General features: G+C 37.9%; 61 protein-coding genes and 1 pseudogene across 62 annotated transcripts; 2 read left to right on the top strand and 60 right to left on the bottom strand.

Moving 5' to 3' along the window:
- The first annotated feature begins 38,566 nt into the window (after window positions 1-38,566).
- LOC141445893 (uncharacterized) lies at window positions 38,567-44,024 on the top strand. 2 transcript variants are annotated; one of them, XR_012453409.1, is made up of 2 exons: window positions 38,567-38,753; window positions 43,567-44,024. XR_012453409.1 is itself a non-coding variant. In XM_074112086.1 (2 exons), exons 1-2 carry the CDS (start codon window positions 39,190-39,192, stop codon window positions 43,881-43,883), a joined length of 597 nt encoding a protein of 198 aa, XP_073968187.1. In that variant the 5' UTR covers window positions 39,178-39,189; the 3' UTR covers window positions 43,884-44,024. The 2 variants fall into 2 exon arrangements, 1 of the variants encoding a protein (XP_073968187.1); XM_074112086.1 differs by lacking the exon at window positions 38,567-38,753 and adding an exon at window positions 39,178-39,469.
- Window positions 44,025-92,740: 48,716 nt separating this feature from the next.
- On the bottom strand, window positions 92,741-93,490 carry LOC139994988 (uncharacterized). The gene has a single exon (XM_072018088.1). The coding sequence runs from the start codon at window positions 93,488-93,490 to the stop codon at window positions 92,741-92,743; it is 750 nt and encodes a 249-aa protein (XP_071874189.1).
- Window positions 93,491-96,140: 2,650 nt separating this feature from the next.
- Window positions 96,141-100,969, bottom strand: LOC139994989 (uncharacterized). Its single transcript, XM_072018089.1, has 4 exons — window positions 100,948-100,969; window positions 99,075-100,072; window positions 96,871-98,403; window positions 96,141-96,560 (listed from the first exon to the last, which is right to left on the bottom strand). Exons 1-4 carry the CDS (start codon window positions 100,967-100,969, stop codon window positions 96,141-96,143), a joined length of 2,973 nt encoding a protein of 990 aa, XP_071874190.1.
- Window positions 100,970-112,590: 11,621 nt separating this feature from the next.
- On the bottom strand, window positions 112,591-113,376 carry LOC141445896 (NADH dehydrogenase [ubiquinone] 1 alpha subcomplex subunit 5-like). Its single transcript, XM_074112089.1, is given in 3 exon segments — window positions 112,591-112,811; window positions 112,926-113,087; window positions 113,283-113,376. Coding segments are annotated over 3 exon segments (357 nt in total). The 5' UTR covers window positions 113,304-113,376; the 3' UTR covers window positions 112,591-112,637.
- A 409-nt stretch (window positions 113,377-113,785) lies between these two features.
- Window positions 113,786-114,588, bottom strand: LOC139995172 (small ribosomal subunit protein uS7-like). Its single transcript, XM_072018415.1, has 2 exons — window positions 114,210-114,588; window positions 113,786-114,071 (listed from the first exon to the last, which is right to left on the bottom strand). Exons 1-2 carry the CDS (start codon window positions 114,576-114,578, stop codon window positions 113,787-113,789), a joined length of 654 nt encoding a protein of 217 aa, XP_071874516.1. The 5' UTR covers window positions 114,579-114,588; the 3' UTR covers window position 113,786.
- Window positions 114,589-115,781: 1,193 nt separating this feature from the next.
- LOC141445909 (NADH dehydrogenase [ubiquinone] 1 alpha subcomplex subunit 5-like) lies at window positions 115,782-116,567 on the bottom strand. Its single transcript, XM_074112105.1, is given in 3 exon segments — window positions 115,782-116,002; window positions 116,117-116,278; window positions 116,474-116,567. Coding segments are annotated over 3 exon segments (357 nt in total). The 5' UTR covers window positions 116,495-116,567; the 3' UTR covers window positions 115,782-115,828.
- Window positions 116,568-116,976: 409 nt separating this feature from the next.
- On the bottom strand, window positions 116,977-117,779 carry LOC139994643 (small ribosomal subunit protein uS7-like). The gene is made up of 2 exons (XM_072017493.1): window positions 117,401-117,779; window positions 116,977-117,262 (listed from the first exon to the last, which is right to left on the bottom strand). The coding sequence occupies exons 1-2, from the start codon at window positions 117,767-117,769 to the stop codon at window positions 116,978-116,980; spliced, it is 654 nt and encodes a 217-aa protein (XP_071873594.1). The 5' UTR covers window positions 117,770-117,779; the 3' UTR covers window position 116,977.
- A 1,197-nt stretch (window positions 117,780-118,976) lies between these two features.
- On the bottom strand, window positions 118,977-119,762 carry LOC141445901 (NADH dehydrogenase [ubiquinone] 1 alpha subcomplex subunit 5-like). The gene is given in 3 exon segments (XM_074112094.1): window positions 118,977-119,197; window positions 119,312-119,473; window positions 119,669-119,762. Coding segments are annotated over 3 exon segments (357 nt in total). The 5' UTR covers window positions 119,690-119,762; the 3' UTR covers window positions 118,977-119,023.
- Window positions 119,763-120,171: 409 nt separating this feature from the next.
- On the bottom strand, window positions 120,172-120,974 carry LOC139994642 (small ribosomal subunit protein uS7-like). Its single transcript, XM_072017492.1, has 2 exons — window positions 120,596-120,974; window positions 120,172-120,457 (listed from the first exon to the last, which is right to left on the bottom strand). Exons 1-2 carry the CDS (start codon window positions 120,962-120,964, stop codon window positions 120,173-120,175), a joined length of 654 nt encoding a protein of 217 aa, XP_071873593.1. The 5' UTR covers window positions 120,965-120,974; the 3' UTR covers window position 120,172.
- A 1,196-nt stretch (window positions 120,975-122,170) lies between these two features.
- Window positions 122,171-122,956, bottom strand: LOC141445900 (NADH dehydrogenase [ubiquinone] 1 alpha subcomplex subunit 5-like). The gene is given in 3 exon segments (XM_074112093.1): window positions 122,171-122,391; window positions 122,506-122,667; window positions 122,863-122,956. Coding segments are annotated over 3 exon segments (357 nt in total). The 5' UTR covers window positions 122,884-122,956; the 3' UTR covers window positions 122,171-122,217.
- A 409-nt stretch (window positions 122,957-123,365) lies between these two features.
- LOC139994640 (small ribosomal subunit protein uS7-like) lies at window positions 123,366-124,168 on the bottom strand. The gene is made up of 2 exons (XM_072017489.1): window positions 123,790-124,168; window positions 123,366-123,651 (listed from the first exon to the last, which is right to left on the bottom strand). The coding sequence occupies exons 1-2, from the start codon at window positions 124,156-124,158 to the stop codon at window positions 123,367-123,369; spliced, it is 654 nt and encodes a 217-aa protein (XP_071873590.1). The 5' UTR covers window positions 124,159-124,168; the 3' UTR covers window position 123,366.
- A 1,197-nt stretch (window positions 124,169-125,365) lies between these two features.
- On the bottom strand, window positions 125,366-126,151 carry LOC141445899 (NADH dehydrogenase [ubiquinone] 1 alpha subcomplex subunit 5-like). Its single transcript, XM_074112092.1, is given in 3 exon segments — window positions 125,366-125,586; window positions 125,701-125,862; window positions 126,058-126,151. Coding segments are annotated over 3 exon segments (357 nt in total). The 5' UTR covers window positions 126,079-126,151; the 3' UTR covers window positions 125,366-125,412.
- A 409-nt stretch (window positions 126,152-126,560) lies between these two features.
- Window positions 126,561-127,363, bottom strand: LOC139994641 (small ribosomal subunit protein uS7-like). Its single transcript, XM_072017490.1, has 2 exons — window positions 126,985-127,363; window positions 126,561-126,846 (listed from the first exon to the last, which is right to left on the bottom strand). Exons 1-2 carry the CDS (start codon window positions 127,351-127,353, stop codon window positions 126,562-126,564), a joined length of 654 nt encoding a protein of 217 aa, XP_071873591.1. The 5' UTR covers window positions 127,354-127,363; the 3' UTR covers window position 126,561.
- Window positions 127,364-128,560: 1,197 nt separating this feature from the next.
- LOC141445898 (NADH dehydrogenase [ubiquinone] 1 alpha subcomplex subunit 5-like) lies at window positions 128,561-129,346 on the bottom strand. Its single transcript, XM_074112091.1, is given in 3 exon segments — window positions 128,561-128,781; window positions 128,896-129,057; window positions 129,253-129,346. Coding segments are annotated over 3 exon segments (357 nt in total). The 5' UTR covers window positions 129,274-129,346; the 3' UTR covers window positions 128,561-128,607.
- Window positions 129,347-129,755: 409 nt separating this feature from the next.
- On the bottom strand, window positions 129,756-130,558 carry LOC139994654 (small ribosomal subunit protein uS7-like). The gene is made up of 2 exons (XM_072017503.1): window positions 130,180-130,558; window positions 129,756-130,041 (listed from the first exon to the last, which is right to left on the bottom strand). The coding sequence occupies exons 1-2, from the start codon at window positions 130,546-130,548 to the stop codon at window positions 129,757-129,759; spliced, it is 654 nt and encodes a 217-aa protein (XP_071873604.1). The 5' UTR covers window positions 130,549-130,558; the 3' UTR covers window position 129,756.
- A 1,195-nt stretch (window positions 130,559-131,753) lies between these two features.
- Window positions 131,754-132,539, bottom strand: LOC141445904 (NADH dehydrogenase [ubiquinone] 1 alpha subcomplex subunit 5-like). The gene is given in 3 exon segments (XM_074112097.1): window positions 131,754-131,974; window positions 132,089-132,250; window positions 132,446-132,539. Coding segments are annotated over 3 exon segments (357 nt in total). The 5' UTR covers window positions 132,467-132,539; the 3' UTR covers window positions 131,754-131,800.
- Window positions 132,540-132,948: 409 nt separating this feature from the next.
- Window positions 132,949-133,751, bottom strand: LOC139994651 (small ribosomal subunit protein uS7-like). The gene is made up of 2 exons (XM_072017501.1): window positions 133,373-133,751; window positions 132,949-133,234 (listed from the first exon to the last, which is right to left on the bottom strand). Exons 1-2 carry the CDS (start codon window positions 133,739-133,741, stop codon window positions 132,950-132,952), a joined length of 654 nt encoding a protein of 217 aa, XP_071873602.1. The 5' UTR covers window positions 133,742-133,751; the 3' UTR covers window position 132,949.
- Window positions 133,752-134,946: 1,195 nt separating this feature from the next.
- LOC141445903 (NADH dehydrogenase [ubiquinone] 1 alpha subcomplex subunit 5-like) lies at window positions 134,947-135,732 on the bottom strand. The gene is given in 3 exon segments (XM_074112096.1): window positions 134,947-135,167; window positions 135,282-135,443; window positions 135,639-135,732. Coding segments are annotated over 3 exon segments (357 nt in total). The 5' UTR covers window positions 135,660-135,732; the 3' UTR covers window positions 134,947-134,993.
- Window positions 135,733-136,141: 409 nt separating this feature from the next.
- Window positions 136,142-136,944, bottom strand: LOC139994653 (small ribosomal subunit protein uS7-like). Its single transcript, XM_072017502.1, has 2 exons — window positions 136,566-136,944; window positions 136,142-136,427 (listed from the first exon to the last, which is right to left on the bottom strand). Exons 1-2 carry the CDS (start codon window positions 136,932-136,934, stop codon window positions 136,143-136,145), a joined length of 654 nt encoding a protein of 217 aa, XP_071873603.1. The 5' UTR covers window positions 136,935-136,944; the 3' UTR covers window position 136,142.
- Window positions 136,945-138,130: 1,186 nt separating this feature from the next.
- On the bottom strand, window positions 138,131-138,916 carry LOC141445915 (NADH dehydrogenase [ubiquinone] 1 alpha subcomplex subunit 5-like). The gene is given in 3 exon segments (XM_074112111.1): window positions 138,131-138,351; window positions 138,466-138,627; window positions 138,823-138,916. Coding segments are annotated over 3 exon segments (357 nt in total). The 5' UTR covers window positions 138,844-138,916; the 3' UTR covers window positions 138,131-138,177.
- Window positions 138,917-139,325: 409 nt separating this feature from the next.
- On the bottom strand, window positions 139,326-140,128 carry LOC139994649 (small ribosomal subunit protein uS7-like). Its single transcript, XM_072017499.1, has 2 exons — window positions 139,750-140,128; window positions 139,326-139,611 (listed from the first exon to the last, which is right to left on the bottom strand). The coding sequence occupies exons 1-2, from the start codon at window positions 140,116-140,118 to the stop codon at window positions 139,327-139,329; spliced, it is 654 nt and encodes a 217-aa protein (XP_071873600.1). The 5' UTR covers window positions 140,119-140,128; the 3' UTR covers window position 139,326.
- Window positions 140,129-141,321: 1,193 nt separating this feature from the next.
- On the bottom strand, window positions 141,322-142,107 carry LOC141445914 (NADH dehydrogenase [ubiquinone] 1 alpha subcomplex subunit 5-like). Its single transcript, XM_074112110.1, is given in 3 exon segments — window positions 141,322-141,542; window positions 141,657-141,818; window positions 142,014-142,107. Coding segments are annotated over 3 exon segments (357 nt in total). The 5' UTR covers window positions 142,035-142,107; the 3' UTR covers window positions 141,322-141,368.
- Window positions 142,108-142,516: 409 nt separating this feature from the next.
- On the bottom strand, window positions 142,517-143,319 carry LOC139994650 (small ribosomal subunit protein uS7-like). Its single transcript, XM_072017500.1, has 2 exons — window positions 142,941-143,319; window positions 142,517-142,802 (listed from the first exon to the last, which is right to left on the bottom strand). Exons 1-2 carry the CDS (start codon window positions 143,307-143,309, stop codon window positions 142,518-142,520), a joined length of 654 nt encoding a protein of 217 aa, XP_071873601.1. The 5' UTR covers window positions 143,310-143,319; the 3' UTR covers window position 142,517.
- Window positions 143,320-144,512: 1,193 nt separating this feature from the next.
- Window positions 144,513-145,298, bottom strand: LOC141445913 (NADH dehydrogenase [ubiquinone] 1 alpha subcomplex subunit 5-like). The gene is given in 3 exon segments (XM_074112109.1): window positions 144,513-144,733; window positions 144,848-145,009; window positions 145,205-145,298. Coding segments are annotated over 3 exon segments (357 nt in total). The 5' UTR covers window positions 145,226-145,298; the 3' UTR covers window positions 144,513-144,559.
- Window positions 145,299-145,707: 409 nt separating this feature from the next.
- Window positions 145,708-146,510, bottom strand: LOC139994646 (small ribosomal subunit protein uS7-like). Its single transcript, XM_072017496.1, has 2 exons — window positions 146,132-146,510; window positions 145,708-145,993 (listed from the first exon to the last, which is right to left on the bottom strand). The coding sequence occupies exons 1-2, from the start codon at window positions 146,498-146,500 to the stop codon at window positions 145,709-145,711; spliced, it is 654 nt and encodes a 217-aa protein (XP_071873597.1). The 5' UTR covers window positions 146,501-146,510; the 3' UTR covers window position 145,708.
- A 1,193-nt stretch (window positions 146,511-147,703) lies between these two features.
- On the bottom strand, window positions 147,704-148,489 carry LOC141445912 (NADH dehydrogenase [ubiquinone] 1 alpha subcomplex subunit 5-like). The gene is given in 3 exon segments (XM_074112108.1): window positions 147,704-147,924; window positions 148,039-148,200; window positions 148,396-148,489. Coding segments are annotated over 3 exon segments (357 nt in total). The 5' UTR covers window positions 148,417-148,489; the 3' UTR covers window positions 147,704-147,750.
- Window positions 148,490-148,898: 409 nt separating this feature from the next.
- LOC139994645 (small ribosomal subunit protein uS7-like) lies at window positions 148,899-149,701 on the bottom strand. Its single transcript, XM_072017495.1, has 2 exons — window positions 149,323-149,701; window positions 148,899-149,184 (listed from the first exon to the last, which is right to left on the bottom strand). The coding sequence occupies exons 1-2, from the start codon at window positions 149,689-149,691 to the stop codon at window positions 148,900-148,902; spliced, it is 654 nt and encodes a 217-aa protein (XP_071873596.1). The 5' UTR covers window positions 149,692-149,701; the 3' UTR covers window position 148,899.
- A 1,195-nt stretch (window positions 149,702-150,896) lies between these two features.
- Window positions 150,897-151,682, bottom strand: LOC141445902 (NADH dehydrogenase [ubiquinone] 1 alpha subcomplex subunit 5-like). Its single transcript, XM_074112095.1, is given in 3 exon segments — window positions 150,897-151,117; window positions 151,232-151,393; window positions 151,589-151,682. Coding segments are annotated over 3 exon segments (357 nt in total). The 5' UTR covers window positions 151,610-151,682; the 3' UTR covers window positions 150,897-150,943.
- A 409-nt stretch (window positions 151,683-152,091) lies between these two features.
- LOC139994647 (small ribosomal subunit protein uS7-like) lies at window positions 152,092-152,894 on the bottom strand. The gene is made up of 2 exons (XM_072017497.1): window positions 152,516-152,894; window positions 152,092-152,377 (listed from the first exon to the last, which is right to left on the bottom strand). The coding sequence occupies exons 1-2, from the start codon at window positions 152,882-152,884 to the stop codon at window positions 152,093-152,095; spliced, it is 654 nt and encodes a 217-aa protein (XP_071873598.1). The 5' UTR covers window positions 152,885-152,894; the 3' UTR covers window position 152,092.
- Window positions 152,895-154,091: 1,197 nt separating this feature from the next.
- On the bottom strand, window positions 154,092-154,877 carry LOC141445911 (NADH dehydrogenase [ubiquinone] 1 alpha subcomplex subunit 5-like). Its single transcript, XM_074112107.1, is given in 3 exon segments — window positions 154,092-154,312; window positions 154,427-154,588; window positions 154,784-154,877. Coding segments are annotated over 3 exon segments (357 nt in total). The 5' UTR covers window positions 154,805-154,877; the 3' UTR covers window positions 154,092-154,138.
- A 409-nt stretch (window positions 154,878-155,286) lies between these two features.
- On the bottom strand, window positions 155,287-156,089 carry LOC139994648 (small ribosomal subunit protein uS7-like). Its single transcript, XM_072017498.1, has 2 exons — window positions 155,711-156,089; window positions 155,287-155,572 (listed from the first exon to the last, which is right to left on the bottom strand). Exons 1-2 carry the CDS (start codon window positions 156,077-156,079, stop codon window positions 155,288-155,290), a joined length of 654 nt encoding a protein of 217 aa, XP_071873599.1. The 5' UTR covers window positions 156,080-156,089; the 3' UTR covers window position 155,287.
- A 1,193-nt stretch (window positions 156,090-157,282) lies between these two features.
- Window positions 157,283-158,068, bottom strand: LOC141445910 (NADH dehydrogenase [ubiquinone] 1 alpha subcomplex subunit 5-like). Its single transcript, XM_074112106.1, is given in 3 exon segments — window positions 157,283-157,503; window positions 157,618-157,779; window positions 157,975-158,068. Coding segments are annotated over 3 exon segments (357 nt in total). The 5' UTR covers window positions 157,996-158,068; the 3' UTR covers window positions 157,283-157,329.
- Window positions 158,069-158,477: 409 nt separating this feature from the next.
- LOC139994644 (small ribosomal subunit protein uS7-like) lies at window positions 158,478-159,280 on the bottom strand. Its single transcript, XM_072017494.1, has 2 exons — window positions 158,902-159,280; window positions 158,478-158,763 (listed from the first exon to the last, which is right to left on the bottom strand). The coding sequence occupies exons 1-2, from the start codon at window positions 159,268-159,270 to the stop codon at window positions 158,479-158,481; spliced, it is 654 nt and encodes a 217-aa protein (XP_071873595.1). The 5' UTR covers window positions 159,271-159,280; the 3' UTR covers window position 158,478.
- Window positions 159,281-160,473: 1,193 nt separating this feature from the next.
- Window positions 160,474-161,259, bottom strand: LOC141445908 (NADH dehydrogenase [ubiquinone] 1 alpha subcomplex subunit 5-like). The gene is given in 3 exon segments (XM_074112104.1): window positions 160,474-160,694; window positions 160,809-160,970; window positions 161,166-161,259. Coding segments are annotated over 3 exon segments (357 nt in total). The 5' UTR covers window positions 161,187-161,259; the 3' UTR covers window positions 160,474-160,520.
- Window positions 161,260-161,668: 409 nt separating this feature from the next.
- On the bottom strand, window positions 161,669-162,471 carry LOC139994636 (small ribosomal subunit protein uS7-like). The gene is made up of 2 exons (XM_072017486.1): window positions 162,093-162,471; window positions 161,669-161,954 (listed from the first exon to the last, which is right to left on the bottom strand). The coding sequence occupies exons 1-2, from the start codon at window positions 162,459-162,461 to the stop codon at window positions 161,670-161,672; spliced, it is 654 nt and encodes a 217-aa protein (XP_071873587.1). The 5' UTR covers window positions 162,462-162,471; the 3' UTR covers window position 161,669.
- Window positions 162,472-163,664: 1,193 nt separating this feature from the next.
- Window positions 163,665-164,450, bottom strand: LOC141445907 (NADH dehydrogenase [ubiquinone] 1 alpha subcomplex subunit 5-like). Its single transcript, XM_074112103.1, is given in 3 exon segments — window positions 163,665-163,885; window positions 164,000-164,161; window positions 164,357-164,450. Coding segments are annotated over 3 exon segments (357 nt in total). The 5' UTR covers window positions 164,378-164,450; the 3' UTR covers window positions 163,665-163,711.
- A 409-nt stretch (window positions 164,451-164,859) lies between these two features.
- On the bottom strand, window positions 164,860-165,662 carry LOC139994637 (small ribosomal subunit protein uS7-like). Its single transcript, XM_072017487.1, has 2 exons — window positions 165,284-165,662; window positions 164,860-165,145 (listed from the first exon to the last, which is right to left on the bottom strand). Exons 1-2 carry the CDS (start codon window positions 165,650-165,652, stop codon window positions 164,861-164,863), a joined length of 654 nt encoding a protein of 217 aa, XP_071873588.1. The 5' UTR covers window positions 165,653-165,662; the 3' UTR covers window position 164,860.
- A 1,193-nt stretch (window positions 165,663-166,855) lies between these two features.
- On the bottom strand, window positions 166,856-167,641 carry LOC141445905 (NADH dehydrogenase [ubiquinone] 1 alpha subcomplex subunit 5-like). The gene is given in 3 exon segments (XM_074112101.1): window positions 166,856-167,076; window positions 167,191-167,352; window positions 167,548-167,641. Coding segments are annotated over 3 exon segments (357 nt in total). The 5' UTR covers window positions 167,569-167,641; the 3' UTR covers window positions 166,856-166,902.
- Window positions 167,642-168,050: 409 nt separating this feature from the next.
- LOC139994639 (small ribosomal subunit protein uS7-like) lies at window positions 168,051-168,853 on the bottom strand. Its single transcript, XM_072017488.1, has 2 exons — window positions 168,475-168,853; window positions 168,051-168,336 (listed from the first exon to the last, which is right to left on the bottom strand). The coding sequence occupies exons 1-2, from the start codon at window positions 168,841-168,843 to the stop codon at window positions 168,052-168,054; spliced, it is 654 nt and encodes a 217-aa protein (XP_071873589.1). The 5' UTR covers window positions 168,844-168,853; the 3' UTR covers window position 168,051.
- A 1,193-nt stretch (window positions 168,854-170,046) lies between these two features.
- LOC141445906 (NADH dehydrogenase [ubiquinone] 1 alpha subcomplex subunit 5-like) lies at window positions 170,047-170,832 on the bottom strand. Its single transcript, XM_074112102.1, is given in 3 exon segments — window positions 170,047-170,267; window positions 170,382-170,543; window positions 170,739-170,832. Coding segments are annotated over 3 exon segments (357 nt in total). The 5' UTR covers window positions 170,760-170,832; the 3' UTR covers window positions 170,047-170,093.
- Window positions 170,833-171,241: 409 nt separating this feature from the next.
- LOC139994634 (small ribosomal subunit protein uS7-like) lies at window positions 171,242-172,044 on the bottom strand. The gene is made up of 2 exons (XM_072017484.1): window positions 171,666-172,044; window positions 171,242-171,527 (listed from the first exon to the last, which is right to left on the bottom strand). Exons 1-2 carry the CDS (start codon window positions 172,032-172,034, stop codon window positions 171,243-171,245), a joined length of 654 nt encoding a protein of 217 aa, XP_071873585.1. The 5' UTR covers window positions 172,035-172,044; the 3' UTR covers window position 171,242.
- A 1,194-nt stretch (window positions 172,045-173,238) lies between these two features.
- Window positions 173,239-174,024, bottom strand: LOC141445897 (NADH dehydrogenase [ubiquinone] 1 alpha subcomplex subunit 5-like). The gene is given in 3 exon segments (XM_074112090.1): window positions 173,239-173,459; window positions 173,574-173,735; window positions 173,931-174,024. Coding segments are annotated over 3 exon segments (357 nt in total). The 5' UTR covers window positions 173,952-174,024; the 3' UTR covers window positions 173,239-173,285.
- A 409-nt stretch (window positions 174,025-174,433) lies between these two features.
- On the bottom strand, window positions 174,434-175,236 carry LOC139994635 (small ribosomal subunit protein uS7-like). Its single transcript, XM_072017485.1, has 2 exons — window positions 174,858-175,236; window positions 174,434-174,719 (listed from the first exon to the last, which is right to left on the bottom strand). The coding sequence occupies exons 1-2, from the start codon at window positions 175,224-175,226 to the stop codon at window positions 174,435-174,437; spliced, it is 654 nt and encodes a 217-aa protein (XP_071873586.1). The 5' UTR covers window positions 175,227-175,236; the 3' UTR covers window position 174,434.
- A 2,388-nt stretch (window positions 175,237-177,624) lies between these two features.
- On the bottom strand, window positions 177,625-178,427 carry LOC139994656 (small ribosomal subunit protein uS7-like). Its single transcript, XM_072017506.1, has 2 exons — window positions 178,049-178,427; window positions 177,625-177,910 (listed from the first exon to the last, which is right to left on the bottom strand). Exons 1-2 carry the CDS (start codon window positions 178,415-178,417, stop codon window positions 177,626-177,628), a joined length of 654 nt encoding a protein of 217 aa, XP_071873607.1. The 5' UTR covers window positions 178,418-178,427; the 3' UTR covers window position 177,625.
- A 2,389-nt stretch (window positions 178,428-180,816) lies between these two features.
- On the bottom strand, window positions 180,817-181,619 carry LOC139994661 (small ribosomal subunit protein uS7-like). The gene is made up of 2 exons (XM_072017515.1): window positions 181,241-181,619; window positions 180,817-181,102 (listed from the first exon to the last, which is right to left on the bottom strand). Exons 1-2 carry the CDS (start codon window positions 181,607-181,609, stop codon window positions 180,818-180,820), a joined length of 654 nt encoding a protein of 217 aa, XP_071873616.1. The 5' UTR covers window positions 181,610-181,619; the 3' UTR covers window position 180,817.
- A 2,391-nt stretch (window positions 181,620-184,010) lies between these two features.
- On the bottom strand, window positions 184,011-184,802 carry LOC139994990 (small ribosomal subunit protein uS7-like). The gene is made up of 2 exons (XM_072018091.1): window positions 184,434-184,802; window positions 184,011-184,295 (listed from the first exon to the last, which is right to left on the bottom strand). Exons 1-2 carry the CDS (start codon window positions 184,800-184,802, stop codon window positions 184,011-184,013), a joined length of 654 nt encoding a protein of 217 aa, XP_071874192.1.
- Window positions 184,803-187,203: 2,401 nt separating this feature from the next.
- On the bottom strand, window positions 187,204-187,995 carry LOC139994991 (small ribosomal subunit protein uS7-like). The gene is made up of 2 exons (XM_072018092.1): window positions 187,627-187,995; window positions 187,204-187,488 (listed from the first exon to the last, which is right to left on the bottom strand). The coding sequence occupies exons 1-2, from the start codon at window positions 187,993-187,995 to the stop codon at window positions 187,204-187,206; spliced, it is 654 nt and encodes a 217-aa protein (XP_071874193.1).
- A 2,400-nt stretch (window positions 187,996-190,395) lies between these two features.
- Window positions 190,396-191,187, bottom strand: LOC139994992 (small ribosomal subunit protein uS7-like). The gene is made up of 2 exons (XM_072018093.1): window positions 190,819-191,187; window positions 190,396-190,680 (listed from the first exon to the last, which is right to left on the bottom strand). The coding sequence occupies exons 1-2, from the start codon at window positions 191,185-191,187 to the stop codon at window positions 190,396-190,398; spliced, it is 654 nt and encodes a 217-aa protein (XP_071874194.1).
- A 2,401-nt stretch (window positions 191,188-193,588) lies between these two features.
- Window positions 193,589-194,380, bottom strand: LOC139994993 (small ribosomal subunit protein uS7-like). Its single transcript, XM_072018094.1, has 2 exons — window positions 194,012-194,380; window positions 193,589-193,873 (listed from the first exon to the last, which is right to left on the bottom strand). The coding sequence occupies exons 1-2, from the start codon at window positions 194,378-194,380 to the stop codon at window positions 193,589-193,591; spliced, it is 654 nt and encodes a 217-aa protein (XP_071874195.1).
- A 2,400-nt stretch (window positions 194,381-196,780) lies between these two features.
- On the bottom strand, window positions 196,781-197,572 carry LOC139994994 (small ribosomal subunit protein uS7-like). The gene is made up of 2 exons (XM_072018095.1): window positions 197,204-197,572; window positions 196,781-197,065 (listed from the first exon to the last, which is right to left on the bottom strand). Exons 1-2 carry the CDS (start codon window positions 197,570-197,572, stop codon window positions 196,781-196,783), a joined length of 654 nt encoding a protein of 217 aa, XP_071874196.1.
- Window positions 197,573-199,972: 2,400 nt separating this feature from the next.
- On the bottom strand, window positions 199,973-200,764 carry LOC139994995 (small ribosomal subunit protein uS7-like). The gene is made up of 2 exons (XM_072018097.1): window positions 200,396-200,764; window positions 199,973-200,257 (listed from the first exon to the last, which is right to left on the bottom strand). The coding sequence occupies exons 1-2, from the start codon at window positions 200,762-200,764 to the stop codon at window positions 199,973-199,975; spliced, it is 654 nt and encodes a 217-aa protein (XP_071874198.1).
- Window positions 200,765-203,155: 2,391 nt separating this feature from the next.
- On the bottom strand, window positions 203,156-203,947 carry LOC139994996 (small ribosomal subunit protein uS7-like). The gene is made up of 2 exons (XM_072018098.1): window positions 203,579-203,947; window positions 203,156-203,440 (listed from the first exon to the last, which is right to left on the bottom strand). Exons 1-2 carry the CDS (start codon window positions 203,945-203,947, stop codon window positions 203,156-203,158), a joined length of 654 nt encoding a protein of 217 aa, XP_071874199.1.
- A 2,400-nt stretch (window positions 203,948-206,347) lies between these two features.
- Window positions 206,348-207,139, bottom strand: LOC139994997 (small ribosomal subunit protein uS7-like). Its single transcript, XM_072018099.1, has 2 exons — window positions 206,771-207,139; window positions 206,348-206,632 (listed from the first exon to the last, which is right to left on the bottom strand). The coding sequence occupies exons 1-2, from the start codon at window positions 207,137-207,139 to the stop codon at window positions 206,348-206,350; spliced, it is 654 nt and encodes a 217-aa protein (XP_071874200.1).
- Window positions 207,140-209,530: 2,391 nt separating this feature from the next.
- LOC139994998 (small ribosomal subunit protein uS7-like) lies at window positions 209,531-210,322 on the bottom strand. The gene is made up of 2 exons (XM_072018100.1): window positions 209,954-210,322; window positions 209,531-209,815 (listed from the first exon to the last, which is right to left on the bottom strand). The coding sequence occupies exons 1-2, from the start codon at window positions 210,320-210,322 to the stop codon at window positions 209,531-209,533; spliced, it is 654 nt and encodes a 217-aa protein (XP_071874201.1).
- A 2,400-nt stretch (window positions 210,323-212,722) lies between these two features.
- LOC139995000 (small ribosomal subunit protein uS7-like) lies at window positions 212,723-213,514 on the bottom strand. The gene is made up of 2 exons (XM_072018101.1): window positions 213,146-213,514; window positions 212,723-213,007 (listed from the first exon to the last, which is right to left on the bottom strand). Exons 1-2 carry the CDS (start codon window positions 213,512-213,514, stop codon window positions 212,723-212,725), a joined length of 654 nt encoding a protein of 217 aa, XP_071874202.1.
- A 2,400-nt stretch (window positions 213,515-215,914) lies between these two features.
- LOC139995001 (small ribosomal subunit protein uS7-like) lies at window positions 215,915-216,706 on the bottom strand. Its single transcript, XM_072018102.1, has 2 exons — window positions 216,338-216,706; window positions 215,915-216,199 (listed from the first exon to the last, which is right to left on the bottom strand). The coding sequence occupies exons 1-2, from the start codon at window positions 216,704-216,706 to the stop codon at window positions 215,915-215,917; spliced, it is 654 nt and encodes a 217-aa protein (XP_071874203.1).
- A 2,391-nt stretch (window positions 216,707-219,097) lies between these two features.
- Window positions 219,098-219,889, bottom strand: LOC139995002 (small ribosomal subunit protein uS7-like). The gene is made up of 2 exons (XM_072018103.1): window positions 219,521-219,889; window positions 219,098-219,382 (listed from the first exon to the last, which is right to left on the bottom strand). The coding sequence occupies exons 1-2, from the start codon at window positions 219,887-219,889 to the stop codon at window positions 219,098-219,100; spliced, it is 654 nt and encodes a 217-aa protein (XP_071874204.1).
- Window positions 219,890-222,280: 2,391 nt separating this feature from the next.
- Window positions 222,281-223,072, bottom strand: LOC139995003 (small ribosomal subunit protein uS7-like). The gene is made up of 2 exons (XM_072018105.1): window positions 222,704-223,072; window positions 222,281-222,565 (listed from the first exon to the last, which is right to left on the bottom strand). Exons 1-2 carry the CDS (start codon window positions 223,070-223,072, stop codon window positions 222,281-222,283), a joined length of 654 nt encoding a protein of 217 aa, XP_071874206.1.
- A 2,391-nt stretch (window positions 223,073-225,463) lies between these two features.
- On the bottom strand, window positions 225,464-226,255 carry LOC139995004 (small ribosomal subunit protein uS7-like). Its single transcript, XM_072018106.1, has 2 exons — window positions 225,887-226,255; window positions 225,464-225,748 (listed from the first exon to the last, which is right to left on the bottom strand). The coding sequence occupies exons 1-2, from the start codon at window positions 226,253-226,255 to the stop codon at window positions 225,464-225,466; spliced, it is 654 nt and encodes a 217-aa protein (XP_071874207.1).
- Window positions 226,256-228,646: 2,391 nt separating this feature from the next.
- Window positions 228,647-229,438, bottom strand: LOC139995005 (small ribosomal subunit protein uS7-like). The gene is made up of 2 exons (XM_072018107.1): window positions 229,070-229,438; window positions 228,647-228,931 (listed from the first exon to the last, which is right to left on the bottom strand). The coding sequence occupies exons 1-2, from the start codon at window positions 229,436-229,438 to the stop codon at window positions 228,647-228,649; spliced, it is 654 nt and encodes a 217-aa protein (XP_071874208.1).
- A 2,390-nt stretch (window positions 229,439-231,828) lies between these two features.
- Window positions 231,829-232,632, bottom strand: LOC139994655 (small ribosomal subunit protein uS7-like). The gene is made up of 2 exons (XM_072017504.1): window positions 232,254-232,632; window positions 231,829-232,114 (listed from the first exon to the last, which is right to left on the bottom strand). The coding sequence occupies exons 1-2, from the start codon at window positions 232,620-232,622 to the stop codon at window positions 231,830-231,832; spliced, it is 654 nt and encodes a 217-aa protein (XP_071873605.1). The 5' UTR covers window positions 232,623-232,632; the 3' UTR covers window position 231,829.
- A 6,397-nt stretch (window positions 232,633-239,029) lies between these two features.
- Window positions 239,030-241,123, top strand: LOC139995006 (uncharacterized; annotated as a pseudogene).
- The last annotated feature ends 38,764 nt before the right edge of the window (window positions 241,124-279,887 follow it).

Below are 279,887 nucleotides of genomic sequence, written 5' to 3' on the forward strand. Positions count from 1 at the left end.
AGATGATGCCCATGTACTCTTCGATGGCCACATCACTCCTTGCTCTATCACCAACTCGAATTCTGCCTTCACCTGTTTGAAACGATCGGGTGGCAAGACGTCGAGACTTACTGCAGGCGGGAGGTTGGGGCGTAGTCTTAATGTGGTGTTCTATCCTATGCCGAATTTTTTTTTCGTCTGAAAACAGGTGGAAGCGTTGAGACCGAAAATTCGGTCAGGAGTTGATGGTACGTCGTTTCGCTGATTATTGTTTTTATCGACGCTACATCGGTCCTGGCCGAATATCCCCTTGCGGACAGATTGGTGGTCGTGTTGATTAAGTGCCCGTTTCGTGAATCCGCCAGCAGCCTGTAGTAACTCAAGAAGTCCAGGCATCGGCTTATCATCGGATAGGCGTATTAATGTTTGCTACTACGAAGTGTCGTGATGCGCTTTACGGTTCATAGTCCACAGTTCATAGTCGCATAGTTTAGGTCGGCAGAAGAAATCCTCGTCTTTTAGGTAAATGCGACGGGATGAGAAGCCGCTGCTGTACGCCGCGGTCACGGACGACAGCCTGCGTTTCCCCGGTTCCAGTTACAGGGGCAACGACACTTTCTTGCGCGGTCTCGAAAGGTCTCGTAGCAGTAGCAAGAATCATTTTGCTGCGTCGTGTTTTGCGAATTCGGGGATCGTGATCGTGGTTGGCGATGACTGTCGAGGAGCAGCGCGTGAATTTGAACCACTCATCGGCTTACCCAGTCCGGCTCCGTGATTGGGGGGGGGGGGGCGGTTCGATTGCTTGCTGATCGTTGCTGTCTGTCCGGGCTGTTCTAGGCATATTTCGTGGATCCTGCCTGTCACCGTGGAACCACATCGATACCACGCCAAGACCTCCCGTCTGCAGCAAACCTTGACACTTCGTCCCTGATCGTCTCAAACAGGAGAAAGCAGAATCCGAGCTGATGATGGAGCAAGGAGTGATACGGCCATCGAGGAGCCCATGGGCATCATCCCTGCATGTCCTATCCGTCCACTCTGTGTGCTTTTCCTGAGGGTTGCTTGCAGATGGTGTAATATGGTATTTTCATGTATTTTTTTGGTGCGAAATGAGTTCATTATGTTTTAATTTCGAGGGCCCGTTGTTGTAGACCATTGTAGTTTCTAGCTGCTATTTTCGGCGTGTTCATTTCTATTTTTTACTTAACGTGTTTGTAATTAGTTATAGCATGACTGTAATTTGTTGTGTTTGTTGTCTGAGTACTGCGTTTTGCTCACTTATAATTTTTGTTAGCATTTCAGTGTTTTTGATGGATTGCTTGGACAGTTCCTTGATTTCTATAGCGTCGTTATCGTTGTTGGTTTGGTTGTTTAAGGGTGATTGGTTAGCTGCTTGTGTATAATTTCGATTACAAAGGTGATAGTAGTTCTATGATTAGCGTTCTGTACGTTTCGTACATTCGATGCTGCTTCTGTTTTTTCAATTACTTGTTGTGAGGGACAGTTGCTTTAAGTTCTGCTTCGAAGCGATGGAAACAGTTTCCGTTGTGGTTGTTTTCTGACTTCGCAGTCCTTATAGCTCGCTGGGTGGTTTCCATTTTGCTTTGTTTATCTTGTCGGTGTATGGGCAGTTTGTTGTTAGGTGGTTTCTTGCACATTTGTTACTATTGTTTAAGATTTTTATGATATCAAAGATTTCTTTGTTATTACCTTTGAGTTCAAGTTCTATTAGAAACAGTGGCAATGGCTGTTTCATATCACATCTTGTTATATTATTTATTGTTCTTGCTTACTATCCGATTTTTTCTAATTCCTCGTATTTATTTTTTGTGTTTGTCTTTAGGTGTAGTCCTCTGGCTGTAGTCTATGGCTTTTCTCGGTTTTGAGCTGGTATGTATGATACTCGCTGTTTTTCTCCTTTAATTCTTGCGTCACTTTTCTAAAGATTTGTGGTCTTTTCGTTTGTACTTTTACTTATTTTAGTTTTAACTATTTTATACTGTAGTTTCCTTACCAGCAGTGTTGTTCAGTAATTCGATTAGGAGATCTATTATTATTATCATTAATTTTCCTAATACTAACACATCTTTATTAATTCAAGAAAGTTTAAAATCTCCTTCAATGCAATCGGAACAAGTATCTGCGGCGGATATTAGTGCTATTTGTGTGTCGCAGCGCTTGCAATAAGCTACGAATGTGTAACTCAAATGTGCTCAAATGCAGTGACGTGTCGAATTTTCATGTAGGTTTTGGCAATCTTCGTCTAGATTGTAGTAGCGTTTTTGATATGGTCGTTGATGTTTCGACGAGCGAGCTGGACTAACTGGACCGCAACAGGAAGTGGGTAATTCTCCATACATCTCCGGGTGATAGGCTGGAAGTTCTCCAACCCGTGGACCGTAGTATTTCTCTCCTTGTTCTTGTTCAATATAAACGTATTCCCTTTTGTTTGTTGTCCTTGATCCGCTCGTTTGTCAGTGCATCACTGTTTATTGCGATTGTGCGCTAATATTAATTTATTCATGTGTACTTCCGTGATATTCCTTTTACTTCAATTTTAACATTGTAGTTGTTGAGAATATCGAGTGAGGTGAACTCTATGCTGGTTTCAGCATTTCTCTTTTTTGAGTTCTCTCGATAAATATCGAGAATCTCCCACGATGAAATCTTGCCGATTGATTCCTCTGTCGTAATATTCTTTAAACCTTAATGCTGATTACATTACATCATCCTTTGCTGGAAGTTGATCTTGTCTAGATCCCTTAAATACCTAAAAGAACACGGTACCACATTTTCTTCGATTACTACTTAACCGGACGGATATCTGGCCAAATGTCCGCGAAGTATCTCACGAGCAGAGAACTTTATTCCTTCATGTACAGGAATATTGTAGGAAAACATGGTTCCCAAATCCTTGAATCCTTTGTATATAAGTTAAGGTACTCGACCACAACGTAGTGCGATAGTACACGTATTTCGACAAACGTATCCTACTGCCGATTTCCCCGATATTCTTTTCCCTTAAGTTCTCTGCTTTTAGTTCCATTCTCCTAGAGTCGTGGCTCGCGCTATTCGCGAGTCATGACGATTTCTGTTGACTCGCGACATGACTGTCTCTGCTGCCCCTGTACGTTACGTTATGTTACATTACGTTGACATCGCACAATTTCCTTACATGGAGATTCTTCACTTGGATTAGATTACATCATTATTTGCTGCAAGTTGTGTTCATCTTGTCTAGATCCCTTAAAAACCTACTAAATACGGGACCACATTTTCTTCGATTACTAGCTGACCTACTACTTACTTCTTGAATTGGAAAATTCAGGATTAACGAGAAACAAGAATCCTTTTCATGAAAAGTCATAAGGCAACAATAGCGTATTTTCGATTTTTTACACAAACAATTATGTATGTGCTTACCTTAATATATCAAAGACTTTTTTGTTACAAGAATGGATGAGGTACATGCACATTTATCTTGTATATCTATCTTGTACATTTTATATACATGCTTATATGTATACATATAGATATACATGCTCTATTACGTTACGATAAGCCCAATTATTAGGTTAAAAATAAGTAAAAAGTGTGTAGAATTAGTTTTTCTTAGATCGCATGTAATATTAATTGTCGTAGGATATCGAGACTCTGTGATAAGCAACACACATTTTGATTGGATCCGTTAACTTTCCCACGATCAATCTATTAAGTTACGAGTTAATTTTTAACTTATAATAAAAATGTATGAGCTTACCTTCGTTTATCTTCCGAGCATGTACGCTTTTTCAAAGATCTGTAGCAGCACTAGACCGCAAAGAACAATTCTCTCTCCAACGGTTTCTTCGGTACATAGTAAAGTGTCACGTAAAATAATAAAAAAAGGAAAAAAGAAAAAAGGAAGGAAAAATCGAAGACGTAAAATAAAAGATAAAAAACTAAAATAAAGAAATATAAAGACAAAATTTATTTCTTCACACTTGGTTTACACTTGACTTCCGAACTCTAGGAGCGATTTTTTAAGACTGACGCTCTTACAATTCCACCTTTAAAAACTGATTTGTTTCTTTCTTTGTCATCCCTCAATATCCCCACTATCCACGCGTTTGTTAGCCGTTCTCGAATATTCGGCGAAAGGACCGTTGGGATATTGAGGATTCATTGAGCACTTCGCCTCGCCGACATACACTGTCGCCGAGTGCGGCCGCATCTTTATTTCTATCATCAGCCCATCGGTTCCGAAGCGCGGCCCGGTCTCTGATGTAGATCGAGGTGTAGTTGATGTTACAAAAGCATCGCTGGAACACTTTACAAAAGACCGACGAAACACATACAGTGTCGCGATAAAGCGTAGATGCCGACAGGCCGAAAGTGTCGGAAAGCTTCAGTAAGCCTAATGGCTCATCGATATCCCTTTGGTCCTTCCATCAAATAATCGGAAGGTGTATATGATCACAATAGCAGACGATTGCGATCATGTGCGTAGTAGGAATATTGAAAAATGACAAAGGGAAGAAAGTTATCATTGGACGTATAGACGATGGAATATATCCTGATCACATAGGATCTATTGACCAAGTGCTCCCTTGGAACTTCTACTGTAGCGGCTCATGGCCATGAAGAAAGTTGCAGGGTTTAAGCGTATGTGTTGGCCACATGGCCTGCGACGTACCCTATACTTCCTACCACCTAACTATAGAAGAAATCTCTGCAGCCGAAATGGCAGACACGTTCTAAAAACGTGATTGATTTGTTAAAATCGCTCTCGGAATGCCGAAACAACAAATAAATCAACAAATCAAGGAACGAATTTTACACCGTCGTTAATGAAGAAAGTAGCAAACATATTTCGAATAAAATAGTACACTACAATAGTATACCACCCACAGAGCAATGGATCGATTGAAAGACCGCACCACGTATTGGAATTAGAATGGGCGATAGAAGTTAGCCTAGATATCCTAGAACACTCCTGTACACGAAGGAACGAAGTTTTCTCCTAATGAATTAATTTTCAATTAAGAGTAAAGTAAATGGAAGGAAATGTAGAACAGCCCTATGTAGACTTTTATTTACCTGACAAAATTAACACGACACAACTCACAGCAAAAGAAGATCTAATGTAGCGGCCTATGGTCATAAAGAAGGTGCTGACAATAGTTATTAACTATCAAGTAGTTACACTTGGACAGTTTAATCAGTATATCACATAGTACGATATTTTCCAAGTGCGATCGACGATACATATAAAAGAAATGCCAAAAGCAAGAAGGAATCGTAGAGGTAGAGACTATAATCCAGAACGATAGAGCTCCGTATACGATCGATAAACCCGATATTTTATTATCGAATCTACGATAACAATAAATATAATATCCGGGCCCTTCTTGCTGGGGCATCCGATTGTTGCACATTCACTATCGTAATCCTCAGGTCGCAATATACATTGCTAAATTTTGAACAGATGTTACGATAATAAAATGAACCGTGACACTTTTGCAATTTATGATTTTACAATCCGGAAAAAACAAATTTATACGTCCTCTGTACTGCATATCTCGTTGAACATGTGGAAAATTGCTAGTAGAACATAGATTATGAAGATACATTTTACTTGTTAAGATATATTAATTTTAGTTTTTCAACACTGTATCACATTTGGATTTAGGCTTGAAGAATACTTCTTCTCTACTAGTGTTGCTGTTTTTAAGATGTGTTTTTCGCAGTAGGTCTATAGCATTGTATTATATATTCAACATTACTTCATGAATATATAATGAAAATTATGTAAGAAAATTGATATAAAAGACAAATTTGAGGTAACAAACTGATAGAGCATGTTATGTAAAATATGTTGTAAAACGTATAAACGATTCACTTTTTATAACATTTCATGCTTTATTTCTTTTGTAAACTGTTTCGACGTACTCATTTTTTTATTATTTTTATGCAAAATTATGTTATTCTCCCAGAACTTTATAACTTAATTTTCTCAAGTTAATTTACTGTTTGAAATTGACTTCCTCCTGTGGAAACATTTTTGACTAAATTTACCCGGATATTTTCTGTATCCAATACTCAGATGCAATGAATATACGGAACAGTTCAAGGATTGAATTTCGAAAGAGTTCCCAGTGCACCCCTGTTAGGTGTCAAGTAGGCCATTGTGGGGTTTTAGTTGGTAAGTCCGATACTACCCCCACACTGTCCATGAGGATTTCCGCACGAAAAAAGTTCAAGGCTTGAATATTTGATTAAACTAAAATTAATGAAATTATTATTTTTCTAAAAATCAGTAATTTCAGTAAAAATAAAAGTAATTTTCAGTATTACTAACAATTCTAATCGCTGATAAAATTGACATGCTCTTCTGAAAATTGCACTTCGTTTTATCCTTTTCTTACCACATTTCGAAATACAAATTTTTAAATCAAGACTTCAATCTAATAATGAAGGTCATCATCCGGGTTGATACATGTTCCCGTTTCGCATATACATCAAAAGAAGTGTCTCTTTTATGTTTTTTGGTATGCATCAAAATATAATACAATATGTTCAAATATACTATAACCTGCTACAACATATTACAAGAGCGATATAGGCAATTGTGACCGAATACGGAAGACCAGGAACGATAGCGTCATAAGCAGCTTGTTTCTTTTTGTTCCTTATTTGGAGTTTTAGCTTTCCACCCTTACATTAATCAGCTCTTTGTGTTCTATCTGTTGCCTCTTTTCTATCTTCCTATCTATTCTTTCTATCTATTTCCACCTAATTAGGGGTTCATTTCTTGAAATCCGCGGACACAGTACGTAATTGATCTTCATCGAGCAACCTTGCCAATGCATATCGTCATTTGCCACTCGCTCATTTGAAGAGATTCGAGAGGCAACGATTCTAATTTATTAACCTTTAAACATCATTATCTCGATAGTATTCCTATTACAGCATGTATATATTTCATGATATGGAGTAATATTATATGATGGTAATAAAAATATACATCGAATTCAGCAGACGTTCATATAGATCAAATTTTTGATATCCAAATTTACTACAGCGGTGCAATGCGACATATGATTAAGTAATTTCACAAAACGATCTGAATTAAAAATTTGGCAGGAGTTCCATTTCAGGAATAGGTTATCGAGAACAATAAACTCTATACATTTTAGGGCAGATCATATGAGATGGTTGTCACATAGACTCAAATGCCAACAAGAACATCTTACAGGATTTTCAAATCCAAGTCGAAAATGCATTCATAAGCAGTTGCAATTTTCACACAGCGATGATTGATTTTAGTCTCGTGTGCAAGCACTAAATATCTTTTCACTTTTTGACTTCAGGAGTCTTCAGGTTTTTCTTTGCATGTTATCTATTGACAGTCTCGAGTGCAATGACGCTGGTTTGAAAATTTTAGGTGAGCTCGACACCTGTGTTTTGATGAGAAACGTAATTGTTGACAATACATTTGTTCGCTTGGAATGTACTACTGCACCGATACATTGTATTGATTGTATTCTCACCTACATCGTGACTATAGCTAATTTTCAATGGTACGAAGAGTATTTTAACTCGTACAAGGATGACTGCAGCTAAAGCAGTGAAACTTTGTGCTCCTGTTCAGCAACTGGAGGTCAAATTACGCGAATTGCATTTTTCTGTACAAGAAAATACAAGTACGTTTGTAGTAAATGCCGCATATTTATCGAAAAGTAGGTTGTTCATAAGATTTTCGATGTTCAAATATTTTTGAGGTGTTCATTGATTCTCTTCAAGAAGCTTTTGCATCTTACAACCTTTTTATCGATTGCGATCTCACCGCGTATTGTTTTGTTTGTAAGTATTACATAAGCAAATGTTTCATTTGTTCGTTTATCCAAATTGAAACTTGATATTATTTTATATTATTGTTGTTATATTACATTGCATTGCATTACCTTGTATTAAGAGAAACATGTTAAAATTCTGGATATAGTTTCCTTATAGATAAAGCATGATTTTACATTCGAAGTATACAAATGTATTCGTTTGTGAAATAATGAAAATCTCGTGTTCATGATTAGAAAATTGATGTGCTGCGTTGCATATCTGACAAAAATAATTTGGTCCATTTCCTTGAGTAAAGTTGTTACAAAACTGCGTACTATTCACGCGATCATGTAATTTGAGTGCACAAACGAAAGATTGAAATCGTTATAGTTTTCTTCTTTTTATATATGTATCTATATATAATTTTACACATTTTAAGCGAATCACGTTCTTCATCTTTTTCGCGTTACTGTGTCGAACTTCAAACCGCAAATTTTTTTCTTTTATTTTTTGCTAATAATTATTTACGAGTCTGCCAAATTATTCAAATTCCCTATCACATATATAGATATCACAAGTTCAAAACGTTGCTGTGTCATTGTCCAATCTGCATAGTCTTTTCGACGATATGATGACCAATAATTATATCTTTAGACTTGTTATAGATATTTCCAACATATGTTGATATACGACAAATTACAATATTGTAGGTAATATATTGTTGGCTAGAAACTTTCTGGATATTCTACAATTTCGTTCATCTGGATGGATTGCATTGGAGTCGGATTCTCTTTCATCGCTAAATACAACTTTCCTTTAATGTTTTCTACATTGTATACTGTACACGTATCTTTATAAATTCTATACATTTTTCTTCACGTTAAGATGTGAATGATACCTAACGTTGCAGTGTTGCATGTTGCAAATGCTTATATCGCTGTAAAATACATTGTACGGTTTATCGCAAGACCTACTATTTACCAAATCCTTTTTTCCCAATGCGATTGCTCTCTGCTCTTCTTTGTTTTATATTTTGTTGCACTTCAAAGCAATTATGTTGCCATCTTTCCATTTCTACTAACAAATTTTGTAACTTCTATGACGGTATAATTAATTGTTTACTATAATAGCAGAATTCTGTCAATTTTATTATTATTTAAAAATTCCCTTGAAGGGGAATTTACTTCCAAAATTTAGCGAGAAATAAAAGAATGAAATTTTTCCTCAACAGTAATTAATAAAAAATATAATAAGATTCCTTCTATAACTTTAGATTTTCTTCTATAACTTTCATAATTTATTACAGCGATTTTCCATATGCTTTCAATGATATGCATAACTTAGAAAATATAAAATTTAGAAAATATAAACTTGTAAACCTTATATAAATATTGAGTATGTTCTGTCTCTAATGCAGTGTCAGTTTATAACATAACCAATAAAAGTGTGTAAAAAAAAAGAATGGAAAATACAAATGAACAATGGAAAAAGGTAGGATATCTCTTGTAAATACAACGCAACCCCTAAACGTAATCTGCTGTTTCAGTGATCGTGCTTTTACATATGAGAATCATTTACAATTAATTATAACCCGTTAGAATGAAATAATTACATAACCATACAGAATGATTTATACAGAGAGTCGCACTTAAAATCGTCCTCTGTGATGCAAAAAGTATTTCTAATTGTTTAATCATAAAATATTGTAAATGAAAGTAAAAGGCAAAATAAGGACTTAGAAACTTAAATACAGGGCTCAAATACTGCATTGGCTATGTTAATTAGCAATAAAGTTAGAAAGTCACCGAATAGAGATATTGTAAAGTACAAATTAAATAAATAAATAAAAAAAAATATATCTGTAGCGGTACATGAGTTATAGGACGATCCGAATCGGGAATGACTCATATTGTTGTTTTGCCTCGGAGTATTAACACCATTACGAAATTTAATAATAAACAAACTCCGAACAAAATAATATCGCCGCTACGTGCAACCGTCACCCGGAGTCGAATTCAAACTTTTCGGTACTCCCCTATCAGTATAAATAGACGATCATACTCTCCAGAAAGTGAGTATCGAGCAAACGTAAGCATTACTTAGTATACGAGTATCGAGCATTCTTATAGCGAGTATATCGAGTGACATTGAGCGAACGACAATTAACTCTGTATTTTATACTTAGAATAAGTTTAAATACATGTGATAATATCAAACATCAACTTGTCTCCTTATTATATAAAACAACACGTTTAAAGTCCACCATATATCAACCACCTCCAACTTAATTAAAGAACAGTTGTTTAACCTCTGGAGAAATCGTATCATGTAAAACACGTAAAATCTTAGAAATCAGACAACCGAGTTTAATTAGCAGCAAAACTGGATGTATAATCACATGCGACCGTAATATTATGAAAATAGCAGGATCACACAAAAATATTTCTTACGAAATCAAAATTAAGAGCAGTTCATAGTGTCTCGAAGAAATAGACATTCCAACACTAGAGAAAATATCAGAAACGGCTTGAAAAGCGACTCAACTTTAACCAATGCAAAAGCCAACCTTAATACGTTACAAACACAAGTCGATACTTTTATAAGGTACGACACACGAACGAATGTTACGCGAGTACAATTACATAGAAATTAAAACTACAAAAGGAATGCAATAGCGAGGACTTCCTGAAATAACTTCAACAACATTTCCACGAAAAGCACATCAGTGGAGAGAAGAAGCCCTAATACTTTTCGAAGGACATCAGCAGAAACAAAGACAACGTCCTAAGAAATAGTTCTCGTTTTCGGGCAATAAGTCACCGTGTGGCAATTATCTCATCGTAGTTTTAGCATAAATAAGCGTAGCTATTTAGGGCAGAGGAACTTAATATCCAGAACTAAAATTGAACAGTTATTAATTGTAAGGCAACAAGTTATACGATTTATTCCACAGTCAATATTTAACGAACGATCGAAGTCTTATTAATGGACAAGAGTTATTAACCATCAAGTAGTTACATTTGGACATTTTAATCAGTATATTACATAGTGCAACACGTAATGTAATAATAAATAACACCAATGTTGAACAAAGACGAATTTGAATTTTCCGACTCCCCCCCCCCCCCCGATCAGTATAAATAAACGGGCGCAACCGAAAAGAGTTTAATTATCTAGAGTTATCAACCGGTTATCTATCAAGTATTTATCAGCGACATTGCTTTGCGACTTGTACACTGTACGAGCGTCTCACCGCGTAATAACCACCCATTACTTTATTTAAATATTTTAATTATATTCGACAGTTTCAACAACGAGTAATCTCGTCTAATAAATCTCCCGATCAAACATCCTCTAGAAAAGTCCTCTACAACAATATTTCTGCAGTGCGATCGACAATACATAAAAAGGAAATGCCAAAAGCAACAAGGAATCGTAGAGGTAGAGGCTATAAACGTTTGGCGGAATCAGAAGAGAAGAAGAAATAATTGGGAAAGAATTAGAAATAACCACGGAACAAACAGAAATTAGTTTTCTTCATCAAATTCATCATCATACCCGAACGCGATCTAGGGCTAGGAATTTTGTTAATAAATATATGACTAAATAAAATCGAATAAATCACCGGTTACGAGACATTGAAATTATTTATTTATTCCTAGAAAACTTCAATCCTTCCCACACTAGTACTCCTGCCCATAGCAGATAAGCCGAAACGTGGAGTTTATTTACCAGCCGCATTAATACGCTAGTTAATGCTACTCCTACAGGCGATTATTATTTACAATATTAACAATACAACAGTTTGAAGATTTAAAATGGTATTGCGCTTTAGAAAGGTGCGACAAGTTTTGAATCTCCTCCATTCAGTTGTTCGCCTTGTTTAGAAAGTAACGAGAGTCAAACTAATTGAAATAGTTCAACGACTATTTCTGATAACAGCAACTGATATCTTAACTAACTTGATACAAGCATCAATTTGAGAAAGTTAAGACCCGAAATCGAGAATAATAAGTAACGGATACGAATACCAAAGATCAAGACTGAATCGTAACAGTAAATAATGATTAGGAAAGATAACGAATAAATGGAATTTGTTAATAATAATAATGATAATAATATAACGGACTTACTATAGCACCATAGTAAAGAATTTACGAAGTTTTGTCTTATTCAAGAATAAGCTTACTTGAATATCATAAAATGCATCTACCTTATTTCTGGCAATGAAAATTCTTGAACTTGATACAAAATGATAGCTAATAAAGCGAATGAATTAAAAGCTTCGAAAAACAACTAATATTAACAGAAATGGGAATAAGGGAAGGATTACATATACAAGGATGCGTAAAGGTGCACTTAGAAAAATCAAAATAATTGAAAATATAATTAAAACGTGAGAAGAAAATATCACCCAAAAATTGTATATTATTTATTTAGTAATAAATTTTATTTATTTCTATTATATATATCTATGGAGTATTTAGAAGCTAATTAGTGTAAATCCTACTTTCCCTGAAAAGGAGTTACGTAGCTCCAAAAATAATTTGTTGTTAAAAATTTTAATTGATAAATCAATTAACTCGCTACTTTCATACATATATAATAGATTACGGTATCGACCACGAAATTACTAAGCACAATTATTCCGAGCATAAGCCCAAACAATGAGAATCATTTCGAGGTCGCGACAGGTCTAAACATTAACGTTTCTTATGTAAAAAATAATTGTACGCTGCTTAACCGAAACATTAAGCAAAAAAGATGAAAATACATGTATTTTCAGGAAATTGCTTTTTTTGTGCTAGCGAATTCGATTATTTATCTAACGAGCAAAATTTATCTGATTGTGATAATGGTGAACGAGACGAAAATTAAAAAAAGATATTGTTATAAGAAAACTCTGCTGAATGATTTTCCACTTTATGAGATCAACGGATCATTAATCAATGTTTTTCAAAACTCATTATACAGAAGCGTTATGTGTATTTTATGTTTTTTCTTTATTATAATCATTTTTAAACTTCATGATTCATGGTATACTTAAATTTTAAAGTTGACAGCTATATTTTACAAAAAGATAAAATGGAGAATTACTTCCTTTATAGATTTACAAAAAATTTCGTATGGAGATCTAGGCTGTGCCAGTACTCCTGTTTGACACTGTATTAGCACAAGCGAACAGTCTAACTTCGAGTCGACTTGACAAAAATCGAACGACCAGCACAAAGAACTAGCGACTGCTTATTTTCCATAGCTCGGAATATAGTTATGGACATTGGGACGAAATTGTTACCGGAGAAAGTATAAAAGTTATGTAGTTCAATACGACAAGATTTCTACAGGTTTTCTACATGTTATGTATATAAAAACCAAAACGTAATAAAAATAAAAGGCGATCAAAAATATGAAGATTAAATATACTTGTTTTCATGACTTACCTTTATATGTAGAATTACTTCCTATCCGGTTACTGCTTTACTCTATCTATTATCGAACAAATTTTTGGGTTATAATTATTTACACAAAACTAATACGCGCACGAATATCTTTTCATTTTATAAACGTTTATGTATAAAATATCTATCCACGTTAAATCAATTTCTTTTTATAGAAATTTAATAAGTTAATTTTCTAGATAGAAAAATTAAAACTTTCAGTAAATTCTTGTACAACGCGCACTCTACCGCGTCCCGTATACGAATGACGAGTGAACGTTACCGAACTCTACGACAACCGCTTATATAGTAACGACGACGGATTAGTATTGCTCAGTGATTGGCTATGCTTCGAGCCTATAGGCGGTATCTGTATAATCACTGCGTAAAAATCATTTCGCGGCATGTTCCCTTCCCCCCAATCTCCTCCGACCGACGTTCCCGCAGCACCACAGGAACTAAAAGTAGACTACCGATCTATCCTGTTTTGCGATTAAGTTTCCAGGACAGGAAAAAAGAGAAAATACAATATCAATATAGATTTGACTTTCACAATGTATAATTTTGTATGCACAGTAAAATTAGTAAAATTGAATATTTATATATTATTCTAATGCATTAAATGAAGATTCTATGAGAAATGATAGTATAATTTTCGTCTATCACAAAAATAAAATTGGATGAATTTGCATTGGACTATACATAAAAATTAAAACGTGCGTAATGTAGATCAAATTTCGCATGTTTCTACATATTTCTGCATGCGTCTAGATATTTTTACATATTTCTTTATATTTAAGTATAAATTAATATTTCAAAACATAAGTAAAGCTAATAATAAGTGAGTTATCGTGTGCCCATATGTTTCATAACAAAATAAGTCTGATTCTTAGATACTTGTTGACACGTTTCAAACTTTTTTGCTAGTTATATTTTTCTCGCCTTTATACATCTTTTTACACTTGTATTATTAGTTACCATATATACTGCTGCGAATAATTATAAACTCTATCCTATTTTCAGATTTTTTATGATACTAAAACAAAAATTGGAAGAATCGTTTGTATAATTTCATATTATAATATAAAACAAAACTGAAGATATAACAAACAAAAATTGTTTTCTTTCGAACTCTGGAAAAAATTAAATTAAAATTGTGTTTTTGGCTGTGAAACAATATAAATTAAATGTTAATTTTGTTATCCTTTCATTTAATATTTAGTGGATTTTCCCTTATTTTTTATTACTTTTATCAATCTGTGACGTACACTATCCACTAATTTGTTTAAAAAACAGGTGAGATATTATCCAAGGAAGTTATTGCTTTTTTTAAGAATTTAATATATATATTAATTTATAAGTTAATATATGTATTAAAAAATGATATTGTCGTACTCAAATGGAAAGATTCGTGAGGTTTATCAACAAAGCACACTTCAATCATGGTACCAAGTACAAGAAATATTCGTAACATTCACGCTGCTTCTACAAGCCAACAGTCATCTGAAAAATTGAAACCACTAGCTATTCTTGCATACAATAAAGGATAGCGTGGTATACATTATTCGGATCAAATTGTTTCTTATGCCACTATAATTGGAAAAGGACTTAAACGGTACCGGAAATTTTGGCATTCAATTTTTCCTGGAGTTACAGTTATAAACGTTTTAATAGTTTACAAGATTACAACAAAGAAGGATACAAACATCAGAAAATTTAGAGAATTGTTAGTTATGAAATTATTAGGGCTGACTAATAATGTAATGAAATCTTCTGTTTAACGTAGATATCATAATATTGTCATCCGAAAAAGTGCTCTTGGACTGTTGAGGTTATCTGATAGAGGAACGCGTGGATAAATTTATAATAGAAATATATATTGAAGTATAAGCATAGGTATAGTATATGCTGATCCAGATCCTCATTCTAGCAGTGTTATATTACAATAGAATAGAATAGAGAGCAGGTTGATACATTGACAGCGAAAGACATTACAAAAAAATTAACCTTGGTGTGTAACTCTAGCTGAATGTTACAAGAAACAGCAATAAAAGTCTACTTACAGCTCTTTTGTTTCTAGACCTTGTGACCCAAAAACAACATTCATATTCAAGGACACAATAATATGGACCTCTCCTTTTCGTTAACTTTTTTGCTTCACTAAGTTCTATTTTCATCGTAACAGCGGTGTCCAGGTCACGTATATACAAAAGAAAAAGATGTAGAGTTTTTCTAGAAGTAAATACTTCAACAAGGACAAATCATCACATTGTAAATAATTTTTGTAATAAACCATGTTTCTATATTACTTTTATAATAGTTTAATAATCTTATTATTGTTGGGAATTGTGGATCTTAGTCGTCGAAATAAACGTATAGCAACGTTCACATTACACATAGAAATGATATTACAATAGTTTCATATTTATTTAATATGTGATTTACAAGATATTCGTAGATACACATTGCACATGTTTCAGCACTCTTTCTGGCTCACCATCTTTTTCACCATTCTTCTGTTCTACGAGACGGTGCGTACGCATATACTTCCGCGTCCTCATACTCATATATGTGTGTCACTACTATGAGGCTAATCCAGTGTAGCACACAAAATTACATATATCTTAATAATTATATTCTGTAAAATATCTTTCCAAATAACTTTCCTACCAACTTACCTCGTAAGTACTCAAATAAGCATTGTTAAGAATTTTGATGGTAGAAAACACATCATTCGCATACGAAGAATTATCCCCTAACCTGATAGCAATTGAGGCGAGTTTTGTCCGTATGGCAAAAAAATACGACCACTGAGACAGCACTGGTGGAGCAGATGGGATAAAGAATATCTCAACCAACTAATGATTAGGAAAAAATGGCATCAGCGTGGCAAAACAAATTCCAAGGAAAGCATGATGGTCGCATCAAGGGACGACAACACAACATACGCCAGTATTTGCCCTAAGTAACCTCCAATCTACTCATAAAAGCAAACGAAGTAATTCGACGTTCGGCTTGCCGATATTTTTGACTCCGCGATTTCTTTTCCGACTAGATTTAATACATTGTTACATTTCATTTTTAAAAGTACAGAAATTCACGATTAAATACGAGATACAATCGGATAATTCTAACAATCAATAATTATTACGCCATTTTATATATTAATCGTTTCGAAACGCGAAACAAAGTATTGAACCTACTCTAGGAATACGACAGAAATTTATGGTAAATCCATTTTGTTACTTAATTTTATTAGTTTGCATAACGAACGAATGAACATATTTAAATCGGTATTTAATCGCAAATTTAAACCACGATGAGTAATGTTCGGTTAACGATGTTTGTTATGTATAATAGTTGTATTATTATGATCGACTTCCTGGTTTGTCAATAAAAGAAGAAATAAGAGAAAAGAGGTATATGGTTGCGTAAATGAAATAAGCAGGCGTGTACAGTATGTACGGCTTCTTATTAGTCTAACGGTTCAATATATGTATATTAAGATGCGTACGATAATTTTATTCATTACGTTGTAATAGTCGATTTTCTATCAGCAAGTTGGCAAAGACCATCGACGAATGGTTATACAGAACTCTGTATAAAGATGTAGAATGTGCATAAATGTTAGAATGTAAGATGTTCATTACACATTCGCACACTTGTAAACACACGTCCGTACAACGTAGATTTTTTGAAAGTGATAAATAAACATGTTAAAGTTTCGTTTTCAATAGCCGCTCGCGTGAATTTTTTCCTTTTTTTTAAGTTTCACGATATCTTCTATAGGTGGCCTTGCTCGCCATCTATAGAACCGTCGCTCGCGTCTGCCCGACGAAAAACAGACATTGGATCGACGAGCGTGTCACACACTCAAGAAAACCATCCGCTTAGTAACCAGATAGACCGAACACCCTGCATGCCGCATCTGTTGAAACAATAGACTAACGAGACCCCCTCCAAAGGGACTAAGTCCTCGGTGGAGGGACCTTCCCAAACCGACAAAAAGACAGTCTTTCGTAGCATCTCGAAGCTATCTGTTGTAACCGTCACTCTGTTGGATTTCTGCAATAAATCTCATTTTCCCAAATCAAGTTTCATTTCCTTCATCCTATTCGTGAAAGAATCGTTCGTTCGTGCCGCGACGCGAGTACATCACCGGCGATTTGTTAATTTCGCGATCTTTTGTGTCTCCGACGTGACAAAATTGGCGATCCTGCCACGATCCATTCATCGCATCAAGGGGAAACTTCAAAGGGAAGTCTACGGATTCTACAGCGAAGGACCACGGTCACCTCTTTGATCAAAAGAAGGATCTATGAAGAATCTCGATAAGCTGGTTTTCGAATATTATCGAAATCCTAAACCCAAAATACGTTCTGAAGATAGTGACTCTTCCGAAAATATCGCGTCTATCAAGATGAATCCAACTGACATGAGTACGGCAAAGCAGAGCGAATTAATTATGACTGTGATCGAACAACTTCAAAGTCTAACTCACGAGTTCAGAAACTTTAGAAGTAATACTGATCAAAATATGAATAGAATAAAAGAATTCGCGGAAACTTGTGATAAAAATCGGGCCAAAGAAATACGAGGCCTTGCAAAGGCTATGGAACTAAGGTACGATACCGAAACTGACCAACCGCTCACGAGCACGCCTTTAGCAACCGGTGTTGACCAAATGACAGACGACGAAACCGACGAACCAAATGTTTCACGAAAACAACGAAGTAATCACGTTACGACTAGACAAGGAAACGACCGCAACGAAGACCAAGGGCTTGACGCAGACAAGGCCATACAAACTATCGAAACACTACGGGGTCGAGATGACGTAGGCGTTGAAGATTTCATCTCATCGGTCCGCAAAGCAAGAGCCAGATGTAAGGCAAGTGACAGAGAGCTATTATTGGACCTTATATTGATCCAAAGAATTACCGATGATGCAAAAAGAAATATACGGTATCTAAAAATTGACTCGTTCGAAAACTTGTATACATGCTTGAGACAACATGTGCTAACACCAACAACTATCAGCAATTGTAGGGACAAACTAAAGAATTTAAAACAAGGGGCAACAGAAAGTGTACAATCTTTCAATTCTAGATTCCGACAACAGCTCAATGAACTGAATTACGCAGTTCAAAACGAAAATCGTACACCAACCGAACGACGCATAGCTATAGATATTGAAGAACGCGAGGCGCTTAAAACATATTTACTCAACCTACGACATGAAATAGGACAGATGGTAGTGGTTAGCGACCCGAAAAATCTGAACCTTGCCCAACAACTAGCCACTGATAGAGAACAATGGCTACGGGAAGCGAATCGTGTCGCCAACCGCCCAAGGAACCAATCTTACAACACCATATCAGCACCCAAGCAAAATATCACCGACCCACGACTGCAAACTTTTGCTCGGTCATCTGGCCGACCATTAGACGACCACGTGAAACCGAAGTGTCCCAAGTGTTTACGAACCGGACACACGGCCGGAGGTTGTTACCCCCAAAATTTTCCATTTGCCAACCAAGGAAAACTTCCACCTCGAGTAAACCAGACAACGGAGAACCGAGAAGAAACATCCCAAGAGTTAACTGTACTACCACCGGAAGATTATTGTCGATCGTGTTGCAACGAAGAGACGGAAAAAGAGCCAGATTTCTCGTCGATACCGGAGCAGGAATAAATCTCATAAAAGAAACCACTTCACTGAACGCTCAAACCTCCAGTCCAAAGACTTTCCTAATGGGAAACGACAAACACACCACAAACAAAGTTTGTAACCTAAATATTTTCAAGAAGGATCATCAGTTCCATATAGTTCCTGACAATTTTCCCCTAATCGAAGACGGAATAATCGGACTCCCATTCCTTAAGCAGTACCAATATAACGTCACTAACGATAAACTGACCCTAGACGAGATCACATTACCTTTCCAGAGCACCGATAACGAGATAGGACCAGGCGAAACTTTAACCTCAACCCAATACATCGGAGGAAAGCCCACCACAGTATGCTTTATCAACACTGGTAAGCAAATCTGCCATATTACAAACGAGATAGAAAAACCGGATAGATTAACACAAATTAATAAATTTGCGCGAGTAATACGCACTAAACATATTGATCCAGAACTTCGAGAACCTCTTGAAAAAATCCTTATTAACTACTTAGACGTTTTTAACATGGAAACAGACTCACTACCATGCACTAACTTAACCGAACATACAATCACACTCAAAACAGACAAACCCATAAACGTCAAATCTTATAGACCGCCCGAATGTCATAAAAAAGAAATCGAGACTCAAATCAACGACATGTTAAACAAACACATCATAGAACCATCGGATAGTCCATATAACGCACCAATTTGGGTAGTTCCAAAGAAATTAGACGCATCAGGTAAACAAAAGTGGAGGATTGTTATAGACTTTCGGAAGTTAAACGAGCAAACAGACCAAGATGCGTATCCTTTACCGAATGCGGACGAGATACTCGATCATTTAGGCAAGGCTAAATTTTTCTCAGCCCTAGACCTCTCATCAGGATTTCACCAAATACCTATGGAACAAAAATCAAAAAAATATACTGCGTTTTCAACTCCACAAGGTCACTTTCACTATAATCGCATGCCCTTCGGACTCAAAAATGCACCGGCAACGTTCCAACGCATGATGGATACCGCGCTACGGGGCTTAGTAGGAAATAACTGCTTTGTATACTTAGACGATATCATAATATTCGGAAGCACCATCCAAGAACACAACCGAAATCTAGCTATTGTATTAGACAGATTACAAAATTTAGGGTTAAAAATAGAACCAGATAAATGCGAATTTTTAAAACCAGAGTTAGAGTATTTAGGGCACGTAGTAACAAAAGAAGGAGTAAAGCCTAACCCCAAAAAGATCCAGGCCGTGAAGGATTTTAAAATACCAAAAACCGCGACTCACATAAGATCATTCTTAGGACTCGTTGGGTACTATAGGAAATTTATACGCAATTTTTCCAAAATCGCGAAACCACTGACGGACCTCACAAAGAAAGACACTCCATTCCACTGGACTGATAAACAACAGTTTGCATTTGACACACTGAAACAAAAACTCTGTGAAGCCCCTGTACTGCAATACCCGGACTTTGAAAAAACGTTCACGTTAATAACAGACGCAAGTAACGACGGATTAGGAGCAATACTCTCCCAGGACGGACATCCATGCTGTTACATATCCCGAACCTTAAACCCTCCCGAGAAAAACTATTCCACAACCGAAAAGGAGTTACTAGCAATAGTATGGTCAATCAAAAGACTGAGACAATATTTGCTTGGTAGAAAATTTAAGATTCAAAGTGATCATCAAGCTTTGAAGTGGCTAAAAAATGTTAAGGATCCCTCATCGAGACTCATGCGATGGCGCTTGAGACTCGAGGAGTATGATTATGAAATAGAATACAAAAAGGGAAGAGAAAATACAGCTGCAGACGCTCTGTCCCGATTGTATCCTATCACCAATGGAGAGATTCAATCCGGCTTAGAAAACCCGAACTATTACGACGAATATGTCGACTGGAAAACAAATATCACCCCAGCTCCAATAATTCAAAAGATTAACAGACCACACTTTAAACAAATTACAAAGACCGAATTAGGAGACTTTAACGAACAGCACTGGTTGCATCAATTAACTAAACACTTTATTAACCAGACTGGACACTTGCATATAGGAATAAATGACAATAGCTTCAGTACATTAGAAAAAGTTAACATTCAACTCATGTTAAGGTTTCTAACAACTAGGTTCCCTCAAATAAAATTGGTATTTGGACAAGATCCGCCAGTAGACTACGATAACGAACAAAAGCAAACTATACTGCGCGAGAACCATAACGAAATAGTAGGACACTTAGGTATACACCGCACCGTGAAACGAATACAAGAACACCATCACTGGACAAACCTAGAGCAGGACGTTACAGAATTTATACAAAACTGCGAAACCTGCCAACGAGAAAAATTAAACCGTATTAGGGCCAAAGAGCAACCCGTAATAACTGACACACCCGTTAACCCTAATGATAAAATCGCAATGGACATATTCGGACCCCTAACCAAAACCAGACGAGGCAACCAATTTATCCTATCTATCCAAGACCAATTAACCAAATATCTCGTTCTCATACCTTTAAAAGACCAAACAGCCAACTCGATTATTAACGAACTCCTGGATCACTATGTATATATATTTTCTGCACCGAAAAGTATCCTCACGGACATGGGACGAAATTTCGTATGTAAACTGATGGATACATTCGAAGAGGCTTTCAAAATTCGACACGTAAAAACCACTTCTTTCCACCCGCAATCTAACGGTTCTCTTGAACGGACACATGCTGTGGTAAAAGATCTCATTCGAACTTGTACGACCGACCGACAGAACGACTGGGACGAAAATTTAAAATTGATATGTATGGGATATAATACTTCAGTACACGAAACGACCGGACACACCCCATTCGAACTAACATTTGGACGACAAGCTAACATGCCATCCTCGATATCAAACACCCCCATCCTAACTAAAGATCAATTATTGAAACTCTGGAGGAACCGACATAATGCCTATATAGCGAAAGCGAGAGAAATCACTGAATCAAACAAAAGGCGGTATCAAAGGGATCAGATTCGAAAAATTATTAAAACACAAACTATATTCCAAGTAAAAGACAAAGTATGGGTACATAACGATCACAAAACCAACAAACTAGATCACGAATGGCTAGGACCTGCAGAAATCCTCTCCTCCAATCCACCCACCTACCTTATCGAATATTCCAACGGTCATACGCAAAGAATCCACGGTAACAGGCTAAAACCCTACTTTTCAGGAAGAAGACCATGACATGGATCATTTTAACACTTGAATACATTAAAAGCGACCTAGCAGTAAAACCACTAAATTACGCCAACATTTTCTTGGAACACATCGACGACTGCTATCTGTACAACGAACAAATAGATATCACCCTTATAGTAGAGCTTAACGATCCAATTGATCAAGTTGATAGATTACAACGCGTGATAGATTTAATAGACCGTCAATGTAAACCACCTTGCGCTCACATACCAGAAATAAGTAGCCTAAAATCTAAATACAGAAATCTTCAAAACCTGTCTCGGCAGCTCAAATTATTATTGCATTACAGAAGCAAACGCGGATTGCTTAATGTCATAGGCTCAGTATCCAAAACTTTGTTCGGAACCCTCGACGAAAATGACCTAGAACTCATTAACAAAAACATCGACACATTATTCGACTCCAACAATAAAATAAAAACAATCTTTAGTGACCAAACCGCACTTATCAAACGCGTGGTAGACGACACCAAAACAGATCAACTCGAAAACCTTGCCAACAATATACACAAGATTGAAAACCACAATGGAAAAAACGAAATATTAGTCTCCCTAGTAATTCAAACTGAATTTACCATATCGGAACTCCATGTTAACGTCGACGAAATTTTTAACACTGTTACGTTAGGAAAACAAGGAATCATAAATCCACGAGTTATAGAACCTGAACAATTCCTACAAACACTTGACCAATTAACGAGACAAAACTTTATGACCAACCATATCGAACCCTCAGTTCAAAATTTTCAACTAATTCTAGATCTAAGTAAATTAAAAATATGGATAAGAGATAACAAACTTATATATACAATAACTGTGCCGGTTTTGGAAGACAATGAATGGAAAATAACAAAAATTTATCCGATACCTTCTAAACAAAACTCTGTATTCATTGCGCCTGTAATAGAAACTGACTTGATATTAACCAATTCAGAACAATACATCTTTGCCGATAGTCACTACTTAGACAGATATTGTAAACGAACAGCAATCATCCATATTTGCAAAAGAACTCAACCGAGTCACAATAGAATGAACTCACCCGAATGTGGGTCAGAATTAATTAATAATCAACGGACAGTCAAAACTTGTCCGACTGCTGCCTTCAAATTGGAAGGATTGACGTTCGTACCTTTGCAGACAGAAAACCATTACATTGTTATCCCTACGAAAAATGTACAAATCGACGTATTATGTAAGACACATAAAATCCTAGAGATTAGACAGCCTAGTTTAATAAGCAGTAAAACCGGGTGCATAATCACCTACGATCATAATATTATGAAGATAGGAGGTTCACATAAAAATATCTCTTACGAAACCAAATTTAAGAATAGTATATACAGCTTCGAAGAAACAGACGTTCCGATATTAGAGAAAATATTAGAAACAGCTCCAAGAGTAATTCATAACTTTAACCAATATAAAGCCGACCTCGATATGTTGCAAATGCAAATCAGTACCCTACAATTTGAGCGACGCATAAATTCATTAAAGGTGTTACGCCACGAGGCTCTGCAGAGATCGTATTTCCAACCGTCGCTCGCGGTCCTCCAGCGTCGCAGATATACCCTCTTATCTGCCCGACGAAAAATATACATCGTATCGATGAGCGCATATTTATCACCAAATAACGAGTTCTGGAACCGTCGATCTCGGACCGTTATTTTCTAACGAAGAAGTCGGCCTACGTGATCATCGGCGCGTGCGATGGCGTGATCCGAGCATATGGGGGGTCGTCTCCCCGAAAGACAAAGAATCGGTCTAAGGAGGGCAGTCTCAATCGAAATCTCTTACGGATCAGTCTCAATCGAACACTCTAACCGATCAGTCTCATTCGAAATCTGTAACCGGGGAGTCCATTTTCGTCGTCCGAACAGTCAATAAGTCTACCACGGTTCTATCTTTAAATCAATCCGTTTGTAAAGTCTAACTATCTCATCGAGAGATATCGTCAAATCGGGTCACATTTTCTGTAACGCATAAGCTGTACTCATCGTCAAATACTTGTGACGCTCATAATATTGTGTAATCCATTGTTGAATATATACATCATATTAACCTGTTAACACAGTGTTAATTTCAATTAATCACCCCTGTTATCCTAACCGAAACACGGGGAACGACTACTTCGCGGCGTCGATTATACGAATCGTAGCGAGAATTTACGCCTCTCGCTGACGCGTTTTCCTCGCGACCGCGTCTCTCCGCGAACGGTCGTACCAAAAGGGATGTGGCATATCCACACTACAAATATTAGGAATCGTAGCTCTAGGATTAGGAACAATATATGTAATGTACAAAGGTAAAATTTTCGAATGTCTATGCCGATCACTTCCCAAAAACTTATGTATCAAAATACTCTGCCCTACCGCTCGCATAAACAGGATCGATCAAACACCAACAGCACCAAGGACGGTCACTTATCAAAACATCGCAGATGATGAAAATAGCGGGGTCATTCAAGTCAGACGACCCACCAGAACCATACGCTTCCACGGAGTAAAGCGAATCTAAGAAGGGGGGAATGTCACACACTCAAGAAAACCATCCGCTTAGTAACCAGATAGACCGAACACCCTGCATGCCGCATCTGTTGAAACAATAGACTAACGAGACCCCCTCCAAAGGGACTAAGTCCTCGGTGGAGGGACCTTCCCAAACCGACAAAAAGACAGTCTTTCGTAGCATCTCGAAGCTATCTGTTGTAACCGTCACTCTGTTGGATTTCTGCAATAAATCTCATTTTCCCAAATCAAGTTTCATTTCCTTCATCCTATTCGTGAAAGAATCGTTCGTTCGTGCCGCGACGCGAGTACATCACCGGCGATTTGTTAATTTCGCGATCTTTTGTGTCTCCGACGTGACAAGCGCATAGTTGTCACCAGGCAGCGAGTTCTGGAACCGTCGGTTTCAAACCGTTATTTCTAACAAAGAAGTCGGCCTACGTGATAATCGGCGCGAGCGGTGGCGTGATCCGAGCGTAAGGGGGGTCGTCTCCCTGAAAGACAAAGAATCGGTCTAAGGACGTCAGTCTAAAACGAAATCTTTAACGGATCAGTCGCATTTAAACATTCTAACTGAAAACTGTAACCGTACAGTCGCATCTGATAAGTCTCCTTTACAAATTCATACGGCACGCCTCGAGAGCCTTGACGAACAAAGCCGCTTTGAATATCGAGAAATAAGAAAAGTCGAGTCGAATTCTGTAACGCATTAATTGTATCCATCGCCAAATAATTTGTGACGCTTTTATTGTTATTACGATTTGTTGTTGAATATACACGCTATTTATTAACCGGTTAACCCAGTGTTAAATTCAATCAAATTCAATCAACCCCTGTTATCTTAACCGAAACGAGGGGAACGACTACTTCGCGGCGTCGATTGTCGAATCGTAGCGAGAATTTACGCCTCTCGCTGACCGTTTTCCTCGCGACCGCGTCTCTCCGCGAACGGCCGTAACACTGATCAATTACAATAAATGGAACAAGGGTGAACACAGCATCCAGGAAGGCACAAGCGTCATCCTCAAGTGGTGAGTGAATTAATGTTTATTAGAGAAATAATAAAGATCGTCAATGTAAATCTAGACGATAACTCTGTGAAAATTTATGAGGGCAACTCTGGAGTGATAAGTACAGCAAAGTAAAACCCCCAAACATATCGAAATTCATTATCATTATGTTCATGAGTATTTAAAGGAAAACAAGATAACTATAATTAAAATAAACACAGACGAAAATATTGCGGATATTTTTACAAAAGCGTCATGTAAGGCTAAATTAGAAAAGTCCAGGTTATGGATGAATATAAGATAAGAGGAATATATGTACAATATAAATGTAAGGAGGCGTGTTAAATAATTAGTACATTTATATTGTACGTGTGAGAGTGAAGAGCAAGCAGACACATGTATGCATCCCCTCCCTAGAGTGTATGTGAGCGTCGAAGGACGTCCAGGTCTCGGTTGAGACAAAAGCGATTAATTGCTTCTAATCGCTTCTAATCATTAGAAGAAAACAAACATGCAAATAAGTGTGTTGTCGAATCCTTCAGAGAGAAACTTACATGTAGAGCTAAATTTAAATAATTTGTAAATAAATTTTAAACTTTTTCTTTTCTCCAAATCCTTTCTATACCTTAACAATTTCATGTACCCCATCAGCCATAAGAGTTAAATCTTTGACATTCGCTTTTTCCGTGACGGTCGGGACGTCCTGGACGTGTACCGGTAGTCGGCTCCTCCAGAGAGTGAGGACGAAGTCGTCTGGTGTTGAGGGTATAATGAATTTTTTCAGGTATCGATAAGATTGGAACGGTTCTGTCACCCATTTCTTCGCATTTCAGCAACTTGCGTACTCTTGCACCATCTGAATCGGCGAGTCTTGTACTAGGTTCTCTTTTTAAACATCGTACCGTCCTGTCGCCGTTGGGTCATGCATCATATCCTCAATCCTTGATAGCCTTGATATCATGGCTTGATATTCGCGGCAGTCATGGTATATTTTGTTTTGTCGTCAGTGATGCGAGCTGCCTCGAACTGCGCTTCTAACGCGATGAACCACAGCTCGATTCTCTGGGGCCAGAATGGCGGTGCGTAAAGTAGCTGACTCACGGATTCTACACTGTCCATGGCGTCCGTCGTGCTATCGCCATGTCGGCACTTGTCATTTTGAATGTAACACGTTCACCTCTTTTCACATTTGATCACGTCTAGGTCATCAAATTAAGGTGGATAATTGTTATCCTTTCTGCGATCGGCATAATAGCATTGAGCGACGATTATAATTGGCGTACACTATCTCTTGTATTTATACGGATTTTATTACAATTGACTATTACAAATTTAACCACTCGTTTCTTATCAAACAACGTACACATTTAATCCAGCTCAGATGTATGGTACAGCTACGAAAAAGTACAACTGGACCAATCTCTTTTACAAATATCGCAATAGCGGAAGTTTATCAGCGCGTTATCTAGAAATTCATTTCGTTGTTCGTAGCGATGCTACTGAATACAAGAAGGCAGATCACCGGCTCATGCAGCGCGGACAACGGGAGGACGCTGGAGGTAGTTTTTCGAGATGAAATGTTTTAACTGGATTTCAACAAGATATCACGTAAGATTATCCGATTTGACATCTCGCTGACAATTCTTTCTCTGGAGGATGTTAAGGGGCGAGAGAAACACAAAACGAGGTTGCGTACTATCGCAGGAAAGGAATATCGGACGATGTGCTTCGGAGGTAAATAAAGAAATGCTGCTAAGTGTCTCTAAAAATACGACAAAAAGAATAAAAGAAAGCCATTGTGGTTCAAAGGAGGCCTATGCAACAATATTTGTAATTATGTTTCCAACAGATTGTTAGTTATAAGTTATCGGTTCGTATCAGGGTCAGCAAGTTCTAAAACGAAAAATTTCTCGAACGAAAGTGTCACAATGTTTGTCAGAACGTGGATGCAACGCTCAATTCTAACAGCAGAAAGCGATCTAAAATTAAAAAAAGAAATCACATTCGAACTACATTCCAGCATAAACCCAGATATCGCTTATTAAAAACAAAAAGTGGGCCACATGAAGGTGCAGAATCAGGTGCACTTATTTATTTCGAAGCTACAAGAAGCGTGGAAGATGGCGCGTAACATAATCTATACGCTATACGTTATATGGTACACTATTGCCATGACCAGTGCTCACGCGAGTGCGAGTTTCGAATTAACTGAATAACCCAGTACAAAAGAATATGTATAACAGCGGTACAGCGAACGAACTGTCTGACCTTAAATATACCACTGTCGATAAAAAGAATTATTGTACAGGTTAGATTCGACACGACGATGAGTCGTCGATGCATAAGTGTCGAGATCTATGTATGAGATCGGATCCGGAATGTACATAGACTCCATTTTTGAGTCACATACAACATTATCTGCATTTTATATATTAGTAATGAATTGTAATTAAGGCAATTGTCGACATAATTACAATCAGAATCGACATGTATTATATATAAGTCAATCAGATTTAGTTAGTGAAAAAAGATAATCAATTTTTCCTGGAAACACGAGGCTTCATCACGATGAAGAATTGAAAAATAATCACCTGCAGATAAAGAGGGTCGTGAGTGGAGGAGCGTGACGAGCGTCTTGGGAGGAGTCAAGTAGTGAGTTGACGAGACAAATTTCGCGTTTATACGATCGAGTTAAGTATGAATTAGGTGAATGTTTCAGAATTTTGGTCGGTGAAACAATAGTAATTTTTGATAGGCCTGTGTGAATTAATGTTAAACTAGATGAGGTTAGAACTTATAGGTTAGGTCTTAGGTTAAGTGCGTGTAAACAAGGGCGCGTGCGAGTGAGTGCGAGTGCGCAAGGTGCGCGCGCAGGTTAGGTACACATCAGCGCGCGTAAGAGGAAAAAAAAATGAGGACTGAGAAGAAGCAAGTCAGCGATGCAGAGGAAGGAGCCCCCAGCACCAACGCAGCAGCGGGTGGTCAAGCGGACAACATGGTGACGACATCCCGCGACCAGGGCCGCTCGAGGGTGGACCGACAGGCCAACGGGTGCACTCCTACGCCCGGCGAGGCGGGAAACGACGGAATGGAGGTGGACACGAGGAGCCCACGGGGAACTTCGGACAGACAAGAGGGCGTTTTCCTCGCACCGGCCATGGTAGGCGATGCCACGTCGCTGACGGCAGGAGGGATCCCGAACTCGAACGAGGTCCGACGACGAGGAGTCGGCTACCCCACCCATGTCGCACACATCGCTGGTCTCGACGGTGACCAAGGGTTAGAAGAGGAGGCTCATATCACTGACCCCGGACGTCTCCGAAGAACTGGAGATGGAAGTCAGGATGAGCTCGGCAGCGGACGTCAGCGCTGAAGTCACACGGCAGATCGCCGAAATAATACGGGTTGCGAAGACATCTTCCAACCTAAAAGGTACCTACGTGAAGGCGCTAAAGGACGCCGCGGCCTACATAACCACCGCGTGGCAGAACCAAGCGTTGCAGAGCGTGAGGCCAGAGCAAAACAGCGGCACCGCAGCGGCGAAGCTTGCGGACGCCAGGATGACTGCGCTGGAAAAGGAGAACGCAGCCCTTCGCCAAGAGCTATCGCGAAGGACTGCCTGCGCGCACGAATGCCCACGGTGTAGAGGCTCGGCCTCCGATTATGACCGCCTTCCGCGCGAGGACAAGAGCGAGAATGCGCGCCCCGCTGACCTAGAGAGGAGGGTCGAGGAGATCAGACCCTCCATATTAAAGGCGATAGAAAAGCGCTTCGGGGGCCATCTACTAAATAACCCCGAAACGCGGCAGAAAATGACGGAGCACCCCGCTACAAGTCGCTCCACCACCGCTGCCGAGAAACTACCAACACCTCCCCCGAGGAAACAGGAGAAGGAAGAGTGGAAAGTGGTGGCTTCCAAAAGGGCGAGAAGGAAGGAGGCCAAGGAGAGGATGGCAACTGACGTCCGGGAAACGGCGAAAAAAGGGGGAAGGATTGCGACTCCAACACCACCGGCGGGGCGGCAGCCAACGCAGCAACCCCAGGGAAGGACGACGGGACTACCCAAACCGAGCAGCGCAATGAAGACATGACCGACGCCGACATCAAGGATGGCCACGCTCCCCCGCACACAGCGAACGTCTGCGGTGACCCTCACGCTCAGCGAGGGAGCAAAAACGACATATGTCGAAATATTAACGACGACCAGACGGAGCATCCCCCTCACGGAGATCGGCGTTAAGTCGATAGGAATGAGGAAGGCCGTGACGGGCGCGATAATAAAGTTGCCCGGTGACGAAGGAAGGGAGAAAGCGTTGCAACTGGCGACGCACCTGACGAAAGTGCTAGACCCGACCGCGGTCAAAGTGGCAGCTCCTACAAGGACGGCGGAGCTGAAGATAGTCGGGATCGACATCTCGATAGAGAAGGAGGAATTGCGACAAACGCTGGCCCTAGCGGCAGATTGCGGAGTCGCGGAGATGCAAGTGGGGGAGATCGGAGCCTCCAGAAGCGGCCTCGGGCGGCGTATGTAAAGTGTTCGGTGGCCGGAGCCCGCAAATTGGCCCAGGCAGGGAAAGTAGCCTTGAGATGGTCCACTGCGAGGGTCATCGCGATCCCAAAGAGGCCGCTCCAAGGCTACAAATACCTAGAGCTAGGATACGTACGAGCCACATGCGTGTCCACTGTGGAACGAGGGCACCTGTGCTACAGGCGCGGCGGAAGCGGACACCGTGCAAGAGAATGTCCCGCTTCCGCACCCAGATGCCCCCTGTGCGAATCGCTCGGGGCACCCGCCAACCATAGGATGGGAGGGACGGCATGCACGCCGCCAAAGACGAGGATAGCGAGCAAGAAATGTAGACCCTTTCGCGAAACAGCCGCCGCGGAAGGAACACAGGGATGCCCCGCCACCGCCGTCGCCGCCAAAGAAGCAACACCAGCAGCAGCAGCAGCAGCGGTAGATGGTCGGGGGGAGGCCATGGAGTTGGCGCAATAAAATCAAGCGCATACTCCAGGGCAACCTAGGAAGATCGAGGCGAGCGCTAGACTTACTCTTCCAGACCATCCGGGAGAGCGAGGTCGCCCTCGTTGTGGTAGCAGAGCCATATAACGTCCCCGACTCCCCCAATTGGGTCGGGAACTTGAAAGGGTCAACGGCCACCGGATGGACGACGACAACGACGTCGAGCGCCCCCGGCGCCCTGCTAGATCGTGGCAACGGATACGTCGCGGTCGAGTGGGCCAGGATAGCGGTGGTGGGCGTCTACGTCTCCCCCAACAGCGGCCTGGACGCTTACGGAGACTTCCTGGACGGAGTGAGCAACTGCATGAGAAGAAAATGCCGCTCCCGCCAGGTGCTCATACTGGGGGACTTCAACGCCCGTTCCTCGCAGTGGGGAGACACCCGTACAATCGCACGGGGAAGGATCCTGTCCGACTGGGCCGCGGGCCTCGGGCTCCTGCTAACCAACAGTGGCTCAACGAGCACGTGCGTAGCATGGAGGGGTTCCTCTGTGGTAGACATCACGTGGACCACTACCAGCATGCACCGACGGATACACAATTGGAGAGTGGCCGAGGAGGTCGAGACACTGTCCGACCGCCTATACGTAATGATGGAGCTGACCTCGGAGACTGCGTCCACCGGACAGGACTGCAGCAACACCCGAGGTCCAAGCCGTTTCCGTCCACCGCCAACTCCAAGATGGCGACTGAAGGAAAGGGACAGAGACCTGCTTCAGGCGGCGGTCACCGTATCCGCGTGGAGCTGGGATGCGCAGGCAACGCAAGAAGGCGGCATCGACAAGGAAGCGGAAAGCCTGCAATGGGACATGAGCGCAGCTTGCGACGCCTCGATGCCGCGCTCCATACCCGGCGGCGGGGCACGCAACCGCTGCTCTTACTGGTGGACAGAGGAGATTGCGGAACTCCGAAGAGAATGCGCGCTGGTCCGAAGAAGACTCCAAAGGGCTAGACGTAAGCGGAGACGTGACGAAGAGGAGATCTCCTGCTGCTACGAAGGCTACAGGAAATCCAGAACGCGAAAGCCCGGCCCTGGATGGAACTGGTCGAGTCGGTCGATTCCGACCCGTGGGGGCGGCCCTACCGACTGATCACGAAGAAGCTGAGACCACCAGCACCCCCATTGACCGCAAACATGGATCCAGGGTTGCTCGCCAAAGTCATCGGAACTTTGTTCCCACGGCGGCGGGACAACAAGGATAACGGCAACACGAGACGGACACCATCCTCCCACCTCAGCGAGACCATGAAGTGGAGCGAAAGAGCTACGAATCACCCAAGAGAAGCTCTTCGTGGCAACAAAAAGGATGGCATCCCGCGGCGACGTAACACCGGGACCGGACGGAATCCCAGGCCGGGTCTGGGCAGAGTCAATGAAGACCCTGGCTCCCCGTCTGCAAAGCCTGTTCACCAGATGCCTCAGGGAAGGAGTATACCCCCGGGCATGGAGAACGGCGAGGTTGATCCTACTGAACAAGGAAGGACGTCCTTTGGACTTGCCGTCCGCGTATAGGCTAATATGCCTTCTGGACGAGGTGGGCAAACTATTCGAAAGAATAATTGCCGCCTGTCTGGAGGCCTATATGACGGAACGCGCACCTGGATGGCACGACAGCCAATTTGGATTTCGGCGAGGTCGATCGATGGTGGACGCGGTGAAGCGGGTGAGAGCAACGACGGAAGCCGTGGTCTCCCGAAAAGGAGTGGCGCTAGCGATCTCTCTGGACGTCACAAACGCCTTCAATACCATACCCTGGGACGGGATAATGGAGGCGCTGAAGCGTTTCAGGGTACCGCCGTACCTAGTACGCCTCATCCGGTCGTACCTCAACGATTGATGCATCGCGTACACCGGTGGAATAGTGGTTTAACAAACCGCAATTCAGTTACACCACAAGTTTTCATCGTTCTCGTATTTTGCGCAATATCATGATAGCAGTAATACGTGGACATAACGTGTACCTGAGTCATCTGTGTCCTGATGGCAGAAATAGAAATGAAAAGTTAAAATTATACCATTTTGTACGGTGTCATATTGAAAGCTGAAAGAAAATGTCAGGTCTTCGTCATAAATGTGTACAGTTTAATACACAATGGCTTGTCAATGCTTCAAAATAATGAGAATCTTAATATGAATCTTCCTGTACTCACAGTTATTAACATGTTGTTAAACATTCTCAAACAATCAAGATCTCATGATTTTAGACACTCAAAGATACATTCCTATGAACAAATTACAGTTCACATATTTTGTTACAGATATACATATATTTTGTATACATTTTTCACAACAGAATCTCAGGTATATTCTTTACATTTTACGGTAATTATTATTATTAGTAAAAAAAAAGAAGAGTCTGATTGAATATTTGTTAAATGTAAACTTTCCATTCTTGAACTGAATGCTATCATTAAAATTGTGCATTTAATGGAAATCAATCTTTTATTATTTCAAGCTTTCAAAATAATTAACACTGTCATTAAGAACAAATTATGATATTCTATGTTTTGTTTTAGAAGGGATTAAACGATGGCTTTCTCGAGTCACAATATCGATGAAACCGTCCTAATGGCAAATCGCATCGAATTGCGAGTAGAATGCATGTTGGTTCCTTGGAGTCATTCAATCATGTCATAAACTAATAGGTCTGAATCGACATGAATAACTGATGGTATTACGCAGAATTTTTGAACAGAATTACTGCTGCTATTTATTACAGTCATGTGTGTACGGTGTGTAACTTGAGTGTACACTTTCGATTGGTGCGGTAGTGATTATTATTGGTCTAGGTCGTGTACTTACGAGTGTAAACGCGATCGGCGATGCGATAAATCTAAAGAAAGCGTGTGTGTATGAATGAACGACGAACCAATAAGCACTAAGAGTAAGTCGCACTCTCTTCATTAGTTTTTCCTTTTCTGTGGTACTGAAAATACAAGTCTCTCTCTCTCTCTCTCTCTCTCTCTCTCTCTCTCTCTCTCTCTCTCTTCTTTTCAGATAATCCAGAGTGAACGTAACCTGTACACGACCAATGAAGTTAGGATCCACAGTAAAAATGATAAAGATAAAGTCCGGGCGATTCTCGCTCAGCAGTTGTTCCTGCTTGTACGTTATGTAGAGGTGTGTAGAGGATTGGTAGTTAGAACGAGAACTTGCTGTTGCAACCCGTCAAATAAATTTAAAATATTTAAATAAATAAATATAAATAATGTCCTTGAGACGATCGTACAGTGTATAAATCGCAAAATAAGATCGCTAATAAATATTCGATAAATGCTCGATACATACTCGTAAATACTGCTCGATAACTCTAGATAACTCTCGATAGATGAGTGATTCGCTTGCGATCGCATCCGTTTATTTACGCTGGTCGGGTGTTCGGGATTTTGAGTGGCCGTACGTTTATGGCCCGGACAGTCTCATTCCCTTCTTTAAGAAATTTCGAATTGCATATTCTCCCCGGGCTGTAAACCTAACGACTCTGAGGTCAGGTAAAAAAACTCTGGAAAGGACCAGTCGGAAGGACACGATAGACAGACGAAACCCAACGGCTGGTAGGGAGAATCAGCAACGTAAAAGGACAGTTCATCAACAGACATCGTACCGTACGGTTGAAAGACTCCATTCCCAACAAGATCTTACCACAGCCGTGCGTCACATCACGCGTTACGTTTATATAACAAGTTCAACATAGTGCTGGATTACTCTAACACTCGATATATTAAGCCCCCACCAGCTTGAGCGTTAATTCATTCGAAGTACGTGATATCGACCAATCGGTTTGACCTGACCGGTTGCCCTTTAGTCGATAATTCGCAACATTAGGAGAGAGTCGGAAAAATCAAATTCGATACTCGATAAAGATACAAAACAAAAGCATGATTTAAATTGTTCTGTAACTCATGTGCCGCTACAGTTACATTCAGAAAAATTTGTACGAATAGCATAATCCTGATAAACAGCGTATGTACATATGATTGGCAATTACAGAACATACACATATTCATTGTAACTATTTGTAAAATCAAATTATACTAAATATGACAATTATTTATTAAGAAAAAAGTGCAGTTGCATTTTTTGATGCACCGATGCACAAAAGTGCATAAAATAAGTTGCATATTGCATCGTCTGATACCATTTAACTTTCATTTACGATATCTTCTTTTATCCTTAACCGTTTAGAAGACACAGCCTCGTCCATTTGCGTGGAACACTCTGTATATATGTACATATTTGATTTGGAAGTTGTAACATCATTAAACATTTTTACTGGAAATTGTAATACATATTTATCAATGGCTCATGATTAATATTTATTTCAACAATATTTATCAGTACTAAATGAAATACTGTACATGTAAGTGCTTTAAACGAATCGAGATATTATATAATAACTTTTCTGCTTTAATAAAAGAAAGTTAATAACATTATCATTTCCTCGACATCTATAATCCTATCGGTTAAATCTAAAAGAACAAAAAATGAGCTAGATGGGGAAATAGAACCATGAACTCTGATTTCTGATCTCATGTGTACTGATTTATCGTATTTCAAAATAAAATATCATAAAGGACATAAAATTCAAGAAAGTCCGAATAGATATTTTTTCACCGCTACAACATACCAGTCTTCTAACTTCGCTCGATTAACGTACGTTCTTATTCGATAATTTATTACTACCTGTTATAAAACTATCCTTTCTTTATGATCAGCTCTTTGCTTATCACATTTGGCAGCAGCTCAATCTTTCGAAGGCAATCATTGGTTCACTTTGATATAATTTGTTGTATTTAAACATTTTAATGTTTTGGTTTTCATTTGTACAGATTATTATTTGAGGAAATTTTGGTGGCATTGATGATCGATGATCGACCCAATACAAATGTGATGACATTTTATTTACTTTAATGAAAACAGATACATTCATAAGTTTGTTTCTTTTTTCGAGTGGATAATTAATCATGTTTATTAACTCCATATACATAATTAACAAATAATTCATAATATTAACTCCTTTAATACGGAATATGACAAAATTAATCACTTCTCTTCATTTCGAATACATTAAGGGAAACAATATCAAGACAGATAATCTACCAAGCACATCAGGCGAGAAGTTCCGTTCTGAAGAAGACTCTGACAAAATTATTGATTCCAATGCATCTGGATATACAAAATCTTATTCGATTATTTTTTCTGTTGAAAGATTTTGTTACAAGTAATTATATGATGCGAACAATATATGTTTCTTAACTTTTGTCGCAAAATTTCCCCATTCAGTATTAATCTTACAGGAGTCTAACTAAAAAAACGTATAAGATTGCGATTTCATATATACACTGTTATCTTCTTACACTATTTTTAATTTCGTCCAATGTATCTTAGAAAATAAAAATTACACAGTAATCCCCGAACGATCATAATATTTCTCAACTTCTGACAATAAGTGTATTTCAAATTTATTTTTATTGCTCAATGCTGGCCCATATATCAATCTTCCAAGAGCTTGAATTATCGAACAGATTTTGAATACGGAAAAAATTAATACATTTAAGTTCCCCAGACACCAAACAGGGGAGATAAAGTTCCAGATTCCGCCGTTATTATGCCGATGAACAAAAGGAATAATGGATGCGCAGACCCAACGATTAATTTAAAAGCATGTACAACACGCTGAAAACTGAAAGAGTGAAGTTCTTTACATTCATACCACAAGTGGAGAACCATATAAATGTCACTGTAAAAAGTATGTGTGAGGACTACTTCCCGCAAAACGTCTTCGAAGAACTAGTTTTAAAATCATTCAGGTCAAAGTTGTAAAAGTGGACAGATTCAAAACTAAGCATCTTCAACAAAACAGTAACAAACTTGATACGTTTATCATGAAACTATCACTTGCAAGTGTGATAATAAGTCTGTTCCAGAGGCACTACATGCTGGGCAAGTTAGTTACATGAGACATATACAGGAAATCCGACAGACTACAATGCAAGAACTCGAAGAATCGATTACGTTGCAGTGAACTGCAACAGTAAGGGAGTATAATACGATGCGTAAAGTGTGTTGGGCGAGCACGCTCCGAAATCATGCGCAATAAACAGATATACAGTTGTCAGCCAGCAAACGAAGAACAGGAAATCAGATCCTACGCAGAAAATACTCGATTCATTTAGAAATCAAGAAGCGTGCTGAAATGAGAGAAGAAGAAGCGAAAGAAGAGTAAAATAAAATTCTTAAACAACTTCGTAAGCCCGTTACGTTAACTAATTAACCAAGGTATTATCGTAAAACATGTACATAAAGATTTTCTTCCGAAGATTTCCTTTCTATAAAAGATTTTAGTCGATTCATACGGCGACGTGAGCGGAGTGCTTAAGAGTAGAAGGAGTTTTTTTTTTTTTTTTTATTGATTGTTTGTTAAATTTTTACAATTTGTCCAGAAGGACATTTGGTAAAATGTTATAGCTTAGAGAATAAAAGAATAAAAAAAAATAAAAAATAAAAAATAAATAAAAATAAATAAAATATAGCATGTGGATGGTTACCCCCAGCGGGGTTCCATCTTCTAGGTTTCCTATTGCATCTCTATTTCGAGGTCTGCGGGATGCTTCCTCTTCAGTCTTCTTTCTATTTTGGTTTTATTTGTTTCAGCAGCCAGCTGGTTTGGGTGTGCTGCAAGTCTTTCTTTGTACTTTTTTGCGAATCTAGCGATTTCCTCTTTGACTGTTGGAATTTTTAGATCTTTTCGTAGGTCTTCACTTCTGACGTACCATGGAGCGTTAACTATTGTCCTTAAAATTTTTGCTTGCTCTATTTCTATTTTGCTTATGTGACTCATTGCTGCCGTCCCCCATAGTGGGACTCCGTATGTCCAGATTGGTTTGATTATTGTTTTGTATATATTTAGATCATTCATTATGCTTAATTTAGATTTTCTATTGATTAATCAGTACATCTGCTTCCTTTTTGCACTTATTCTGTTTATTATTGATTTTATATGGTACTTCCATGTAAGGTGTGTGTCTAAATGTATTCCTAGATATTTGAATTGCTTTGTTTGTGCTATGTGGGCGCCGTTCAGTTGAATATCTGGTGTTTTCCCTTTTCTAAGTGTAAATGTTATGTGGTTGCACATGCTGGTGTTCGCTTTTATTTGTTTGTTTTGCAGCCATTTTTCTATTTTTGTAATGTGTTCTTGTAGTAGTGCGGCGGCCGTTTCTGGATTTGCATGCCTCACTAGTATGGCCGTGTCACAGATCAAATTTCTGTTTAGCACATGCTACGCCAGATGCGATGGCCCTTGCGAGATTCCTCATAGTCTGGGCGTTAAGAACTACCCATTGTTAACACTAACCCTCAACAGGCCTAAGGGGACACCGTAAACCGAATCTGTTCTGTTTCATTTCTTTTCACATAAACATTTTCGGTTTACAGATGGTCCGCATATTTGTTGCACGCTCTTAACTATCACGGAGAAAGCGGGTGTCTGGCGAGATAACAAACTTTTCCCATGAACAAGGATGCCCATATCTGGTTTTCTTTATCATTCCTTAGCCAATGGGCATCGCGGATCATTACCCTCACTTTTCTATCGAAAAGTGCGGACGACGAATCCGCGTTTTGAGTTCAAAAGGGCACACCCATACCGAGCTTTCTTCCCTGATGGTACGAGCCAGGACCGAACAGTTCTTCTTCCGATCTTTTTTGTAAAAAAACCTAACTGTGAAAAATAAACTTGACTTCAGACCGAATCTTGTATTTTCACTACAAAAATTACGTGACATTTTGGCGATCCTGCTAAGGATCCATTTGCTTCAGTGTAAACGAAATCACGATTTCGGCATACGCGCATCAGATCGAAGGATTAGCGGACCATTGCGAATCTTCGCTACCACGAAGCCCTGCAGCAACTTTCAACGTTCCACTACGGTGAAACTAGACGAGAGGACTACTGTCAGCGCAGAGCAAGCCTACGAATAAGATTCGGAATCCAGAACCAACCAGAGAGGAAACATCCCAGAGACTCCTCGACGGGCATAGCTACTACGGTAAGCTACAAAACTCAATTCATTTTCGCGTTACCGTGCGAGAAAACCAAGTTTCCCAAGCGTTTCGAATTCAAACGACGATAATTCCGATTCGATAAGCTTGATTGGAATCATGTCCATGCCACAAAAGGACAAAAAGGAAACCGCTTCTGCAACCGGAGTTATGGATAAGTCGACTCGTGCCATACTCGACGCGATACAGAAACAAAACGAGATCCTCACCAAACAAAACGAGAAATTCACCAAACAAAACGAGAACCTCGCCAAACAAAACGAGGACCTCATCAAACAAATCGAACTTCTTGCGCGACGTATAGAAGAAACGCGACAGATAACCGACGGTGAAAATAAGAAGCGTACAGCAGAGATAGAGCTATTAAACAAAAACATCTCGAAATTTACGTTAGGACACAACGTTAATACGGAACCGAGCTCCATGATTACCGTGGACGAAGTTGTTACCGCAAGAGACAGAACTCCCCCACTATCCGCTCCAATTCAAACAGAAGCAGAAAACTATCCTTCCTACGAAGACCGTCTACCGCGATTCGACTCTCCGAGGTTACGAGCCAGAGACGCGATAGCATGTCTACCACAGCTAAGCCTCGAAGACGATATCGGAGTAGAAGAGTTCATACGCGAAGTGCGCGAGGTGCGAGCCTTGTGTTGTGAACAAACGGTATTGCTCAAAATGATCAAGTTCGGGAAAATTACGGGTAAAGCCGCAATGGCTATCCGCAATGTACCAATCCACGAATTCGGACACTTGTACGATGCCCTACGACGAAACGTAGCCACTCAAACCTCCATTAGGGAACAACAAGACGAACTACGCGAAACAAGACAGGGACACGACGAAAGCGTTCAGAGTTACATTATCAGATTTCGCAGAGCGCTCAATAAATTACAAAACAGTATAACAAACGAGTACCATGACGAAATCATTAGACGAACGACGAACGATAGAATCTTAAGAGACTCCGTAATCGATTTCATCCGAGGGTTAAAACCCGAAATAGGAAGAATATTACTCGGCTACCCACTATACAATATCGCCGAAGCCGAAAAGAGAGCCTCCGACGTCGAGCGATACTTCAGGGAAGATGGAAATCGACGATCAAGACCAACGGAACGATCACGATTCCCCGAGCAGCGACGACCGATGACCAATGATCCTAACCCAACCATTAAAAACCCAGCTCCACCACCTTATCCAACGTCAAGAAACTCCCAGCAAGCCGAACAAATGCCACCGGCCCAAAGAGGTCAATCGAAATATTCAAAGTGTAACCAAACAGGACAGGCCCCTAGTTAGTGTAGAAATTTTCAGACAATCGGCCAACCTCCGAGACCACCAGCAGTTCACAGCCTCGAGACACGCCAGGAAGAAACAGAGGAACCAACAGACCAGACCTTCGAATTAACGCCACAACAGGAAGACTACCCACAGTGGTTCTACGGTCCGACGGACGACGACTTGAATTCCTCGTCGATAGCGGAGCAGGAATTAACATACTTAAACGACGATGTGTATTGCGACCAACGATGGTGAAAGAACAGAAATTCTCGATGGGACACTCTAGATTTAAGACTAACGAACACGCGTTGATAAAATTATTTGGTAAGGTTGTAGAATTCTTCGTGGTAGACAATGACTTTCCGATTATAGAGGACGGCATACTCGGTTTGCCAGCCCTATCTAAATTTAAATTTGAACTTTCAAACCAACAACTCAAACTAGACGATAACATTCTCTTATTGCAACAGGAAACCGACGTACCCCCAAAACAAGCATTGTCAAAAACAGTCTACCTGGAAGGAAAACCGACGAAGATATGCTTTATCAATGGTGGTAAGTGCCCAGCCAGAATAACTAACCTCATCGAAAATTCAAATACATACGGTCAAATCTCCACATTTAAAGATTTAATCAGACTCTCGCATATAGAAAAACCTCTCCGTGAACCAATTGAAAAGATATTGCTGTTTTACCTCGACGTATTCAATCTAGAAACCGAACTTTTACCGTGCACTAACCTTGCTAAACACAAAATAACGCTAAAAGAGAATAAAGTCATTAACACAAAATCTTACCGACCACCCGAATGCCACAAAGAGGAAATCAAACGACAAACGGACGAAATGCTACGAAAGAACATAATAGAACCATCTGACTCCCCTTACAATTCACCAGTCTGGGTAGTACCAAAAAAGGCAGACGCCTCAGGGAAACAGAAATGGCGAATTGTAATAGACTTTAGAAAATTAAACGAACTAACTGACCAAGACGCATACCCATTACCCGATATAGACGACATACTATCCCAACTAGGTAACGCAAAATTTTTCTCGGCCCTTGACTTATCCTCTGGATTCCACCAAATTCCAATGAACGCAGACTCTAAAAAATACACGGCGTTTTCCACGCCACAAGGACACTACCATTATAATAGAATGCCATTTGGTTTAAAAAACGCACCTGCAACATTCCAACGCATGATGGACACCGCTCTTAGAGGACTCGTAAATAAACACTGTTTTGTATATTTGGACGATATCATAATATTCGGACAGTCGATTGAAGAGCACAATAATAATCTCGCGATAGTATTGCAACGTTTACGCGAACTCGGACTCAAGGTACAGCCTGATAAATGCGAATTCCTTAAACCCGAACTGGAATATCTCGGACACATAGTAACTGCCGAAGGTGTAAAACCAAATCCCAAAAAATTAGAAGCCGTCAGTAACTTCAAACAGCCACGTAACCCCACGGACATCAAACGTTTCTTAGGACTAGCAGGTTATTACCGCAAGTTCATCAAAAATTTCTCCAAAATCGCGAAACCATTGACCGAGCTTACAAAAAAGGAAACACCATTTCATTGGACAGATAAAACTCAGGAAGCATTCCAAACACTAAAAGACAAACTTTGTTCATCACCCGTATTAAAATTCCCCGACTTCACAAAACGTTTCATACTAACAACTGACGCCAGTAACGAAGGTATAGATGCGATCTTATCACAAGACGGACACCCCTGTTGTTACATCTCGCGAACTTTGAACCTACCGGAACAAAATTATTCCACAACCGAAAAAGAACTCTTGGCAATCGTATGGGCCGTGAAACGCCTCCGACAATATCTGTTAGGCCGGAAATTCCTTATTCGAACCGATCACCAAGCGTTAAAATGGCTACAAAATTGCAAAGACCCCTCGTCACGACTGATGAGGTGGAGACTAAAATTAGAGGAGTACGAATACGACGTAGAGTATACTAAAGGAAAAGATAATACCGCAGCCGACGCACTATCTAGGATACATGTTTTAACTAGACGAAACAGAAATTTAAACGTAGAACTCGATAAAAAATATCACGATTGAAAAAAAATCTACCGACGCGTTGCCCAAAATTCTCAAAATGACTCCGAACCGTAAATATTTCTATCAATTATCCAAAACAGAGCTAGGGAATTACGACGAAATCAAATGGTTGAACAAGCTAAACGAGATTATTCATACGAACGAGAAGATAGGTATAGGCGACGACAGTTTCACAGAAACGGAGAAGAACGCGATCAAACAAATTTTACTATTCCTCAACGACACCGTGAAAGAATTAAATTTTGCATGGGAACCAATTAAAACATACAGCGACAAGGAAATAGAGGAACTATTGAAGGAAAATCACGACCTAGTAGGACACCCCGGCATACAAAAGACATACGACCGCATTCGCGAACGGCACAGAGTACCAGATTTGATGAAACGCGTACAACAACACGTAGAATCATGCGACACTTGCCAAACATCTAAAACTACACGTATCAGACCGCGTGAAGAACCTTGTATCACCGACATACCCCTCGAACCGAACGATAAGATTGCTATGGATATATTAGGGCCATTGAAAAAGACAAAAAAGGGCAATCAGTACATTCTATCCATACATGACGTACTGACAAAATATTTAATACTCGTGCCACTAAAGACTCAGCAAACGGAAACAATTTGGAACGCACTCTTGAATCATTACATTTACATCTTTTCCGCCCCAAAGAAGATACTAACCGATCGCGGACAGAATTTTATATCTAGTTTAATGCAACAGTACGAAAACGCGTTTAAAATCAAACACATCAAGACAACATCCTTCCACCCACAGAGTAACGGATCTTTAGAACGGACGCACGCAGTAGTAACAGACATGTTAAAATCGATACAGCGAAATTCAGATGAAGAATGGGACGGCCAACTTAATTTTGTATGCCTCGCATATAATACAATGATACATGATTCCACTGGTTACACGCCATTCGAACTCACATTCGGACACTAAGCCAATCTCCCTTCCACAATATCCAAGAATCCCCAACGCACGTACGCAGACGAAGTCACGTTCCGCAAAAAGGAATGGGATTCTAGACTCCGACACGCTCGCGAAACACTAATCAAAAGCAAACAGCGATATCAGCGCGATCAAAAACGAAAAATCTTAAAGCCCCAATCAGTTTTCAAAGAAGGAGACTCCGTTTTAGTACACAACGATCATAAAAGACATAAACTTGATGTGGAATGGTTGGGACCATACACAATTGATAAAGTATGCACCCCATATTATTTGATTCAAGACAAAAAGATATACGGCAATCGTTTAAAGCCCTACTTTCCAGGTCGACACTTCTCTTTGCCAGAACAATATCCGCACAAATAAAAACCATACTATTAGAAAAAAAAAAAGGAGAGAAAAGAATATTTGTATAACAATTTATGTATTAATCTATTTTTTTCTGCCGAAATGAAATTTTAGTCAACAGCCCCACCAGCACCAAACGCCCTGGCTGCAACACCCAACACCTATACCTCAACCAATACATGCCACCCCGAAGGAGAATAGGAATCAGGTGTAATTTTCAAACCACATCGAGTACGATTTCGCAAAAGCCTCCTGAAGAAAACTTGAGGGACCAAGTTGAATCTAAGAAGGGGGGAATGTCACAGATCAAATTTCTGTTTAGCACTTGCTACGCCAGATGCGATGGCCCTTGCGAGATTCCTCATAGTCTGGACGTTAAGAACTACCCATTGTTAACGCTAACCCTCAACAGGCCTAAGGAGACACCGTAAACCGAATCTGTTCTGTTTCATTCCTTTTCACATAAACATTTTCGGTTTACAGATGGTCCGCATATTTGTTGCACGCTCTTAACTATTACGGAGAAAGCGGGTGTCTGGCGAGATAACAAACTTTTCCCATGAACAAGGATGCCCATATCTGGCTTTCTTTATCATTCATTAGCCAATGGGCATGGCGGATCATTACCCTCACTTTTCTACCGAAAAGTGCGGACGACGAATCCGCGTTTTGAGTTCAAAAGGGCACACCCACACCAAGCTTTCTTCCCTGATGGTACGAGCCAGGACCGAACAGTTCTCCTTCCGATCTTTTTTGTAACAAAACCTAACTGTGAAAAATAAACTTGACTTCAGACCGAATCTTGTATTTTCACTACAAAAATTACGTGACAGCCGTATCGTCCGCAAACGTCAGTGTTTTGCTGTTGACAGTTGTTGGTATGTCTGCCGTGTATAGTGTGTATAATATTGGTCCTAAGACTCTTCCTTGCGGTACTCCTGCCTTGATATCCTTAATTTCAGAGTATGCATCATTTATTTTTACTACAAAGGTTCTGTTGTTTAAGTAAGATTTGAGTAGTTTGTAGATTTGTTCTGGAAATTGCTTTTTGATTGTTTGAAGAAGTTTTTCATGGTTAACTTTGTCGAATGCTTTTTCGATGTCCATAAAGAGTGCTGTGCAGTATTGTTTTGTTTCAAGCGACTGTAAGATTTCATTGACGAGTCTATGTATTTGTTCTATTGTGGAGTGTTTATTCCTGAATCCAAATTGATGGTTCGGTATTAGTTTTCTTTTTCTGTTGTTGGTTTTAAGCGGTTATATATTATTTTCTCTAATAATTTGGAAAATGCAGGTAGTAATGATATCGGCCTGTAGGATGCAGTTAGATGTGGGTTTTTGTTTGGTTTGGGTAACATTACTATCTGTGCTATTTTCCATAGTGTAGGAAAGTACTGTATTAGAATTGCGTTAAATATTATCGTTGTTAGTCTTATTGCCTTTGAGGGAAGGTTTTTTAAGATTTTCCCATTGATCAAGTCAAATCCTGGTGCTTTACTTGTTTGTAACTTCTTGCGCTGTTGTGCTGAGTATGGTGCAGCGTTTATCAGTTGTGTTGCTGGCATTTTCCACTTCTTCATTTGTTTGCCATCCAGGGATGCTGTTATTAATTTCATACGGCGAAAATATATTTTGTAGATGCTTTGAGAATTCTTCTGCCTGCTCTTCGTTGGTTCTGATTGAATAATTTTTGATTGCCTGGTATTTGTTTCATAGGTGGTGGTTGCCCACGCTGCTTCCTGTATTATTTCTGTCAAAGTTGCTACTGTCTGCTGAATGTGTTCAGGTGTTTTCAACGGGATATTGCAGTTGATTTTGTTTTCGATCAGCTCTTTGAAAGTTTGCCAATTGGTGGTTTTATTGCAAAGCGATTCTGACTTGTTCTAAAGTAGTGGTTTGCTTGTATATTCTATTATAATTGGTGTATGGTCGGAGTTAAGCTCGAGGCTGGTTGCTATTTTTAATTTGCTTACATTTAGCCCTTTTGTTACTGCAAAATCCAACAGGTCAGGTATTTTATTGGGGTTTGTCGGCCAGTACGTTGGTTTTCCCGTAGATAGTACGTTGAGGTTGCTGCTTCTAATGTATTTTTCTAATGTTCTACCTCTCGGCGTGTTAATTCTCGAACCCCATAATGTGTGCTTTGCATTAAAGTCTCCTGCCGCTATATATTTGTCGCCTAAGGATTGGAAGTACTCTTCCCATTTTTTTAGTGTCATTTTGTGTCTCGGAGGTACATATACTGCTGACATCTGGAAGTAATTGTCATTGGTTTGTATTGTGACAGTGGTTGCTTGTAGGTGTTCTTGATTTGTTTGACTATGTAAGTGATGCTTGATGTCATTTTTTATTATTACTGCAGTTCCTCCATGTGCTTTACCTGAGGGATGTTTGGTATCGTATATGGTGTAGTACGGTATTTTCATGTAGTTTTTTAGGGTGAAATGTGTTTCTGAGACAAGTAGTATATCAATATTATTTTTATACAAAAATATTTTAGTTTCGTGGGCTCGCTGTTGCAAGCCATTGGAGTTCCAGACTGCTATTTTCAAAATGTCCATCTCTATTTTTTACTTAGCAAGTTTGTGAGTAGATGTAACATGACTGTTGTTTGTTGTACTTGTTGTCTTAGTATTGTGTTTAGCTCACTTACCAGTTTTCCTAACATTTCCATACCTTTAATGGATTGTTTGAGCATTTCTTTGTTTTCTGTAACGTCTTCGATGTTATTGCTTTGATTCTGATTGTTTGTAAGCGTTGCTTGGCTAATGTTTTTGGTTACTTGTGCGTAGCTTCGGTTACCTTGGGGATCTATGTTTCTGCTTATAGCGTTTAGTTCGTGTTGTGCTTTCAATGTTGTTTCGTTATCCGTTATACTTTGTTGTGGTTGATGGTCATTGTGTGATCTGTTGCGAAGTGGAGGAAACAGTTTACGTTGCATTAGTTTCCTTATTTCACATCCTTTGTAGCTGGCTGGGTGGTTTCCGTTACAATTATAGCATTTAACTTCTTCTATTTTTCCTGTGTATTGTTAGGTGATTTTTTGCACATTTAACACATGCCGGGCTTCTGTTGCAATAATTTTTTGTGTGTCCGTATTGTTGACACCGCATGCATTGTGGTATATCTTTTTTGTAGCGTGGTGGTTCCACTGTTACAATTGTATTTAGTATTTTTGTGATTTCATAAATTTCCTTGTTATTGGTTCTGGGTTCCAGTTCTATTAAGAATAGTGGCAATGGTTGCTTCGTATCGTATCTTGTCATATTGTTTATTGCTCTTGTTTCATGGCCAATTTTTCCTAATTCTTCACTTAATTTTTTTGTGTTAGTTTTTGGATGTAAACCTCTTATAACTATTTTATAGCTCCTTTCCGTTTTGAGTTGGTACGTGTGGTATATAGCATTTTTTTCCTTTAGTTCTTTTATCACTTTCCTATAAACTTCTGGGGTGTTTGTTTGAATTTTTACTTTTTCTAATTTTGTTTGTTTTATTGTGTAGTTATCCTTCCCGACTATATTGTTTAGTAGATCAATAAGCGGGTCTATTATTTGGGCCTCAACAAATATTGGCGGTGGTTTTGATATGTAAGGTGATTTAGTTGTGGTTTTGCTTGTCGGGTCATTGTCTATTTCTTCCGTTAATGAGCTGAAGGAGTTTCTTAAAGGTAATTCTTGCAGCCATCGCTGCTTTTCTGTATCTGGGTTTCCTGCAGCATTTGTGCCTGGAATTATTTTACGTTTTTTGCTAGTCTTTGCTAGCTTCCAGTTTTCGTCCTGGTAACTTATTTCGTTGTCGTGTCTGCACTCCTTCTGTCTCCACTGCTCTTCCATTTCTTCTGTTTCCATATCATTTTGGTTGTTATTATTTTGCTGTTGTTGCTGTAAGCCTGGTAAATCTGACGACCCTTTTATATAATATTTTTCTCCTTTGGTTGCAATCTTGATTGTTGATATCTGCTGCTGCATTGTTTGTCACTATCACTATTCGTAGCACTTCTCTGAATCACTTGACTGAAGCACACGTTTGCTTACACACATCTGTTCGCCTCGGTTGCCCGAGCGATACTGGACAACATGGTGAACCTGATGGAGAGCATAAACGCCTTCAAGGAATTGTTCCATGCTCCTTTGACGGTAATGAACGCATTCTCGCTAAGATGGCACGGATAAACTCTGACAGATTTATCACAAGTGACTTTGGACGTCTAAGAAACTTCGCAATTGCGAAATTCAATACCGCTTGTCTCTAATAATCGTAAGTTACTGTTGCAGCCCCTGCAAGCTCACTCGTTTGCCGTGGTCCTGCTGGTAAAGACGAAAGCCACGGAGAGGCATAAGATGCAGTTCAAGAGCCTCCGTATTGAAAGAGTGTAACCATCTGAACACGGAGTTCGGGGGCATAACCGCTTTATCATTTAATTCATTCCGATTAGCATATCATTTAACTTTGAAGCGATAATCACTCGCCGTACAGACAAGGTGAAAATGGAGCTTTCAGTTGTCACGATAAACCTAGCAAACAAAACGCGGCTTTTCATATATTTATTATAATATATATATATATATATTTCATATATTTATATATATTTCATATATTCTGTTTATTCTATTTACGTTGCAGGCTCTTAAGCTTGTCTTATTACAACGTCTTCACCGCGGAATGAGACGCACTTTTCGAAAAACTATATCCGTGCGATACAATTTTTTCATCTTCGGATATGATTATAACGTGAGACACGTTCCCTGGTGCAACTCAATAAATAAGAACAGAGACGAGAATCTGACACTGATTTAACGAGTGACAGGTGGATCTGGTCAACCAGTTCAGTGACACTAATTTTGATGGCATTTGATTTGTTGAGACGCAGTCGTCGTTGGATTTGGTATTTGCGGAAAAACCGGATGTTTTTCTGCACCGAGCTGTCAGAATTTGATATCTTTGTCTACGAGGATAAGAACACTCAGACAACAATCACGAAGAAGAAAACGTCCTCTAGACTATAAATAATAATATTCTTTCGACCCTAGAAGGCTCCATTTTAGCTCTCACATGGGATTTTAATTACGTTGAGAGATATCTGGATTCCCACTTCGGAAGTTTGCTACAAGACAAACACCGAATCTCTGAAGCTGCGCTCCGGTACACTATGTTACTCTATCCCATCGTTCATCGAACACAGCAAATGCTATAGAGCCATAAATAGGCGTATCAGGAAAGCCCCTGATAGATCCCCGAATTCTCTGGATCTAGAGAATTAAAGATTCCAAAAGCATGTTTCCGTAAGTTAGACGAGTGCTAGGCAACAGGGCTAACCTCTTGATCGACGCCCTCAAATTTTCTTCAGACGATTCTCACCGCCTTCCACAGTTGAACAACCTCCTCGCCTAGTGTGATAAAGCAGAAGATGCATCGTTATTGGTACCAAGCCGACAGATAAATCGAGATCGTGACGTCGCCGATACCGCCGGCTCCCCAGAACTTACTAGTAACGCGATTACATGCCATTAATAAACGTGTACGCAAAACGTGCTTCTGTTATTCACGATCTTGTGTCGTGACTTATAAACTGTTCTTTGTACAGGTCTTTAATTACTATTGTGCTTGCGTGGTATTTCATCACTTCAAACTTGTTAAACTTTTATCACTAGTTCCAACAGCCCTTGTTATTTGTATGTAACGAAGCATTCTTCGTCCGGTCTCCTTTCTACCGCGCGGTAAGCTTCGTGAATCCCACAAGACTACTGGGGACAAATTTGGAAGTGTGGGCCGCAATGTATATAATGATCTTCTCAGATTCCCAAATTTCAAAACCTTCAAAATGCAGATCTTCGTTGAACCGCTGGAACAAGGTCCGTACCTTCAGCTGAGGAAACAGGGATTGTAACCGCTCCGGCTCCGATGTCTCAGTGAATTATTTCACATCGTGGATTCAATTTAAGTTCCTGAATGGGAAAAGGTTATCAGGTTTCAATTTCTCCAAAGCAGTACCAATATAGCTCCCGCAAAGGTACACATTCTTCTTTTCCTTGATCCTCAATGATCTCTTGAACCTGTATACTCTTCTAAGATATGGAAGATGGGGAAAGTAGTTCCCTTGCTGGGGAAGGATAAGAACAAACCAAATCCAGCCAGGTACAGATCAATGAGTTTGCTGTTTGCAGAGTATCCATTAGTAAGGTCTTTGAGAGGGTGATACAGATACTCATACTGTTTCATTGTAAAGAGGCTTCCATTCCTCCCGATCAGCAATTTGGCTTCCGGGACAAATACAGTAAGGTACACGCAATAATAAAATTCGTGACAGGCGTCTGCTGGTAGCAAAACTATACTCATAGACCTGGAAAGGACTTTTGACATGTATCGATCGAGCGGTTTGCGATAAAAGCTGATACGATACGGTTTCCTTAATCATCTAGTTCGGGTGATTTGGTCCATAATCCCTGAAAGGTGTCTCATTGGATGGCAAGCTCGAATATCGTCTTCGGGGTGAATGACAGGCTGCAACAGGGAACGTTCAACACCTCCATCCTGTTTAATTTGTATTTTAGTCATGCTTTGAGCCTCCTCCATCTCAATAGCGACTTTAACCTATGCGCGTTAGTATTTACTAATGGCCTCCTGATTTACGCGACGGGAATGTATTCATCCACAATTAATTCCTAGCTGCGGGAAATTTTCGATCGCATTATGGTTTACTGTGGTAACTGAAAGTTCCGTACATTCTCGCTGATTTCTTATCACCGGTAATAGCCCCTATCCGTTCCGCATAAGAAAATGGTCAAATATCCCGGTATATATTTCTATTGCAAATTACAGATTACACAGCAAGTTAAGACTCAAATATAAAATAAATCAGATAAGACTTTTATAGCAAATAATGGTTCGTTCTTCTCAAAGCATCTCTGCGTGAAGTGTAGTCTTCTGTTGTACAAATTGCTGGCATTAATCCTATCCCGACTTATGACTGTCCGATTTGGCTCAATGTCACAACGAGCCTGATGGACCAGCTCAGGCGTTTCAAACGGAAATGTCCGAGGCATTGCATGGGGCTGTATCGCACGAGCTATTTTACATACCAATAAAAATATTTTACATAATTTTATATACTATATACAAATTGCACATAGCTTTTAAATTTCTCGTATCCGTAGGACGCGATGAGAGTACCATGGACTCTCAGTTGACCTGTTTATGTTAGAATTAGCGAAGAATCTTAGAGCCAAAGTATGTCTAATCGTCGATCAACTTTGGTGGAGATTCATCAAATCCAAATCATTACTTATATCATTTTTGTAAAATGAATTCAAAGTAAAGTATGTACCATCTATTTTCCTCTTCAGGATTGATATTTCAACAAAACCGCGCACATGCATAAACCATGATAAATAATTTACGACTGCAACTATAATGCATTTTTATATGCTACTGAGAACACCTACACTTCGTTAGCAGTGCGATACTAGTAACGGTACTAGTGGTTTCGTGCGGGAATTGCTGGAAATTTTAAGAATAATCACTACTTTGGGCAACTTGTCTGAAAGTTAATTTCTCTGCGATCTGGGGGATATTGAAATATGTTGCAAGGCTCAATATTGTGGACAATTTTGTTTTCCAATACATATAACTGGTGATCGTTGGTTTACCAATTATGTAAAAAAAATTTACAATCGAAACTATCGATCAGCTTTGTTAATGGGTTATATTAACCCTTTTGGTCCTAACACCGGATATATCCGGCATGTACGATGTGACGCGATAAAATTGTTTGCTCTTTGTGACTGCAAGAAGGGTTACATTCCAGACTTTATTATTTATACGGCTGCTGGTACTATTACAGGGTTTGAATGTAAAGACTGTGGTAAATCACAGTATTGTAATGAAGTATTGTAATGTCCCAGCTAGAACCATAGTTAGGTAAAGGCTACACCCTTTACGTTGGCTATTGGAACGCAAGCCCAAGGGTAGGACGGCCTTCGATTACTTCCATAGGATCAAAGATAGGCTTGAGAACCGCTGAGTAAGGTCCGACCACTACATGACACAGTTCATTAGGAGCCACGTGAATTTCAACAGCAAATTTAAGACATTCCATCTGAGCGAGGTGGACAGGTGCTACTGTTGTATGGAAGAAACCCCTCAACATATATTGTAAGACTGTCAGACAATGAGGAACAATAGAAGCTGCAGAACGCTATAGAAGAACTTGAAATGGACTGGCCGGAGGAAAAGTTCATCAGCAAAGACGTATACCCTCACTTCCGTCAGTACACAAGAATCGTTCTGCAGGGAAAGGAGCAGAAGAGAAGGACAGTTTTGCAAAAAATAGGGGGTCCACCGCAACAGGGAAGGCCACCAGAAAGAAGATCGACGCAACCCGGTGAGCAGATAAGCCAGCCCCTAAGGCGAAGTGTAAGACTGGCGTGACGGGCACCTGAGCGGAGCAAAGGGGAACCGACTTCATCGAAAAACAGAGACAACAGCAACAACAACTAAATGAAGAATCGCAGCGAAGAAATAAACGGATATAACAAACAATACAATGGATTGAAGATAGGACAATAGACAAAATAGAACCGAGAAAACAACAATAACAAAAAACCTGGGCACAGAAAAAACACGAAGCGTGCGAGCTGGAGAGGTAATCTGCGACCGTCGGTGCAGGCGGTACCCATACAAAGTGGGTACCGAGACAGTGCAGGGATAATTGGTTGAAGAGCCAACTTGCTGAGACCGAGCTATATGCTGGCAGCTCCGCCTCCTCGTGATCCCCGCTGGTAACGGCGCGGCGCGATGGGCGCATAAGTGAGCTGCCGCCTGAAAGGGTAGGTTCAATTTGTCCAATGACGCACAAGGAGAGGGCAGGGTTTTTCCAAGTTACGCGTCGATCATCTATGCGTGCCGTTCCTAGGGCGGGAGGGTACTGGAAAGTAGATGAGAGTCGAATATGAACATCTGAATGCGAAGTCAGTATGATTTCTTTACTCCAGGTTTGACGCGGTCGACCAAAAGGTTGGGCCCTCAATCGCACACATTACTTGTCTCTAACCAAATTGCGATGATCAGCAGCGGTATTAACGCCATGTGATGTGTCTGCCCAGTGTTCTAAATATTAAACTGAACTACGTAAACTACGTAGAAAAAAGCGCAGGTAAACGGCGGGAGTAACTATGACTCTCTTATAGGGAGCATAGTTACTCGGGGGTAGAGGGGACTAGATCCTCCTGCCCAAGTCGCACTCCTACCTCCTCGCGGTACCGCCGGTAACATGACCGTTTTCTGTCTGGGGGTTCTCCGGGGCCCCCTTACAGAGGCGGCATGGCTAAAGTGTGGCGACGAAGGGGCGGATGCAACGGGTTTGGTGACGAACCCAAGCAATATACGAACTTGTTCGTAGACCCCGCTAATGACGACTGGATTGGATTGGACATGATTTGGATTCGAATGGAACTATATTGGCTGTAAATAGTTTTTTATTCTATGACCTAAATGTCATCAATTGTACATATGCAATTCTATTTTATTAAATTGTACATATGCAATTTCATTGGTCAATTTTCTGACCAATTTTTATCGATTTTATGAGCTTTGGTCCATTTTTTAACATCTTTTAACTATTTACATAAGTTTTACCATCTTAACTTTTGCTCCCTAAATTGACGTGTCAATGTGGGAGGCAAATTGATTTTATATCATCCCCAACAAGGAGGGGTTTATCCTTGGAAGTGTGGGCGGGAGAAATCCTCCCATAGGGTATAGTCAAAAGCCTCGTCATCGTACTAGTGACGTAATTGGCCCCCTTAATGGGGTGCAATGTGTTGCGGGCCTTGGTGTCGCATGCGCTAATAAAGGCTTATGGGGGGATTCGCTGCGTACGGTCTTATGGTCGTGCGTAGCGATTTTTTTCCATTTAAGGCTTTTTTTTATACCATCGAAAAAGCAATACGCCGCTGGACTTAGCCGGATATCCGCTATGGAATTACTAGCGTCTGGTTCGGTGCGTACGCTAGGAAGCAATACGCCGCTGGACTTTGATTCGCACACTCGAGGGGGGATTTTCGCTGCGTACGGCCCTTATTGGTCGTGCGTAGCGAATTTTTTTCCCTTTGAGCAAATTTGACGAACATCTGGGAAGCGGTGCGCCGCCGGGCCGTGCCTCACATTGCTGCCCCTCAAGGCCTTTAGCGTCTGGCCGCCACATAACGGCCTTGTCGCGGGGCCTTGGGGAGTCATAGGTACTCGGGGATAGGCAGGGCCTTGGCCCTGTCTATCCAAGTTGCACTCCTACCTCCTCGTGGTACCGCCGGTAACATGTTCGCTTTGCTAGCATGGGGAAATATCCCCCGGGTGTTAGCGGACATGGCCAAACGGAGTGTAGCGACGAAGGGACGTGAGCTGAACAAACATCATCGGCCGTGCCGAAACGGGAAATGGAGTACCGTGAAGATAAGGATGTAAAACCAACAACAAGGAACTCGTTCCTTCAATCTTATGACGACTTGGCTAATCAAAGGACATGAGATGGATGATGGATGGAATTTAAATTTTTGGCTATACAATTTACCACTAAAATGTTCGATTCAACCGAAGCCTCGGACGCGACGCCTCTCGATCCCGGAGGCGCCGTGGCGGATTTTTCCGCTCCTCAGGGGATCACGGGTGACGACCAGGCCAGCCAACGGACAATGAGCTTTGAGATAACGGTACCTTTAGTGGGCGATCGGGTTGCGTGTCCAGTATGTGAAGAGAAGGGAATAAACCTTTTCTTCATGTCGTTATCCGACCTGAACAAGCACCTCGATCTACACCATACAGACGCGCGCGTTAAATGGAGTTGTCTCTGTGGGAAAAGTTTCTCGAAACTTCATGGGACCCAGTGCCACATTCCTAAATGCACGGGCACTGGTCAAAAGGCAGTGGGAAAATATAAGTGCGAAGCATGTCCCATGAGTTTCGGGACCCAGAGGGGACTCTCGACCCACGAAAGGCATGCGCACCCTGCCCTAAGAAATCAAAAAAGAAGGGGAACGGACCCCCCAAAAGAAAAAAATTGGACAGAGGTAGAACTTAGTCTCTTGAGAGAGCTTAACGAAAAATTCAAAGATCACAAGTATCCAAACAAGGAAATAAATAAGATCCTCACAAACAAGACCTTAGACCAGATCAAATACCAGAGAAAAAAGCTAAGACTGGTCGGTGAGGCAACAAGCTCTCAGGAGGCTAATTGGGCAACAGTGGGAGGGTGCGATCTCGTGGATCCAGGCAATGCGTCTTCAAATGCGCCTGAGATCCGCGATGACAATGAGTCTCTTAGTGCATGGAGACTCAGCTTGGAGGAAGCTATACTGACGACAACCGACGTACCTCCTGTTTTAAGTGAGGCTTACGATCGGTTGGAAAATATTTTTAAATTAAACCAAGGGAACGAGGAAGCCCTTGGTAATGAATTAAATAATTTTATTGCACATCTCTATGAAATAGTAAGGAAAGTTAATAACATAGAGATCACGGAAAGTAATTCAAGTCGGAGAAAGCCCCAAATGGGACATAAAAAGAACAGCCGCAACGCAAGAAAGCGGTTTTCATACGCACGCTGCCAGGATCTGTTTTATGAGTGTCCAAAGAAGTTGGCCGATGTCGTTATCAACGACGATCGCGTATACCTGGAACCAGCCAGGCAGCCACCGGCAGCTGAAGAAGTCAAGAGACACTATAAAGAATTATGGGGGCAACAAGGACCATCTAGTGTCCCGTTTATTAATGATCAATGTGTCTCTAAGCTGCCGTTAAACGAAATTTTCACGCCGATAGCTGTTGAGGATGTGGCGGAGAGAATTAGAAAGATTAGAAAGAAAGCCGCGGCAGGTCCGGATGGATTAACAAGAGAACACCTAATGATCCCCGGACTGCCTGTAATACTATCAAAAATTTACAATATCTGTTTATATAGTTCCTGTTATCCTTCCATATGGAAGCGTAACAGGACTACATTAATCATTAAGGCAAAGAAAACGGGCGATAAGGTCGAGGATTGGAGACCTATTACGATAGGTCCCATTCTCGGCCGAATTTTCTCCTCCATCCTTGACAGAAAGTTAAGGAGAGGTATCGTATTGAGCCTAAGGCAGAAAGGTTTTACATCCGAAAATGGATGTAAAACCAATATCGAACTTTTAAATTCTGCATTAAATACAAGCAAAAACGGGAATGGCGGGATATTCACGATCGTGGATATCTCGAAGGCGTTCGATACGATACCCCATTCGGCTTTAACACCTTGCCTGGCTAGGAAAGGTGTGCCGGCCCCAATAATTAAACTAATTCAGAATATGTATGTGGATAATTCCACAACTATACGCACCAAAGAGAAAGTTGGGGTCGAGATCAAGATCATGAGAGGAGTCAAGCAGGGCGAGTCAAGTGGCCAACTCACTCAGGATCAATTGGCCGGCTTCCTTGGACGATATAGAGAGGGCAAGAAAGAGATTGAAAGGCTCCCATATACAACTTTGGGGAGACCTGAGAAGTCAGGGACAAGGGGTACCTGACTTCTCCAAAAGCAGAACTGGTAACGTGTGGTTGAGCGAATATAATTTGCTCAAGCCATCGAGGTTCATCGATGCCTTGAGACTCAGGACCAATACCTTTGGTACAAGAGCGGTATTGGCACGGGCCGACAAAAATATAGATATAATGTGTAGACGATGTCGAGCCCAGCCCGAAACCCTTGGTCACATATTAGGGCTGTGCCAATACACCAAAGGCCTGAGAATCAAGAGGCACGATGAGGCGAAGCTAATCATCGCCGACACTTTACAACAAAACAAAAAGAATGGGGTGTTTGTCGAGCCGACCCTTAAGGTGGGCAGTGATCTTTACAAACCGGACCTCGTAGTTAAAAACGAGGAACGGGTTCTCGTGGTCGACGTTACTGTCCGCTACGAGAACAAAGATTATCTGTCCAAAGCCGAAATGGAGAAGGTCGACAAATACCAACCATGCGTAAACTACTTGAAAAGAAGATTCAATGTCGGCGGTAGATTGGTTTTGCCCGTGGTCTTGGGCAGTAGAGGGGCTATAACGCCCAAGTCGGAACACAATTTAAAACTTATGGGCGTTTCAAATAAAATTATAAAAACAATTATCATGAATGTGCTAAGAAGCTCTATAGAGATGTGCAATATATTCATAGACAATTAATTTTATAAATCGGACCGAAGTTTATCTATTTATTTATTTATTATTTTAACCAACAACGCTCGCTTCATCAATTGTTTTCAATTCTTGAAGCGAAAGCGAGAATTATTTCCCTACGAGGGGGTTTACCTCGGAATTGTGAGCTTCTTCCAAGCTCATAGAAAACTTTACAACCGTGAAGAGTTGGATTATTACCAAAACTTAATAAAGGACCCCGTTCCTTTGCTTGCTACGATGACGACTTGGATCGAAATAGACATAAGATAGATGTGGATGGATTGATAGATTCGATCAGTAAATTTTTGTTTTATTGCAAAGATAAGTAATCAAGATGAAGCCTCGGACGCAGTGCCTCTCGGTCCCGGAAGCGCTGTGCCGGATTTATCCACTCTGGAGGGGACCATGGTTGACGACTCGGCTTTGTATATGGACGTGGATTTTAAAATAATGGTGTCGTTAAAGGGGACAAGGTTGCTTGTCCGGTTTAAGAGGAAAGAGAAGTTCACCTTTTCTTTATGACACTGGCAGACCTGGGCAAGTACCTCGGTCTTCATGATGTGGATGCCTGCAATCAATGGAGTTGTTTGCACTACGGAAGGAGTTTTCCAAAGTTTCATGAGGCGACGTGCCACTTACCAAAATGTAGTGGCACTAGTGTAAGGAAAGAAGGAGCATATCAGTGTGAAGCTTGTCCCATGAGTTTTGGAACTCAAAGAGGGCTATCCGCTCATGCACGGCATGCGCACCCTGCCGTTAGAAACGATAAAAGAAGGGAAGCGGACCCCTCAAATACTAGGAATTGGACAGTAGAAGAGGTTAACCTCCTGAAGGAGCTCGACGAATTATATAAGGATTATAGAGAGATCATTATCCTAACATAGAGATCAGTAAAATCCTCACTACTAAAACCGTCGAACAGATTAAGAATAAAAGGAAAAAGATTAAAACAAGTAGTGAGGAAGCGAGCTCCCAGGAAGTTGCCCAGGGAACAGAGGGAAGGTGCGATCCCGTTAACTGAGGCGTGAGAACGAAGAGCTAAACAGGGATTCGATTAGCGAATGGCGGCGCAATCTGAAAAACGAAATCGAGAAAACTTCCGGAGTCCTCCCTCCCACACAAAAGATATATAACGAATTAAAAAGTGTGTGGGATAAGTCTAACGGTACCGAGTTAATTTTAGCGGCTAAAGTAGACAAATTTGTCGGCACGTCTCTTAATAATGCGCTAATGAGAAGCAACACAAATGAGGGAGACAGGCCCCAGAATCAAACAGATCAGAATAAGAGATGGAACAATAGAGGAAAGGCGAATAATGAATGTTATAATGATATTTTCACGGAATGTCCAAGGAAGTTAGTCGACGTAGTAGTAAATGATAATTTGGCTTACTTAGCACCTGGCAGACGACCTCCTGAAGCTAAAGAAGTAGAGAAATTATATAAGGATTTATGGGGAAAGATGGGTTCATCAGACCCCGCAATACCGCAAGGATGTGCTTCAGGAGGTCTTATTCATGAATATTTCCCACCGATAATCGCTGAGGAAATTAGTGAGGGGATAAAGAAAATAAGGAATAGAACAGCCGCAGGCTCGGATGGTTTGGAAAAGAGACATTTATTAATTCCGGTCCTGCCCAAAGTATTGGCTTTACTTTTTAATATTACATGTTATTCCTCTCACTATCCGGAAGGTTGGAGAGAGAATAAGCCCAATAAAGATCCAAACAAGGCCGAGAACTGGCGGCTAATCACGATAGGCCCTATTCTTGTGAGAATTTTCTTTTCAACTCTCGAAGGAGAATAAGACGAGGCATTGTACAGAATATAAGACAGAGGGGCTTTACATTCGAAAACGGATGTAAAATAAACACAGATCTTTTGAACGCAGACCTGGAACATAGCAAAAGGGACAAAGGAGGTGTCTACACAATAGTAGACATCTCCAAAGCATCCGATATGGTGCCCCACTCAGCGATAAAACCGTGTCTGGTCAGGAAAGGAATCTCGGCCCCACTAATCGATCTGATTGGTAATATGTACAAGAATAGTAAAACAGAAAGTAAAGCTAAAAATTGAAGTATGGTCGAAATTGAAATCCTCAGAGGAGTTAAACAAGGTGACACTTCGTCACCATTATTATGCAACCTGTGCTTGGAAGGGGGGACTGAGGGGGGATTCATTAAAATGAATGAAAATAATGAGATCCCCATATTGGCCTTTGTCGATGACATTGTCCTACTGGACAGTGACAAGAGGGAAGCTCAACACCAGGTAACCATGGACCAGGATTACCTGAAGGGCCTAGGAATAAGTATCTCTTGGGATAAAAGCCAAACGTTCCAGGTGGTCTCAAAGGAAGACACCTGGTACGTGAGGGACCCAGACATAATAATCGAAAATGAAAGAATACCTAATATTGCTCCTGAAGAGGCCTTCAGGTACCTTGGCGCAAAAATCGGACCATGGAAAGTCCTGCGATGTGGAATTATCGTGCCGGAAATACTGAGCACGATAAAGAGAACAAAGAAGTTATCGCTTAAACCAGGCCAAAAGGTAGGAGCTTCTCCAGAAGTATATATTCCCTCGCAATATCTATAACTTACTTATAAACCCACCTAGCGAGGGAGTGTTGAAATTATTGGACAATGAAATCAGGCAAGAGGTCGAAGAAATATTACATTTAACACCTTCTACTGCAGTTGGGTTCTTCTACACGCCCAAAAACAACAGAGGATTAGGGTTGCCAAGATTCGAACAACTAGTTAAGCTTGACACCTTAAAGAATGGGATTAATATGAAAAATTCACTTGATCCAGCAGCATCTAGTCTCATAGACGATAGCACAGAGTTGAAATTAAAGAAAATTGCCAACTGCTTGAGGATTAATTGGCCGTTGCTATCTGAGCGTTACTAAAAGAGAAATGAAAACTATCATGATGAACGTGTTGCGTAGCTCAATAGAGACGTGCAACATATTTTTAGAAGAATAAAATAAAACAAACTATTTATTTATTTATTTATTATATAACTATTTATTAATTTTGAACTAGTCATATTTTAACTATTGACTGAATTTATTTATATTTAATAAGTGTTACGTCGCGCGAGATGGTCCGTGCGACGTCCCTCATGGTCTGGCCGCCAAGGCCTATACATCGCTACACTGACCGGCAATACCGAAGGAACCACCATAAACCGAATCTTCTTAGCTTAATCTCCATTCATATAAGTATTTTCGTTTTATGGATTGTCCTTAAAACAGTCCTTAGGTTTATTGCACGCTCTTACTAATTATGGAGAACGCGGATGTTTGCCTAGCGAAATAGCAGGTTTTTCCCATGAACAAGGACACCCATGAGCCACATCTGTAGGAGACTTTCTCCTCATAGTTTATTCATTTATAATGATTATAACCAACGGGCATCGCGGATCGTTACCCTCACATTCCTACCGAAAAGTGTGAACAACGAATCCGCGTTCTTAGTTCAAAAAGGCACACTCACACCGAGCTTTTCTCCTTAATAGTACGAGACGGCTCAATTACTGTTCTACAAATCTTCTGGCAGTCAAGTCAACTACTGTTCTTCCAATCTTTGTGTCGTTAAGTCTTAACCTTATAACAAACATCTACTGTTCTTGTTATTGAAAATATATATATTATAGAACTGTAGACAACAGTTTTGTTACACAACAAACACCCCTATTATCCCACAAGAAATAAGGGGACCTTGTTCGTGGTGTCGATTGTTATAATCGTAACGGGAATTTACGACTCCCGTTGACACGCTTCAACGCGATCGCGTCTCTCCATGACTGGACGAAAAAACAATAAGTATGACTGGTTTCTAAATTATCGATTTATAATTTATTTATTTATTTATTTTATCGATTGATATGTTTGCCTTGCTATTGACTATGTCAATTTCAAGGTAAACCTAAGTTTTTAAATCCCCACGAGGGGGTACCTTTTGGAAGTCTTACAGGAATGGCCGTAAACAGCATGCCGCTATTAAACGGTTGTGTTGTGGGTCCTGGGAGTGTCATAGTTGCTCGGGGGCAGGGGAGAATTTGGTCTCGTCTGCCCAAGTCGCACTCTTACCTCCCCATGATACCGCCGGTAACATGTACGTCGCGTCGGCGTGGGGAATTGTCCCCCGGACGCGGCGTCCATGTTCAAACGGAGTGCGGTGACGAAGGTGCAGAAAACAACAAAATTTATATAACCGGCTTGCCGATCTAACGGTGTTACAACCGTGTGAAGATAAGGATTTATACCAAATTAATAAAGGAACCCGTTCCTTCGTTTGCTATGATGACGGCTTGGTATGTAATGGATAATGAGAAGGGTGTGGATGGAATAGTTGATTTAGATAGCAAAACTTTAAAATTGCAAAGATTAGTAATTATAATGAAACCTCGGAGGGGACCACAGTTGACGAACCGGCTATGTCCCTGGATTGGAGCTGTAAAGTTATAATGCCGCTAGTGGGTAATGAGGTTGCTTGTCCGGTCTGTGAGAAAAGGGAAATCCACCTTTTCTTCATGACATTAACAGACCTGGACAAGTACATTGATCAACATCATATGGATGCCCGCATCCAATGGGGATGCATATATTGCGAAAGAAGTTTCTGGAAACTTCATGGGGCAAAGTGCCAGATACCAAAGTGTAGTGGCACAAGTCAAAGAAAAGAAGGTGCATACAAATGTAGCTTGCTCCATGAGCTTCGGGACTCAGAGAGGGCTATCTATCCACAAACGACATGCGCACTCTGCCATGAGAAATGAAAAAAGAAGGGGAGCGGACCCTCAAATTGCAAAAGGATGGACTGTAGAAGAGCTAATTCTCCTGAAAGATCTCGAGGAGATCTATAAAGACTATAGATATCCGAATATAGAAATAAATAAAATCTGTCATTGCAAAGAAATTGAACAAATCAAAAATAAAAGGAGAAAGCTAAAATTAGCTAGTGAGGACGCGAGCCTTCGGGATGTTGTCTAGGAGACAGAGGGTGCGATCCCGTTAATTCAGGCAATGCGTGGATCGTAGAGTCTGAAATAAGCGGGAATAACAGAGAGTCTATCCATCGGTGGAGACTCGAAATTGAACAAGCAATAGGGATATCAACCAAGGTGCCCCATTTCCTCCAAAAGCGATACGACTAATAACCATAATTTACAATGCAATACTAAGAATCCGATACTATCTTAAACTATGGAAACTAGCACAGATCATAATGTTACCTAAACCAGGCAAAGACCCACATCCAATATCAATTTCCAAATCAGTATTACTACTTCCAGTGCTTTCCAAAATACTAGAAAAAATAATATACGCCCGACTAAAATCAATAATAGAGAAAGAAAAATTAATACCAGACCACCAATTCGGATTCAGAAACAAACACTCCACTATAGAGCAAATGCACAGGCTCGTTAATGAAATAATAACAACACTCGAAAACAAACAATATTGCACAGCCCTCTTCATGGACATAGAAAAAGCTTTCGATAAAGTAAACCACGAAAGTTGACTCAAACGAAGATGTGTATTATAACCAACAACAGTAAAAGAACAAAATTTCTCCATGGGACACTCTAGATTTAAGACTAATGAACACGCCTTGATAAAATTATTTGGTAAGGTTGTAGAATTCTTTGTAGTAGACGATAACTTTCCAATTATAAAGGACGGCATGCTCGGTTTCCCAGCCCTAGCTAAATTCAAATTTGAACTGTCAAATCAGCAATTAAAACTCGACCGAATGACCGTGCCTGGTCTGACCTGTTCGAAGCAGTCGAGTCCGACCCATGGGGAAGGCCATATAGAACGATGACCCGAGAACTTCGCACGAAGGGCCCCCTGGCAATGAAGGAGATGGAAACGGCGTTGCCGGCCAAGGTCATCGGGACGCTTTTCCCCCTGCAAGAGGACAACTGCGGTGGAACAGCCGCATGACACAGCGTACTGAGCGTACTGAGAGAAGCACAGAATGGGAAGTCACCGAGATAGAGCCGTGGGAGGCGAACAGAAGAACAGCCTCCAGCGATGTGGGGGGAAGTAATGGGGATAATGGTTTCCAAACTTCGGCGCCTTTACACCAAATGCCAGAGGGAGGGAGTCTGCCCACGAGCGTGGCAAACAGCGAAGCTGGAATCCTGCTCTGTAAAGAAGGCTGATATGCCTGCTGGACGAGGCCGGCAAGCTCCTCAAGAGAGTCGTCGCCTCTCCTTTGGGGTTAGGATGTCAGGGCGGATGCTGGACTGACACGAATGCCAGTACAGCTTCCGGAAAGTACACTCGACGCGGTCAGGCACGTACGGGCACTCACATAGTTTCCCGGGATGGCATATCGCCAGCGGTATCTCTGGACATCGTCAACGCGTTCAACATAATGCCGTGGGGCAGGATAGTGGCGGCTCTGGAACACTTTGTGGTTCCCAGCTACCTCGCTCGGCTGATCCGCGCCTATCTCGACGACAGGTGAGTATATTACGCCAGCAGGGAGGAGGAGGAAAGGCGGCCCGTCGAGAGCGGCGTTCCGCAAAGCTCGGTGTTGGGACCGATCTTGTGGATCATCACGTACGATAAGGCTGCTGCCTCCGGGCGCGGGCAGTACGCGTTATGGGTCTCGTCATAGGCGAGAGATTGACCTCTCGGCGATTATAAAAGCGATGCTGCGCGAGCAGCAGAAATACGAGAAAGAAAGAGAAACTCTCACCCTTGTGGGATAACGCGATGGGAGGAGGGGGGGTGGCGGTCAGGCGACCCAGGGCCGCTCCACCACCGCCCCCAACGGGACGCAACTAGCAGGGGGATGGCGCCAGGGGCAATGGCCTCCACTGGTGCCAATACATTAGGATCGGCTCGATTAAGGGACGCAAAGAATGCACCGATAGTAATTCGCAAAGACGGAGACCACGGAGCAGTCTTATCATACGCGTAGGCAGGCCAACGTGGAGTTTTAGTCGGTAAAAGTTCAACACTGCTCTGCTGCTGCCAGCAGCGGCGGAATATCCATGAAGATTTCTCCACCTGCAAAAAAGAAGGTTTAGCTTCTTACTTTTGAAAATTCGACTTTGGCAGTTGGAAACGCCGTTAGACATTTTTGCCACTATTTACATGGACTAGAATTCCTTGTTGTAACTGATTGTAATTCTTTGAAAACATCTAGTAATAAAGTAAATTTAAATGACAGAGTTTAGAGGTGGTGAGCCTACTTGCAAACTTTCAACTTCGATATTATGTATCGAGAAGGCAAACGAGTGGCTCTCGTAGATTTCTTTTTCTTTACATGGATCACCGTATTATTAACAAGATTATCGAGAAAGAAATTAAACTGGCCGAAATCTCAGAAGATTGGCTATTAGCTGAACAACGTCGCGATCCCCAAATTACAGAAATCGCCAATAAATTACAAAACGATGAGCTCGTGGAAGATAAATTAAGATCTGGTACCTTCTATCGTAAAATACAAAGAAGAGGCAGAACTCTCTGCTTGCCCATTGTGCCAAGAGGTTTTAGGTGGTCCGTTATTAATCATGTGCACCAGTCAATTATGCACTTAGGTTGGGATAAAACGCTTGAGAAACTATACGAGTATTACTGGTTCGAAGGAATGGCGAAATATGTTCGTAAATTCGTAGAGAACTGTCATGCTTGTCAAGTTTCTAAGGAAAATTCAGGTAAAATACAAGCCGAATTACATCCTATACCTAGGACCAGCATACCTTGGCATACAGTTCACATAGTCATAACAGGCAAGTTAGGCGGTAAATGTCATTTGAAAGAATACGTTATTGTTTAGATCGATGCTTTCACTAAATTTGTATAACTGCGTCATACTCGTAAAATAGATGCTCTTAGTACCATCAAAGCGCTTAAGTTGCTATATTATTGTTCGGCAGTCCTTGCTGTATAATAGCGGATCAAGGAAGATGTTTTACGGGTAAAGGGTTCCAAGAATTCTGTCAAGGTAAACATATTAAATTCCCCTTAATAGCAACCGGTGCTAATAGAGCTAATGGACAGGTAGAGCGTATTATGGGCACATTAAAAAATATGTTTACAACAATGGAAACGACCAGGCGGTCATAGCAAGATGCAATTGGCGAAATACAATTGACTTTGAATTGTACCGTCAATCGCGTGACTAAAGCGAGTACGTTGGAATTACTAATAGTCAAAATAGCAAGACCCTACGGATTAGTGTTACCTAAAAATACTCAAGAAAAAGAAATAGATATCTCCAACGTAAGACGCCAGGAATTACAAGATATGGAGAATAGCGCTAAGTATGATAAAAAAAGATTCGATAAAACAAAAGCCAAAGTAGTTAGATACAATCCGGGTGACTTTGGATTACGAAAAAAATGAGGAAAAAAATCAAGCTAAATTAGATCCAAAATTCAAGGGTCCATTTGTAATAGCAGAGGTTCTGGAGGGAGATAAGTATACTTTAAAAACATTAGCTGGTAGACGATCATACTAATACAGTCATGATAGATTGAGAAAAATGCCACATAGCTGTATTCATGCTGAATTGGATGTCTGTAGTGATAAACAGGACACTGACCATGACGATGTCAGTGCCCTGATATTGGAAAATCATTAGCACGATTGGCGGAGTGAGTTCAGATGCATCTGTGAGCGAAAGGGTAACAAAGATCAGTGAAACCGTGTGATGTGTTCACATGCACTTCGGGGCGAAAATGTAACCAAGCTAAGTGAGGTCGTGTAATGTGTTCACATACACTTCGGGACGAAAATGTAACCAAGCTCGGTGAAACCGTGGAACGAAGCTCTGCGTGGTTTAGAACAAGCTTCGAGATTATTTTTTGGCTGATTCTGTACTGCTCATGAAGGATCCAAGAAAGCGATATTCGTAGCAGTTGCGTGGATGCTGTGAACTCGAGCATGCTGTTACGTGACTTAAACACTCCTTCCTTCCAATTACGATCTCACTATTGCATAATTTTATTTATGAGTAGTACACAAAGAAATGTTTCATTTGTTCGTTCAGTTAAACTAGCACTTGATATTATTTCATATTGTAGTTTCGTGGAAGAACCATTTAAGGAAATCCTAATGCATTGCAGGTAAGGAAAAGCGAATGTGCCGACGAGTCGGGAAGGATAAGAAATCACAATGGGCCGTGTGGGCCCTGCAATGTGCCCGTAGCCTTTTAGGACAATAAGTAACTGAAAAAGGTGTACGTGGCCATCGTAGGTCAACAACAGCTGCAAAACGGTTCCTGCTTGGTAGCCGAAGACTGTGGTATAAAAGGATGTGGAGAAAGTAAGTTAGTCGTCAGTTATGAGTTGTGAGCTGTAGTATAGAAGGTGAATAGTTGTACAAAATCAGATTGTCTGTAATAGCTACATTAGAAGATTATGAAATAGCTCTACTTAAATACTAGCACTTCTGTATTGGAATCATAATGGAATCTATCTATCATTGTTGCTTCATCACATTGCCAAATCTTTATGTGAAGAGAAACTTTAAGTTAAAGTTAAAATTTTAATTTTAATAATTAAATTTTAAAAATTTTAAGTTAATTTTGAATACAGTTTTTTTTACATATGAAGCATATGTTCTGTATTCGAAGTATACAAATGTATTCGTCTGTGAAATGAAGACAACCTCATCTCAACTATCAGAAAAATTGATACATACTGCATTACATATTGCGTAGGAATAATTAGCATTACAATCTAATAGAATCAGATTAGAATTAGATTGGAATCTAATTCTTTCACTAATCACCTGGTCATCTGACTTGAATGCACGAACGAAATAATGGAATCGTTATAAATTCTTCTTATATATCTATATTTTTTTTATTTTTTATTTTATTTTTTCTAATACTGACATCACATGGATCTTCTTCCGACTTCTGCCTCTTCGACTGCAACTTCGAAATGCAAATTCATCGTTTCTAATCTTTCTATGTTTCTGTTGCTTCTTCCCCTTTTCTTCTTTTTTGTCAATAATCATTCTGTATTACACCACTCATTTTTATTACTTGATCATCATGAATACAAGTCCTTCAAATCATTCAAGTTCCCCATTTCATGAATGGATATTACTAATTCTAAACGTTACTGTGGCACACATGTACATGTAATAAGAAACATGGAACGTTTTATTGACCTACTATTTTAGCAAATCCTGCTTTGTTACTACCGGCGATCGCTCTCGAAATTTTGTAATGTCTATGGCAATATAATTATTTGTTCATTGCAATAGCAGATTTCTGTCAATTTCATTATTATTTAACACTTTTTTGACTTCCAAAATTTAGTGAAAAATAAAACAATAAAAAATTGAGTAGATCTGTGTTATTCTATTATTCTGCTGTTATATTCTATTATTCTGTTTTCAAAACATTTTGATACTAATTAGCAAGAAATATAGCAAGATTTTACCTATATTTCCTCCTATAACTTTTATAACTTATTTCTTTTTTTTTTTTATTTAAATTGTACTTTAGAGTTTGTCCAACTGGACATTCGGTAAATTTTTCTAGGTTTTTCACAACTTATGACGACGATATTCCGTATGTTTACGTATGATAGAAGATATATAGTTTACAAAATGTAAAATTTAGAAAGAAACTCGTAAAATTTGTATAAATATTGAATGTATTCTCATTTCTTTCTGAACGTTGCATCAAACGTAGTGTCAACTTATACTATAATCAATAAAAATAAGTAAAAAGAGTGGAAATGCAATTAATTAATGGAAAAGAGTGGAATATCCATTTTACAGACATATTTTACAGAGAAGACACATTTTAATGTAAAGAATCATTTAAAATTAATTACAGGCGATTAGGATGAAATAGCTACATAACTATTGTCCAGAATAATTTATATAGTGAGTTTCACATAAAATCGGACAATGCAGTACGAAAAATATTTTAAACTTTTATCTCTAAAATATTGCGAATAAAAGTATAAGGTGAAATAAGGTTAGGAGTAAATATTGCAATGCGTACTCATTTAGCCAATATAGCGTCTAACAACGATACATCGCCGTTGATTACATGTCGTTGGATGGTTGCGAAAAGTGCTCACAATGATATGATGGATATGAGATTTGTTCTGCTGCGAGTAATATTGAGCATTATTGAATAAATTTTCGTTTAAATCATTATTTAAATAAAAACCCTTATTTACCAGTAGGCGTGAGCGTCATAAAAGTCTGCTTAATTCGTCAAGAACAATACTTACGAATGCTTAAGAAGTTCACAAATAATGTTCTTAATCATGTTCAGCTGGTGAAAAGCGACATTCAGAATAACCAGAATAACAAGAATAACAAGAATAACAAGAATAACCAGAAAAACCAGAATAACCAGAATAATCAGAATAACCAGAATAATCAGAATAACCAGAATAACCAGAATATCCAGAATAACCAATATTACCAGAATTACCAGAATTACCAGAATTACCAGAATTACCAGAATTATTATAATTGCCAGAATAACAGAATACAGCCATTCAGTGCAGCAACGACTTCGGTTGCTATTGAGATAATGTTTTGAATATAATTTTATCTGTACAATAATGAGTAAACTTTAATTATCACAGTAGTATTAAATCAAAGATGTACTTAAAGTTATAGTATAGTTTTACTTAGTTATACTAAAGTTAGAATATAAGTATAGTTTAACAGTATAATACAATATAAGCGTAGTATAATGGTATAATACAATATAAGTGTAGTATAATAGTATAATACAATATAAGTGTTGTATAATAGTATAATACAATATAGGTATAGTATAGATATAATAAGTTGTATTAAAGTTATTGTATAGTTATACTAAAGTTATTTTAAAGTTATACTAAATTAAAACTAGGTTACACCTTGTACTACTCCAAGATTTTTTCTTCGAAACTCTTTTATTACAGTTGGTTTGATCGTCGCTCCTTGCTTCCTTGGGGAATCGCAAGAAGAATGTACCACCAACGTTGAAGAGTCTTCGAAGAAAGGAGACCAAGGTGATGACACCGGATGACAGATTCCTGGGGTCGCAACTTAGTTGATACGACAGTGAATGGCTGAGTGGATGGTCCCTATTGTGGTTGGTAGTAGTACAATCACTACCGGACAGATGGCCGAAGCTCGACTTCGGTACTCTTTACTAGAGTTCAACATCGAAACGGAAGTGCGATACTGCGGATGAGCGATGTAATATATGAAACAAGTAATTATGGAACTGAGCAAAAACAGAAAGCGACGGGGAGGGTTCCATGAATCCTAGAAGTCGAAACTTCGGACATGTTGATTCTGCTTTAGGAAGGTATTGTGTTCTGATGTATTTGTTAGAAAAATTTACCGAATGTCTAGCTGGACAAATTGTAAAGTACAAATTAAATGATAAAAAAAAAAAAGAATGTTGATTCTGCTTTAGGAGGGCATTGTGTTCTGATGTATTTGGGCACGAGTTCACCAACTGCGGACTCGTAGTAACTCGAAGTAGACTCCAGTAACAAAGGGTAGTAAACTGAGACAAGCTTCTGCTACCTGCAAGAATAGTCCGATGACTCATCGGTGTCTTACGTGTGCAGATCTGAGAAAACCTGCGGCGCACGAGATTGATTCGCTGGCATGCGAATAGCCGACTTCGAGAAGATCTAGGCGAACTGGCAGTAGAGATAAACTATTTTAGGTGACAGGCCCCGAACTGTGCAAACGAATCAGGTGGTCCTTCGAAAGCAGTGGGGGGAATGGCTCGGATGCTTGGATGGCATGAAGACTGCGTCGCCAGTCTTATGAACCTCGTCCAGGCCAGTGGAGCTCCTGGCCAGATAGCCATATATACAAGTACAAGATTTTGGGGGTAGAAATGAATTTAAAAAATAGATTATTGGGAAGACAACTGCTAAGAGGCCGTGATTCTAGAAAACAGGAATAGAAGTCAAACGGTCGATAATGCAGGCAGGAGGAGAAGGGAAATGACGTCAGAACGATACAGGCGTAGAGGGAATATTCAATAAATTTTCGTTTGAATCATTATTTAAATAAAAACTCTTAGTTACCATTAAGGGGGAGCAACATAAAAGTCTGCTTAATGGAACAAAAACAATGCTTAAGGATGCTCAAGAATAATTCACAAACAATGTTCTTAAACATTTTTAGTTGGTGAAGAACGACATCCAGAATAACCAGAATTACCAGAATTACCGGAATAACAGAATACAGCCATTCAGTGCAGTAACGACTACAGTTGCTGTTTAGATAATTTTTTAATATAATTTTTAATTTAATATAATTTTATTTGCACATTAATGAGTAAATTTTAAATATCACAATAGTATTAAACTGAAATTATACTTAAAGTTATTAAAGAAATTATACTAAACTTGTATTAAAGTCATAGTATAATTATACTAAAGTTATAGTAAAGTTATACTAGAGTTATATTAAATTAAAACTAGGTCACACCTTGTACTGCTCCAAATTGTTTTCTTCAAAACTCTTTTCTTAGAGTTGGTTTGCTCGTCACTTCTCGCTTCCTCGAAGAGTCAACAAGTCAATACACTTATTTAAAACATAATGCACTCTGATTTAACAGTCACGTATAATCAAAACCCCCTGGTTCTGGGGTTAGGCGACCCACATGAGGGTGCCTGTCTATTACCAGGATAGAGAAGAGGATTTTAGTAGGTAAAAATGCTCAACATCTTGCCGAGCCCGACATAATCCAACAGCTTTGGCTCTCGGATATGCACAAGTGTGTAGCGGCACTCGACAGTAAACTTTCCAAATCTATCTCCTACTACGGGAAGATGCGAGAAATCTGCTTTTTTCATGTACGATGCCTTCCGCTAGCAACTTTCTTTCAAGAGTAGTTAGCATCCTTTTCCAACCACCAACGCAAAATTAGCCAATTAATAACGACGTCCATTTCCCTCACTTTCCGAACCAAGGCTTTCGTCAACGAATCCGATGATCTCGCATCCTAAGACACACCCCAACACAGTTTTCCTTTGCGGCATCGTCGTGACGGAAAGTCAGTCGTTACATATTGGTCAGAAGCAATAGTTGGTAGTTCGTAATAATTGATCAGAGAGAATTGATCTTAGGTAATCATCATCCGAGCTTATATCGCGCATCAAAACGCTTCAACCAGAAGTCCAACTTGTAATTGCGAATCGCGAATCGCTACTAATAATAATCTCGAACCGCTAATATAACAATCGCGAGTTCTACGCTTCGTGTACACAGAGAGTATATTATAATAAATATCTATTATTAAATATATCCGAGTGATTGTTCAGTACCTATACGACTTATCTTCCTCGTAAAAAAAGGAAGAAGGTGAGTAAAAGAAAATATGTTCTATACTTTTGTAAACAGAAACGAGTCACAGCGGTTACCCTTAGATCTAAAAGAATTCCGCCTTATTTCCAAACGACGTATAGAAACCATATTTACATATTTACATCCCCATATTTACATCAAGAGAAGTGTAATTTTCCTTCCTCTAAGAGCAAAGCCGTAGGTAGAATCGGCTCGGCAATCGGAGAAAGTGGTTGAGTGTCAGCGAAATATACTACAAATAAATTACAGAATCGTTACTCAGAAGTCACCCTTCCTCCTTTCGATTCCTACATCACACGTAAAGTATATTTATATGTATGCGTTGTAGAAAGCTCAAGATGAAGAAAGCGTCAGACCAGTTATTAAGGCTAGAAAGAAGGAGCAAGTTTCACGCCTCTGAGCGTGGCGGGCACTTTGTTAGCTATCAAAATTGAAAACTTCCTAGCAAACTAGATAAGTATTCCGCTAAACTTACAGCTAAATACCTCGGACCCGCTAGGCTTCAGCGTGTTTTCTCTCCGCGTGTAGTCTTTCTAATGGATGAAAAGGGGGAAGCTTTGGACAAGTTTCATATCGGCGACTTGACAGCTCCGAGTCCAAAATACTATAGCAATGTCATGCTTGGTCTCGTTTCAATCAGAAAAATAAAATTTTTATTAACAAGAGTTAAAAATAAAAATGTTTCATTATTGTTATTCACGGATACAAAGGCGAAAGCGTATCCCACGGTTAGGCCACTGTAGACGGTCACTGGTGATCATCAGGTTTAGGAATCTTTATCTTCCTTACAGTTGTACAACCAACTTATCCTTTCTCTATATTTACTGACGACATGCATCGTTGTGAAATCGGCTGCTTTACAGTCGGTCGAATTGTCGGCTATACAATGTACAAGCTATAACCTAGGACAGAGGTGGAAGACATGTTGCCTTCAAGTTCCCTAAATGCGGGTTTTTGACTGTACCCAAATTGTACAGATCAATACCTTTTAGTTTTATTAATACATTTTTATTCGCCTTTTTTATTTTTATTTTATGTTTAAAATGAACATATTTACAATACCAAATGATAAAATAAGTTTCAACGAAACAATTCTCCCAGATTGACTGTTACACCATTAAAACATTAGTAAACCATAAAAGCTAAATTGATAGCTGCTACGCTTATGATTTATAGTCGGTTCAGCTGAGACGAGTCAATATAAACAGGTGCGCGTACATATCGTATTGTTATTAGTCATACGAGTACAATTAACTGTCAATTTTCGTTTTTTTACTTTACCCGTAATAATATTAATCTACTTGAAACTCCCTCTGGAATCTTTAGATTTAAGAAACTGTATTATGACATTATTGTATTATGAATGCGGTTTCATACATTTCATGTTTGGGTAATAAACACAATTTAAGAAAAGATAAAAAGAAATGGCTCAACACATGGACGGGATGGGACCCACTATTTAAAATAATAATAACAAATCTTTGGATAAGTGATACATGTGATTTTACAAATTCGACGCTTTCATGCTGCAATTTCTTTTTGAAGATAAAAGTAACTAAAAAAATGTTTAATGCAGATCACATAATACTTTCCGGTAAGACAAGTATCAGCAATAACTTTGTTCATTTCATTGCATTTTGGACGAAACTGTAGAAATGTTAACTACCGTCCGATCTCAATAATTTTTGTATTTGTTGTAAAACTAAACATTTTGAACAACTTTTTGACACGCTTAGTTTCCGAAATAGTCGCGAGAAACTGCCGATACCGCTACAATGAATTCTGCACAATACATCTGTGGCAGCGTATGCTTCACTATATTGGTTGCCAGCTGCCGCGGTCATAACTACATACGTGACACTGCAAGAAATGTTCGTTATAACTCAGGTAAAAGCGAATATGATTAATGCATTAGGTCTGAGTTTATGTCAGATTTTTTAATCCGACCATCTTGTTGCGACCAGCGATACTTGAGTGAAATAATAAGGATTACTCATTTTATAAAATAATATCAATTATTCATTCGCCTATTATTTTCACAATTAATTTCTTATTGTTTCGCGCAAGCGTTGCCAGCTTCCTTGCAGCAGCCGAATTAAGAAATATAATTAAAACCTACATCCAATATATTGAAGGTATTCACTTTTAATTGAATTATAAATTATAACAAACTTATAATGAATTATAAGTTGTAACAGATTCCTGTAATCTCTCGTATGTACGTTATGCACGAGGCCTTACTCTTTCCTCGTTTATAAACAGAAGATAAATGGCCGACGATCCACACTGATGTATATACTGCCACAAACGTAGAACTATAAGCAGAATTCATAAAAGAACTTACTGCAGTAGTACCGGCAGCTTTAGTTAATATCTCGGGTACTACTAAGTGCGTCTACCCCTTATATATGTATATAAGAAAAAGCTATTCATGTTGGAGTATTGTGTGAGAGTGAGTGCGTTTACGAGGCGCGTGACAGCAAAAAATAATGAATATATTGCAAATGTTCTTTTATACGTGGATTGTAATATGAATAGAAGAGGAACATGGCAGCCATTTATTTGGTATGAGTAGACGCCGATTTTCTTTTTTCTTTTTGTTTGGTTAGTAACTATCAGCTTTAAGAGTAAATATACTGAAATATATACTGAAATAATACTGAAATATAGACATGCCTTCCTCTAATAAAAAAAATTGATTAAGATAAATAAAACTAAAATAAAAATTATTACATCTTCATATTTAGTGCTCTTAACTAATAATGCAAAATATCAATTTCCATTAACATATCCAAAAAGATCATCGAAATCAGGGGGTGGTTAATGTTTCTACTGTTTAGCCGTGTTTTGTTTGCAAACATCAAATTTGAAAAATAATTCAGATAAGATTAGTGTATCGATTCCTGCTCCTGGAAACATCTTAGATATAATATGTTCCTTCAAAGCTTGATTAAGTAAGAAATGTAAACACATAGTGTGACTCTTTTCGTGTACCCTAGCAGATGAGTTTATTATTACTGCTTTTTCTCTATATTAATAAATGCATTACATAGATTATACTTCTTCAGTGTCGGTTAACATAAATTAAGTTGCATTTAAATTGCATGAGAAATATACAAAAAATATTTTTATTCGTCGTATCTGTTTTTAGATTAGAAATTAATTAAGTTGACAGCATTCCAATTATTTAAATAATTCTTTCCAATATTCTAATTTTGGCCGCTTCTGTTTAATTTCAGCATCCAATTCAACTGACGACAGTATACATTGAAATCAACTGTCCAGTTTTTTTGATAACAGCTCGAAAAGCAGGACATTCGTTATTACACTGCCGGGTTAGATTACAACGATATAAACACCGTGGCGTTAGGTTAGTTACAGTACCTGGGCATCGCGATGAGAAAGCTACGAAACATCGGCGATAGGATTCGGGAAACCATGAAGGTCGTCACGGAATGATGTGCGGACACGGGACTTCATCTGGCCCAAGAAAAGATAGAAATTATATTGTTGACGGGGAAGCGCGTATCGAAAATATTTAATATTGATATTGGAGGCACAGAAATATAAACTAAAAGTACAGTGAAATATTTGGGTGTATTATTGGACAACGCTAAGAGATATTCTCCTCATTTGGAGCAGGTGTGGGGCAAGGTAGAGGCGTTCGTTGATGCCATCATCGAACCATTCTGAGCACAGTTAACCAGACCAGTGTATGCGTAAATCATATGTAAGCGGAAAACAATTCCACATCATTCAGGAATTAAAATGATACATCGAACGAAACTGGACATCATTAAGTCGGAAATTTGATAAAAAATTATTTAAATCTATACGAAATCTATACGAAAACGTTTACTGGCAGTTATAGAAGCAAAAGGCGGAGTTATAAAATATTGAAATAATATTTTTATAAACATATTCTTATTTTTAAGATATTTTAAGAGAGATGTGCTATCTTTCTGACGCACAGATCTTTCGTTTTTCCGTATATATTGTATAATAAAAATTCTTCTTTGCATAATAAATGTATTTAAGCGCATTGAAATAATTTGCTGGACTTATTAAACACTATAGACTACAAAAGCTACGCAAAATTGTTTCAAAAGTTAAAAAAGGGGTTACACTTATAGTGCGCTTTCCGGGGTGTATCAAATTTTTGAAATGTCTCCTACATATTTCTTACAAGTTAGATATTAAAAAGTGGCAAGCCCGAAATGTCGAGGAAAAGAAGATTGTAACCAAGAGGAAGGAAATCATTATTAGAAGGTTTCGAGCGGAAATTGGATTGTTGACTGATGTACGTAAGCAAGTGATATATATGGCAGAAACATGAACGATGAGAAAGTATTGCCCGTTAGTTTTTCCACAATGCCACTCTAACATCAGATCTCAGTGGTATTGATGTAAATATTGTAGAAAGATTTTTTATAATATTTAGGACATTATCAATCGGACTGCAGCTTAACTTTTTAACGTTTGAAACATATGCTGGCGAAACTACAGAATTATAAGTTTAATTTTTTAATTATAATAAAAGGTTTAATTTCGTTCATAAGTTAAATTTCCAATTGCGATCGATCAGTTATTCAAAGATATCCAAGAATCTCGTCATAAAGAATTCAAGAGATTCGGAAAGAACTCTTTCTCAAAATATCTAGAATATATACAAAAATTTACATTCTTCGCAATTATCTCATCTGTTTCAAGTTTTAGAACATTTTCAAACACAAACTTAACCTAACATCTACAATATCGAACGATATTTCTTGTCTCCTGATAAATACTTCCAATCAAACATCAAATGAAACGAGCATTCCCACTGATAGTGATTCAAGTAGTAATTTAGAATAAAATAAGTTGGTATCTTTTAATATTAAGAATAACTCTTTAGTAACATATATTACGTTAATGTATTATGTCATTAACAATCACCGCTAATGCAGTTTCTGTCACGGCTGTGGTCTTGTTTAGAGTATCTGGATAACTGCACGAGGACACACTCAACGCCTAGAAGGTCACTTGAGTTCTGACCATACGTAAGAGTCCCACAAATTTATGATTCCAAAGGATATCGGAGGGGGATTCTTGGAACAGGTAGGTGAGACCAGGAAGACAGATTCAATTTTAAAAATTAGAGCCAAAAGCAAAAAACCAAACAGCAAACTCACTCAGTTCAGGCAATTTATCAATAGTTCACCAAATATTTCTGTCTCACTAAGTTTAATTCAGGCTGTCTCATTCAGGAGGAACACTTAGAATATTCCACAAAATAACATTGTCTAATACGCCAAAACTGGGCGGTTTCTCAGACGTTAGACGACACACATTGTACAATAATCAAGCTCAGGAGCAACTGCTAAAATCTGTCGAACGAACGAAACTTCTGACCCCAAAATATTTTTATTATTAGTATTATTAAATTATCATAAACGAATACGTAAACATAAAATACACCTGTAACTGAAGCAATTCAAAGAGGGATAGACACTCAATCCTGTGCAAGAGGTGTGCTTTGAGATGGTGAAACGCATACTCGTGGGGAATGTTCGAGAGAGACCGAACTATGTTACGAAAGACTTGGATTACTGCCGGCATGACCGTTTGATTGTCTCCTGGGTTTATGATAGGATATTCCACCATCGGTTATAGATCTAGGGAAATGCTATGGGTAGAAGTTAAAAGTATTTGCTACTGCAGATTTGTTAAACTATTTCTGTGCGATCTGAGTGGCACACAGATGATCAGGGTGTTAAACACCTGATTCTAAAGTGTAGCGACTGTGCTTGACCGTTGTATGAATCTGGTTTAACCGAACACATGATACGTTGCTTCATGACATTCAACATATCTAACTAGTACAATGGGGTGCATAACTTAAGCGCCATCCGCCGTTGTATGTAATTCAAAGTAATTACCATTTATATCATTAAATTATTATTGGAGAATATATAAACAAAGTATACCATTAATTGAATTAATCCGTAGGGAGGCGAGACTCAGTGCTGTGTAGGAAGTGTGTTTCGAGACAGTGAACGCATATCCGTGGAGAATGTTCGATAGAGTTCGAACTACGTCTGGAAAGTCTTGAATTGGAGTTCATATAATCGTTTGGAAATTCCTAGGTTAATGACAGGATTTATCAGGATTAATTATTGAGCTAGGGAAATGGGATGGTAGAAGTTAAATGTGTGCGCTACTGCAAATTTATTAAATTACTTCCGTTCCATTTGCGTGGCACGCAGAGGATCAGAGCGCTAAACAACTATTTCTAAACAAATAGCGACTGTGCTTGACCGTTGTATAAATCTGGTCTAACGGAACCAATGATATGTTGCGTTATGACATTTAACATATGTAACTAGTTCGACGGAGTATGACTTTGGCCCCGCTCATTTTTCTATGCAATTCCAAATCTTAAGTAGTTACATAAAAAGATCAATTACATATTACAAACTTATCAAAAAATTGTTTTAGGAATCTCCGAATAGAGCTGAAGTGTCTGTCAATAAGAAATTTTAGTTGTGAAAATTTAATAGTTTGGATAGTTTTTTTGTATCCGATTAATATGGGGCTTAACATTCCCTTCAAGAAAGATAAACATCGAGTATATATCAATTTGACAAAACATTATTGGACTTTTTTCTAAAAAACGACTCGATTAAATGGACATATCGACAAGATACTGTAACAATTCACTTTAACTCAAGAACAATGAAATAGTTCGAAACAGATGAAATTGAAGCTTTTAAATGTCAACCATGATTTCCTAATCAAAACCCAATGGAGAAAGCCTAGGCTATCTTTGTTTGCAAGATTTATGTTGAAAATCAATAATTCGAGAAAAAAAAATAAAATACGAGAAATTACTTCGTAATTAAAATGATGCTTTGAATAACAGAAATTCTCCAAAAACTAATCGAGAGTGTGGTGAATCTGCATTTTTAAAATAATTAGAAACAAATATAGTCATAGCATCTTATCAACGCAAAGATATTCCTAAATGCTTGTTAGACCCCGTTCGGCGCAACCTCACATGCACCATATTTACTGCATAAACTTCCGCAGTCTATTTAATTTGTTATAATTATTATCTTAAACGTTGGCGTTACAATTTTTCTTTATTCCATCCTGAGTTAAATTTTTGTGTGTATAATAAAATATTGTTACGCTACTATAGGAATTAAAAATAAACTGGATTTCTACTGCTTTTCTTTCCTATAATGAATATCATTTATTCTTTTTGAAGAAGAAAGGATAAACTGTTTCTTAATGTGATTTCAAACATAGTATACCTTGCTCCATATCACGTTGACGTATAGAAATATATAGCAATATAAAAAAATTGAGAGATTTTAGATAATTTTGTTCTTATGAGACTTGGTATAGTATTAACATCATGCCCAATACTGAACGCAATAGAATCTAGTTAATTAACATAAATACTAAAGTATTTATATATGAAACTAAACAAGAATGAAACTTGTCTTTTTCATTTGTAATTTATAAATAATGATTAGGAAAGATAATGAATAAATGGAATTCATCTTTTTTAAATGGAATAGCGTATCCTACAATTAAGGGCGGATAAAAGAAACGGACTTACCGTGGCAGCATAGCAAAGAATTTATGAAGTGTTGACTTGCTCAGAAATCAGTTTCCTTATATATCGCAAAATGCGTTTACCATATATTTCTGGCAATGTAGACTCCTCAAATAATTTCCTAAAACATTATAGAAAATGAAGTAATTGTTGAAGTTTAATATTAAAAGAAACAGGAATAAGGGAAGGTTTGCATGCGCAGGGATGCGGTAGTGTTCATGTACAAAAATCAAATTAGTTGATAATATAATTAAAAATGAGAAAAAAATATCGTCCCCTTTATGTCAGGAGCATAAATATGAGGATTTTCATCTAATTTTTTCTGTTTGAACTGTGGTGTCTATTAAATGTCTCTCTTTCCTCTTAATTTGATGTGAAGATGATATCTATTCAGTCGATTACAAAGATGTTTGGTCACCAGCATAAGTTTGTCTTTTAAGCTCTATATTTTGAGTAAGTGTGCAATTATATAGAAAAATGTATTGAAGTATGTTAGAGTATAATACAGAAAATCTATGAATCCCAAAACGATTGATTTTATATCACAAAAAATTGAGGTATTTTATTACTTTGTTATAAAGTAATACCTACAGTATAACGCATTAATATTTCGTTAGATACTCTTTATTTTTAATTATTTCTCTTAAATGATTTGGTATGTATAAACTACTTTTGTGTGTGTGTGCGTGTGTCGTACATGTGTGTGTGTAGAGAATTATACTATAAACAAAAGATGAGAGTTAGATTTCATTTGGGTCATTATACCTGTCGCTATAAGGCTACCGGCAACTAATACTGACGCATACGTTGTCACATTGCGAATATTTGGGAAACTACGGCCGAACGGCAATTATATATATAAGCAAAAGTTAGAAAACAAGTTAATTTCAATAGCATATTCAAAAATCATCGAAATCGGTGAAGTGGAAATCTTTGAAAGTAATTTCCGAGATATTAATAAAAATACTTTCGATAGTGTACATTGAACTTTGCCTATATAAACATTACTAATATAACCGTCTTCAGTATACTAATATAACCCTCTTAAAGCAATATTATGATACGCTAAACACTGTATGCAATGAAATAAACAAAAATGTGTACCACCTAAATCGTTATGACGTTAAATTATTTACAAATACAATACAATACAAAAAGCAATTGTGTAATTTAGTCCCTCAATGTACATTTGCGAAGCGGTTTATTTTATATTTCATTTCCGAGCTTCTTTGTTTCCACTCAGTCATGGCAGTTCAGAATTATTTCATGAAAATTAAGACTTTTCTACATCAAATCATTTCACTTGCCAAACCTCATATATTTCTAGATTATTCACACAAAATTAGTACTGCGCGAAAACAATAAAAGGAAATAAGCGATACACTAGCCCAAACAAACAGAGACAAAGGTTAAAATAAGACATCAAAAATAGCAGTTATTATTCAAATTTGTACGAAAAGTTCTTGAGAAAGTAAATTCTTCTTTAAATGAAAAACGGTTATGTATATGAAAATCAAAAATGTAATGAAAATACAAAAAACATAAAAGAAGAAAATTGTATTTGTTATTACGACTTACTTTTACATGTAGAATAATTTCCTTTCCGATCACTGTACTACCTCATCCATTCTAGAACAAATTTTTAAGTTAAATATATTTATACAAAACCAAAATGTATACGAATCTTTTCATTTTATAAAATTGTATGTATAAAATATTTACCTTCGCTAAATTTCTTTATATAGAAACTTTGCAGATCAAGTTTCTAATCAAATTTAATTCTCCACTTAATACTCATTACCAAGTAATGCTTGGTAAATTAAATAATTATAACGTTCAGTAAATTTTTATACGATGTACACTCTACCTTGACTGTAATACGAAAGACGATTGAACAGCACCGATTTCTATAATAACAGTGAAGACGAAAGAGTGGTGCTGCTTGCTGATTGGCTACGCTTTAGAACTACAGGTGGAACATGTACACGATCATTGCGCAGAAGTTACCTTGTGGCATACTTGTGAATTCTAGATGTGATTCTTTTGTTAATTTTCCATAGTTGTACTTCAATTTGAAGATTAATTAAATAAATGTTTAATAACGACTTTAATACCGGAAATAACGATTATTATACTCCGAATTTTGTATATGGTTATAGTATAGTAAAATATATGAAATACATGTATGTGTTATGTACAACGGCTCACGAAAGTATTCGAATGCTCGCTACTGAAACTTTAAAGATATATATTTGTGTGTGTGTCTGATGATCTTGATATTTCAAAGTATTCTCACAACCACAGTAAGATACAGATATCAAGATTATGCGTGTAAAATTTAAATTGGATAATATTTGTAGAAGTTAGAGAACACTCATTACAGAAACACGCAAAATCTGTTATAAAAGTTTCTATATTTCTATTTCTTATCACATTATTTCTATTTCTTACCTCATATTATTATTTATTTCGGTCACTTTTGCCTCGAATAACATCTCTAGGACGGTTTTTCATATTGTGTTCTAATTTTTGTGTGACATTTATGTCAATATTATTCCATATTTAAGTAATTGTCTGTTTTCATATCGTTTCTTTATTTATTTTACAATTATTTAATCTTCTTTCCATTCCATCCCATAAATATCATACTGGATTTATATATTGGCTCTGTGATGACGTGTATTATACAGTATCCATTCTTTCACAACTCAAGCTCAATGTTTCGGATCTATATCTTGTCGAAAGTGAAGATTATGTATTTTTAGCATTTTCAGCATTATTCCATTTTTTTATAATATAATGGATTGTATTATATTCGATTTACTTCTCTTAAAGAAATCGGCTACCTCTCTGTAATATTTCCATCTTTATGCAATTTTAATATTACTTCACGCTCGGACTTCTGTGTTTCAGATCTTTTCGAGTTCATGTCTACACTTTATTAATCGTAACTGATTATAACATTAAACTCAGTAAATGACGTCTTAGCACAAATTAAGTTCGTTAGTATTAATATTTACTGCATCTAATATTTACTGTATTAATGTTATGATTCTCTTTTTGCGTGTTTCTGCAATGAGCATCCTCTAACTTCTACAAATATTATCCAATTCAAATTCTACACACGCAAACCTGATACCTATATTCTAATGCAGTTATCATATTGCCTTGAAATATAAAATCTATCCCATATATTTTTATTCTTTAATGTTTCAATGGTGAGTTTTCAAATACTTTCGAGAGACACTATATGTCTATGCAAAATATAATATATACATTTAAAATGTGTAATAGTTGTACAATATTTTACATTATGAATGTAATTTTAATCTTTCATTATATTCTCCTGTTAAAATTTTGTTGTCAATTGCAAATCGATTCATAAGAGGGAAGAATTGTTTATTGCAATAGACTAATAGAAAGTTTTTCTCTAAGACGAAGTGCAAATAATCATTTTGAATAAAAACGAATAAGGAATAAAAATCGAATAGGTAATAAAATTTTATTCCTTACTCCTTATTCAATACACAGCTGAATTTAGGCCTTAATATTCGTGTTAGGTACACATATCTCACTGACATTCGATAAGAAAGAAAAGCGTTCGCTTAACACTCTCCTTCCTTGAGAATGTCCTTAGTGCTATAACAAATAGTTCTCGTAAACAAAATATTATTCTTAGCTCGTTCTTAGCTAGCAAGCCCGAACCTGAGAAAAAGACAATACTGACCTATGTATACAGTGTGTCAGGGCTACAGGTTTCTGAAAATTTAAGAGATGATTCTTGACGCCTTGATAAAACGAAAATCAAGAATAAAAGAATTGCGTTTTCGACTTTGTTTTTTTTTTTTTATATTGTCAGTTAAAAATACCCTGCACGTGAGTAATCCTCCTTATACGAATGAAGGGTCAGCCTATGCAGCGGAGCGCACAGTGATCCTCAATCCGAACGACACATGAGCGGCAGCTTATTTCTTACAAGCCATAAAAAAGACCATGGTACTCAAAAATGTAAACAACCCCTCGCGACGTTTTACAAAAAAAAAAAAAAAAAAAAAAAAAAAATGGTAGATTGAGCATTAAACTTGCTTACTAATGAAAATCCATAAGAGCATATCGAGAACCGCCCTATGGAATGTCCGAATAGAGAAGATTAAAGTTTCCTGTATTCCTGTAACCCTTTGCCTCTGCAAGTATCCACATCAAAATCAAACACGCATCGCGATTGTCTCGATCGTGAGATAATAAAGTAAAATAAGATGTTCTATATGTCCCCGTTTTCTTGTAAACAGAGCCTGAGTCTCCTTTTAAAATTTTGCTGTATTGTGTCTTTATGTGTCTCTGGTAGTAAAGGTCGAGAGGATTTAAATCTGGGGACCAAGTAGGCTAAAGCACAGGTTCTCTTCGACCGGGCCATATGTTTCCAAAACAGCTCAACAGGTCAAGTGCATTACATTACATTGGTAGAACGTAATGGTGCGTTGAATTTTTCCAACTCGTCCATTTGCAAAGATTTTTTCTTCTTAAATTTTCTTGCATGCATTTCGCAAATTTATCATTCAAGATATTTTAATGACAAACAATTTAATATTCAGTAACATGTATAGTCGATAATAGATGACTTCATGGAAGATTTCACTTAAGAGATATCCTGATTGTATTGTTCAGCAATATGTAGGACATGGAAATGTCTGGTTACGAAAATATATGATGGTGAATGAAAATATTCATTGTAGAAAAAGCTTTCGTTAACTAAAGAACAAACTGACGGTGTATATGTATGTGATGTGATCCTGATTCATGTCCATGCAAGGAAAAAAAAATTAATAAAAGGAAAACGGAGGTTTATATTTGCGACTTCTCTTTATTATTGCTTTCACGATGCGTACAAATTTTCAAAATGCAAACAATCTTACAAAATTATTTATGTATTTTGTTCATTTTTGAACAATTTTTTTGTATAATTTGTTGCTGGACAATTTTTTTTTGTCTATTCTTACATACTAGCAATTAATACAAGTAAGTGGAATCACCTAAACTTCTTCGTTATTGTTATATAAAAAAACTTCATAGGACAAAGTTATATTTACTTATAGAATCATCCCCTACTCGGTTGTCCTACCCTACCTGATATACCTTTTAAACATATATGTTTGTATGTGTATTATTTGATATATCTTTCATCTTTAAGATTATCCACGCATAATAGATAACAGGCGTTGTTGCATCGGGCTATGAGAAACAAATAATTTGGATACAGATCCTTGTTTATGTACCTGATATACTTATTTCATTTTCTATCCTCACTGACGATGATACTAAACGCCAATATTCAAGGATTCAGGTACAATATTTTGTGTGTAAACGCCACTACTTATGGCGGAAAATTAAATAAGATTAATCGCGCGATTAAGTTTCAATATTTTTGATCACTATTTGCTGTGTAGACTCAAAGCAACTTTGGTTTTGAGTTAGGATGCATTTAGACTAAGCAAGCTGTTATGAATGCAGAACATCTTCCACCTACACTTGTTCAATACTATGAAACGGTGGCAGAAATACCTTTATTTCAAAACATTTATCTGAGCAATCACACAGAGTCGCGATTGCGCTGCGATATTATTTTCGATAATGTATTCAATAGCGTAATCTATCTTTTCCTACTCTTTACAGGCAAGTAACTGAAGCATTAAAAGTCCTCGTACATAATGTGCCATGTTTGCTACATAGCGGTCAATTTTATCTGTCGTTTTATGAATTGAAATACATATTTTTGTCACCAATATCATTTCGTATACTTTAAATAATTATTTTATACGAATCTTCTAAGTAATTTTTTCTCAAAATTGATTCGTTGGGAATATTTTGATTCGTATATTTTCTTCAAAAAATTTACTAATACCACGATATCTAAACACCACTGTGGAACATTGGCAGTCACTATGGCTTTGCACAAATCAGTATAAAAACGTGTTATCATATGAATCTTCCGATTTTGTTGAATGTTTGTAAGAAAGATTTTTAATTTTTTTTAATTAACTAACTACGTAGTTTTATAGAGACGAGTTTGCAGAGATGTGATCAAACATTTTCCTGGCGTCGTGGTTTCTCGCAAACAATTTTTGATTATAATTTCAAGCGCAATTGAAGCTATATAAAGACCATGTATGGAAGTATGAAAAGAATATTGAATATTGTTTAGTGCAGCAAATTCACCTATCACGCTACAGCTGCCGCTCCCCATTTCGTAAATCGTACAAAAATATTAATATTATTTTCTTGGAAAATATAACTCTTATATATCTTTTAGAAAATTGTAGAAAAGAATTCTATCGTGATACTTTACAACACAATTACCCACGTTTCTTAATCTGTACATCCTATTCGATATTTTTTTCTGTCGCAATGAATTTCTATGCATTCTCTTTGTTTCCCGTTGACTGAGGAAATCTAACTCCAAATTGTTACCGTTGGCTTGAGCCTATGTTCTGTATCCACTTGAAAGCATACAAAATTTGTTACAACAGCCCAAGAATATTATTTAAAAATCTTATTTAAAAATCTCCTGGGATCTTGACAAATATTTCATAATATTAGACAGGGACAGAGAGATCTCGTTGATCTATTCATGCTCGTCACTAATTAGACGACGAGGCATTTGACTAAAATCCTGTGAGACTTCCTTTTAAGTAAGCCCCATACTTCCGAGGTACCCCCTCGTAGGGATTTATAACTAAAATTTATTTTAAAATTAATTTTAATTTAACTTTTTCCTTTGCATGTTACCACTACTCGTCCTTACTTTGCGAGATCTTTGCAAAAATCTGTCGGTACCACCACTACAATGAATGATACATATAACTGTGTGTCTGTAGCACCGTATATGATCGTATTGTTTGTCAACTACTTTGCTGTGACCGAATTTAGAAAGCTAATGCAAACCTAACTCACATCTTCCGTTTATATGGAATATGTAAACAAAGACTGGGCGAACTTGGGTATTCCAAGGATCCTTCGAATTATAGCCGCTTGCAGAACTGCGTAATAAAAATTATTATCATTAATGGTATGAGTTAGGTTTAGAATAATCTAAGTCTCTTAAATCCGGCCCCCGTGAGCAGGCTGGCCAGGTTTGTGGAATAAATAATGACATAATTACAGTTTATATTAAGCCTTATATTTTATTGTTATTATTTCAAGTTAAATACATTTCAGCCAATATTAGCAATGATTCTTATAGTCTCGAATGCACAGTTGTAAATAATTAATTATTGTTAGATGCGGAAAGTATAGTTCAAACACAAAAACATCAATGTTTAATGGATGTAAATAAATAAATCGCCAAGCAATACGCCGAACAAAGCGGCGAACGTGTCAGCTATGCTTGCGACTGTGTTAGAGATATACATGTAGTGTTATTGACAGTTTTTTGCGAATATTTCGGGAACTGTAACCAAGCGGCGATAAATTGCTAAGGATGAAGTTATTGAAAATGTTGATTTCTACAGCATATCATGGAAATTCAAGTTGTCGGCAACTTCTTAAATAATTTATTATTTAAAATTTTATTCTCATTTTTATTCATTATTCATTAATTTTTTCTTCAAAAAGAACATCTTTCGTCCGTTTTTTTTTTCAATAATTATGTTCGATACATTATTGGGAAACTTTTTATTCGTCTTTATAGAACCCACCATCTTATCGTACGCTTATGTAGAGGACAACCCTTAAGAAATGCCACATGATATTTCCAGGGTTCAAATTACTTTAATTACCGCACCAGAACGAGAGAAGAGGGGAGGTTTTTAGTGGGGTATGGCGCTACCACCTTGCCGAATCCAACATAACTCAGAGGCGCGAGCCTCTATGCCTAATGCATTTGCCCCTCCTCGCGCGCGCAACAAGAGGGCAGCATATACATATATCCATAGATTCGAACTATCTTCGTCGGTCGTGGATGTTTCCTGATTTTCAATTTATTCATAGCAGCATAAAAACAACTTTGTTTAAAAGACTATTACATTGGATTCAATCATATAAAACTTTTGATTTTTATTGAATAATTCTTCTATTCGTTATATGTATATTTACATATGTTCTATATGTTATTATATATATATATATACATAATTTGGTTACTATGATATACTTAATATATACACATACTGTACTATATATTATACACATATTATATATGCATATATTCTATACGTTATATATATTAATTGAGATTTTTATTTGCATTAAATTTGAAAATCAGTAAACTAAGTAGTAGTAAAAGATCATGGTAAGCAATTAAGATCATATTCGCAATGTAAAATATTGTACAATTATTACATAGTTTGAATATATTTTGCATTTACATATTCTGTGCACTTTGATATATAATATTTATATAAAAATCAGCAGCGTAATAGTGACAATTTTCAAGGTGTAAAGTCGTTGATGTATTGTAGTAAAATTGAAATATAATCGGCGCAGAGACACTTGCGCAGCGTACAGGATTCGCCCCTTATAGTCCAGAAGCATAGCCAATCAACAAGCAATACGAATCTGCCTTTATTAGGGCATTGTTCAATTTTCTTTCATATTCGAGACACGGTAGTGTGAAGGTGCTACGAAGTAGTTGCCTACGGTTGAACGTTACAATTTTTGTGTTTAGCAAGTATTTGAGCGATTGGTAAAAAGTGCTAGATGCTAGATAAAATATAAAATCTCGTTATTCGAAAATCGACTTGTAAATTTTTTATAAAAAGGATTCATTCAGGGTAAATACTTTATACTTGCAAATTTTAAGAAATACAAACTTTCTGTGAATTATTTTAATCTAATAACTTTGTTCTGTCTCTAGGACGGGTCATACGGCAACCAAATAGATTATTCCACATGTGGAAGTAAGTCATAGAAACCAATACAGTTTTCTTATTTATTTTTCTTTTTCCTTATTTTTATTATATTTTTCGTCTCTAATGTACTATTTACATTTATACATTTATATTAACGTAAGAGTGATGTTATACATATTTATGTTTTAGTTTTAATTAAATATATTGATTACAGCTTTTTATATAAATGTTAGATCGTTCTTTCTATTTTATTTTCTTTCGCTAAAAAATGTTTTCATCAGAGATGATGCTTATTCAGAACCAAAAATAAAGTCAGTCATCGATAATGGTTACTAATCACAGAACTTAACGTATAAATATTTATATAATTGAATATTATGTTCTCATAAAATAATTATGTTTTTGTTACTATTAATTATTCTTTGAATCTCGTATTGTATTTATCTGATAGATAGTAATTTTTAACGAAATTTGTTTAAGAATTCTCCCCTCATGCACTTCGTCGTACACAAAGAAGCTAATTCCACTAACACAATTCTTCATAAATTTTTTTCCATGCTATAATGGTAAGTTTTTCCCTACTTCTTTTTGATTACCTACTATTGCTGTATTATTTGCAATAATGTCCGTATTTTAATCGTAAAATGCACTGTTCCATTTAAAAAAAAGTGATACAGTATATTCATTCGTTATCTTTTCTATTTATCAACCAAAAATTATGAATAGAAAAAAACATGCCTAAGTTCTCAGATTCTGTTGCAAGTCATTATAATTAAATATGGACATGATTTGAATAACGTACCGAATCTGATGTCTACAAAATCGCCTAAAACTTTTAATTTTTATATGTATTTTATATGTAGATATTCTATTATACATAGAAACTTAGTCTCAATATTTAACCAATGGCGAAACAGTAAGCGGTAGAATATCTCACGTGAGATTGATGTTATCACAAAAAGTTTTAAAAAAATTTGTTTAGTTCGAAAGAAGACATCACATACAGTGCAAATTACTTTTTTGTAAATCTAGCAGTAGGGTTCCATTTCAACTTTATTTTTGCTAATGGAGTCATTTTTTTTTTTTTTTTTTTAATACATACATCGATCTATGTTTGTATTCCTTATGAAAAAATTAAAAAGAACTATTCATCAGATGTCTTTACTTGAATTCGTCATATGAAAGCCAGGTAAAGGCGCGAAACGGTTCTCTTGTGCTTACGTTGTCCTTGTCTTTCGTTTGTTTCAACGTAAACATAATACCGCTTCGTGTCCTATGTTTACCTTTCATACGACAAATTAAACGTATGAAATAATCTAGATTTACAGTTTTTCGACATAAATAGGATAATACTTTTTTATATGATATGAAACGTTACGATATCGGTTACACCACTGTTGTTTACAAAGCACGAGTTTTGACCGATTGGTAGGTTTGGTAGATAAAAAAGAATAATAATAACAACTAAAAACCGATTTAAACAGGTCATATTGTAGGATGTCAGCATACTTTCCGCGGTGAACGTATGTAAATATTGTTCATATATATTGTTTTAATATGGTTATTAACTATCTTATTGTTAAGTATATTTATATTGTAGTATAAGAATGTAGCCAAAAAATCCGCCTGTTTTAAACCCCTTCCTTTAATGTATGTAGTTAGCTTTTTGTAGACATGAACGCACAAAAGGATGGATGTTAACATTATTTCGTTTAACGGAATCATTGAACAACACAAACTATTCATTTTCATATTATTTTACGAGATACGAAGGCACAGTTTCGTTTTTAACGTGAACTACGACGGTTAACTGAAATGAAAGATAAAAGAAATGAAAATTTAATTCATTACCTACAAAATTTCTTATTTATTTTTCGACATAATTGCTATTTGTATCAATCTATATTTGGCAACGCGTGATAAGTTTCTTTATTCTATCAGTGAAGAATTCTGCTGGATACTTCTGGTAAACTATTGATAAACAACTTCACTGCTCACTTAACTTCATTTTCATATTTGAAATGAGTTCCATCTCCATCTATCTCGTTATTTTTCATTTATAATTTGTATAAAATGAAATTAAATCGTCACCGCGATGTGTGTATTATCATCTGCTTATACTCTAACTCACACTTGCCGAGTGATCGCGGCTGCGTCTGCACGCTGCTTGAACAGAAAGCACATCAAAATCAGCTTCGCGCTTAATGTTTAAATTGCTTTGTATCGATATGATTCACGTAATTCGCGCCAATTTTTCTGAATGCAAAAACATTTTAGACATTTTAGACACCGTCTGTCAACTGTTTCTTACCACCGAGCTTCCTTTTTTGCTTTATATTTCGAAGTCGTGAACCCATGCGTTTTTGTACGTAAACCACGCACTTGTCACGTCGGAGGCACAAAAGATCGCGAAATTAACAAATCGCAGGTGATATCCTCGCGCCGCGGCACGAATAAAACGATTCTTTCACAGATAGGGTGAAGAAAATAGAATTTGATACGCAAAGATCAAATTTATTATAGAAAATCCAACTGAGTAACGGTTACAACGGATAGATTCGAAGTATCACAATAGACTGTATTTACGCTCGTTTTGGAAGGTCGCTCTACCGAGGATCTAGTCCCTTTGGAGGGGGTCTCGTTAATCCATTGTTTCAACGGGTGTGGCCTTTAGAGTGTTCGGTCTATTTATTTACTAATCAGATGATTCCTTGAGTGTGTGACACACTCATTTTTTTTAACAGGGCAATCATCACCATACGAATTTATCTTCAAAATACCTGCAAAAGTTTTTGAATCACCGTCGCCGATATAATTTGTATATTTTACTCCACATTTTTCGTCAGATCTTAAAAATATTTCTGTGATAGAATCCACCTCCATCTTTCCAGCTGAACCTTAGTGATTTGAGGAGTATGATTCTGCGTGAGTTTTGTATCATTTTTCAAATTCGTCGTCATCTAGTGATTTCTTGTTTAAAATGCAGCTGTGGCAGTATGCACTTTTTACGATAAGGTCGATTACTTTACCACTATAGTGTACAATGATAGTTATTACACCGTATAATGAAGTAAAGCCATGTTTTTTCCAGGTTGCATCGCCAGACACTTTCAAATGATTTTCAATGTTCCCGTTTCTGCATTCTCTTCTCGCTCCTGTTTGACAGCTTTCTGAGTGACCGTATTGAAAGTCGGAGTGGCGAGCGCTCGCATATCGGCACGACGCTCGTCTACTTTCGGCTTTATATTCTTAGAAATATTTAGAATTGGCCTCTGTCACTTTGTAAACATATTCTTAGATAGTTTATCTATCGATTTAAGCAATTAAAAAAAAACGATTTTTTTTGACATTTTAATTCAGGACACTCCTTTATGCCCCAGCATATGGCATCTGAAACATCTTATAATGTTCAGAAGGACTCTCGCTATCCTTGCTCCTTAGTTGCGATGGAATGAATATTTTTTATCTTTACCGTTTTCCTGTTCGTTAGAGGAGCGATCTGCATCCCCTGCCGCATCGCCTTTTTCAAATTTTCTGCGACCTCATCCGTAGTTACCTTATTATTTAATTCCAAAAGTATATGCCCTGCCCTGGTCTTCCTTACTCCCGTTCTTTCTTTGAGGGCATTTTTGGCATCGACAACCTCCCTATAGGAGTCTATCCAGTTGGTATCCTGTTCACTTTGACCAAGATAGCTTCGCTTCTTCTCCTCATTATCCTTTCTCTCCTCTCCTCTAATATACCTTTTCTGTCGTACGTATCCGTTTGACTTCTCAGTCTATTTCGTCTGTTTAAGAGCGTCCATTCGCTCTCGCTATCCCCACTCTTCTCTTCTGTACTACATGCTTCCGCGTACGTCAGCTCCTCTTGTCTAGGCTTTCTTCTATAGCTCGCTTTCCTCTCATCTAGCAGAGATATACCCTTTTTCTTCGCCGATTGCTATACCTCGGTCTGGCTCGTTACGGAAACGCCTCTACTCCTTGCCTCCTCCTGCTCCTTAGGAGTCATTTGGGTGACCACCGTTTTCTTATCATGTCGCCTTCTATTCATTTGCGCGTTATTATCGATCTACTGTCTGACTCTCCTGATTTCTCTCATATTTTCTGTGTTTAATTTCTCCAATGTTGGGTCCCCCTTGCTCGTACCAATGATCCTTCTCATCATCCTCTCCATATTTAGCGAAAGTATCTCCAAACTTTTCATCAGCTCCTTCACATTCCGAAGGCCTAGTGTTGGAGCTCTACTTTTGTCCGCAGAGGACTCTTCCTCCATACCTCCATCATCGCTTTTTCTCACGCCTAAACCTTTCTCTTTACGAACATCTTTTCTTCCTCTTTTACTCTTCTCCCTCTTCTTGCTCTATTCGTATCCGGTGTCAAGTGGCTACTCTGATCCGTCAATTCCGCTTGGGAATCGACTTCCATTTCGTTATCCTAACCCGTCCTTTCCTTCCTTATCGGACTCTTTTCCCGTCTTCGTCCCGGTTTAAACGACTCCAACTTCCTCGTAATACCTTTCTTAACTATCGGTATTATCGATATTTCGTCCAGTCTCTTCTCCATATCGCTCTCACCAAGCGATTGATCTCCGGTCGCTTTTACCGAACGAGAGGAGGCCCTGGGACCGACTGGAATCGAATCGATGTAAAAGTTATTAATTTTTCCACTATTATTTTCTATTTGTTTTCCAATGACTCCCTTAACTTCCCCTGTATTAGCGTCGATGTGCTTTCGTATGCGTATGTGTTCTTTATAAACAGCTCGCTTTTCACTACATTTCTCCGCTCCTTCATTCTCTATTCAGCCTCCTTTGGGTCAATTTACTTTAGTACATATAGTACTTTAAGTTCGTTGAATTCGTTCTGTTGACTCATAAATATTATTAAGCGATTCATTACAATGTAATCAATATTTATTATTATTAATGTTACTGTTCACCTTCTCGCTGCCTTCGTATGCCTTCTCGCTGGCATCGCAGAAGCCATGCATTTCGGTCTCCGTTGCGGATTCAATTATCGCCTTGCGTTGGAATGTGATATTGTTTAAGAGTGCTAATTGGAGAAAATACCTGTTCCATTCTGAATGTAAATCTGTGGGAAGCGACTCATCCTAATCGACCTTCAATGCCCAGACTCTTTGAAGTAACATTTTTGCTCGAACGATCACTGGCGCGAGTAGTCCTAAAGGATCATAGATTCTAGCAATTACGGAGCTGATCGATCGCTTCGTGACGCGAGAAATGTTAGCTCTGGTGTCGACCGAGTAAAGGATTGAATCATCGGAGGACTTCCAATAAATCCCAAGCGGTTTTAAAGGTTGAGACTGAGTTGTAGATTTTGGTTTATATCATGGTCAGATAGTCCGTTGAGTAGTTCCTGGTTGTTGGATGCCCATTTTCGTATTTTTAGACCGGCCAGCTGGAGAAGTTCGATGAGTTCTGTTCGGATTGACAGCGCCTCGCATATCGTGTCAGCGCCGGTAAGTGCGTCGTCGACGTAAAAATCTCGTTGCAATACTGATGAAGCTCGCGGAAATCGGTGTCCTTCGTCGTCTGCTAATTGTTTGAGACATCGGATAGCCAGATAGGGTGCAGCTGACAGCCCAAACGTAACGGTGTTGATTTGGTAAGTTTCGACTTCGCCGTTTGAGTTGCGCCACAAAATTTTTTGATACGTTCGATCTTCCGGACGCACGAGGAATTGTCGATACATTTTCTCGACATCGCCTGTGAGAACGTACTGATGAGGGCGGAATCTCAAGAGGATATTGAATAAGTCCTCGTGCAATTTCGGTCCTGTATAAAGGGTGTCGTTTAAAGAAACTCCGGTAGTGCTCGGTGCAGATCCGTCAAACACAATGCGAAGCTTTGTAGATGTGTTCGAGTCCTTGATTACGCCATGATGTGGCAGATAGTATTCGTTAGCTGATTGGTGATGTGATGTGACTTTAGTCATGTGACCCAATTCCAAATATTCCTGAATGACCGCCCGATACGCTGTTTCGAATTGTTGATCTCGTTGGAATTGGCGATGAAGAGAGGCGAGTCGTTTCATCGCCATTGTTTTAGATGATCCGAGTGAAGGAAGTTTTTCGTTAAAGAGGAGTGCGACGATGTATCGCCCTTCGCTGGTGCGTTGGACGTGATTTTGGAAATGTTCCTCGCATCGTCGATCCGCCTCTGATATGTGTTTTATTCGTGGTCCCTCGTCGAGTTCCCAAAAGCGAGTGAGGTCATGAAAAGGGTCATGAAAGACTCTGCGGTCAATGGGAAGAGAGGGCTCCCTCCGATGACATATCCGAATTGTGTTTTTTGTTGGCGCAGATCGGGACCTGTTGGTGGATTAAGGTTGATTTGACCGAAACATAATGACGCAACTGTGGGCCCTGAGCTCAACAAGATATCGATCGGGGCTGGTAAATGAAATGTTGGACCGGCTAGCTACATGGATATTCCTAGGTATCGTAATTGTTGATCGGTCTATGGGTTGATCAGGGATGGATGTCGAAATTGTTGGTATGATCAGAAATGTCAACATGCTTTGGTAGGTTTTGCTAGTGGATGTGATCGTGGCTGTAATAAAGCGATTTGAAGTCCTTAACAAGGTATCAAGGGTTTTGCTACGATAGTGAGGGAAATAGGCTTCGTTGGTAATTGGTTAATTTTCGAGGCTGGTGGGTGAGGAAGGGGCTAATTGTCCCTGAGAGAAAGTGGCGAGTAGAAAGCATCATACGTGACAAAACGAACTTTCCCGAATCTTCCCGTAGTAAACAATAAACTGTTAGAAACGAATTACTAGAGAGATGTTTGTTCGATCTGAAGGATCTTAGCTGGAATTTGCTAAGATTTACGATGGGTCCTTGAGGCTATTGAGGGTACGCCGTGAGGATGTGCGGACAACTGGTTGCCAGCCTGCCCACGGTGTGTGGCCTAGTTTAGGTAGAGAGTCGCCAGACGTAACAATCACGTTTGTACAGAATCTGCCGCGAAGCGAAATGAAGTTATTAATTCGTGATATTGAAAAGTGGAGAGAAGCCGTTTTTTTCGATATCTGGTAAGAGACGTGGTGTGTAACTGCAGAAATTTGGAGATTTAGAAAAAGGTTACTTACGGGGTTGCACTTTTGAGGTACCGGGGCTTAATCCGCTTGGACTGGAAAAAGTCTCATAGTCGAGTCGCATGATGGAAAAGAAAATCTGTTGCATGCACGGTGGACATAGAAAACAGACTTGATGAAACTAGACAATAGATGATAAATTGATAATTTATTATCGCATAATTTGGATCTCCAACACTCCTTATCTTTGAGTGATTCAAATGAATGCTACACGGTATTTTAAATTGTGTATTATTTATCATGCAATTGAATATGCGAACTTGAAGCTTTGTAGAAATATGACTTTTCTCAATTTTGAAAAGTATACAAAATTGAATACCCAAATATTTATCAGCTGAAAACGCTCTTTAGCGAATAAAACGGTATTTTATTTGATCTTCATCTCTACAAATTTTGCACCTTGCACAGCAACTGACAGCGACTCAATTCTATTCTTTCTATTTGTTCTCTACTCAAGAGTTGCATTATTATGTGCTGGTCCAATAGAGTTTCCAATTTCAAATTAATAACAAATGACGCCATAAGTTAATAATAATTAGGGAAGTTCGTCAATTTTGTTCCCTTTGAAGTCTCATGTGGATCACAGTAGAGTTTGTATTTTTTAACAAATATCACGCTCATGTGTCTTTACTTTTTCTACACTCCAGAACGAAGTTATCGTTTCACAAAACTAAGGTTCCTTCAATTAAGAAATCATTTTTAGTGAACTATTCCGAATAATTTTAAATATATGTAAGAGTTCGAAAAGAAAATATACTTTTCAGCCATTGCTCATAAAAGTTTTCTGACGCATACGATACCGTCTGATATCATCCAAATATCGAGCCTGCTTAAACTTCAATTCATAGATATTAATATATTAATATATTAATTATATATATTCTTCCTCAGTTTCTGAATAGTCGCTGTCTGGTTTAAGCTACGAGCAGTAATTGCCGTGTATAGATACCGTATAAAGGATACATTAGTAATATTTGTGCGGATCATCCATCAGGGACATTTTCAAATCTCCTCTGACGTTCGTCTGTATTTGATGTGGATTTATTTTTCTGGTAGCAACGTCAGTTTTGTTTTGAGTAAAGCTTCCACTGAAATTATTCAAACTAGGGGTCGGTAGTCGGTTGAGAAATTGCAGCTTTTGAGAGGTAAAATTGGAAAGGGCGGAGCATATCCCGCAGATATTCTTGCTTGATTCCAGAATAGTTGCTGTCTGGTTTAAACTACGATCCATTTCTTTCACATAAAATACATTAGACATTGTGGTTTTAATCCTCCTTTTATTTACTTCAAAGTAAGTTAAAATTTTTCCGACTTCTGTTCCTTTTAGAATTCTACCGTCTTCTAACATTACATTTAGGGGGTTTTTTAGATTTTCGTATTCAATAAAATAAGAGTCATCATTTACAATGTGATCTGAACATCCACTATCCAATATCCAATCCATTTTTCGCGTATCTCTAGTATATACCGTAATTTCATTTTTACCATTTTCTCGCTGTACTCTCGTTAGAAAAGATCCAATTTCTTGGTTATCGTAGCCCTCGTTGCGTGAATAATATGCGTCGTGTCGACTTGCCCCGTTGTAGCGTTGTTGTCAGGCTCTGCTTTGTCCTCGTTGACCATATCCTCGTCCTCTTTGGCCAAAACCTCGTCCGCCGCGACCCCTATTCTTCTGCGGCTTAAGCGCACCTCCTTGCCATTGCGCTCCTCCGTTGTTTCCGTCATTGTTTCCGCTTCTGCACGTGTTCGTACAATTTCTTACCACGTGGCCGTACTTTCCACAGCCATAGCATTTTATGTCTCTTTTTTCAGCTGTGAATACATTTGACTTTGTCCTATCACTTTCCTTCTTGCTACGCGTTTCCCACATTGTAATTTTATTTTTTAAAAATTCACATGTTCGATCACTTTCTTTCACTGAGTCGATTAAGTCACCAATATAGCTCAGTGATTCTGGTAGTGTTTTCAGCATGTAGTCGAGTTTTTCACGTTCATTTATGTTTGCACCAGCACTCTTTAATTCATTTATCGTTTTTTCAAATTCCGTGAAAAATGAATTTGATTCTTCAAAGTCTTTCAGCGTCATCGTGTCTAGTCTACTTCTTATACAGATTTGCAATGCTGATTAAAACGCCATTGTATTTTTCTGTCTGTGAGAAAGTTCTGTATCTTCTCTTTGTGTTTGGTTGACTGGAAGAGGGCCTGGAGATCTTTCAATTCTCTGTTAGCCCCGACGAAGTTGGTGCCGTTGTCGCGCAATGTCCTCGCCGGGATATAAACCGTCGTAAAGCTGCTATGAAAGCGTCGGTGGTGAGGTTACTTACCAATTCGATATGTACAGCTCTGGTGGCTAGACATATGAAGATGGCGACGTAAACCTTGACCTTGCAGCGATTGCGATGTCTTCTTTCCTTGACGTAGAAGGGGCCGCAGTAATCTGTCCCGACGTTGGTAAAAGGCCGTGACTCGGTAATGCGCGCCTCTGGGAGATCTCCCATCAGGTATTCTACTGGGGGTGGATTAGATCGGCAACATCGTACGCACTCTTTGATGGTTCGCCATACTTGACTGCGACCATCGACAGGCCAATAGCGTTGCCTCACAGCGTATAAGGTCGATTGTGTTCCCGCGTGATGATTCTTCGTGTGATCGTGAAGAATGATGATTTTTGTTATCGGGGCCTTCGGCAAAATGATCGGGTGTTTTTGTTCGAAGGGAATCGGTGAGTTTCTGAGTCTTCCTCCGACTCGTAGTATCCCTTCCTTATCGATGAAGGGATTTAAGCTTTGGAGTTTCCCTCCGACCTCGTTGATCCGATCCTTCTGGAGCTGGCTAATTTCACGTGAGAAATAGATACTCTGTATCAGGTGTATCACCTTGTTGTGGGATGAATTGATTTCATCTACTGTCAGCGGTGTCGCTCGATTTTGTTTGTTTTTCCAACGAAGACATCGAGCGACGACTCTGATGAGTTTCGACCAGGAAGAGTATCGATCTAAGAAGGAATGTTCGATCGTGTTGCTCATTAAACAGATGGTCCTCTTCTGTTCTGGTATGTCGTCCGCCGTTGTAGGGCTCCAATTTGGCCAACTCTCTTCGGTCTGATTCAGCCACTCCGGTCCGGTTTTCCAAAGATCCTGCTTTAAAAACTCCTTAGGAGATTGACCTCGGGAGATCAAATCTGCTGGATTGCTGTTGGTGCGCACATGTCGCCAGTCGTTGATGTTGGTTTTACTTTGAATTTCCGATACTCGGTTTGTTACAAAGGTCTTTAGTGTATGTGCTGAGGATTTGATCCACTGCAGCACGATAGATGAGTCCGTCCAGTAAACGGTTCGGGAAATCCTTGTCGTTAAGGAATTTTTTACCACGGACATCAACGAGGTAAGGAGTAGTGCTCCGCTTAACTCGAGCCTTGGTATGGTTTGAGTTTTGAGTGGGGCTACTTTGGATCGCGCCGTTAGTAGTGTGGTCTGGATGGTTCCGTCACCATTGGTCGTACGAACGTACACGCAAGCTCCGTATGCTTTCTCGCTGGCGTCACAGAAGCCGTGAAGTTCGATGTTAACGGAGGCCTTGATGATGGCCTTTCGGGGAAATCGAATGTTATTCAATAGTGACAATTGCGAATAGTATCGCTCCCATTCTGAATGTAGATCTGATGGAAGTGATTCGTCCCAGTCCACCTTCAGTGCCCAGACTCGCTGGAGCAGAATTTTTGCCCGAACTATTACTGGCGAAAGCAATCCAAGCGGATCGTATATTCTGACAATCACAGAACTGATTGATCGCTTGGTGATATGTGACATGCTGATTTTGGTTTCAACCGAGTAGAGGATTGTATCGTCGTGCGAATCCTAAAAAACCCCAAGAGTTTTCAGAGTTGGAGACTCACCTAATTGCAGTTTTCGATTTTTGTCGATTTCAGATAATCCATGTAGTATATCTTGGTCGTTGGATGCCCACTCTCTTATATTCAACCCGGCAGATCGCAGTAATTTGGTTAATTCCTTCCTGATAGACACCACTTCTTGTATTGTATCAGCTCCGGTGAGAGCGTCATCGACGTAGAAATCACGTCTTAAAATCGATGAAGCGCGTGGGAATCGATGACCCTCGTCATCTGCTAATTGTTTTAGGCACCGTATGGCAACCTATGCCTACCTATTGTTTTTAGTCATTTCCTCTTGGATCGCTGTTCTTTGGCTGAACCGTGCGATTCGATCGAGTTAGGTCGTGACGAGCGTGTCTTGTGGTAATAAGAAGATCTTCGCTTTGGCTCGATAGTACGTTTTGAACGGTGGGTAGAGCGAGGTGTCGGTGACCCATTTGGAGATCGGCCTTTATTGGACCGTCCGTTCGATGAATGATTGCTAGAGGATCGATCGCTCGACGACCGACTGCTTGATGATCGTTCGCTTAAGCGTCGATCGCTCGGTGACCTACTACTTGATGATCGTTCACTTAAGGATCGATCGCTCGGTGACCTACTGCAAGATGATCGCGAGTTTGCAACCTTACCACTGACCTGAATATCATCTCTGTGGAGAAGAGTATGGTGTCGTCGTCGACATATACGGCATGATCCGGCGGAGCATTGGGTAATGGTGTGTCCCTTGCCTAGGCAATTTGTGCATAATGATGCCTCTTTTATCAGTGCAACGCGTGTCTTTGCGGGTCTTGCTTTGAAGAATTGGCAATTCTTTATGTCATGAGGTCCTCGGCATATGTGACACGTCCACGTCCTCTTTGTGGTGGTAAAAGTTTGTCCTCGGGACGAGTTGTATCGATGACTGGGGCGTTGATAAGACGACTCTTTTGTTTCCTTTGATTTAGTATAGGGTTGGTCACCGTTTGCCCGTGCGGTTAGAAACTCTATTAGATGCGTATACGAGGGCATCCTTTTATCGGGTAATGTATGATGCCACTTACGTATAGTTGAAGAGGGTAATTTCGTTGTGAGCAGATCGATCAATACGACATTCGACGTGACCGGCTCTCCTAATTTCTCTAAAGCCTTGAGATTAATTTGTACCGTCTCAAGAAAATCCTCTATGGCATCTGGTGTTTCCTTCGATATCTTGGGATAGTCACGGATCAGATGCCAATGACGCAGGCATACCCGACGGTGACAATCAAATTTCTCTCTAAGCATATTAATTGCGATGGCATAATTGGACTCGGTAATATCTAGCGATTGTATGCTTCTCGCGGCTTTGCCAGTCACGGACGATCGCAGGTAGTGATATTTTTGAACCGGTGTCAGTTTCTCATTGCGATCTATGGTGGATACAAATGTATCGTAAAAAGAATTCCATTCTTCGATAGTGCCGTCGAACATGGGCAAGTGGATCTCTGGCAGTTTGATAGCGATTACCTCTGAATCGGTTTCTGAGTCGTGTTTTGATGGTGTCGGATGGGTTGCGGACTGTGATTTCTTCACGAGTTCCGTAATTCGTCCACGAATGCGAATGTGTTCGTGTTGTGTAGCTTCGGCACGTTCAGTCTCTGGATCCTCTAGTTCGTCTAGTTCAATTTGGATATTGGTTATTGTTACGGCACGAGGCTCTGCAGAGATCGTATTTCCAACCGTCGCTCGCGGTCCTCCAGCGTCGCAGATACATCCTCTTATCTGCCCCACGAAAAATATACATTGTATCGACGAGCGCATATTTGTCACCAAATAACGAGTTCTGGAACCGTCGATCTCGGACCGTTATTTTCTAACGAAGAAGTCGGCCTACGTGATCATCGGCGCGTGCGCTGGCGTGATCCGAGCATATGGGGGGTCGTCTCCCCGAAAGACAAAGAATCGGTCTAAGGAAGTCAGTCTCAATCGAACACTCTAACCGATCAGTCGCATTCGAAATCTGTAACCGAGCAGTCGCATTCGAAATCTGTAACCGAGCAGTCTCATTCGACAACTGTAACCGCACAGTCGCATCCGAACAGTCTCATTATAAAATTCACACCGCATACATAAAAAATCGAGTCGATTCTCTGTAAAACATTAACTGTATCTATCACGAAACAATTTGTGACGCTTCTATTATAATTTAACTTATTGTTAAAAATATATGTTATATTAACCTGTTAACACAGTGTTAATTTCAATTAACCACCCCTGTTATCCTAATCAAAACACGGGGAACGACTAATTCGCGGCGTCGATGAGCCGAATCGTAGCGAGAATTTACACCTCTCGCTGACGCGTTTTCCTCGCGACCGCGTCTCCCCGCGAACGGTCGTAACAGTTATCCTGTTCCCGAGTTCGTCGATCGTTTGACTACAAGACGTGATAAAGCCTTGATCGATGGCGCCAGCTTGCTCCCATTCATCGATCTGACGATCCACGTGTTTCAATCGGCCGAGTAAGACGCCTCGTCTTCGGCGCAACTTACTGATACGTTCGGATTGAGACATGGTGGAGTCTGAATCCATTGAGCGAGCTCACCTGGTTGATATGCAATGGACGCTGGTGTGAATAGCTGCTCGGCGCTGGGCGGCGTGAGATCGCGCGTGTGATCAGCGAGGAAGGCGCTCTTCTTCCGACGGTCACTCGTGTGATGGAGTTGTTTTCACGTGGAACTGTGTTCACTGATAAGTGATCTTTCCACTGGCACGTAATCCGGTTTTCACTGGTTTGTAATCCGGCTCGAAGAACCATGTATTTTCGTCCAGTCGCGGGGAGACGGTCGCGTTATAGCGCGTCAACGGGAGTCGTAAATTCCCGCTACGATTGCACGAATCGACACCACGAACAGGGCGATCCCCTTATTTCTTGTGGGAGAATAAAGGGTGATTGGGTTGGAATATAACTGGACTTCACAGTTATATTATATATGTATATTTATTTGCACTAGATTACAAGAGTTAACGTGAACCGAACGTGTTTGTATGCGTCGTGTCGGAAAGCGTTGTGATGGACCCGAAGGTTGCTAGATGTGGTAGTTAGAGAGGCGAGAACTTGACTGACTCTGGTCGCATGTCACTTACGGAGGAAAACTCGGTGAGGGTGTGCCCTTCTGAACTAAGAACGCGGATTCGTTATTTACGCTTTTCGGTAGAAAAGTGAGGGTAACGATCCGCGATGCCCATTGGGTATTACCAATGTTAATGAATTAAATACGAGGGGACAGTCCTCGGCAAATGTGACTCACGTGTGTTTCTGTCCTTGGGAAAAACCCGCTATCTCGCTGGGCAAACCTCCGCTTTCTCCGTAATGAGTGCGAGCGTGCAATAAACCTAAGGACCCTTTTAAGGGACCACTCATAAAGGGACCACTCATGTGCGGGCCTCGGAGGCCTGACCATGAAGGGGCGTCGCAGGTACCGACTCACGCGACGTAACATACATTAATATTCTTTTCTTCCACATTTTGTAATCATGTCCATCGAATATTTGAACCTTAATTTCATCGTCCCTTGACATCTTGATTCGTTTTTTATTTTCACCCCTTTTTTCAAAAAATAGTTCTCTTTTGTTAAGGTTATTCGATATATGTGGAAATCAAAGAAACGCGTGGGTAAATTGTAAGTTATTGAAAGTATATATTTATTGTGAATGTAAAGTACAAAGTATGGAATACAATGTAAGCTGGTCCAGATCCGCACGCTAGCAATGTTACCCTGAGACTAAAAGAACGCTGAAGCAAACGTCGCACGTGTGCCGCTTATGGTCTGTCGTCCACGCATTCTTTTGTCTATGCGCTATTGATGACCTCGGCGCTTGAGAAAACCGAGGACCAGATGTAGAGTTTTCCTAGAAGTGTCGATCATTTCAACATCTTTAATACCAAGATTTCTTTTATTTGTTCTGCCTTTCTACCTCTTCGGGACTTATTTTCAAACTTTTTAAATCAACTTTTATGTATTCACTCCCGGTTACACGTGGTTCCCTAACCTTGAATTCCGGCAACCACGCTCTGCTACCATGTTGAAAATTGTGGATCTTTGAAGCCGAACTAATGTTATAGGAACACTTAATTAATATTTAGGATTGATGTTTAAACAATAATATATTTATTTCATGGACGATTCCTTATATATTTATCGATACATACTTGCACGTGTCTCAGCACTTTCTTCGATACCTGACTGTTCCTTGACTTTCTCTCGACTGTCCCTGGACCTTTTCTCAACTGACCGTTTACACTCTTTTGTCTTCGGGACGCTGCGCACGCATACTGACACTCACATATAAGTATCCCCACTACGCATTTAACCCAGTACAGCACAGAAAATTATACATATCTCAACACACCTCCTTAATTTTTTGTGCTGCATATTCATTTCCTTTTGTAGGTCAATCAAACCATTCTTAAAAATAATCTAAAATTTTCTTTTCCTTTTATGGACCGCGCCATATCTCGAGTAAGAGCTCATACTGACTTCGCATCTAAGTGTTCGTATTCGATTCTCATCTATTCTCCAACGTCCCTTGCCCTGGGAACGGCGCGCGACTTAGAGAAACCCTGCCCTCACCTTGCGGGTCATTGGACAAGTTAAACCTACCCTTTCGAGCGACAGCTCGCTTAGCCGGCACCTCGCGAAGCACGCGTCGCGCTGCATCGTTACCAGCGGGGGGCACGAAGAGACGGAGCTGCCAGCTTTCCAGCCGATTATAACGTGCACCGTCACAGCTCCCATCGTGTGGGTGCCGCCTGCACCGACGGTCGCAGGTAATCTTCTCGGTCTGCGCTCTTGCGCTTTTACTTGTACTTTATTTCGGGTATTTTGATTATTTCTGTGTCTTTTTGTTTGTTATTCCTCTTTTATTATAGTCCTATGGTCTGTTTTGTCCTGTTTCCTGTTTGTGGCTTCTGTTCTTTTATAATTGCTGTTGTGGCTCGGTTGGTTCGACACTTTTCTCTTCTCGTGCTTGTTGCGCTTTCCTTGCGCTTCTTCTTGGTGGTTGGTCTGGTTGTTCCTCTGTTTGTCTTCTTGCTGGTGGTCTTCCCTATTGGAGAGGGCCCATCGTTCCTTGTAGTGCCGCTCTCCTCTTTTGCTCTTTTGCCAGCAAAACGCTCTTGGTGAACTTTTGGAAGTGGGGGTACACATCCTTAGTGATGAACTCCTACTTTTCTTTCGGCCAGTTTAGTTCCATATCCTGTATGAAATTCCGCAGCTTCTGTCGTTCTTCGTCGAAGAGTTGACATACTTCAAGTATGTGCTGCGGAGATTCCACCATGCCGCAGTCACACGTGTCCACTTCGCTCAGCCGGAATGTCTTCAGCTTGTTGTTGGAGTCGCCGTATCCACTGATGAACTGTGTCATGTAGTGGTCTGGCTTTACTCAGCGGCTTGCTATCCTTTCCTTTGGGTTGTTAAAGTATTCGAAGGTTGTTCTGCCTTTCGACGTGGTTTGCCAGTGCTCATGCCACGTCTGAATGGCCTCTTGGACAATTGCTTTCATGCTGCTTCCTTCGGTGTGGCTTCTCTTTTTTCTGTATAGTCTTGTCCTTACGTCAATTAGGAGGTCGATGGGCATGACCCTTGTGATTATCTGTAATGTTTCTGTGGATGTCATTCTGTAGGCCTTTGTTACCTGCAGGAGCGCCATCCTCTGCGTGCGTAGTAATTTGCCTTTCAGCAGGTCGCTCCAGCCGACCGCGGCGTACGTGATTATCGGTTCAAACAGCCCTTTGTACGTGATTATCGGTTCAAACAGCCCTTTATACGGGGTATCTTATTGCTTGCCGCCTTCGAATACTTTTGCCGTTTATCTTAATAATTGGAGGCCTTTCGGCATCCAATTTTCCCTTCAGCAGAAGCATTTCCGTTTTTCCTGCCGACAGTGCCAGCTTCTTCCTGGAGCACCAATTGGAGACACGTGTGACTGCTTCCTGTCCTGCCTTCTGCAGCTCTGTCCTGGCGTTTCCTGCGACCAGTATGACGATGTCGTCCGCGTACGCAATCGGCTCGCATTCCGGTGTGTGCCTTTTTAGTTCGTCCAGTAGGTCATCGAATATCAGATTCCAGAAACTTGGACCCAATACCGATCCCTGCGGGCATCCTTTGGTGACGGGCTTGGTGATTACTTCGTTTTTGCCTACGATCTGCACGGTTCTGTTTGTGAAGTAGCTCCGTGTTAGCCTGTATAGGTTGTCGGGGCATCTTCTCTTCAGCTCGTGCATAACGTTTGGCCACCATACATTGTCGAAGGCGCTTGATATGTCGAACGCGATTGCGAGGACATACTTCTTGTCGCTCATCTGTACAGCTTTCTCCCTGAGTTGGATTATCGGATCCGTCGTCGATCTCCCAGGGCGAAAGCCGTATTGCCTATCCGAGGTCAGTTCGCGTTGGTGAAAGAAGGTTGATATTCTAGTAGCCATTAGTCTCTCCAGTAATTTGTCTGCAATGGAGAGCAAGCAGATTGGCCTGTAGGACTTCGGACTACTTCTGTCCCGTTCCGGTCCTTTTGGGATGGTGATAAAGTTTCCCACTTTCCATTTCCTTGGGAAGATCCCCCAAGCGAGGCAGCCGTTCATCGTCTTCAGTATTTCCTGATGGAGCACACCCCAGGCGCGCTGAATTACTTTCAGCTCAATCATGTCGGGTCCAAGGCACTTCCCTCTCGTCTATCTTTTGACTGCTCCGCAGAGCTCTTCCATGCGGAACTCTGCAGTGTCTTCGACGTTCGGGAGGGTTTCCATGTTCCGTCTGATCTTGGCTTGTTCCGGCGTGTCCGAACATTCTTGGTCGTCCGGTAGGAGGGCTGACAGCATCGCTTCTGCGGTTGAGCGCCAGTTGGAGGTATCTCCTTGTGACGTTAGCAGCGTCGATGCCGTTTCTTCCCTCCTAATTTTTCCCGTGACCGTCCTGTAGACGATTCCCCAGGGCTCTTTGTTATCTTCTTTAGTAACAAATTCTTGCCAGCTCTTATTGGTTAGAGACAGCCAGACCTGGGATTCTCTTATCGGTATTAACCCTTTTGCTACGGCGATTCGGTCCGCCGTAGCACCGCCACTGAAGTGGACACCGCGCCGAAAGTGTACACATTGCGCGTGGTCAGTTTGTCTTGGAAGAAAAGGGACTTTCCTTTAAAACAATATATATAATAGTCCGAGTAGATATGTTCACTGTCCTGTCGTTATAGAACAAGTCCCTTGCAGTTGAATGTAGTGTAGTAGAGGCAGTCCGAGATGTTGACTGATCCGTTGGTGACTTGGTAGTTTTCGACTTGGTGCCGGAGTATTGACTGACTATCCGCTCTCATGTAATTACGGAGGAAATTTGGAGTAGCTGGTTTTTGTGTACGAAGAAAGCGGAAAGTTGTTCACACTTTTCGTTAGTAATGTGAGGATAAATACTATTCGTTATAGCTAACGTTAATGAATGATGATAGGAGGAGTAAGCCTACTACGTTGTTCGTGGTTGTCATTGTTCATGAGAAAACCTGCTTTTCCCGTTAGATAAATATCCTCTTTCTCTGTTAGGTAACTACCCGCTTAGGAATTTCGGTTTAGGTCAGCGCGAGGGTGGCACGCGAACGGAGAGATCTGTGGAAAAGGTGAAATGTGAAGGGAAAAAGGAAAAGAAAGCATAAAGAGGCACGAAGAAGGGTAAATAAAGAGTAAACATATGTAGAGAAGGCAAAAGAAAAGAGAAAAAGAAGTTAAGAACGAGAGTGAACTACAAATAAGAAAAACTAGAAAAGAAGAGGTTAGGAGGCCAGAAACGCGACAAAAAAAAGTAAGGTAGGGAAACGGCAGATAGCAACAAACAGGGGAAAAACAAAGAACACTGGTAAGGCGGGAAATAAGGCAGACTTCAATAATACACTGGACAGATACAGCTCAACAGAAACAGAGACACCAGCCAGAGAGAAAGGAATGGTGGCAATGGTGGAAAAAATAGAGAAAATGGAATGATCAAGGCAATATCAAGGCAATCGAGGCAATGATCAAGGAAATAGGAAACAAAAGCCCAAAGTTGCAATAGTTTTAGAGAATAGATTATACAACGGAGTGCAATATAATAGAGTGGATAAGAGGAGAGATAAATACATAAGAAAAGAGTTTAGATTAAATTTAGAGAAAATGTTAAAAGCGTGATAGGTAAAAAAGATGGTAGGTCCTTAGATTTATTGAGGGTCTGAATAACGAAACGTGGATCGTTAGCGGCCAGGCAACGGGGGATGGCGTGCGGATTGTCTCACGCGACATAACAAGTCTGATTATCGATTGAAGATAGTGAAAGAATAATGTACAGTGATTAATAATATAATTCAATATGATATGTTTTGAAACATGAAAATACGCACAACCCATCATCACATTCTTGACATTGCTAACGAGATTCTCGTCTTTCATCGTTTCTCGCACACCTAACACATCTTCGTGCTCTATTTTTTCCTGTAGCTTCATAAAGTGAAGGAGAATGTCTTCCGTTGAGTCTTGATGAGTATTTATTTCCGGGTGTAATAGGACGCTGGGTTGTTTTTTTTCTGATATTTCTTTAAAATTTGATCTATCAATTTCAGTTGAAATTTCGCAAATGATATTATTTTGTTGATTTTCAATTTGTACAGACAATATGAATTCCATAAACACATATCAATCATATGGAAGAAATATTTTTTGTACCATTTCGTCGTTTTGCGAGTATAATTTATATTGCGAATGCCAATGACCATGTCTATAGTACTCATCAATTTATTATAGTCGTGTACACAAGATGGTTTCTGAAAAATTTCTTGTGCACTGTACTGTTTTAGTACATCCACAAATTCTTCCGTATGTATTGTTGAAATTATGAAAATCTCTTTTTTATCGTGCCATTTTATGGTTAATATATTTGCAGACGAGCGAAAGCACGCTTCTCCTTTTTGTAATTTTTCGTTCATTTCTGGTATTCCTTTCTGCTCTTTTTTACGGTGCCACGCGCATTTGTAAAATTTTTGTGTAATATATCAAATAATGCGGGGCTCGTGTACCGATTGTCGACGTAAAGGGTATGACCTTTACATAAATATAGTTCTATGAGCAACATTACAATACTTCATGATTTACCACAGTCTTTATGTTTGGGCCCTATAGTACTACCAGCCTCCGTATAAATAATAAAGTCTGGAATGTAATTCGTCTTGCAGTCACAAAGAGCAAACAATTTTATCGCGTCACATCGTACATGCCGGATATATCCGGCGTTAGGACCAAAAGGGATAATATAACCTCTTAACAAAGCTGATTGGTAGCTTCGTTTGTACATTTTTTGTACATAATTTTGGTCGCCAGTTATATGTATAGGAAAAAATTGTCCACAACGTTGAGCCTTGGAACATACTTCAATATCATCCAAATTGTAGAGAAATTAGCTTCAAGACAAGTTGACCAAAATGGTGATTATTCTTAAAATTTCTAGCAATTCTCGTACTTTGGCGAGGATCCGTCAGACTGCATATAACGAAGTGCAGGTGTTCTCAGTAGCATATAAAAATGCATTATAGTTGCAGTCTTAAATTATTTATCATGGTTTATGCATGTGCGCGGTTTTGTTGAAATATCAATCCTGAAGAGGAAAATAGATGGTACATACTCTACTTTGAATTCATTTTACAAAAATGATATAAGTAATCATTTGGATTTGATGAACCTCCACCAAAGTTGATCGACGATTAGACATACTTTGGCTCTAAGATTCTTCGCTAATTCTAACATAAACAGGTCAACTGTGAGTCCATGGCACTCTCACCGCGTCCTATAGATACAAGGGATTTAAAAGCAATGTCTAATTTGTATATAGTACATAAAATTATATAAAATATTTGTATTGGCATGTAAAATAGCTCGAGCGATACAGCCCTATGCAAAGCCTCGGGCATTTTCGTTTGAAACGTCTGAGCTGGTCCATCTGTCTCGTTATGAGATTGAACTAAATCGGACAGGGATAAGTCGGGATAGGATTATTGCCAGCAATTTGTACAATAGAAGACTACACGTCGCGCAGAGATGCTTTGAGAAAAACGAACCATTATTTGCAATAAAAGTCTTCTGATTTATTTTACATTTGCGTCTTAATGTGCCGTGTAATCTGCAATTTGCAATACAAATATATACCGAGATATTTGACCATCTTCTTATGCGGAACGGATAGGGGCTATTGTCGGTGGTAAGAAATCAGCGTGAATGTTGGGTCACATCACGGTTGAAATTAAAATGTCTAGACATGTACAGCCCGAAAGGGATAAACTCCCACTTTCTAGTATTTATACGGAACTTTCAGTTACCACAGTAAACCATAGTTGGATCGAAAATTTCCTGTAGCCTGGAATTCATTTTTGACGAATATATTCCCGTCGCGTACACCAGGAGGCCATCAGCAAAGAGCAACGCGCATAGATTAATGTCAGATTAATGTCAATAATGTATTGAGATGGAAGAGACTCGAAGCATGATTAAAATACAAATTAAACAGAATTAAACACCCGGGGGATATATCCCCTCGCTAGCGTGGCGAGCATGTTACCAGCGGTACCACGGGGAGGTAGGAGTGCAACTTGGACAGACAAGGCCAAGTTGCCCTGCCTGTCCCCGAGTACCTATGACTCCCCAAGGCCCCGCAACACAACCGTTGTGTGGCGGTCTGCTGCTAAAGGCCTTGAGGGATTGCAAAATGATGCCGAGCCCAGCGGCGTATTGCTTACTGAAAAACTTAAAATCGGCTTAAAAGGAAAGAAATCGCTACGCACGACCATCGAAGATCGTACGCAGCGAAATCCCCCCATAAGCATTAACTAGCACATACACAGGCAAGGCCCACAGCACCCTTGCTCTCCCATTAAGGGAGCCAATCACATCACTAATAAAATGACGAATCATTTGACAACCTATTCCTGTGGATTTAAGGTCACAAAACCCACACTTCCGAGGTATATCCCCCTCGTTGGGAATTAAAATTATTTTTACTTTGGAATTGACATAGTCAATAAGAAAGCAAATCATCAAGATGTTAAATAGTAAATAATAGATAAATAAATAGATAAAATAAATAAGTTATTAGATGTATAATAATTAATTGTAATTGTTAATAATTAATTCGCTTGGTAATTATCATAGGATAAAATGTCTAGTTTAATTCGTATTTACAATTTTGTAATAAATAAATAAATAATCAATCGTCAAGAAATGAATTACATATCTCTATCGAACAGCGTAGGACGTACATAATTATTGTCTTAATATCCTTTTTGTTAATGCCCATTATCTTTAAATTATTCATTGTTGTAGGCGTTATCGCCCCCCTGCTGCCAAGCACCATCGGCAAAACCGCTCCTTCATTAACGCCATATTTTCTTTTTAATGCTTCGAGACAACCAGAGTACTTGTCGACCTTTTCTTTGATGGCCCTTTGGAGATAATCTCTATTCTCGTAGCGGATGGTATCATCGACCACGAGAAGCCGTTCCTCGTTTTTCACTACGAGGTCCGGCTTATACAGATCATCTCCAATCTTTATGGAAGGCTCGACAAATACCCGGTTACTCGCTGATAATTTTTTGGCGAGGAAATTCTTAACCTCGTCATGCCTCTTTATTCGCATTCCTTTCGTGTGTTGACATAAACCCAAAATGTGCCCTAGGGTTTCGGGCTGGGCATGACATCGTCGGCACATTATATTGATCTTTTTATCTGCTCTTGCTAATACGACTTTTGTGCCAAAAGTATAGGTCTTATCTTAATGGCGTCGATGAACCGAGACGGTTTCAGCAGATGGCTTCTTTGAGAGACTCCTTCAGCCACACATTGTCAATACTTTCTCTTGCGTAGTCAGCCACACCTTGGCCTTGACTCCGCAAGTCGGCCCATTGTTTGACGTATTCGTGTTTTATCCTTCTTTTGGCCTTGTCAATGTCCAAGGAAGTAGCTGGCCAATTAATCCTTAGGGAGTTAGCTATCTTCTTGAGCTTTGACTCCGTGTCCTCGTTTATTAAGCTGGAGACTGCTGGATCATCCGAATTTTTCATGTTTATAGCACTTTTTAGGGTACCGAGTTTTACCAGATATTCAAACCTCGGCAACCCTAAACCACCGTAATTTTTGGGCGCGTAGAAGAATCCGGTTGCAGTTGAAGGGGTTAGATGGAGTATCCCCTTGACCTCTTGCCTGATTTCACCGTTTAATAGTTTCAAAACTCCCTCGTTTGGTGGGCTTATTAACAAGTTGAAAATGTAACGAGGGAGTATATATTTTTGAAGGAGCTCTATCTTCTAGGCTGGTTTGAATGCAAGTTTACGAACTCTTTTAATAGTACCCATCAATTCGGGTACTATTACCCCACTCATAAGGCCCTACCATGGTACAATTTTTGCCCCGAGATATCTGAAAGCTTCCTCGGGTGCGATGTTCGGTATTTTAATGTTATTGATTTTTATCTCTGGGTCGTCCACGTACCAGGTGTCCTTCTTTGAGATCACCTGAAACGTCTGACTTTTATCTCCAGAGATACTCATCCCGAGGCCATCCAGATATTCCCGGACCATGGTTAGTTGTTTCTGAGCTTCCTTCTTATCTCTGCCTATTAGCACGATATCATCGGCAAAGGCAAGTATAGGGATCTTGTTATTATTGCTTATATGGATCCCTTCCATGGATTCTTCTACCGCTTCCAGCAGCGGTTCCAGACATAAATTAAATAGAGTTGCGGACAGGGGGGGAAATTTTGCATTTTTATCCCTTACAGCGATATAGTCTTGTAAGGAGATATCGTTCACCTCCACATCATCGCAATTCCAACGACCAAATAACTTGATCTCTGGTAATTCTGCGATAGAAAGTGCCACTGGCAAAGTTGTAGTGGTAGGTACCACTATATCATCATATGTTTCTATATCAGCCATTATTTATCTGTAAAATAAAAGTTATCGTTAACTTCTTATATATGTGTTATTTGTATAAATTATAGATTAATAATGCAAAATCATAGATCGACAATTGCTAGCACTATGCGCACAAATCACAGAGAGAATATATTCATTATTCTGCAAAAAGAATATAAAAATTGAAAATTTTGAAATATGTTCCATTTAACGGATTCAAATATTGCAAACGCTGTTTATTTTTATTAAATGTCAATCAATGCGATACATTAATAGAAATGAGGAAAAAAAAAAAAAAAAAGAAAGAAAGAAAGAAAACGAAAAAAAGAAAAAGAAATATGTATAAATATCGCTTAGTTGTATAACTAGTAAAGCTTGACAGAAATTGTAACAGCGTGGAGTAGTTGAAACGATATACACGTTCGACGCAATTTCTTTGAAATTGAATGTTTCCAACGTGTTCTCGTTGTTATTCAAGAAACACCACAACTTTCTTGATATAAAAACTTGTATACGAATAACACGAAGACACGTGGCCATGTGGTCGCGTGTACAAATCGAAACATATTTAGCTGGTAAATAGTAGAACGTATTATACGTTTTTAATCACCGACTATCGTTTGTATGTTGCCAATATAATGATATCACTTTTTTCAACACAACTGAACAAATAAAATTATCGAATCTTCGAATCCCTTACCATACAAACTTCGTTCGCGTCTTCTTTGGAGTGAGCGTGAACAGGAAAAGACCATGAGACACTAGTGGCGCTTCGACTGCGGCGCTGTGACTGCCGGATTGACATCATATAAGGCGCGCGCAAACCAAATTTCCTTCTTCGAAACTTTTCTACGCGCCGATCGACCGTTTCAGCGCACGGCTTTCTCGTTCGTAAAACACGCAAGAGAATACCGTCGATTAACCTTGGATAGCTCTGTATCGCATTATCCTTACGTAGTACCACGTCCGAACCTGAACTATGTTGTTGTATGTGACACCCTGATAAAGTGAACTGGTAAGGAAAAATCAAGCGGCGAAACGTCCTCAGGGAAGCGAATCTCGATATTCTGGCTTGACTTGCACGCCTTTTAATCGCGTCTAAGCTGTAACTCAAGCGGAAATTCAAGCCAGAATAGCTAGCGCGAAAAACGACCAACGCGCATTTGCAATCCCTCTCACCTGCGTCGCAGAACAAAAATTTAATTCTATTACATTAACCAATAAGCTATTCGCTTAGTACTATGTACAAATATTTGAAAGGTGATTAAAATTATTTGTGAGGGGGCCAAGTCCACTGATGCGGTGGAGATTTTTCCATCAAGCTCTCCCATGGCTTGTACTCGAGCATATCGCGCATCAAGTTGATTTCGTTCTTTGCGTGAATTATTTGTTCTTATATTTGTCCCTGGTTTATCTTTTCCTCTATATCAGGAACGCTTTCATTCTGCAACGTCAGATATGTACATATTATATCGGTAATTCGATTCGAAATAAAAATATCGTCCAAATATCGTTTCTATCTGATCTAGTATTTAAGAATCCTTAAGTGAGAAATAACCTGTAATATAATATCGGTCCTTTCCTTAACCAAACTTTCTATAGATTTCCTGTAAATTTAGTCTTGTAGCATCAGATTCGCGAGCCGTAAAATTCTATCATACAATGTACGAAGTTCCACGCGAGGATTCACAGATACAGCGAGTCCAGTCAAGTTCGTCGACTATGAATAAAAAGATACTGTTATTGAACAGAACGTGAAAAAAAGGTTTGGGATGTTTATTATAATCATACCGTTACGTTATCGGTATGGTTATGTTTTGAACGAAATGACGGAACCATTTCGAGAATGAAAGAGATATTATCCAATTATTTCAGCAAGTTACTAATTATATTAAGTTATACACGGAGACATTGCCTTTTTCAATAATCCTGACATGATCGTACATGTACGACCTATTTCTCTGAAATAAAAACCAATTACGCGATCAACATCTGATTTGACTCAACCTCTAAATCATACGATACGATATATTTTCTGTAGTGGTAACACTGCATCGCTACAACATCGCTATCTCGACAACAAAATTGTCAACTACGCTTGGTATGTTCAAATTAAAGAATCATGCAATTTCTAAATATCGTTTGTCTCCCTTTCCATCTTTATCATAATCGAATCATTCCCTGTTGATTTTATTCACTTTTGCGTTAGCCTTCCAACAGAATTCGCTCGTTATTTCGTTAACGGACAAAATTATAAAATTGAAGATCAAATAACGTTTATTCGAATAACAATTCGGTTATTTTTTTTACCATGATGTATCCTTATACGTGTATTATATAAACGAGAAGGACGGAAAACATATAGAACAAGAATCACTTTAAAGATATATCATTTATTTTATGTTTTCACATAACGTGTTTATCGATTTGATTTAGCAACACGTTCGAGTTCGTCTTTCTTCTTGATCGCGTAAGAATTAGACGAACCTTTGGCAGCATTGATGAGTTCATCCGCCAAACATTCGGCAATCGTCTTAATATTCCGGAACGCGGCTTCCCTAGCACCGGTACATAATAACCAAATGGCTTGATTTACTCGTCGTAGCGGAGAAACATCCACCGCTTGTCTTCTAACCGTACCAGCACGACCAATACGCGTGGAATCTTCCCTTGGCCCAGAGTTAATGATAGCCGTCACAAGAACCTTCGTACAAACGTAAAGATAGAGGTGCGTAAACACATTTTCAGTCTAATTTTACTTATTTACATACATATGTACTTATATGAAATAGAATGACCATAATTAGTTACAAAAAAAAGGTGACCATAATATATACATTACCTGTAAAGGGTTATCACCCGTTAGCAGGTGAATTATTTCAAAGGCATGTTTTACAATTCTTACTGCCATTAACTTTTTGCCGTTATTTCTTCCGTGCATCATTAGCGAATTAGTTAAACGCTCAACTATGGAACATTGAGCTTTCCGAAATCGCTTTGCTGCATAACGTCCACCAGAATGTGGTAGATACTTTGCATTTTTATCTTTTACAGCGATATAGTCTTGTAAGGAGATATCGTTCACCTCCACATCATCGCAATTCCAACGACCAAATAACTTGATCTCTGGTAATTCTGCGATAGAAAGTGCCACTGGCAAAGTTGTAGTGGTAGGTACCACTATATCATCATATGTTTCTATATCAGCCATTATTTATCTGTAAAATAAAAGTTATCGTTAACTTCTTATATATGTGTTATTTGTATAAATTATAGATTAATAATGCAAAATCATAGATCGACAATTGCTAGCACTATGCGCACAAATCACAGAGAGAATATATTCATTATTCTGCAAAAAGAATATAAAAATTGAAAATTTTGAAATATGTTCCATTTAAAGGATTCAAATATTGCAAACGCTGTTTATTTTTATTAAATGTCAATCAATGCGATACATTAATAGAAATGAGGAAAAAAAAAAAAAAAAGAAAGAAAGAAAGAAAGAAAACGAAAAAAAGAAAAAGAAATATGTATAAATATCGCTTAGTTGTATAACTAGTAAAGCTTGACAGAAATTGTAACAGCGTGGAGTAGTTGAAACGATATACACGTTCGACGCAATTTCTTTGAAATTGAATGTTTCCAACGTGTTCTCGTTGTTATTCAAGAAACACCACAACTTTCTTGATATAAAAACTTGTATACGAATAACACGAAGACACGTGGCCATGTGGTCGCGTGTACAAATCGAAACATATTTAGCTGGTAAATAGTAGAACGTATTATACGTTTTTAATCACCGACTATCGTTTGTATGTTGCCAATATAATGATATCACTTTTTTCAACACAACTGAACAAATAAAATTATCGAATCTTCGAATCCCTTACCATACAAACTTCGTTCGCGTCTTCTTTGGAGTGAGCGTGAACAGGAAAAGACCATGAGACACTAGTGGCGCTTCGACTGCGGCGCTGTGACTGCCGGATTGACATCATATAAGGCGCGCGCCAACCAAATTTCCTTCTTCGAAACTTTTCTACGCGCCGATCGACCGTTTCAGCGCACGGCTTTCTCGTTCGTAAAACACGCAAGAGAATACCGTCGATTAACCATGGATAGCTCTGTATCGCATTATCCTTACGTAGTACCACGTCCGAACCTGAACTATGTTGTTGAATGTGACACCCTGATAAAGTGAACTGGTAAGGAAAAATCAAGCGGCGAAACGTCCTCAGGGAAGCGAATCGATATTCTGGCTTGACTGGCACGCCTTTTAATCGCGTCTAAGCTGTAACTCAAGCGGAAATTCAAGCCAGAATAGCTAGCGCGAAAAACGACCAACGCGCATTTGCAATCCCTCTCACCTGCGTCGCAGAACAAAAATTTAATTCTATTACATTAACCAATAAGCTATTCGCTTAGTACTATGTACAAATATTTGAAAGGTGATTAAAATTATTTGTGAGGGGGCCAAGTCCACTGATGCGGTGGAGATTTTTCCATCAAGCTCTCCCATGGTTTGTACTCGAGCATATCGCGCATCAAGTTGATTTCGTTCTTTGCGTGAATTATTTGTTCTTATATTTGTCCCTGGTTTATCTTTTCCTCTATATCAGGAACGCTTTCATTCTGCAACGTCAGATATGTACATATTATATCGGTAATTCGATTCGAAATAAAAATATCGTCCAAATATCGTTTCTATCTGATCTAGTATTTAAGAATCCTTAAGTGAGAAATAACCTGTAATATAATATCGGTCCTTTCCTTAACCAAACTTTCTATAGATTTCCTGTAAATTTAGTCTTGTAGCATCAGATTCGCGAGCCGTAAAATTCTATCATACAATGTACGAAGTTCCACGCGAGGATTCACAGATACAGCGAGTCCAGTCAAGTTCGTCGACTATGAATAAAAAGATACTGTTATTGAACAGAACGTGAAAAAAAGGTTTGGGATGTTTATTATAATCATACCGTTACGTTATCGGTATGGTTATGTTTTGAACGAAATGACGGAACCATTTCGAGAATGAAAGAGATATTATCCAATTATTTCAGCAAGTTACTAATTATATTAAGTTATACACGGAGACATTGCCTTTTTCAATAATCCTGACATGATCGTACATGTACGACCTATTTCTCTGAAATAAAAACCAATTACGCGATCAACATCTGATTTGACTCAACCTCTAAATCATACGATACGATATATTTTCTGTAGTGGTAACACTGCATCGCTACAACATCGCTATCTCGACAACAAAATTGTCAACTACGCTTGGTATGTTCAAATTAAAGAATCATGCAATTTCTAAATATCGTTTGTCTCCCTTTCCATCTTTATCATAATCGAATCATTCCCTGTTGATTTTATTCACTTTTGCGTTAGCCTTCCAACAGAATTCGCTCGTTATTTCGTTAACGGACAAAATTATAAAATTGAAGATCAAATAACGTTTATTCGAATAACAATTCGGTTATTTTTTTTACCATGATGTATCCTTATACGTGTATTATATAAACGAGAAGGACGGAAAACATATAGAACAAGAATCACTTTAAAGATATATCATTTATTTTATGTTTTCACATAACGTGTTTATCGATTTGATTTAGCAACACGTTCGAGTTCGTCTTTCTTCTTGATCGCGTAAGAATTAGACGAACCTTTGGCAGCATTGATGAGTTCATCCGCCAAACATTCGGCAATCGTCTTAATATTCCGGAACGCGGCTTCCCTAGCACCGGTACATAATAACCAAATGGCTTGATTTACTCGTCGTAGCGGAGAAACATCCACCGCTTGTCTTCTAACCGTACCAGCACGACCAATACGCGTGGAATCTTCCCTTGGCCCAGAGTTAATGATAGCCGTCACAAGAACCTTCGTACAAACGTAAAGATAGAGGTGCGTAAACACATTTTCAGTCTAATTTTACTTATTTACATACATATGTACTTATATGAAATAGAATGACCATAATTAGTTACAAAAAAAAGGTGACCATAATATATACATTACCTGTAAAGGGTTATCACCCGTTAGCAGGTGAATTATTTCAAAGGCATGTTTTACAATTCTTACTGCCATTAACTTTTTGCCGTTATTTCTTCCGTGCATCATTAGCGAATTAGTTAAACGCTCAACTATGGAACATTGAGCTTTCCGAAATCGCTTTGCTGCATAACGTCCACCAGAATGTGGTAGATACTTTGCATTTTTATCTTTTACAGCGATATAGTCTTGTAAGGAGATATCGTTCACCTCCACATCATCGCAATTCCAACGACCAAATAACTTGATCTCTGGTAATTCTGCGATAGAAAGTGCCACTGGCAAAGTTGTAGTGGTAGGTACCACTATATCATCATATGTTTCTATATCAGCCATTATTTATCTGTAAAATAAAAGTTATCGTTAACTTCTTATATATGTGTTATTTGTATAAATTATAGATTAATAATGCAAAATCATAGATCGACAATTGCTAGCACTATGCGCACAAATCACAGAGAGAATATATTCATTATTCTGCAAAAAGAATATAAAAATTGAAAATTTTGAAATATGTTCCATTTAACGGATTCAAATATTGCAAACGCTGTTTATTTTTATTAAATGTCAATCAATGCGATACATTAATAGAAATGAGGAAAAAAAAAAAAAAAAAAAAAAGAAAGAAAGAAAGAAAACGAAAAAAAGAAAAAGAAATATGTATAAATATCGCTTAGTTGTATAACTAGTAAAGCTTGACAGAAATTGTAACAGCGTGGAGTAGTTGAAACGATATACACGTTCGACGCAATTTCTTTGAAATTGAATGTTTCCAACGTGTTCTCGTTGTTATTCAAGAAACACCACAACTTTCTTGATATAAAAACTTGTATACGAATAACACGAAGACACGTGGCCATGTGGTCGCGTGTACAAATCGAAACATATTTAGCTGGTAAATAGTAGAACGTATTATACGTTTTTAATCACCGACTATCGTTTGTATGTTGCCAATATAATGATATCACTTTTTTCAACACAACTGAACAAATAAAATTATCGAATCTTCGAATCCCTTACCATACAAACTTCGTTCGCGTCTTCTTTGGAGTGAGCGTGAACAGGAAAAGACCATGAGACACTAGTGGCGCTTCGACTGCGGCGCTGTGACTGCCGGATTGACATCATATAAGGCGCGCGCAAACCAAATTTCCTTCTTCGAAACTTTTCTACGCGCCGATCGACCGTTTCAGCGCACGGCTTTCTCGTTCGTAAAACACGCAAGAGAATACCGTCGATTAACCTTGGATAGCTCTGTATCGCATTATCCTTACGTAGTACCACGTCCGAACCTGAACTATGTTGTTGTATGTGACACCCTGATAAAGTGAACTGGTAAGGAAAAATCAAGCGGCGAAACGTCCTCAGGGAAGCGAATCTCGATATTCTGGCTTGACTTGCACGCCTTTTAATCGCGTCTAAGCTGTAACTCAAGCGGAAATTCAAGCCAGAATAGCTAGCGCGAAAAACGACCAACGCGCATTTGCAATCCCTCTCACCTGCGTCGCAGAACAAAAATTTAATTCTATTACATTAACCAATAAGCTATTCGCTTAGTACTATGTACAAATATTTGAAAGGTGATTAAAATTATTTGTGAGGGGGCCAAGTCCACTGATGCGGTGGAGATTTTTCCATCAAGCTCTCCCATGGCTTGTACTCGAGCATATCGCGCATCAAGTTGATTTCGTTCTTTGCGTGAATTATTTGTTCTTATATTTGTCCCTGGTTTATCTTTTCCTCTATATCAGGAACGCTTTCATTCTGCAACGTCAGATATGTACATATTATATCGGTAATTCGATTCGAAATAAAAATATCGTCCAAATATCGTTTCTATCTGATCTAGTATTTAAGAATCCTTAAGTGAGAAATAACCTGTAATATAATATCGGTCCTTTCCTTAACCAAACTTTCTATAGATTTCCTGTAAATTTAGTCTTGTAGCATCAGATTCGCGAGCCGTAAAATTCTATCATACAATGTACGAAGTTCCACGCGAGGATTCACAGATACAGCGAGTCCAGTCAAGTTCGTCGACTATGAATAAAAAGATACTGTTATTGAACAGAACGTGAAAAAAAGGTTTGGGATGTTTATTATAATCATACCGTTACGTTATCGGTATGGTTATGTTTTGAACGAAATGACGGAACCATTTCGAGAATGAAAGAGATATTATCCAATTATTTCAGCAAGTTACTAATTATATTAAGTTATACACGGAGACATTGCCTTTTTCAATAATCCTGACATGATCGTACATGTACGACCTATTTCTCTGAAATAAAAACCAATTACGCGATCAACATCTGATTTGACTCAACCTCTAAATCATACGATACGATATATTTTCTGTAGTGGTAACACTGCATCGCTACAACATCGCTATCTCGACAACAAAATTGTCAACTACGCTTGGTATGTTCAAATTAAAGAATCATGCAATTTCTAAATATCGTTTGTCTCCCTTTCCATCTTTATCATAATCGAATCATTCCCTGTTGATTTTATTCACTTTTGCGTTAGCCTTCCAACAGAATTCGCTCGTTATTTCGTTAACGGACAAAATTATAAAATTGAAGATCAAATAACGTTTATTCGAATAACAATTCGGTTATTTTTTTTACCATGATGTATCCTTATACGTGTATTATATAAACGAGAAGGACGGAAAACATATAGAACAAGAATCACTTTAAAGATATATCATTTATTTTATGTTTTCACATAACGTGTTTATCGATTTGATTTAGCAACACGTTCGAGTTCGTCTTTCTTCTTGATCGCGTAAGAATTAGACGAACCTTTGGCAGCATTGATGAGTTCATCCGCCAAACATTCGGCAATCGTCTTAATATTCCGGAACGCGGCTTCCCTAGCACCGGTACATAATAACCAAATGGCTTGATTTACTCGTCGTAGCGGAGAAACATCCACCGCTTGTCTTCTAACCGTACCAGCACGACCAATACGCGTGGAATCTTCCCTTGGCCCAGAGTTAATGATAGCCGTCACAAGAACCTTCGTACAAACGTAAAGATAGAGGTGCGTAAACACATTTTCAGTCTAATTTTACTTATTTACATACATATGTACTTATATGAAATAGAATGACCATAATTAGTTACAAAAAAAAGGTGACCATAATATATACATTACCTGTAAAGGGTTATCACCCGTTAGCAGGTGAATTATTTCAAAGGCATGTTTTACAATTCTTACTGCCATTAACTTTTTGCCGTTATTTCTTCCGTGCATCATTAGCGAATTAGTTAAACGCTCAACTATGGAACATTGAGCTTTCCGAAATCGCTTTGCTGCATAACGTCCACCAGAATGTGGTAGATACTTTGCATTTTTATCTTTTACAGCGATATAGTCTTGTAAGGAGATATCGTTCACCTCCACATCATCGCAATTCCAACGACCAAATAACTTGATCTCTGGTAATTCTGCGATAGAAAGTGCCACTGGCAAAGTTGTAGTGGTAGGTACCACTATATCATCATATGTTTCTATATCAGCCATTATTTATCTGTAAAATAAAAGTTATCGTTAACTTCTTATATATGTGTTATTTGTATAAATTATAGATTAATAATGCAAAATCATAGATCGACAATTGCTAGCACTATGCGCACAAATCACAGAGAGAATATATTCATTATTCTGCAAAAAGAATATAAAAATTGAAAATTTTGAAATATGTTCCATTTAACGGATTCAAATATTGCAAACGCTGTTTATTTTTATTAAATGTCAATCAATGCGATACATTAATAGAAATGAGGAAAAAAAAAAAAAAAAAAAAAAAGAAAGAAAGAAAGAAAACGAAAAAAAGAAAAAGAAATATGTATAAATATCGCTTAGTTGTATAACTAGTAAAGCTTGACAGAAATTGTAACAGCGTGGAGTAGTTGAAACGATATACACGTTCGACGCAATTTCTTTGAAATTGAATGTTTCCAACGTGTTCTCGTTGTTATTCAAGAAACACCACAACTTTCTTGATATAAAAACTTGTATACGAATAACACGAAGACACGTGGCCATGTGGTCGCGTGTACAAATCGAAACATATTTAGCTGGTAAATAGTAGAACGTATTATACGTTTTTAATCACCGACTATCGTTTGTATGTTGCCAATATAATGATATCACTTTTTTCAACACAACTGAACAAATAAAATTATCGAATCTTCGAATCCCTTACCATACAAACTTCGTTCGCGTCTTCTTTGGAGTGAGCGTGAACAGGAAAAGACCATGAGACACTAGTGGCGCTTCGACTGCGGCGCTGTGACTGCCGGATTGACATCATATAAGGCGCGCGCAAACCAAATTTCCTTCTTCGAAACTTTTCTACGCGCCGATCGACCGTTTCAGCGCACGGCTTTCTCGTTCGTAAAACACGCAAGAGAATACCGTCGATTAACCTTGGATAGCTCTGTATCGCATTATCCTTACGTAGTACCACGTCCGAACCTGAACTATGTTGTTGTATGTGACACCCTGATAAAGTGAACTGGTAAGGAAAAATCAAGCGGCGAAACGTCCTCAGGGAAGCGAATCGATATTCTGGCTTGACTTGCACGCCTTTTAATCGCGTCTAAGCTGTAACTCAAGCGGAAATTCAAGCCAGAATAGCTAGCGCGAAAAACGACCAACGCGCATTTGCAATCCCTCTCACCTGCGTCGCAGAACAAAAATTTAATTCTATTACATTAACCAATAAGCTATTCGCTTAGTACTATGTACAAATATTTGAAAGGTGATTAAAATTATTTGTGAGGGGGCCAAGTCCACTGATGCGGTGGAGATTTTTCCATCAAGCTCTCCCATGGCTTGTACTCGAGCATATCGCGCATCAAGTTGATTTCGTTCTTTGCGTGAATTATTTGTTCTTATATTTGTCCCTGGTTTATCTTTTCCTCTATATCAGGAACGCTTTCATTCTGCAACGTCAGATATGTACATATTATATCGGTAATTCGATTCGAAATAAAAATATCGTCCAAATATCGTTTCTATCTGATCTAGTATTTAAGAATCCTTAAGTGAGAAATAACCTGTAATATAATATCGGTCCTTTCCTTAACCAAACTTTCTATAGATTTCCTGTAAATTTAGTCTTGTAGCATCAGATTCGCGAGCCGTAAAATTCTATCATACAATGTACGAAGTTCCACGCGAGGATTCACAGATACAGCGAGTCCAGTCAAGTTCGTCGACTATGAATAAAAAGATACTGTTATTGAACAGAACGTGAAAAAAAGGTTTGGGATGTTTATTATAATCATACCGTTACGTTATCGGTATGGTTATGTTTTGAACGAAATGACGGAACCATTTCGAGAATGAAAGAGATATTATCCAATTATTTCAGCAAGTTACTAATTATATTAAGTTATACACGGAGACATTGCCTTTTTCAATAATCCTGACATGATCGTACATGTACGACCTATTTCTCTGAAATAAAAACCAATTACGCGATCAACATCTGATTTGACTCAACCTCTAAATCATACGATACGATATATTTTCTGTAGTGGTAACACTGCATCGCTACAACATCGCTATCTCGACAACAAAATTGTCAACTACGCTTGGTATGTTCAAATTAAAGAATCATGCAATTTCTAAATATCGTTTGTCTCCCTTTCCATCTTTATCATAATCGAATCATTCCCTGTTGATTTTATTCACTTTTGCGTTAGCCTTCCAACAGAATTCGCTCGTTATTTCGTTAACGGACAAAATTATAAAATTGAAGATCAAATAACGTTTATTCGAATAACAATTCGGTTATTTTTTTTACCATGATGTATCCTTATACGTGTATTATATAAACGAGAAGGACGGAAAACATATAGAACAAGAATCACTTTAAAGATATATCATTTATTTTATGTTTTCACATAACGTGTTTATCGATTTGATTTAGCAACACGTTCGAGTTCGTCTTTCTTCTTGATCGCGTAAGAATTAGACGAACCTTTGGCAGCATTGATGAGTTCATCCGCCAAACATTCGGCAATCGTCTTAATATTCCGGAACGCGGCTTCCCTAGCACCGGTACATAATAACCAAATGGCTTGATTTACTCGTCGTAGCGGAGAAACATCCACCGCTTGTCTTCTAACCGTACCAGCACGACCAATACGCGTGGAATCTTCCCTTGGCCCAGAGTTAATGATAGCCGTCACAAGAACCTTCGTACAAACGTAAAGATAGAGGTGCGTAAACACATTTTCAGTCTAATTTTACTTATTTACATACATATGTACTTATATGAAATAGAATGACCATAATTAGTTACAAAAAAAAGGTGACCATAATATATACATTACCTGTAAAGGGTTATCACCCGTTAGCAGGTGAATTATTTCAAAGGCATGTTTTACAATTCTTACTGCCATTAACTTTTTGCCGTTATTTCTTCCGTGCATCATTAGCGAATTAGTTAAACGCTCAACTATGGAACATTGAGCTTTCCGAAATCGCTTTGCTGCATAACGTCCACCAGAATGTGGTAGATACTTTGCATTTTTATCTTTTACAGCGATATAGTCTTGTAAGGAGATATCGTTCACCTCCACATCATCGCAATTCCAACGACCAAATAACTTGATCTCTGGTAATTCTGCGATAGAAAGTGCCACTGGCAAAGTTGTAGTGGTAGGTACCACTATATCATCATATGTTTCTATATCAGCCATTATTTATCTGTAAAATAAAAGTTATCGTTAACTTCTTATATATGTGTTATTTGTATAAATTATAGATTAATAATGCAAAATCATAGATCGACAATTGCTAGCACTATGCGCACAAATCACAGAGAGAATATATTCATTATTCTGCAAAAAGAATATAAAAATTGAAAATTTTGAAATATGTTCCATTTAACGGATTCAAATATTGCAAACGCTGTTTATTTTTATTAAATGTCAATCAATGCGATACATTAATAGAAATGAGGAAAAAAAAAAAAAAAAAAAAAAGAAAGAAAGAAAGAAAACGAAAAAAAGAAAAAGAAATATGTATAAATATCGCTTAGTTGTATAACTAGTAAAGCTTGACAGAAATTGTAACAGCGTGGAGTAGTTGAAACGATATACACGTTCGACGCAATTTCTTTGAAATTGAATGTTTCCAACGTGTTCTCGTTGTTATTCAAGAAACACCACAACTTTCTTGATATAAAAACTTGTATACGAATAACACGAAGACACGTGGCCATGTGGTCGCGTGTACAAATCGAAACATATTTAGCTGGTAAATAGTAGAACGTATTATACGTTTTTAATCACCGACTATCGTTTGTATGTTGCCAATATAATGATATCACTTTTTTCAACACAACTGAACAAATAAAATTATCGAATCTTCGAATCCCTTACCATACAAACTTCGTTCGCGTCTTCTTTGGAGTGAGCGTGAACAGGAAAAGACCATGAGACACTAGTGGCGCTTCGACTGCGGCGCTGTGACTGCCGGATTGACATCATATAAGGCGCGCGCAAACCAAATTTCCTTCTTCGAAACTTTTCTACGCGCCGATCGACCGTTTCAGCGCACGGCTTTCTCGTTCGTAAAACACGCAAGAGAATACCGTCGATTAACCTTGGATAGCTCTGTATCGCATTATCCTTACGTAGTACCACGTCCGAACCTGAACTATGTTGTTGTATGTGACACCCTGATAAAGTGAACTGGTAAGGAAAAATCAAGCGGCGAAACGTCCTCAGGGAAGCGAATCTCGATATTCTGGCTTGACTTGCACGCCTTTTAATCGCGTCTAAGCTGTAACTCAAGCGGAAATTCAAGCCAGAATAGCTAGCGCGAAAAACGACCAACGCGCATTTGCAATCCCTCTCACCTGCGTCGCAGAACAAAAATTTAATTCTATTACATTAACCAATAAGCTATTCGCTTAGTACTATGTACAAATATTTGAAAGGTGATTAAAATTATTTGTGAGGGGGCCAAGTCCACTGATGCGGTGGAGATTTTTCCATCAAGCTCTCCCATGGCTTGTACTCGAGCATATCGCGCATCAAGTTGATTTCGTTCTTTGCGTGAATTATTTGTTCTTATATTTGTCCCTGGTTTATCTTTTCCTCTATATCAGGAACGCTTTCATTCTGCAACGTCAGATATGTACATATTATATCGGTAATTCGATTCGAAATAAAAATATCGTCCAAATATCGTTTCTATCTGATCTAGTATTTAAGAATCCTTAAGTGAGAAATAACCTGTAATATAATATCGGTCCTTTCCTTAACCAAACTTTCTATAGATTTCCTGTAAATTTAGTCTTGTAGCATCAGATTCGCGAGCCGTAAAATTCTATCATACAATGTACGAAGTTCCACGCGAGGATTCACAGATACAGCGAGTCCAGTCAAGTTCGTCGACTATGAATAAAAAGATACTGTTATTGAACAGAACGTGAAAAAAAGGTTTGGGATGTTTATTATAATCATACCGTTACGTTATCGGTATGGTTATGTTTTGAACGAAATGACGGAACCATTTCGAGAATGAAAGAGATATTATCCAATTATTTCAGCAAGTTACTAATTATATTAAGTTATACACGGAGACATTGCCTTTTTCAATAATCCTGACATGATCGTACATGTACGACCTATTTCTCTGAAATAAAAACCAATTACGCGATCAACATCTGATTTGACTCAACCTCTAAATCATACGATACGATATATTTTCTGTAGTGGTAACACTGCATCGCTACAACATCGCTATCTCGACAACAAAATTGTCAACTACGCTTGGTATGTTCAAATTAAAGAATCATGCAATTTCTAAATATCGTTTGTCTCCCTTTCCATCTTTATCATAATCGAATCATTCCCTGTTGATTTTATTCACTTTTGCGTTAGCCTTCCAACAGAATTCGCTCGTTATTTCGTTAACGGACAAAATTATAAAATTGAAGATCAAATAACGTTTATTCGAATAACAATTCGGTTATTTTTTTTACCATGATGTATCCTTATACGTGTATTATATAAACGAGAAGGACGGAAAACATATAGAACAAGAATCACTTTAAAGATATATCATTTATTTTATGTTTTCACATAACGTGTTTATCGATTTGATTTAGCAACACGTTCGAGTTCGTCTTTCTTCTTGATCGCGTAAGAATTAGACGAACCTTTGGCAGCATTGATGAGTTCATCCGCCAAACATTCGGCAATCGTCTTAATATTCCGGAACGCGGCTTCCCTAGCACCGGTACATAATAACCAAATGGCTTGATTTACTCGTCGTAGCGGAGAAACATCCACCGCTTGTCTTCTAACCGTACCAGCACGACCAATACGCGTGGAATCTTCCCTTGGCCCAGAGTTAATGATAGCCGTCACAAGAACCTTCGTACAAACGTAAAGATAGAGGTGCGTAAACACATTTTCAGTCTAATTTTACTTATTTACATACATATGTACTTATATGAAATAGAATGACCATAATTAGTTACAAAAAAAAGGTGACCATAATATATACATTACCTGTAAAGGGTTATCACCCGTTAGCAGGTGAATTATTTCAAAGGCATGTTTTACAATTCTTACTGCCATTAACTTTTTGCCGTTATTTCTTCCGTGCATCATTAGCGAATTAGTTAAACGCTCAACTATGGAACATTGAGCTTTCCGAAATCGCTTTGCTGCATAACGTCCACCAGAATGTGGTAGATACTTTGCATTTTTATCTTTTACAGCGATATAGTCTTGTAAGGAGATATCGTTCACCTCCACATCATCGCAATTCCAACGACCAAATAACTTGATCTCTGGTAATTCTGCGATAGAAAGTGCCACTGGCAAAGTTGTAGTGGTAGGTACCACTATATCATCATATGTTTCTATATCAGCCATTATTTATCTGTAAAATAAAAGTTATCGTTAACTTCTTATATATGTGTTATTTGTATAAATTATAGATTAATAATGCAAAATCATAGATCGACAATTGCTAGCACTATGCGCACAAATCACAGAGAGAATATATTCATTATTCTGCAAAAAGAATATAAAAATTGAAAATTTTGAAATATGTTCCATTTAACGGATTCAAATATTGCAAACGCTGTTTATTTTTATTAAATGTCAATCAATGCGATACATTAATAGAAATGAGGAAAAAAAAAAAAAAAAAAAAAAGAAAGAAAGAAAGAAAACGAAAAAAAGAAAAAGAAATATGTATAAATATCGCTTAGTTGTATAACTAGTAAAGCTTGACAGAAATTGTAACAGCGTGGAGTAGTTGAAACGATATACACGTTCGACGCAATTTCTTTGAAATTGAATGTTTCCAACGTGTTCTCGTTGTTATTCAAGAAACACCACAACTTTCTTGATATAAAAACTTGTATACGAATAACACGAAGACACGTGGCCATGTGGTCGCGTGTACAAATCGAAACATATTTAGCTGGTAAATAGTAGAACGTATTATACGTTTTTAATCACCGACTATCGTTTGTATGTTGCCAATATAATGATATCACTTTTTTCAACACAACTGAACAAATAAAATTATCGAATCTTCGAATCCCTTACCATACAAACTTCGTTCGCGTCTTCTTTGGAGTGAGCGTGAACAGGAAAAGACCATGAGACACTAGTGGCGCTTCGACTGCGGCGCTGTGACTGCCGGATTGACATCATATAAGGCGCGCGCAAACCAAATTTCCTTCTTCGAAACTTTTCTACGCGCCGATCGACCGTTTCAGCGCACGGCTTTCTCGTTCGTAAAACACGCAAGAGAATACCGTCGATTAACCTTGGATAGCTCTGTATCGCATTATCCTTACGTAGTACCACGTCCGAACCTGAACTATGTTGTTGTATGTGACACCCTGATAAAGTGAACTGGTAAGGAAAAATCAAGCGGCGAAACGTCCTCAGGGAAGCGAATCTCGATATTCTGGCTTGACTTGCACGCCTTTTAATCGCGTCTAAGCTGTAACTCAAGCGGAAATTCAAGCCAGAATAGCTAGCGCGAAAAACGACCAACGCGCATTTGCAATCCCTCTCACCTGCGTCGCAGAACAAAAATTTAATTCTATTACATTAACCAATAAGCTATTCGCTTAGTACTATGTACAAATATTTGAAAGGTGATTAAAATTATTTGTGAGGGGGCCAAGTCCACTGATGCGGTGGAGATTTTTCCATCAAGCTCTCCCATGGCTTGTACTCGAGCATATCGCGCATCAAGTTGATTTCGTTCTTTGCGTGAATTATTTGTTCTTATATTTGTCCCTGGTTTATCTTTTCCTCTATATCAGGAACGCTTTCATTCTGCAACGTCAGATATGTACATATTATATCGGTAATTCGATTCGAAATAAAAATATCGTCCAAATATCGTTTCTATCTGATCTAGTATTTAAGAATCCTTAAGTGAGAAATAACCTGTAATATAATATCGGTCCTTTCCTTAACCAAACTTTCTATAGATTTCCTGTAAATTTAGTCTTGTAGCATCAGATTCGCGAGCCGTAAAATTCTATCATACAATGTACGAAGTTCCACGCGAGGATTCACAGATACAGCGAGTCCAGTCAAGTTCGTCGACTATGAATAAAAAGATACTGTTATTGAACAGAACGTGAAAAAAAGGTTTGGGATGTTTATTATAATCATACCGTTACGTTATCGGTATGGTTATGTTTTGAACGAAATGACGGAACCATTTCGAGAATGAAAGAGATATTATCCAATTATTTCAGCAAGTTACTAATTATATTAAGTTATACACGGAGACATTGCCTTTTTCAATAATCCTGACATGATCGTACATGTACGACCTATTTCTCTGAAATAAAAACCAATTACGCGATCAACATCTGATTTGACTCAACCTCTAAATCATACGATACGATATATTTTCTGTAGTGGTAACACTGCATCGCTACAACATCGCTATCTCGACAACAAAATTGTCAACTACGCTTGGTATGTTCAAATTAAAGAATCATGCAATTTCTAAATATCGTTTGTCTCCCTTTCCATCTTTATCATAATCGAATCATTCCCTGTTGATTTTATTCACTTTTGCGTTAGCCTTCCAACAGAATTCGCTCGTTATTTCGTTAACGGACAAAATTATAAAATTGAAGATCAAATAACGTTTATTCGAATAACAATTCGGTTATTTTTTTTACCATGATGTATCCTTATACGTGTATTATATAAACGAGAAGGACGGAAAACATATAGAACAAGAATCACTTTAAAGATATATCATTTATTTTATGTTTTCACATAACGTGTTTATCGATTTGATTTAGCAACACGTTCGAGTTCGTCTTTCTTCTTGATCGCGTAAGAATTAGACGAACCTTTGGCAGCATTGATGAGTTCATCCGCCAAACATTCGGCAATCGTCTTAATATTCCGGAACGCGGCTTCCCTAGCACCGGTACATAATAACCAAATGGCTTGATTTACTCGTCGTAGCGGAGAAACATCCACCGCTTGTCTTCTAACCGTACCAGCACGACCAATACGCGTGGAATCTTCCCTTGGCCCAGAGTTAATGATAGCCGTCACAAGAACCTTCGTACAAACGTAAAGATAGAGGTGCGTAAACACATTTTCAGTCTAATTTTACTTATTTACATACATATGTACTTATATGAAATAGAATGACCATAATTAGTTACAAAAAAAAGGTGACCATAATATATACATTACCTGTAAAGGGTTATCACCCGTTAGCAGGTGAATTATTTCAAAGGCATGTTTTACAATTCTTACTGCCATTAACTTTTTGCCGTTATTTCTTCCGTGCATCATTAGCGAATTAGTTAAACGCTCAACTATGGAACATTGAGCTTTCCGAAATCGCTTTGCTGCATAACGTCCACCAGAATGTGGTAGATACTTTGCATTTTTATCTTTTACAGCGATATAGTCTTGTAAGGAGATATCGTTCACCTCCACATCATCGCAATTCCAACGACCAAATAACTTGATCTCTGGTAATTCTGCGATAGAAAGTGCCACTGGCAAAGTTGTAGTGGTAGGTACCACTATATCATCATATGTTTCTATATCAGCCATTATTTATCTGTAAAATAAAAGTTATCGTTAACTTCTTATATATGTGTTATTTGTATAAATTATAGATTAATAATGCAAAATCATAGATCGACAATTGCTAGCACTATGCGCACAAATCACAGAGAGAATATATTCATTATTCTGCAAAAAGAATATAAAAATTGAAAATTTTGAAATATGTTCCATTTAACGGATTCAAATATTGCAAACGCTGTTTATTTTTATTAAATGTCAATCAATGCGATACATTAATAGAAATGAGGAAAAAAAAAAAAAAAAAAAAAAGAAAGAAAGAAAGAAAACGAAAAAAAGAAAAAGAAATATGTATAAATATCGCTTAGTTGTATAACTAGTAAAGCTTGACAGAAATTGTAACAGCGTGGAGTAGTTGAAACGATATACACGTTCGACGCAATTTCTTTGAAATTGAATGTTTCCAACGTGTTCTCGTTGTTATTCAAGAAACACCACAACTTTCTTGATATAAAAACTTGTATACGAATAACACGAAGACACGTGGCCATGTGGTCGCGTGTACAAATCGAAACATATTTAGCTGGTAAATAGTAGAACGTATTATACGTTTTTAATCACCGACTATCGTTTGTATGTTGCCAATATAATGATATCACTTTTTTCAACACAACTGAACAAATAAAATTATCGAATCTTCGAATCCCTTACCATACAAACTTCGTTCGCGTCTTCTTTGGAGTGAGCGTGAACAGGAAAAGACCATGAGACACTAGTGGCGCTTCGACTGCGGCGCTGTGACTGCCGGATTGACATCATATAAGGCGCGCGCAAACCAAATTTCCTTCTTCGAAACTTTTCTACGCGCCGATCGACCGTTTCAGCGCACGGCTTTCTCGTTCGTAAAACACGCAAGAGAATACCGTCGATTAACCTTGGATAGCTCTGTATCGCATTATCCTTACGTAGTACCACGTCCGAACCTGAACTATGTTGTTGTATGTGACACCCTGATAAAGTGAACTGGTAAGGAAAAATCAAGCGGCGAAACGTCCTCAGGGAAGCGAATCGATATTCTGGCTTGACTTGCACGCCTTTTAATCGCGTCTAAGCTGTAACTCAAGCGGAAATTCAAGCCAGAATAGCTAGCGCGAAAAACGACCAACGCGCATTTGCAATCCCTCTCACCTGCGTCGCAGAACAAAAATTTAATTCTATTACATTAACCAATAAGCTATTCGCTTAGTACTATGTACAAATATTTGAAAGGTGATTAAAATTATTTGTGAGGGGGCCAAGTCCACTGATGCGGTGGAGATTTTTCCATCAAGCTCTCCCATGGCTTGTACTCGAGCATATCGCGCATCAAGTTGATTTCGTTCTTTGCGTGAATTATTTGTTCTTATATTTGTCCCTGGTTTATCTTTTCCTCTATATCAGGAACGCTTTCATTCTGCAACGTCAGATATGTACATATTATATCGGTAATTCGATTCGAAATAAAAATATCGTCCAAATATCGTTTCTATCTGATCTAGTATTTAAGAATCCTTAAGTGAGAAATAACCTGTAATATAATATCGGTCCTTTCCTTAACCAAACTTTCTATAGATTTCCTGTAAATTTAGTCTTGTAGCATCAGATTCGCGAGCCGTAAAATTCTATCATACAATGTACGAAGTTCCACGCGAGGATTCACAGATACAGCGAGTCCAGTCAAGTTCGTCGACTATGAATAAAAAGATACTGTTATTGAACAGAACGTGAAAAAAAGGTTTGGGATGTTTATTATAATCATACCGTTACGTTATCGGTATGGTTATGTTTTGAACGAAATGACGGAACCATTTCGAGAATGAAAGAGATATTATCCAATTATTTCAGCAAGTTACTAATTATATTAAGTTATACACGGAGACATTGCCTTTTTCAATAATCCTGACATGATCGTACATGTACGACCTATTTCTCTGAAATAAAAACCAATTACGCGATCAACATCTGATTTGACTCAACCTCTAAATCATACGATACGATATATTTTCTGTAGTGGTAACACTGCATCGCTACAACATCGCTATCTCGACAACAAAATTGTCAACTACGCTTGGTATGTTCAAATTAAAGAATCATGCAATTTCTAAATATCGTTTGTCTCCCTTTCCATCTTTATCATAATCGAATCATTCCCTGTTGATTTTATTCACTTTTGCGTTAGCCTTCCAACAGAATTCGCTCGTTATTTCGTTAACGGACAAAATTATAAAATTGAAGATCAAATAACGTTTATTCGAATAACAATTCGGTTATTTTTTTTACCATGATGTATCCTTATACGTGTATTATATAAACGAGAAGGACGGAAAACATATAGAACAAGAATCACTTTAAAGATATATCATTTATTTTATGTTTTCACATAACGTGTTTATCGATTTGATTTAGCAACACGTTCGAGTTCGTCTTTCTTCTTGATCGCGTAAGAATTAGACGAACCTTTGGCAGCATTGATGAGTTCATCCGCCAAACATTCGGCAATCGTCTTAATATTCCGGAACGCGGCTTCCCTAGCACCGGTACATAATAACCAAATGGCTTGATTTACTCGTCGTAGCGGAGAAACATCCACCGCTTGTCTTCTAACCGTACCAGCACGACCAATACGCGTGGAATCTTCCCTTGGCCCAGAGTTAATGATAGCCGTCACAAGAACCTTCGTACAAACGTAAAGATAGAGGTGCGTAAACACATTTTCAGTCTAATTTTACTTATTTACATACATATGTACTTATATGAAATAGAATGACCATAATTAGTTACAAAAAAAAGGTGACCATAATATATACATTACCTGTAAAGGGTTATCACCCGTTAGCAGGTGAATTATTTCAAAGGCATGTTTTACAATTCTTACTGCCATTAACTTTTTGCCGTTATTTCTTCCGTGCATCATTAGCGAATTAGTTAAACGCTCAACTATGGAACATTGAGCTTTCCGAAATCGCTTTGCTGCATAACGTCCACCAGAATGTGGTAGATACTTTGCATTTTTATCTTTTACAGCGATATAGTCTTGTAAGGAGATATCGTTCACCTCCACATCATCGCAATTCCAACGACCAAATAACTTGATCTCTGGTAATTCTGCGATAGAAAGTGCCACTGGCAAAGTTGTAGTGGTAGGTACCACTATATCATCATATGTTTCTATATCAGCCATTATTTATCTGTAAAATAAAAGTTATCGTTAACTTCTTATATATGTGTTATTTGTATAAATTATAGATTAATAATGCAAAATCATAGATCGACAATTGCTAGCACTATGCGCACAAATCACAGAGAGAATATATTCATTATTCTGCAAAAAGAATATAAAAATTGAAAATTTTGAAATATGTTCCATTTAACGGATTCAAATATTGCAAACGCTGTTTATTTTTATTAAATGTCAATCAATGCGATACATTAATAGAAATGAGGAAAAAAAAAAAAAAAAAAAAAAGAAAGAAAGAAAGAAAACGAAAAAAAGAAAAAGAAATATGTATAAATATCGCTTAGTTGTATAACTAGTAAAGCTTGACAGAAATTGTAACAGCGTGGAGTAGTTGAAACGATATACACGTTCGACGCAATTTCTTTGAAATTGAATGTTTCCAACGTGTTCTCGTTGTTATTCAAGAAACACCACAACTTTCTTGATATAAAAACTTGTATACGAATAACACGAAGACACGTGGCCATGTGGTCGCGTGTACAAATCGAAACATATTTAGCTGGTAAATAGTAGAACGTATTATACGTTTTTAATCACCGACTATCGTTTGTATGTTGCCAATATAATGATATCACTTTTTTCAACACAACTGAACAAATAAAATTATCGAATCTTCGAATCCCTTACCATACAAACTTCGTTCGCGTCTTCTTTGGAGTGAGCGTGAACAGGAAAAGACCATGAGACACTAGTGGCGCTTCGACTGCGGCGCTGTGACTGCCGGATTGACATCATATAAGGCGCGCGCAAACCAAATTTCCTTCTTCGAAACTTTTCTACGCGCCGATCGACCGTTTCAGCGCACGGCTTTCTCGTTCGTAAAACACGCAAGAGAATACCGTCGATTAACCTTGGATAGCTCTGTATCGCATTATCCTTACGTAGTACCACGTCCGAACCTGAACTATGTTGTTGTATGTGACACCCTGATAAAGTGAACTGGTAAGGAAAAATCAAGCGGCGAAACGTCCTCAGGGAAGCGAATCGATATTCTGGCTTGACTTGCACGCCTTTTAATCGCGTCTAAGCTGTAACTCAAGCGGAAATTCAAGCCAGAATAGCTAGCGCGAAAAACGACCAACGCGCATTTGCAATCCCTCTCACCTGCGTCGCAGAACAAAAATTTAATTCTATTACATTAACCAATAAGCTATTCGCTTAGTACTATGTACAAATATTTGAAAGGTGATTAAAATTATTTGTGAGGGGGCCAAGTCCACTGATGCGGTGGAGATTTTTCCATCAAGCTCTCCCATGGCTTGTACTCGAGCATATCGCGCATCAAGTTGATTTCGTTCTTTGCGTGAATTATTTGTTCTTATATTTGTCCCTGGTTTATCTTTTCCTCTATATCAGGAACGCTTTCATTCTGCAACGTCAGATATGTACATATTATATCGGTAATTCGATTCGAAATAAAAATATCGTCCAAATATCGTTTCTATCTGATCTAGTATTTAAGAATCCTTAAGTGAGAAATAACCTGTAATATAATATCGGTCCTTTCCTTAACCAAACTTTCTATAGATTTCCTGTAAATTTAGTCTTGTAGCATCAGATTCGCGAGCCGTAAAATTCTATCATACAATGTACGAAGTTCCACGCGAGGATTCACAGATACAGCGAGTCCAGTCAAGTTCGTCGACTATGAATAAAAAGATACTGTTATTGAACAGAACGTGAAAAAAAGGTTTGGGATGTTTATTATAATCATACCGTTACGTTATCGGTATGGTTATGTTTTGAACGAAATGACGGAACCATTTCGAGAATGAAAGAGATATTATCCAATTATTTCAGCAAGTTACTAATTATATTAAGTTATACACGGAGACATTGCCTTTTTCAATAATCCTGACATGATCGTACATGTACGACCTATTTCTCTGAAATAAAAACCAATTACGCGATCAACATCTGATTTGACTCAACCTCTAAATCATACGATACGATATATTTTCTGTAGTGGTAACACTGCATCGCTACAACATCGCTATCTCGACAACAAAATTGTCAACTACGCTTGGTATGTTCAAATTAAAGAATCATGCAATTTCTAAATATCGTTTGTCTCCCTTTCCATCTTTATCATAATCGAATCATTCCCTGTTGATTTTATTCACTTTTGCGTTAGCCTTCCAACAGAATTCGCTCGTTATTTCGTTAACGGACAAAATTATAAAATTGAAGATCAAATAACGTTTATTCGAATAACAATTCGGTTATTTTTTTTACCATGATGTATCCTTATACGTGTATTATATAAACGAGAAGGACGGAAAACATATAGAACAAGAATCACTTTAAAGATATATCATTTATTTTATGTTTTCACATAACGTGTTTATCGATTTGATTTAGCAACACGTTCGAGTTCGTCTTTCTTCTTGATCGCGTAAGAATTAGACGAACCTTTGGCAGCATTGATGAGTTCATCCGCCAAACATTCGGCAATCGTCTTAATATTCCGGAACGCGGCTTCCCTAGCACCGGTACATAATAACCAAATGGCTTGATTTACTCGTCGTAGCGGAGAAACATCCACCGCTTGTCTTCTAACCGTACCAGCACGACCAATACGCGTGGAATCTTCCCTTGGCCCAGAGTTAATGATAGCCGTCACAAGAACCTTCGTACAAACGTAAAGATAGAGGTGCGTAAACACATTTTCAGTCTAATTTTACTTATTTACATACATATGTACTTATATGAAATAGAATGACCATAATTAGTTACAAAAAAAAGGTGACCATAATATATACATTACCTGTAAAGGGTTATCACCCGTTAGCAGGTGAATTATTTCAAAGGCATGTTTTACAATTCTTACTGCCATTAACTTTTTGCCGTTATTTCTTCCGTGCATCATTAGCGAATTAGTTAAACGCTCAACTATGGAACATTGAGCTTTCCGAAATCGCTTTGCTGCATAACGTCCACCAGAATGTGGTAGATACTTTGCATTTTTATCTTTTACAGCGATATAGTCTTGTAAGGAGATATCGTTCACCTCCACATCATCGCAATTCCAACGACCAAATAACTTGATCTCTGGTAATTCTGCGATAGAAAGTGCCACTGGCAAAGTTGTAGTGGTAGGTACCACTATATCATCATATGTTTCTATATCAGCCATTATTTATCTGTAAAATAAAAGTTATCGTTAACTTCTTATATATGTGTTATTTGTATAAATTATAGATTAATAATGCAAAATCATAGATCGACAATTGCTAGCACTATGCGCACAAATCACAGAGAGAATATATTCATTATTCTGCAAAAAGAATATAAAAATTGAAAATTTTGAAATATGTTCCATTTAACGGATTCAAATATTGCAAACGCTGTTTATTTTTATTAAATGTCAATCAATGCGATACATTAATAGAAATGAGGAAAAAAAAAAAAAGAAAGAAAGAAAGAAAACGAAAAAAAGAAAAAGAAATATGTATAAATATCGCTTAGTTGTATAACTAGTAAAGCTTGACAGAAATTGTAACAGCGTGGAGTAGTTGAAACGATATACACGTTCGACGCAATTTCTTTGAAATTGAATGTTTCCAACGTGTTCTCGTTGTTATTCAAGAAACACCACAACTTTCTTGATATAAAAACTTGTATACGAATAACACGAAGACACGTGGCCATGTGGTCGCGTGTACAAATCGAAACATATTTAGCTGGTAAATAGTAGAACGTATTATACGTTTTTAATCACCGACTATCGTTTGTATGTTGCCAATATAATGATATCACTTTTTTCAACACAACTGAACAAATAAAATTATCGAATCTTCGAATCCCTTACCATACAAACTTCGTTCGCGTCTTCTTTGGAGTGAGCGTGAACAGGAAAAGACCATGAGACACTAGTGGCGCTTCGACTGCGGCGCTGTGACTGCCGGATTGACATCATATAAGGCGCGCGCCAACCAAATTTCCTTCTTCGAAACTTTTCTACGCGCCGATCGACCGTTTCAGCGCACGGCTTTCTCGTTCGTAAAACACGCAAGAGAATACCGTCGATTAACCATGGATAGCTCTGTATCGCATTATCCTTACGTAGTACCACGTCCGAACCTGAACTATGTTGTTGAATGTGACACCCTGATAAAGTGAACTGGTAAGGAAAAATCAAGCGGCGAAACGTCCTCAGGGAAGCGAATCGATATTCTGGCTTGACTGGCACGCCTTTTAATCGCGTCTAAGCTGTAACTCAAGCGGAAATTCAAGCCAGAATAGCTAGCGCGAAAAACGACCAACGCGCATTTGCAATCCCTCTCACCTGCGTCGCAGAACAAAAATTTAATTCTATTACATTAACCAATAAGCTATTCGCTTAGTACTATGTACAAATATTTGAAAGGTGATTAAAATTATTTGTGAGGGGGCCAAGTCCACTGATGCGGTGGAGATTTTTCCATCAAGCTCTCCCATGGTTTGTACTCGAGCATATCGCGCATCAAGTTGATTTCGTTCTTTGCGTGAATTATTTGTTCTTATATTTGTCCCTGGTTTATCTTTTCCTCTATATCAGGAACGCTTTCATTCTGCAACGTCAGATATGTACATATTATATCGGTAATTCGATTCGAAATAAAAATATCGTCCAAATATCGTTTCTATCTGATCTAGTATTTAAGAATCCTTAAGTGAGAAATAACCTGTAATATAATATCGGTCCTTTCCTTAACCAAACTTTCTATAGATTTCCTGTAAATTTAGTCTTGTAGCATCAGATTCGCGAGCCGTAAAATTCTATCATACAATGTACGAAGTTCCACGCGAGGATTCACAGATACAGCGAGTCCAGTCAAGTTCGTCGACTATGAATAAAAAGATACTGTTATTGAACAGAACGTGAAAAAAAGGTTTGGGATGTTTATTATAATCATACCGTTACGTTATCGGTATGGTTATGTTTTGAACGAAATGACGGAACCATTTCGAGAATGAAAGAGATATTATCCAATTATTTCAGCAAGTTACTAATTATATTAAGTTATACACGGAGACATTGCCTTTTTCAATAATCCTGACATGATCGTACATGTACGACCTATTTCTCTGAAATAAAAACCAATTACGCGATCAACATCTGATTTGACTCAACCTCTAAATCATACGATACGATATATTTTCTGTAGTGGTAACACTGCATCGCTACAACATCGCTATCTCGACAACAAAATTGTCAACTACGCTTGGTATGTTCAAATTAAAGAATCATGCAATTTCTAAATATCGTTTGTCTCCCTTTCCATCTTTATCATAATCGAATCATTCCCTGTTGATTTTATTCACTTTTGCGTTAGCCTTCCAACAGAATTCGCTCGTTATTTCGTTAACGGACAAAATTATAAAATTGAAGATCAAATAACGTTTATTCGAATAACAATTCGGTTATTTTTTTTACCATGATGTATCCTTATACGTGTATTATATAAACGAGAAGGACGGAAAACATATAGAACAAGAATCACTTTAAAGATATATCATTTATTTTATGTTTTCACATAACGTGTTTATCGATTTGATTTAGCAACACGTTCGAGTTCGTCTTTCTTCTTGATCGCGTAAGAATTAGACGAACCTTTGGCAGCATTGATGAGTTCATCCGCCAAACATTCGGCAATCGTCTTAATATTCCGGAACGCGGCTTCCCTAGCACCGGTACATAATAACCAAATGGCTTGATTTACTCGTCGTAGCGGAGAAACATCCACCGCTTGTCTTCTAACCGTACCAGCACGACCAATACGCGTGGAATCTTCCCTTGGCCCAGAGTTAATGATAGCCGTCACAAGAACCTTCGTACAAACGTAAAGATAGAGGTGCGTAAACACATTTTCAGTCTAATTTTACTTATTTACATACATATGTACTTATATGAAATAGAATGACCATAATTAGTTACAAAAAAAAGGTGACCATAATATATACATTACCTGTAAAGGGTTATCACCCGTTAGCAGGTGAATTATTTCAAAGGCATGTTTTACAATTCTTACTGCCATTAACTTTTTGCCGTTATTTCTTCCGTGCATCATTAGCGAATTAGTTAAACGCTCAACTATGGAACATTGAGCTTTCCGAAATCGCTTTGCTGCATAACGTCCACCAGAATGTGGTAGATACTTTGCATTTTTATCTTTTACAGCGATATAGTCTTGTAAGGAGATATCGTTCACCTCCACATCATCGCAATTCCAACGACCAAATAACTTGATCTCTGGTAATTCTGCGATAGAAAGTGCCACTGGCAAAGTTGTAGTGGTAGGTACCACTATATCATCATATGTTTCTATATCAGCCATTATTTATCTGTAAAATAAAAGTTATCGTTAACTTCTTATATATGTGTTATTTGTATAAATTATAGATTAATAATGCAAAATCATAGATCGACAATTGCTAGCACTATGCGCACAAATCACAGAGAGAATATATTCATTATTCTGCAAAAAGAATATAAAAATTGAAAATTTTGAAATATGTTCCATTTAAAGGATTCAAATATTGCAAACGCTGTTTATTTTTATTAAATGTCAATCAATGCGATACATTAATAGAAATGAGGAAAAAAAAAAAAAAAAGAAAGAAAGAAAGAAAGAAAACGAAAAAAAGAAAAAGAAATATGTATAAATATCGCTTAGTTGTATAACTAGTAAAGCTTGACAGAAATTGTAACAGCGTGGAGTAGTTGAAACGATATACACGTTCGACGCAATTTCTTTGAAATTGAATGTTTCCAACGTGTTCTCGTTGTTATTCAAGAAACACCACAACTTTCTTGATATAAAAACTTGTATACGAATAACACGAAGACACGTGGCCATGTGGTCGCGTGTACAAATCGAAACATATTTAGCTGGTAAATAGTAGAACGTATTATACGTTTTTAATCACCGACTATCGTTTGTATGTTGCCAATATAATGATATCACTTTTTTCAACACAACTGAACAAATAAAATTATCGAATCTTCGAATCCCTTACCATACAAACTTCGTTCGCGTCTTCTTTGGAGTGAGCGTGAACAGGAAAAGACCATGAGACACTAGTGGCGCTTCGACTGCGGCGCTGTGACTGCCGGATTGACATCATATAAGGCGCGCGCCAACCAAATTTCCTTCTTCGAAACTTTTCTACGCGCCGATCGACCGTTTCAGCGCACGGCTTTCTCGTTCGTAAAACACGCAAGAGAATACCGTCGATTAACCATGGATAGCTCTGTATCGCATTATCCTTACGTAGTACCACGTCCGAACCTGAACTATGTTGTTGAATGTGACACCCTGATAAAGTGAACTGGTAAGGAAAAATCAAGCGGCGAAACGTCCTCAGGGAAGCGAATCGATATTCTGGCTTGACTGGCACGCCTTTTAATCGCGTCTAAGCTGTAACTCAAGCGGAAATTCAAGCCAGAATAGCTAGCGCGAAAAACGACCAACGCGCATTTGCAATCCCTCTCACCTGCGTCGCAGAACAAAAATTTAATTCTATTACATTAACCAATAAGCTATTCGCTTAGTACTATGTACAAATATTTGAAAGGTGATTAAAATTATTTGTGAGGGGGCCAAGTCCACTGATGCGGTGGAGATTTTTCCATCAAGCTCTCCCATGGTTTGTACTCGAGCATATCGCGCATCAAGTTGATTTCGTTCTTTGCGTGAATTATTTGTTCTTATATTTGTCCCTGGTTTATCTTTTCCTCTATATCAGGAACGCTTTCATTCTGCAACGTCAGATATGTACATATTATATCGGTAATTCGATTCGAAATAAAAATATCGTCCAAATATCGTTTCTATCTGATCTAGTATTTAAGAATCCTTAAGTGAGAAATAACCTGTAATATAATATCGGTCCTTTCCTTAACCAAACTTTCTATAGATTTCCTGTAAATTTAGTCTTGTAGCATCAGATTCGCGAGCCGTAAAATTCTATCATACAATGTACGAAGTTCCACGCGAGGATTCACAGATACAGCGAGTCCAGTCAAGTTCGTCGACTATGAATAAAAAGATACTGTTATTGAACAGAACGTGAAAAAAAGGTTTGGGATGTTTATTATAATCATACCGTTACGTTATCGGTATGGTTATGTTTTGAACGAAATGACGGAACCATTTCGAGAATGAAAGAGATATTATCCAATTATTTCAGCAAGTTACTAATTATATTAAGTTATACACGGAGACATTGCCTTTTTCAATAATCCTGACATGATCGTACATGTACGACCTATTTCTCTGAAATAAAAACCAATTACGCGATCAACATCTGATTTGACTCAACCTCTAAATCATACGATACGATATATTTTCTGTAGTGGTAACACTGCATCGCTACAACATCGCTATCTCGACAACAAAATTGTCAACTACGCTTGGTATGTTCAAATTAAAGAATCATGCAATTTCTAAATATCGTTTGTCTCCCTTTCCATCTTTATCATAATCGAATCATTCCCTGTTGATTTTATTCACTTTTGCGTTAGCCTTCCAACAGAATTCGCTCGTTATTTCGTTAACGGACAAAATTATAAAATTGAAGATCAAATAACGTTTATTCGAATAACAATTCGGTTATTTTTTTTACCATGATGTATCCTTATACGTGTATTATATAAACGAGAAGGACGGAAAACATATAGAACAAGAATCACTTTAAAGATATATCATTTATTTTATGTTTTCACATAACGTGTTTATCGATTTGATTTAGCAACACGTTCGAGTTCGTCTTTCTTCTTGATCGCGTAAGAATTAGACGAACCTTTGGCAGCATTGATGAGTTCATCCGCCAAACATTCGGCAATCGTCTTAATATTCCGGAACGCGGCTTCCCTAGCACCGGTACATAATAACCAAATGGCTTGATTTACTCGTCGTAGCGGAGAAACATCCACCGCTTGTCTTCTAACCGTACCAGCACGACCAATACGCGTGGAATCTTCCCTTGGCCCAGAGTTAATGATAGCCGTCACAAGAACCTTCGTACAAACGTAAAGATAGAGGTGCGTAAACACATTTTCAGTCTAATTTTACTTATTTACATACATATGTACTTATATGAAATAGAATGACCATAATTAGTTACAAAAAAAAGGTGACCATAATATATACATTACCTGTAAAGGGTTATCACCCGTTAGCAGGTGAATTATTTCAAAGGCATGTTTTACAATTCTTACTGCCATTAACTTTTTGCCGTTATTTCTTCCGTGCATCATTAGCGAATTAGTTAAACGCTCAACTATGGAACATTGAGCTTTCCGAAATCGCTTTGCTGCATAACGTCCACCAGAATGTGGTAGATACTTTGCATTTTTATCTTTTACAGCGATATAGTCTTGTAAGGAGATATCGTTCACCTCCACATCATCGCAATTCCAACGACCAAATAACTTGATCTCTGGTAATTCTGCGATAGAAAGTGCCACTGGCAAAGTTGTAGTGGTAGGTACCACTATATCATCATATGTTTCTATATCAGCCATTATTTATCTGTAAAATAAAAGTTATCGTTAACTTCTTATATATGTGTTATTTGTATAAATTATAGATTAATAATGCAAAATCATAGATCGACAATTGCTAGCACTATGCGCACAAATCACAGAGAGAATATATTCATTATTCTGCAAAAAGAATATAAAAATTGAAAATTTTGAAATATGTTCCATTTAAAGGATTCAAATATTGCAAACGCTGTTTATTTTTATTAAATGTCAATCAATGCGATACATTAATAGAAATGAGGAAAAAAAAAAAAAAAAGAAAGAAAGAAAGAAAGAAAACGAAAAAAAGAAAAAGAAATATGTATAAATATCGCTTAGTTGTATAACTAGTAAAGCTTGACAGAAATTGTAACAGCGTGGAGTAGTTGAAACGATATACACGTTCGACGCAATTTCTTTGAAATTGAATGTTTCCAACGTGTTCTCGTTGTTATTCAAGAAACACCACAACTTTCTTGATATAAAAACTTGTATACGAATAACACGAAGACACGTGGCCATGTGGTCGCGTGTACAAATCGAAACATATTTAGCTGGTAAATAGTAGAACGTATTATACGTTTTTAATCACCGACTATCGTTTGTATGTTGCCAATATAATGATATCACTTTTTTCAACACAACTGAACAAATAAAATTATCGAATCTTCGAATCCCTTACCATACAAACTTCGTTCGCGTCTTCTTTGGAGTGAGCGTGAACAGGAAAAGACCATGAGACACTAGTGGCGCTTCGACTGCGGCGCTGTGACTGCCGGATTGACATCATATAAGGCGCGCGCCAACCAAATTTCCTTCTTCGAAACTTTTCTACGCGCCGATCGACCGTTTCAGCGCACGGCTTTCTCGTTCGTAAAACACGCAAGAGAATACCGTCGATTAACCATGGATAGCTCTGTATCGCATTATCCTTACGTAGTACCACGTCCGAACCTGAACTATGTTGTTGAATGTGACACCCTGATAAAGTGAACTGGTAAGGAAAAATCAAGCGGCGAAACGTCCTCAGGGAAGCGAATCGATATTCTGGCTTGACTGGCACGCCTTTTAATCGCGTCTAAGCTGTAACTCAAGCGGAAATTCAAGCCAGAATAGCTAGCGCGAAAAACGACCAACGCGCATTTGCAATCCCTCTCACCTGCGTCGCAGAACAAAAATTTAATTCTATTACATTAACCAATAAGCTATTCGCTTAGTACTATGTACAAATATTTGAAAGGTGATTAAAATTATTTGTGAGGGGGCCAAGTCCACTGATGCGGTGGAGATTTTTCCATCAAGCTCTCCCATGGTTTGTACTCGAGCATATCGCGCATCAAGTTGATTTCGTTCTTTGCGTGAATTATTTGTTCTTATATTTGTCCCTGGTTTATCTTTTCCTCTATATCAGGAACGCTTTCATTCTGCAACGTCAGATATGTACATATTATATCGGTAATTCGATTCGAAATAAAAATATCGTCCAAATATCGTTTCTATCTGATCTAGTATTTAAGAATCCTTAAGTGAGAAATAACCTGTAATATAATATCGGTCCTTTCCTTAACCAAACTTTCTATAGATTTCCTGTAAATTTAGTCTTGTAGCATCAGATTCGCGAGCCGTAAAATTCTATCATACAATGTACGAAGTTCCACGCGAGGATTCACAGATACAGCGAGTCCAGTCAAGTTCGTCGACTATGAATAAAAAGATACTGTTATTGAACAGAACGTGAAAAAAAGGTTTGGGATGTTTATTATAATCATACCGTTACGTTATCGGTATGGTTATGTTTTGAACGAAATGACGGAACCATTTCGAGAATGAAAGAGATATTATCCAATTATTTCAGCAAGTTACTAATTATATTAAGTTATACACGGAGACATTGCCTTTTTCAATAATCCTGACATGATCGTACATGTACGACCTATTTCTCTGAAATAAAAACCAATTACGCGATCAACATCTGATTTGACTCAACCTCTAAATCATACGATACGATATATTTTCTGTAGTGGTAACACTGCATCGCTACAACATCGCTATCTCGACAACAAAATTGTCAACTACGCTTGGTATGTTCAAATTAAAGAATCATGCAATTTCTAAATATCGTTTGTCTCCCTTTCCATCTTTATCATAATCGAATCATTCCCTGTTGATTTTATTCACTTTTGCGTTAGCCTTCCAACAGAATTCGCTCGTTATTTCGTTAACGGACAAAATTATAAAATTGAAGATCAAATAACGTTTATTCGAATAACAATTCGGTTATTTTTTTTACCATGATGTATCCTTATACGTGTATTATATAAACGAGAAGGACGGAAAACATATAGAACAAGAATCACTTTAAAGATATATCATTTATTTTATGTTTTCACATAACGTGTTTATCGATTTGATTTAGCAACACGTTCGAGTTCGTCTTTCTTCTTGATCGCGTAAGAATTAGACGAACCTTTGGCAGCATTGATGAGTTCATCCGCCAAACATTCGGCAATCGTCTTAATATTCCGGAACGCGGCTTCCCTAGCACCGGTACATAATAACCAAATGGCTTGATTTACTCGTCGTAGCGGAGAAACATCCACCGCTTGTCTTCTAACCGTACCAGCACGACCAATACGCGTGGAATCTTCCCTTGGCCCAGAGTTAATGATAGCCGTCACAAGAACCTTCGTACAAACGTAAAGATAGAGGTGCGTAAACACATTTTCAGTCTAATTTTACTTATTTACATACATATGTACTTATATGAAATAGAATGACCATAATTAGTTACAAAAAAAAGGTGACCATAATATATACATTACCTGTAAAGGGTTATCACCCGTTAGCAGGTGAATTATTTCAAAGGCATGTTTTACAATTCTTACTGCCATTAACTTTTTGCCGTTATTTCTTCCGTGCATCATTAGCGAATTAGTTAAACGCTCAACTATGGAACATTGAGCTTTCCGAAATCGCTTTGCTGCATAACGTCCACCAGAATGTGGTAGATACTTTGCATTTTTATCTTTTACAGCGATATAGTCTTGTAAGGAGATATCGTTCACCTCCACATCATCGCAATTCCAACGACCAAATAACTTGATCTCTGGTAATTCTGCGATAGAAAGTGCCACTGGCAAAGTTGTAGTGGTAGGTACCACTATATCATCATATGTTTCTATATCAGCCATTATTTATCTGTAAAATAAAAGTTATCGTTAACTTCTTATATATGTGTTATTTGTATAAATTATAGATTAATAATGCAAAATCATAGATCGACAATTGCTAGCACTATGCGCACAAATCACAGAGAGAATATATTCATTATTCTGCAAAAAGAATATAAAAATTGAAAATTTTGAAATATGTTCCATTTAAAGGATTCAAATATTGCAAACGCTGTTTATTTTTATTAAATGTCAATCAATGCGATACATTAATAGAAATGAGGAAAAAAAAAAAAAAAAGAAAGAAAGAAAGAAAGAAAACGAAAAAAAGAAAAAGAAATATGTATAAATATCGCTTAGTTGTATAACTAGTAAAGCTTGACAGAAATTGTAACAGCGTGGAGTAGTTGAAACGATATACACGTTCGACGCAATTTCTTTGAAATTGAATGTTTCCAACGTGTTCTCGTTGTTATTCAAGAAACACCACAACTTTCTTGATATAAAAACTTGTATACGAATAACACGAAGACACGTGGCCATGTGGTCGCGTGTACAAATCGAAACATATTTAGCTGGTAAATAGTAGAACGTATTATACGTTTTTAATCACCGACTATCGTTTGTATGTTGCCAATATAATGATATCACTTTTTTCAACACAACTGAACAAATAAAATTATCGAATCTTCGAATCCCTTACCATACAAACTTCGTTCGCGTCTTCTTTGGAGTGAGCGTGAACAGGAAAAGACCATGAGACACTAGTGGCGCTTCGACTGCGGCGCTGTGACTGCCGGATTGACATCATATAAGGCGCGCGCCAACCAAATTTCCTTCTTCGAAACTTTTCTACGCGCCGATCGACCGTTTCAGCGCACGGCTTTCTCGTTCGTAAAACACGCAAGAGAATACCGTCGATTAACCATGGATAGCTCTGTATCGCATTATCCTTACGTAGTACCACGTCCGAACCTGAACTATGTTGTTGAATGTGACACCCTGATAAAGTGAACTGGTAAGGAAAAATCAAGCGGCGAAACGTCCTCAGGGAAGCGAATCGATATTCTGGCTTGACTGGCACGCCTTTTAATCGCGTCTAAGCTGTAACTCAAGCGGAAATTCAAGCCAGAATAGCTAGCGCGAAAAACGACCAACGCGCATTTGCAATCCCTCTCACCTGCGTCGCAGAACAAAAATTTAATTCTATTACATTAACCAATAAGCTATTCGCTTAGTACTATGTACAAATATTTGAAAGGTGATTAAAATTATTTGTGAGGGGGCCAAGTCCACTGATGCGGTGGAGATTTTTCCATCAAGCTCTCCCATGGTTTGTACTCGAGCATATCGCGCATCAAGTTGATTTCGTTCTTTGCGTGAATTATTTGTTCTTATATTTGTCCCTGGTTTATCTTTTCCTCTATATCAGGAACGCTTTCATTCTGCAACGTCAGATATGTACATATTATATCGGTAATTCGATTCGAAATAAAAATATCGTCCAAATATCGTTTCTATCTGATCTAGTATTTAAGAATCCTTAAGTGAGAAATAACCTGTAATATAATATCGGTCCTTTCCTTAACCAAACTTTCTATAGATTTCCTGTAAATTTAGTCTTGTAGCATCAGATTCGCGAGCCGTAAAATTCTATCATACAATGTACGAAGTTCCACGCGAGGATTCACAGATACAGCGAGTCCAGTCAAGTTCGTCGACTATGAATAAAAAGATACTGTTATTGAACAGAACGTGAAAAAAAGGTTTGGGATGTTTATTATAATCATACCGTTACGTTATCGGTATGGTTATGTTTTGAACGAAATGACGGAACCATTTCGAGAATGAAAGAGATATTATCCAATTATTTCAGCAAGTTACTAATTATATTAAGTTATACACGGAGACATTGCCTTTTTCAATAATCCTGACATGATCGTACATGTACGACCTATTTCTCTGAAATAAAAACCAATTACGCGATCAACATCTGATTTGACTCAACCTCTAAATCATACGATACGATATATTTTCTGTAGTGGTAACACTGCATCGCTACAACATCGCTATCTCGACAACAAAATTGTCAACTACGCTTGGTATGTTCAAATTAAAGAATCATGCAATTTCTAAATATCGTTTGTCTCCCTTTCCATCTTTATCATAATCGAATCATTCCCTGTTGATTTTATTCACTTTTGCGTTAGCCTTCCAACAGAATTCGCTCGTTATTTCGTTAACGGACAAAATTATAAAATTGAAGATCAAATAACGTTTATTCGAATAACAATTCGGTTATTTTTTTTACCATGATGTATCCTTATACGTGTATTATATAAACGAGAAGGACGGAAAACATATAGAACAAGAATCACTTTAAAGATATATCATTTATTTTATGTTTTCACATAACGTGTTTATCGATTTGATTTAGCAACACGTTCGAGTTCGTCTTTCTTCTTGATCGCGTAAGAATTAGACGAACCTTTGGCAGCATTGATGAGTTCATCCGCCAAACATTCGGCAATCGTCTTAATATTCCGGAACGCGGCTTCCCTAGCACCGGTACATAATAACCAAATGGCTTGATTTACTCGTCGTAGCGGAGAAACATCCACCGCTTGTCTTCTAACCGTACCAGCACGACCAATACGCGTGGAATCTTCCCTTGGCCCAGAGTTAATGATAGCCGTCACAAGAACCTTCGTACAAACGTAAAGATAGAGGTGCGTAAACACATTTTCAGTCTAATTTTACTTATTTACATACATATGTACTTATATGAAATAGAATGACCATAATTAGTTACAAAAAAAAGGTGACCATAATATATACATTACCTGTAAAGGGTTATCACCCGTTAGCAGGTGAATTATTTCAAAGGCATGTTTTACAATTCTTACTGCCATTAACTTTTTGCCGTTATTTCTTCCGTGCATCATTAGCGAATTAGTTAAACGCTCAACTATGGAACATTGAGCTTTCCGAAATCGCTTTGCTGCATAACGTCCACCAGAATGTGGTAGATACTTTGCATTTTTATCTTTTACAGCGATATAGTCTTGTAAGGAGATATCGTTCACCTCCACATCATCGCAATTCCAACGACCAAATAACTTGATCTCTGGTAATTCTGCGATAGAAAGTGCCACTGGCAAAGTTGTAGTGGTAGGTACCACTATATCATCATATGTTTCTATATCAGCCATTATTTATCTGTAAAATAAAAGTTATCGTTAACTTCTTATATATGTGTTATTTGTATAAATTATAGATTAATAATGCAAAATCATAGATCGACAATTGCTAGCACTATGCGCACAAATCACAGAGAGAATATATTCATTATTCTGCAAAAAGAATATAAAAATTGAAAATTTTGAAATATGTTCCATTTAAAGGATTCAAATATTGCAAACGCTGTTTATTTTTATTAAATGTCAATCAATGCGATACATTAATAGAAATGAGGAAAAAAAAAAAAAAAAGAAAGAAAGAAAGAAAGAAAACGAAAAAAAGAAAAAGAAATATGTATAAATATCGCTTAGTTGTATAACTAGTAAAGCTTGACAGAAATTGTAACAGCGTGGAGTAGTTGAAACGATATACACGTTCGACGCAATTTCTTTGAAATTGAATGTTTCCAACGTGTTCTCGTTGTTATTCAAGAAACACCACAACTTTCTTGATATAAAAACTTGTATACGAATAACACGAAGACACGTGGCCATGTGGTCGCGTGTACAAATCGAAACATATTTAGCTGGTAAATAGTAGAACGTATTATACGTTTTTAATCACCGACTATCGTTTGTATGTTGCCAATATAATGATATCACTTTTTTCAACACAACTGAACAAATAAAATTATCGAATCTTCGAATCCCTTACCATACAAACTTCGTTCGCGTCTTCTTTGGAGTGAGCGTGAACAGGAAAAGACCATGAGACACTAGTGGCGCTTCGACTGCGGCGCTGTGACTGCCGGATTGACATCATATAAGGCGCGCGCAAACCAAATTTCCTTCTTCGAAACTTTTCTACGCGCCGATCGACCGTTTCAGCGCACGGCTTTCTCGTTCGTAAAACACGCAAGAGAATACCGTCGATTAACCTTGGATAGCTCTGTATCGCATTATCCTTACGTAGTACCACGTCCGAACCTGAACTATGTTGTTGTATGTGACACCCTGATAAAGTGAACTGGTAAGGAAAAATCAAGCGGCGAAACGTCCTCAGGGAAGCGAATCTCGATATTCTGGCTTGACTTGCACGCCTTTTAATCGCGTCTAAGCTGTAACTCAAGCGGAAATTCAAGCCAGAATAGCTAGCGCGAAAAACGACCAACGCGCATTTGCAATCCCTCTCACCTGCGTCGCAGAACAAAAATTTAATTCTATTACATTAACCAATAAGCTATTCGCTTAGTACTATGTACAAATATTTGAAAGGTGATTAAAATTATTTGTGAGGGGGCCAAGTCCACTGATGCGGTGGAGATTTTTCCATCAAGCTCTCCCATGGCTTGTACTCGAGCATATCGCGCATCAAGTTGATTTCGTTCTTTGCGTGAATTATTTGTTCTTATATTTGTCCCTGGTTTATCTTTTCCTCTATATCAGGAACGCTTTCATTCTGCAACGTCAGATATGTACATATTATATCGGTAATTCGATTCGAAATAAAAATATCGTCCAAATATCGTTTCTATCTGATCTAGTATTTAAGAATCCTTAAGTGAGAAATAACCTGTAATATAATATCGGTCCTTTCCTTAACCAAACTTTCTATAGATTTCCTGTAAATTTAGTCTTGTAGCATCAGATTCGCGAGCCGTAAAATTCTATCATACAATGTACGAAGTTCCACGCGAGGATTCACAGATACAGCGAGTCCAGTCAAGTTCGTCGACTATGAATAAAAAGATACTGTTATTGAACAGAACGTGAAAAAAAGGTTTGGGATGTTTATTATAATCATACCGTTACGTTATCGGTATGGTTATGTTTTGAACGAAATGACGGAACCATTTCGAGAATGAAAGAGATATTATCCAATTATTTCAGCAAGTTACTAATTATATTAAGTTATACACGGAGACATTGCCTTTTTCAATAATCCTGACATGATCGTACATGTACGACCTATTTCTCTGAAATAAAAACCAATTACGCGATCAACATCTGATTTGACTCAACCTCTAAATCATACGATACGATATATTTTCTGTAGTGGTAACACTGCATCGCTACAACATCGCTATCTCGACAACAAAATTGTCAACTACGCTTGGTATGTTCAAATTAAAGAATCATGCAATTTCTAAATATCGTTTGTCTCCCTTTCCATCTTTATCATAATCGAATCATTCCCTGTTGATTTTATTCACTTTTGCGTTAGCCTTCCAACAGAATTCGCTCGTTATTTCGTTAACGGACAAAATTATAAAATTGAAGATCAAATAACGTTTATTCGAATAACAATTCGGTTATTTTTTTTACCATGATGTATCCTTATACGTGTATTATATAAACGAGAAGGACGGAAAACATATAGAACAAGAATCACTTTAAAGATATATCATTTATTTTATGTTTTCACATAACGTGTTTATCGATTTGATTTAGCAACACGTTCGAGTTCGTCTTTCTTCTTGATCGCGTAAGAATTAGACGAACCTTTGGCAGCATTGATGAGTTCATCCGCCAAACATTCGGCAATCGTCTTAATATTCCGGAACGCGGCTTCCCTAGCACCGGTACATAATAACCAAATGGCTTGATTTACTCGTCGTAGCGGAGAAACATCCACCGCTTGTCTTCTAACCGTACCAGCACGACCAATACGCGTGGAATCTTCCCTTGGCCCAGAGTTAATGATAGCCGTCACAAGAACCTTCGTACAAACGTAAAGATAGAGGTGCGTAAACACATTTTCAGTCTAATTTTACTTATTTACATACATATGTACTTATATGAAATAGAATGACCATAATTAGTTACAAAAAAAAGGTGACCATAATATATACATTACCTGTAAAGGGTTATCACCCGTTAGCAGGTGAATTATTTCAAAGGCATGTTTTACAATTCTTACTGCCATTAACTTTTTGCCGTTATTTCTTCCGTGCATCATTAGCGAATTAGTTAAACGCTCAACTATGGAACATTGAGCTTTCCGAAATCGCTTTGCTGCATAACGTCCACCAGAATGTGGTAGATACTTTGCATTTTTATCTTTTACAGCGATATAGTCTTGTAAGGAGATATCGTTCACCTCCACATCATCGCAATTCCAACGACCAAATAACTTGATCTCTGGTAATTCTGCGATAGAAAGTGCCACTGGCAAAGTTGTAGTGGTAGGTACCACTATATCATCATATGTTTCTATATCAGCCATTATTTATCTGTAAAATAAAAGTTATCGTTAACTTCTTATATATGTGTTATTTGTATAAATTATAGATTAATAATGCAAAATCATAGATCGACAATTGCTAGCACTATGCGCACAAATCACAGAGAGAATATATTCATTATTCTGCAAAAAGAATATAAAAATTGAAAATTTTGAAATATGTTCCATTTAACGGATTCAAATATTGCAAACGCTGTTTATTTTTATTAAATGTCAATCAATGCGATACATTAATAGAAATGAGGAAAAAAAAAAAAAAAAAAAAAAGAAAGAAAGAAAGAAAACGAAAAAAAGAAAAAGAAATATGTATAAATATCGCTTAGTTGTATAACTAGTAAAGCTTGACAGAAATTGTAACAGCGTGGAGTAGTTGAAACGATATACACGTTCGACGCAATTTCTTTGAAATTGAATGTTTCCAACGTGTTCTCGTTGTTATTCAAGAAACACCACAACTTTCTTGATATAAAAACTTGTATACGAATAACACGAAGACACGTGGCCATGTGGTCGCGTGTACAAATCGAAACATATTTAGCTGGTAAATAGTAGAACGTATTATACGTTTTTAATCACCGACTATCGTTTGTATGTTGCCAATATAATGATATCACTTTTTTCAACACAACTGAACAAATAAAATTATCGAATCTTCGAATCCCTTACCATACAAACTTCGTTCGCGTCTTCTTTGGAGTGAGCGTGAACAGGAAAAGACCATGAGACACTAGTGGCGCTTCGACTGCGGCGCTGTGACTGCCGGATTGACATCATATAAGGCGCGCGCAAACCAAATTTCCTTCTTCGAAACTTTTCTACGCGCCGATCGACCGTTTCAGCGCACGGCTTTCTCGTTCGTAAAACACGCAAGAGAATACCGTCGATTAACCTTGGATAGCTCTGTATCGCATTATCCTTACGTAGTACCACGTCCGAACCTGAACTATGTTGTTGTATGTGACACCCTGATAAAGTGAACTGGTAAGGAAAAATCAAGCGGCGAAACGTCCTCAGGGAAGCGAATCTCGATATTCTGGCTTGACTTGCACGCCTTTTAATCGCGTCTAAGCTGTAACTCAAGCGGAAATTCAAGCCAGAATAGCTAGCGCGAAAAACGACCAACGCGCATTTGCAATCCCTCTCACCTGCGTCGCAGAACAAAAATTTAATTCTATTACATTAACCAATAAGCTATTCGCTTAGTACTATGTACAAATATTTGAAAGGTGATTAAAATTATTTGTGAGGGGGCCAAGTCCACTGATGCGGTGGAGATTTTTCCATCAAGCTCTCCCATGGTTTGTACTCGAGCATATCGCGCATCAAGTTGATTTCGTTCTTTGCGTGAATTATTTGTTCTTATATTTGTCCCTGGTTTATCTTTTCCTCTATATCAGGAACGCTTTCATTCTGCAACGTCAGATATGTACATATTATATCGGTAATTCGATTCGAAATAAAAATATCGTCCAAATATCGTTTCTATCTGATCTAGTATTTAAGAATCCTTAAGTGAGAAATAACCTGTAATATAATATCGGTCCTTTCCTTAACCAAACTTTCTATAGATTTCCTGTAAATTTAGTCTTGTAGCATCAGATTCGCGAGCCGTAAAATTCTATCATACAATGTACGAAGTTCCACGCGAGGATTCACAGATACAGCGAGTCCAGTCAAGTTCGTCGACTATGAATAAAAAGATACTGTTATTGAACAGAACGTGAAAAAAAGGTTTGGGATGTTTATTATAATCATACCGTTACGTTATCGGTATGGTTATGTTTTGAACGAAATGACGGAACCATTTCGAGAATGAAAGAGATATTATCCAATTATTTCAGCAAGTTACTAATTATATTAAGTTATACACGGAGACATTGCCTTTTTCAATAATCCTGACATGATCGTACATGTACGACCTATTTCTCTGAAATAAAAACCAATTACGCGATCAACATCTGATTTGACTCAACCTCTAAATCATACGATACGATATATTTTCTGTAGTGGTAACACTGCATCGCTACAACATCGCTATCTCGACAACAAAATTGTCAACTACGCTTGGTATGTTCAAATTAAAGAATCATGCAATTTCTAAATATCGTTTGTCTCCCTTTCCATCTTTATCATAATCGAATCATTCCCTGTTGATTTTATTCACTTTTGCGTTAGCCTTCCAACAGAATTCGCTCGTTATTTCGTTAACGGACAAAATTATAAAATTGAAGATCAAATAACGTTTATTCGAATAACAATTCGGTTATTTTTTTTACCATGATGTATCCTTATACGTGTATTATATAAACGAGAAGGACGGAAAACATATAGAACAAGAATCACTTTAAAGATATATCATTTATTTTATGTTTTCACATAACGTGTTTATCGATTTGATTTAGCAACACGTTCGAGTTCGTCTTTCTTCTTGATCGCGTAAGAATTAGACGAACCTTTGGCAGCATTGATGAGTTCATCCGCCAAACATTCGGCAATCGTCTTAATATTCCGGAACGCGGCTTCCCTAGCACCGGTACATAATAACCAAATGGCTTGATTTACTCGTCGTAGCGGAGAAACATCCACCGCTTGTCTTCTAACCGTACCAGCACGACCAATACGCGTGGAATCTTCCCTTGGCCCAGAGTTAATGATAGCCGTCACAAGAACCTTCGTACAAACGTAAAGATAGAGGTGCGTAAACACATTTTCAGTCTAATTTTACTTATTTACATACATATGTACTTATATGAAATAGAATGACCATAATTAGTTACAAAAAAAAGGTGACCATAATATATACATTACCTGTAAAGGGTTATCACCCGTTAGCAGGTGAATTATTTCAAAGGCATGTTTTACAATTCTTACTGCCATTAACTTTTTGCCGTTATTTCTTCCGTGCATCATTAGCGAATTAGTTAAACGCTCAACTATGGAACATTGAGCTTTCCGAAATCGCTTTGCTGCATAACGTCCACCAGAATGTGGTAGATACTTTGCATTTTTATCTTTTACAGCGATATAGTCTTGTAAGGAGATATCGTTCACCTCCACATCATCGCAATTCCAACGACCAAATAACTTGATCTCTGGTAATTCTGCGATAGAAAGTGCCACTGGCAAAGTTGTAGTGGTAGGTACCACTATATCATCATATGTTTCTATATCAGCCATTATTTATCTGTAAAATAAAAGTTATCGTTAACTTCTTATATATGTGTTATTTGTATAAATTATAGATTAATAATGCAAAATCATAGATCGACAATTGCTAGCACTATGCGCACAAATCACAGAGAGAATATATTCATTATTCTGCAAAAAGAATATAAAAATTGAAAATTTTGAAATATGTTCCATTTAAAGGATTCAAATATTGCAAACGCTGTTTATTTTTATTAAATGTCAATCAATGCGATACATTAATAGAAATGAGGAAAAAAAAAAAAAAAAGAAAGAAAGAAAGAAAGAAAACGAAAAAAAGAAAAAGAAATATGTATAAATATCGCTTAGTTGTATAACTAGTAAAGCTTGACAGAAATTGTAACAGCGTGGAGTAGTTGAAACGATATACACGTTCGACGCAATTTCTTTGAAATTGAATGTTTCCAACGTGTTCTCGTTGTTATTCAAGAAACACCACAACTTTCTTGATATAAAAACTTGTATACGAATAACACGAAGACACGTGGCCATGTGGTCGCGTGTACAAATCGAAACATATTTAGCTGGTAAATAGTAGAACGTATTATACGTTTTTAATCACCGACTATCGTTTGTATGTTGCCAATATAATGATATCACTTTTTTCAACACAACTGAACAAATAAAATTATCGAATCTTCGAATCCCTTACCATACAAACTTCGTTCGCGTCTTCTTTGGAGTGAGCGTGAACAGGAAAAGACCATGAGACACTAGTGGCGCTTCGACTGCGGCGCTGTGACTGCCGGATTGACATCATATAAGGCGCGCGCCAACCAAATTTCCTTCTTCGAAACTTTTCTACGCGCCGATCGACCGTTTCAGCGCACGGCTTTCTCGTTCGTAAAACACGCAAGAGAATACCGTCGATTAACCATGGATAGCTCTGTATCGCATTATCCTTACGTAGTACCACGTCCGAACCTGAACTATGTTGTTGAATGTGACACCCTGATAAAGTGAACTGGTAAGGAAAAATCAAGCGGCGAAACGTCCTCAGGGAAGCGAATCGATATTCTGGCTTGACTGGCACGCCTTTTAATCGCGTCTAAGCTGTAACTCAAGCGGAAATTCAAGCCAGAATAGCTAGCGCGAAAAACGACCAACGCGCATTTGCAATCCCTCTCACCTGCGTCGCAGAACAAAAATTTAATTCTATTACATTAACCAATAAGCTATTCGCTTAGTACTATGTACAAATATTTGAAAGGTGATTAAAATTATTTGTGAGGGGGCCAAGTCCACTGATGCGGTGGAGATTTTTCCATCAAGCTCTCCCATGGTTTGTACTCGAGCATATCGCGCATCAAGTTGATTTCGTTCTTTGCGTGAATTATTTGTTCTTATATTTGTCCCTGGTTTATCTTTTCCTCTATATCAGGAACGCTTTCATTCTGCAACGTCAGATATGTACATATTATATCGGTAATTCGATTCGAAATAAAAATATCGTCCAAATATCGTTTCTATCTGATCTAGTATTTAAGAATCCTTAAGTGAGAAATAACCTGTAATATAATATCGGTCCTTTCCTTAACCAAACTTTCTATAGATTTCCTGTAAATTTAGTCTTGTAGCATCAGATTCGCGAGCCGTAAAATTCTATCATACAATGTACGAAGTTCCACGCGAGGATTCACAGATACAGCGAGTCCAGTCAAGTTCGTCGACTATGAATAAAAAGATACTGTTATTGAACAGAACGTGAAAAAAAGGTTTGGGATGTTTATTATAATCATACCGTTACGTTATCGGTATGGTTATGTTTTGAACGAAATGACGGAACCATTTCGAGAATGAAAGAGATATTATCCAATTATTTCAGCAAGTTACTAATTATATTAAGTTATACACGGAGACATTGCCTTTTTCAATAATCCTGACATGATCGTACATGTACGACCTATTTCTCTGAAATAAAAACCAATTACGCGATCAACATCTGATTTGACTCAACCTCTAAATCATACGATACGATATATTTTCTGTAGTGGTAACACTGCATCGCTACAACATCGCTATCTCGACAACAAAATTGTCAACTACGCTTGGTATGTTCAAATTAAAGAATCATGCAATTTCTAAATATCGTTTGTCTCCCTTTCCATCTTTATCATAATCGAATCATTCCCTGTTGATTTTATTCACTTTTGCGTTAGCCTTCCAACAGAATTCGCTCGTTATTTCGTTAACGGACAAAATTATAAAATTGAAGATCAAATAACGTTTATTCGAATAACAATTCGGTTATTTTTTTTACCATGATGTATCCTTATACGTGTATTATATAAACGAGAAGGACGGAAAACATATAGAACAAGAATCACTTTAAAGATATATCATTTATTTTATGTTTTCACATAACGTGTTTATCGATTTGATTTAGCAACACGTTCGAGTTCGTCTTTCTTCTTGATCGCGTAAGAATTAGACGAACCTTTGGCAGCATTGATGAGTTCATCCGCCAAACATTCGGCAATCGTCTTAATATTCCGGAACGCGGCTTCCCTAGCACCGGTACATAATAACCAAATGGCTTGATTTACTCGTCGTAGCGGAGAAACATCCACCGCTTGTCTTCTAACCGTACCAGCACGACCAATACGCGTGGAATCTTCCCTTGGCCCAGAGTTAATGATAGCCGTCACAAGAACCTTCGTACAAACGTAAAGATAGAGGTGCGTAAACACATTTTCAGTCTAATTTTACTTATTTACATACATATGTACTTATATGAAATAGAATGACCATAATTAGTTACAAAAAAAAGGTGACCATAATATATACATTACCTGTAAAGGGTTATCACCCGTTAGCAGGTGAATTATTTCAAAGGCATGTTTTACAATTCTTACTGCCATTAACTTTTTGCCGTTATTTCTTCCGTGCATCATTAGCGAATTAGTTAAACGCTCAACTATGGAACATTGAGCTTTCCGAAATCGCTTTGCTGCATAACGTCCACCAGAATGTGGTAGATACTTTGCATTTTTATCTTTTACAGCGATATAGTCTTGTAAGGAGATATCGTTCACCTCCACATCATCGCAATTCCAACGACCAAATAACTTGATCTCTGGTAATTCTGCGATAGAAAGTGCCACTGGCAAAGTTGTAGTGGTAGGTACCACTATATCATCATATGTTTCTATATCAGCCATTATTTATCTGTAAAATAAAAGTTATCGTTAACTTCTTATATATGTGTTATTTGTATAAATTATAGATTAATAATGCAAAATCATAGATCGACAATTGCTAGCACTATGCGCACAAATCACAGAGAGAATATATTCATTATTCTGCAAAAAGAATATAAAAATTGAAAATTTTGAAATATGTTCCATTTAAAGGATTCAAATATTGCAAACGCTGTTTATTTTTATTAAATGTCAATCAATGCGATACATTAATAGAAATGAGGAAAAAAAAAAAAAAAAGAAAGAAAGAAAGAAAGAAAACGAAAAAAAGAAAAAGAAATATGTATAAATATCGCTTAGTTGTATAACTAGTAAAGCTTGACAGAAATTGTAACAGCGTGGAGTAGTTGAAACGATATACACGTTCGACGCAATTTCTTTGAAATTGAATGTTTCCAACGTGTTCTCGTTGTTATTCAAGAAACACCACAACTTTCTTGATATAAAAACTTGTATACGAATAACACGAAGACACGTGGCCATGTGGTCGCGTGTACAAATCGAAACATATTTAGCTGGTAAATAGTAGAACGTATTATACGTTTTTAATCACCGACTATCGTTTGTATGTTGCCAATATAATGATATCACTTTTTTCAACACAACTGAACAAATAAAATTATCGAATCTTCGAATCCCTTACCATACAAACTTCGTTCGCGTCTTCTTTGGAGTGAGCGTGAACAGGAAAAGACCATGAGACACTAGTGGCGCTTCGACTGCGGCGCTGTGACTGCCGGATTGACATCATATAAGGCGCGCGCCAACCAAATTTCCTTCTTCGAAACTTTTCTACGCGCCGATCGACCGTTTCAGCGCACGGCTTTCTCGTTCGTAAAACACGCAAGAGAATACCGTCGATTAACCATGGATAGCTCTGTATCGCATTATCCTTACGTAGTACCACGTCCGAACCTGAACTATGTTGTTGAATGTGACACCCTGATAAAGTGAACTGGTAAGGAAAAATCAAGCGGCGAAACGTCCTCAGGGAAGCGAATCGATATTCTGGCTTGACTGGCACGCCTTTTAATCGCGTCTAAGCTGTAACTCAAGCGGAAATTCAAGCCAGAATAGCTAGCGCGAAAAACGACCAACGCGCATTTGCAATCCCTCTCACCTGCGTCGCAGAACAAAAATTTAATTCTATTACATTAACCAATAAGCTATTCGCTTAGTACTATGTACAAATATTTGAAAGGTGATTAAAATTATTTGTGAGGGGGCCAAGTCCACTGATGCGGTGGAGATTTTTCCATCAAGCTCTCCCATGGTTTGTACTCGAGCATATCGCGCATCAAGTTGATTTCGTTCTTTGCGTGAATTATTTGTTCTTATATTTGTCCCTGGTTTATCTTTTCCTCTATATCAGGAACGCTTTCATTCTGCAACGTCAGATATGTACATATTATATCGGTAATTCGATTCGAAATAAAAATATCGTCCAAATATCGTTTCTATCTGATCTAGTATTTAAGAATCCTTAAGTGAGAAATAACCTGTAATATAATATCGGTCCTTTCCTTAACCAAACTTTCTATAGATTTCCTGTAAATTTAGTCTTGTAGCATCAGATTCGCGAGCCGTAAAATTCTATCATACAATGTACGAAGTTCCACGCGAGGATTCACAGATACAGCGAGTCCAGTCAAGTTCGTCGACTATGAATAAAAAGATACTGTTATTGAACAGAACGTGAAAAAAAGGTTTGGGATGTTTATTATAATCATACCGTTACGTTATCGGTATGGTTATGTTTTGAACGAAATGACGGAACCATTTCGAGAATGAAAGAGATATTATCCAATTATTTCAGCAAGTTACTAATTATATTAAGTTATACACGGAGACATTGCCTTTTTCAATAATCCTGACATGATCGTACATGTACGACCTATTTCTCTGAAATAAAAACCAATTACGCGATCAACATCTGATTTGACTCAACCTCTAAATCATACGATACGATATATTTTCTGTAGTGGTAACACTGCATCGCTACAACATCGCTATCTCGACAACAAAATTGTCAACTACGCTTGGTATGTTCAAATTAAAGAATCATGCAATTTCTAAATATCGTTTGTCTCCCTTTCCATCTTTATCATAATCGAATCATTCCCTGTTGATTTTATTCACTTTTGCGTTAGCCTTCCAACAGAATTCGCTCGTTATTTCGTTAACGGACAAAATTATAAAATTGAAGATCAAATAACGTTTATTCGAATAACAATTCGGTTATTTTTTTTACCATGATGTATCCTTATACGTGTATTATATAAACGAGAAGGACGGAAAACATATAGAACAAGAATCACTTTAAAGATATATCATTTATTTTATGTTTTCACATAACGTGTTTATCGATTTGATTTAGCAACACGTTCGAGTTCGTCTTTCTTCTTGATCGCGTAAGAATTAGACGAACCTTTGGCAGCATTGATGAGTTCATCCGCCAAACATTCGGCAATCGTCTTAATATTCCGGAACGCGGCTTCCCTAGCACCGGTACATAATAACCAAATGGCTTGATTTACTCGTCGTAGCGGAGAAACATCCACCGCTTGTCTTCTAACCGTACCAGCACGACCAATACGCGTGGAATCTTCCCTTGGCCCAGAGTTAATGATAGCCGTCACAAGAACCTTCGTACAAACGTAAAGATAGAGGTGCGTAAACACATTTTCAGTCTAATTTTACTTATTTACATACATATGTACTTATATGAAATAGAATGACCATAATTAGTTACAAAAAAAAGGTGACCATAATATATACATTACCTGTAAAGGGTTATCACCCGTTAGCAGGTGAATTATTTCAAAGGCATGTTTTACAATTCTTACTGCCATTAACTTTTTGCCGTTATTTCTTCCGTGCATCATTAGCGAATTAGTTAAACGCTCAACTATGGAACATTGAGCTTTCCGAAATCGCTTTGCTGCATAACGTCCACCAGAATGTGGTAGATACTTTGCATTTTTATCTTTTACAGCGATATAGTCTTGTAAGGAGATATCGTTCACCTCCACATCATCGCAATTCCAACGACCAAATAACTTGATCTCTGGTAATTCTGCGATAGAAAGTGCCACTGGCAAAGTTGTAGTGGTAGGTACCACTATATCATCATATGTTTCTATATCAGCCATTATTTATCTGTAAAATAAAAGTTATCGTTAACTTCTTATATATGTGTTATTTGTATAAATTATAGATTAATAATGCAAAATCATAGATCGACAATTGCTAGCACTATGCGCACAAATCACAGAGAGAATATATTCATTATTCTGCAAAAAGAATATAAAAATTGAAAATTTTGAAATATGTTCCATTTAAAGGATTCAAATATTGCAAACGCTGTTTATTTTTATTAAATGTCAATCAATGCGATACATTAATAGAAATGAGGAAAAAAAAAAAAAAAAGAAAGAAAGAAAGAAAGAAAACGAAAAAAAGAAAAAGAAATATGTATAAATATCGCTTAGTTGTATAACTAGTAAAGCTTGACAGAAATTGTAACAGCGTGGAGTAGTTGAAACGATATACACGTTCGACGCAATTTCTTTGAAATTGAATGTTTCCAACGTGTTCTCGTTGTTATTCAAGAAACACCACAACTTTCTTGATATAAAAACTTGTATACGAATAACACGAAGACACGTGGCCATGTGGTCGCGTGTACAAATCGAAACATATTTAGCTGGTAAATAGTAGAACGTATTATACGTTTTTAATCACCGACTATCGTTTGTATGTTGCCAATATAATGATATCACTTTTTTCAACACAACTGAACAAATAAAATTATCGAATCTTCGAATCCCTTACCATACAAACTTCGTTCGCGTCTTCTTTGGAGTGAGCGTGAACAGGAAAAGACCATGAGACACTAGTGGCGCTTCGACTGCGGCGCTGTGACTGCCGGATTGACATCATATAAGGCGCGCGCCAACCAAATTTCCTTCTTCGAAACTTTTCTACGCGCCGATCGACCGTTTCAGCGCACGGCTTTCTCGTTCGTAAAACACGCAAGAGAATACCGTCGATTAACCATGGATAGCTCTGTATCGCATTATCCTTACGTAGTACCACGTCCGAACCTGAACTATGTTGTTGAATGTGACACCCTGATAAAGTGAACTGGTAAGGAAAAATCAAGCGGCGAAACGTCCTCAGGGAAGCGAATCGATATTCTGGCTTGACTGGCACGCCTTTTAATCGCGTCTAAGCTGTAACTCAAGCGGAAATTCAAGCCAGAATAGCTAGCGCGAAAAACGACCAACGCGCATTTGCAATCCCTCTCACCTGCGTCGCAGAACAAAAATTTAATTCTATTACATTAACCAATAAGCTATTCGCTTAGTACTATGTACAAATATTTGAAAGGTGATTAAAATTATTTGTGAGGGGGCCAAGTCCACTGATGCGGTGGAGATTTTTCCATCAAGCTCTCCCATGGTTTGTACTCGAGCATATCGCGCATCAAGTTGATTTCGTTCTTTGCGTGAATTATTTGTTCTTATATTTGTCCCTGGTTTATCTTTTCCTCTATATCAGGAACGCTTTCATTCTGCAACGTCAGATATGTACATATTATATCGGTAATTCGATTCGAAATAAAAATATCGTCCAAATATCGTTTCTATCTGATCTAGTATTTAAGAATCCTTAAGTGAGAAATAACCTGTAATATAATATCGGTCCTTTCCTTAACCAAACTTTCTATAGATTTCCTGTAAATTTAGTCTTGTAGCATCAGATTCGCGAGCCGTAAAATTCTATCATACAATGTACGAAGTTCCACGCGAGGATTCACAGATACAGCGAGTCCAGTCAAGTTCGTCGACTATGAATAAAAAGATACTGTTATTGAACAGAACGTGAAAAAAAGGTTTGGGATGTTTATTATAATCATACCGTTACGTTATCGGTATGGTTATGTTTTGAACGAAATGACGGAACCATTTCGAGAATGAAAGAGATATTATCCAATTATTTCAGCAAGTTACTAATTATATTAAGTTATACACGGAGACATTGCCTTTTTCAATAATCCTGACATGATCGTACATGTACGACCTATTTCTCTGAAATAAAAACCAATTACGCGATCAACATCTGATTTGACTCAACCTCTAAATCATACGATACGATATATTTTCTGTAGTGGTAACACTGCATCGCTACAACATCGCTATCTCGACAACAAAATTGTCAACTACGCTTGGTATGTTCAAATTAAAGAATCATGCAATTTCTAAATATCGTTTGTCTCCCTTTCCATCTTTATCATAATCGAATCATTCCCTGTTGATTTTATTCACTTTTGCGTTAGCCTTCCAACAGAATTCGCTCGTTATTTCGTTAACGGACAAAATTATAAAATTGAAGATCAAATAACGTTTATTCGAATAACAATTCGGTTATTTTTTTTACCATGATGTATCCTTATACGTGTATTATATAAACGAGAAGGACGGAAAACATATAGAACAAGAATCACTTTAAAGATATATCATTTATTTTATGTTTTCACATAACGTGTTTATCGATTTGATTTAGCAACACGTTCGAGTTCGTCTTTCTTCTTGATCGCGTAAGAATTAGACGAACCTTTGGCAGCATTGATGAGTTCATCCGCCAAACATTCGGCAATCGTCTTAATATTCCGGAACGCGGCTTCCCTAGCACCGGTACATAATAACCAAATGGCTTGATTTACTCGTCGTAGCGGAGAAACATCCACCGCTTGTCTTCTAACCGTACCAGCACGACCAATACGCGTGGAATCTTCCCTTGGCCCAGAGTTAATGATAGCCGTCACAAGAACCTTCGTACAAACGTAAAGATAGAGGTGCGTAAACACATTTTCAGTCTAATTTTACTTATTTACATACATATGTACTTATATGAAATAGAATGACCATAATTAGTTACAAAAAAAAGGTGACCATAATATATACATTACCTGTAAAGGGTTATCACCCGTTAGCAGGTGAATTATTTCAAAGGCATGTTTTACAATTCTTACTGCCATTAACTTTTTGCCGTTATTTCTTCCGTGCATCATTAGCGAATTAGTTAAACGCTCAACTATGGAACATTGAGCTTTCCGAAATCGCTTTGCTGCATAACGTCCACCAGAATGTGGTAGATACTTTGCATTTTTATCTTTTACAGCGATATAGTCTTGTAAGGAGATATCGTTCACCTCCACATCATCGCAATTCCAACGACCAAATAACTTGATCTCTGGTAATTCTGCGATAGAAAGTGCCACTGGCAAAGTTGTAGTGGTAGGTACCACTATATCATCATATGTTTCTATATCAGCCATTATTTATCTGTAAAATAAAAGTTATCGTTAACTTCTTATATATGTGTTATTTGTATAAATTATAGATTAATAATGCAAAATCATAGATCGACAATTGCTAGCACTATGCGCACAAATCACAGAGAGAATATATTCATTATTCTGCAAAAAGAATATAAAAATTGAAAATTTTGAAATATGTTCCATTTAAAGGATTCAAATATTGCAAACGCTGTTTATTTTTATTAAATGTCAATCAATGCGATACATTAATAGAAATGAGGAAAAAAAAAAAAAAAAGAAAGAAAGAAAGAAAGAAAACGAAAAAAAGAAAAAGAAATATGTATAAATATCGCTTAGTTGTATAACTAGTAAAGCTTGACAGAAATTGTAACAGCGTGGAGTAGTTGAAACGATATACACGTTCGACGCAATTTCTTTGAAATTGAATGTTTCCAACGTGTTCTCGTTGTTATTCAAGAAACACCACAACTTTCTTGATATAAAAACTTGTATACGAATAACACGAAGACACGTGGCCATGTGGTCGCGTGTACAAATCGAAACATATTTAGCTGGTAAATAGTAGAACGTATTATACGTTTTTAATCACCGACTATCGTTTGTATGTTGCCAATATAATGATATCACTTTTTTCAACACAACTGAACAAATAAAATTATCGAATCTTCGAATCCCTTACCATACAAACTTCGTTCGCGTCTTCTTTGGAGTGAGCGTGAACAGGAAAAGACCATGAGACACTAGTGGCGCTTCGACTGCGGCGCTGTGACTGCCGGATTGACATCATATAAGGCGCGCGCCAACCAAATTTCCTTCTTCGAAACTTTTCTACGCGCCGATCGACCGTTTCAGCGCACGGCTTTCTCGTTCGTAAAACACGCAAGAGAATACCGTCGATTAACCATGGATAGCTCTGTATCGCATTATCCTTACGTAGTACCACGTCCGAACCTGAACTATGTTGTTGAATGTGACACCCTGATAAAGTGAACTGGTAAGGAAAAATCAAGCGGCGAAACGTCCTCAGGGAAGCGAATCGATATTCTGGCTTGACTGGCACGCCTTTTAATCGCGTCTAAGCTGTAACTCAAGCGGAAATTCAAGCCAGAATAGCTAGCGCGAAAAACGACCAACGCGCATTTGCAATCCCTCTCACCTGCGTCGCAGAACAAAAATTTAATTCTATTACATTAACCAATAAGCTATTCGCTTAGTACTATGTACAAATATTTGAAAGGTGATTAAAATTATTTGTGAGGGGGCCAAGTCCACTGATGCGGTGGAGATTTTTCCATCAAGCTCTCCCATGGTTTGTACTCGAGCATATCGCGCATCAAGTTGATTTCGTTCTTTGCGTGAATTATTTGTTCTTATATTTGTCCCTGGTTTATCTTTTCCTCTATATCAGGAACGCTTTCATTCTGCAACGTCAGATATGTACATATTATATCGGTAATTCGATTCGAAATAAAAATATCGTCCAAATATCGTTTCTATCTGATCTAGTATTTAAGAATCCTTAAGTGAGAAATAACCTGTAATATAATATCGGTCCTTTCCTTAACCAAACTTTCTATAGATTTCCTGTAAATTTAGTCTTGTAGCATCAGATTCGCGAGCCGTAAAATTCTATCATACAATGTACGAAGTTCCACGCGAGGATTCACAGATACAGCGAGTCCAGTCAAGTTCGTCGACTATGAATAAAAAGATACTGTTATTGAACAGAACGTGAAAAAAAGGTTTGGGATGTTTATTATAATCATACCGTTACGTTATCGGTATGGTTATGTTTTGAACGAAATGACGGAACCATTTCGAGAATGAAAGAGATATTATCCAATTATTTCAGCAAGTTACTAATTATATTAAGTTATACACGGAGACATTGCCTTTTTCAATAATCCTGACATGATCGTACATGTACGACCTATTTCTCTGAAATAAAAACCAATTACGCGATCAACATCTGATTTGACTCAACCTCTAAATCATACGATACGATATATTTTCTGTAGTGGTAACACTGCATCGCTACAACATCGCTATCTCGACAACAAAATTGTCAACTACGCTTGGTATGTTCAAATTAAAGAATCATGCAATTTCTAAATATCGTTTGTCTCCCTTTCCATCTTTATCATAATCGAATCATTCCCTGTTGATTTTATTCACTTTTGCGTTAGCCTTCCAACAGAATTCGCTCGTTATTTCGTTAACGGACAAAATTATAAAATTGAAGATCAAATAACGTTTATTCGAATAACAATTCGGTTATTTTTTTTACCATGATGTATCCTTATACGTGTATTATATAAACGAGAAGGACGGAAAACATATAGAACAAGAATCACTTTAAAGATATATCATTTATTTTATGTTTTCACATAACGTGTTTATCGATTTGATTTAGCAACACGTTCGAGTTCGTCTTTCTTCTTGATCGCGTAAGAATTAGACGAACCTTTGGCAGCATTGATGAGTTCATCCGCCAAACATTCGGCAATCGTCTTAATATTCCGGAACGCGGCTTCCCTAGCACCGGTACATAATAACCAAATGGCTTGATTTACTCGTCGTAGCGGAGAAACATCCACCGCTTGTCTTCTAACCGTACCAGCACGACCAATACGCGTGGAATCTTCCCTTGGCCCAGAGTTAATGATAGCCGTCACAAGAACCTTCGTACAAACGTAAAGATAGAGGTGCGTAAACACATTTTCAGTCTAATTTTACTTATTTACATACATATGTACTTATATGAAATAGAATGACCATAATTAGTTACAAAAAAAAGGTGACCATAATATATACATTACCTGTAAAGGGTTATCACCCGTTAGCAGGTGAATTATTTCAAAGGCATGTTTTACAATTCTTACTGCCATTAACTTTTTGCCGTTATTTCTTCCGTGCATCATTAGCGAATTAGTTAAACGCTCAACTATGGAACATTGAGCTTTCCGAAATCGCTTTGCTGCATAACGTCCACCAGAATGTGGTAGATACTTTGCATTTTTATCTTTTACAGCGATATAGTCTTGTAAGGAGATATCGTTCACCTCCACATCATCGCAATTCCAACGACCAAATAACTTGATCTCTGGTAATTCTGCGATAGAAAGTGCCACTGGCAAAGTTGTAGTGGTAGGTACCACTATATCATCATATGTTTCTATATCAGCCATTATTTATCTGTAAAATAAAAGTTATCGTTAACTTCTTATATATGTGTTATTTGTATAAATTATAGATTAATAATGCAAAATCATAGATCGACAATTGCTAGCACTATGCGCACAAATCACAGAGAGAATATATTCATTATTCTGCAAAAAGAATATAAAAATTGAAAATTTTGAAATATGTTCCATTTAAAGGATTCAAATATTGCAAACGCTGTTTATTTTTATTAAATGTCAATCAATGCGATACATTAATAGAAATGAGGAAAAAAAAAAAAAAAAGAAAGAAAGAAAGAAAGAAAACGAAAAAAAGAAAAAGAAATATGTATAAATATCGCTTAGTTGTATAACTAGTAAAGCTTGACAGAAATTGTAACAGCGTGGAGTAGTTGAAACGATATACACGTTCGACGCAATTTCTTTGAAATTGAATGTTTCCAACGTGTTCTCGTTGTTATTCAAGAAACACCACAACTTTCTTGATATAAAAACTTGTATACGAATAACACGAAGACACGTGGCCATGTGGTCGCGTGTACAAATCGAAACATATTTAGCTGGTAAATAGTAGAACGTATTATACGTTTTTAATCACCGACTATCGTTTGTATGTTGCCAATATAATGATATCACTTTTTTCAACACAACTGAACAAATAAAATTATCGAATCTTCGAATCCCTTACCATACAAACTTCGTTCGCGTCTTCTTTGGAGTGAGCGTGAACAGGAAAAGACCATGAGACACTAGTGGCGCTTCGACTGCGGCGCTGTGACTGCCGGATTGACATCATATAAGGCGCGCGCCAACCAAATTTCCTTCTTCGAAACTTTTCTACGCGCCGATCGACCGTTTCAGCGCACGGCTTTCTCGTTCGTAAAACACGCAAGAGAATACCGTCGATTAACCATGGATAGCTCTGTATCGCATTATCCTTACGTAGTACCACGTCCGAACCTGAACTATGTTGTTGAATGTGACACCCTGATAAAGTGAACTGGTAAGGAAAAATCAAGCGGCGAAACGTCCTCAGGGAAGCGAATCGATATTCTGGCTTGACTGGCACGCCTTTTAATCGCGTCTAAGCTGTAACTCAAGCGGAAATTCAAGCCAGAATAGCTAGCGCGAAAAACGACCAACGCGCATTTGCAATCCCTCTCACCTGCGTCGCAGAACAAAAATTTAATTCTATTACATTAACCAATAAGCTATTCGCTTAGTACTATGTACAAATATTTGAAAGGTGATTAAAATTATTTGTGAGGGGGCCAAGTCCACTGATGCGGTGGAGATTTTTCCATCAAGCTCTCCCATGGTTTGTACTCGAGCATATCGCGCATCAAGTTGATTTCGTTCTTTGCGTGAATTATTTGTTCTTATATTTGTCCCTGGTTTATCTTTTCCTCTATATCAGGAACGCTTTCATTCTGCAACGTCAGATATGTACATATTATATCGGTAATTCGATTCGAAATAAAAATATCGTCCAAATATCGTTTCTATCTGATCTAGTATTTAAGAATCCTTAAGTGAGAAATAACCTGTAATATAATATCGGTCCTTTCCTTAACCAAACTTTCTATAGATTTCCTGTAAATTTAGTCTTGTAGCATCAGATTCGCGAGCCGTAAAATTCTATCATACAATGTACGAAGTTCCACGCGAGGATTCACAGATACAGCGAGTCCAGTCAAGTTCGTCGACTATGAATAAAAAGATACTGTTATTGAACAGAACGTGAAAAAAAGGTTTGGGATGTTTATTATAATCATACCGTTACGTTATCGGTATGGTTATGTTTTGAACGAAATGACGGAACCATTTCGAGAATGAAAGAGATATTATCCAATTATTTCAGCAAGTTACTAATTATATTAAGTTATACACGGAGACATTGCCTTTTTCAATAATCCTGACATGATCGTACATGTACGACCTATTTCTCTGAAATAAAAACCAATTACGCGATCAACATCTGATTTGACTCAACCTCTAAATCATACGATACGATATATTTTCTGTAGTGGTAACACTGCATCGCTACAACATCGCTATCTCGACAACAAAATTGTCAACTACGCTTGGTATGTTCAAATTAAAGAATCATGCAATTTCTAAATATCGTTTGTCTCCCTTTCCATCTTTATCATAATCGAATCATTCCCTGTTGATTTTATTCACTTTTGCGTTAGCCTTCCAACAGAATTCGCTCGTTATTTCGTTAACGGACAAAATTATAAAATTGAAGATCAAATAACGTTTATTCGAATAACAATTCGGTTATTTTTTTTACCATGATGTATCCTTATACGTGTATTATATAAACGAGAAGGACGGAAAACATATAGAACAAGAATCACTTTAAAGATATATCATTTATTTTATGTTTTCACATAACGTGTTTATCGATTTGATTTAGCAACACGTTCGAGTTCGTCTTTCTTCTTGATCGCGTAAGAATTAGACGAACCTTTGGCAGCATTGATGAGTTCATCCGCCAAACATTCGGCAATCGTCTTAATATTCCGGAACGCGGCTTCCCTAGCACCGGTACATAATAACCAAATGGCTTGATTTACTCGTCGTAGCGGAGAAACATCCACCGCTTGTCTTCTAACCGTACCAGCACGACCAATACGCGTGGAATCTTCCCTTGGCCCAGAGTTAATGATAGCCGTCACAAGAACCTTCGTACAAACGTAAAGATAGAGGTGCGTAAACACATTTTCAGTCTAATTTTACTTATTTACATACATATGTACTTATATGAAATAGAATGACCATAATTAGTTACAAAAAAAAGGTGACCATAATATATACATTACCTGTAAAGGGTTATCACCCGTTAGCAGGTGAATTATTTCAAAGGCATGTTTTACAATTCTTACTGCCATTAACTTTTTGCCGTTATTTCTTCCGTGCATCATTAGCGAATTAGTTAAACGCTCAACTATGGAACATTGAGCTTTCCGAAATCGCTTTGCTGCATAACGTCCACCAGAATGTGGTAGATACTTTGCATTTTTATCTTTTACAGCGATATAGTCTTGTAAGGAGATATCGTTCACCTCCACATCATCGCAATTCCAACGACCAAATAACTTGATCTCTGGTAATTCTGCGATAGAAAGTGCCACTGGCAAAGTTGTAGTGGTAGGTACCACTATATCATCATATGTTTCTATATCAGCCATTATTTATCTGTAAAATAAAAGTTATCGTTAACTTCTTATATATGTGTTATTTGTATAAATTATAGATTAATAATGCAAAATCATAGATCGACAATTGCTAGCACTATGCGCACAAATCACAGAGAGAATATATTCATTATTCTGCAAAAAGAATATAAAAATTGAAAATTTTGAAATATGTTCCATTTAACGGATTCAAATATTGCAAACGCTGTTTATTTTTATTAAATGTCAATCAATGCGATACATTAATAGAAATGAGGAAAAAAAAAAAAAAAAAAAAAGAAAGAAAGAAAGAAAACGAAAAAAAGAAAAAGAAATATGTATAAATATCGCTTAGTTGTATAACTAGTAAAGCTTGACAGAAATTGTAACAGCGTGGAGTAGTTGAAACGATATACACGTTCGACGCAATTTCTTTGAAATTGAATGTTTCCAACGTGTTCTCGTTGTTATTCAAGAAACACCACAACTTTCTTGATATAAAAACTTGTATACGAATAACACGAAGACACGTGGCCATGTGGTCGCGTGTACAAATCGAAACATATTTAGCTGGTAAATAGTAGAACGTATTATACGTTTTTAATCACCGACTATCGTTTGTATGTTGCCAATATAATGATATCACTTTTTTCAACACAACTGAACAAATAAAATTATCGAATCTTCGAATCCCTTACCATACAAACTTCGTTCGCGTCTTCTTTGGAGTGAGCGTGAACAGGAAAAGACCATGAGACACTAGTGGCGCTTCGACTGCGGCGCTGTGACTGCCGGATTGACATCATATAAGGCGCGCGCAAACCAAATTTCCTTCTTCGAAACTTTTCTACGCGCCGATCGACCGTTTCAGCGCACGGCTTTCTCGTTCGTAAAACACGCAAGAGAATACCGTCGATTAACCTTGGATAGCTCTGTATCGCATTATCCTTACGTAGTACCACGTCCGAACCTGAACTATGTTGTTGTATGTGACACCCTGATAAAGTGAACTGGTAAGGAAAAATCAAGCGGCGAAACGTCCTCAGGGAAGCGAATCGATATTCTGGCTTGACTTGCACGCCTTTTAATCGCGTCTAAGCTGTAACTCAAGCGGAAATTCAAGCCAGAATAGCTAGCGCGAAAAACGACCAACGCGCATTTGCAATCCCTCTCACCTGCGTCGCAGAACAAAAATTTAATTCTATTACATTAACCAATAAGCTATTCGCTTAGTACTATGTACAAATATTTGAAAGGTGATTAAAATTATTTGTGAGGGGGCCAAGTCCACTGATGCGGTGGAGATTTTTCCATCAAGCTCTCCCATGGCTTGTACTCGAGCATATCGCGCATCAAGTTGATTTCGTTCTTTGCGTGAATTATTTGTTCTTATATTTGTCCCTGGTTTATCTTTTCCTCTATATCAGGAACGCTTTCATTCTGCAACGTCAGATATGTACATATTATATCGGTAATTCGATTCGAAATAAAAATATCGTCCAAATATCGTTTCTATCTGATCTAGTATTTAAGAATCCTTAAGTGAGAAATAACCTGTAATATAATATCGGTCCTTTCCTTAACCAAACTTTCTATAGATTTCCTGTAAATTTAGTCTTGTAGCATCAGATTCGCGAGCCGTAAAATTCTATCATACAATGTACGAAGTTCCACGCGAGGATTCACAGATACAGCGAGTCCAGTCAAGTTCGTCGACTATGAATAAAAAGATACTGTTATTGAACAGAACGTGAAAAAAAGGTTTGGGATGTTTATTATAATCATACCGTTACGTTATCGGTATGGTTATGTTTTGAACGAAATGACGGAACCATTTCGAGAATGAAAGAGATATTATCCAATTATTTCAGCAAGTTACTAATTATATTAAGTTATACACGGAGACATTGCCTTTTTCAATAATCCTGACATGATCGTACATGTACGACCTATTTCTCTGAAATAAAAACCAATTACGCGATCAACATCTGATTTGACTCAACCTCTAAATCATACGATACGATATATTTTCTGTAGTGGTAACACTGCATCGCTACAACATCGCTATCTCGACAACAAAATTGTCAACTACGCTTGGTATGTTCAAATTAAAGAATCATGCAATTTCTAAATATCGTTTGTCTCCCTTTCCATCTTTATCATAATCGAATCATTCCCTGTTGATTTTATTCACTTTTGCGTTAGCCTTCCAACAGAATTCGCTCGTTATTTCGTTAACGGACAAAATTATAAAATTGAAGATCAAATAACGTTTATTCGAATAACAATTCGGTTATTTTTTTTACCATGATGTATCCTTATACGTGTATTATATAAACGAGAAGGACGGAAAACATATAGAACAAGAATCACTTTAAAGATATATCATTTATTTTATGTTTTCACATAACGTGTTTATCGATTTGATTTAGCAACACGTTCGAGTTCGTCTTTCTTCTTGATCGCGTAAGAATTAGACGAACCTTTGGCAGCATTGATGAGTTCATCCGCCAAACATTCGGCAATCGTCTTAATATTCCGGAACGCGGCTTCCCTAGCACCGGTACATAATAACCAAATGGCTTGATTTACTCGTCGTAGCGGAGAAACATCCACCGCTTGTCTTCTAACCGTACCAGCACGACCAATACGCGTGGAATCTTCCCTTGGCCCAGAGTTAATGATAGCCGTCACAAGAACCTTCGTACAAACGTAAAGATAGAGGTGCGTAAACACATTTTCAGTCTAATTTTACTTATTTACATACATATGTACTTATATGAAATAGAATGACCATAATTAGTTACAAAAAAAAGGTGACCATAATATATACATTACCTGTAAAGGGTTATCACCCGTTAGCAGGTGAATTATTTCAAAGGCATGTTTTACAATTCTTACTGCCATTAACTTTTTGCCGTTATTTCTTCCGTGCATCATTAGCGAATTAGTTAAACGCTCAACTATGGAACATTGAGCTTTCCGAAATCGCTTTGCTGCATAACGTCCACCAGAATGTGGTAGATACTTTGCATTTTTATCTTTTACAGCGATATAGTCTTGTAAGGAGATATCGTTCACCTCCACATCATCGCAATTCCAACGACCAAATAACTTGATCTCTGGTAATTCTGCGATAGAAAGTGCCACTGGCAAAGTTGTAGTGGTAGGTACCACTATATCATCATATGTTTCTATATCAGCCATTATTTATCTGTAAAATAAAAGTTATCGTTAACTTCTTATATATGTGTTATTTGTATAAATTATAGATTAATAATGCAAAATCATAGATCGACAATTGCTAGCACTATGCGCACAAATCACAGAGAGAATATATTCATTATTCTGCAAAAAGAATATAAAAATTGAAAATTTTGAAATATGTTCCATTTAACGGATTCAAATATTGCAAACGCTGTTTATTTTTATTAAATGTCAATCAATGCGATACATTAATAGAAATGAGGAAAAAAAAAAAAAAAAAAAAGAAAGAAAGAAAGAAAACGAAAAAAAGAAAAAGAAATATGTATAAATATCGCTTAGTTGTATAACTAGTAAAGCTTGACAGAAATTGTAACAGCGTGGAGTAGTTGAAACGATATACACGTTCGACGCAATTTCTTTGAAATTGAATGTTTCCAACGTGTTCTCGTTGTTATTCAAGAAACACCACAACTTTCTTGATATAAAAACTTGTATACGAATAACACGAAGACACGTGGCCATGTGGTCGCGTGTACAAATCGAAACATATTTAGCTGGTAAATAGTAGAACGTATTATACGTTTTTAATCACCGACTATCGTTTGTATGTTGCCAATATAATGATATCACTTTTTTCAACACAACTGAACAAATAAAATTATCGAATCTTCGAATCCCTTACCATACAAACTTCGTTCGCGTCTTCTTTGGAGTGAGCGTGAACAGGAAAAGACCATGAGACACTAGTGGCGCTTCGACTGCGGCGCTGTGACTGCCGGATTGACATCATATAAGGCGCGCGCAAACCAAATTTCCTTCTTCGAAACTTTTCTACGCGCCGATCGACCGTTTCAGCGCACGGCTTTCTCGTTCGTAAAACACGCAAGAGAATACCGTCGATTAACCTTGGATAGCTCTGTATCGCATTATCCTTACGTAGTACCACGTCCGAACCTGAACTATGTTGTTGTATGTGACACCCTGATAAAGTGAACTGGTAAGGAAAAATCAAGCGGCGAAACGTCCTCAGGGAAGCGAATCGATATTCTGGCTTGACTTGCACGCCTTTTAATCGCGTCTAAGCTGTAACTCAAGCGGAAATTCAAGCCAGAATAGCTAGCGCGAAAAACGACCAACGCGCATTTGCAATCCCTCTCACCTGCGTCGCAGAACAAAAATTTAATTCTATTACATTAACCAATAAGCTATTCGCTTAGTACTATGTACAAATATTTGAAAGGTGATTAAAATTATTTGTGAGGGGGCCAAGTCCACTGATGCGGTGGAGATTTTTCCATCAAGCTCTCCCATGGCTTGTACTCGAGCATATCGCGCATCAAGTTGATTTCGTTCTTTGCGTGAATTATTTGTTCTTATATTTGTCCCTGGTTTATCTTTTCCTCTATATCAGGAACGCTTTCATTCTGCAACGTCAGATATGTACATATTATATCGGTAATTCGATTCGAAATAAAAATATCGTCCAAATATCGTTTCTATCTGATCTAGTATTTAAGAATCCTTAAGTGAGAAATAACCTGTAATATAATATCGGTCCTTTCCTTAACCAAACTTTCTATAGATTTCCTGTAAATTTAGTCTTGTAGCATCAGATTCGCGAGCCGTAAAATTCTATCATACAATGTACGAAGTTCCACGCGAGGATTCACAGATACAGCGAGTCCAGTCAAGTTCGTCGACTATGAATAAAAAGATACTGTTATTGAACAGAACGTGAAAAAAAGGTTTGGGATGTTTATTATAATCATACCGTTACGTTATCGGTATGGTTATGTTTTGAACGAAATGACGGAACCATTTCGAGAATGAAAGAGATATTATCCAATTATTTCAGCAAGTTACTAATTATATTAAGTTATACACGGAGACATTGCCTTTTTCAATAATCCTGACATGATCGTACATGTACGACCTATTTCTCTGAAATAAAAACCAATTACGCGATCAACATCTGATTTGACTCAACCTCTAAATCATACGATACGATATATTTTCTGTAGTGGTAACACTGCATCGCTACAACATCGCTATCTCGACAACAAAATTGTCAACTACGCTTGGTATGTTCAAATTAAAGAATCATGCAATTTCTAAATATCGTTTGTCTCCCTTTCCATCTTTATCATAATCGAATCATTCCCTGTTGATTTTATTCACTTTTGCGTTAGCCTTCCAACAGAATTCGCTCGTTATTTCGTTAACGGACAAAATTATAAAATTGAAGATCAAATAACGTTTATTCGAATAACAATTCGGTTATTTTTTTTACCATGATGTATCCTTATACGTGTATTATATAAACGAGAAGGACGGAAAACATATAGAACAAGAATCACTTTAAAGATATATCATTTATTTTATGTTTTCACATAACGTGTTTATCGATTTGATTTAGCAACACGTTCGAGTTCGTCTTTCTTCTTGATCGCGTAAGAATTAGACGAACCTTTGGCAGCATTGATGAGTTCATCCGCCAAACATTCGGCAATCGTCTTAATATTCCGGAACGCGGCTTCCCTAGCACCGGTACATAATAACCAAATGGCTTGATTTACTCGTCGTAGCGGAGAAACATCCACCGCTTGTCTTCTAACCGTACCAGCACGACCAATACGCGTGGAATCTTCCCTTGGCCCAGAGTTAATGATAGCCGTCACAAGAACCTTCGTACAAACGTAAAGATAGAGGTGCGTAAACACATTTTCAGTCTAATTTTACTTATTTACATACATATGTACTTATATGAAATAGAATGACCATAATTAGTTACAAAAAAAAGGTGACCATAATATATACATTACCTGTAAAGGGTTATCACCCGTTAGCAGGTGAATTATTTCAAAGGCATGTTTTACAATTCTTACTGCCATTAACTTTTTGCCGTTATTTCTTCCGTGCATCATTAGCGAATTAGTTAAACGCTCAACTATGGAACATTGAGCTTTCCGAAATCGCTTTGCTGCATAACGTCCACCAGAATGTGGTAGATACTTTGCATTTTTATCTTTTACAGCGATATAGTCTTGTAAGGAGATATCGTTCACCTCCACATCATCGCAATTCCAACGACCAAATAACTTGATCTCTGGTAATTCTGCGATAGAAAGTGCCACTGGCAAAGTTGTAGTGGTAGGTACCACTATATCATCATATGTTTCTATATCAGCCATTATTTATCTGTAAAATAAAAGTTATCGTTAACTTCTTATATATGTGTTATTTGTATAAATTATAGATTAATAATGCAAAATCATAGATCGACAATTGCTAGCACTATGCGCACAAATCACAGAGAGAATATATTCATTATTCTGCAAAAAGAATATAAAAATTGAAAATTTTGAAATATGTTCCATTTAAAGGATTCAAATATTGCAAACGCTGTTTATTTTTATTAAATGTCAATCAATGCGATACATTAATAGAAATGAGGAAAAAAAAAAAAAAAAAGAAAGAAAGAAAGAAAGAAAACGAAAAAAAGAAAAAGAAATATGTATAAATATCGCTTAGTTGTATAACTAGTAAAGCTTGACAGAAATTGTAACAGCGTGGAGTAGTTGAAACGATATACACGTTCGACGCAATTTCTTTGAAATTGAATGTTTCCAACGTGTTCTCGTTGTTATTCAAGAAACACCACAACTTTCTTGATATAAAAACTTGTATACGAATAACACGAAGACACGTGGCCATGTGGTCGCGTGTACAAATCGAAACATATTTAGCTGGTAAATAGTAGAACGTATTATACGTTTTTAATCACCGACTATCGTTTGTATGTTGCCAATATAATGATATCACTTTTTTCAACACAACTGAACAAATAAAATTATCGAATCTTCGAATCCCTTACCATACAAACTTCGTTCGCGTCTTCTTTGGAGTGAGCGTGAACAGGAAAAGACCATGAGACACTAGTGGCGCTTCGACTGCGGCGCTGTGACTGCCGGATTGACATCATATAAGGCGCGCGCCAACCAAATTTCCTTCTTCGAAACTTTTCTACGCGCCGATCGACCGTTTCAGCGCACGGCTTTCTCGTTCGTAAAACACGCAAGAGAATACCGTCGATTAACCATGGATAGCTCTGTATCGCATTATCCTTACGTAGTACCACGTCCGAACCTGAACTATGTTGTTGTATGTGACACCCTGATAAAGTGAACTGGTAAGGAAAAATCAAGCGGCGAAACGTCCTCAGGGAAGCGAATCGATATTCTGGCTTGACTTGCACGCCTTTTAATCGCGTCTAAGCTGTAACTCAAGCGGAAATTCAAGCCAGAATAGCTAGCGCGAAAAACGACCAACGCGCATTTGCAATCCCTCTCACCTGCGTCGCAGAACAAAAATTTAATTCTATTACATTAACCAATAAGCTATTCGCTTAGTACTATGTACAAATATTTGAAAGGTGATTAAAATTATTTGTGAGGGGGCCAAGTCCACTGATGCGGTGGAGATTTTTCCATCAAGCTCTCCCATGGCTTGTACTCGAGCATATCGCGCATCAAGTTGATTTCGTTCTTTGCGTGAATTATTTGTTCTTATATTTGTCCCTTGTTTATCTTTTCCTCTATATCAGGAACGCTTTCATTCTGCAACGTCAGATATGTACATATTATATCGGTAATTCGATTCGAAATAAAAATATCGTCCAAATATCGTTTCTATCTGATCTAGTATTTAAGAATCCTTAAGTGAGAAATAACCTGTAATATAATATCGGTCCTTTCCTTAACCAAACTTTCTATAGATTTCCTGTAAATTTAGTCTTGTAGCATCAGATTCGCGAGCCGTAAAATTCTATCATACAATGTACGAAGTTCCACGCGAGGATTCACAGATACAGCGAGTCCAGTCAAGTTCGTCGACTATGAATAAAAAGATACTGTTATTGAACAGAACGTGAAAAAAAGGTTTGGGATGTTTATTATAATCATACCGTTACGTTATCGGTATGGTTATGTTTTGAACGAAATGACGGAACCATTTCGAGAATGAAAGAGATATTATCCAATTATTTCAGCAAGTTACTAATTATATTAAGTTATACACGGAGACATTGCCTTTTTCAATAATCCTGACATGATCGTACATGTACGACCTATTTCTCTGAAATAAAAACCAATTACGCGATCAACATCTGATTTGACTCAACCTCTAAATCATACGATACGATATATTTTCTGTAGTGGTAACACTGCATCGCTACAACATCGCTATCTCGACAACAAAATTGTCAACTACGCTTGGTATGTTCAAATTAAAGAATCATGCAATTTCTAAATATCGTTTGTCTCCCTTTCCATCTTTATCATAATCGAATCATTCCCTGTTGATTTTATTCACTTTTGCGTTAGCCTTCCAACAGAATTCGCTCGTTATTTCGTTAACGGACAAAATTATAAAATTGAAGATCAAATAACGTTTATTCGAATAACAATTCGGTTATTTTTTTTACCATGATGTATCCTTATACGTGTATTATATAAACGAGAAGGACGGAAAACATATAGAACAAGAATCACTTTAAAGATATATCATTTATTTTATGTTTTCACATAACGTGTTTATCGATTTGATTTAGCAACACGTTCGAGTTCGTCTTTCTTCTTGATCGCGTAAGAATTAGACGAACCTTTGGCAGCATTGATGAGTTCATCCGCCAAACATTCGGCAATCGTCTTAATATTCCGGAACGCGGCTTCCCTAGCACCGGTACATAATAACCAAATGGCTTGATTTACTCGTCGTAGCGGAGAAACATCCACCGCTTGTCTTCTAACCGTACCAGCACGACCAATACGCGTGGAATCTTCCCTTGGCCCAGAGTTAATGATAGCCGTCACAAGAACCTTCGTACAAACGTAAAGATAGAGGTGCGTAAACACATTTTCAGTCTAATTTTACTTATTTACATACATATGTACTTATATGAAATAGAATGACCATAATTAGTTACAAAAAAAAGGTGACCATAATATATACATTACCTGTAAAGGGTTATCACCCGTTAGCAGGTGAATTATTTCAAAGGCATGTTTTACAATTCTTACTGCCATTAACTTTTTGCCGTTATTTCTTCCGTGCATCATTAGCGAATTAGTTAAACGCTCAACTATGGAACATTGAGCTTTCCGAAATCGCTTTGCTGCATAACGTCCACCAGAATGTGGTAGATACTTTGCATTTTTATCTTTTACAGCGATATAGTCTTGTAAGGAGATATCGTTCACCTCCACATCATCGCAATTCCAACGACCAAATAACTTGATCTCTGGTAATTCTGCGATAGAAAGTGCCACTGGCAAAGTTGTAGTGGTAGGTACCACTATATCATCATATGTTTCTATATCAGCCATTATTTATCTGTAAAATAAAAGTTATCGTTAACTTCTTATATATGTGTTATTTGTATAAATTATAGATTAATAATGCAAAATCATAGATCGACAATTGCTAGCACTATGCGCACAAATCACAGAGAGAATATATTCATTATTCTGCAAAAAGAATATAAAAATTGAAAATTTTGAAATATGTTCCATTTAACGGATTCAAATATTGCAAACGCTGTTTATTTTTATTAAATGTCAATCAATGCGATACATTAATAGAAATGAGGAAAAAAAAAAAAAAAAAAAAAAGAAAGAAAGAAAGAAAACGAAAAAAAGAAAAAGAAATATGTATAAATATCGCTTAGTTGTATAACTAGTAAAGCTTGACAGAAATTGTAACAGCGTGGAGTAGTTGAAACGATATACACGTTCGACGCAATTTCTTTGAAATTGAATGTTTCCAACGTGTTCTCGTTGTTATTCAAGAAACACCACAACTTTCTTGATATAAAAACTTGTATACGAATAACACGAAGACACGTGGCCATGTGGTCGCGTGTACAAATCGAAACATATTTAGCTGGTAAATAGTAGAACGTATTATACGTTTTTAATCACCGACTATCGTTTGTATGTTGCCAATATAATGATATCACTTTTTTCAACACAACTGAACAAATAAAATTATCGAATCTTCGAATCCCTTACCATACAAACTTCGTTCGCGTCTTCTTTGGAGTGAGCGTGAACAGGAAAAGACCATGAGACACTAGTGGCGCTTCGACTGCGGCGCTGTGACTGCCGGATTGACATCATATAAGGCGCGCGCCAACCAAATTTCCTTCTTCGAAACTTTTCTACGCGCCGATCGACCGTTTCAGCGCACGGCTTTCTCGTTCGTAAAACACGCAAGAGAATACCGTCGATTAACCATGGATAGCTCTGTATCGCATTATCCTTACGTAGTACCACGTCCGAACCTGAACTATGTTGTTGTATGTGACACCCTGATAAAGTGAACTGGTAAGGAAAAATCAAGCGGCGAAACGTCCTCAGGGAAGCGAATCGATATTCTGGCTTGACTTGCACGCCTTTTAATCGCGTCTAAGCTGTAACTCAAGCGGAAATTCAAGCCAGAATAGCTAGCGCGAAAAACGACCAACGCGCATTTGCAATCCCTCTCACCTGCGTCGCAGAACAAAAATTTAATTCTATTACATTAACCAATAAGCTATTCGCTTAGTACTATGTACAAATATTTGAAAGGTGATTAAAATTATTTGTGAGGGGGCCAAGTCCACTGATGCGGTGGAGATTTTTCCATCAAGCTCTCCCATGGCTTGTACTCGAGCATATCGCGCATCAAGTTGATTTCGTTCTTTGCGTGAATTATTTGTTCTTATATTTGTCCCTGGTTTATCTTTTCCTCTATATCAGGAACGCTTTCATTCTGCAACGTCAGATATGTACATATTATATCGGTAATTCGATTCGAAATAAAAATATCGTCCAAATATCGTTTCTATCTGATCTAGTATTTAAGAATCCTTAAGTGAGAAATAACCTGTAATATAATATCGGTCCTTTCCTTAACCAAACTTTCTATAGATTTCCTGTAAATTTAGTCTTGTAGCATCAGATTCGCGAGCCGTAAAATTCTATCATACAATGTACGAAGTTCCACGCGAGGATTCACAGATACAGCGAGTCCAGTCAAGTTCGTCGACTATGAATAAAAAGATACTGTTATTGAACAGAACGTGAAAAAAAGGTTTGGGATGTTTATTATAATCATACCGTTACGTTATCGGTATGGTTATGTTTTGAACGAAATGACGGAACCATTTCGAGAATGAAAGAGATATTATCCAATTATTTCAGCAAGTTACTAATTATATTAAGTTATACACGGAGACATTGCCTTTTTCAATAATCCTGACATGATCGTACATGTACGACCTATTTCTCTGAAATAAAAACCAATTACGCGATCAACATCTGATTTGACTCAACCTCTAAATCATACGATACGATATATTTTCTGTAGTGGTAACACTGCATCGCTACAACATCGCTATCTCGACAACAAAATTGTCAACTACGCTTGGTATGTTCAAATTAAAGAATCATGCAATTTCTAAATATCGTTTGTCTCCCTTTCCATCTTTATCATAATCGAATCATTCCCTGTTGATTTTATTCACTTTTGCGTTAGCCTTCCAACAGAATTCGCTCGTTATTTCGTTAACGGACAAAATTATAAAATTGAAGATCAAATAACGTTTATTCGAATAACAATTCGGTTATTTTTTTTACCATGATGTATCCTTATACGTGTATTATATAAACGAGAAGGACGGAAAACATATAGAACAAGAATCACTTTAAAGATATATCATTTATTTTATGTTTTCACATAACGTGTTTATCGATTTGATTTAGCAACACGTTCGAGTTCGTCTTTCTTCTTGATCGCGTAAGAATTAGACGAACCTTTGGCAGCATTGATGAGTTCATCCGCCAAACATTCGGCAATCGTCTTAATATTCCGGAACGCGGCTTCCCTAGCACCGGTACATAATAACCAAATGGCTTGATTTACTCGTCGTAGCGGAGAAACATCCACCGCTTGTCTTCTAACCGTACCAGCACGACCAATACGCGTGGAATCTTCCCTTGGCCCAGAGTTAATGATAGCCGTCACAAGAACCTTCGTACAAACGTAAAGATAGAGGTGCGTAAACACATTTTCAGTCTAATTTTACTTATTTACATACATATGTACTTATATGAAATAGAATGACCATAATTAGTTACAAAAAAAAGGTGACCATAATATATACATTACCTGTAAAGGGTTATCACCCGTTAGCAGGTGAATTATTTCAAAGGCATGTTTTACAATTCTTACTGCCATTAACTTTTTGCCGTTATTTCTTCCGTGCATCATTAGCGAATTAGTTAAACGCTCAACTATGGAACATTGAGCTTTCCGAAATCGCTTTGCTGCATAACGTCCACCAGAATGTGGTAGATACTTTGCATTTTTATCTTTTACAGCGATATAGTCTTGTAAGGAGATATCGTTCACCTCCACATCATCGCAATTCCAACGACCAAATAACTTGATCTCTGGTAATTCTGCGATAGAAAGTGCCACTGGCAAAGTTGTAGTGGTAGGTACCACTATATCATCATATGTTTCTATATCAGCCATTATTTATCTATAAAATAAAAGTTATCGTTAACTTCTTATATATGTGTTATTTGTATAAATTATAGATTAATAATGCAAAATCATAGATCGACAATTGCTAGCACTATGCGCACAAATCACAGAGAGAATATATTCATTATTCTGCAAAAAGAATATAAAAATTGAAAATTTTGAAATATGTTCCATTTAACGGATTCAAATATTGCAAACGCTGTTTATTTTTATTAAATGTCAATCAATGCGATACATTAATAGAAATGAGGAAAAAAAAAAAAAAAAAAAAAAGAAAGAAAGAAAGAAAACGAAAAAAAGAAAAAGAAATATGTATAAATATCGCTTAGTTGTATAACTAGTAAAGCTTGACAGAAATTGTAACAGCGTGGAGTAGTTGAAACGATATACACGTTCGACGCAATTTCTTTGAAATTGAATGTTTCCAACGTGTTCTCGTTGTTATTCAAGAAACACCACAACTTTCTTGATATAAAAACTTGTATACGAATAACACGAAGACACGTGGCCATGTGGTCGCGTGTACAAATCGAAACATATTTAGCTGGTAAATAGTAGAACGTATTATACGTTTTTAATCACCGACTATCGTTTGTATGTTGCCAATATAATGATATCACTTTTTTCAACACAACTGAACAAATAAAATTATCGAATCTTCGAATCCCTTACCATACAAACTTCGTTCGCGTCTTCTTTGGAGTGAGCGTGAACAGGAAAAGACCATGAGACACTAGTGGCGCTTCGACTGCGGCGCTGTGACTGCCGGATTGACATCATATAAGGCGCGCGCCAACCAAATTTCCTTCTTCGAAACTTTTCTACGCGCCGATCGACCGTTTCAGCGCACGGCTTTCTCGTTCGTAAAACACGCAAGAGAATACCGTCGATTAACCATGGATAGCTCTGTATCGCATTATCCTTACGTAGTACCACGTCCGAACCTGAACTATGTTGTTGTATGTGACACCCTGATAAAGTGAACTGGTAAGGAAAAATCAAGCGGCGAAACGTCCTCAGGGAAGCGAATCGATATTCTGGCTTGACTTGCACGCCTTTTAATCGCGTCTAAGCTGTAACTCAAGCGGAAATTCAAGCCAGAATAGCTAGCGCGAAAAACGACCAACGCGCATTTGCAATCCCTCTCACCTGCGTCGCAGAACAAAAATTTAATTCTATTACATTAACCAATAAGCTATTCGCTTAGTACTATGTACAAATATTTGAAAGGTGATTAAAATTATTTGTGAGGGGGCCAAGTCCACTGATGCGGTGGAGATTTTTCCATCAAGCTCTCCCATGGCTTGTACTCGAGCATATCGCGCATCAAGTTGATTTCGTTCTTTGCGTGAATTATTTGTTCTTATATTTGTCCCTGGTTTATCTTTTCCTCTATATCAGGAACGCTTTCATTCTGCAACGTCAGATATGTACATATTATATCGGTAATTCGATTCGAAATAAAAATATCGTCCAAATATCGTTTCTATCTGATCTAGTATTTAAGAATCCTTAAGTGAGAAATAACCTGTAATATAATATCGGTCCTTTCCTTAACCAAACTTTCTATAGATTTCCTGTAAATTTAGTCTTGTAGCATCAGATTCGCGAGCCGTAATATTCTATCATACAATGTACGAAGTTCCACGCGAGGATTCACAGATACAGCGAGTCCAGTCAAGTTCGTCGACTATGAATAAAAAGATACTGTTATTGAACAGAACGTGAAAAAAAGGTTTGGGATGTTTATTATAATCATACCGTTACGTTATCGGTATGGTTATGTTTTGAACGAAATGACGGAACCATTTCGAGAATGAAAGAGATATTATCCAATTATTTCAGCAAGTTACTAATTATATTAAGTTATACACGGAGACATTGCCTTTTTCAATAATCCTGACATGATCGTACATGTACGACCTATTTCTCTGAAATAAAAACCAATTACGCGATCAACATCTGATTTGACTCAACCTCTAAATCATACGATACGATATATTTTCTGTAGTGGTAACACTGCATCGCTACAACATCGCTATCTCGACAACAAAATTGTCAACTACGCTTGGTATGTTCAAATTAAAGAATCATGCAATTTCTAAATATCGTTTGTCTCCCTTTCCATCTTTATCATAATCGAATCATTCCCTGTTGATTTTATTCACTTTTGCGTTAGCCTTCCAACAGAATTCGCTCGTTATTTCGTTAACGGACAAAATTATAAAATTGAAGATCAAATAACGTTTATTCGAATAACAATTCGGTTATTTTTTTTACCATGATGTATCCTTATACGTGTATTATATAAACGAGAAGGACGGAAAACATATAGAACAAGAATCACTTTAAAGATATATCATTTATTTTATGTTTTCACATAACGTGTTTATCGATTTGATTTAGCAACACGTTCGAGTTCGTCTTTCTTCTTGATCGCGTAAGAATTAGACGAACCTTTGGCAGCATTGATGAGTTCATCCGCCAAACATTCGGCAATCGTCTTAATATTCCGGAACGCGGCTTCCCTAGCACCGGTACATAATAACCAAATGGCTTGATTTACTCGTCGTAGCGGAGAAACATCCACCGCTTGTCTTCTAACCGTACCAGCACGACCAATACGCGTGGAATCTTCCCTTGGCCCAGAGTTAATGATAGCCGTCACAAGAACCTTCGTACAAACGTAAAGATAGAGGTGCGTAAACACATTTTCAGTCTAATTTTACTTATTTACATACATATGTACTTATATGAAATAGAATGACCATAATTAGTTACAAAAAAAAGGTGACCATAATATATACATTACCTGTAAAGGGTTATCACCCGTTAGCAGGTGAATTATTTCAAAGGCATGTTTTACAATTCTTACTGCCATTAACTTTTTGCCGTTATTTCTTCCGTGCATCATTAGCGAATTAGTTAAACGCTCAACTATGGAACATTGAGCTTTCCGAAATCGCTTTGCTGCATAACGTCCACCAGAATGTGGTAGATACTTTGCATTTTTATCTTTTACAGCGATATAGTCTTGTAAGGAGATATCGTTCACCTCCACATCATCGCAATTCCAACGACCAAATAACTTGATCTCTGGTAATTCTGCGATAGAAAGTGCCACTGGCAAAGTTGTAGTGGTAGGTACCACTATATCATCATATGTTTCTATATCAGCCATTATTTATCTGTAAAATAAAAGTTATCGTTAACTTCTTATATATGTGTTATTTGTATAAATTATAGATTAATAATGCAAAATCATAGATCGACAATTGCTAGCACTATGCGCACAAATCACAGAGAGAATATATTCATTATTCTGCAAAAAGAATATAAAAATTGAAAATTTTGAAATATGTTCCATTTAACGGATTCAAATATTGCAAACGCTGTTTATTTTTATTAAATGTCAATCAATGCGATACATTAATAGAAATGAGGAAAAAAAAAAAAAAAAAAAAAGAAAGAAAGAAAGAAAACGAAAAAAAGAAAAAGAAATATGTATAAATATCGCTTAGTTGTATAACTAGTAAAGCTTGACAGAAATTGTAACAGCGTGGAGTAGTTGAAACGATATACACGTTCGACGCAATTTCTTTGAAATTGAATGTTTCCAACGTGTTCTCGTTGTTATTCAAGAAACACCACAACTTTCTTGATATAAAAACTTGTATACGAATAACACGAAGACACGTGGCCATGTGGTCGCGTGTACAAATCGAAACATATTTAGCTGGTAAATAGTAGAACGTATTATACGTTTTTAATCACCGACTATCGTTTGTATGTTGCCAATATAATGATATCACTTTTTTCAACACAACTGAACAAATAAAATTATCGAATCTTCGAATCCCTTACCATACAAACTTCGTTCGCGTCTTCTTTGGAGTGAGCGTGAACAGGAAAAGACCATGAGACACTAGTGGCGCTTCGACTGCGGCGCTGTGACTGCCGGATTGACATCATATAAGGCGCGCGCAAACCAAATTTCCTTCTTCGAAACTTTTCTACGCGCCGATCGACCGTTTCAGCGCACGGCTTTCTCGTTCGTAAAACACGCAAGAGAATACCGTCGATTAACCTTGGATAGCTCTGTATCGCATTATCCTTACGTAGTACCACGTCCGAACCTGAACTATGTTGTTGTATGTGACACCCTGATAAAGTGAACTGGTAAGGAAAAATCAAGCGGCGAAACGTCCTCAGGGAAGCGAATCGATATTCTGGCTTGACTTGCACGCCTTTTAATCGCGTCTAAGCTGTAACTCAAGCGGAAATTCAAGCCAGAATAGCTAGCGCGAAAAACGACCAACGCGCATTTGCAATCCCTCTCACCTGCGTCGCAGAACAAAAATTTAATTCTATTACATTAACCAATAAGCTATTCGCTTAGTACTATGTACAAATATTTGAAAGGTGATTAAAATTATTTGTGAGGGGGCCAAGTCCACTGATGCGGTGGAGATTTTTCCATCAAGCTCTCCCATGGCTTGTACTCGAGCATATCGCGCATCAAGTTGATTTCGTTCTTTGCGTGAATTATTTGTTCTTATATTTGTCCCTGGTTTATCTTTTCCTCTATATCAGGAACGCTTTCATTCTGCAACGTCAGATATGTACATATTATATCGGTAATTCGATTCGAAATAAAAATATCGTCCAAATATCGTTTCTATCTGATCTAGTATTTAAGAATCCTTAAGTGAGAAATAACCTGTAATATAATATCGGTCCTTTCCTTAACCAAACTTTCTATAGATTTCCTGTAAATTTAGTCTTGTAGCATCAGATTCGCGAGCCGTAAAATTCTATCATACAATGTACGAAGTTCCACGCGAGGATTCACAGATACAGCGAGTCCAGTCAAGTTCGTCGACTATGAATAAAAAGATACTGTTATTGAACAGAACGTGAAAAAAAGGTTTGGGATGTTTATTATAATCATACCGTTACGTTATCGGTATGGTTATGTTTTGAACGAAATGACGGAACCATTTCGAGAATGAAAGAGATATTATCCAATTATTTCAGCAAGTTACTAATTATATTAAGTTATACACGGAGACATTGCCTTTTTCAATAATCCTGACATGATCGTACATGTACGACCTATTTCTCTGAAATAAAAACCAATTACGCGATCAACATCTGATTTGACTCAACCTCTAAATCATACGATACGATATATTTTCTGTAGTGGTAACACTGCATCGCTACAACATCGCTATCTCGACAACAAAATTGTCAACTACGCTTGGTATGTTCAAATTAAAGAATCATGCAATTTCTAAATATCGTTTGTCTCCCTTTCCATCTTTATCATAATCGAATCATTCCCTGTTGATTTTATTCACTTTTGCGTTAGCCTTCCAACAGAATTCGCTCGTTATTTCGTTAACGGACAAAATTATAAAATTGAAGATCAAATAACGTTTATTCGAATAACAATTCGGTTATTTTTTTTACCATGATGTATCCTTATACGTGTATTATATAAACGAGAAGGACGGAAAACATATAGAACAAGAATCACTTTAAAGATATATCATTTATTTTATGTTTTCACATAACGTGTTTATCGATTTGATTTAGCAACACGTTCGAGTTCGTCTTTCTTCTTGATCGCGTAAGAATTAGACGAACCTTTGGCAGCATTGATGAGTTCATCCGCCAAACATTCGGCAATCGTCTTAATATTCCGGAACGCGGCTTCCCTAGCACCGGTACATAATAACCAAATGGCTTGATTTACTCGTCGTAGCGGAGAAACATCCACCGCTTGTCTTCTAACCGTACCAGCACGACCAATACGCGTGGAATCTTCCCTTGGCCCAGAGTTAATGATAGCCGTCACAAGAACCTTCGTACAAACGTAAAGATAGAGGTGCGTAAACACATTTTCAGTCTAATTTTACTTATTTACATACATATGTACTTATATGAAATAGAATGACCATAATTAGTTACAAAAAAAAGGTGACCATAATATATACATTACCTGTAAAGGGTTATCACCCGTTAGCAGGTGAATTATTTCAAAGGCATGTTTTACAATTCTTACTGCCATTAACTTTTTGCCGTTATTTCTTCCGTGCATCATTAGCGAATTAGTTAAACGCTCAACTATGGAACATTGAGCTTTCCGAAATCGCTTTGCTGCATAACGTCCACCAGAATGTGGTAGATACTTTGCATTTTTATCTTTTACAGCGATATAGTCTTGTAAGGAGATATCGTTCACCTCCACATCATCGCAATTCCAACGACCAAATAACTTGATCTCTGGTAATTCTGCGATAGAAAGTGCCACTGGCAAAGTTGTAGTGGTAGGTACCACTATATCATCATATGTTTCTATATCAGCCATTATTTATCTATAAAATAAAAGTTATCGTTAACTTCTTATATATGTGTTATTTGTATAAATTATAGATTAATAATGCAAAATCATAGATCGACAATTGCTAGCACTATGCGCACAAATCACAGAGAGAATATATTCATTATTCTGCAAAAAGAATATAAAAATTGAAAATTTTGAAATATGTTCCATTTAACGGATTCAAATATTGCAAACGCTGTTTATTTTTATTAAATGTCAATCAATGCGATACATTAATAGAAATGAGGAAAAAAAAAAAAAAAAAAAAAAGAAAGAAAGAAAGAAAACGAAAAAAAGAAAAAGAAATATGTATAAATATCGCTTAGTTGTATAACTAGTAAAGCTTGACAGAAATTGTAACAGCGTGGAGTAGTTGAAACGATATACACGTTCGACGCAATTTCTTTGAAATTGAATGTTTCCAACGTGTTCTCGTTGTTATTCAAGAAACACCACAACTTTCTTGATATAAAAACTTGTATACGAATAACACGAAGACACGTGGCCATGTGGTCGCGTGTACAAATCGAAACATATTTAGCTGGTAAATAGTAGAACGTATTATACGTTTTTAATCACCGACTATCGTTTGTATGTTGCCAATATAATGATATCACTTTTTTCAACACAACTGAACAAATAAAATTATCGAATCTTCGAATCCCTTACCATACAAACTTCGTTCGCGTCTTCTTTGGAGTGAGCGTGAACAGGAAAAGACCATGAGACACTAGTGGCGCTTCGACTGCGGCGCTGTGACTGCCGGATTGACATCATATAAGGCGCGCGCAAACCAAATTTCCTTCTTCGAAACTTTTCTACGCGCCGATCGACCGTTTCAGCGCACGGCTTTCTCGTTCGTAAAACACGCAAGAGAATACCGTCGATTAACCTTGGATAGCTCTGTATCGCATTATCCTTACGTAGTACCACGTCCGAACCTGAACTATGTTGTTGTATGTGACACCCTGATAAAGTGAACTGGTAAGGAAAAATCAAGCGGCGAAACGTCCTCAGGGAAGCGAATCGATATTCTGGCTTGACTTGCACGCCTTTTAATCGCGTCTAAGCTGTAACTCAAGCGGAAATTCAAGCCAGAATAGCTAGCGCGAAAAACGACCAACGCGCATTTGCAATCCCTCTCACCTGCGTCGCAGAACAAAAATTTAATTCTATTACATTAACCAATAAGCTATTCGCTTAGTACTATGTACAAATATTTGAAAGGTGATTAAAATTATTTGTGAGGGGGCCAAGTCCACTGATGCGGTGGAGATTTTTCCATCAAGCTCTCCCATGGCTTGTACTCGAGCATATCGCGCATCAAGTTGATTTCGTTCTTTGCGTGAATTATTTGTTCTTATATTTGTCCCTGGTTTATCTTTTCCTCTATATCAGGAACGCTTTCATTCTGCAACGTCAGATATGTACATATTATATCGGTAATTCGATTCGAAATAAAAATATCGTCCAAATATCGTTTCTATCTGATCTAGTATTTAAGAATCCTTAAGTGAGAAATAACCTGTAATATAATATCGGTCCTTTCCTTAACCAAACTTTCTATAGATTTCCTGTAAATTTAGTCTTGTAGCATCAGATTCGCGAGCCGTAAAATTCTATCATACAATGTACGAAGTTCCACGCGAGGATTCACAGATACAGCGAGTCCAGTCAAGTTCGTCGACTATGAATAAAAAGATACTGTTATTGAACAGAACGTGAAAAAAAGGTTTGGGATGTTTATTATAATCATACCGTTACGTTATCGGTATGGTTATGTTTTGAACGAAATGACGGAACCATTTCGAGAATGAAAGAGATATTATCCAATTATTTCAGCAAGTTACTAATTATATTAAGTTATACACGGAGACATTGCCTTTTTCAATAATCCTGACATGATCGTACATGTACGACCTATTTCTCTGAAATAAAAACCAATTACGCGATCAACATCTGATTTGACTCAACCTCTAAATCATACGATACGATATATTTTCTGTAGTGGTAACACTGCATCGCTACAACATCGCTATCTCGACAACAAAATTGTCAACTACGCTTGGTATGTTCAAATTAAAGAATCATGCAATTTCTAAATATCGTTTGTCTCCCTTTCCATCTTTATCATAATCGAATCATTCCCTGTTGATTTTATTCACTTTTGCGTTAGCCTTCCAACAGAATTCGCTCGTTATTTCGTTAACGGACAAAATTATAAAATTGAAGATCAAATAACGTTTATTCGAATAACAATTCGGTTATTTTTTTTACCATGATGTATCCTTATACGTGTATTATATAAACGAGAAGGACGGAAAACATATAGAACAAGAATCACTTTAAAGATATATCATTTATTTTATGTTTTCACATAACGTGTTTATCGATTTGATTTAGCAACACGTTCGAGTTCGTCTTTCTTCTTGATCGCGTAAGAATTAGACGAACCTTTGGCAGCATTGATGAGTTCATCCGCCAAACATTCGGCAATCGTCTTAATATTCCGGAACGCGGCTTCCCTAGCACCGGTACATAATAACCAAATGGCTTGATTTACTCGTCGTAGCGGAGAAACATCCACCGCTTGTCTTCTAACCGTACCAGCACGACCAATACGCGTGGAATCTTCCCTTGGCCCAGAGTTAATGATAGCCGTCACAAGAACCTTCGTACAAACGTAAAGATAGAGGTGCGTAAACACATTTTCAGTCTAATTTTACTTATTTACATACATATGTACTTATATGAAATAGAATGACCATAATTAGTTACAAAAAAAAGGTGACCATAATATATACATTACCTGTAAAGGGTTATCACCCGTTAGCAGGTGAATTATTTCAAAGGCATGTTTTACAATTCTTACTGCCATTAACTTTTTGCCGTTATTTCTTCCGTGCATCATTAGCGAATTAGTTAAACGCTCAACTATGGAACATTGAGCTTTCCGAAATCGCTTTGCTGCATAACGTCCACCAGAATGTGGTAGATACTTTGCATTTTTATCTTTTACAGCGATATAGTCTTGTAAGGAGATATCGTTCACCTCCACATCATCGCAATTCCAACGACCAAATAACTTGATCTCTGGTAATTCTGCGATAGAAAGTGCCACTGGCAAAGTTGTAGTGGTAGGTACCACTATATCATCATATGTTTCTATATCAGCCATTATTTATCTATAAAATAAAAGTTATCGTTAACTTCTTATATATGTGTTATTTGTATAAATTATAGATTAATAATGCAAAATCATAGATCGACAATTGCTAGCACTATGCGCACAAATCACAGAGAGAATATATTCATTATTCTGCAAAAAGAATATAAAAATTGAAAATTTTGAAATATGTTCCATTTAACGGATTCAAATATTGCAAACGCTGTTTATTTTTATTAAATGTCAATCAATGCGATACATTAATAGAAATGAGGAAAAAAAAAAAAAAAAAAAAAGAAAGAAAGAAAGAAAACGAAAAAAAGAAAAAGAAATATGTATAAATATCGCTTAGTTGTATAACTAGTAAAGCTTGACAGAAATTGTAACAGCGTGGAGTAGTTGAAACGATATACACGTTCGACGCAATTTCTTTGAAATTGAATGTTTCCAACGTGTTCTCGTTGTTATTCAAGAAACACCACAACTTTCTTGATATAAAAACTTGTATACGAATAACACGAAGACACGTGGCCATGTGGTCGCGTGTACAAATCGAAACATATTTAGCTGGTAAATAGTAGAACGTATTATACGTTTTTAATCACCGACTATCGTTTGTATGTTGCCAATATAATGATATCACTTTTTTCAACACAACTGAACAAATAAAATTATCGAATCTTCGAATCCCTTACCATACAAACTTCGTTCGCGTCTTCTTTGGAGTGAGCGTGAACAGGAAAAGACCATGAGACACTAGTGGCGCTTCGACTGCGGCGCTGTGACTGCCGGATTGACATCATATAAGGCGCGCGCAAACCAAATTTCCTTCTTCGAAACTTTTCTACGCGCCGATCGACCGTTTCAGCGCACGGCTTTCTCGTTCGTAAAACACGCAAGAGAATACCGTCGATTAACCTTGGATAGCTCTGTATCGCATTATCCTTACGTAGTACCACGTCCGAACCTGAACTATGTTGTTGTATGTGACACCCTGATAAAGTGAACTGGTAAGGAAAAATCAAGCGGCGAAACGTCCTCAGGGAAGCGAATCGATATTCTGGCTTGACTTGCACGCCTTTTAATCGCGTCTAAGCTGTAACTCAAGCGGAAATTCAAGCCAGAATAGCTAGCGCGAAAAACGACCAACGCGCATTTGCAATCCCTCTCACCTGCGTCGCAGAACAAAAATTTAATTCTATTACATTAACCAATAAGCTATTCGCTTAGTACTATGTACAAATATTTGAAAGGTGATTAAAATTATTTGTGAGGGGGCCAAGTCCACTGATGCGGTGGAGATTTTTCCATCAAGCTCTCCCATGGCTTGTACTCGAGCATATCGCGCATCAAGTTGATTTCGTTCTTTGCGTGAATTATTTGTTCTTATATTTGTCCCTGGTTTATCTTTTCCTCTATATCAGGAACGCTTTCATTCTGCAACGTCAGATATGTACATATTATATCGGTAATTCGATTCGAAATAAAAATATCGTCCAAATATCGTTTCTATCTGATCTAGTATTTAAGAATCCTTAAGTGAGAAATAACCTGTAATATAATATCGGTCCTTTCCTTAACCAAACTTTCTATAGATTTCCTGTAAATTTAGTCTTGTAGCATCAGATTCGCGAGCCGTAAAATTCTATCATACAATGTACGAAGTTCCACGCGAGGATTCACAGATACAGCGAGTCCAGTCAAGTTCGTCGACTATGAATAAAAAGATACTGTTATTGAACAGAACGTGAAAAAAAGGTTTGGGATGTTTATTATAATCATACCGTTACGTTATCGGTATGGTTATGTTTTGAACGAAATGACGGAACCATTTCGAGAATGAAAGAGATATTATCCAATTATTTCAGCAAGTTACTAATTATATTAAGTTATACACGGAGACATTGCCTTTTTCAATAATCCTGACATGATCGTACATGTACGACCTATTTCTCTGAAATAAAAACCAATTACGCGATCAACATCTGATTTGACTCAACCTCTAAATCATACGATACGATATATTTTCTGTAGTGGTAACACTGCATCGCTACAACATCGCTATCTCGACAACAAAATTGTCAACTACGCTTGGTATGTTCAAATTAAAGAATCATGCAATTTCTAAATATCGTTTGTCTCCCTTTCCATCTTTATCATAATCGAATCATTCCCTGTTGATTTTATTCACTTTTGCGTTAGCCTTCCAACAGAATTCGCTCGTTATTTCGTTAACGGACAAAATTATAAAATTGAAGATCAAATAACGTTTATTCGAATAACAATTCGGTTATTTTTTTTACCATGATGTATCCTTATACGTGTATTATATAAACGAGAAGGACGGAAAACATATAGAACAAGAATCACTTTAAAGATATATCATTTATTTTATGTTTTCACATAACGTGTTTATCGATTTGATTTAGCAACACGTTCGAGTTCGTCTTTCTTCTTGATCGCGTAAGAATTAGACGAACCTTTGGCAGCATTGATGAGTTCATCCGCCAAACATTCGGCAATCGTCTTAATATTCCGGAACGCGGCTTCCCTAGCACCGGTACATAATAACCAAATGGCTTGATTTACTCGTCGTAGCGGAGAAACATCCACCGCTTGTCTTCTAACCGTACCAGCACGACCAATACGCGTGGAATCTTCCCTTGGCCCAGAGTTAATGATAGCCGTCACAAGAACCTTCGTACAAACGTAAAGATAGAGGTGCGTAAACACATTTTCAGTCTAATTTTACTTATTTACATACATATGTACTTATATGAAATAGAATGACCATAATTAGTTACAAAAAAAAGGTGACCATAATATATACATTACCTGTAAAGGGTTATCACCCGTTAGCAGGTGAATTATTTCAAAGGCATGTTTTACAATTCTTACTGCCATTAACTTTTTGCCGTTATTTCTTCCGTGCATCATTAGCGAATTAGTTAAACGCTCAACTATGGAACATTGAGCTTTCCGAAATCGCTTTGCTGCATAACGTCCACCAGAATGTGGTAGATACTTTGCATTTTTATCTTTTACAGCGATATAGTCTTGTAAGGAGATATCGTTCACCTCCACATCATCGCAATTCCAACGACCAAATAACTTGATCTCTGGTAATTCTGCGATAGAAAGTGCCACTGGCAAAGTTGTAGTGGTAGGTACCACTATATCATCATATGTTTCTATATCAGCCATTATTTATCTATAAAATAAAAGTTATCGTTAACTTCTTATATATGTGTTATTTGTATAAATTATAGATTAATAATGCAAAATCATAGATCGACAATTGCTAGCACTATGCGCACAAATCACAGAGAGAATATATTCATTATTCTGCAAAAAGAATATAAAAATTGAAAATTTTGAAATATGTTCCATTTAACGGATTCAAATATTGCAAACGCTGTTTATTTTTATTAAATGTCAATCAATGCGATACATTAATAGAAATGAGGAAAAAAAAAAAAAAAAAAAAAGAAAGAAAGAAAGAAAACGAAAAAAAGAAAAAGAAATATGTATAAATATCGCTTAGTTGTATAACTAGTAAAGCTTGACAGAAATTGTAACAGCGTGGAGTAGTTGAAACGATATACACGTTCGACGCAATTTCTTTGAAATTGAATGTTTCCAACGTGTTCTCGTTGTTATTCAAGAAACACCACAACTTTCTTGATATAAAAACTTGTATACGAATAACACGAAGACACGTGGCCATGTGGTCGCGTGTACAAATCGAAACATATTTAGCTGGTAAATAGTAGAACGTATTATACGTTTTTAATCACCGACTATCGTTTGTATGTTGCCAATATAATGATATCACTTTTTTCAACACAACTGAACAAATAAAATTATCGAATCTTCGAATCCCTTACCATACAAACTTCGTTCGCGTCTTCTTTGGAGTGAGCGTGAACAGGAAAAGACCATGAGACACTAGTGGCGCTTCGACTGCGGCGCTGTGACTGCCGGATTGACATCATATAAGGCGCGCGCAAACCAAATTTCCTTCTTCGAAACTTTTCTACGCGCCGATCGACCGTTTCAGCGCACGGCTTTCTCGTTCGTAAAACACGCAAGAGAATACCGTCGATTAACCTTGGATAGCTCTGTATCGCATTATCCTTACGTAGTACCACGTCCGAACCTGAACTATGTTGTTGTATGTGACACCCTGATAAAGTGAACTGGTAAGGAAAAATCAAGCGGCGAAACGTCCTCAGGGAAGCGAATCGATATTCTGGCTTGACTTGCACGCCTTTTAATCGCGTCTAAGCTGTAACTCAAGCGGAAATTCAAGCCAGAATAGCTAGCGCGAAAAACGACCAACGCGCATTTGCAATCCCTCTCACCTGCGTCGCAGAACAAAAATTTAATTCTATTACATTAACCAATAAGCTATTCGCTTAGTACTATGTACAAATATTTGAAAGGTGATTAAAATTATTTGTGAGGGGGCCAAGTCCACTGATGCGGTGGAGATTTTTCCATCAAGCTCTCCCATGGCTTGTACTCGAGCATATCGCGCATCAAGTTGATTTCGTTCTTTGCGTGAATTATTTGTTCTTATATTTGTCCCTGGTTTATCTTTTCCTCTATATCAGGAACGCTTTCATTCTGCAACGTCAGATATGTACATATTATATCGGTAATTCGATTCGAAATAAAAATATCGTCCAAATATCGTTTCTATCTGATCTAGTATTTAAGAATCCTTAAGTGAGAAATAACCTGTAATATAATATCGGTCCTTTCCTTAACCAAACTTTCTATAGATTTCCTGTAAATTTAGTCTTGTAGCATCAGATTCGCGAGCCGTAAAATTCTATCATACAATGTACGAAGTTCCACGCGAGGATTCACAGATACAGCGAGTCCAGTCAAGTTCGTCGACTATGAATAAAAAGATACTGTTATTGAACAGAACGTGAAAAAAAGGTTTGGGATGTTTATTATAATCATACCGTTACGTTATCGGTATGGTTATGTTTTGAACGAAATGACGGAACCATTTCGAGAATGAAAGAGATATTATCCAATTATTTCAGCAAGTTACTAATTATATTAAGTTATACACGGAGACATTGCCTTTTTCAATAATCCTGACATGATCGTACATGTACGACCTATTTCTCTGAAATAAAAACCAATTACGCGATCAACATCTGATTTGACTCAACCTCTAAATCATACGATACGATATATTTTCTGTAGTGGTAACACTGCATCGCTACAACATCGCTATCTCGACAACAAAATTGTCAACTACGCTTGGTATGTTCAAATTAAAGAATCATGCAATTTCTAAATATCGTTTGTCTCCCTTTCCATCTTTATCATAATCGAATCATTCCCTGTTGATTTTATTCACTTTTGCGTTAGCCTTCCAACAGAATTCGCTCGTTATTTCGTTAACGGACAAAATTATAAAATTGAAGATCAAATAACGTTTATTCGAATAACAATTCGGTTATTTTTTTTACCATGATGTATCCTTATACGTGTATTATATAAACGAGAAGGACGGAAAACATATAGAACAAGAATCACTTTAAAGATATATCATTTATTTTATGTTTTCACATAACGTGTTTATCGATTTGATTTAGCAACACGTTCGAGTTCGTCTTTCTTCTTGATCGCGTAAGAATTAGACGAACCTTTGGCAGCATTGATGAGTTCATCCGCCAAACATTCGGCAATCGTCTTAATATTCCGGAACGCGGCTTCCCTAGCACCGGTACATAATAACCAAATGGCTTGATTTACTCGTCGTAGCGGAGAAACATCCACCGCTTGTCTTCTAACCGTACCAGCACGACCAATACGCGTGGAATCTTCCCTTGGCCCAGAGTTAATGATAGCCGTCACAAGAACCTTCGTACAAACGTAAAGATAGAGGTGCGTAAACACATTTTCAGTCTAATTTTACTTATTTACATACATATGTACTTATATGAAATAGAATGACCATAATTAGTTACAAAAAAAAGGTGACCATAATATATACATTACCTGTAAAGGGTTATCACCCGTTAGCAGGTGAATTATTTCAAAGGCATGTTTTACAATTCTTACTGCCATTAACTTTTTGCCGTTATTTCTTCCGTGCATCATTAGCGAATTAGTTAAACGCTCAACTATGGAACATTGAGCTTTCCGAAATCGCTTTGCTGCATAACGTCCACCAGAATGTGGTAGATACTTTGCATTTTTATCTTTTACAGCGATATAGTCTTGTAAGGAGATATCGTTCACCTCCACATCATCGCAATTCCAACGACCAAATAACTTGATCTCTGGTAATTCTGCGATAGAAAGTGCCACTGGCAAAGTTGTAGTGGTAGGTACCACTATATCATCATATGTTTCTATATCAGCCATTATTTATCTGTAAAATAAAAGTTATCGTTAACTTCTTATATATGTGTTATTTGTATAAATTATAGATTAATAATGCAAAATCATAGATCGACAATTGCTAGCACTATGCGCACAAATCACAGAGAGAATATATTCATTATTCTGCAAAAAGAATATAAAAATTGAAAATTTTGAAATATGTTCCATTTAACGGATTCAAATATTGCAAACGCTGTTTATTTTTATTAAATGTCAATCAATGCGATACATTAATAGAAATGAGGAAAAAAAAAAAAAAAAAGAAGAAAGAAAGAAAGAAAACGAAAAAAAGAAAAAGAAATATGTATAAATATCGCTTAGTTGTATAACTAGTAAAGCTTGACAGAAATTGTAACAGCGTGGAGTAGTTGAAACGATATACACGTTCGACGCAATTTCTTTGAAATTGAATGTTTCCAACGTGTTCTCGTTGTTATTCAAGAAACACCACAACTTTCTTGATATAAAAACTTGTAACACGAAGACACGTGGCCATGTGGTCGCGTGTACAAATCGAAACATATTTAGCTGGTAAATAGTAGAACGTATTATACGTTTTTAATCACCGACTATCGTTTGTATGTTGCCAATATAATGATATCACTTTTTTCAACACAACTGAACAAATAAAATTATCGAATCTTCGAATCCCTTACCATACAAACTTCGTTCGCGTCTTCTTTGGAGTGAGCGTGAACAGGAAAAGACCATGAGACACTAGTGGCGCTTCGACTGCGGCGCTGTGACTGCCGGATTGACATCATATAAGGCGCGCGCAAACCAAATTTCCTTCTTCGAAACTTTTCTACGCGCCGATCGACCGTTTCAGCGCACGGCTTTCTCGTTCGTAAAACACGCAAGAGAATACCGTCGATTAACCTTGGATAGCTCTGTATCGCATTATCCTTACGTAGTACCACGTCCGAACCTGAACTATGTTGTTGTATGTGACACCCTGATAAAGTGAACTGGTAAGGAAAAATCAAGCGGCGAAACGTCCTCAGGGAAGCGAATCGATATTCTGGCTTGACTTGCACGCCTTTTAATCGCGTCTAAGCTGTAACTCAAGCGGAAATTCAAGCCAGAATAGCTAGCGCGAAAAACGACCAACGCGCATTTGCAATCCCTCTCACCTGCGTCGCAGAACAAAAATTTAATTCTATTACATTAACCAATAAGCTATTCGCTTAGTACTATGTACAAATATTTGAAAGGTGATTAAAATTATTTGTGAGGGGGCCAAGTCCACTGATGCGGTGGAGATTTTTCCATCAAGCTCTCCCATGGCTTGTACTCGAGCATATCGCGCATCAAGTTGATTTCGTTCTTTGCGTGAATTATTTGTTCTTATATTTGTCCCTGGTTTATCTTTTCCTCTATATCAGGAACGCTTTCATTCTGCAACGTCAGATATGTACATATTATATCGGTAATTCGATTCGAAATAAAAATATCGTCCAAATATCGTTTCTATCTGATCTAGTATTTAAGAATCCTTAAGTGAGAAATAACCTGTAATATAATATCGGTCCTTTCCTTAACCAAACTTTCTATAGATTTCCTGTAAATTTAGTCTTGTAGCATCAGATTCGCGAGCCGTAAAATTCTATCATACAATGTACGAAGTTCCACGCGAGGATTCACAGATACAGCGAGTCCAGTCAAGTTCGTCGACTATGAATAAAAACATACTGTTATTGAACAGAACGTGAAAAAAAGGTTTGGGATGTTTATTATAATCATACCGTTACGTTATCGGTATGGTTATGTTTTGAACGAAATGACGGAACCATTTCGAGAATGAAAGAGATATTATCCAATTATTTCAGCAAGTTACTAATTATATTAAGTTATACACGGAGACATTGCCTTTTTCAATAATCCTGACATGATCGTACATGTACGACCTATTTCTCTGAAATAAAAACCAATTACGCGATCAACATCTGATTTGACTCAACCTCTAAATCATACGATACGATATATTTTCTGTAGTGGTAACACTGCATCGCTACAACATCGCTATCTCGACAACAAAATTGTCAACTACGCTTGGTATGTTCAAATTAAAGAATCATGCAATTTCTAAATATCGTTTGTCTCCCTTTCCATCTTTATCATAATCGAATCATTCCCTGTTGATTTTATTCACTTTTGCGTTAGCCTTCCAACAGAATTCGCTCGTTATTTCGTTAACGGACAAAATTATAAAATTGAAGATCAAATAACGTTTATTCGAATAACAATTCGGTTATTTTTTTTACCATGATGTATCCTTATACGTGTATTATATAAACGAGAAGGACGGAAAACATATAGAACAAGAATCACTTTAAAGATATATCATTTATTTTATGTTTTCACATAACGTGTTTATCGATTTGATTTAGCAACACGTTCGAGTTCGTCTTTCTTCTTGATCGCGTAAGAATTAGACGAACCTTTGGCAGCATTGATGAGTTCATCCGCCAAACATTCGGCAATCGTCTTAATATTCCGGAACGCGGCTTCCCTAGCACCGGTACATAATAACCAAATGGCTTGATTTACTCGTCGTAGCGGAGAAACATCCACCGCTTGTCTTCTAACCGTACCAGCACGACCAATACGCGTGGAATCTTCCCTTGGCCCAGAGTTAATGATAGCCGTCACAAGAACCTTCGTACAAACGTAAAGATAGAGGTGCGTAAACACATTTTCAGTCTAATTTTACTTATTTACATACATATGTACTTATATGAAATAGAATGACCATAATTAGTTACAAAAAAAAGGTGACCATAATATATACATTACCTGTAAAGGGTTATCACCCGTTAGCAGGTGAATTATTTCAAAGGCATGTTTTACAATTCTTACTGCCATTAACTTTTTGCCGTTATTTCTTCCGTGCATCATTAGCGAATTAGTTAAACGCTCAACTATGGAACATTGAGCTTTCCGAAATCGCTTTGCTGCATAACGTCCACCAGAATGTGGTAGATACTTTGCATTTTTATCTTTTACAGCGATATAGTCTTGTAAGGAGATATCGTTCACCTCCACATCATCGCAATTCCAACGACCAAATAACTTGATCTCTGGTAATTCTGCGATAGAAAGTGCCACTGGCAAAGTTGTAGTGGTAGGTACCACTATATCATCATATGTTTCTATATCAGCCATTATTTATCTATAAAATAAAAGTTATCGTTAACTTCTTATATATGTGTTATTTGTATAAATTATAGATTAATAATGCAAAATCATAGATCGACAATTGCTAGCACTATGCGCACAAATCACAGAGAGAATATATTCATTATTCTGCAAAAAGAATATAAAAATTGAAAATTTTGAAATATGTTCCATTTAACGGATTCAAATATTGCAAACGCTGTTTATTTTTATTAAATGTCAATCAATGCGATACATTAATAGAAATGAGGAAAAAAAAAAAAAAAAAAAAAGAAAGAAAGAAAGAAAACGAAAAAAAGAAAAAGAAATATGTATAAATATCGCTTAGTTGTATAACTAGTAAAGCTTGACAGAAATTGTAACAGCGTGGAGTAGTTGAAACGATATACACGTTCGACGCAATTTCTTTGAAATTGAATGTTTCCAACGTGTTCTCGTTGTTATTCAAGAAACACCACAACTTTCTTGATATAAAAACTTGTATACGAATAACACGAAGACACGTGGCCATGTGGTCGCGTGTACAAATCGAAACATATTTAGCTGGTAAATAGTAGAACGTATTATACGTTTTTAATCACCGACTATCGTTTGTATGTTGCCAATATAATGATATCACTTTTTTCAACACAACTGAACAAATAAAATTATCGAATCTTCGAATCCCTTACCATACAAACTTCGTTCGCGTCTTCTTTGGAGTGAGCGTGAACAGGAAAAGACCATGAGACACTAGTGGCGCTTCGACTGCGGCGCTGTGACTGCCGGATTGACATCATATAAGGCGCGCGCAAACCAAATTTCCTTCTTCGAAACTTTTCTACGCGCCGATCGACCGTTTCAGCGCACGGCTTTCTCGTTCGTAAAACACGCAAGAGAATACCGTCGATTAACCTTGGATAGCTCTGTATCGCATTATCCTTACGTAGTACCACGTCCGAACCTGAACTATGTTGTTGTATGTGACACCCTGATAAAGTGAACTGGTAAGGAAAAATCAAGCGGCGAAACGTCCTCAGGGAAGCGAATCGATATTCTGGCTTGACTTGCACGCCTTTTAATCGCGTCTAAGCTGTAACTCAAGCGGAAATTCAAGCCAGAATAGCTAGCGCGAAAAACGACCAACGCGCATTTGCAATCCCTCTCACCTGCGTCGCAGAACAAAAATTTAATTCTATTACATTAACCAATAAGCTATTCGCTTAGTACTATGTACAAATATTTGAAAGGTGATTAAAATTATTTGTGAGGGGGCCAAGTCCACTGATGCGGTGGAGATTTTTCCATCAAGCTCTCCCATGGCTTGTACTCGAGCATATCGCGCATCAAGTTGATTTCGTTCTTTGCGTGAATTATTTGTTCTTATATTTGTCCCTGGTTTATCTTTTCCTCTATATCAGGAACGCTTTCATTCTGCAACGTCAGATATGTACATATTATATCGGTAATTCGATTCGAAATAAAAATATCGTCCAAATATCGTTTCTATCTGATCTAGTATTTAAGAATCCTTAAGTGAGAAATAACCTGTAATATAATATCGGTCCTTTCCTTAACCAAACTTTCTATAGATTTCCTGTAAATTTAGTCTTGTAGCATCAGATTCGCGAGCCGTAAAATTCTATCATACAATGTACGAAGTTCCACGCGAGGATTCACAGATACAGCGAGTCCAGTCAAGTTCGTCGACTATGAATAAAAACATACTGTTATTGAACAGAACGTGAAAAAAAGGTTTGGGATGTTTATTATAATCATACCGTTACGTTATCGGTATGGTTATGTTTTGAACGAAATGACGGAACCATTTCGAGAATGAAAGAGATATTATCCAATTATTTCAGCAAGTTACTAATTATATTAAGTTATACACGGAGACATTGCCTTTTTCAATAATCCTGACATGATCGTACATGTACGACCTATTTCTCTGAAATAAAAACCAATTACGCGATCAACATCTGATTTGACTCAACCTCTAAATCATACGATACGATATATTTTCTGTAGTGGTAACACTGCATCGCTACAACATCGCTATCTCGACAACAAAATTGTCAACTACGCTTGGTATGTTCAAATTAAAGAATCATGCAATTTCTAAATATCGTTTGTCTCCCTTTCCATCTTTATCATAATCGAATCATTCCCTGTTGATTTTATTCACTTTTGCGTTAGCCTTCCAACAGAATTCGCTCGTTATTTCGTTAACGGACAAAATTATAAAATTGAAGATCAAATAACGTTTATTCGAATAACAATTCGGTTATTTTTTTTACCATGATGTATCCTTATACGTGTATTATATAAACGAGAAGGACGGAAAACATATAGAACAAGAATCACTTTAAAGATATATCATTTATTTTATGTTTTCACATAACGTGTTTATCGATTTGATTTAGCAACACGTTCGAGTTCGTCTTTCTTCTTGATCGCGTAAGAATTAGACGAACCTTTGGCAGCATTGATGAGTTCATCCGCCAAACATTCGGCAATCGTCTTAATATTCCGGAACGCGGCTTCCCTAGCACCGGTACATAATAACCAAATGGCTTGATTTACTCGTCGTAGCGGAGAAACATCCACCGCTTGTCTTCTAACCGTACCAGCACGACCAATACGCGTGGAATCTTCCCTTGGCCCAGAGTTAATGATAGCCGTCACAAGAACCTTCGTACAAACGTAAAGATAGAGGTGCGTAAACACATTTTCAGTCTAATTTTACTTATTTACATACATATGTACTTATATGAAATAGAATGACCATAATTAGTTACAAAAAAAAGGTGACCATAATATATACATTACCTGTAAAGGGTTATCACCCGTTAGCAGGTGAATTATTTCAAAGGCATGTTTTACAATTCTTACTGCCATTAACTTTTTGCCGTTATTTCTTCCGTGCATCATTAGCGAATTAGTTAAACGCTCAACTATGGAACATTGAGCTTTCCGAAATCGCTTTGCTGCATAACGTCCACCAGAATGTGGTAGATACTTTGCATTTTTATCTTTTACAGCGATATAGTCTTGTAAGGAGATATCGTTCACCTCCACATCATCGCAATTCCAACGACCAAATAACTTGATCTCTGGTAATTCTGCGATAGAAAGTGCCACTGGCAAAGTTGTAGTGGTAGGTACCACTATATCATCATATGTTTCTATATCAGCCATTATTTATCTGTAAAATAAAAGTTATCGTTAACTTCTTATATATGTGTTATTTGTATAAATTATAGATTAATAATGCAAAATCATAGATCGACAATTGCTAGCACTATGCGCACAAATCACAGAGAGAATATATTCATTATTCTGCAAAAAGAATATAAAAATTGAAAATTTTGAAATATGTTCCATTTAACGGATTCAAATATTGCAAACGCTGTTTATTTTTATTAAATGTCAATCAATGCGATACATTAATAGAAATGAGGAAAAAAAAAAAAAAAAAGAAGAAAGAAAGAAAGAAAACGAAAAAAAGAAAAAGAAATATGTATAAATATCGCTTAGTTGTATAACTAGTAAAGCTTGACAGAAATTGTAACAGCGTGGAGTAGTTGAAACGATATACACGTTCGACGCAATTTCTTTGAAATTGAATGTTTCCAACGTGTTCTCGTTGTTATTCAAGAAACACCACAACTTTCTTGATATAAAAACTTGTAACACGAAGACACGTGGCCATGTGGTCGCGTGTACAAATCGAAACATATTTAGCTGGTAAATAGTAGAACGTATTATACGTTTTTAATCACCGACTATCGTTTGTATGTTGCCAATATAATGATATCACTTTTTTCAACACAACTGAACAAATAAAATTATCGAATCTTCGAATCCCTTACCATACAAACTTCGTTCGCGTCTTCTTTGGAGTGAGCGTGAACAGGAAAAGACCATGAGACACTAGTGGCGCTTCGACTGCGGCGCTGTGACTGCCGGATTGACATCATATAAGGCGCGCGCAAACCAAATTTCCTTCTTCGAAACTTTTCTACGCGCCGATCGACCGTTTCAGCGCACGGCTTTCTCGTTCGTAAAACACGCAAGAGAATACCGTCGATTAACCTTGGATAGCTCTGTATCGCATTATCCTTACGTAGTACCACGTCCGAACCTGAACTATGTTGTTGTATGTGACACCCTGATAAAGTGAACTGGTAAGGAAAAATCAAGCGGCGAAACGTCCTCAGGGAAGCGAATCGATATTCTGGCTTGACTTGCACGCCTTTTAATCGCGTCTAAGCTGTAACTCAAGCGGAAATTCAAGCCAGAATAGCTAGCGCGAAAAACGACCAACGCGCATTTGCAATCCCTCTCACCTGCGTCGCAGAACAAAAATTTAATTCTATTACATTAACCAATAAGCTATTCGCTTAGTACTATGTACAAATATTTGAAAGGTGATTAAAATTATTTGTGAGGGGGCCAAGTCCACTGATGCGGTGGAGATTTTTCCATCAAGCTCTCCCATGGCTTGTACTCGAGCATATCGCGCATCAAGTTGATTTCGTTCTTTGCGTGAATTATTTGTTCTTATATTTGTCCCTGGTTTATCTTTTCCTCTATATCAGGAACGCTTTCATTCTGCAACGTCAGATATGTACATATTATATCGGTAATTCGATTCGAAATAAAAATATCGTCCAAATATCGTTTCTATCTGATCTAGTATTTAAGAATCCTTAAGTGAGAAATAACCTGTAATATAATATCGGTCCTTTCCTTAACCAAACTTTCTATAGATTTCCTGTAAATTTAGTCTTGTAGCATCAGATTCGCGAGCCGTAAAATTCTATCATACAATGTACGAAGTTCCACGCGAGGATTCACAGATACAGCGAGTCCAGTCAAGTTCGTCGACTATGAATAAAAACATACTGTTATTGAACAGAACGTGAAAAAAAGGTTTGGGATGTTTATTATAATCATACCGTTACGTTATCGGTATGGTTATGTTTTGAACGAAATGACGGAACCATTTCGAGAATGAAAGAGATATTATCCAATTATTTCAGCAAGTTACTAATTATATTAAGTTATACACGGAGACATTGCCTTTTTCAATAATCCTGACATGATCGTACATGTACGACCTATTTCTCTGAAATAAAAACCAATTACGCGATCAACATCTGATTTGACTCAACCTCTAAATCATACGATACGATATATTTTCTGTAGTGGTAACACTGCATCGCTACAACATCGCTATCTCGACAACAAAATTGTCAACTACGCTTGGTATGTTCAAATTAAAGAATCATGCAATTTCTAAATATCGTTTGTCTCCCTTTCCATCTTTATCATAATCGAATCATTCCCTGTTGATTTTATTCACTTTTGCGTTAGCCTTCCAACAGAATTCGCTCGTTATTTCGTTAACGGACAAAATTATAAAATTGAAGATCAAATAACGTTTATTCGAATAACAATTCGGTTATTTTTTTTACCATGATGTATCCTTATACGTGTATTATATAAACGAGAAGGACGGAAAACATATAGAACAAGAATCACTTTAAAGATATATCATTTATTTTATGTTTTCACATAACGTGTTTATCGATTTGATTTAGCAACACGTTCGAGTTCGTCTTTCTTCTTGATCGCGTAAGAATTAGACGAACCTTTGGCAGCATTGATGAGTTCATCCGCCAAACATTCGGCAATCGTCTTAATATTCCGGAACGCGGCTTCCCTAGCACCGGTACATAATAACCAAATGGCTTGATTTACTCGTCGTAGCGGAGAAACATCCACCGCTTGTCTTCTAACCGTACCAGCACGACCAATACGCGTGGAATCTTCCCTTGGCCCAGAGTTAATGATAGCCGTCACAAGAACCTTCGTACAAACGTAAAGATAGAGGTGCGTAAACACATTTTCAGTCTAATTTTACTTATTTACATACATATGTACTTATATGAAATAGAATGACCATAATTAGTTACAAAAAAAAGGTGACCATAATATATACATTACCTGTAAAGGGTTATCACCCGTTAGCAGGTGAATTATTTCAAAGGCATGTTTTACAATTCTTACTGCCATTAACTTTTTGCCGTTATTTCTTCCGTGCATCATTAGCGAATTAGTTAAACGCTCAACTATGGAACATTGAGCTTTCCGAAATCGCTTTGCTGCATAACGTCCACCAGAATGTGGTAGATACTTTGCATTTTTATCTTTTACAGCGATATAGTCTTGTAAGGAGATATCGTTCACCTCCACATCATCGCAATTCCAACGACCAAATAACTTGATCTCTGGTAATTCTGCGATAGAAAGTGCCACTGGCAAAGTTGTAGTGGTAGGTACCACTATATCATCATATGTTTCTATATCAGCCATTATTTATCTATAAAATAAAAGTTATCGTTAACTTCTTATATATGTGTTATTTGTATAAATTATAGATTAATAATGCAAAATCATAGATCGACAATTGCTAGCACTATGCGCACAAATCACAGAGAGAATATATTCATTATTCTGCAAAAAGAATATAAAAATTGAAAATTTTGAAATATGTTCCATTTAACGGATTCAAATATTGCAAACGCTGTTTATTTTTATTAAATGTCAATCAATGCGATACATTAATAGAAATGAGGAAAAAAAAAAAAAAAAAAAAAGAAAGAAAGAAAGAAAACGAAAAAAAGAAAAAGAAATATGTATAAATATCGCTTAGTTGTATAACTAGTAAAGCTTGACAGAAATTGTAACAGCGTGGAGTAGTTGAAACGATATACACGTTCGACGCAATTTCTTTGAAATTGAATGTTTCCAACGTGTTCTCGTTGTTATTCAAGAAACACCACAACTTTCTTGATATAAAAACTTGTATACGAATAACACGAAGACACGTGGCCATGTGGTCGCGTGTACAAATCGAAACATATTTAGCTGGTAAATAGTAGAACGTATTATACGTTTTTAATCACCGACTATCGTTTGTATGTTGCCAATATAATGATATCACTTTTTTCAACACAACTGAACAAATAAAATTATCGAATCTTCGAATCCCTTACCATACAAACTTCGTTCGCGTCTTCTTTGGAGTGAGCGTGAACAGGAAAAGACCATGAGACACTAGTGGCGCTTCGACTGCGGCGCTGTGACTGCCGGATTGACATCATATAAGGCGCGCGCAAACCAAATTTCCTTCTTCGAAACTTTTCTACGCGCCGATCGACCGTTTCAGCGCACGGCTTTCTCGTTCGTAAAACACGCAAGAGAATACCGTCGATTAACCTTGGATAGCTCTGTATCGCATTATCCTTACGTAGTACCACGTCCGAACCTGAACTATGTTGTTGTATGTGACACCCTGATAAAGTGAACTGGTAAGGAAAAATCAAGCGGCGAAACGTCCTCAGGGAAGCGAATCGATATTCTGGCTTGACTTGCACGCCTTTTAATCGCGTCTAAGCTGTAACTCAAGCGGAAATTCAAGCCAGAATAGCTAGCGCGAAAAACGACCAACGCGCATTTGCAATCCCTCTCACCTGCGTCGCAGAACAAAAATTTAATTCTATTACATTAACCAATAAGCTATTCGCTTAGTACTATGTACAAATATTTGAAAGGTGATTAAAATTATTTGTGAGGGGGCCAAGTCCACTGATGCGGTGGAGATTTTTCCATCAAGCTCTCCCATGGCTTGTACTCGAGCATATCGCGCATCAAGTTGATTTCGTTCTTTGCGTGAATTATTTGTTCTTATATTTGTCCCTGGTTTATCTTTTCCTCTATATCAGGAACGCTTTCATTCTGCAACGTCAGATATGTACATATTATATCGGTAATTCGATTCGAAATAAAAATATCGTCCAAATATCGTTTCTATCTGATCTAGTATTTAAGAATCCTTAAGTGAGAAATAACCTGTAATATAATATCGGTCCTTTCCTTAACCAAACTTTCTATAGATTTCCTGTAAATTTAGTCTTGTAGCATCAGATTCGCGAGCCGTAAAATTCTATCATACAATGTACGAAGTTCCACGCGAGGATTCACAGATACAGCGAGTCCAGTCAAGTTCGTCGACTATGAATAAAAAGATACTGTTATTGAACAGAACGTGAAAAAAAGGTTTGGGATGTTTATTATAATCATACCGTTACGTTATCGGTATGGTTATGTTTTGAACGAAATGACGGAACCATTTCGAGAATGAAAGAGATATTATCCAATTATTTCAGCAAGTTACTAATTATATTAAGTTATACACGGAGACATTGCCTTTTTCAATAATCCTGACATGATCGTACATGTACGACCTATTTCTCTGAAATAAAAACCAATTACGCGATCAACATCTGATTTGACTCAACCTCTAAATCATACGATACGATATATTTTCTGTAGTGGTAACACTGCATCGCTACAACATCGCTATCTCGACAACAAAATTGTCAACTACGCTTGGTATGTTCAAATTAAAGAATCATGCAATTTCTAAATATCGTTTGTCTCCCTTTCCATCTTTATCATAATCGAATCATTCCCTGTTGATTTTATTCACTTTTGCGTTAGCCTTCCAACAGAATTCGCTCGTTATTTCGTTAACGGACAAAATTATAAAATTGAAGATCAAATAACGTTTATTCGAATAACAATTCGGTTATTTTTTTTACCATGATGTATCCTTATACGTGTATTATATAAACGAGAAGGACGGAAAACATATAGAACAAGAATCACTTTAAAGATATATCATTTATTTTATGTTTTCACATAACGTGTTTATCGATTTGATTTAGCAACACGTTCGAGTTCGTCTTTCTTCTTGATCGCGTAAGAATTAGACGAACCTTTGGCAGCATTGATGAGTTCATCCGCCAAACATTCGGCAATCGTCTTAATATTCCGGAACGCGGCTTCCCTAGCACCGGTACATAATAACCAAATGGCTTGATTTACTCGTCGTAGCGGAGAAACATCCACCGCTTGTCTTCTAACCGTACCAGCACGACCAATACGCGTGGAATCTTCCCTTGGCCCAGAGTTAATGATAGCCGTCACAAGAACCTTCGTACAAACGTAAAGATAGAGGTGCGTAAACACATTTTCAGTCTAATTTTACTTATTTACATACATATGTACTTATATGAAATAGAATGACCATAATTAGTTACAAAAAAAAGGTGACCATAATATATACATTACCTGTAAAGGGTTATCACCCGTTAGCAGGTGAATTATTTCAAAGGCATGTTTTACAATTCTTACTGCCATTAACTTTTTGCCGTTATTTCTTCCGTGCATCATTAGCGAATTAGTTAAACGCTCAACTATGGAACATTGAGCTTTCCGAAATCGCTTTGCTGCATAACGTCCACCAGAATGTGGTAGATACTTTGCATTTTTATCTTTTACAGCGATATAGTCTTGTAAGGAGATATCGTTCACCTCCACATCATCGCAATTCCAACGACCAAATAACTTGATCTCTGGTAATTCTGCGATAGAAAGTGCCACTGGCAAAGTTGTAGTGGTAGGTACCACTATATCATCATATGTTTCTATATCAGCCATTATTTATCTATAAAATAAAAGTTATCGTTAACTTCTTATATATGTGTTATTTGTATAAATTATAGATTAATAATGCAAAATCATAGATCGACAATTGCTAGCACTATGCGCACAAATCACAGAGAGAATATATTCATTATTCTGCAAAAAGAATATAAAAATTGAAAATTTTGAAATATGTTCCATTTAACGGATTCAAATATTGCAAACGCTGTTTATTTTTATTAAATGTCAATCAATGCGATACATTAATAGAAATGAGGAAAAAAAAAAAAAAAAAAAAAGAAAGAAAGAAAGAAAACGAAAAAAAGAAAAAGAAATATGTATAAATATCGCTTAGTTGTATAACTAGTAAAGCTTGACAGAAATTGTAACAGCGTGGAGTAGTTGAAACGATATACACGTTCGACGCAATTTCTTTGAAATTGAATGTTTCCAACGTGTTCTCGTTGTTATTCAAGAAACACCACAACTTTCTTGATATAAAAACTTGTATACGAATAACACGAAGACACGTGGCCATGTGGTCGCGTGTACAAATCGAAACATATTTAGCTGGTAAATAGTAGAACGTATTATACGTTTTTAATCACCGACTATCGTTTGTATGTTGCCAATATAATGATATCACTTTTTTCAACACAACTGAACAAATAAAATTATCGAATCTTCGAATCCCTTACCATACAAACTTCGTTCGCGTCTTCTTTGGAGTGAGCGTGAACAGGAAAAGACCATGAGACACTAGTGGCGCTTCGACTGCGGCGCTGTGACTGCCGGATTGACATCATATAAGGCGCGCGCAAACCAAATTTCCTTCTTCGAAACTTTTCTACGCGCCGATCGACCGTTTCAGCGCACGGCTTTCTCGTTCGTAAAACACGCAAGAGAATACCGTCGATTAACCTTGGATAGCTCTGTATCGCATTATCCTTACGTAGTACCACGTCCGAACCTGAACTATGTTGTTGTATGTGACACCCTGATAAAGTGAACTGGTAAGGAAAAATCAAGCGGCGAAACGTCCTCAGGGAAGCGAATCGATATTCTGGCTTGACTTGCACGCCTTTTAATCGCGTCTAAGCTGTAACTCAAGCGGAAATTCAAGCCAGAATAGCTAGCGCGAAAAACGACCAACGCGCATTTGCAATCCCTCTCACCTGCGTCGCAGAACAAAAATTTAATTCTATTACATTAACCAATAAGCTATTCGCTTAGTACTATGTACAAATATTTGAAAGGTGATTAAAATTATTTGTGAGGGGGCCAAGTCCACTGATGCGGTGGAGATTTTTCCATCAAGCTCTCCCATGGCTTGTACTCGAGCATATCGCGCATCAAGTTGATTTCGTTCTTTGCGTGAATTATTTGTTCTTATATTTGTCCCTGGTTTATCTTTTCCTCTATATCAGGAACGCTTTCATTCTGCAACGTCAGATATGTACATATTATATCGGTAATTCGATTCGAAATAAAAATATCGTCCAAATATCGTTTCTATCTGATCTAGTATTTAAGAATCCTTAAGTGAGAAATAACCTGTAATATAATATCGGTCCTTTCCTTAACCAAACTTTCTATAGATTTCCTGTAAATTTAGTCTTGTAGCATCAGATTCGCGAGCCGTAAAATTCTATCATACAATGTACGAAGTTCCACGCGAGGATTCACAGATACAGCGAGTCCAGTCAAGTTCGTCGACTATGAATAAAAAGATACTGTTATTGAACAGAACGTGAAAAAAAGGTTTGGGATGTTTATTATAATCATACCGTTACGTTATCGGTATGGTTATGTTTTGAACGAAATGACGGAACCATTTCGAGAATGAAAGAGATATTATCCAATTATTTCAGCAAGTTACTAATTATATTAAGTTATACACGGAGACATTGCCTTTTTCAATAATCCTGACATGATCGTACATGTACGACCTATTTCTCTGAAATAAAAACCAATTACGCGATCAACATCTGATTTGACTCAACCTCTAAATCATACGATACGATATATTTTCTGTAGTGGTAACACTGCATCGCTACAACATCGCTATCTCGACAACAAAATTGTCAACTACGCTTGGTATGTTCAAATTAAAGAATCATGCAATTTCTAAATATCGTTTGTCTCCCTTTCCATCTTTATCATAATCGAATCATTCCCTGTTGATTTTATTCACTTTTGCGTTAGCCTTCCAACAGAATTCGCTCGTTATTTCGTTAACGGACAAAATTATAAAATTGAAGATCAAATAACGTTTATTCGAATAACAATTCGGTTATTTTTTTTACCATGATGTATCCTTATACGTGTATTATATAAACGAGAAGGACGGAAAACATATAGAACAAGAATCACTTTAAAGATATATCATTTATTTTATGTTTTCACATAACGTGTTTATCGATTTGATTTAGCAACACGTTCGAGTTCGTCTTTCTTCTTGATCGCGTAAGAATTAGACGAACCTTTGGCAGCATTGATGAGTTCATCCGCCAAACATTCGGCAATCGTCTTAATATTCCGGAACGCGGCTTCCCTAGCACCGGTACATAATAACCAAATGGCTTGATTTACTCGTCGTAGCGGAGAAACATCCACCGCTTGTCTTCTAACCGTACCAGCACGACCAATACGCGTGGAATCTTCCCTTGGCCCAGAGTTAATGATAGCCGTCACAAGAACCTTCGTACAAACGTAAAGATAGAGGTGCGTAAACACATTTTCAGTCTAATTTTACTTATTTACATACATATGTACTTATATGAAATAGAATGACCATAATTAGTTACAAAAAAAAGGTGACCATAATATATACATTACCTGTAAAGGGTTATCACCCGTTAGCAGGTGAATTATTTCAAAGGCATGTTTTACAATTCTTACTGCCATTAACTTTTTGCCGTTATTTCTTCCGTGCATCATTAGCGAATTAGTTAAACGCTCAACTATGGAACATTGAGCTTTCCGAAATCGCTTTGCTGCATAACGTCCACCAGAATGTGGTAGATACTTTGCATTTTTATCTTTTACAGCGATATAGTCTTGTAAGGAGATATCGTTCACCTCCACATCATCGCAATTCCAACGACCAAATAACTTGATCTCTGGTAATTCTGCGATAGAAAGTGCCACTGGCAAAGTTGTAGTGGTAGGTACCACTATATCATCATATGTTTCTATATCAGCCATTATTTATCTGTAAAATAAAAGTTATCGTTAACTTCTTATATATGTGTTATTTGTATAAATTATAGATTAATAATGCAAAATCATAGATCGACAATTGCTAGCACTATGCGCACAAATCACAGAGAGAATATATTCATTATTCTGCAAAAAGAATATAAAAATTGAAAATTTTGAAATATGTTCCATTTAACGGATTCAAATATTGCAAACGCTGTTTATTTTTATTAAATGTCAATCAATGCGATACATTAATAGAAATGAGGAAAAAAAAAAAAAAAAAGAAGAAAGAAAGAAAGAAAACGAAAAAAAGAAAAAGAAATATGTATAAATATCGCTTAGTTGTATAACTAGTAAAGCTTGACAGAAATTGTAACAGCGTGGAGTAGTTGAAACGATATACACGTTCGACGCAATTTCTTTGAAATTGAATGTTTCCAACGTGTTCTCGTTGTTATTCAAGAAACACCACAACTTTCTTGATATAAAAACTTGTAACACGAAGACACGTGGCCATGTGGTCGCGTGTACAAATCGAAACATATTTAGCTGGTAAATAGTAGAACGTATTATACGTTTTTAATCACCGACTATCGTTTGTATGTTGCCAATATAATGATATCACTTTTTTCAACACAACTGAACAAATAAAATTATCGAATCTTCGAATCCCTTACCATACAAACTTCGTTCGCGTCTTCTTTGGAGTGAGCGTGAACAGGAAAAGACCATGAGACACTAGTGGCGCTTCGACTGCGGCGCTGTGACTGCCGGATTGACATCATATAAGGCGCGCGCAAACCAAATTTCCTTCTTCGAAACTTTTCTACGCGCCGATCGACCGTTTCAGCGCACGGCTTTCTCGTTCGTAAAACACGCAAGAGAATACCGTCGATTAACCTTGGATAGCTCTGTATCGCATTATCCTTACGTAGTACCACGTCCGAACCTGAACTATGTTGTTGTATGTGACACCCTGATAAAGTGAACTGGTAAGGAAAAATCAAGCGGCGAAACGTCCTCAGGGAAGCGAATCGATATTCTGGCTTGACTTGCACGCCTTTTAATCGCGTCTAAGCTGTAACTCAAGCGGAAATTCAAGCCAGAATAGCTAGCGCGAAAAACGACCAACGCGCATTTGCAATCCCTCTCACCTGCGTCGCAGAACAAAAATTTAATTCTATTACATTAACCAATAAGCTATTCGCTTAGTACTATGTACAAATATTTGAAAGGTGATTAAAATTATTTGTGAGGGGGCCAAGTCCACTGATGCGGTGGAGATTTTTCCATCAAGCTCTCCCATGGCTTGTACTCGAGCATATCGCGCATCAAGTTGATTTCGTTCTTTGCGTGAATTATTTGTTCTTATATTTGTCCCTGGTTTATCTTTTCCTCTATATCAGGAACGCTTTCATTCTGCAACGTCAGATATGTACATATTATATCGGTAATTCGATTCGAAATAAAAATATCGTCCAAATATCGTTTCTATCTGATCTAGTATTTAAGAATCCTTAAGTGAGAAATAACCTGTAATATAATATCGGTCCTTTCCTTAACCAAACTTTCTATAGATTTCCTGTAAATTTAGTCTTGTAGCATCAGATTCGCGAGCCGTAAAATTCTATCATACAATGTACGAAGTTCCACGCGAGGATTCACAGATACAGCGAGTCCAGTCAAGTTCGTCGACTATGAATAAAAAGATACTGTTATTGAACAGAACGTGAAAAAAAGGTTTGGGATGTTTATTATAATCATACCGTTACGTTATCGGTATGGTTATGTTTTGAACGAAATGACGGAACCATTTCGAGAATGAAAGAGATATTATCCAATTATTTCAGCAAGTTACTAATTATATTAAGTTATACACGGAGACATTGCCTTTTTCAATAATCCTGACATGATCGTACATGTACGACCTATTTCTCTGAAATAAAAACCAATTACGCGATCAACATCTGATTTGACTCAACCTCTAAATCATACGATACGATATATTTTCTGTAGTGGTAACACTGCATCGCTACAACATCGCTATCTCGACAACAAAATTGTCAACTACGCTTGGTATGTTCAAATTAAAGAATCATGCAATTTCTAAATATCGTTTGTCTCCCTTTCCATCTTTATCATAATCGAATCATTCCCTGTTGATTTTATTCACTTTTGCGTTAGCCTTCCAACAGAATTCGCTCGTTATTTCGTTAACGGACAAAATTATAAAATTGAAGATCAAATAACGTTTATTCGAATAACAATTCGGTTATTTTTTTTACCATGATGTATCCTTATACGTGTATTATATAAACGAGAAGGACGGAAAACATATAGAACAAGAATCACTTTAAAGATATATCATTTATTTTATGTTTTCACATAACGTGTTTATCGATTTGATTTAGCAACACGTTCGAGTTCGTCTTTCTTCTTGATCGCGTAAGAATTAGACGAACCTTTGGCAGCATTGATGAGTTCATCCGCCAAACATTCGGCAATCGTCTTAATATTCCGGAACGCGGCTTCCCTAGCACCGGTACATAATAACCAAATGGCTTGATTTACTCGTCGTAGCGGAGAAACATCCACCGCTTGTCTTCTAACCGTACCAGCACGACCAATACGCGTGGAATCTTCCCTTGGCCCAGAGTTAATGATAGCCGTCACAAGAACCTTCGTACAAACGTAAAGATAGAGGTGCGTAAACACATTTTCAGTCTAATTTTACTTATTTACATACATATGTACTTATATGAAATAGAATGACCATAATTAGTTACAAAAAAAAGGTGACCATAATATATACATTACCTGTAAAGGGTTATCACCCGTTAGCAGGTGAATTATTTCAAAGGCATGTTTTACAATTCTTACTGCCATTAACTTTTTGCCGTTATTTCTTCCGTGCATCATTAGCGAATTAGTTAAACGCTCAACTATGGAACATTGAGCTTTCCGAAATCGCTTTGCTGCATAACGTCCACCAGAATGTGGTAGATACTTTGCATTTTTATCTTTTACAGCGATATAGTCTTGTAAGGAGATATCGTTCACCTCCACATCATCGCAATTCCAACGACCAAATAACTTGATCTCTGGTAATTCTGCGATAGAAAGTGCCACTGGCAAAGTTGTAGTGGTAGGTACCACTATATCATCATATGTTTCTATATCAGCCATTATTTATCTGTAAAATAAAAGTTATCGTTAACTTCTTATATATGTGTTATTTGTATAAATTATAGATTAATAATGCAAAATCATAGATCGACAATTTCTAGCACTATGCGCACAAATCACAGAGAGAATATATTCATTATTCTGCAAAAAGAATATAAAAATTGAAAATTTTGAAATATGTTCCATTTAACGGATTCAAATATTGCAAACGCTGTTTATTTTTATTAAATGTCAATCAATGCGATACATTAATAGAAATGAGGAAAAAAAAAAAAAAAAAGAAGAAAGAAAGAAAGAAAACGAAAAAAAGAAAAAGAAATATGTATAAATATCGCTTAGTTGTATAACTAGTAAAGCTTGACAGAAATTGTAACAGCGTGGAGTAGTTGAAACGATATACACGTTCGACGCAATTTCTTTGAAATTGAATGTTTCCAACGTGTTCTCGTTGTTATTCAAGAAACACCACAACTTTCTTGATATAAAAACTTGTAACACGAAGACACGTGGCCATGTGGTCGCGTGTACAAATCGAAACATATTTAGCTGGTAAATAGTAGAACGTATTATACGTTTTTAATCACCGACTATCGTTTGTATGTTGCCAATATAATGATATCACTTTTTTCAACACAACTGAACAAATAAAATTATCGAATCTTCGAATCCCTTACCATACAAACTTCGTTCGCGTCTTCTTTGGAGTGAGCGTGAACAGGAAAAGACCATGAGACACTAGTGGCGCTTCGACTGCGGCGCTGTGACTGCCGGATTGACATCATATAAGGCGCGCGCAAACCAAATTTCCTTCTTCGAAACTTTTCTACGCGCCGATCGACCGTTTCAGCGCACGGCTTTCTCGTTCGTAAAACACGCAAGAGAATACCGTCGATTAACCTTGGATAGCTCTGTATCGCATTATCCTTACGTAGTACCACGTCCGAACCTGAACTATGTTGTTGTATGTGACACCCTGATAAAGTGAACTGGTAAGGAAAAATCAAGCGGCGAAACGTCCTCAGGGAAGCGAATCGATATTCTGGCTTGACTTGCACGCCTTTTAATCGCGTCTAAGCTGTAACTCAAGCGGAAATTCAAGCCAGAATAGCTAGCGCGAAAAACGACCAACGCGCATTTGCAATCCCTCTCACCTGCGTCGCAGAACAAAAATTTAATTCTATTACATTAACCAATAAGCTATTCGCTTAGTACTATGTACAAATATTTGAAAGGTGATTAAAATTATTTGTGAGGGGGCCAAGTCCACTGATGCGGTGGAGATTTTTCCATCAAGCTCTCCCATGGCTTGTACTCGAGCATATCGCGCATCAAGTTGATTTCGTTCTTTGCGTGAATTATTTGTTCTTATATTTGTCCCTGGTTTATCTTTTCCTCTATATCAGGAACGCTTTCATTCTGCAACGTCAGATATGTACATATTATATCGGTAATTCGATTCGAAATAAAAATATCGTCCAAATATCGTTTCTATCTGATCTAGTATTTAAGAATCCTTAAGTGAGAAATAACCTGTAATATAATATCGGTCCTTTCCTTAACCAAACTTTCTATAGATTTCCTGTAAATTTAGTCTTGTAGCATCAGATTCGCGAGCCGTAAAATTCTATCATACAATGTACGAAGTTCCACGCGAGGATTCACAGATACAGCGAGTCCAGTCAAGTTCGTCGACTATGAATAAAAAGATACTGTTATTGAACAGAACGTGAAAAAAAGGTTTGGGATGTTTATTATAATCATACCGTTACGTTATCGGTATGGTTATGTTTTGAACGAAATGACGGAACCATTTCGAGAATGAAAGAGATATTATCCAATTATTTCAGCAAGTTACTAATTATATTAAGTTATACACGGAGACATTGCCTTTTTCAATAATCCTGACATGATCGTACATGTACGACCTATTTCTCTGAAATAAAAACCAATTACGCGATCAACATCTGATTTGACTCAACCTCTAAATCATACGATACGATATATTTTCTGTAGTGGTAACACTGCATCGCTACAACATCGCTATCTCGACAACAAAATTGTCAACTACGCTTGGTATGTTCAAATTAAAGAATCATGCAATTTCTAAATATCGTTTGTCTCCCTTTCCATCTTTATCATAATCGAATCATTCCCTGTTGATTTTATTCACTTTTGCGTTAGCCTTCCAACAGAATTCGCTCGTTATTTCGTTAACGGACAAAATTATAAAATTGAAGATCAAATAACGTTTATTCGAATAACAATTCGGTTATTTTTTTTACCATGATGTATCCTTATACGTGTATTATATAAACGAGAAGGACGGAAAACATATAGAACAAGAATCACTTTAAAGATATATCATTTATTTTATGTTTTCACATAACGTGTTTATCGATTTGATTTAGCAACACGTTCGAGTTCGTCTTTCTTCTTGATCGCGTAAGAATTAGACGAACCTTTGGCAGCATTGATGAGTTCATCCGCCAAACATTCGGCAATCGTCTTAATATTCCGGAACGCGGCTTCCCTAGCACCGGTACATAATAACCAAATGGCTTGATTTACTCGTCGTAGCGGAGAAACATCCACCGCTTGTCTTCTAACCGTACCAGCACGACCAATACGCGTGGAATCTTCCCTTGGCCCAGAGTTAATGATAGCCGTCACAAGAACCTTCGTACAAACGTAAAGATAGAGGTGCGTAAACACATTTTCAGTCTAATTTTACTTATTTACATACATATGTACTTATATGAAATAGAATGACCATAATTAGTTACAAAAAAAAGGTGACCATAATATATACATTACCTGTAAAGGGTTATCACCCGTTAGCAGGTGAATTATTTCAAAGGCATGTTTTACAATTCTTACTGCCATTAACTTTTTGCCGTTATTTCTTCCGTGCATCATTAGCGAATTAGTTAAACGCTCAACTATGGAACATTGAGCTTTCCGAAATCGCTTTGCTGCATAACGTCCACCAGAATGTGGTAGATACTTTGCATTTTTATCTTTTACAGCGATATAGTCTTGTAAGGAGATATCGTTCACCTCCACATCATCGCAATTCCAACGACCAAATAACTTGATCTCTGGTAATTCTGCGATAGAAAGTGCCACTGGCAAAGTTGTAGTGGTAGGTACCACTATATCATCATATGTTTCTATATCAGCCATTATTTATCTGTAAAATAAAAGTTATCGTTAACTTCTTATATATGTGTTATTTGTATAAATTATAGATTAATAATGCAAAATCATAGATCGACAATTGCTAGCACTATGCGCACAAATCACAGAGAGAATATATTCATTATTCTGCAAAAAGAATATAAAAATTGAAAATTTTGAAATATGTTCCATTTAACGGATTCAAATATTGCAAACGCTGTTTATTTTTATTAAATGTCAATCAATGCGATACATTAATAGAAATGAGGAAAAAAAAAAAAAAAAAGAAGAAAGAAAGAAAGAAAACGAAAAAAAGAAAAAGAAATATGTATAAATATCGCTTAGTTGTATAACTAGTAAAGCTTGACAGAAATTGTAACAGCGTGGAGTAGTTGAAACGATATACACGTTCGACGCAATTTCTTTGAAATTGAATGTTTCCAACGTGTTCTCGTTGTTATTCAAGAAACACCACAACTTTCTTGATATAAAAACTTGTAACACGAAGACACGTGGCCATGTGGTCGCGTGTACAAATCGAAACATATTTAGCTGGTAAATAGTAGAACGTATTATACGTTTTTAATCACCGACTATCGTTTGTATGTTGCCAATATAATGATATCACTTTTTTCAACACAACTGAACAAATAAAATTATCGAATCTTCGAATCCCTTACCATACAAACTTCGTTCGCGTCTTCTTTGGAGTGAGCGTGAACAGGAAAAGACCATGAGACACTAGTGGCGCTTCGACTGCGGCGCTGTGACTGCCGGATTGACATCATATAAGGCGCGCGCAAACCAAATTTCCTTCTTCGAAACTTTTCTACGCGCCGATCGACCGTTTCAGCGCACGGCTTTCTCGTTCGTAAAACACGCAAGAGAATACCGTCGATTAACCTTGGATAGCTCTGTATCGCATTATCCTTACGTAGTACCACGTCCGAACCTGAACTATGTTGTTGTATGTGACACCCTGATAAAGTGAACTGGTAAGGAAAAATCAAGCGGCGAAACGTCCTCAGGGAAGCGAATCGATATTCTGGCTTGACTTGCACGCCTTTTAATCGCGTCTAAGCTGTAACTCAAGCGGAAATTCAAGCCAGAATAGCTAGCGCGAAAAACGACCAACGCGCATTTGCAATCCCTCTCACCTGCGTCGCAGAACAAAAATTTAATTCTATTACATTAACCAATAAGCTATTCGCTTAGTACTATGTACAAATATTTGAAAGGTGATTAAAATTATTTGTGAGGGGGCCAAGTCCACTGATGCGGTGGAGATTTTTCCATCAAGCTCTCCCATGGCTTGTACTCGAGCATATCGCGCATCAAGTTGATTTCGTTCTTTGCGTGAATTATTTGTTCTTATATTTGTCCCTGGTTTATCTTTTCCTCTATATCAGGAACGCTTTCATTCTGCAACGTCAGATATGTACATATTATATCGGTAATTCGATTCGAAATAAAAATATCGTCCAAATATCGTTTCTATCTGATCTAGTATTTAAGAATCCTTAAGTGAGAAATAACCTGTAATATAATATCGGTCCTTTCCTTAACCAAACTTTCTATAGATTTCCTGTAAATTTAGTCTTGTAGCATCAGATTCGCGAGCCGTAAAATTCTATCATACAATGTACGAAGTTCCACGCGAGGATTCACAGATACAGCGAGTCCAGTCAAGTTCGTCGACTATGAATAAAAAGATACTGTTATTGAACAGAACGTGAAAAAAAGGTTTGGGATGTTTATTATAATCATACCGTTACGTTATCGGTATGGTTATGTTTTGAACGAAATGACGGAACCATTTCGAGAATGAAAGAGATATTATCCAATTATTTCAGCAAGTTACTAATTATATTAAGTTATACACGGAGACATTGCCTTTTTCAATAATCCTGACATGATCGTACATGTACGACCTATTTCTCTGAAATAAAAACCAATTACGCGATCAACATCTGATTTGACTCAACCTCTAAATCATACGATACGATATATTTTCTGTAGTGGTAACACTGCATCGCTACAACATCGCTATCTCGACAACAAAATTGTCAACTACGCTTGGTATGTTCAAATTAAAGAATCATGCAATTTCTAAATATCGTTTGTCTCCCTTTCCATCTTTATCATAATCGAATCATTCCCTGTTGATTTTATTCACTTTTGCGTTAGCCTTCCAACAGAATTCGCTCGTTATTTCGTTAACGGACAAAATTATAAAATTGAAGATCAAATAACGTTTATTCGAATAACAATTCGGTTATTTTTTTTACCATGATGTATCCTTATACGTGTATTATATAAACGAGAAGGACGGAAAACATATAGAACAAGAATCACTTTAAAGATATATCATTTATTTTATGTTTTCACATAACGTGTTTATCGATTTGATTTAGCAACACGTTCGAGTTCGTCTTTCTTCTTGATCGCGTAAGAATTAGACGAACCTTTGGCAGCATTGATGAGTTCATCCGCCAAACATTCGGCAATCGTCTTAATATTCCGGAACGCGGCTTCCCTAGCACCGGTACATAATAACCAAATGGCTTGATTTACTCGTCGTAGCGGAGAAACATCCACCGCTTGTCTTCTAACCGTACCAGCACGACCAATACGCGTGGAATCTTCCCTTGGCCCAGAGTTAATGATAGCCGTCACAAGAACCTTCGTACAAACGTAAAGATAGAGGTGCGTAAACACATTTTCAGTCTAATTTTACTTATTTACATACATATGTACTTATATGAAATAGAATGACCATAATTAGTTACAAAAAAAAGGTGACCATAATATATACATTACCTGTAAAGGGTTATCACCCGTTAGCAGGTGAATTATTTCAAAGGCATGTTTTACAATTCTTACTGCCATTAACTTTTTGCCGTTATTTCTTCCGTGCATCATTAGCGAATTAGTTAAACGCTCAACTATGGAACATTGAGCTTTCCGAAATCGCTTTGCTGCATAACGTCCACCAGAATGTGGTAGATACTTTGCATTTTTATCTTTTACAGCGATATAGTCTTGTAAGGAGATATCGTTCACCTCCACATCATCGCAATTCCAACGACCAAATAACTTGATCTCTGGTAATTCTGCGATAGAAAGTGCCACTGGCAAAGTTGTAGTGGTAGGTACCACTATATCATCATATGTTTCTATATCAGCCATTATTTATCTGTAAAATAAAAGTTATCGTTAACTTCTTATATATGTGTTATTTGTATAAATTATAGATTAATAATGCAAAATCATAGATCGACAATTTCTAGCACTATGCGCACAAATCACAGAGAGAATATATTCATTATTCTGCAAAAAGAATATAAAAATTGAAAATTTTGAAATATGTTCCATTTAACGGATTCAAATATTGCAAACGCTGTTTATTTTTATTAAATGTCAATCAATGCGATACATTAATAGAAATGAGGAAAAAAAAAAAAAAAAAGAAGAAAGAAAGAAAGAAAACGAAAAAAAGAAAAAGAAATATGTATAAATATCGCTTAGTTGTATAACTAGTAAAGCTTGACAGAAATTGTAACAGCGTGGAGTAGTTGAAACGATATACACGTTCGACGCAATTTCTTTGAAATTGAATGTTTCCAACGTGTTCTCGTTGTTATTCAAGAAACACCACAACTTTCTTGATATAAAAACTTGTAACACGAAGACACGTGGCCATGTGGTCGCGTGTACAAATCGAAACATATTTAGCTGGTAAATAGTAGAACGTATTATACGTTTTTAATCACCGACTATCGTTTGTATGTTGCCAATATAATGATATCACTTTTTTCAACACAACTGAACAAATAAAATTATCGAATCTTCGAATCCCTTACCATACAAACTTCGTTCGCGTCTTCTTTGGAGTGAGCGTGAACAGGAAAAGACCATGAGACACTAGTGGCGCTTCGACTGCGGCGCTGTGACTGCCGGATTGACATCATATAAGGCGCGCGCAAACCAAATTTCCTTCTTCGAAACTTTTCTACGCGCCGATCGACCGTTTCAGCGCACGGCTTTCTCGTTCGTAAAACACGCAAGAGAATACCGTCGATTAACCTTGGATAGCTCTGTATCGCATTATCCTTACGTAGTACCACGTCCGAACCTGAACTATGTTGTTGTATGTGACACCCTGATAAAGTGAACTGGTAAGGAAAAATCAAGCGGCGAAACGTCCTCAGGGAAGCGAATCGATATTCTGGCTTGACTTGCACGCCTTTTAATCGCGTCTAAGCTGTAACTCAAGCGGAAATTCAAGCCAGAATAGCTAGCGCGAAAAACGACCAACGCGCATTTGCAATCCCTCTCACCTGCGTCGCAGAACAAAAATTTAATTCTATTACATTAACCAATAAGCTATTCGCTTAGTACTATGTACAAATATTTGAAAGGTGATTAAAATTATTTGTGAGGGGGCCAAGTCCACTGATGCGGTGGAGATTTTTCCATCAAGCTCTCCCATGGCTTGTACTCGAGCATATCGCGCATCAAGTTGATTTCGTTCTTTGCGTGAATTATTTGTTCTTATATTTGTCCCTGGTTTATCTTTTCCTCTATATCAGGAACGCTTTCATTCTGCAACGTCAGATATGTACATATTATATCGGTAATTCGATTCGAAATAAAAATATCGTCCAAATATCGTTTCTATCTGATCTAGTATTTAAGAATCCTTAAGTGAGAAATAACCTGTAATATAATATCGGTCCTTTCCTTAACCAAACTTTCTATAGATTTCCTGTAAATTTAGTCTTGTAGCATCAGATTCGCGAGCCGTAAAATTCTATCATACAATGTACGAAGTTCCACGCGAGGATTCACAGATACAGCGAGTCCAGTCAAGTTCGTCGACTATGAATAAAAAGATACTGTTATTGAACAGAACGTGAAAAAAAGGTTTGGGATGTTTATTATAATCATACCGTTACGTTATCGGTATGGTTATGTTTTGAACGAAATGACGGAACCATTTCGAGAATGAAAGAGATATTATCCAATTATTTCAGCAAGTTACTAATTATATTAAGTTATACACGGAGACATTGCCTTTTTCAATAATCCTGACATGATCGTACATGTACGACCTATTTCTCTGAAATAAAAACCAATTACGCGATCAACATCTGATTTGACTCAACCTCTAAATCATACGATACGATATATTTTCTGTAGTGGTAACACTGCATCGCTACAACATCGCTATCTCGACAACAAAATTGTCAACTACGCTTGGTATGTTCAAATTAAAGAATCATGCAATTTCTAAATATCGTTTGTCTCCCTTTCCATCTTTATCATAATCGAATCATTCCCTGTTGATTTTATTCACTTTTGCGTTAGCCTTCCAACAGAATTCGCTCGTTATTTCGTTAACGGACAAAATTATAAAATTGAAGATCAAATAACGTTTATTCGAATAACAATTCGGTTATTTTTTTTACCATGATGTATCCTTATACGTGTATTATATAAACGAGAAGGACGGAAAACATATAGAACAAGAATCACTTTAAAGATATATCATTTATTTTATGTTTTCACATAACGTGTTTATCGATTTGATTTAGCAACACGTTCGAGTTCGTCTTTCTTCTTGATCGCGTAAGAATTAGACGAACCTTTGGCAGCATTGATGAGTTCATCCGCCAAACATTCGGCAATCGTCTTAATATTCCGGAACGCGGCTTCCCTAGCACCGGTACATAATAACCAAATGGCTTGATTTACTCGTCGTAGCGGAGAAACATCCACCGCTTGTCTTCTAACCGTACCAGCACGACCAATACGCGTGGAATCTTCCCTTGGCCCAGAGTTAATGATAGCCGTCACAAGAACCTTCGTACAAACGTAAAGATAGAGGTGCGTAAACACATTTTCAGTCTAATTTTACTTATTTACATACATATGTACTTATATGAAATAGAATGACCATAATTAGTTACAAAAAAAAGGTGACCATAATATATACATTACCTGTAAAGGGTTATCACCCGTTAGCAGGTGAATTATTTCAAAGGCATGTTTTACAATTCTTACTGCCATTAACTTTTTGCCGTTATTTCTTCCGTGCATCATTAGCGAATTAGTTAAACGCTCAACTATGGAACATTGAGCTTTCCGAAATCGCTTTGCTGCATAACGTCCACCAGAATGTGGTAGATACTTTGCATTTTTATCTTTTACAGCGATATAGTCTTGTAAGGAGATATCGTTCACCTCCACATCATCGCAATTCCAACGACCAAATAACTTGATCTCTGGTAATTCTGCGATAGAAAGTGCCACTGGCAAAGTTGTAGTGGTAGGTACCACTATATCATCATATGTTTCTATATCAGCCATTATTTATCTGTAAAATAAAAGTTATCGTTAACTTCTTATATATGTGTTATTTGTATAAATTATAGATTAATAATGCAAAATCATAGATCGACAATTGCTAGCACTATGCGCACAAATCACAGAGAGAATATATTCATTATTCTGCAAAAAGAATATAAAAATTGAAAATTTTGAAATATGTTCCATTTAACGGATTCAAATATTGCAAACGCTGTTTATTTTTATTAAATGTCAATCAATGCGATACATTAATAGAAATGAGGAAAAAAAAAAAAAAAAAGAAGAAAGAAAGAAAGAAAACGAAAAAAAGAAAAAGAAATATGTATAAATATCGCTTAGTTGTATAACTAGTAAAGCTTGACAGAAATTGTAACAGCGTGGAGTAGTTGAAACGATATACACGTTCGACGCAATTTCTTTGAAATTGAATGTTTCCAACGTGTTCTCGTTGTTATTCAAGAAACACCACAACTTTCTTGATATAAAAACTTGTAACACGAAGACACGTGGCCATGTGGTCGCGTGTACAAATCGAAACATATTTAGCTGGTAAATAGTAGAACGTATTATACGTTTTTAATCACCGACTATCGTTTGTATGTTGCCAATATAATGATATCACTTTTTTCAACACAACTGAACAAATAAAATTATCGAATCTTCGAATCCCTTACCATACAAACTTCGTTCGCGTCTTCTTTGGAGTGAGCGTGAACAGGAAAAGACCATGAGACACTAGTGGCGCTTCGACTGCGGCGCTGTGACTGCCGGATTGACATCATATAAGGCGCGCGCAAACCAAATTTCCTTCTTCGAAACTTTTCTACGCGCCGATCGACCGTTTCAGCGCACGGCTTTCTCGTTCGTAAAACACGCAAGAGAATACCGTCGATTAACCTTGGATAGCTCTGTATCGCATTATCCTTACGTAGTACCACGTCCGAACCTGAACTATGTTGTTGTATGTGACACCCTGATAAAGTGAACTGGTAAGGAAAAATCAAGCGGCGAAACGTCCTCAGGGAAGCGAATCGATATTCTGGCTTGACTTGCACGCCTTTTAATCGCGTCTAAGCTGTAACTCAAGCGGAAATTCAAGCCAGAATAGCTAGCGCGAAAAACGACCAACGCGCATTTGCAATCCCTCTCACCTGCGTCGCAGAACAAAAATTTAATTCTATTACATTAACCAATAAGCTATTCGCTTAGTACTATGTACAAATATTTGAAAGGTGATTAAAATTATTTGTGAGGGGGCCAAGTCCACTGATGCGGTGGAGATTTTTCCATCAAGCTCTCCCATGGCTTGTACTCGAGCATATCGCGCATCAAGTTGATTTCGTTCTTTGCGTGAATTATTTGTTCTTATATTTGTCCCTGGTTTATCTTTTCCTCTATATCAGGAACGCTTTCATTCTGCAACGTCAGATATGTACATATTATATCGGTAATTCGATTCGAAATAAAAATATCGTCCAAATATCGTTTCTATCTGATCTAGTATTTAAGAATCCTTAAGTGAGAAATAACCTGTAATATAATATCGGTCCTTTCCTTAACCAAACTTTCTATAGATTTCCTGTAAATTTAGTCTTGTAGCATCAGATTCGCGAGCCGTAAAATTCTATCATACAATGTACGAAGTTCCACGCGAGGATTCACAGATACAGCGAGTCCAGTCAAGTTCGTCGACTATGAATAAAAAGATACTGTTATTGAACAGAACGTGAAAAAAAGGTTTGGGATGTTTATTATAATCATACCGTTACGTTATCGGTATGGTTATGTTTTGAACGAAATGACGGAACCATTTCGAGAATGAAAGAGATATTATCCAATTATTTCAGCAAGTTACTAATTATATTAAGTTATACACGGAGACATTGCCTTTTTCAATAATCCTGACATGATCGTACATGTACGACCTATTTCTCTGAAATAAAAACCAATTACGCGATCAACATCTGATTTGACTCAACCTCTAAATCATACGATACGATATATTTTCTGTAGTGGTAACACTGCATCGCTACAACATCGCTATCTCGACAACAAAATTGTCAACTACGCTTGGTATGTTCAAATTAAAGAATCATGCAATTTCTAAATATCGTTTGTCTCCCTTTCCATCTTTATCATAATCGAATCATTCCCTGTTGATTTTATTCACTTTTGCGTTAGCCTTCCAACAGAATTCGCTCGTTATTTCGTTAACGGACAAAATTATAAAATTGAAGATCAAATAACGTTTATTCGAATAACAATTCGGTTATTTTTTTTACCATGATGTATCCTTATACGTGTATTATATAAACGAGAAGGACGGAAAACATATAGAACAAGAATCACTTTAAAGATATATCATTTATTTTATGTTTTCACATAACGTGTTTATCGATTTGATTTAGCAACACGTTCGAGTTCGTCTTTCTTCTTGATCGCGTAAGAATTAGACGAACCTTTGGCAGCATTGATGAGTTCATCCGCCAAACATTCGGCAATCGTCTTAATATTCCGGAACGCGGCTTCCCTAGCACCGGTACATAATAACCAAATGGCTTGATTTACTCGTCGTAGCGGAGAAACATCCACCGCTTGTCTTCTAACCGTACCAGCACGACCAATACGCGTGGAATCTTCCCTTGGCCCAGAGTTAATGATAGCCGTCACAAGAACCTTCGTACAAACGTAAAGATAGAGGTGCGTAAACACATTTTCAGTCTAATTTTACTTATTTACATACATATGTACTTATATGAAATAGAATGACCATAATTAGTTACAAAAAAAAAGGTGACCATAATATATACATTACCTGTAAAGGGTTATCACCCGTTAGCAGGTGAATTATTTCAAAGGCATGTTTTACAATTCTTACTGCCATTAACTTTTTGCCGTTATTTCTTCCGTGCATCATTAGCGAATTAGTTAAACGCTCAACTATGGAACATTGAGCTTTCCGAAATCGCTTTGCTGCATAACGTCCACCAGAATGTGGTAGATACTTTGCATTTTTATCTTTTACAGCGATATAGTCTTGTAAGGAGATATCGTTCACCTCCACATCATCGCAATTCCAACGACCAAATAACTTGATCTCTGGTAATTCTGCGATAGAAAGTGCCACTGGCAAAGTTGTAGTGGTAGGTACCACTATATCATCATATGTTTCTATATCAGCCATTATTTATCTGTAAAATAAAAGTTATCGTTAACTTCTTATATATGTGTTATTTGTATAAATTATAGATTAATAATGCAAAATCATAGATCGACAATTTCTAGCACTATGCGCACAAATCACAGAGAGAATATATTCATTATTCTGCAAAAAGAATATAAAAATTGAAAATTTTGAAATATGTTCCATTTAACGGATTCAAATATTGCAAACGCTGTTTATTTTTATTAAATGTCAATCAATGCGATACATTAATAGAAATGAGGAAAAAAAAAAAAAAAAGAAAGAAAGAAAGAAAGAAAACGAAAAAAAGAAAAAGAAATATGTATAAATATCGCTTAGTTGTATAACTAGTAAAGCTTGACAGAAATTGTAACAGCGTGGAGTAGTTGAAACGATATACACGTTCGACGCAATTTCTTTGAAATTGAATGTTTCCAACGTGTTCTCGTTGTTATTCAAGAAACACCACAACTTTCTTGATATAAAAACTTGTATACGAATAACACGAAGACACGTGGCCATGTGGTCGCGTGTACAAATCGAAACATATTTAGCTGGTAAATAGTAGAACGTATTATACGTTTTTAATCACCGACTATCGTTTGTATGTTGCCAATATAATGATATCACTTTTTTCAACACAACTGAACAGGTCAATTGCGACGAACCAAGTATCTAACTAAGGTCCGTGATGCGTGTGATTTCGATACCCAATCTTGCAGACATTCCTCCTAGCGAGTCTGTTGACCAACTCAACCCGTCTAACCTTTCTTACTACCCCTTTCACACCTCAGAAATTGGGGAAAAATTAGTACCGTCGAATAGGAAGAAATTTTGGCGTTCTACTTCTCGTTCGCCCTAAGTTTTCCATAGTCTAAATCGAGCGTACGATCTTTAAATAAATGTGGAAGAAAATATGTTGCGCGAACATATGTCCTTCTCTTAGATAGAATATCGTTTGCTGTGATTCTTTCACACTCGTAGATCGAACGCGTGGGACGAAAATATTGAAATGAACCATTGCGCTGTACTAAATAAACCGTGCGCGTTTCTATGTGTGTACGTAGGACTTATCGTTGCATAGAATTTTGTGTGTGTGTAAATTTTCCCCGTCTTCGGTCCATTTCTTGAAGAAGTTGACCGGCTGTTATCGGCTGTAGTGTCTAACTTGGATAATTGTTGTGTCAATTCTTTATCTTCACAACAGACTATGCAAGACCACTCGCGGAACGACTCAATTACGATACAAGCTTGATTCCGTTCTTGTTTATTCTTCCAGAACGTCTCTGCTCTAACAATTTCTATCTCTATTTTATTAGTCTTGAATTGAACTACCATCCACTTTGACTGTCTCTGACGGAAGCAATTTAGCAATTTTTTAGCTGTTATTCCCGTAGGGACAAAGAGTAGATTAGGACGATGTTGTCCACATAACACGATATACTTATAATATGAAAACTGTGGTCCAGTACGGTTTGAAAATTGGACAAACCCCCGTGTAATACGATATTCGCATAACATCCTTTCGCTTCATCGAAGACGGTTTTCGATAATTGGAGAAATTGAACAAGAAAAGGAGGAAAGGCAGACCACTGAACTATGAAGCAATCGATACTCATTACAGTTTGTCCCTTCAGACATATGTACGGCACCGTGTTCGTATTCCAGGAGCTTCAATTTTCGCCTAAGCAGTTTTAAAATGGGAACAGATAGCACTAGTTCAAGTGCATAGGTAATAATATTGGCGTGAACTTCTCAGCAACAAGTGAACGTATAGAACGCTACTGTTGGAGTCAAGGTAATAGCCTGTTAGTTGCTTACAGCGGTAGGCAGAGATCTTAAATTTCGTTCGGTCACGTTTGGACAGAATCTGCCGCGAAGTGAAATGAAGTTATTAATCGGCGAAATCCGGCAAGGGAAGTGGTGTGTAGCTGCAAAAAGTTGGAGATTTAGAAGGAGGTTACTTATGGGGTTGCACTCTTGGGGTACAGGGGCATAATCCGCTTGGACTGGAAAATGTGTCATAGACAACAGATGATAAATTGATAATTTATTATCGCGTAATTTGGATGTCCAACACTTCTCATCCTTGAGTGATTCAAGTGAATGCTACACGGTATTTCGAATTGTGAATTATTAATGTGCAATTGAATATGACAACTTGAAGCTTTATGGAAATATAACTTTTCTCATTATGGAAAAGTGCGCAAAATTCAATCCCCAAATATTTCTGAGTCCGAATCGCACTTTTGCGAACGGAACGGTGTTTTATTTGATTTCCACTATTTTTGCACCTTGCACAGCAACTGTCAGCAATTCAGTTCTATTCCTTGTTTGTTCTCTACTCAAGAGTTGCATCATTATGTGCTGGTCAAATAGATTTTCCAATTTCAAACTATTCAGAAATGACTCCATAAGCTAGTAATAAAGAAGGAATTTCATCAATTTTGTTCCCTTTGATGTCTCACGTAGACCACTGTATAGTTAGCATTCTTTTATGAATTTTATGCTCGTGTGTGTTTATCTTTTTCTAAACTCATCGATAAACTTTCCTTTTTTACGGGCGCTTACCCAATGCGGTAGCAACGCAAGAACCGGACATCTTGTCGTCAGACCCCTCCCCCCCCCCCCCCGCCTAGAACAACCTCCTGCAATGATATCTTGTCTCAGGAGAAAAATGCCGGGTCGCTTGCTGCTGTCTCGGATTTCACCGACATCCTTCCCACTCCGGTTTTCACCTACTCTACGTCAGACGCAGAATCACGCCCGGGGGCTTGGCGTACCAGCCAGCCGGTTGAATTCGGCTACCCTCGGTCGCTGCGCTGTATGGGCCCGCCAACTTCTCCAAAATTCCTCATAAGAACGATATCAGATCCACTGAGGTTTCTCAAGACATGGTACTACACCGCGAGATCTCATACCCATCTCGTACTCTCCAAATATCGAGCCTGCTTCAGCTTCAAGCTAGATATTGCTCGAATTTCCTTTCCTCTCAGATCACATTAGTTTATTTTGGATTTTTTTTATTACGTTGCAATATTCTGCCTTCAGAATCTCGGTCGTGTTGTTCGAAAATGTTCGTAATGTGCGAATCTAAGGGCATTCTGCTAATAACGAATTAGGGCGTGAATAAACAAAGACTATTATTTAAGGCTTGAAGGGTGTAGAAAAGAAATAGAAATATTTCCGAAATCCATCTGATAATAATAATCCATCTGATCATAAGATCATTGGCAACAGAAATCGTAAATTTTTCTTCTTGAACAAAGCGTTCAACCACCAACTTTGGTTATTGTTTGTTAAATTTTTACAATTTGTCCAGAAGGACATTTGGTAAAATGTTATAGCTTAGAGAATAAAAGAATAAAAAAATAAAAAATAAAAATAAAAAAATAAAAAATAAATAAAAAAATAAATAAATATAGCATGTGGATGGTTACCCCCAGCGGGGTTCCATCTTCTAGGTTTCCTATTGCATCTCTATTTCGAGGTCTGCGGGATGCTTCCTCTTCAGTCTTCTTTCTATTTTGGTTTTATTTGTTTCAGCAGCCAGCTGGTTTGGGTGTGCTGCAAGTCTTTCTTTGTACTTTTTTGCGTATCTAGCGATTTCCTCTTTGACTGTTGGAATTTTTAGATCTTTTCGTAGGTCTTCATTTCTGACGTACCATGGAGCGTTAACTATTGTCCTTAAAATTTTTGCTTGCTCTATTTCTATTTTGCTTATGTGACTCATTGCTGCCGTCCCCCATAATGGGACTCCGTATGTCCAGATTGGTTTGATTATTGTTTTGTATATATTTAGTTTATTCATTGTGCTTAATTTAGATTTTCTATTGATTAACCAGTACATCTGCTTCCTTTTTGCACTTATTCTGTTTATTATTGATTTTATATGGTGCTTCCATGTAAGGCGTGTGTCTAAATTTATTCCCAGATATTTTACTTGCTTTGTTTGTGCTATGTGGGCGCCGTTCAGTTGAATATCTGGTGTTTTTCCTTTTCTAAGTGTAAATGTTATGTGGTTGCACTTGCTGGTGTTCACTTTTATTTGTTTGTTTTGAAATTTGTTTGTTCAGGTGTTTTCAATGGGATATTGCAGTTGATTTTGTTTTCGATCAGCTCTTTGAAAGTTTGCCAGTTGGTGGTTTTATTGCAAAGCGACTCTGACTTGTTATGAAGTAGTGGTTTGCTTGTATATTCTATTATAATTGGTGTATGGTCGGAGTTAAGCTCGAGGCTGGTTGCTATTTTTAATTTGCTTACATTTAGCCCTTTTGTTACTGCAAAATCCAACAGGTCAGGTATTTTATTGGGGTCTGTCGGCCAGTACGTTGGTTTTCCTGTAGATAGTACGTTGAGGTTGCTGCTTCTAATGTATTTTTCCAATGTTCTACCTCTCGGCGTGCTAATTCTCGAACCCCATAATGTGTGCTTTGCATTAAAGTCTCCTGCCGCTATATATTTGTCGCCTAAGGATTGGAAGTACTCTTCCCATTTTTTAAGTGTCATTTTGTGTCTCGGAGGTACATATACTGCTGACATCTGGAAGTAATTGTCATTGGTTTGTATTGTGACAGTGGTTGCTTGTAGGTGTTCTTGATTTGTTTGACTATGTAAGTGATGCTTGATGTCATTTTTTATTATTACTGCAGTTCCTCCATGTGCTTTACCTGAGGGATGTTTGGTATCGTATATGGTGTAGTACGGTATTTTCATGTAGTTTTTTAGGGTGAAATGTGTTTCTGAGACAAGTAGTAATCAATATTATTTTTATACAAAAATATTTTAGTTTCGTGGGCTCGCTGTTGCAAGCCATTGGAGTTCCAGACTGCTATTTTCAAAATGTCCATCTCTATTTTTTACTTAGCAAGTTAGTGAGTAGTTGTAACATGATTGTTGTTTGTTGTGCTTGTTGTCTTAGTATTGTGTTTAGATCACTTACCATTTTTCCTAACATTTCCATACCTTTAATGGATTGTTTGAGCATTTCTTTGATGTCTGTAACGTCTTCGATGTTATTGTTTTCATTCTGATTGTTTGTAAGCGTTGGTTTGCTAATGTTTTTAGTTACTTGTGCGTAGCTTCGTTTACCTTGGGGATCTATGTTTCTGCTTATAGCGTTTAGTTTGTGTTGTGCTTTCAACGTTGTTTCGTTATCCGTTATACTTTGTTGTGGTTGATGGTCATTGTGTGATCTGTTGCGAAGTGGAGGAAACAGTTTACGTTGTATTTGTTTCCTTATTTCACATCCTTTGTAGCTGGCTGGGTGGTTTCCGTTACAATTATAGCATTTAACTTGTTCTATTTTTCCTGTGTATGGGCAGTGTATTGTTAGGTGATTTTTTGCACATTTAACACATGCCGGGCTTCTGTTGCAATAATTTTTTGTGTGTCCGTATTGTTGACACCGCATGCATTGTGGTATATCTTTTTTGTAGCGTGGTGGTTCCACTGTTACAATTGTATTTAGTATTTTTTTGATTTCATAGATTTCCTTGTTATTGGTTCTGGGTTCCAGTTCTATTAAGAATAGTGGCAATGGTTGCTTCGTATCGTATCTTGTCATATTGTTGATTGCTCTTGTTTCATGGCCAATTTTTCCTGATTCTTCACTTAATTTTTTTGTGTTAGTTTTTGGATGTAAACCTCTTATAACTATTTTATAGCTCCTTTCTGTTTTGAGTTGGTACGTGTGGTATATAGCATTTTTTTCCTTTAGTTCATTTATCACTTTCCTATAAACTTCTGGGGTGTTTGTTTGAATTTTTACTTGTTCTAATTTTGTTTGTTTTATTGTGTAGTTATCCTTCCCGACTATATTGTTTAGTAGATCAATAAGCGGGTCTATTATTTGGGCCTCAACAAATATTGGTGGTGGTTTTGATATGTAAGGTGTTTTAGTTGTGGTTTTGCTTGTCGGGTCATTGTCTATTTCTTCCGTTAGTGAGCTGAAGGAGTTTCTTAAAGGTAATTCTTGCAGCCATCGCTGCTTTTCTGTATCTGGGTTTCCTGCAGCATTTGTGCCTGGAATTATTTTACGTTTTTTGCTAGTCTTTGCTAGCTTCCAGTTTTCGTCCTGGTAACTTATTTTGTTGTCGTGTCTGCACTCCTCCTGTCTCCGCTGCTCTTCCATTTCTTCTATTTCCATATCATTTTGGTTGTTATTATTTTGCTGTTGTTGCTGTAAGCCTGGTAAATCTGACGACCCTTTTATGTAATATTTTTCTCCATTGGTTGCAATCTTGATCGTTGATATCTGCTGTTGCATTGTTTGTCACTATCACTATTCGTAGCACTTCTCTGAATCACTTGACTGGAGCACACGTTTGCTTACACACATCTGTTCGCCTCGGTTGCCCGAGCGAGACTGAATATATATGTAGCGACTCAGAGAAGTCAGCAGAAGTATGAGGTTGAGTTTGAGAATATATACCGTTTGGTTATCGAATAAATTAATTAGCGTTCGTATATCAAAGAGTCAATTATCATTTTGTTTATTGAAGAATTAGTTATCATATCCGTTGGTCAATTGTCAATATCGAAATTGAGTGAGATTTCAATAAAACATTTTAAATTGATAATCTACTTTCGAACAATTTTAATCCTCTCCCGTGCCAGTATTCCCGGACAGGTTAGCCGAAAGTAGAGCTTATTGCCAGTTGCATTAAACGTCAGTTGACGCCACCTTCTCGTTGGCTACTAAATAAAACGTTACAATATATACTGATATTAATTTTGATGGCAGCGAGGAAATTAACCCTATCATTTCTAAGGAAACATGCAATTTAATTTCAGATAATCAGTCTTTTAGCAAATCTTGGCGCATCAATGTATTCTGTAAAGATATATCGAAAGCCAAGATAATCGAAGATACTAGTTACCCTATTGATCACGTGGATATAATTAAGTCAAACAGTGCAATATCTAATACTGCTCCAGTCGATGCAAATAATAAAGTCAAGGGAAAGAATAAGTTCGAAGACGATAAGGAAGATAATTTTATATGTGAAGATGATGATCAATTGGCAAGGATACAAAAGCAAGATTCCACGAATTTTGTGAATATTTCAAATATAATAGAAAAAGAGATAGTGAGTGTATCTCACTCAAAAACTTCTATAAAATTACCAGAAAGCAACTTTATCGAACTCAAAGCCAAATCATTAAATAATTTGAGTAATTTGGATTTCAAATCTGGCAAATATTCTGGGGTAGAATTAGACCGCGGTAAACGCATGGATGGGAAATTGGATGAAGAAGAAGATTATACGGGCAAATGGAAGAAACCAAAGATAGATGATATTTTTTAAGACTGCGATATATTCCAAAGTAGCAACGGGTATGTGATCCCGATATTCTCAAACATAGATATTAGAGATCCCGAAGAATTGCCTAGAAATTCAACTGACTTACAACATAAGAAACCTTGTATGGTAGCAGAAGAAGTTAAACCTATGCGACTTTCTTATTCCGATGTTCTAACAAAATCTGCTCCAACACCTCCATCTCCTCTAATAGTTCAATCTATAAAACCCAAAACAGAATCTGTAAGCAAGAAGGTTTCTAATAAAATTTCAAAGAATAAATCTAGATCTACAACATTAAAGAGGCAGAATTCATCTGGCAGTGATGATCACAATTCCCCAAAAATACAGATATCACGAAAAGTATTAGGAAAAAATAATTCGAACCTCCCAAGACGCTCGGTATCATTAGATAATCTTGGTTCACCAACTGAAGTTTATGAAATAAATAGTTTTGGTAGATCAAATCAATTTGAAAAGAAAAGAGTCAAGAAAGTAAAAAAGAGAGAGACATTCAATAATTCAAAATTTCAAAATAATAATCCTAAATCTACTGGAAATATTTCTAAACGTCCTATACAAATAAATAATAATTTAAATATAATAAACACTTTCGGTGAAACTATTTATTCTGAAAAAATAGAGAGAATTAAGCAGGTTGTGAATAAAGTAAATAAAGAAAAAAAAAGAGTAAACAAGAAAAAGAATTCTAAACGTTTTCAGGTTGGAAAAATACAAGCTAAAAGAACTCAAAGAAATCGAAGAAGAGAAAATAGCGAATCACCGGTGAAAGATTTATATAAAAACTTAAATAAACATACTAGCTATTGAATTAAAATTGGATTAAAAATACTTCATTGGTTACTACATCTAGTATCTGATGAAGTTAGCATGATTGCTAATCTTATGATTCTTCCTGGAAAATGTGGATGGTATCATACTATACTATATTTAAAATATTTATGGGTTTATATGGGTATAACAATTTCAAAAATTCATATTTTGAATACTATTGGCAAGCAATTGGATAATTGGTTCGGTAATAGTAAACGCGTTTTGGCGTAAAATAAAAACTAAAATGTAGAAAAAGAAAAAAATAGTAATTGGATACATGGTGCTCACAGATACACCGGACAACAGCCTATCAGTGAACAGATGGATCAACAACCAAACGTCGAAAACATCCGCCCTAAATAAACGGAGAGAAACGATTAACCAAATTTCCGCTGGGAATTTGAACCCCAAGAGGGAGGGGGGGGTGGTCACGTTCCGCGACCCGCGCAATCCATGGCGCGAAAGTAAAATTGATAAATTCTTTTAAACCGGCATAATTTAAAACGTTTATTCGATACCGTGTTTACAGTATTTGAAGTGAAAGGCAGTTAAAGCCAGTAAAAGCTATATCTTGCAAAAACTCATCTAACTACATTTTTATATTATGTTTTTATAACGATATTATGACGATTTAAATTGTGAATACAGTCGGTAGTTGAACAAACGTTGGGGATCTTCCCAAACATTTTCAAAAAAAAGATTCCGACGTTTTTTCATCTCCGACGAATATAAATGTAGCGACTCAGAGAAGTCAGCAGGAATATGAGTTTGAGTTTGAGTTGGAGTTCGAGTTTGAGTTTGAGTTTGAGAATATTTACCGTTTGGTTATCGAATAAATTAATTAACGTTCGTCCATCGAAGAGTCAGTTATCATTTTCTCTATTGAAGAATTAGTTATCATTTGTCTACCGAAGAATCATCACCTGACAACCGAAGAATTTCATATCCGTCAGTCAATCGTCAATATCGAAATTGAGTGAGATTTCAATAAAACATTTTATATTGATAACCTACTTTCGAACAACTTTAATCCTCTCCCGTGCCAGTATTCCCGCACATAGCAGGTTAGCCGAAAGTGGAGCTTATTGCCAACTGTATTAAACGTCAGTTGACGCTACCTTCTCGTCGGCTACTAAATAGAATGAAACAGCAGAAATCGGAAATTTTACGAAATGGCCTTTCAGGCAAAGAACATTGTTTAACAAAGAACTAAAATAAAAATTTGCTGCTACTCCATGTTTACTCTGCTTGACCTTTCCTTTTTGCTTGCTTGTATGTAGTAATCATCCTGATTTTTTGGTATTTAATACATAGGACGACACGATATTACAAGTTTCTCAACAGGAGACGATAATCCTTTATCGTTTAACGATTTGCAATGAGTACTGTCCATTGGCAAGAAATTGTCAATAAAAGCGGTCTCAAATTTAGGACCTATTAACTAAACATAAAATATTATGTAAGGCACATTCTAACACTGATATATCTTCTTCTTAAAGAACATCTTGAGAAGTTTCTAGAAAAACTGGATAACGTATATATCATTGCATAATCAATTGAATTCTCTTGCAAAAATGTTGAAATAGTAATAAATCAAATAAGACAAATAAAAAATAAAGAAGTAGATACAGTTCGTGCACCATTATTATAGTTATTTCGTTATATAGCCAACCATCGGCTCGATACAATTTATTAAGAAGTCTTTTATTTTTATCTTTCGTCTAATATGGCCACTACATCTTATAATAATATAAAATACGAACATTATCTCGTTACTATATCATCAAAAAACGATGGAAAGCAATGGGAAAATAAGTTTTCCTAATCCTTCAGAATTTAATAAAATTATTTTTCTTCCTTTCGATTTTGTTCATGTAACGAAAAGTAAATGTAAGAAATAACTAGTTAAAATAACAAATTTAGATTTGCTATGGTTTATGTGCAGATTACGTACGATTTCTTGATTTATGTGCGGATCTAGAAAAACATTCAATTGCCAGGAATGTTTATAAATTAAACTAAAAATCATTTCCTAATAATTCTGACCGACAAAAGATCCTTCTCGTCAATAATATTTTTCATCAATATACAATAGTAGCAATTGGAAGATTTCAATTATTTTTATATAGCTGATTTTCTAGAAATATTTCGCATTGTGGATATTGCAGGTAGTGTGAAAGCTAATAGTGTGGCGGATAGGTGAGAGGAGATTGAATTTAAATTATAACGTCGAAAAGAGTGCTATTGCAACGATCAAGTATATTTGGAATAGATATTATTATAACAGTTTATAAGATCCGTCGATAGACACTCGACGATCGAAGTCGCGAAGATAGATAATAGAATGCTCGCGGATAAATCAAAGACTCGTATACTCCGTTAATTCGCAAAATAATGACGAGGTAATAATTCGATGATAATAACTGCCCGCTCGCGATCGTGTCTGTTTATTTACACTGATCGGTGGGGGGTTAGGGAGAGTCGGAAGATTCAAATTAGCCTTAGAACGACGGTTGTCCTCCACGACGACATTGTTTCCGCCTTTTTCTTTTTTTTTTTTTTTCTTTTTCCGTGGAGGAAATCCGTACGGACACCCACCGCTTCTAGGGGGAAGAGCGGTGTAGTAGTGTCGGACTCCAACCGACCAAAACCTCTACGATGCCCGTCCCTCTTGCGATCGTGTGGTGCCCGGGAGCCGGTGAGGCGACACACCAGGCCCCCCTGCGCACAAAAATCTGTCCGCAAATGGCGCGGTGTGCTGCCATATCACGTCGCGTCCCCATCCCGGGCGCCGTCCGGATCGCCAACCGGAGACACTGTTTTTGCCTAGAAGTAGTCTAACGTTATTTTCGTGTGTCGAGGCGGTGTCCTTGTTCCGAGGCACAACAACGACATGAGATGCCCTCGCTTCGCCTCGTCCTATGACTCATATGTCGCCACAAAAGAAATAAAGTTTGTAAACCTCTTTTGAATTACTTTAGATGTGGGTTTCTAATAACCATAGATAACTCAATAATAAAATCACATCGCGTATATGTATATTTATATAAACGTTTTTTCTCGTTTAGTATGCTAAATTTGTCCTTGCTATACTCGTTACGTACAACAAAATATCCTGTAGAATTCTAGTATTCTCTCCTCTATCTGATCCTTTATTCTCTATTTAGATAGGAAAGCAAGAAATTGCTTTTAAAACATTGTTGTGAAGACACGTAAAAATACCTTCCTTGTATATTGTTGACAGTGAGCAAAATATGTACATATACATCGGCATGTATAATATGCCTTTGTATACACTGTTTCCCAGGCTCATAATTTGTCGAGGATAAAGAATTGTTACATATAGAGTATCTTCTTCGATATAGCTATAAGCATTGTAGCGATTTATGACATTATACTTACGTATATGTGTAGCAGTTCCACAATTTTCAGTGGCGATTGCAGATATAGCCTCCATCATTTACCAAATATTTCTAGCATTACTTATGTTTGAGAGAAGAACAATCATTTAATTAACTATTTTCTTCTTTACACTGATTCCAGGGCAGCATATACATATATCCATAGATTCGAACTATCTTTGTTGGTCGTAGATTTTTCCAGATTTTCAAATTATTCATACTAGCATAAAAGTGACTTTGTTTAAAAGACTATTACATTGTATGCTATCATATAAAACTTTTGATTTTTATTGAACAATTCTTCTATTCGTTATATGTATATTTACATATATTCTATATTTTATTATGTATATATATTATAGACATAATTTAGTTACTATTATATACATAATATATACATATACTATACCATATATTATACATATATTATATATACATATATTCTATACGTTATATATATTAATTAAGATTTTTATTTACATTGAATTTGAAAATCAGTAGACAAACTGTAATAACAGATCATGATGAGCAATTAAGATCGTATTCATAATATAAAATATTGTACAATTATTACGTAGTTTGAATATATTCTGCATTTACATATTTTATACACTTTGATATATAATATCTAAATAAAAATCTGCAGCTTAATAGTGACAATTTTCAAGATGTAAAGTCGTTAATGTATTATAGTAAAATTGAACTATAATCGGCGCAGAGACATTTGCGCAGCGTACAGGATTCGCCCCTTATAGTCCACAAGCATAGCCAATCAACAAGCAGTACGAATCTGCCTTTATTAGCGATGGTATTGTTCAATAGTCTTTCATATTCGAGACGCGATAGTGTGAAGGTGCTACGAAGTAGTTGTCTACGTTTAAACGTTACAATTTTTGTGTTTAGCAAGTGTTTGAGCAATTGGTAAGAAGTGCTAGTTGCTAGATAAAATATAAGATCTGGTTATTCGAAAGTTGACTTGCAATTTTCTATAAAAAGGATTTATTCAGGGTAAATACTTTATACTTATATATTTTATGAATTATTTTAACTTTCCGTGAATTATTTTAATCTAACAACTTTGTTCTGTCTCTAAGATGGGTCATACGGCAACCAGATAGTTCCAGATAGTAATTCCACATGTGGAAGTAAGTCGTAGAACCCAATACAGTTTTCTTATTTATTTTTCTTTTCTGTTAGTTTTATTATATTTTCCCTCTCTAATATACCACTTGCATTTATACATTTATATTAACGTAAGAGTGATGTTATACATATTTATGTTTTAGTTTTAATTAAATATATTGATTACAGCTTTTTATATAGATGTTAGATCGTTCTTTCTATTTTATTTTCTTTCGCTAAAAAATGTTTTCATCAGAGATAATGCTTATTCAGAACCAAAAATAAAGTCGGTCATCGATAATGGTTACTAATTACAGAACTTAACGTACAAATATTTCTATAATTGAATATTATGTTCTCATAAAGTAATTATGTTTTTGTTACTATTAATTATTCTTCGAATCTCGTATTGTATTTATCTGATAGATAGTAATTTCTTACGAAATTTGTTTAACAATCCTCCCCTGATGCACTTCGTGATACACAAAGAAGCTTATTCCAGTAACACAATACTTAATAAATTTTTTTCCATGCTGTAATGGTAAGTTTTTCCCTACTTCTTTTTGATTATCTACTATTGCTTTATTATTTGCTATAATGTCCGCATTTTATCGCAAAATGCACTGTTTCATTTAAAAAAAGTGATACAGTATATTCATTCGTTATCTTTTCTATTTATCAACCAAAAATTATGAATGGAAAAAACAAACCTGAGTTCTCAGATTCTGTTGCAAGTTGTTACAATTAGATATGGACATGATTTAAATAATATATCGAATCTGATGTCTACAAAGTCGTCTAAAACTTTCAATTTTTATATGTATTTTATACGTAAATATTTTATTATACATAGAAACCTAGCCACAATATTTAACGAATGGCGAAACAGTAAGCGGTAGAATATCTCACGTGAGATTGATGTCATCACAAAAAGTTTTAACAAAAATTGTTTAGTTCGAAAGAAGACATTACATACGGTGCAAATTACTTTTTTGTAGATCCAGTAGTAGGGTTCCATTACAACTCCATTTTTGCAAATAGAACTATATTTCTTTTTAATATATTCATCAATCTATCTTTGTATTCCTTGTTTTTTTTTTTTTTTTTATTGTTTGTTAAATTTTTACAATTTGTCCAGAAGGACATTTGGTAAAATGTTATAGCTTAGAGAATAAAAGAATAAAAAAATAAAAAATAAAAATAAAAAAATAAAAAAATAAATAAAAAAATAAATAAATAGAGCATGTGGATGGTTACCCCCAGCGGGGTTCCATCTTCTAGGTTTCCTATTGCATCTTTATTTCGAGGTCTGCGGGATGCTTCCTCTTCAGTCTTCTTTCTATTTTGGTTTTATTTGTTTCAGCAGCCAGCTGGTTTGGGTGTGCTGCAAGTCTTTCTTTGTACTTTTTTGCGTATCTAGCGATTTCCTCTTTGACTGTTGGAATTTTTAGATCTTTTCGTAGGTCTTCATTTCTGACGTACCATGGAGCGTTAACTATTGTCCTTAAAATTTTTGCTTGCTCTATTTCTATTTTGCTTATGTGACTCATTGCTGCCGTCCCCCATAATGGGACTCCGTATGTCCAGATTGGTTTGATTATTGTTTTGTATATATTTAGTTTATTCATTGTGCTTAATTTAGATTTTCTATTGATTAACCAGTACATCTGCTTCCTTTTTGCACTTATTCTGTTTATTATTGATTTTATATGGTGCTTCCATGTAAGGCGTGTGTCTAAATTTATTCCCAGATATTTTACTTGCTTTGTTTGTGCTATGTGGGCGCCGTTCAGTTGAATATCTGGTGTTTTTCCTTTTCTAAGTGTAAATGTTATGTGGTTGCACTTGCTGGTGTTCACTTTTATTTGTTTGTTTTGAAATTTGTTTGTTCAGGTGTTTTCAATGGGATATTGCAGTTGATTTTGTTTTCGATCAGCTCTTTGAAAGTTTGCCAGTTGGTGGTTTTATTGCAAAGCGACTCTGACTTGTTATGAAGTAGTGGTTTGCTTGTATATTCTATTATAATTGGTGTATGGTCGGAGTTAAGCTCGAGGCTGGTTGCTATTTTTAATTTGCTTACATTTAGCCCTTTTGTTACTGCAAAATCCAACAGGTCAGGTATTTTATTGGGGTCTGTCGGCCAGTACGTTGGTTTTCCTGTAGATAGTACGTTGAGGTTGCTGCTTCTAATGTATTTTTCCAATGTTCTACCTCTCGGCGTGCTAATTCTCGAACCCCATAATGTGTGCTTTGCATTAAAGTCTCCTGCCGCTATATATTTGTCGCCTAAGGATTGGAAGTACTCTTCCCATTTTTTAAGTGTCATTTTGTGTCTCGGAGGTACATATACTGCTGACATCTGGAAGTAATTGTCATTGGTTTGTATTGTGACAGTGGTTGCTTGTAGGTGTTCTTGATTTGTTTGACTATGTAAGTGATGCTTGATGTCATTTTTTATTATTACTGCAGTTCCTCCATGTGCTTTACCTGAGGGATGTTTGGTATCGTATATGGTGTAGTACGGTATTTTCATGTAGTTTTTTAGGGTGAAATGTGTTTCTGAGACAAGTAGTAATCAATATTATTTTTATACAAAAATATTTTAGTTTCGTGGGCTCGCTGTTGCAAGCCATTGGAGTTCCAGACTGCTATTTTCAAAATGTCCATCTCTATTTTTTACTTAGCAAGTTAGTGAGTAGTTGTAACATGATTGTTGTTTGTTGTGCTTGTTGTCTTAGTATTGTGTTTAGATCACTTACCATTTTTCCTAACATTTCCATACCTTTAATGGATTGTTTGAGCATTTCTTTGATGTCTGTAACGTCTTCGATGTTATTGTTTTCATTCTGATTGTTTGTAAGCGTTGGTTTGCTAATGTTTTTAGTTACTTGTGCGTAGCTTCGTTTACCTTGGGGATCTATGTTTCTGCTTATAGCGTTTAGTTTGTGTTGTGCTTTCAACGTTGTTTCGTTATCCGTTATACTTTGTTGTGGTTGATGGTCATTGTGTGATCTGTTGCGAAGTGGAGGAAACAGTTTACGTTGTATTTGTTTCCTTATTTCACATCCTTTGTAGCTGGCTGGGTGGTTTCCGTTACAATTATAGCATTTAACTTGTTCTATTTTTCCTGTGTATGGGCAGTGTATTGTTAGGTGATTTTTTGCACATTTAACACATGCCGGGCTTCTGTTGCAATAATTTTTTGTGTGTCCGTATTGTTGACACCGCATGCATTGTGGTATATCTTTTTTGTAGCGTGGTGGTTCCACTGTTACAATTGTATTTAGTATTTTTTTGATTTCATAGATTTCCTTGTTATTGGTTCTGGGTTCCAGTTCTATTAAGAATAGTGGCAATGGTTGCTTCGTATCGTATCTTGTCATATTGTTGATTGCTCTTGTTTCATGGCCAATTTTTCCTGATTCTTCACTTAATTTTTTTGTGTTAGTTTTTGGATGTAAACCTCTTATAACTATTTTATAGCTCCTTTCTGTTTTGAGTTGGTACGTGTGGTATATAGCATTTTTTTCCTTTAGTTCATTTATCACTTTCCTATAAACTTCTGGGGTGTTTGTTTGAATTTTTACTTGTTCTAATTTTGTTTGTTTTATTGTGTAGTTATCCTTCCCGACTATATTGTTTAGTAGATCAATAAGCGGGTCTATTATTTGGGCCTCAACAAATATTGGTGGTGGTTTTGATATGTAAGGTGTTTTAGTTGTGGTTTTGCTTGTCGGGTCATTGTCTATTTCTTCCGTTAGTGAGCTGAAGGAGTTTCTTAAAGGTAATTCTTGCAGCCATCGCTGCTTTTCTGTATCTGGGTTTCCTGCAGCATTTGTGCCTGGAATTATTTTACGTTTTTTGCTAGTCTTTGCTAGCTTCCAGTTTTCGTCCTGGTAACTTATTTTGTTGTCGTGTCTGCACTCCTCCTGTCTCCGCTGCTCTTCCATTTCTTCTATTTCCATATCATTTTGGTTGTTATTATTTTGCTGTTGTTGCTGTAAGCCTGGTAAATCTGACGACCCTTTTATGTAATATTTTTCTCCATTGGTTGCAATCTTGATCGTTGATATCTGCTGTTGCATTGTTTGTCACTATCACTATTCGTAGCACTTCTCTGAATCACTTGACTGGAGCACACGTTTGCTTACACACATCTGTTCGCCTCGGTTGCCCGAGCGAGAATTGTATTCCTTGTGAAAAAATTAAAAAGAACTGTTAGTTCATCAGATATTTTAACTTGAATTCGTCATATGAAAGACAGGTAAGGACGCGAAACGGTTCTCTTATGTTTACGTTGTTCTTGTTTTTCGTTTTTTCAGCGTAAACACAATACCGCTTCGTGTCCTATGCTTATCTTTCATGCAACACATTAAATGTAAGATATAATCTGAACTAACTGTTTTTCGACATAAATAGGTTAGTACCTTTTTATATGATATGAAACGTTCCGACATTGGTCACAACACTGCTGTTTACAAAGCACGAGTTTCGACTGGTTGGTAGGTTAAAAAAAAAAGAACAATAACAAGAAAAAACAGATTCGGAAAGACGAACCTTTAGTTTACCTCTGAATCTCTCATCAAACAGTCCATATTGTAGGATGTCAATATACTTTCCGCGGTGAACGTATGTAATATTGTTTATGAATATTATCTTGATATAGTTATTAACTATACTTATTGTTATGTATATTTATATTGTACTATAAGAATGTAGCCTAAAATCCGCCTGTTTTAATCCCCCTTCTTTAATATGTAATAATGTAAATAATTATGTAACTAGATACGTGTAGACATGATCGCACAAGAGATATATGGATGCTAACATTATATCGTTTAACGGAATTATCGAACAACACAAACAATTCTTTTTCACATTACTTTCCGAGATAGGAAGGCGCAGTCCCGTTTTTAACGGAAACTACGAGGGTTGATTGACCCATCTCATTATTTTCCATTTATAATTTGTATAAAATGAAACCAAATCGTCATCGCGTGTGTGGATCATCGTCTGCTTATACTTTAACTCGTACCTCCCGTGCCCACGTCTGCACGCTGCTCGTGCGGAGAGCACATCAAAATCAGCTTCGCGCTTAATGTTTTACATGCCATCGTATCACCGTTATCGATATGATTCATTTATTTCACGCAACGTAATTTTTTAGAAAGCAAAAACATTTCAGTCATGGCGTCCAGCCACATTTTTTCTGCACTTTTCTCTCGTCGTTAACAGAACATTCATAAACACCTCCCTCTACCCATTTTTTATGTTTTGGAGTTTCTTCCCTTTCCTTCGTATAATAAAGCGAGTGCCAGGAAGCGGATTTTACTTTGTGAGGGAATGCCTTGTTTAGTGAAGTATGTTATATTATAGAACTTATACAGGTCTTGTATCTTTACAGAAATCACCTTTTTAATTTGTGATATAGGTGTCCATAGTTCATAGTACTTTCTGAAACATGGGGTGCGCCTAACTCACTTTTCTTCCCCCGCGTCATTTGAAAACTTATTGTCATATATAAAACAGCTCGCAAGGTTTGATAACTTCACTCGATGACTCTATGTCAAGTTTCTTTCTGATAAACACGTTCTTGATTTTGTTCCTGCGTATCTTTGTTGAGGTATGAAATTAGGCAGGAAATCATTTTTTTAGCGTGAAAGTTCAGGAAGCGAGAGAACAAGGTTGCCAGTATTGAATATGAAAATAGAAGCAATGTGCACCAAAACTAATCTGCACAAAATTAAATTTTAGAATTATATACTTTAGTTGAAATATGATCTCAAATGTTAGGAAATAACGTAGTATACTAGTGGCGAAAAAATAAAGCGCTGCAGAAACCTCTTGAAACGAATTTCTTTGTGTTTGTTGTTACTTTTCTAGCGATATATCTATTTCAAATTCCGATTGCCGGCCATAGGTTGGAGCACTTAATAACAGAAGTACGAGTCCTCCTTGATACCATTCAATTTCTATATAAAACTTTTTTCCCTATTTTTATGTATAGAAATAATAGCGCATATGCACTTAAAATGGACATATTATATACGATATGACTTATGAGTTATGTCTGCTTAATGTAATAATAACGGTATCTACGTATAGACTCTATCTCTGAAAACATGGTATTTCAAAAAACATATTAAATTGAAGTTAAGTTTCGATTGCGACGAACCATTTCTTTAAAATTATGTACAATCCAGTTCTTAAGATAAAATTATTTACAATGCCATTTCAACCAATCCAAATCATATCCAATTCATGTCCGATCACTTTGCCAAGTCGTCTTGTGGAGCCCAGCGAACAAGTTCGCTTATTTACAATTGGGTTTGTTCACTAACCCATTGCTTCCGCTCCTTCATCGCCGCACTCCGTTTAGCCATGACGCCACTTCTAAGGGGGGCCTTGGATTCCCCCACAGAGGCGACGAACATGTTACCGGCGGTACCACTGGGAGATAGGAGTGCGACTTGGGTAGGCGAGATCTAGATCCCCTCTGACCCCGAGTAACTATGAAATTTATGGTCCTGTAGATTTATGGTCACAAACCCATACTTCCGAGGTATATCCCCCTCGTTGGGACTTAAAATTATTTTTGCTTTAGAATTGACATAGTCAATAAGAAAGCAAATCATCAATATGTTAAATGATAATAAATAAATAAAATAAATAATTAAATAGTTAAAACACTAGTCAGTAAATTCGTTAATTGTTTAATTAATTAGTAATTATCAAAAGATAAAATGACTAGTTTCATTTATATTTACAATTTTTATAATAAATAAATAAATAAATAAATTGTTATTCGTCTAGAAATAATTTACATAACTCTATCGAACAGCGTAGCACGTTCATAATTATAGTTTTAACATCCTTCTTGTTTGTGCCCATTGTTTTTAGATTTTTCATTGTTTCTGGCGTTATTGCCCCCCCTGCTGCCAAGCACCACCGGCAAAACCGCTCCTCCATCAACGCCATATTTTCTTTTTAATGTTTGGAGACAAGCAGAGTACTTGTCGACCATTTCTTTAGCTGCCTTTTGGAGATAATCTCTATTCTCGTAGCGGATGGTAACATCGACCACGAGAACCCGTTCCTCGTTTTTAACTACGAGGTCCGGTTTGTAAAGATCACTACCCACCTTAAGGGTCGGCTCGACAAGCACCTCATTCCTCTTGTCTTTTTGTAGAGTGTCGGCGAGAGTTAGCTTCGTCTCATCATGCCTTTTGATCCTCAGGCCCTTGGTATATTGGCACAGCCCTAATATATGGCCAAGTGTTTCGGGCTGGGCTCGACATCTTCTGCACATTACATCTATATTCTTGTCGGCCCGTGCCAATACCGCTCTCGTAACAAAGGTGTTGGTCCTGAGTCTCAAGGCATCGATGAACCTCGATGGTCTTAGCAAATTATAGTCTCTCATCCACATGTTCCCAGTCTTGCTCTTAGAGAAGTCAAGTACCCCTTGACCCTGACTTCTCAGATCTCCTCATAATTGTATATGGGAGCCTTTTAATCTCTTTCTTGCCCTCTCAATTTCTTCCGAGGAAGCTGGACAATTAATCCTAAGGGAGTCGGCAATTTTCTTTAATTTGTTGTTAATGTCCGTGGTGAATAGTCCCGAGACTGCTGGATCGATCGACTCTTTCATTTTGATAGCATTTTTAAGGATACCTAGTTTGACAATATGTTCAAATCTAGGTATCCCAAGCCCACCGCAGTTCTTTGGGGCGTAAAAGAAACCAGTGGCAGTTGAAGGCACCAGATGGAGAATGGCCTTGATCTCCTGCCTGACCTCGCTATCCAGCAATTTCAATACAGTGTCGCTGGGCGGACTGATCAGAAGATGGTATATGTAACGAGGGAAGACGTATTTCGTAATGAGCTCGATCTTCTGGCATGGCTTCAAGAAGAGTTTTCTGGTTCTCCTGATCACGCTCAGAATCTCGGGCACCACGACACCACAATGAACACCCTTCCAAGGCCCCATCTTGGCGATAGATGGAATATTAAGCCCGTCGAGCCTTATATTTGGGTCTTTGACGTACCAAGTGTCTTTTTTTGAGACAACCTGGAACGTTTGGCTCTTTTCCCTCGAAATCTTCATTTGCAGGCCATTCAGGTATTCGTGGAGAGTGTCCACCTGGCGCTGCGCCTCCCTTTCATTTGCGCCCAACAATACTATATCGTCGGCGAAAGCCAGAACAGGGATTCCTCTATTTTGACTTGAATTTACTTTGATGCCACTGGTTGATTCTTCGATCGTCTCCAACAGCGGCTCGAGACATAGGTTGAAAAGCAAGGGCGATAGGGGGTCGCCCTGCTTGACTCCTCTTAGGATTTTGATCTCGACCCCTTCTTTATTTTTAGTACGGATTGTTGTGGTGTTATCCACATACATATTTTTGATCAGTTTTATTATAGGGGCCGAATGAGGGATCGTATCGAACGCCTTCGAGATATCCACAATCGTGAATATCCCGCCGTTTTCGTTTTTGCTTGTGTTCAAGGCAGAATTTAGTAGTTCAATGTTGGTTTTACATCCATTTTCAGATGTAAAACCTTTCTGCCTTAGGTTCAATACGATACCTCTCCTTAACTTTCTGTCAAGGATGGAGGAGAAAATTCGGCCGAGAATGGGGCCTATCGTAATAGGTCTCCAATACTCGACCTTATTGCCGGATTTCTTTGGTTTTAAAATTAATGTAGTCCTATTATTCTTCCATATGGAAGGATAATAGGAGATATATAAACAGATGTTATATATCTTTGTTAATATTATAGGCAGTCCGGGAACCATTAGATGTTCTTTTAATAATCCATCTGGACCTGCCGCGGCCTTCTTTCTAATCTTTTTAATTCTCTCCGCCACATCCTCAACAGCTATCGACGAGAAATAGTTTTGCAAAGGCAGCCCAGAGACACATTCACTATTAATAAATGGGACACTAGCTGGACCCTGTTGCCCCCATAGATCTTCATAGTGTCTCTTGACTTCTGCTGCTGCCGGTGGTTACCTGGCTGGTTCCAGGTATGCACGATCGTCGTTAATAACGACATCGGCCAACTTCTTTGCACATTCTTTGAACACGTCCTGACAACGTGCGTATGAGAACCGCTTCCTTGCGTTGCGGCTGTTCTTTTTATAACCCATTTGGGGCTTTTTCCGACTTTTGTTGTTTTCGTTTACATCTATATTATTGATCTTTTTAATTGTTTCATAGAGATGCGCAATTATAAAATTATTAAGTTCTTTACCAAGGGCTTCCTCGTTCCCTTGGTTTAATTTAAAAACGTTTTCTAACCGATCGTAAACCTCGCTTAAAACAGGAGGTACGTCGGTTGTCGTCAAAATAGCTTCTTTCAAGCTGAGTCTCCACGTAGTAAGAGACTCATTGTCATCGCGGGTCTCAGGCTCCTCCGAAAACGCATTGCCTGGATCCACGAGATCGCACCCTCCCTCTGTTGCCCAGGCAGCCTCCTGAGAGCTCGTTACCTCAACGACCAGTTTTAGCTTTTTTCTCTGATATTTTATTTGGTCTATTGTTTTACTGGTGAGGACTTAGATATCCTAATAAAGAAATAAGCAAGGTGATTCTTAAACTTTTCATTGAGTTCTCTCAGGAGACTGAGTTCTACTTCCGTTCAATTCTTATTAGTATTTGGGGGGTCCGTTCCCCTTCTTTTCTGATTTCTTAAGGCAGGGTGTGCATGCCTTTCGTGGGTCGAGAGTCCTCTCTGGGTCCCGAAACTCATGGGACACGCTTCACATTTGTATCTACTTTCTGTCCTTTGACCAGTGCCTGCGCATTTAGGAATGTGGCACTGGGCCCCATGAAGTTTCGGGAAACTTTTACCACAGAGACAACTCCATTTTATTTTCGTATCCGTATGATGTAGATCGAGGTGCTTGTTCAGGTCGGATAACGACATGAAGAAAAGGTTTATTCCCTTTTCCTCACATACTGGACAGGCAACCCGATCGCCCACTAAAGGTACCGTTATCGAGAAACTCGTATGCCTATTACTAGCCTGATCGTCAACCGTGATCCCCTCCGAAGTGGAAAAATCCGCCACGGCGCCCCCGGGATCGAGAGGCGTCGCGTCCGAGGCTCTATTATTGTCATACATTTTTTATTTAATTTGAAGCCATTATTTTAATAATCCTTTAACCATTATCCATCTCATAACCTTTTACACGCCAAGTCGTCGTAGGATATGAAGGAACGAGTTCCTTATTTATTGGTCAGATCTCCGTATCTTCACGGTACTCTATTTCCCGTTTCGGCTCAGCCGATGGTGTTCGTAAAAGCTCACGTCCCTTCGTCGCTGCACTCCGTTTAGCCATGCTCGCTTATACCCGGGGGATATTTCCCCACGCTGGCGAAGCGAACATGTTACCGGCGGTACCACGGGGAGGTAGGAGTGCAACTTGGATAGACAAGACCGAGGCCCTGCCTATCCCCGAATACCTATGACTCCCCAAGGTCCCGCAGCACGGCTGTTATATGGCGGCCGGTCGCTAAAGGCCTTGAGGGGCAGCAATGTGAAGCACGGCCCAGCGGCGTATTGCTTTTTAGCACACGCACCGAACCAGACGCTCTTTACTTCCATAGCAGATACGCGGATAAGTCCAGCGGCGTATTGCTACATATGCCTTCTTTTTATCCGTAGAGAGAGTCATAGTTACTCCCGCCAATTGCGACGAACTATTAAAGAATTTGTTAGATGTTCAACTATGAGACATCGAGGTTTTCGAAATTGTTTTGCAGTATATCATCGAGCAGAATGTGGCAGATATTTTGCATTTTTCGTCTTGTAACGATATGTTCTAATTCTAGTCTGGGTATAGTCAGCGTTTTTAACGGTGCTACCTTCGATCGCGCTATGAGCAATCGAGTCTGAATGAGTCCGTCAGCATTGATCATGCGTAGATAAGCACAGGTTCCGTATGCCTTCTCGCTGGCGTCACAAAACCCGTGTATCTCGATCCGAACAGCTGTGTTGATCACGGTCTTACGGGGGAATCGAATATCATTGAGTATGGGCAGTTGATCGTAATATCGATTCCATTCACAGTGTATTTCAGAGGGGAGGCTTTCGTCCCAGTCGATCTTCAAGGCCCAGACTCGTTGCAGCATCATCGTTGCGCGAACGATGACTGGTGCGAGCAATCCTAGTGGATCATAGATCCGGGCGATTACGGAGCTGATTGACCGTTTCGTAACACGTGAGATTGGGGAATATAAATTTATATTTATAATTTATGAATAATAAATAATTAATTGTCTATAAATATATTGCACATCTCTATTGAACTTCTTAAAACATTTAAAACGATCGTTTTGATCGTTTTGTTAGAAACGCCCATTATCTTCAAATTTTCTTCTGATTTGGGCGTTATGGCCCCTCTACTGCCTAAGACCACGGGCAAAACCAATCCTCCGCCGACGTTGAATTTCTTTTTGAGGTAATCGATGCACGGTCGGTATTTGTCGAGCTTCTCCTTTTCGGCTTTGGATAGATAATCTTTGTTCTCGTAGCGGACCGTAACGTCGACCACGAGAACCCGTTCCTCGTTTTTAACTACGAGGTCCGGTTTGTAAAGATCACTACCCACCTTAAGAGTCGGCTCGACAAGCACCTCATTCCTCTTGTCTTTTTGTAGAGTGTCGGCGAGAGTTAGCTTCGTCTCATCATGCCTTTTGATCCTCAGGCCCTTGGTATATTGGCACAGCCCTAATATATGGCCAAGTGTTTCGGGCTGGGCTCGACATCTTCTGCACATTACATCTATATTCTTGTCGGCCCGTGCCAATACCGCTCTCGTACCAAAGGTGTTGGTCCTGAGTCTCAAGGCATCGATGAACCTCGATAGTCTTAGCAAATTATAGTCTCTCATCCACATGTTCCCAGTCTTGCTCTTAGAGAAGTCAAGTACCCCTTGACCCTGACTTCTCAGATCTCCTCATAATTGTATATGGGAGCCTTTTAATCTCTTTCTTGCCCTCTCAATTTCTTCCAAGGAAGCTGGACAATTAATCCTAAGGGAGTCGGCAATTTTCTTTAATTTGTTGTTAATGTCCGTGGTGAATAGTCCCGAGACTGCTGGATCGATCGACTCTTTCATTTTGATAGCATTTTTAAGGATACCTAGTTTGACAATATGTTCAAATCTAGGTATCCCAAGCCCACCGCAGTTCTTTGGGGCGTAAAAGAAACCAGTGGCAGTTGAAGGCACCAGATGGAGAATGGCCTTGATCTCCTGCCTGACCTCGCTATCCAGCAATTTCAATACAGTGTCGCTGGGCGGACTGATCAGAAGATGGTATATGTAACGAGGGAAGACGTATTTCGTGATGAGCTCGATCTTCTGGCATGGTTTCAGGGAGAGTTTTCTGGTTCTCCTGATCACGCTCAGAATCTCGGGCACCACGATACCACAATGAACACCCTTCCAAGGCCCCATCTTGGCGCCTAAATACCTGAATGCCTCATCCGGGTCTATAGATGCAATGTTAAGCCCGTCGAGCCTTATTTCTGGGTCTTTGACGTACCAGGTGTCTTTTTTCGAGACAACCTGGAACGTTTGGCTCTTCTCTCTCGATAACTTCATTTGCAGGCCATTCAGGTATTCGTGGAGAGTGTCCACCTGGCGCTGCGCCTCCCTTTCATTTGCGCCCAACAATACTATATTGTCAGCGAAAGCCAGAACAGGGATTCTTCTATTTTGACTTGAATTGATTTTTATGCCACTGGTTGATTCTTCGATCGTCTCCAACAGCGGCTCAAGACATAAATTAAAAAGCAAGGGCGATAGGGGGTCGCCCTGCTTGACTCCTCTTAAGATTTTGATCTCGACCCCTTCTTTATTATATGCACGGATGGTTGTGGTATTATCCACGTACATATTGTTGATTAATTTTATTATAGGGGCCGGCACACCTTTCCTAGCCAGGCAAGGTGTTACTGCCGAATGAGGGATCGTATCGAACGCCTTCGAGATATCCACAATCGTGAATATCCCGCCGTTTTCGTTTTTGCTCGTATTTAAGGCAGAATTTAATAATTCGATGTTGGTTTTACATCCATTTTCTGATGTAAAACCTTTCTGCCTTAGGTTCAATACGATACCTCTCCTTAACTTTCTGTCAAGGATGGAGGAGAAAATTCGGCCGAGAATGGGGCCTATCGTAATAGGTCTCCAATACTCGACCTGATTGCCAGATTTATTTGGTTTTAAAATTAATGTGGTCCTATTATCCTTCCATACGGAAGGATAATAGGAAATATACAAACAAATATTGTATATCTTTGTCAATATTACAGGCAGGCCGGGAACCATTAGATGTTCTTTTAATAATCCACCCGGACCTGCCGCGGCCTTCTTTCTAAAAATTTTAAATCTCTCCGCCACATCCTCAACAGCTATCGGCGAGAAATAATCTTGTAAAGGCAGCCTAGAGACACATTTACTATTAATAAATGGGACACTAGCTGGACCCTGTTGCCCCCATAGATCTTCATAGTGTCTCTTGACTTCTGCTGCTGCCGGTGGTTGCCTGCTGGTTCCAGGTATGCGCGATCGTCGTTAATAACGACATCGGCCAACTTCTTTGGACATTCTTTGAACACGTCCTGACAACGTGCGTATGAGAACCGCTTTCTTGCGTTGCGGCTGTTCTTTTTGTAACCCTTTTGGGGCTTGTTCCGACTTTTGTTATTGTCATTTGTGTTAATTTTATTTAAATTTTTAATTGTTTCATAGAGATGCGCAATTATAAAATTATTAATTTCATTACCAAGGACTTTCTCGTTCCCTTGGTTTTATTTAAAAATGTTTTCCAACCGATCGTAAACCTCGCTTAAAACAGGAGGTACGTCGGTTGTCGTCAAAATAGCTTCTTTCAAGCTGAGTCTCCACGTAGTAAGAGACTCATTGTCATCGCGGGTCTCAGGCTCCTCCGAAGACGCATTGCCTGGATCCACGAGATCGCACCCTCTCTCTGTTGCCCAGGCAGCCTCCTGAGAGCTCATTGCCTCACCGACGAGTGTTAGTTTTCTTCTTTGATATTTTATTTGGTCTATTGTTTTACTGGTGAGGACTTTGCTTATTTCTTTATTAGGATATCTATGATCCTTAAATTTTAGATCGAGTTCTCTCAGGAGACTGAGTTCTACTTCCGTTCAATTCTTATTAGTATTTGGGGGCTCCGTTCCCCTTCTTTTCTGATTTCTTAAGGCAGGGTGTGCATGCCTTTCGTGGGTCGAGAGTCCTCTCTGGGTCCCGAAACTCATGGGACACGCTTCACATTTGTATCTACTTTCTGTCCTTTGACCAGTGCATGCGCATTTAGGAATGTGGCACTGGGCCCCATGAAGTTTCGGGAAACTTTTACCACAGAGACAACTCCATTTTATTTTCGTGTCCGTATGATGTAGATCGAGGTGCTTGTTCAGGTCGGATAACGACATGAAGAAAAGGTTTATTCCCTTTTCCTCACATACCGGACAGGCAACCCGATCGCCCACTAAAGGTACCGTTATCGAGAAACTCGTAAGCCTATTACTAGCCTGATCGTCAACCGTGATCCCCTCCGAAGCGGAAAAATCCGCCACGGCGCCCCCGGGATCGAGAGGCGTCGCATCCGAGGCTCTATTATTGTCATACATTTTTTATTTAATTTGAAGCCATTATTTTAATAATCCTTTAACCATTATCCATCTCATAACCTTTTACACGCCAAGTCGTCGTAGGATTTGAAGGAACGAGTTCCTTATTTATTGGTCAGATATAGCACTTTTTAGGGTACCGAGTTTTACCAGATGTTCAAACCTCGGCAACCCTAAACCACCGTAATTTTTGGGCGCGTAGAAGAATCCGGTTGCAGTTGAAGGGGTTAGATGGAGTATCCCCTTGACCTCTTGCCTGATTTCGCCGTCTAATGGTTTCAAAACTCCCTCGTTTGGTGGACTTATTAACAAGTTGAAAATGTAACGAGGGAGTATATATTTTTGAAGGAGCTCTATCTTCTAGGCTGGTTTGAATGCAAGTTTACGAACTCTTTTAATAGTACCCATCAATTCGGGTACTATTACCCCACTCATAAGGCCCTTCCATGGTCCAATTTTTGCCCCGAGATATCTGAAAGCTTCCTCGGGTGCGATGTTCGGTATTTTAATGTTATTGATTTTTATCTCTGGGTCGTCCACGTACCAGGTATCCTTCTTTGAGATCACCTGAAACGTCTGACTTTTATCCCCAGAGATACTCATCCCGAGGCCATCCAAATATTCCCGGACCATGGTTAGTTGTTTCTGAGCTTCCTTCTTATCTCTGCCTATTAGCACGATGTCATCGGCAAAGGCAAGTATAGGGATCTTGTTATTATTGCTTATATGGATCCCTTCCATGGATTCCTCTACCGCTTCCAGCAGCGGTTCCAGACACAAATTAAATAGAGTTGGCGACAAGGGGTCGCCCTGCTTAACTCCCCTAAGGATTTCTATCTCGACCCCATTACCATTTCTTGTCTTAATTTTTGTACATATCTTTACATACATATCTTTAATTAGATCTATCAATGGAGCCGAGATACCTTTTCTAGCCAGGCTAGGTGCAATGGCTGAGTGGGGCACCGTGTCAAACGTTTTGGAGATGTCGACGATGGTGAAGACACCTCCATGATCTCTTTTACTTCGTTCGAGGGCTGTATTAAAAATTTCGGCATTGATCTTACATCCGTTTTCGGATGTAAAGCCCTTTTGTCTGATGTTTTGAACGATGCCCCTTTTGACTCTCCTGTCAAGAGTTGAAGAGAAAATCCGACTAATGATTGAACTAATGGTAATTGGCCGCGAGTTCTCGGCCTTGTTCAAGTCCTTGTTGGTCTTAGAAATCAAAGTAGTCCTGTTTTCTTTCCAACTCTTGGGATAGTGACAGGTAAAATATATCATATTAAAGAGTACCGCTAGGACTATTGGCAGACCCGGAATAGACAAATTGCTCTTCTCAATGCCATCCGGGCCTCCTGCGGTTTTGTTTCTAATTTTCTTTATCCTGTCACTAATTTCCTCAGCCATTACAGAAGGAAAGTATTCATGTATAAGGCCTCCTGAAGTTACATCTCGAGGTATGGGGGGATCCGACGGACCCGCTTTTCCCCATAACTCGTTGTACAATATTTTTACTTCCTTCGCTTCAGGAGGTTGCCTGGCAGGTGCCAGATACGCCAGATCATCGTTGACCACGACGTCCGCGAGCTTCCTTGGGCATTCACGGAACATGTCTTGGCAACGTGCATACAAATAACGCCTTCTTTGATTTCTTTTATTTTTAGTTATGTCCGCTAACTTTTTCCTTTTTGTCGGGGGCTTTTCCTCCTTCTTGTTCGCCAACAACGCTTTCGATAGAGATGTGTCAATAAACTTATCAATTGTGGCCGCTAAAATTGTTTTGTGTTCATTAAAATTATCCCACAACTTCTTCAGTTCGTGGTATAATTGAAGTGTGGGTTGGGGAACCTCGTGATCTTTTTCAATTTCGTTTCGCAGGCAACGCCGCCATTCTTCCGTAGACTCTGACTCTAGTTCATTAAAATTAGGCGCATTGCCTGGCTCGACGGGATCGCACCCTCCCTCTGCCACCACCTCTTCCTCTACTTCCAATCTTAATTTCTTTCTTTTATATTTGATCTGATCAATACTCTTGGTGGTTAATATTTTCGCTATTTCGACGTTTGGATGCCTATAATCCTTGTATAGGTCATCCAGCTCTTTTAAGAGGCTCTTCTTCTGTCCAGTTCCTTGTAGTGATAGAGGTTGCCTCTTTTCTTTTAACGTTTCTAACGGCAGGGTGCGCATGCCGTTCATGCATAGATAGACCCCTTTGAGTACCGAAGCTCATGGGACACGTTTCACATTTATACGGTTCATCTTTTGTCTGACTAGGGCCACTACACTTAGGTAAGTGGCACCTAGCCCCATGCAGCTTCGGGAAACTACTTTCACATTGTCTGCATCCCCATTGGATGCGGGCCTCTGCATGATGAAGATCAAGGTGCTTGCCCAAGTCAGTCAGATTCATAAAGAAGAGTTGCACTTCACTCTTCTCACAGACCGGGCAAGCGACCTCGTCCCCCACCAGCGGCACCATATTTTTACAATTCCCACTCATATCCATATTCGTAGCCGGGTCGTCGACGGTAGTCCCTTCCCGAGCGGAAAAATCCGCCACAGCGCCTCCGGAACTGAGAGGCGCTGCGTCCGAGGCTACTTCGTTAATATTATCGAATTTAACAGCTTTTTTTTGAAATCTATTTAGAGTTACCAAACGTATCCATCTCATAGCCATTTAAAAGCCGGTCGTCATACATCCATCCAGGAACCAGTTCCTTTATAAGCTTTGTTCAACTTTTATTACATTCCATTACTTCACGGTATACTAATACCGTTATCGGCAAGCCGAGAATTCTAACAAGATGTTGTTTAATTTGGTTCGTTCCTTCGTCGCTGCACTCCGTTTAGCCATGCTCGCCACACCCGGGGGATATATCCCCACGCTAGCGTGGCGAGCATGTTACCGGCGGTACCACGGGGAGGTAGGAGTGCAACTTGGATAGACAAGGCCGAGGCCCTGCCTATCCCCGAGTACCTATGACTCCCCAAGGCCCCGCAACACAACCGTTGTAAGGCGGTTTGCTGCTAAAGGCCTTGAGGGACAGCAAAGTGAAGCACGGCCCAGCGGCGTATTGCTTTCCAGATGTTGGCACGGATTTTTCCTCAAAGAGAAAAAATTCGCTACGCACGACCGATAAAGGCCGCACGCAGCGAAAATCCCTCCCCGAGTATGCGAATCTATGTCCAGCGGCGTATTGCTTTTTTGATGACATAAAAAAAGCTTTAAATGGAAAAAAATCGCTACGCACGACCATTAAGACCGTACGCAGCGAAACCCCCCATAAGCTTTATTTAGCACATACGATACCTTGACCCGCAACACATTGCTTCCCCATTAAGGGAGCCAATTACGTCACTAGTATGATGACGAGTCATTTGACTATTCCTGTGGGTTGGATTTCTCCAACCCAGACTTCCAAGGATAACCCCTCCTTGTTGGGGATAAAATTAAAATCAATTTGCCCCCATATTGACAAGTCAATTGAGGGAGCAAAAGTTAAGATAGTAAAACAGAGTCTTAAAATATGTAAATAAGTCAATTGTTAAAAAAAAATTGGTCAAAATAATAGACCAATAAATTCCATATGTACAATTCGATAAAATATTTGCACTTAGGTCTTAATAATAAAATTATTTACATCCAGCTTCTTATTTCCATTCGTATCCATCTCATGTCCAATTCCAATCCAGTCGTCATAGTTGGGGTCTGCGAACAAGTTCGCTTAATTGCTAAGGGTTCACCACCTAACCCGTTGCCTCCGCCCCTTAGTCGCCGCACTCCGTTTAGCCATGACGCCTCTTGTAAGGGGGGCCTCGGAATTCCCCCAGACAGAAGACGAACATGTTACCGGCGGTAGGAGTGCGACTTGGGTAGGGAGATCTAGTCCCCTCTACCCCCGAGTAACTATGACACCTTGTTTAAGAGAGTCATAGTTACTCCCGCCAATTGCGACGAACCAAGTATCTAACTAAGGTCCGTGATGCGTGTGATTTCGATACCCAATCTTGCAGACATTCCTCCTAGCGAGTCTGTTGACCAACTCAACCCGTCTAACCTTTCTTACTACCCCTTTCACACCTCAGAAATTGGGGAAAAATTAGTACCGTCGAATAGGAAGAAATTTTGGCGTTCTACTTCTCGTTCGCCCTAAGTTTTCCATAGTCTAAATCGAGCGTACGATCTTTAAATAAATGTGGAAGAAAATATGTTGCGCGAACATATGTCCTTCTCTTAGATAGAATATCGTTTGCTGTGATTCTTTCACACTCGTAGATCGAACGCGTGGGAAGAAAATATTGAAATGAACCATTGCGCTGTAGCGTGCGCGTTTCTATGTGTGTACGTAGGACTTATCGTTGCATAGAATTTTGTGTGTGTGTAAATTTTCCCCGTCTTCGGTCCATTTCTTGAAGAAGTTGACCGGCTGTTATCGGCTGTAGTGTCTAACTTGGATAATTGTTGTGTCAATTCTTTATCTTCACAACAGACTATGCAAGACCACTCGCGGAACGACTCAATTACGATACAAGCTTGATTCCGTTCTTGTTTATTCTTCCAGAACGTCTCTACTCTAACAATTTCTATCTCTATTTTATTAGTCTTGAATTGAACTACCATCCACTTTGACTGTCTCTGACGGAAGCAATTTAGCAATTTTTTAGCTGTTATTCCCGTAGGGACAAAGAGTAGATTAGGACGATGTTGTCCACATAACACGATATACTTATAATATGAAAACTGTGGTCCAGTACGGTTTGAAAATTGGACAAACCCCCGTGTAATACGATATTCGCATAACATCCTTTCGCTTCATCGAAGACGGTTTTCGATAATTGGAGAAATTGAACAAGAAAAGGAGGAAAGGCAGACCACTGAACTATGAAGCAATCGATACTCATTACAGTTTGTCCCTTCAGACATATGTACGGCACCGTGTTCGTATTCCAGGAGCTTCAATTTTCGCCTAAGCAGTTTTAAAATGGGAACAGATAGCACTAGTTCAAGTGCACAGGTAATAATATTGGCGTGAACTTCTCAGCAACAAGTGAACGTATAGAACGCTACTGTTGGAGTCAAGGTAATAGCCTGTTAGTTGCTTACAGCGGTAGGCAGAGATCTTAAATTTCGTTCGGTCACGTTTGGACAGAATCTGCCGCGAAGTGAAATGAAGTTATTAATCGGCGAAATCCGGCAAGGGAAGTGGTGTGTAGCTGCAAAAAGTTGGAGATTTAGAAGGAGGTTACTTATGGGGTTGCACTCTTGGGGTACAGGGGCATAATCCGCTTGGACTGGAAAATGTGTCATAGACAACAGATGATAAATTGATAATTTATTATCGCGTAATTTGGATGTCCAACACTTCTCATCCTTGAGTGATTCAAGTGAATGCTACACGGTATTTCGAATTGTGAATTATTAATGTGCAATTGAATATGACAACTTGAAGCTTTATGGAAATATAACTTTTCTCATTATGGAAAAGTGCGCAAAATTCAATCCCCAAATATTTCTGAGTCCGAATCGCACTTTTGCGAACGGAACGGTGTTTTATTTGATTTCCACTATTTTTGCACCTTGCACAGCAACTGTCAGCAATTCAGTTCTATTCCTTGTTTGTTCTCTACTCAAGAGTTGCATCATTATGTGCTGGTCAAATAGATTTTCCAATTTCAAACTATTCAGAAATGACTCCATAAGCTAGTAATAAAGAAGGAATTTCATCAATTTTGTTCCCTTTGATGTCTCACGTAGACCACTGTATAGTTAGCATTCTTTTATGAATTTTATGCTCGTGTGTGTTTATCTTTTTCTAAACTCATCGATAAACTTTCCTTTTTTACGGGCGCTTACCCAATGCGGTAGCAACGCAAGAACCGGACATCTTGTCGTCAGACCCCTCCCCCCCCCGCCTAGAACAACCTCCTGCAATGATATCTTGTCTCAGGAGAAAAATGCCGGGTCGCTTGCTGCTGTCTCGGATTTCACCGACATCCTTCCCACTCCGGTTTTCACCTACTCTACGTCAGACGCAGAATCACGCCCGGGGGCTTGGCGTACCAGCCAGCTGGTTGAATTCGGCTACCCTCGGTCGCTGCGCTGTATGGGCCCGCCAACTTCTCCAAAATTCCTCATAAGAACGATATCAGATCCACTGAGGTTTCTCAAGACATGGTACTACACCGCGAGATCTCATACCCATCTCGTACTCTCCAAATATCGAGCCTGCTTCAGTTTCAAGCTAGATATTGCTCGAATTTCCTTTCCTCTCAGATCACATTAGTTTATTTTGGATTTTTTTAATTACGTTGCAATGTTCTGCCTTCAAGATTTGGGTCGTGTTGTTCGAAAATGTTCGTAATGTGCGAATCTAAGGGCATTCTGCTAATAACGAATTAGGGCGCGAATAAACAAAGACTATTATTTAAGGCTTGAAGGGTGTAGAAAAGAAATAGAAATATTTCCGAAATCCATCTGATAATAATAATCCATCTGATCATAAGATCATTGGCAACAGAAATCGTAAATTTTTCTTCTTGAACAAAGCGTTCAACCACCAACTTTGTAGTGTTTCAAGCAGTTAAATCGTGCAAGACTTTGTAAACGGTTGAAACTCTCTTTCAGAGGTAGTAGTAGTATGATTTAGGCAATGAAAGCGAAAAGAGCTACTCTACCTAACATTTTACGTTAACTAATTGACCAGGGTATTATCGTAAAACATGTACATAAAGATTTTCTTTCGAAGATTTCCTTTCTACAAAAAATTTTAGTAGATTCATACGGCGACGTGAGCGGAGTGCTTAAGAGTAGAAGGAGTGACAGGAATAGTGGAGTTTACTGTCGAAATCGTTGGCTTTTACAACTAGGTGATCCAAGCTGTTATTTTAGCCATAAAGTGTGTGGTAAGTTTCGGGTACGAAAAGAACGTGTGTTCTTGTACGTTGCAATGGAATATAAAAACTAAATTTATTGAGAATGTCGAAAGAGGGGGGGGGGTAGAACTGGATCACAGGCTTCTATACAGGATGCTAGGAAATATTGTTAAAAATTTTAGGTCACAGTACTCGTGAAAGGAAAGGAAAAAGCTCAAATTAACGTAGATCAAAAAATTTATATATTCGAAGTCATAAATAATTTTCTGGTTAAGTTGTTGCGCTGAATTTACTTGCGTCTGGTAGCCAGACTTAATATAAATGACGGTGTAAATAACTACATGCAAATAATTGATTATCTTGCTTTTTCTATTGATATGAGGTGATGGATCGTGATAGTGAGAGGAAGAAACACTTGAGTATATTTAACAAAAAAATTTTTTCGGTATATTCAAGATGTACACTTATCGTAGGACTCGCGATTATTAAATTAGCGGTTCGCGGTATTACTAGTAGCGGTTCGCGATTCGCAATTACAAGTTCAACGTCTGGTTAAAGTTCGGACAAAGACAAGTTCGGCTTCGGTTCGATATGTAACAACTGACTTTCCGTCACGATGATGCCGCGAAGGAAAACTATGTTGGTGTGTGTCTTAGGATGCGACATTATAAGATTCGTTAAGGAAACCCTTGATTCGGAAAGTGAAAGAATTAGTTGGTTAATTTCTATGTTGGTGGTTAGAAAAGGATGCTGGCCGCCCTTGAGAGAAAGCTGCTAGCGGGAAGCGTCGTTCGTGAGGAAAGCCTATCTCCCGTATCTTCCTGTAGTAGGTGGTAGATTTACGAACTGTTAGGATGAAGACTATTTGTCAATTTGAAGGACCTTAGTTAACTAAATCCCAAGATTTATAGCAGGTCCTCTGGCTAGCTGAACATATACTGTGAAGATGCATCGACATCTGGCAATCATCTTATCTAAAGAATAGGGTCTGTGTGTGGTGAGCCACGGGGAGATGAGACCAAGAGACCGTTGTAATGTTTACTGTTAAATGTCGATACAATTATTTCTTTTTGAGAAATATGGTGCAATCGTTCCATACCTGTGTTAGGTAAAACGTTCATTATCGAATTCGCCATTTAATTGTGCTCCCAATCATAAGTCCATTCCATTGCCAACTCATTAACCTTTTCATGCAAGTTCGTCATCATCAACCAAGGAACGAGTTTCAATCTATTAAAACTTTTTCTTACATCCCTTACTTCACGGTAACAATAACCGTTAATCGGCAAGCCGATGTTTAATTAATTGTCTTTCGCTCTTTCGTCGCCGCACTCCGTTTAGCCATCCGGAGGACAATTCCCCACGCTGATGCGGCGGGCGTATTACTGGCGGTACCACTGGGAGGTAGGAGTGCGACTTGGACAGGTAAGACGGCAATCTTCCCTGTCCCCGAGTTCTCAAGTCCAGAGAACAAGTCTTTTTTTTTTTTTTTTTTTACGTGGGGAAATCCTCGTGGACACCTGGCCGCCCTCTGAAGGGCGGCGGGTAGTGTCGGACTCTTACCGACTAAAACCCCACGGTGGTCTTCATGACGCTTGTCAGAAATGTGCCTTTCATTCGATATACTTTCGCGACACTCCTTCGTCGTCGTCTCCCTTTGTTGCTGTGGGAGGCATCCTGGTTAAGTTTGGCAGCGTTCCCTGGGCCGTCGTGCAAGTCTGAGGGGCGGCCCAGACCCTCCTCAGTCTGACGGTTCCTTCCCCGCGCTCTTCTATGACGGCGGTAGTGGTGGTGCCGCGGTCTCGCGGTGTCGTATCGGTTCTCTTCGGCGAGCCACTTTGACGGGGTCGAAATACTCCAGCGCCTCCATTATCCCGTCCCAGGGTATAGTGTTGAAGGCGTTCGTGACGTCCAGGGTGACCGTCAGCGCCACCCCTTCTCGGGAAACCATGGCTTCCGCCATGGACCTCACCCTCTGCAAAGCGTCCACCGTCGAGCGACCTCGACGAAATCCGAACTGGCTGTCGTGCCATCCAGGCACGCGCTCCGACACGTGGGCCTCCAGTCAGGCGGCGATTATCCTTTCGGACAGCTTGCCCACCTCGTTCAGAAGGCACACCGGCCTGTACGCGGACGGCGAATCCAACGGGCGACCCACTTTCCTCAGCAGAACCAACCTCGCCGTTCACCATGCCCGGGGGTAGACCCCTGCCCTCAGGCACCTGGTGAACAGACGGGGAGCCAAGGTGTTCACAGACTCCGCCCTAACCCGGCCTGGGATTCCGTCCGGATCCGGTGCTACGTCGCCGCGGAATGCCATACTCTTTGTAGCTGCGAAGAGCTCCTCTTGGGTTACACGCAGATCGTCGCTCCACTCCGTGGTCTCGCTGGAGCGGGAGGATGATTTCCGCCTCGCGTCGTCGTTGTCATTGTCGTCTCGCCGCAGTGGGAACAAAGTCCCGATGACATTGGCGAGCAACACCGGATCACTGTTTGTGGTCAGTGGGGGTACCCGCGGTCATAGCTTCTTCGTGACCAGTCAGTAAGGCAGCTCGCACGGGTCGGATTCGACGGACTCGATCAGTTCTATCCAGGACCGGGCTTTCGCGATCTGGATCTCCCCCTGAAGAGGGACGGCCAGACCTGGGATTCTCTTATCGGTATTAACCCTTTTGCTACAGCGATTCGGTCCGCCGTAGCATCACTACTGAATTGGACCTCGCACCGAAATTGTACAAATTGCGCATGGACAATGTATTTTCTTCCAGTCGCGGGGAGACGCGATCGCGAGGAAGCGCATCAAGGGGAGTCGTATATTCCTGTTACGATTCCAATAAAAGAGACCACGAACTGGTCGATCCCTTATATCTTTTGTGATAATAGGGGTGGTTGATGTGGTATAACACTGCAATTGACAGATTATAATGACTATATTTCGAACAACTTAATACAATAAAGAGTTACGTCGTTTCGTAAAATATACGTGTTGCAGCTGATTAATTGATGGGTGAAGACCCTTCAGTGTGACGCTGACGGTTTTCAAGTTTTCAAGTACTCATAATTCCTACATAAAAGATGTAAACTTATTTAATGGGTATAAATGTGATCTACTTTTATTTGATTAAAAATTTGATCTATTAATTTCAGTTGCAATTTCGCAATTGATATTGTTTTGTTGACTTTCAATTTCTACAGACAATACGAATTCCATAAACACATATCAATTATACGGAAGAAATATTTTTTCTACCATTTCGTTGTTTTGCGAGTACAATTTATAGTGCCGATGACCATGTCTATAGCACCCATCAATTTATTATAGTCGTGTACACAAGATGACTTCTGTAAAATTTCTTGTGCGCTGTAGTGTTTTAGTACATCCACAAATTCTTCTGTATGTATTGTTGAAATTATGAAAATCTCTTCTTTATCGTGTCATTTTATGACTAATATATTTGCAAACAAGCGAAAGCACGCTTCTCCTTTTTGTAAGTTTTCGTTCATACCTGGTATTACTTTCCCTCTCTTTTTTACGGTGCCACACGCATTTGTAAAATTTTTGTATAATGTATCAAATAATGCGGGGTTTGCGTACCGATTGCTGACGTAAAGGGCGTGGCCTTTACCTAAATATGGTTCTAGGTGGGACATTACAACAGTTCCTGATTTACCACAGTCTGTATGTTCGGACCATATAGTAGTACCATCCCCTGTATAAATAATAAGTAACCCTTCTTGGAAAGTAACCCTTCTTGCAGTCACAAAGAGCAAACAATTTTATCGCGTCACATCGTACATGCCGGATATATCCGGCGTTAGGACCAAAATGGTTAATATAACCCATTAACAAAGCTGATCGATAGTTTCGATTGTAAATTATTTTATATAATTGGTAAACCAACGATCACCAGTTATATGTATAGGAAAACAAAATTGTCCACAATATTGAGCCTTGCAACATATTTCAATATCCCCCAGATCGCAGAGAAATTAACTTTCAGACAAGTTGCCCAAAGTAGTGATTATTCTTAAAATTTCCAGCAATTCCCGCACGAAACCACTAGTACCGTTACTAGTATCGCACTGCTAACGAAGTGTAGGTGTTCTCAGTAGCATATAAAAATGCATTATAGTTGCAGTCGTAAATTATTTATCATGGTTTATGCATGTGCGCGGTTTTGTTGAAATATCAATCCTGAAGAGGAAAATAGATGGTACATACTCTAATTTGAATTCATTTTACAAAAATGATATAAGTAATGATTTGGATTTGATGAATCTCCACCAAAGTTAATCGACGATTAGACATACTTTGGCTCTAATATTCTTCGCTAATTCTAACATAAACAGGTCAACTGAGAGTCCATGGTACTCTCATCGCGTCCTACGGATACGAGAAATTTAAAAGCTATGTGCAATTTGTATATAGTATATAAAATTATGTAAAATATTTTTATTGGTATGTAAAATAGCTCGTGCGATACAGCCCCATGCAATGTCTCGGACATTTCCGTTTGAAACGGCTGAGCTGGTCTATCAGGCTCGTTGTGACATTGAGCCAAATCGGACAGGCATAAGTCGGGATAGGATTAATGCCAGCAATTTGTACAACTAGAAGACTACACTTCACGCAGAGATGCTTTGAGAAGAACGAACCATTATTTGCTATAAAAGTCTTATCTGATTTATTTTATATTTGAGTCTTAACTTGCTGTGTAATCTGTAATTTGCAATAGAAATATATACCGGGATATTTGACCATTTTCTTATGCGGAACGGATAGGGGCTATTACCGGTGATAAGAAATCAGCGAGAATGTACGGAACTTTCAGTTACCACAGTAAACCATAATGCGATCGAAAACTTCCCGCAGCTAGGAATTAATTGTGGATGTATACATTCCCGTCGCGTAAATCAGGAGGCCATTAGTAAATACTAACGCGCATAGGTTAAAGTCGCTATTGAGATGGAGGAGGCTCAAAGCACGACTAAAATACAAATTAAACAGGATGGAGGTGTTGAACGTTCCCTGTTGCAGCCTGTCATTCACCCCAAAGACGATATTCGAGCTTGCCATCCAATGAGACACCTTTCAGGGATTATGGACCAAATCACCCGAACTAGATGATTAAGGAAACCGTATCGTATCAGCTTTTATCGCAAACCGCTCGATCGATACATGTCAAAAGCCCTTTCCAGGTCTATGAGTATAGTTTTGCTACCAGCAGACGCCTGTCACGAATTTTATTATTGCGTGTACCTTACTGTATTTGTCCCGGAAGCCAAATTGCTGATCGGGAGGAATGGAAGCCTCTTTACAATGAAACAGTATGAGTATCTGTATCACCCTCTCAAAGACCTTACTAATGGATACTCTGCAAACAGCAAACTCATTGATCTGTACCTGGCTGGATTTGGTTTGTTCTTATCCTTCCCCAGCAAGGGAACTACTTTCCCCATCTTCCATATCTTAGAAAAGTATGTAGGTTCAAGAGATCATTGAGGATCAAGGAAAAGAAGAATGTGTACCTTTGCGAGAGCTATATTGGTACTGCTTTGGAGAAATCGAAACCTGATAACCTTTTCCCATTCAGGAACTTAAATTGAATCCACGATGTGAAATAATTCACTGAGACATCGGAGCCGGAGCGGTTACAATCCCTGTTTCCTCAGCTGAAGGTACGGACCTTGTTCCAGCGGTTCAACGAAGATCTGCATTTTGAATGTTTTGAAATTTGGGAATCTGATATCAGTAACAAGTGCTGTTGTAACGAGTGATAAAAGTTTAACAAGTTTAAAGTGCTAAAATAGCACGCGAGCACAATAGTAATTAAAGACCTGTCCAGAGAACAGTTTATAACTTGAAAGGAAGTCATGGCATACGATAGTGAATAACAGAAGCACGTGTTGCGTAGACGTTTATTCACGGCATGCCATCGCGTTACTAGTAAGTTCTGTGGAGCCGGCGGTACCGGAGACATCACGATCTGGACTTATTTGTCGGCTTGTTACCAGTAACGATGTATCTTCTGCTCTGTCACACTAGGCGAGAAGGTTATTCAACTGTGGAAGACGGTGAGAGTCGTCTGAAGAAAATTTGAGGGCGCCGATGAAGAGGTTAGCCCAGCCCTCGTCTAACTTGCGGAAACATGGTTTTGGAATCTTTAATTCTCTGAGTGCAGAGAACTCGTGGATCTATCAAAGGCGTTACTGATACGCATCTTTATGGCTCTATATCCCTTGCCGTGTTCGACGAACGATGGGATAGAGTAACATAGTGTGCCGAAGCGCTTCTTCAGAGATTCGGTGTTTGTCTTGTGGCAAACCTCCGAAGTGGGAATCCAGATATCTCTCAACGTAATTGAAATCCCATGTGAGAGATGAAATGGAGGATTCTAGGGCCAAAGGAATATTATTATTTATGGTCTGAAGGACGATCTCTATTTTGTTACTGTTGTCTCAGTGTTCTTATCCTCGTGGACAAAGATATCAAATTCTGACAGTTCGGTGCAGAAAAATATCCAGCTTTTCTTTGAATACCAAATCCAAGAACGACTGCCATCTAAATCAGTGTGGCTGAACTGGAGGACTAGATCCACCTGTCACTCGTTAAATCAGTGTTACAGGTTCTCGTCTCTGTTATTATTTAACGAGCTGCTCCAGGGAACGTGTCTCGCGTTATAATCACCACCGCGGATGAAAAAATTGTATCGCACGGATATAGTTTTTCGAAAAGCGTGTCTTATTCCGCGGCAAAGATGTTGTAATAAGACACAAGTTTAAGAGCCTGCAACGTAAATAGAATAAACAGAATGTATAAAAAGCCGCGTTCTGTTTGCTAGGTTTATCGTGACAACTGAAAGCTCCATTTTCCCTTGTCTGTACGGCTAGTGATTATCGCTTCAAAGTTAAATGATATCGGATTGAATTAAGTGATAAAGCGGCTTCGCCCCCGAACTTCGAATTCAAATGGTCACACCTTTTCGAAACGAAGACCCTTGAACAGGACCTTATGCCTCTCCGTGACCTTCGTCTTTGTCAGCAGGGTCACCTCAAACGAGTGAGCTTGCAGGAGCTGTAGCAGTAGTAACCTTCGATTATTATATTACAAGACAAGAAGATTGATATTGAATTTTGCAATTTCGAAGTTCGTTAGACGTCCAAAGTCACTTGTGGTAAATCTGTCAGAGTTTATCCGTGCCATCTGAGCGACAATGCGTTCATTACCGTCAAATGAGCATAGAACAATTCCTTGAAGGTGTTTATGCTCTCCATCAGGTTCAACATGTTGTCCATACTCATCGTGTGCTCTACTGAGACAAGGGATTACTTTGATCAGGAGGATTGTTCGTAAAGGGGTGAAAACGTGTGAAGCTCTTTGGCGGGCTTACGAAGTTGTTGAAAAATTTTATTTTACTCTTCTTTCGCTTCTTGATTTCTAAATGAATCGAGTATTTTCTCTATAGGGTTTGATCTCCTGTTCTTCGTTTGCTGGCTCACAACTGTATATCTGTTTATTGGGCATGAGTTCGGAGCGTGCTCGCCCAACACACTTTACGCACCGTATTCTACTCTCTTACTGTTGCTGTTCATTGCAACGTAATCGATTCTTCGAGTTCTTGCATTGTGGTCTGTCGGATTTACTGTATATGTCTCATGTCACTATCTTGCCAAGCATATAGTGCCTCTGGAACAGACTTGCAAGTGATAGTTTCATGATAAACGTGTCAAGTTTGTTACTGTTTTGTTGAAGATGCTTAATTTCGAATCTATCCACTTTTACAACTTTGACCTGAATGATTTTAAAACTAGTTCTTCGAAGACGTTTTACGGGAAGTAGTCCTCACACATACTTTTTACAATGACATCTATATGGTTCTCCACTTGTGGTATGAATGTAAAGAACACTCTTTCAATTTTCAGCGTGTTGTACATGCTTTTAAATTAATCTTGGGTCTGCGCACCCATTATTCCTCTTGTTCGTCGGCATAGTAACGGCGGAATCTGGAACTTTATCTCCCTTGTTTGGTGTCTGAGGAACTTAAATGAATTAATTTTTTCCGTGTCCAAAATCTGTTCGATAATTCAAGCTCTTGAAAGATTGACATATTGGCCAGCATTAAGCAATAAAAATAAATTTGAAATACACTTATTGTTAGAAATTAAGAAATATTATGATCGTTTGGAGTTTACTGTGTATTTTTTATTTTCTGAAATACATTGGACGAAATTAAAAATAGTGTAAGAAGATAACAGTGTATATATGAAATCGCAATCATATACGTTTTTTTCGGTTAGACTTGTGTAAAATTAATACTGAATCGGGAAATTTTGCGATAAAAGTTAAGAAACATATATCGTTCGCATTATATAATTACTTATAGCAACAAAAAAATAATCTAATAAGATTTTGTATATCCAAATGCATTGGAATCAATAATTTTGTCAGAATCTTCTTTACAATAGAACGGAACTTCTCGCATGATGTGCTTCGTAGATGACCTGTCTGAATATTGTCTTTCTTAATGTATTCGAAATGGGTAGAAATGATTAATTTTGTCTATCTTCATCTTAATGATCTTAATAAATCATAAAAATTATTTATAATTTTGTCACATTCCATATTAATGGAATTAATATTATGAATTATTTGCTAATGATGTATATCGAATTAATAAACATGATTAATTATCCACTCGAAAGAAGAAACAAACTTATAAACATATCTGTTTTCATTAAAGTAAATAAAATGTCATCACATTTGTATTGGACCTATCATCGATCATCAATGCCACCAAAATTTCCTCGAATAATAATCTGTATAAAAGAAAACCAAAATATTAAAATGTTCAAATAGAACAAATTATATCAAAGTGAACCAATGATTACTTTCGAAAGATTGAGCTACTGTCAAATGTGACAAGCAAAGAGCTGACCATAAAGAAAGGATAGTTTTATAACAGGTGGTAATAAATTATCGAATAAGGACGTACGTTAATTGAATGCAGTTAGAAGACTGGTATGTTGTAGACGTAAAAGCCCGGCTAGCTCAGTCGGTAGAGCATGAGACTCTTAATCTCAGGGTCGTGGGTTCGAGCCCCACGTTGGGCGAATATATTTTTGGGGCCACCGCGACCTCCGAAGGGGATTGAAATTAGGTGCTGGACCCTCCAGCACCCGGGAGCCGCCAAGCAGTGTCCGGTTGGGGATCCGGATGGCCTCTGAGAGAGGACGCGACGACGTACATGACAGCGCGCCGCGCCATTTGCAGACAGGAATGTTGTGCGCAGAATGGCCTGGTGTGTCGCTTCAGCGGTTCCCGGGTACCCATTGATCGCAAGAGGGGGACCATGGAAAGCGCCGATTGTTGAAGCTCAGCGCGTTAATTTGAGCCCCTAAGCCGCATACATAGCCTGTCATGCGTTGTGTCGTGGTTTTGTCGTTCGGTATCCGTTGCGGTTCTTTCTGCGTAGACCGCAGCAATCCGTACCGTATGGAGATCAAATTTCGTGTACCCGACGAGCCATCCGAGTTAGATTTTCTAGTTTCGCATCTTCCGTAGCGGCCAGGGCGTGTTGGACATGAACCGGTGAGAGCGAGGACAAAATCGTCTGGTATTGAGGGTGTAGCAAGCTTTTTCATGTGCCGCGAATATTGGGACGGAGTTCTATCTCCCATTTCCTTGTACTCTAGCAACTTGCGCACTCTTGCACCATCTGAATCGGCGAATCTTGTACTAGATTCTCTTTTAAACATTCGTACCGTCCTGTCGCCGCTGGATCGTGCATCATATACTCAAACTGATCTTGATATCATGCTCGATATTCGCGACAGTTATGATATATTTTGTTTTCTCGCCAGTGATGCGAGCTGCCCCGAACTGTACTTTTAATGCGACGAACCACAGCTTGGTTCTCTGGGGCCAGAATGACTGGGCGCAGAAGAGTTGAGTCATAGATTCTACGCTGTTGTCGCGTAATTTTAAGTGATAACCAATTAATTCAGTAAATGGCTGCCTTTATTGGTAACACAGTTAAGTTTTTCGTACAAAAAGATTACAAGAACTGTCGCAGACCCGTCTCGTACCATCAAAGAGGAAAGCTCGGTGTTGGTGTGCCCTTTTAAACCAAGAACGCGGATTCGTCGTTCACACTTTTCGGTAGAAAAGTGAGGGTAACGATCCGCGACAACAATTGATTAATAAATAAAACTATGATGACAAAGAAAAGCAGATGTGGCTCATGGGCATCCTTGTTCATGGGAAAAGCCTGCCATTTCGCTAGACACCCGCTTTCTCCGTAATTGGTAAGAGCGTGCAAAAAACATAAGGACCATCCGTAAACCGAAAATACTTATATGAATAGAAATGAAACTAAACAGATTCGGTTTATGATATTTCCTTAGGTTTGTTGCAGGTCAGTGTAACAATATGTAGGACTGTGAGGAACCTCGCAAGGACCATCGCATTTGGCGTAACACGTGGCAAGCAGAACTCGATCCGTGACACTGTCTATGAGGTGCGTCGCGCTATCGTATTGTACATAACTGTATGTAATTTTACTTGATTCTAAATGTTAGTCACCGAGCCCAATGATTGAAACGGCACGTGCACATACAATATTTAAGTTGAAAACATTAAAACTCGAAACCGAGTACTTTTGCTTCTGATGACGTGGCACGTGTTAATAGTGTCTTTAGAGTGCTGACTAAATGTCCGAGCTGCGGTCGGCTCGCCGACTGGTTGTCTCGACGGCAAAATGTATCGAATTTGGATGCGCAGTGGTTTGATTTATCAAACAACAGCGATCTTCAACGGTTAAACCGCCGAAAACTATTGTTGCCCGCCGATATTCGGGTTCAATGTATGCTCGAACCATTGATCGTGACCGAAGTACGCGGAGCACCGGTTACCCGCACGACGGTCACGACTCGGAGATGACGGCAAAAATATAGTGAATGATTTGGATGGTTTGGGTGAGTTGGACGATTTGTATGTGATTTAAATCTATGATCTAGAATTAGGCGAAATCGAACCGGCAGCTATATAGAAAGATACGCAAGATTGTGAATTTATGTGTTCTAATAATTCGACTCGATTTATACGAATACGATTTTTATTTTATTTAATAGTTTCGTATCGTTCCTCTTTTAAAGTTATCAAAGAGGAACGTTTCTTTTTTCTTCGCTCAGATAAAAAATATTTCAGAACATCCTTGCACATTGGATCTTATTTGTCTTAAGAAATCATGAATACATAATCATTACTTAAGATCGTCTTTAATAACAGGAAAGTACGTGAGATCAGCCTATATTCATTTTCTTTGCAAAACTGGGACTTGACACAATGCTTATTTACGTTCAAGAAATTTTGAGACTATCCTTTTAGAATAACCAATGATACTAAGATATTCTAGTTGTTTCTTGCTTACCGATAGAGTAGGATACGCGCGTATATGCCTTCCATGTTGATCTCTCGCAACACTATTTACCCATTCCGCTATTATCAGACAGTTTCCCTATTGCATTTCCTCTATATAGATACGACGAAGACTCCAGAACACTATATATCGGGAGTTACCAATTAGAAAAGAGAAACACGCAGAAAAGACTACCGAGATGAAAGAAGACCATTTGAAAAATTTTCACGGATTGCAAATTAGAGCTGCTATAACGAAAGTTGAATTGAAAGAACTATTGCTAGCAAAAGAGACAACACAAATGTTCCGTCACAATAGTTTATTGATAATAAAAGGTATCTAAAGATGGGATTACATTTTATTTTCCTTTTTTGTATATAATTTATTTTACATATTTGATGAAATAATCGTTCGATAGGAACTTGTCGAACTGCAAACCCTTCTTCTAATTATCAGTATAGTGAATTGGTTGGAATGTCTGTATTTGTCGTGTGAATCATCGTGCTCGGGAAATTTTGCGAAATTTCAGAGCAAGAGCAGCAAATTGTCATTTCCATCTTCGTGTCCCCGATCCACGACTAACCAAGGCATTTTACCTAAGGTTAATGTAGATATATAGAATTTCAAGATAGGTTGAAACACACGGTATATAAATTGAATAAACATACAATACGATTAAATACATATTTCGTAAAATTAATATTGGGAAAGATTAAATTAAACTTTTGTTTTCGCTTTATTTGCACTTTTTGATAAAAAGCCATAGGGGATTTTCTTATTTTACAAGAACTTTTCGAAGCAAATGCTCGAGACGCGACCTTAAGATTAAGATTAATTTCCCGAAGACTAGAAATAACGCACGTTCGACTATTCTACGATTTGCCACAACAGCCTAGATGAAACCATGGCTCGTCACTGAAAAACAATGTGTTTAATGCGTGGTCTCCCTTCTCTTCCAGAGATTTCAGGAATCATCTATAAAAGCTTTCACGCTCTATGGTCCAGTTCCTAAAGATCGACTACTAATCGAAAACGATACGGATACACGTGTTACAATTTTATTGCACAAATTATGCTAAATGTTTCTGTATTGCTGTCCCAATTTCTTCAACGATACTTTCGGTTTCCCTTTCAGGGTCTTTCAAGCGTTTTCTATCTGATTAAATTCAAAAAGTGCAAACTTCCACGAAGCAATTCTCCTTTAGTTTTCAGATTGGCCAGGTGCGAAATTGAAGCAGTATTTTGCATTACATTTTTTAGCTTAACGCGCAGTCTACAGTTTTTATAAATATCATTCTCAGTAATTGTGCGCAGAGATAGCTTCTCATTTCTACACAAATCACGTAATTACAAAATATATTGCTGCGCCGGAGTGGTTAACTGCACTATATGATATTTACTTATTTACAGTATTTACGTATGTAGCACGTAGCGACTCTAGCGGAAATGAGTGTCCGGCTGCGTGTTGGTGTAAGGTGGCGGTAAGCGTTGTTATAGTAGTTTCTTTAACTTCGTGCGGAAATAGAATTGATTATTCGACTGTTCTTGATCTGAATACATTTCACACGCGATTTAGAAGTCGTAAGGACGAAGGTTGGCTTTTCAATAACGATTCTGTCATTATGTACATGTATACGC

Source organism: Bombus fervidus, chromosome 15 (genome assembly GCF_041682495.2).
Source record: "Bombus fervidus isolate BK054 chromosome 15, iyBomFerv1, whole genome shotgun sequence".
In the NCBI taxonomy this organism is placed as follows: domain Eukaryota; kingdom Metazoa; phylum Arthropoda; class Insecta; order Hymenoptera; family Apidae; genus Bombus; species Bombus fervidus.

Bases quoted from the DNA above. Each gene is read 5' to 3' on its own strand.
- LOC141445893 (XM_074112086.1), top strand. From the start codon at position 39,190: ATGATTACCGTGGACGAAGTTGTTACCGCAAGAGACAGAACTCCCCCA. The intron at 39,470-43,566 runs GTAAAGCCGCAA...ATGAAATTTTAG, and splicing joins CAAGTTCGGGAAAATTACGG to TCAACAGCCCCACCAGCACC.
- LOC139994988 (XM_072018088.1), bottom strand. From the start codon at position 93,490: ATGGCGATGAAACGACTCGCCTCTCTTCATCGCCAATTCCAACGAGAT.
- LOC139994989 (XM_072018089.1), bottom strand. From the start codon at position 100,969: ATGTCTCAATCCGAACGTATCA. The intron at 98,404-99,074 runs GTCAGTGGTAAG...GGGGTTTTTTAG, and splicing joins TCCACAGAGATGATATTCAG to GATTCGCACGACGATACAAT. The intron at 96,561-96,870 runs GTAAGTAACCTC...AATGAATTAAAG, and splicing joins GAGCTGTACATATCGAATTG to AGTGCTGGTGCAAACATAAA.
- LOC139995172 (XM_072018415.1), bottom strand. From the start codon at position 114,578: ATGGCTGATATAGAAACATATGATGATATAGTGGTACCTACCACTACA. The intron at 114,072-114,209 runs GTAATGTATATA...GTTTGTACGAAG, and splicing joins CGGGTGATAACCCTTTACAG to GTTCTTGTGACGGCTATCAT.
- LOC139994643 (XM_072017493.1), bottom strand. From the start codon at position 117,769: ATGGCTGATATAGAAACATATGATGATATAGTGGTACCTACCACTACA. The intron at 117,263-117,400 runs GTAATGTATATA...GTTTGTACGAAG, and splicing joins CGGGTGATAACCCTTTACAG to GTTCTTGTGACGGCTATCAT.
- LOC139994642 (XM_072017492.1), bottom strand. From the start codon at position 120,964: ATGGCTGATATAGAAACATATGATGATATAGTGGTACCTACCACTACA. The intron at 120,458-120,595 runs GTAATGTATATA...GTTTGTACGAAG, and splicing joins CGGGTGATAACCCTTTACAG to GTTCTTGTGACGGCTATCAT.
- LOC139994640 (XM_072017489.1), bottom strand. From the start codon at position 124,158: ATGGCTGATATAGAAACATATGATGATATAGTGGTACCTACCACTACA. The intron at 123,652-123,789 runs GTAATGTATATA...GTTTGTACGAAG, and splicing joins CGGGTGATAACCCTTTACAG to GTTCTTGTGACGGCTATCAT.
- LOC139994641 (XM_072017490.1), bottom strand. From the start codon at position 127,353: ATGGCTGATATAGAAACATATGATGATATAGTGGTACCTACCACTACA. The intron at 126,847-126,984 runs GTAATGTATATA...GTTTGTACGAAG, and splicing joins CGGGTGATAACCCTTTACAG to GTTCTTGTGACGGCTATCAT.
- LOC139994654 (XM_072017503.1), bottom strand. From the start codon at position 130,548: ATGGCTGATATAGAAACATATGATGATATAGTGGTACCTACCACTACA. The intron at 130,042-130,179 runs GTAATGTATATA...GTTTGTACGAAG, and splicing joins CGGGTGATAACCCTTTACAG to GTTCTTGTGACGGCTATCAT.
- LOC139994651 (XM_072017501.1), bottom strand. From the start codon at position 133,741: ATGGCTGATATAGAAACATATGATGATATAGTGGTACCTACCACTACA. The intron at 133,235-133,372 runs GTAATGTATATA...GTTTGTACGAAG, and splicing joins CGGGTGATAACCCTTTACAG to GTTCTTGTGACGGCTATCAT.
- LOC139994653 (XM_072017502.1), bottom strand. From the start codon at position 136,934: ATGGCTGATATAGAAACATATGATGATATAGTGGTACCTACCACTACA. The intron at 136,428-136,565 runs GTAATGTATATA...GTTTGTACGAAG, and splicing joins CGGGTGATAACCCTTTACAG to GTTCTTGTGACGGCTATCAT.
- LOC139994649 (XM_072017499.1), bottom strand. From the start codon at position 140,118: ATGGCTGATATAGAAACATATGATGATATAGTGGTACCTACCACTACA. The intron at 139,612-139,749 runs GTAATGTATATA...GTTTGTACGAAG, and splicing joins CGGGTGATAACCCTTTACAG to GTTCTTGTGACGGCTATCAT.
- LOC139994650 (XM_072017500.1), bottom strand. From the start codon at position 143,309: ATGGCTGATATAGAAACATATGATGATATAGTGGTACCTACCACTACA. The intron at 142,803-142,940 runs GTAATGTATATA...GTTTGTACGAAG, and splicing joins CGGGTGATAACCCTTTACAG to GTTCTTGTGACGGCTATCAT.
- LOC139994646 (XM_072017496.1), bottom strand. From the start codon at position 146,500: ATGGCTGATATAGAAACATATGATGATATAGTGGTACCTACCACTACA. The intron at 145,994-146,131 runs GTAATGTATATA...GTTTGTACGAAG, and splicing joins CGGGTGATAACCCTTTACAG to GTTCTTGTGACGGCTATCAT.
- LOC139994645 (XM_072017495.1), bottom strand. From the start codon at position 149,691: ATGGCTGATATAGAAACATATGATGATATAGTGGTACCTACCACTACA. The intron at 149,185-149,322 runs GTAATGTATATA...GTTTGTACGAAG, and splicing joins CGGGTGATAACCCTTTACAG to GTTCTTGTGACGGCTATCAT.
- LOC139994647 (XM_072017497.1), bottom strand. From the start codon at position 152,884: ATGGCTGATATAGAAACATATGATGATATAGTGGTACCTACCACTACA. The intron at 152,378-152,515 runs GTAATGTATATA...GTTTGTACGAAG, and splicing joins CGGGTGATAACCCTTTACAG to GTTCTTGTGACGGCTATCAT.
- LOC139994648 (XM_072017498.1), bottom strand. From the start codon at position 156,079: ATGGCTGATATAGAAACATATGATGATATAGTGGTACCTACCACTACA. The intron at 155,573-155,710 runs GTAATGTATATA...GTTTGTACGAAG, and splicing joins CGGGTGATAACCCTTTACAG to GTTCTTGTGACGGCTATCAT.
- LOC139994644 (XM_072017494.1), bottom strand. From the start codon at position 159,270: ATGGCTGATATAGAAACATATGATGATATAGTGGTACCTACCACTACA. The intron at 158,764-158,901 runs GTAATGTATATA...GTTTGTACGAAG, and splicing joins CGGGTGATAACCCTTTACAG to GTTCTTGTGACGGCTATCAT.
- LOC139994636 (XM_072017486.1), bottom strand. From the start codon at position 162,461: ATGGCTGATATAGAAACATATGATGATATAGTGGTACCTACCACTACA. The intron at 161,955-162,092 runs GTAATGTATATA...GTTTGTACGAAG, and splicing joins CGGGTGATAACCCTTTACAG to GTTCTTGTGACGGCTATCAT.
- LOC139994637 (XM_072017487.1), bottom strand. From the start codon at position 165,652: ATGGCTGATATAGAAACATATGATGATATAGTGGTACCTACCACTACA. The intron at 165,146-165,283 runs GTAATGTATATA...GTTTGTACGAAG, and splicing joins CGGGTGATAACCCTTTACAG to GTTCTTGTGACGGCTATCAT.
- LOC139994639 (XM_072017488.1), bottom strand. From the start codon at position 168,843: ATGGCTGATATAGAAACATATGATGATATAGTGGTACCTACCACTACA. The intron at 168,337-168,474 runs GTAATGTATATA...GTTTGTACGAAG, and splicing joins CGGGTGATAACCCTTTACAG to GTTCTTGTGACGGCTATCAT.
- LOC139994634 (XM_072017484.1), bottom strand. From the start codon at position 172,034: ATGGCTGATATAGAAACATATGATGATATAGTGGTACCTACCACTACA. The intron at 171,528-171,665 runs GTAATGTATATA...GTTTGTACGAAG, and splicing joins CGGGTGATAACCCTTTACAG to GTTCTTGTGACGGCTATCAT.
- LOC139994635 (XM_072017485.1), bottom strand. From the start codon at position 175,226: ATGGCTGATATAGAAACATATGATGATATAGTGGTACCTACCACTACA. The intron at 174,720-174,857 runs GTAATGTATATA...GTTTGTACGAAG, and splicing joins CGGGTGATAACCCTTTACAG to GTTCTTGTGACGGCTATCAT.
- LOC139994656 (XM_072017506.1), bottom strand. From the start codon at position 178,417: ATGGCTGATATAGAAACATATGATGATATAGTGGTACCTACCACTACA. The intron at 177,911-178,048 runs GTAATGTATATA...GTTTGTACGAAG, and splicing joins CGGGTGATAACCCTTTACAG to GTTCTTGTGACGGCTATCAT.
- LOC139994661 (XM_072017515.1), bottom strand. From the start codon at position 181,609: ATGGCTGATATAGAAACATATGATGATATAGTGGTACCTACCACTACA. The intron at 181,103-181,240 runs GTAATGTATATA...GTTTGTACGAAG, and splicing joins CGGGTGATAACCCTTTACAG to GTTCTTGTGACGGCTATCAT.
- LOC139994990 (XM_072018091.1), bottom strand. From the start codon at position 184,802: ATGGCTGATATAGAAACATATGATGATATAGTGGTACCTACCACTACA. The intron at 184,296-184,433 runs GTAATGTATATA...GTTTGTACGAAG, and splicing joins CGGGTGATAACCCTTTACAG to GTTCTTGTGACGGCTATCAT.
- LOC139994991 (XM_072018092.1), bottom strand. From the start codon at position 187,995: ATGGCTGATATAGAAACATATGATGATATAGTGGTACCTACCACTACA. The intron at 187,489-187,626 runs GTAATGTATATA...GTTTGTACGAAG, and splicing joins CGGGTGATAACCCTTTACAG to GTTCTTGTGACGGCTATCAT.
- LOC139994992 (XM_072018093.1), bottom strand. From the start codon at position 191,187: ATGGCTGATATAGAAACATATGATGATATAGTGGTACCTACCACTACA. The intron at 190,681-190,818 runs GTAATGTATATA...GTTTGTACGAAG, and splicing joins CGGGTGATAACCCTTTACAG to GTTCTTGTGACGGCTATCAT.
- LOC139994993 (XM_072018094.1), bottom strand. From the start codon at position 194,380: ATGGCTGATATAGAAACATATGATGATATAGTGGTACCTACCACTACA. The intron at 193,874-194,011 runs GTAATGTATATA...GTTTGTACGAAG, and splicing joins CGGGTGATAACCCTTTACAG to GTTCTTGTGACGGCTATCAT.
- LOC139994994 (XM_072018095.1), bottom strand. From the start codon at position 197,572: ATGGCTGATATAGAAACATATGATGATATAGTGGTACCTACCACTACA. The intron at 197,066-197,203 runs GTAATGTATATA...GTTTGTACGAAG, and splicing joins CGGGTGATAACCCTTTACAG to GTTCTTGTGACGGCTATCAT.
- LOC139994995 (XM_072018097.1), bottom strand. From the start codon at position 200,764: ATGGCTGATATAGAAACATATGATGATATAGTGGTACCTACCACTACA. The intron at 200,258-200,395 runs GTAATGTATATA...GTTTGTACGAAG, and splicing joins CGGGTGATAACCCTTTACAG to GTTCTTGTGACGGCTATCAT.
- LOC139994996 (XM_072018098.1), bottom strand. From the start codon at position 203,947: ATGGCTGATATAGAAACATATGATGATATAGTGGTACCTACCACTACA. The intron at 203,441-203,578 runs GTAATGTATATA...GTTTGTACGAAG, and splicing joins CGGGTGATAACCCTTTACAG to GTTCTTGTGACGGCTATCAT.
- LOC139994997 (XM_072018099.1), bottom strand. From the start codon at position 207,139: ATGGCTGATATAGAAACATATGATGATATAGTGGTACCTACCACTACA. The intron at 206,633-206,770 runs GTAATGTATATA...GTTTGTACGAAG, and splicing joins CGGGTGATAACCCTTTACAG to GTTCTTGTGACGGCTATCAT.
- LOC139994998 (XM_072018100.1), bottom strand. From the start codon at position 210,322: ATGGCTGATATAGAAACATATGATGATATAGTGGTACCTACCACTACA. The intron at 209,816-209,953 runs GTAATGTATATA...GTTTGTACGAAG, and splicing joins CGGGTGATAACCCTTTACAG to GTTCTTGTGACGGCTATCAT.
- LOC139995000 (XM_072018101.1), bottom strand. From the start codon at position 213,514: ATGGCTGATATAGAAACATATGATGATATAGTGGTACCTACCACTACA. The intron at 213,008-213,145 runs GTAATGTATATA...GTTTGTACGAAG, and splicing joins CGGGTGATAACCCTTTACAG to GTTCTTGTGACGGCTATCAT.
- LOC139995001 (XM_072018102.1), bottom strand. From the start codon at position 216,706: ATGGCTGATATAGAAACATATGATGATATAGTGGTACCTACCACTACA. The intron at 216,200-216,337 runs GTAATGTATATA...GTTTGTACGAAG, and splicing joins CGGGTGATAACCCTTTACAG to GTTCTTGTGACGGCTATCAT.
- LOC139995002 (XM_072018103.1), bottom strand. From the start codon at position 219,889: ATGGCTGATATAGAAACATATGATGATATAGTGGTACCTACCACTACA. The intron at 219,383-219,520 runs GTAATGTATATA...GTTTGTACGAAG, and splicing joins CGGGTGATAACCCTTTACAG to GTTCTTGTGACGGCTATCAT.
- LOC139995003 (XM_072018105.1), bottom strand. From the start codon at position 223,072: ATGGCTGATATAGAAACATATGATGATATAGTGGTACCTACCACTACA. The intron at 222,566-222,703 runs GTAATGTATATA...GTTTGTACGAAG, and splicing joins CGGGTGATAACCCTTTACAG to GTTCTTGTGACGGCTATCAT.
- LOC139995004 (XM_072018106.1), bottom strand. From the start codon at position 226,255: ATGGCTGATATAGAAACATATGATGATATAGTGGTACCTACCACTACA. The intron at 225,749-225,886 runs GTAATGTATATA...GTTTGTACGAAG, and splicing joins CGGGTGATAACCCTTTACAG to GTTCTTGTGACGGCTATCAT.
- LOC139995005 (XM_072018107.1), bottom strand. From the start codon at position 229,438: ATGGCTGATATAGAAACATATGATGATATAGTGGTACCTACCACTACA. The intron at 228,932-229,069 runs GTAATGTATATA...GTTTGTACGAAG, and splicing joins CGGGTGATAACCCTTTACAG to GTTCTTGTGACGGCTATCAT.
- LOC139994655 (XM_072017504.1), bottom strand. From the start codon at position 232,622: ATGGCTGATATAGAAACATATGATGATATAGTGGTACCTACCACTACA. The intron at 232,115-232,253 runs GTAATGTATATA...GTTTGTACGAAG, and splicing joins CGGGTGATAACCCTTTACAG to GTTCTTGTGACGGCTATCAT.